The sequence below is a fragment of the Vulpes vulpes genome, chromosome 3, assembly GCF_048418805.1.
Source record: "Vulpes vulpes isolate BD-2025 chromosome 3, VulVul3, whole genome shotgun sequence".
NCBI lineage: Eukaryota > Metazoa > Chordata > Mammalia > Carnivora > Canidae > Vulpes > Vulpes vulpes.
Genome location: NC_132782.1, coordinates 118,039,642 through 118,327,999, shown reverse-complemented (window position 1 = coordinate 118,327,999; position 288,358 = coordinate 118,039,642). Strand labels below are relative to the sequence as shown.

At 39.6% G+C, this 288,358-nt stretch overlaps 4 protein-coding genes and 1 pseudogene across 7 annotated transcripts; 1 reads left to right on the top strand and 4 right to left on the bottom strand.

The window, feature by feature from the left end:
* Positions 1 to 15,394: 15,394 nt before the first annotated feature.
* On the bottom strand, positions 15,395 to 42,644 carry LOC112918399 (mitochondrial adenyl nucleotide antiporter SLC25A24-like). The gene is made up of 8 exons (XM_072751307.1): positions 42,279 to 42,644; positions 41,188 to 41,314; positions 38,560 to 38,657; positions 37,524 to 37,546; positions 33,789 to 33,900; positions 26,410 to 26,568; positions 23,600 to 23,752; positions 15,395 to 15,648 (listed from the first exon to the last, which is right to left on the bottom strand). The coding sequence occupies exons 1-8, from the start codon at positions 42,642 to 42,644 to the stop codon at positions 15,463 to 15,465; spliced, it is 1,224 nt and encodes a 407-aa protein (XP_072607408.1). The 3' UTR covers positions 15,395 to 15,462.
* Positions 42,645 to 72,552: 29,908 nt separating this feature from the next.
* Positions 72,553 to 118,111, bottom strand: LOC112918362 (mitochondrial adenyl nucleotide antiporter SLC25A24-like). Its single transcript, XM_025996457.2, has 10 exons — positions 117,830 to 118,111; positions 113,065 to 113,191; positions 111,988 to 112,075; positions 105,808 to 105,919; positions 102,033 to 102,190; positions 95,028 to 95,172; positions 91,817 to 91,924; positions 85,898 to 86,065; positions 80,397 to 80,541; positions 72,553 to 72,728 (listed from the first exon to the last, which is right to left on the bottom strand). Exons 1-10 carry the CDS (start codon positions 118,109 to 118,111, stop codon positions 72,553 to 72,555), a joined length of 1,509 nt encoding a protein of 502 aa, XP_025852242.2.
* Positions 118,112 to 142,971: 24,860 nt separating this feature from the next.
* LOC112918400 (nucleolar protein 16 pseudogene) lies at positions 142,972 to 143,507 on the bottom strand (annotated as a pseudogene).
* A 15,535-nt stretch (positions 143,508 to 159,042) lies between these two features.
* EEIG2 (EEIG family member 2) lies at positions 159,043 to 243,892 on the top strand. 2 transcript variants are annotated; one of them, XM_072754460.1, is made up of 12 exons: positions 159,184 to 159,218; positions 159,347 to 159,553; positions 200,005 to 200,125; positions 211,904 to 211,933; positions 215,404 to 215,520; positions 218,891 to 218,937; positions 227,501 to 227,604; positions 231,250 to 231,345; positions 231,488 to 231,677; positions 231,786 to 231,913; positions 232,908 to 232,977; positions 240,088 to 243,892. In XM_072754460.1, the coding sequence occupies exons 2-12, from the start codon at positions 159,417 to 159,419 to the stop codon at positions 240,128 to 240,130; spliced, it is 1,083 nt and encodes a 360-aa protein (XP_072610561.1). In that variant the 5' UTR covers positions 159,184 to 159,218; positions 159,347 to 159,416; the 3' UTR covers positions 240,131 to 243,892. The 2 variants fall into 2 exon arrangements, with proteins under 2 accessions (XP_025852111.2, XP_072610561.1); XM_025996326.2 differs by having other exon boundaries at positions 159,043 to 159,553.
* A 7,012-nt stretch (positions 243,893 to 250,904) lies between these two features.
* HENMT1 (HEN methyltransferase 1) lies at positions 250,905 to 266,407 on the bottom strand. Of its 3 annotated transcripts, none has more exons than XM_072754457.1 (8): positions 258,544 to 260,211; positions 257,197 to 257,286; positions 256,041 to 256,166; positions 254,893 to 255,008; positions 254,314 to 254,448; positions 252,758 to 252,937; positions 252,041 to 252,215; positions 250,905 to 251,495 (listed from the first exon to the last, which is right to left on the bottom strand). In XM_072754457.1, the coding sequence occupies exons 2-8, from the start codon at positions 257,212 to 257,214 to the stop codon at positions 251,085 to 251,087; spliced, it is 1,161 nt and encodes a 386-aa protein (XP_072610558.1). In that variant the 5' UTR covers positions 257,215 to 257,286; positions 258,544 to 260,211; the 3' UTR covers positions 250,905 to 251,084. The 3 variants fall into 3 exon arrangements, with proteins under 3 accessions (XP_072610558.1, XP_072610559.1, XP_072610560.1); XM_072754458.1 differs by lacking the exon at positions 258,544 to 260,211 and adding an exon at positions 257,607 to 257,799; XM_072754459.1 differs by lacking the exons at positions 257,197 to 257,286; positions 258,544 to 260,211 and adding an exon at positions 265,873 to 266,407.
* Positions 266,408 to 288,358: the final 21,951 nt, after the last annotated feature.

The following is a 288,358-nucleotide window of genomic DNA, read 5'->3' as shown; positions in this document are numbered from 1 at the left end:
GACAGACCAAAGAAATATATGTGTGTATACTAACCTGTGTAAATATATCTACTACAAATATTCCCTTTATGTAACCATCTGTATCTGTATTAAGATAAATGTGAATTCTTACTGATGTCTCCCATACTAATCCTTACCACATGGATCATTTTAGCCTCCTGCTCTTGTTTATTCGTTACCTACCCCACCCCCCCAAGAGTGAAAAATACGGCACTCATCATCTGCCATCATTTACCCGTTAAATTCCATTATACATGTATAGTGGTTTCAGAATTATTAACCTTTACCCCCGTGGGAAGCAACTTTTATAACTAGAGTATAGTACTCATGTGCAGTTCCTTTTGCCTTTAGTCTTACAGATTTGTGGGGACACTTTTGATTGTCATAATACCATTTATGTAAGTAAAACCTATTTATTATCTATGTTTCATTGTTTTAATTTTCATGAAACATTCCAAGAACATAACTATCATGCAAATCAAGGGGAAATTATACTTCCTTTGTTCAGAATTCTACCAAGAAATGTTTACTATTTTGGAAAATAATGTCACTGGATTATTGGTAGTGGTATTTGAGCTGCCAAAGCAACATTTCTGTGTTACTCTGCACCTGTTATTGTCACTTTGTAGTAATTCTAAGTGTGTGTGTACCTGTATGTGTATACAAATATGCTTATTTAGCTCTTCTTTCAAAATCTCAATTACAAAGAAAAGTATGTAAATATACAGTTGTATATATTTTGTCTTACTTGGGTTCCATTGGAATGAGGTAGAAACTAAATTTTGAATCACACTACCTTTTCTAGAAACCAGAGAAGCAGAAGGAAAGAAGATGCCTCAAACTACATTTCAATGAAAATAGGAGACAGGGAAAATCTGAAAACTCAAAATTGGGCCTGAGTACTACCAAAGGTAAGGTTGCTAAGAAACCTGCATAGGAGTTTATGACACATGTCTTGGAGAAGAACATAGCCTGGCAGTGGGGGACCTCAAAGATTTTCATAAATGTTGCATTCTATAAGGAGAGGACCCCACGTGGAAAAGAAACCGTTGTGAGCAACACTGAACTCTGACACCAATGGAGAAAGGCAAAGAGAAGAAAGTGCCCAGAAAATGCTGGAATTTAGAACCTTAAAGGGGCAGATTTCAAAAAGTTTCCACAAACTTCTAAAAGTAAGTGCATCATCTTGGAAGGTGATGGCTGTGTTTCTTGGTAATGGCAACCTACAAAGAATCTGTGAAAGCCCAGGGGCCCAGAAGCTAGAATGTGTTCTGAGGACCATAGAGACATTAATACACAAAGGCAGCTATTAAAGTTGTTTCCCTGAACTATGAAGCTTAGAAAGTTATCCTGACTTCCCAACCAACTTCACTGGAATTTCTAATTCTAATCCAGAAATTCCTATCTCATTCAACTATGATTAACAAAAATGAATATGCCCAGCATCTACACTAAGGTAGTATAAGAAAAAAAATGGAATACCAATTTTCCTATAAATAAAAGTCCCCACCCACAAAATGCCTACTGCAGGTAGATGAAAATTATAAGCTAATATTCCTACATATATTTTTTAAAAGAAAAAATATAATGGAGCAATTGCAACTGTGAAGTAAGATGATAAAACAGACATAGAAAAATGGAAAACAGATAGCCAAACAATATAAACTTATGACTAGATAACAAAATGTGAAGTGGGAAATAACATAACTCAAGAGAGCAACAAAAGGAAATTTTAAATCAGTTTGCAGTTTTAATTTGAATGCAGTGTTAATAAAGAGTTTTCTGAATGCTTCCAAGATTTGTCTTTGCTTTTTGGTGGCTTTGCTTTTATGTGCTCAGGTATGGTTTGTATTTATCTTCCTTAAAATTCACTGACCTTCACTCTATCTCTGTCTTTCACCAAATTGGGGACATTTTTTACCATTATTCTTTCAAATATTTTTTACATCTTATTTTCTCTTTCCTCTTCTTCTGGGCTATAATTCCATGTATGTTAGATCTTTCAATATCATGACACAGGTCACTGAACTTCATTTGTCCCCCGATATTGTTCTCTGTTCTTCAAAGTAGACTATGGCTATTGATCTATCTTTAAGGTCATTAGCTCTTTCTTCAGTCATCTCTAATTTGCTGCTCACTGCATCCAGTTCATTGTTTTTCAGATATTTGTGAGTGCTATTATCTCCACTTATTTTATAGCTTTTATTTTTCTGCCAAAATTCCTTATCTGTGACCCATCTTGTACAGTTTTTCCTTGATCCTTTAACCTATTTATAGTAGCTGTCTTTCTCTGCTAATTCCAACATTTAGGTTATCTGTGAGTCTGTTTCTGTACAGGGTTTTTCTTTACCTACTTCTTCACCTGCAGTTTTTTTGTTTTGTTTTGTTTTTTGGTATACTGGTCATTCCTGATAATACACTGATACGACATTAGATTTTGCTGTATCCACTAAAAAATGTTGAGCTTGGTTCTGATAAGGATTTAAAATTATTGGCAGGAATGGATAAAGAAGATGTATAACACACACATAGGAATATTATTCAACCATCAAAAAATGAAATCTTGTCATTTGCAATGACATGGATGGAACTAGAGGATATTATGCTAAATGAAATAAGTCAATCAGAGAAAGACAATTATATCATCTCATACATGTGTGGCATTTATGAAACAAAACAGAGGATCATAGGGGAAGAGAGAAAAAATAAAACAAGATGAAATCAGAGTAGGAGATAAACGATAAGAGACGCTTAATCATAGGAAAGAAACTGAGGGTCACTGGAGGGGAGAGGTTGGGGAGAGGGAGTAACTGGGTGATGGACATTAAGGATGCCTGAGGTAATGAGTACTGGGTATTAAATAAGACTGATGAATCAATGACCTCTACCTCTGAAACCAGTAATACATTATGAGTTAATTGCCTGAATTTAAATTTTTTAAAAATATTTATTCATTTGGGGAATATAAAAAATAGTGAAAGGGAATAAAGGGGAAAGGAGAAAAAATGAGTGGGAAATATCAGAAAGGGAGACAGAACGTGAGAGACTCCTAACTCTGGGAAACGAACTAGGGGGTGTGGAAGGGGAGGTGGGCAGGGGGTGGGGGTGACTAGGTGACGGGCACTGAGGGGGGCACTTGATGGATGAGCACTGGGTGTTATTCTATATGCTGGCAAATTGAACACCAATAAAAAATAAATTTATATTAAAAAAATTAAAAAATAAAAAATAAAAGAATCCCAGTTGTATATATACTTATCTCCAGCCTTACCAAATTGTATACATTAAATAGGTACAGCTTTCTGTCTGTCAAAAAAAATTATTGGCAGATCACCTTGATCCTAACAAAACCTAACACCTTAGGTTCTGTTAGGGCAGGTTTATTTTAGCCCTTAGTCCTAAATCCTAGACTTCACTTTTAAGGAAGGCATGGCTCTTTTGATATTTTGATAAAAGATCCAAGGAGTTTACCCACACCCTGCTAACTTGGCAAGACTTGAGCTTCACACTTTATTGACTTCCAGACTGGAATTTTTATATACAAAAATTTGTCTTAGAACAAATGATAAACACCCAGCCTCATTCTGTCTCATGTAATATTGTTCTAAGAGGCTGAGACAGTAAGATCATTATACTATTGTGGAAAAAGCATTAGTTTTGTATCAGCAGAATTCAATTTAAATTACTAACTGTGTTACCTTGGATAAATTACTTGTATCTCTGAGTCTGCCTTATTTCTAAAACTGCGGTGACCTATTTTATAGAAATTTTTAGAGAATTAAATGAGACAAAGTATGTAAAAAACCTAATAGAGTTGCAATAAATTGCAATTACTACAAGGAAGCAAAGATTACCAAAAAACATGTTTACTCTTTTTAAAGTCAAAACTTATTTATTTGTGATTAAGTGAGCTCAGAGTAACAATTTATTTCCCTCAGTCTTTGGGACATTGTAGGTCCTCTGTCGAAACCAACTGCTATCCTGATACATGAGAAAAAGCAGACGAGAAACAGGGCCCCTAAGCCCATGACTTAGATCACAGGTGGAAAGAACCATGCAGAAGGTGAAAGACCAGAAGGTCAGGTTTGAGTGAGTACTCTGCCTGCAGAGAAGTCCTTATGAGCACCCTCAAAGTGCTCCAACTCCAGGACAGTTCTCCCCTGGAAATAGCTGAATCCTTCCTTGCAGGACAATAGCATACAAGATAGAGCCAACCTTTGTACATTACTTAAGTGATCTGGAACATAACCAACATTACAGTTGCCAATTTTTGAAGTCTAATCATATCCTACAAAAGTCTACATATATTCTCTCCATACTGAATGGATTAATAAACTAAGGCTTGTAATGGCTGTTCATGAAATAGTTTCATATCCCTTATCTCATTTGGTTCTGAAAACAATCTTGTAAATAAGGTTTTTAAAAGGCAATATTAGGGACACCAGGGTGGCTCAGTGGTTGGTGCCTGCCTTCAGGTCAGGTCATGATCCCGGAATCTGGGATCGAGTCCCGCATCAGGCTCCTGGTGAGGAACCTGCTTCTTCCTCTCCTCTGCCTATGTCTCTCTCTGCCTAAGTCTCTCATGAATAAATAAATCTTTTTTTTTAAAGGCAATATTTTTAAAAATTAAAAAATTTTTAATTTTTTTTTTTAAAGGGTGCCTGGGTGGCTCAGTCAGTTAAGCATCCGCCTTCAGCTCAGGTCATCATCCCGGGGTCATGAGATCCAGCCCTGAGTCAGGCTCTCTGCTCAGCGGGGAGTATACTTCTCCACCTCTCTGCTCTCTGTTCCCACACTTGTGCATGTGTATGATCTCTCTCTCTCTCTCTCAAATAAATAAATGATTTTTTTAAAAAAGGCAATATTATTGTCCCCACTTTTTAAAAAAAGGAAGCTATTGGCAAATCAAACTTCAATTTTTTTAAAAAAATAAATAAATAAATAAAAAGATGGAAACCGAGACTCAAAGATTAACTGACTCTCCAAATTACAAAGACAATGAATGATAAAAACAGAATGGAACTTAGGTCCTTCTGAATCAAAGTACTCTTACTCTCTACCCCTACCACAAAGACATTAATCGCCCTAAACATTATAATACTCTTATATAAGATTTGTAGCTTTTAGAATACTTCCATATCCGTGATCTCATTTGAGCTTCATAATGCAGGCAATGGCCACACAGGAAAAAGATGTGAGACCTTGGGTCTAAATGAGGTAAAGTGTTAGAACTGAGACCTCTGCATAAAATCATAAACCTCAAAGGGCTGTATTTCCAGGTGCAGGACCAGGTTCAACTTACAGCTATCTCTCCAAGATAAAGTCAGAAGCTTAAAAGGAGAAAAAAGGCTATCAATTTCTCTATAAACACAGTAGGCCCCAGACAGTTAGCTGAAGCACAAGTGCCAGAGCAGAAGAGAGCTAGATAAGTATATTTCTCCCTCATGTAGAACTACCCACATGTTGGTACATGGTGAACAGCTGTCAGTTTAGAGGACTGCGTAAATGTTAAGGCTTCTTGACCTTTAGACACCTGGCTTAGCATATACCTTGCACATGTTGAATTATAAACTAAACTGAATGTGACCCCGAGTGGGAGATGAATGTTAGTGGGAAGAACATTCCAGTTGTTCTGTTAGTTGTTTTGCCATCTGGACTACTTTTGTTCTGGGACACAGTGAGACCACTTATACAAGGCTGATGATCACTTGACACCATCTAAGGTGGAACTAGAACAAGGCATAGATGGACACTCTATGAAGACCTTCAGAGAGGGCAGCCCGGTGTCTCAGTGGTTTAGTGCTGCCCTCGGCCCAGGGCCTGATCCTGGAGACCCAGGATCGAGTCCCACATCGGGCTCCCTTCATGGAGCCTGCTTCTCCCTCTGCCTGTGTCTCTGCCTCTCACTCTCTCTCTCTCTATCATGAATAAAGAAATAAAATCTTTAAAAAAAAAAAAAAAAAGACCTTCAGAGAAAGTTCACTACTCCAGTTTTATCTATCAGCCCACCATGATCATCCTTGAGGATACCCATTCCTTTATGAAAAATGGAGGTAAAGAACTGTGCATTGATTAGTGAATTGGTTAGCTCCCTGTACAATTAAAGTGCTTTACTCAAGATTTTTTCCACATATGTGTAACAGGTTTACTAATATCTGAAGATGAATCATTGAGAAAATTATACCCTAACCAAGAAATAAGGGGAATAAAAATAGTCTGTTTCCTGAAATGTTATAAACCCTGAGAACCCATAGATGCTTTCTGGGTTTTGTTGATCATCATGTTATGATCAACATGCTGTGATTTTCTCAACTACTCTCTCCAAAGTGAATGGACTAATAAACTAGTTTTGTTTTGTTTTTGCTTTGCTTTATATGCTGTCTGGGCAATGAGGAAATGCAGTGCCTTCAGGAACACGGCTATACATGCAGCTAGAGAAGTGGGTACTCTACAAGACGACTCTGAGGATCTGAGGGCTTATTGTTTTGCTCCAGTGGACTGTAACTAAATTTCTGAAAGGCCTCTGTGATTGTCAGAGAGGCCTTTACATTTCTGAGTGAAGTCCATATATTTGTTGAAGTCAAAAATCTCAATACGCACTTAAGCCCAAGTGTCTCCAGATCATCACTTCTGCTATGGTCCTTCTTTATCTTTAATTCACCTTACCAGGTGTTTTCTACAACCCACTCCTTAACCTATCCAAAACTCTTAGTTATATAGTATAACATGCTGCTAACCTTCCAGAGCCAAGAGACAGAATTTTGTTAATTTGTATCACAATTCACAGGCCACCTGGGTGGCTCATTTGGTTAAGTGTCTGCCTTTGGCTCAGGTCATAATCCCAGGGTCCTGGGATCAAGCCCCAGAGCAGGCTCCCTGCTTAGCAGGTAGTCTGCTTCTCCCTCTACCTCTGCCCTGCCCCTGCTCCTGCTCTCACTCTCTCTCATGTGCACACTCTCTCTAATAAGTAAATAAAATCTTAAAAAAATAATTTGTATCACAGTTCTGTAAGGTAACCCACAGGGAGGCTAATATTTAGGTTCTAACGGTATCCGAAAAACTATGCAGAGAGTCCCTCAGTGTTAAATTGAACTTCTAACACCACAGATCTTAAAATATTGTCCAGTTATTTTCTTCTGTGGCATTCAGACAGGATCTCTGGTGTTTCTTCAAGATTAACTCCAAGTATCAATCAATGTTTAAGTTACATTGTGATAACCATTTTTACATAGAGGTTACCCTTTAGGCATCTCCGTACCTAAGAGCAGGCTTACACTTCATCTCACAGGATTGAGAGGCTGTACCCTACTGACAGTGAGCTAAGTCATCATTTTAAGGTATTTTACAAAACATCCATGGCATCTCCAAGGATCTGGCTCACAGTAGGTCTTCATATAGAATAGAAGCTCACAAGGTCAGGGATGAGCACAATCCTCAATGAGAGAGAAAGTGTTAGGAGATCTGTTCAAGGTACTTATCTCTATAAACTTAGTTTCCTCATTTGGAAATTGGGAGAATCTCAACCTTCTAACTCCAAATAGCAAAAGCAATCTTGAGAAAGAAGAATAAAATGGGAAGCATTACACTCCTTGATTTCACACTATATTATAAGGCTTTTATAATTAAAACATTACAGTGTTGGTATAAAAACAGATACATAATAGAAAAGAAAAAAAAGCCTTGAAACAAACGCATGCATATATGGTCAGTTAATTTACAATGGAGGAGTCAAGAATACAAAATAGGGAAAGGACAGTGTTTCAATAAATGGTTTGGAAAAACTGCATGTCTAAATGCAAAAGAATGAAAATGGACCACTATCTTACACCATACACAAAATGAACTCAAATTGGATTAAAAACTTGAATATAAGACCAGAAACCATAAAACAGGAACAGTAAGCTTCTTGACAGGTCTTGGTGATGATATTTTTAAATCTCACACCAAAAGCAAAAGCAACAATTAATAAGTGAGACTATATCAAACTAAAAGTTTCTACACAGACACACCTTACATGTGTCAGGATGGCTAAAATCAACAACACAAGAAACAACAGGTGTTAATGAAGATGTGGAGAAAAGGGAACCCTCTTGCACTGCTGGTGGGAGTACAAACTGGTGCAGGAACTGTAGAGAACAGTTTGGAGGTTCCTCAAAAAGTAAAAACAGAACTACCCTACAATCCAGCAACTGAACTACTAGGTATTTACCCAAAGAATACAAAAAAACTAATTCAAAGGGATACACATACTACGGTGTTTATAGCAGCATTATCAACATAGCCAAATTATGCCTAAGCCAAATAGCAGGCTAAGTTTCCACTGGTTGATGAATGGATAAAGAAGATGTGGTATATACATACAATGAAATATGATTCAGCTATAGAAAAAGAATGAAATGTTGCCATTTGCAATAACAAGGATGGAGCTAGAGATTATTATGCTAAGTGAAATAAGTCAGAGAAAGAAAATACCATATGTTTTCACTCACATGTGGAAGTTAAGAAACAAAACAAATGAGCAAAGGGGGAAAAAAAAGAGAAAGACAAACTAAGAAGCCAACTCTTAACTATAGAGAACTGATGGTTACTAGAAGGGAAGCAGGTGGGGAATGGGTTAAATAGGGGATGGGAATTACGGGGTGTGCTTACTGTAATGAGCACCAGGGATTGTATGGAAGTGCTGAGTCACTAATTGTACACCTGAAACTAATATTACGCAGTATGTTAAGTGACTGGAATTTAAGCAAAAACTTAAAAACAAGTCTTCGGTTTCTGCACAGCAAAGGAAATCATCAACAAAATAATGTGAAAAAATAATTGTAAACCACGTATCTGGATAAGGGGTGAATATCCAAAATATATAAAGAAACAATACAACTCAATAGGGGGAAAAAGCTCAATTAAAAAGGGAGCAGAAGATGAGGCACCTGGGTGGCTCAGTCAGTTAAGCGTCTGACTCTTGGTTTCAGCTCAGGTCATGATCTCATGGGTCCTGAGATCTAGCCCAGCGTCAGGTTCTGCACTCAGTGGGAGTCTGCTTGGGATTCTCTCCCTCTCCCTTTGCCCCTCCTCTTTGCACTCTCTCTCCCTCTCTCTTTGCGTGCACTCTCTCACACTCGCTCTCTCTCTCTCTCAAATAAACAAATAAATCTTTTTAAAAGGCAGGGTGGGCAGAACATCTGAATAGACATTTTCCCAAAGAAGACATGTAGATGTCCAAAAGGTATGTGAAAGATGCTCAACATCACTCATCATCAGGCAAACACAAACCAAAACCACTATGAGATATCACCTCATCCCTATCAGAATGGCTATTATCAAAAAGACAAGAAATAACAAGTTTTGTTGAGGTTTGGAGAAAAGGGAACTCCTATGCACTGTTAGCAGAAATTATTAAGCTGGTGTAACCTCTAAGGAAGGTTCCCCCCAAAATTAAAAGTAGAACCACCGTATGATCCAGCAATTCCAGTTCTGGGCACTATCCAAAGAAAACATAAACAGTATATCAAAAAGACATATACTCCCCCATGTTTACTGCAGCCTTATTTACAATACCCAAGATACAGAAACAACCTAAGGATCTACCAATAGATGAAAGAAAGAAATTGTGATATATATATAATGGAATAATATTCAGCCATAAAAGAGAATGAAATCTGGCCATCTGTGACAACACTGATGGACCTCAAGGGCATTATGCCAAGTGAAATAACTAAGACAAAGACAAACAGATGATCTTTCTTAAATGTAGAATCTAAAACACACATATAAAGCCTAGAGATATAGAGAATAGATTGGTGGTTGCAAGAGGTGGGGTATAGGGGGTGCAAGAAGGGGTGAACTATTCTGTTTGGTTTTGTTCTGTTTACACAAATGGAACAAAAATTAAAAAAAATAAAAATCTCACCTTTCTGTTAGAATTAAGCAAGAGAACCTTTAAAAGTGTCTTGAAATAATTCCAGGCATATAGCAGGAACTTAATAAAATAAATTGGACTTTGACTTCTGAGACAATAATTGGATCTACCCACTCTAAAGAGAAGCCCTTACTCAGAAGCCAGCATTTTGTAATTTTGGCTGTGAAAATAACATCCTAACTGGTCTCATAGGCTCTCCCCTCTCCTCTGTCAATGGCATTCTTCTGCTGTCGGTGATCTTCTTACACCAGAGCATGTCACTGCCACATTTTGATTCGCAGCTTTCCATGACCTGATCCAGCCTACAACAAGTTGCCTCTTATCTCACTATATCTTCCTGTACACCATATATTTCAAAATGGCCAGGCATTCCCTAATGCTCTATGAACCTCCCACCACCACCACCATCACCATGATTTCCACATTACTACTCAAGCTATCTCATCAATTTGGAATGCTTTGTGAAAGTCTATCCAAACAACTACCATCATTACTCAAATCTCTTACACAACCACTCCTGGGCTTTACATGAGATTTTGAATTCCTCCCCTCTGGTGATCTGTGGCTTAGTTTAGCTTCAGTTCCACAATCCCCTCCACTCTCCCAGGTCGGGCCTTAACTACTCTTCTTTGTACACAAGCTTCCATCTCTTCCCACCTTAACTGGGATAGGTCGGAGTACAACATTCCTCTCTTTGTTCTAATTCTGCATCAATCTTCTCATGACTTCTTTGGTTTCCCAGGCACCCTAATACCAGGAAATAGTGTGCCCTGGAGAACGGATGAAAGTATTCTAGTGAGTAGGAAGTATTAAGTTCCACTATAAATGAATAACTTTGCACTGTGATATGTGTCTCAATCTTGTGATTAGTTAATCTTCCACCAAGAAAGTGATGATCTTGAGGAAATTAACAAAGTCGAATTTGCGGATCAGGGCAGCCCGGATGGCTCAGTGGTTTAGCATCACCTTCAGCCCAGGATGTGATCCTGGAGACCCGGGATCGAGTCCCATGTCAAGCTCCCTGCACGAAGCCTACTTCTCCCTCTGCCTGTGTCTCTGCCTCTCTGTGTGTGTGTCTCTCATGAATAAATAAATAATTTTTTAAAAAAATTTGCAGATCAGCAAGACCAAGGCTCAAAGCCTGGACTTGAGTCAGTTTAGCAAGGCAGTTCATTTGAAGCCTGGGTTGTGGCCAACGCAGTCCATTACCAGCATCTCACCACACTCTCATTTAATTCCAGCAGAGAATAGGATTCATTTTTTTCATAAAAGTGCAGAGGAATATTTAGGATTTCCAAGGATCAACTCAATCAACTAGTAGGCTAAAATAAGAATTGCTTCGACAAGTATGATATAATGGATTTAATCTTTAAAATTCTTCCTCTCAAATGTTTTTCAACTAGAAGATAAAAAGAAAACTTGTCCAATGCTGAGTTGTTCTCAGTACTGACTTATAAACAACCTAAAATATAAAGAAAAAATGAACCAACAGTGTTTATATTTACAAATAAAGTACCCGAAGAAGAGAAATATGCTATCGTGCTATCATTATTCCATCCACAATCTGATAGAAGGAACTGTGAAGACATTATGAAAGCAATGTTCCTTTTTGCTTAAAAAAGAGACATGAACTGTGATCATTTGCTGTAACATCAATTTTAAATGCAATGATTTTTGTTTTAGTGTATTAGACATTTTCAAGCTCAGCCTTTCAAAAAAATATTTAAATAGGAAAAGGTTAACACAATGGCTGCAAGTGACCAAATGTTTTATAATGTTACCATGGTAGATCCAAACCCAATAAAAACAAGTTTCAAGTTAGGATTCAGGGGAGGAGAGTGGGAAACGTAAATAGGAGCCTGTGGATATTAAGAATTTTAAATTATGAAAGAACTTTACCAAAATGGTTATTTAACTTATAAATTTTGTAATAGATAAAGAAAAAATGTTTTGACAATTATTTGATATGTCTTTCCTTTTAGGAAAAGACCAACTTCTCTTTACAAGCCAGGTATTATCTTACAATTAAGTGATTTTGGTAATGACAATTTGATATTTCACTTTTAAATTAATTCCAAATGTTGTCTCACTATTTCATAAGCTACACAGCTGATGACTACTGCAGGAAGCAACTTTATGATGTTTGGGGTGAGACCTCTGAAAAATCCCCTTTTTCCTTCATTATAATATATCTCTTGAACAAGATGAATCATAGAAGTTGTTGTTCCTTTTTCTTCCAGTGCTATAAATTGAAAAAAATCAGTGTAATTCAATATTGAATCTTTATACATTAAGATAGCCCAATGATTAATAAGAATTTACAGAGGCTAAAACGACTTCAGAATATACCTCTCTCTCTACTTATAGAATGGTCTTGTCCAATATAGTAGCCACTAGACATGTGTGTCTACTTAAATTTAAATTAATTAAAATTAAGTAAAATGAAAAATTCAGTTGCTTAGTCACATTAGCAATATTTCAAGTGTCTGATAACCATGTGTCACTAGTGGCTACCATACTGGATAACACAGATAAAAAATATTTCTATCATTGCAAAAAGTTCTATTGGACTTGAAGGTTTCATAAGGGACCTCAAAGGAGCACTTGGAATTGAGTATGAACTTTGATAGGGCAATGGAAAAGTGATGGGGTGGGTAGAGAGATTCCCCACCTGGAATGCAATAAAATCCAAAAATCTTACTAAAAAGAAAACAAATGTAAAAAAGAATCACGTACTCCATGACTCCTTAAATAATTTTCTGAGGAAGATAATAATAGAATTATGTAAGATTTTTTTCTTCTTGAAAAGTAATAAAAGTATTTTCTTAAAGTTTAAATCCCAAACATTTCACTCAAGAGGAACACAACAGGTAACTCTCCCTTCTGGTTAATATCTCCTTGCTAGAGGGATTAAAATACAAATTCAATTCCACAAATATATTAAGTTCTTGATGCAGAATATAACAATGCAGAACTAGGGGGAAATTTTATGTTCATATTGAGTAACTGTTGACTTAATTTGAAGAAAGGATATCTTTTCTATTGTTCATCGTGGTACTTCCTAATTATAAACTCCTTAAAGAGATCATTAGTAACTGGAGGAAATGTGGAAAGTCCCAAACAGAACATTGAAGGAGAAATAAAATTTAAATTAACAAAAGGCTCTATAATAAAACAATAAATTCAAGATGTGTGCCTTAAAAATCAGAGTCCGCTTTTGATTTAACAATTCTACAGTTTTTGTTTTTTTGAGTAATTAATTTCTACTCATTTAAAACAACCTAGTTTTTTAATACTGTTTTTAACTTAATTTTTATTAATGCTTCATTAAAAATACTCTTAATCACTTTTTAACTTATTACTTCATTAAAAAAAAAAACTCACCTTGAGCCTGCATGCGAGTTCTGATAAGGTTCAGAGGAAAGGTGGCTATCTGAGCAAAAGTGTGAGACAATGTACTACATCCCAGCAAAATCATTATCCCAGGGTCTACAGACTCTGTTGCATGATGTTCTAGCCAATAATTCTTCAAAAGCTAACAAAGAAGATAGTAGTAAATATCCTTTAGCCACCATGCTAGTCTAAGTAGAATAAAGTTCACTGCTCATTCAATTTCAATAAGCATATTGAGTAGCTTCTTGATTTGAGAATTACACTGAGCATTTTCATAGATGTTATCTCACTTAATCCCTACAGAAACTTAATAAGTCAATATTGTCATCTCCATGTTATACATTTTATAAATAAGAAACTAATTCAGAGAAACTGAGTTATTAAGTCACGCGCTGATAAATAAGAGTGAAGCTTAATCGTTTGATCTTAATAACTATTCTCTCCAAAATCTTTACAAAAGATTGTTTCTACTCCTCCCACAGAGGGGGTTATCTCCCTACTGTCCTACCAGGGGCAGGGCACACAGATGTTTTCAAATAAATGTATTCACACAGCCTCAGTTTGAATTCTCCTATGTTTTGCATCTGTATGTCTGTGCTTTGTTTATTTTGATTTTGTTTGTTCTATTTTGCCTCGTTGATTTGGTTTGTAATGACATTGAAAGACACAAGCAAAATTCTGGAGATTCTCAGAGGGATTAACAGAATAATGTAGAGAAGACTGCATAATCCACTCTAGGTTAACAAAACCACATTTTCTAAACTTTTAGGAAAGATTCATCTTTTCAAATTTTCTTTTCCTTGAATAAAAGTGGCAAGAAAAAATTATCTTAAAATAGTAGGTTTAAAAGATCACCAAGTGCCTTTAGAACTGTTCATTTATCAAAGGATACAGCTTTACCATTATATACTGAGGCAACTGCCATGAAGTGTGTAATTTGATGCTTTTGAAAAAATATGTTTCAAAATGTCTTAACTCAGTGCATTCATCAGTCATGCAATAATGAAAAGAGAAATGTGTAACATCACTCTGGTAAGAAGGCAAAAGATACTGAACTGCAGAAATAAAAGAATGGAGGGAGCCCAACATAAACAGGAGCAATGAATTTATTTTAATAAGATCACAGAAGGAAGAAAACAAAGGAGAAAAGAAATATATGCTCTAATATTCAATACTTTAAACATCTATAAAAGATATACGCATTTTTTAAGTGCTAAACAAAATTGGCTATCTTTCATGTGATTGTGGTACCACCTGCCAAAAATACCACTGGGCCTGTGGCTGGAGAGCTGTCCTTCTTGCACTGAGAATGAATTTAAGTGATACTAGTCACATACTCTGACCTGGTTCTCATGACCAAATGGTATATATTATTACAACAGCCTGCCTAAAACATACGTGTATGGTCATAAAAATGAAATGATTGGCTAGAAAAGGAATAACTCAGAATTCTGCCTCATCAGCAAGCACTACACTCAGGAGATTTGCCTTATTGCCTTATCTACATGCTGCCTCTCCCTCCATCCCCCCCAAGGACTCCCCCTGTCAATTCTCATTTTCACACCTGGACAATCATCTCAGCTTTCTCAATCTTAACTGTACATCATATTTTTCTAGAGAGTTAAAAACCTAGATTCCAGGCCTCCTCCCAGAATAGTTAAATCAGAATTTCTTGGATGTAGCCCAAGAATCTTCTTCTTCTTTTTTTTTTTTTTTAAGATTTATTTATTATTTGAAAGACAGAGAGAGAGAGAGAGCACGCGCTTGCGCAAATATGCATGCAGGCGGGGGCGGGGGCAGAGGGAGAGGTAGCCCAAGAATCTTCTTTTTTAAACATCTACATGTAAATGATTCTGATATGCATTCAGAATTAAGAACCACCATTGTATCAGCATTTAGGTCTATAAATATTATCAGTAAAACCTAATTCACACACACACACACACACACACACACACACAAAACCCAGCAAACAAGGAGTTATTATTAGAATACTAGACAACTATTATACAAAATGAAAAACCAAATAAAACCATTCAACTCAACCAAACTTCTTGGTCAGAAGCTATTTCATGTAAAGCCATTTACAACTAGATTTTTAGAATGAAGACTATTATTATACCAAATTTTCAAATCTAACACTTAATGTCACATTATGAGAATAAACTCACCTCATAAACAGCAAAATCTATACCTGCGTAAGGTAGAATGCCTAGCAAGTTGGGACTATAACCTTTGAAAAAGGTTCTAACACCTTCTTGTTTGAGAAGCTTCTTGCCACAATCAATGATCCCTGAATACTGTCCAGTTTTACCTAGAGCCAGTCTGGTCTTTAGAACCTAAACGTGAAGAATATTATAAAAAATATTGATCAGATTCACTCAACTCCTCTAGCAATGCAGTAACTGTATTACATTACAATATTTATTATCACAGAAATCAGAAAAGAAGGTAATCTTATATATAATTTTAGCTTCTCCCTAATTGGCTTTTAACTATTAACAGCTGATATAATACCGAGTTTTTAAAAAATTATTTAAACAGGAAAATGTAATTAATCACTATGGTTTTGGTTGATAACATCTACTCAACCTTCTTTTTTTTAATTTTTATTTATTTATGATAGTCACACACAGAGAGAGAGAGAGAGAGAGAGAGAGAGAGAGAGGCAGAGACATAGGCAGAGGGAGAAGCAGGCTCCATGCACCGGGAGCCCAACGTGGGATTTGATCCCGGGTCTCCAGGATCGCGCCCTGGGCCAAAGGCAGGCGCCAAACCGCTGCGCCACCCAGGGATCCCTCAACCTTCTTTAATGTACTATCAGGTAACATACTCTAAAACAAATTCATTTGAGGTAACATTATTGCTTCAAAATAAAGCAACTGCAGCCAAATTCCAAGTTAAAAAAATATATGGTTATGTTAAAGTGAAGAAGCAATATGAAAAAAATGTATTCTGTACATACTTAAAATACATATTCTGGAAATTATTCTAACAGTGAGGCAGATAAAGTATATTGATTTAATATGATTAAATGTGCTTATAAAGCAGTAGCCTAACAGGATCAACATTCCCGTGCAATTTTCCTGATAGAAACTTACTCCTCGTCCTCTTAATTTCCATTAATTTAATTTAAGGGAGGACTATAAATATTGGGAGAAAAGGCTCTCCAAAACAGCCAAGACCAAAAAAAAAAAAAAAAAAAAAAAAAAGGCATAAACTTTTTCTTGATTGGGCAAACTGTGTTTCTTGATGGAGCTGCCTCTGAGTCATCAATTGCAAGGCTTTGTTTCAAGAACTTCTCCGTAGCACCCCACACTTTCAATAACCCATTCTTAAAACTGTCTGCCCTGAGTAATATTCCATTGTATACATAAACCACATCTTCTTTATATTACTCAGCCATTAGAAACGACAAATACCCACCATTTGCTTCAACGTGGATGGAACTGGAGGGTATTATGCTGAGTGAAGTAAGTCAATCGGAGAAGGACAGTGTATGTTCTCATTCATTTGGGGAATATAAATAATAGTGAAAGGGAATATAAAGGAAGGGAAAAGTAATGTGTGGGAAATATCAGGAAGGGAGACAGAACATAAAGACTCCTAACTCTGGGAAACGAACTAAGGGTGGTGGAAGGGGAGGAGGGCGGGGGGTGGGGGGAATGGGTGACGGGCACTGAGGGGAACACTTGACGGGATGAGCACTGGGTGTTTTTCTGTATGTTGGTAAATTGAACACCAATAAAAATTAATTTATATATATAAAAAAAAACTGTCTGCCCTCCCTAGGGCAGTGTACTCACTCCCTTCTTACCCAAGTAAATCTTCTCTGTCTACTTCACTGGCAGGTTTTTTCCCACTTACTCCTTAAATTAAGGTCTTCTCAAAAATGTTCTTTTCAGGATTAAAAAAACAAAACAAAACACTGCTTTTTTTCTATATAATCTCATGGCTTAAACTAGCACTTCTTTGCAGATGACACATCAAGACTTGAAATCTCTTAAGTCCTCAGTATCACATTTGCAACTGCCTGCTGAAAATCAAAACCTGGTTGTCTACCAACAACTCAAATTAAATATGTGCAAACCTAAACTCATCATCTCTCACTGTCTGGACTACTTTCGCCACTCTCAAACTCTGTTACATCACTCTCCTAAATACTTAGGCACAGAACCCAGACGAAGCAATACCTTCTTCCTTTCTCTCTGTCCTACTTTCCACTTCTCAGGCTATCAGTTCTCAAGACAGCTCTAACATGAGTTAGTTCCCTTTAGTTAATATATTTCAAGGCTTTACTATCACTTTCCTGAATGGTGGCAATCTCTTGCATGTAGTCATCCCATATCTTTAGTCTCTCTCACTCTAAAAAAACTTTACCAAGATTATATTTCAGGCTCCAAAGTCTTTAATGGCTTCTTGTTTTTTAAGAAATAAAAATTATATTTCTTACACTGAATTCAAGAGCCTTTCTGGTTTGGCCTCAATCCATATTTGGATATGGATATTCAATATTCAATCCAATATTCAATATTCAATATTCAATCCAAACCTAAATATCTGCTCTTTTGCCTCCATTCCTTTGCTTAAGTCATTATTTCCACCTAAAATGCCTTTACTCATTATCTCTGAATGTCAAAAATCTAAGCCAAACTCACATATTCTATTCATGTCTTTCATGAAACCCCTAACTGGAAATAATTTCTCCCCTCTGAATTTCCATAACACTTCATATTGATCTCCCTTCCAGGATTTTTACTTTCTATTTTGGATCAGATCATCATTATTGATGTACATGTTTTAGCTCCCCATCTAGGCTATAATTTGCATGATCAAAATGCCTGTCTGATTTGTCTCTGCATCTAGAAAAATACCTTAAACTTAGTAGCTGTGCAATACAGATTTGATTAATGATTAAGTGATTCTATCAATCAAGCAAGCAAGCAAGCAAGCAATCAATGATTTTTTTTATCTTCTTGATACATCTACAATACCACCTTGATCCTAAATAAACAAGCAAACAAAAGAAAACATTTACTAGGGCCAACTAACACTTGGTATGAGATTTGAATCCTGTAGCTATTAAGCTGCTTATTGTGCAAAATCCAGATCTACTTTCATTTATTTTAAGAATTATAATTTGTGAGGCACCTGGGTGGCTTAGTCAATTAATTGGGTATCCAAGTCTTGATTTTTGGCTCAGGTCATGATCGCAGGGTTGTGAGATCAAGCCCCAAGTGGAGTAGAGATCAGCGGGGAATCTGCTTCTCTCCTCCCTCCTTCTCCCTCTCCCCTTTCACTTGCTGCCCCCAGACCCCCACTCACATTCTTTCTCTCTCTCTCTCTAATAAATTGATAAATAAATCTTTTTAAAAATGTTATAATTTGTGTTGAAAGCATTACTATACTTAAAGTTTTATAATAATACATACCTCCATGGGGTAAATACAGGTCTGGGCAGTTGCACCAGCCAATGAGCCAGATATAAACCTCTCAATAATTCCTATTTTAGCACCATCAAAACTAAGCCACTTCTTATACTGTATAAATAAAAGTATTGAAATGTATAAAATTACTGAAATGTAATATATATATCTATATATATATAGTTCCTAAGTTTAAAACATTAATTAGTATTATAAAATTATTTATAGTATTATTCTAGACATCTGATATTAGCATCTAGAGGAATACTTGATTTTAATTTTTATGCAATTAGTTGTCTAAGATAATAAATAAGACTTCTCTATTAGGCCTCCAATTTTTTTTTCCCCACAAAATGAGCCAGCAAGAGTGAGTCATTTAAGCATATTCATGAATGTACTATTTCATAAAAAGCATGTAAATGACAAAAAGGGGGAAAGGATTGTGTATGTTATCTCTAAATAGACTAAAGCCCTATGCCTTACATATGCAAGGTACTTAATATTGTTTGATTACTGGATAATCAAGAATAGTAACAATGTGAGAGGCTCTTTCCGTTACAAGAAATAATGGGTTACTCCAGTTAACTTACATAGCAGGGAGGTTACTGCAATGACACATATAGAAATAAGGAAAACAAATAGCATAAAGGTCCAGGCTTCACAGGAACTACAGTAAGTCAAGCTTCTTGGAGATTGAAACTAGAAACTCATTTAGGATCCAAAATAGCATTAGCAAACTGATTATCTTGTCACCTCCTAGGCAAGATGTTTTCCTGTTTGGTGTTTCTAGAGGCTTATCATCAATATGATTCAGCTATTCTCTATGAACTAACTCTAGTTCTCAAATCAGTAACTCCCCATCAGAAAGTGTGATTGGGGATCCCTGGGTGGCTCAGTGGTTCAGCCGCTGCCTTTGACCCAGGGCATGATCCTGGAGACCCAGGATCGAGTCCCATGTTGGGCTCCTGGCATGGAGCCTGCTTCTCCCTCTGCCTATGTCTCTGCCTCTCTCTCTATCATGAATAAATAAAAAATCTTAAAAAAAAAATAAAGAAAGTGTGATTGATTCAGTTGGTAATAGAGACTGCTGTATGTCCCTTGTACCCACTATCTTCCTCCTTTTAGTAATAGAGCTGACTCAGCTGCAAACTACACTTCCCTCTTCTTTCTTACAGCTAGGTTGTGTAGCTGAGTGACTAATTTTGGCCAGTGAGTAAAAAGAGAAGCTGAGTATGCAAATTCTGACATCTCTTTAAAGATGCTTATCCCAGACTATGTTTTCCTCCACCTGAGGAATGGCAAAAATGTAAGCAACCATGTATTGAAGCCATGTATTGAAGATGGCAGAGCGGTATACTGCTAGCCCTGGACCCCTGGCCTCTATCTCATTAAGGTACTGTATTTTGGAATCTGTTCATTATAACAGCTTAGGATGAACCCCAACAAGAGCAGAAATTGGTTACTAGAAGTGGGGTACTACCATAAATAAAACCTAAAATATATGACACTGGCTTTATTGTTAGGACACAGATATTACAGTCTAAAAAGATGATGATCTTTCTAATGCTTTGTGGAAATGCATGATAAAACTGCCTATGATAATTTGGAAGGTAGATCATGTGCTTTTCAAGCCTAAAGTTCTAGGAAAACTAACTGTAAAATCTCAGAATGGTGGTCGGTGTTGCCCACTCCTTGCTGCTTTTATCAAGATCTTTTAAGACATGAGCTAATGCAGCTCTCTGCTTTTCTGCCTCAGAGCCTTCTCCAAAGCCAGTTTTCAAGCAGAAATGGAAGGAAATGGAGCTCTGCTAAGGGAGTTCTCTTAGCCTGATTTGATAGTTAAGAATGGTGGGCTTCTAGTCGGAAAAGCCACCTGCTCTGTACCCCAACACAAGGAAAGGATATTGTTCTAAAGAGCTTGCCTATCTGACAAAATCAGATTAGGGGTGTTGTCATCTGATTTCAGCCTATTGTTTCCATTGACATCAACATAGCCTGCTATAAAAATGAGAGAGAAGGGAAATGACTAAGCACAGGAGCTGGAAAATAAAATACCAGAGGAGAGATTTTTGGATGTTGCTACTCCATGTGATACTGACTAGAAACAGAGAAGTGTAAGAAGTTTTTGAAAGAACTGTATGCTAGAAAACCCATAAGCAAAGCCTATAAAACCCTATGTTCTGTTGCTCTCTGAAGCAACTCTCAGGCCCCCAAACCTAAGCAGGCTTTAGCTGGCCATGGTAGACACTTCCAGAGCCCCACCTCACATCTGGACAGTTCTGTGCAGACTCACAGATTCACTTCACTGACAGAAACACATCAAAAGCAAAAGCCTCTCATCTCTCTTCTTTTTTGCCTCAGGACCTTCTCTGAAGCTATGGGAAGCTATCCAGCCCAGAAGTCTGGGGAATTTAAAGTCCTAAGAGCAATCCTCATATAATATAGGACATAACCTAGTAATAAGTAGCTCAGCTCTCTTCTGTCAGACAGATAATTCTGGGAGCTATTCCGTACACTTCCTAGAAGTTCCCTCAGAATCAAGCCCCTACCACCTATAGCTGAAACCTTACTTATACCCTTATATTGGCTCTTCTTCCTTCTGTGTCTCACTGTTCCTTCTTCCTCACAAATAAACTAGCTGCACTTAGACTCTTTGGAGGGGGGAGGAGGGGAATTCAAATTAAAACAGTTGGTAGTACTTCAAAAGTAGGCCTATACACCAAATAAAAGTCAGAGATTGTCAGAGTGTGTCAAAAAACAAGACCCAACTATGTATTGTCTACAAGAAACTCACTTTAGATATTCAGACACATATAGATTAAATGTAAATGAATGAAGAAAATTATACCATGTTAACACCAATCAAAAGAAAGTGGGAGTAGCTATATTAACTTCAGACAGGACAGACTTCAGACAAAGAAAAGTTACCAGGGATAAAGAAGGGCATTAACAATGATAAAGGGGTTTATTATCAAGAAGATGTAACAATCCTTAGCCCATATGTGCCTTTCATCAGAGCACCAAACTACATGAGGTCAAAACTGATAGAAGTACAAAGAGAAATAGATGAATCCACTTTCATAGCTGGAGATTTCAGCAACCTCTATTAGAAATAGACAGATCCAGAAAAAAAATCAGTAATGACATAGCTGAACTCAACATCACTATCAATCAACTGATATCCATAGACTATTTCATCTAACAGTAGCAGAGTACACATTCTTCTCAAGCTTACATGGAACATTCACCAAGAAAGACCACATTCTGGGCCATAGCCCTCACCTTAACAAATTTAAAAGAATGGATGCTCTAAGACTACAATGAAAATTAGAAATCAGTAATGGAAAGATAATCTTTTAAAATATCAAAATATGTGGAGATTTAAAAACACACTTCTAAATAAAACACAGATCAAAGAAGAAGTCTCAAGAGAAATTTTAAAATATTTTTAACTAAATTAAAATGAAGACACAATTTCTCAAAAGGAGTGAGAAGGAGTACATAGAGGGAAATATATAGCATTGAATACATATACTTAAAAATACGAAAGATCTAAAAATCAGTAATCTGTTTCCACCTCAGAAAACTAGAAAAAGAAGAGCAAATTAAATCCAAAGTAAGCAGAAGAAAAAATATGATAAGAATTAGAACAGAAATCAGTGACATTGAAAATAGAGATTAGTGGAGAAAAATCAACAAAATCAAAAGCTGGTTCTTTGAAAAGTGGTCCTACAAAGTTGGCCTGCTGATGTTAGAACTGGATCACTCACCAGTCACTTAGCAAACAATGGGATCTTTGTTGGTAAGTGGGATGATGATAATCTATGGTATGCTGTAGCATTACGATTATTAAGGTTCATAGTCATAGTAGCTTGGGATGAAGTACTAGTAGACAGAAAAACATTACATTATGCAGCTGCCCTAATACTTGAACAGCATTGGCATAATTATAAGGATTGTGGAGTTGGCTGATTCTAATTCATTGTCTTAGAAACTCTGAAGGAAGACAATGTCAAGTTGGCTAACTATCTCCTTAAACCATGTTATGAACCCTATTAGGCCTTCATTGCAGCATTCAAAGAGATCCTTATAGACTGCTAAAAATCAGTCCCAGGATATAAATGTAAAGGTAACAGAGTTACTAAGGAAACAATGTAGAGCTTCAAAAGGTTCCCTATGCTAGTAGCAAACATCATTTTGTCTTATTTCAAGAAATTGCTATAGCCACTCCAGTTTTCAGCAACCACCACCCTGCTCAGTTGGCAGCCCTCAACATCCAGGCAAGACCCTCCACCAGCAAAAAGATCACAGCTCACTGAAAGCTCAGATGATGCTTGGCACTTTTAATTAGAGTATATACATAGGATTTTTTAGACATAATGCTATCATACACTGAATAGACTACAGTACAGTCTAAACATACTTTTATATGAACTAGGAAACCAAAAATTTGACTCACTTTATTGAGCTCATCCAGAACCAAACTTGCAATATCTTCTCAGTATGCCTGTATTTACAGTGACATTTACTGCTGTGTACATTCCAGTTTTCTCTCTCGTTAAAGTCTAATTTTTTTAAATTAAATTTAAAGTCTGATCTTTGGGATGCCTGAGTGGTTCAGTTGGGTTAAGTGTCTGTCTTTGACTCAGGTCATGATCCCAGGGTCCTGAGATCAAGTCCTGCATCAGGCTCCCTGCTCAGTGGGAGCCTGCTTCTCCCTTTGCCTCTGCCCCTCCCCCTGCCTGTGTGCTCTCTCCCTCTCTCTCTATCTCTCTCAATCTGAGAAATAAATAAATAAAATTTTAAAAATCATAAAATAAAATTTGATCTTTATCACATAATTCCATAGGCGATAACATTTTACCTGTTCATAGGCTCCAATCTTGAGCGCTGTCTCAGGTGCAATTTTAAAAATATTTACACCATTTCCCCGCCAAAGACAGCGAATTCCTCCTTCTTTTAACATCTGCTCAAAACCGCCAATCAATCTCATTCTCCTTGACTTTGTACTATGAACCTACAAATGAACAGGAAATTTATTTTAAAATTTATTTTGTTGGTAATATGTCATTGATGTTATTATTGCTAATAAAGTAATGATGATACATAAATGTATACATCTATGAACTTCAATGCCATTTTCATTGTCCTTTAGAGACATATAAAATTGATAGATTATTTTTGTTGTTGTTGTTCCCAAATACACACTTTAATCTTATATATCAAAGAGAACAACTTAAAGAAAACAGGAATAACTTAATTATCAGAGAATTTTTGCATACACAAAATGTGTTGTTGCTGCTAAAATTAAAGAGTACACTGAAATATGCACTGAGAAAGGAATGGAGGAAAATACATCAAATTTTCAATAGTGGATACTTTCAGCAACCTGTTATGGCTTCAATTTTGTCGCCTTGAAATTTCTATGTTGAAGTCCTAACGCCCATTACCTCAGAATGTAACCTTATTTGAAGTTAGGGTCTTTATAGAGATAATCAATTTATAGTAAGGTCTAAAAGTGTGCCCTAAAATCTGATATGATTACTGTCTTTATAAAAAAGGGAAATTTGGACAGAGACAGGTACAGAGCGAAGGCAATATGAAGAGACATAGAGAAAAGACAGCCATCTATGAGCCAAGAGGAGAGGCCTGGAACAGATCCTTTCCTCACTGCCCTCAGAAGGAACCAACCATGCAGACACCTTGATCTCAGACTTAGAGCTTTCAAAACTGTGAGACAATAAACTTCTGTTGTGTAAGCCAGTCAGTATGTGATATTTTGTTAGAGCATCCTTGGCAAACCAATACACAAGGATTATGGGTCATTTTTAATGTCTTCCTTTATACTTTTTTGTAGTTTCCCATTTTTTTCTAATGTATTATTTTATAATAAAAAATATTATTATTTATTTTTAAGAAAGTTAAAATTAGAACATTAGTAAAATAAAACACCCTCTTATCTCAAATATATGAGAATAATAATGAGAAAGCAAAGTGAAATGGGCATTCTCATGTCCTGTGTGAAAAAAAAGCCTGGAATAGAATTTAACAGTATAGACACATGTACACACACACAGCCTTAAAAATGTTCATAGCATTACTTAACTTCTAGGAACTCTTTCTAAATAAGTAATCTTAAATACAAAAAAGATTTACAAGCAATGATGTTCATCATTATGAACAATTCTGAATTATAATTTAAAAAAATTTAAAAACCACGTACATGTCCAAGAATAGGAAAAAACAATAAAAAAATTAATATGACACATCTACTTAAAATAATACAGTCATTAAAATCTATACCTGATGAATACACAAATATTTGAAATATTTGAAGAATATTTGAAATAACATGAAAACATGCTCATGCTATACTGTTAATCACAAAAACAAAAAATAATATATAAATTATTCATAAGGTGAGCACTGCTACTGAGTAAGGGGCATCCCTTCTATAGACACAGGAGATCTGGACAAAGAAAGCCCAAATCTGTTCAGGGTTGCATTTTGAATCAGACCTGAGTATTCTCAACTTCGTAATTGTAAAAAAGGACAAAAAGGGTATTTCTAGGCTGATATTACTGTGCCTCATCACCTGGTGCCCACAAAAGCTAGCAGGATCTGCAAACTTTTTAATTTCTGCAGAAGGTGATGCCCACCACTATGTAGTCAGAAAGCCTGTGAACAAAGAGGTGTGAAACCCAGGACCCAAGGGCCCAGCATTCAGCATCTCATTGCTCCATGTGTCCTGAGACACAAATGATGCCTCTGAAGAAACATGCTAAGAAAAATAAGGAAGAATCCACAGAACACGCTAAACTTTTGGCCAAGAGAAGGAAGGAAGCCAAAGGAGAATTTCAGGAAGCTTGTTGAGAAATGGAGGCTATCACCTCTGAGAGCTCCTACCTCGATATCTGAGTCTATCAGAAGTAAGATTTTCTAAGAATAACAAATAGAGATCAGACAACATTTAAAAAACCTATTCATAATCCATTACCAAACGTCACCAAGGTTACCAAAAAAAGCAAAGACAATAAACCACCCAGGTATATGAATTTAATTACAAATTTAAACTCACTAGATTGTGAATTATTAATTTTTATACCCTTGTGATGAAAGTATTCAGCAAATACTAAATTTTAATTATGACAGTTCACAGATTAAACCATGCACTATTTTAAAACTACTACTGACAATTCATTATTCAGTAAAATAAAGATAATTAGACAACATTACCTCTAGTGAAACATCAATCAATAGTACACTCTAAGTACACTCTAAGTAACTTATTTTCCAATTCCTAAAAATATGCTTTATACTTAAATAGTACAATAGAACCATGCTATTATGTAGTTGCCAGGGTCTATAGATAATCGATAAATAAGACTAATTGTATCTTATAACTTCTTTGATATATTCAGTTAGAGCTCTGAAAAAACTTCTAGTAGAGTGTTCTATTATTACTTCAAATAAAAATTAATTTAAATAGCACACAAGCATCCTTAAGAAAATTAAGAAATATTTTAATATTGCAAATAAGAAAATTTACATTTTCAGAAAAATGTGAAATTTTAATGAGAAATAGTATGAAATGTGCTAAAACCTTTCTTTTTGAAAACCGTCCAGGGTTTTTCAAGTTACTTTAATGCTTAAGGGGTAAAGTGAGCAAACTACCTGCATTATGACTTTCAAGCGGTCAAAAGGTGCTGTGCATGTCCTTGCAACTGCACCAGCTATTCCTCCTGCCACCAAACGCCTCCACCAATCTCCAGAACGCTTTTCTTCTTCAGTAAATTCATCTGGAATAGATATACTCTCCCCTATGTCAATTATCTGATGAAATGTAAACATGAATTACACAATAAAGAAAAGTATAAACTCTTGGTAAATTAATAGGGTAATTTTTTTAAAGGATAACTTTTTACAAAGACCAAAACCCAAAGACTGTTTTCATATCTCACCTCCTGTTAATGAATACTGACAATTTTCTCACCACTTGTACTAGACCAAATGATTTTTAATAATACATTCACATATAGATTTAAAATCTGTAAAATACATTCTTATTAAATTAGAGTTATTAATTTTAAATTATCAAGCTATTTAGATTCATCTTTTCCATGTAAAATGTAAACTCTCAGGCAGGGATCATGTCCTAGTCACACAGCACAATGCCTGCCACACAATATTTTAGGAATAAATGCCTAATTAAGTTTCTCTATTTTATTTCAAATTCTCTCAAATTCCACTATGTACTTACCTATTCTGTCAGAGAGTAGTAGTTTATACGCTTTAACTTCTTTCTCTATTATTTACATTGACTCTTCTCTCAAATGACAATTTTGTTTTTAAAACTCTGGACTTGAACAGCATTTGCATTTCACTTTGTTTTTAGTCATCATACATACTTTTGCTAAGATTAGCCATTTTTTACTAAATGTTGAGGCAATGTGACTCCCTGGTGAGAGTGTCACACTGAACGCAGGGGATCTAGGTTTCGTTTTTCACTTGTCAATCACTAGGTTTCAAGTGACAAGTCACTTCCCTGCTTCTTAGTTTTCCCACCTTCATTTATGCATTCATTGAGTGTCCCCTTCACAAGTACCATTCCACCTCAGGACTTTGTCCTTGATTTTCCCTTTACCTAGGACATTTCTCCTTGGCTCTTTCCATGGAGTCCTCTCTAATACTTAGCACAATACTAATTAATTCATTTCCATCTTTTGCTTGTTTCCTACTTTAGAACATAAGCCTGAGAAGAGCAGCAATGTGGTCTTTTTTGTGCGTGGTTGTATACCTTGCACTTTGATCAGTGGAGATAAGTGTGCTCAGTAAATATTTGCTGAATTAATTAACACATCAGGTGCTGGACTGTGTATTCATAATATGGTGCAGAAATTAGTTTCTTTCCTCTGGGATCTTACAGTATAATACAAAAGACAGGAAAGGAAACAAGCAGTTATAATACAGAGGAATAAGTATGGTAACAAGGGTAGCAAAAAGAGTGTCTTAACACAGTACAGAGATAGTTAATGGAGTGTAGAATTCTTTTATTTTTGTGGTGGGAGGAGATGAGTGGAACTGTCAAGGTACACTTTTTATGTAAAGTGACTTAGAAGTAGCAAAGTAATATGAATCCAGGTATTCTGACGTCAAAGGTTGCTTTCTTTTTTTTTTTTTTTTTTAGATTTATTTATTTATTTATTCATGGTAGACACACACACAGAGAGAGAGAGAGAGAGAGAGAGGGGCAGAGACACAGGCAGAGGGAGAAGCAGGCCCCACGCTGGGAGCCCAATGCAGGACTCGATCCCCGGACCCCAGGATCGCGCCCCGGGCCAAAGGCAGGCTCCAAACTGCTGAGCCACCCAGGGATCCCCAAAGATTGCTTTCTTGTCCATCACACTGTACTATCTCCCTATAGAAGTAGGGATTAACCAACGGAATGTTCTAGGCAAAGAAAATAATTTGTTCAAAGACAGCAGATATTCTAAGAACTGCAAGACTATCTATAGGGATGGAAAGAAGGTAAAGCAAGGCTAAAGACTTTAGAATAATGTTGACATTTCTGGCTTGGGCAACGAGGAAGGTGATGACATCATTCAGTGAAATGGTAAAAGAAGGTCTAGGGGACAAATCATGTGGTATATGTTTGAGGTGTCCCAATTAATATCCAATAAATGCTTGCACATGTAGAATGAAGGTGTGCTCCAAAGACATAAGATTTAGAGCAATCAATTGGCCTGTATCTGGTAGCTCAACGTGGAAGAGTAAGTAGGATTGCCTAGAAAAAAATGTACAGAGTGAGAGGCAAGGAAGGTTGAAAATAGAACACAGAAGAAAACTAATATATGAGACAGACTGAGGAAGATGATCCTCAAGGGAGACAGAAAAGTAATGATAGAGAGGTGGGAAGAAAGCCAGGAGAATGCACTGCCAAGGAAGCCAACTGAAGAGAACATTTGAAAAGAGAAAGCAGGAAGATCAAGAAAATACCCACTGAACTAACAGTAGGGAGATTGGCTTGGTAAAAGAATTTCTATAAAGTAGTGAAAGCAAAGCCAGTTAGTTGAGAAGTGAATGAGAAGCATAGCTGTGAAGAGAGAAAAAAGATAAGGCAGCTAGAGGGGACTTCAGTAGGATTACACTTTTTAAAAATGGTACTGACTTAAATATGTTAAATCTTGTGCTTAAATGCAGGATATTTAAACACAAAAATAAAGGAGATAATGCAGAGGCTAAGGCCTCTGAATGAGTCAAAGATGAAATCAAAGGGGAAATGAAAAAAATACCTTAAGACAAATGAAAGCACAACATACCAAAACTTGCGGCACACAGCAAAAGCAGTTCTTAGAGGGAAGTTCATAGCAATACAGGCCTACCACAAGAAACAAAAAATCTCAATCTAAATTTAAACCTTAAAGAATAGTATTATGCTAAGTGAAATAAGTCAGATAAAGACTGACCATATGATTTCACTCACATGTGGAATTTAAGAAAACAAAACAGATGAACATAGGGTAAGGGAAGGAAAAATAAAACTAGATGAAAACAGAGAGGGAAGCAAACTCTTAACACAAGGAAACAAACTGAGAGTCACTGGGGCGGGGGCGGGAGATGGATGGAGGGATAGGATAGCTGGGTGATGACCAAAGTGAGCAAAAAGAAGGAAATAATAAAGATCATAGCAGAAATAAATGAAATAGAGACCAAAAACAAAAACAAACAAAAATAAAAATAAAAGATCAACAAAACTAAGTGCTGTTTTTTAAGAAAAGATAAACAAAATTGGCAAACCTTAGCTAGACTAAAATGAGAGAAGACTCAAATAAATAAAAGCTAAAACAAAAGAAGAGGCATTACAACTGATACCACAGAAATACAATGGGTCATAAGACACTACTTTGAACAATTATATGCCAATAAGTTGTATAATCTAGAAGAATTCGGGAAATTCCTAGGCACATATAACCTACTAAGACTGAATAATGAAGAAACAAAATCTGAACAGACCAATAATGACAAAGCAAATTGAATCACTAATCAAAAAATCTCCCAACAAAGAAAAGCCCAGAACCAGATGGTATCACTGGTGAATTCTACCAAAATTTAAAGAAGAATTAATGCCAATCATTCCCAAACCCTACCAAAAAAATAAAAAGAATGGAACACTTCCAAACTCATTTTTGTAATACCAGTATTACTCTGATAATAAGGTCAGATAAGGACACTACAAGAAAACTACAAACCAATAGCCCTAATAAACAAAAATATTAACAAATAGAATGCAATGGCATATTAAAAGGATCACGATAAATGGGATTTACCCCTGGAATGCAAAGATGGTTAAACATACACAAATCAAAAAATGTGATATATCACACTAACAGAATTAAGGATAAAAATCATATGATCATCTCAATAGACACAGAAAAAGCATTTGACAAAATTCAACGTCCTTCCCTGATTAAAACTATAAAAAATTGGGTATGGAATGAATATAACTCAACATATTAAAGGCCATATATGACAAGCCCATAGCTAACATAATATTCAATGATTAGAGGTTGAAAGCCTTTCCTTGAAGATCAGGAACGAGATAATTGGTGACTATTCTTCTCACCAATCCTAGTCAACATAATTCTGAAAGTCCTAGCCACAGCAGTTGAGCAAGAAAGAGAAATAAAAGGCATTTAGGGGCACCCGGGTGGCTCAGTCAATTAAGCTTCTGACTCTTGATTTCAGCTCAGATCATGATCTCAGGGTCATGACACTGAGCCCCGTGTCAGGTTACATACTGAGCATGGAGCCTGCTTAAGATTCTCTCTCCTTCTTCCTCTGCCCTTCCCTACACACATTTTCTTGGAAAAAAAAAAAAAAAGGCAGCCAAATCAGAGGGAAAGTAAAATTGTCTCTGTTACAAATGATATGGTATTACATATAGAAAATCCTAAAGACTCCACCAAAAATCTGTTTGGACTAATCAATGAAATCAATAAGGTTGCAAGATACAAAATCAATATATAAAAATCAGCTGCATTTCTATACACTAACAACAAAATATCTGAAAAAGAAATATAAAAAACAATTTCATTTATAATAGCATCAAAAACAATAAAATACTTAGGAAAAAATTTAACCAAGGAGGTAAGAGACTTGCACACTGAAAACTAGGTAATATTGATAAAAGAAATTGAAAATGACACAAATCAATGGAAATATATACTATGCTCATGAATTGAAAGAATTAATACCGTTAAATGTCCACATGCCCAAAGCCGCCAATACATTCAAAGCAATCCCTAACAAAATTCCAATGGCATTTTTCACAGAAATAGAAAAAAAAATCCTAGAATGCACATGGAAACACAAACTCCAAATAGCCAAAGCAAACCTGAGAGAGAACAAAGCTGGAGGCAATATACTCCTTGATTTCAAGCTATACTACAAAGCTATAGTAAAGAAAATAGTATGATACCAGAACAAAAATAGATACATAAACCAATGGAACAGAATTGAGAGCCCAGAAATAAACCCTTACATATACAGTAAACTCATATTTGACAAAGGAGCCAAGAATATTTAATGGACAAGGAATAGTGTCTTCGAAGAATGATGTTGGGAAAACTGGATAATCACATGCAGCAGAATGAAATTGGATCCTTACGTTAAACCCCTCAGAAAAATTAACTCAAAATGGATTGAAAACTCAAACGTAAGATCTGAAGCTGTAAAACTCCTTAAAGGAAACAAGGAAAAATGACCTTTACGTGGGTCTTGGCAATGACCTTTCGGATATGACACCAAGAGAATAAGTAACAAAAGTAAACATTAGACAAATCAGTTAGTTAAGTGTCCAACTCTTTATTTTTGCTCAGGTCATGATTTCAGGGTCCCTCCCTACTTGTCTCCCTCTCCCTCTGCCTCTTCCCCTGCTTGCTTAAGTATGCACACTCCCTCTCTCTCTCTCATAAATAAATAAATAAAGCATTAAAAAAAGAAATCAGGATCTCAAAAAGATACCTGTACCTCCATGTTCACTGCAGCATTATTCACAATAACTGAGTTATGGAAATAACCTAAGTGCCATAGATGAATAAATAAAGAAGCTGCCATATACACAATGGATTATTATCCAGCCATTTGGATGGTCCTCAAGGGTATTATGCTAAATGAAATGAATCAACCAGAGAAAGACAAATACATTTTATGGCATCACTTACATATGGAATCTAAAAAAGCCAAATTCATAGAAATAGTAGAATGGTAGTTACCAAGAGCTGGGGATTGAGGGAAATGAGAAGGTGTTGGTCAAAGGACAAAAACCTCTGGTTATGAGGTGAATAAATTCTGGGGACCTAACATACAGCATGGTGATTACAGTTCATAATGTACTGAAAGTTGCTAAGAGAATAAATCTTAAATGTTCTCACCACAAAAAAGAAATGACAATTATATGAGGGTAATGAAGGTGTTAACAACCCTACTGTGGCAAGCATTTCACAATACATAAGTGTATCAAATATCATGTTGTACACCTCACACGATGTCATATGTCAATTCTATCTCAACAAATCTTGAAAAAAAAATAGACAAAGATAAAAACAGACAATTCATAGAAAAGAACATGTAACTCTCTAGTATTTCTATGAAGACATGTTAGGAATGAACATTAAGACAAAATACCACCTTATACTTAACAGAGTGAAAATAATAGAAAATTGGATAATACCAAGCAATTTGTAGAGAAACAGGAACCTTCATGCATTGCTGGTGGGAATGTAAGCTGGTATATAAAGTCATTTGGGAGGTAACATGGCTATCTTTCTTAGGATTAAGATCAGATAACCTCATAAAATTTGCAAAGGCTTAATATATCCTTTTGATTCAGAAATCCAGGTGAAATTCTCTAAGGTACAAAAGAGGAAAGCTTGCATTTATTGATTTATTGATTTATTGATTTATTTGATGAAGCTGGAGAAAATCTAGATGTTTATTACTAGGGAATGGATAAAGAAGAGTGCTAAATGCATCCTATGTAGTAATTAGAAGCAATAAACTAGGTGAACACATAATATCAAGGACAAGTTTTAAAATCATAATGCCGAGTGAACAAAGCAAGAAATCAATTGTGGCCTTTAGCAGACTACTATCTATGTAAATTAAACACACACACACGAAACACTACATGATTCCTAAGAATATATACATATCGAAGACACAGACTATACATGTTAGAATAAGTACCTATCATAATAAGTAACATTTATTGAAGATATATGTTACCTGCCCAGCTCTTTTCTAAATTCACTAATGTACTAATTTAATTCTCAAAACTCTTACCATTGTTATCTCCAGTATATAATTGAGAAAACTGAGGCACAGAGGGGTTATATAGCTAGTGGTTGACAGAAGTGAAGCTCAGCCCTAGGCATCTGACCCTGAAACCTCTGCTCTTCATCCTGCCCTATAGTATCCATGAGAGGGAGGCAAATAGTAGCCATGAATAAATGATTAACTTAACCCTCTGCATCTGAGATCTAAAAAAGAAAAAAGTGTTTTATTATAAAACCTCATCTGTCCCCCACAACTCTGAGTCAAGTGCTTACATAACAAGAACAGATAGATTATACATTTATTCCTTTCTGATTCTGAAATTTTAAGTCTTAATCTTTTACTTTACATTTCCTAGGACAGAAAGCTGAGTATATCATTCCTGATATACTCTGTGAAAAAGAGAAAAGTATATTATTTTTCCACTTTCCTAGGACAGTTAACTATATCAGAGTAATTCTCAACACAGAGTAGACCCTTTCAGTAAATGAGTATCTACCGTAAGTTCTAAGTTTTAGCAGACAAAGAAACTGTAATAGCTACGTTTGTACATATAATACTAACACTCTTTGCTCAACTAGTAGAACATTATAAGGAGGGAATAGTGTTGTTATTTTAGCCACTGAGGCTGGAAGTATTATAAAGATTATGTAATCATAATAACAGATATGACATTTGTGGCAAAAAGAAAAATAGAGCAAAATATAAAGCAATCTTACAGTAGAATTCTTCCAGAAATGAGCAATTTCATCAATATTTGTTGCAGGATGAAGTAAAAAGTAGTACTTCCATTCATCCCAGTCTACTGTCAATGTTCCATCACCATCGATGCTGGAATTTAAAACAAAAATAGTGCTTATAACATTTATAACAAATACTCTAAAAATAAGTACTAAGTATAAGAATTACTGTTGAACATTTTAAAAGTTTCTAAGACAAATCTTATGTTAATTGTTCTTAAATAGAGACAACCTAAGTGTCTACTAATGGATGAATGGATAAATAAAATGTGGCATGATGCGCACACACACACACACACATACATATACACACGTGCACTTGCTGTGGAATATTGTTCAGTCACAACAAAGAAGGAAATCTAGCCATTTAAGACAACATAGATGGAACTTGAGGGCATTTTGCTAAGTGAAATAAGTCACACAGAGAAAGACAAATACCATTTGATCTCACTCATAAGTAAATCTTAAAAAAAAAAAGAAAAAAGAAAAAGAAAAGAGATCATAGATACAGACAACAGATTGGTGGGTGGCTGCCAGAGGCAGAGGTTTAGGGGATGAGTGAAATGGATGAAAAAGGTCGAAAGTTACAAACTCTAGTTATAAAATAAGTAAGTCATGCGAATGTAATGTACAGCATGTAACTATAGGTAATATGCCATACTGCATATTTTTAAAAGTTGCTAAGGGAGTAAATCTTAAAGGTTCTCATCACAAGAAAAAAATTTTAACTACATATGGTGACAGATGTTAACTAGACTTACTGTGATAAAAATATATATATTACACTGTACACCTGAAACTAACATTACACATCAATTATACCTCAATAAAATATAAACAAATTTAAGTTTTAACTACAAAAAATAGTTTCTTATATGATAAGTTTCTAATCACAAAAAATAATAGTAATAAATAAGAGAGGAAACTTTGGAAGGGATGGATATGTTTATGGCATAAATTGTGGTAATAGTTTCCTAGGTATATACTTACCTCCAAACTCATAAAGTTGCATATATTAATTATGCAGAGCTTTTTATACATCAAAAAATTAAAAATTTTAAAAATCAATTGCTCAAGCAAATTACACCTATTCTTTAAACTAAAAGCAGGAAGAATTTTATTCTAGGAACTCTATATGTACACTTTATGATTTAGTCAACAGTATTCTCATAATTCAATAAATTTCTTAACAATCTTTCTTATAACACTGTCAATAAAAGCTGATATTATCAAACCTAAAAAGGCAGGCAGGCAGACGGGAAAGGAGGGAGGCAGGGAGAGGGGGAGGAGCTACACCTATAGCAATTACTTTCTAACATGGAATATTAAATAAAAATTAAAACTATCAAAAATAAAGATAAGGGCTGACCTTTGTATAATTTTTTTTGCCTGAGCTTCAGAAATATGCATACCCAGTGATTTCAAAGCAGCAATTATTTCTGAAGTTTCTATTATTCCTTTAAAAAGTGAAAAAATATCAAATTAAAGTATCTCAAAAGATAACAAGGCAAAATATACTTAGAATACAATAGTCTTTTAAAAGCCCATATTTTTTTACCTGTATTCCCATATTCACAATACAAAGGCTAAAAGCTCTGAAAACTACATGACTTTTTATAAATTTGGCACCAAAATTTATTTGGTAGTCAATTATTTATCTGATTTTGTGTGATCATTTGTTTCACTGAAGAAATGTTCATGTATATAATTGCACTGTGATGCTCCAAACCCCACTTGGAGTATTATATATCATATATGCACTATATTGCTTTTCTCAAAACCCAAATTCTAAATTTCTAAATACATTTTACCCTAAGGGTTTCCATAAGAGACTGTACATCTGCAACAGATCTAGATTATTGTACCTACTTGGAAAAAAATTAAAGAGCTAACTCCAAAGAGGTAAGTTTTTAAAGAAATAACATACCTAAAATACAATACAATGCAAACTTTAACACAACCATATCCTGTGTTAAATAACTTGAATCAACTGATATATTTAATACAAGCCTGCTCTGCATCACAATCTCATGCTACTGGATGTTGTGAAGGAAAAATTAAGCATTCCATATGCTCCTCAAACTCCAAAACACTTAACTCATCGTGTCACTCTCCAAGTCCGAAAAATCTTTGATCCCTCCCTTGTGTAAAACAAATAAGTGAGGCTACTCAATGTTTTACAATATGAGGGCATTTTCATGTTTAAAAAAAATCAGCCTAATGTCACCTAGTTGAAAAATATATAACAACAAAAAACTACTATAAACTCAGTCACATCTTTATTTTCTATTTTATGAACCATGGCTGCGTCTGCATACATTTATAAATAGCATACATATGTATTAGCCCATAGACAAAGCCTAGTATTTGTGCATAGAATTGTGATCACTCCAAGGCCCCTAGTGTTCCAAGCTCCACAGGGTAGAATTTACTGGTCTATTCCTTAACCTAGAAATCAAATTTTTCTCCAACTGGGGAAACAGAATCCTCTGCTTTATATCCCATTACAATGTTTGAACACTATATTCATTAATTTGATAATTTAAAAAATTTTTGAAAGTGTACTATTAAAATCACTATGTTAAATGTGAGAGAAGCCAGAGATTAATAAAACAACAGCCCTTGAGGAGCTTGTATGGATGAACTACTTATTTTAAAAATATATCACTCTGTGCCAAATATATGTTACAAAAAGGTTATGAATAAAAAGTACTGCAGGGATAAATAAGAGTTAAAAGTCACAGATGAAGTACTCTAAAGGATAAACAAGAGATCACCAAAGAAACAAAAAACATTTTTCAGCAAAAGGTACAGTATGAGCAAGGTACACTTACTTGTTTGACAAAGATTGATTGCGAATTTACATACGGTACTAAAAAGCAGGATAATAGCTACTTTGAAGGGTGGTAGTGATTTGGATGGGATGTAAAAGGGACATTCCTGAGATGCCAGTAATATTCTGCTTCTTAATCTGGATGCTGTTTTCATGTTGTATGTTTATCTCAGAAAAATTTGTGGAGCTTTTACTTAGAATTTATGCACATTGCTATATATATTATATGTCAATTAAATCTTCCCCCAAAAATAGTGAGTTAGGGCCAAACTTGAAATGCCATATTAACCATTTCTCACCTTGACAATTTCCTAATTCTGTCTTTGTTCAAACTATGATCTCTCTGCTCAAGAAACCCTTTGGGTTTTTTTTTTTGTTTTGTTTTTTTAAATATTTATATATTTATCTGAGAGAGAGAGAGAGAGAGAGAAGAGAGAGCATGTGAGTAATGGGAGAGGAGGAGAGAGAAAAACTAAAGTACACTCGCTGCTGAGCATGGAGCCCAACTTAGGGCGCCATCCCAGGACCCTAAGATCATGACATGAGCCGAAAGCAAGAGTTGGATATTCAACTGACTGAGGCACCCAGGTGCCCCTAAAGAAGAAAGAGGAAAGAAAAAAAGCCCCTCAGCCTTTTTTTTTTTTTTCTGTTTATGTATTGATTCAGCACAAAACTAAATTGTCCCTGGGCACAATAAAGCTCTTCCTATATTGCTTCAACAGCAACTATCATAGTCTACCTTTTGTGTCTTTATTATTAATTTACCCAAAATTGTTAACTTCAGAACTCTTTTGTTAACACAAATCCAAGTGCAACAGTTCACATATAGTGCTCAAAAACTGTTTACTTCATTGAACTAAAATACATCAAGCAATTTTTACCTGAAAGAAGCTAAAATTCCAAGCTAAGATGTAGGAAAAAATTAGGTAATGAGATCCAGAATATGATGAAGGCCTATGAACTAAATATTCAAAGTTGTCTTTAATTATTTGCAGCAAATTTTCACTGAGAAGATAGACTTGAAATGAATTCAGCAGAATAACAGTAGTTAGATGGAGAGGAGGACCACAACCATTCCAGCATTGCAATTCCAGGAAGAAATGCAAAATATTCCATTGCTGTACCACAATTTATTGCTAAATAACAAACTATCCAAAAAAGGTAACAAACTATCCCAAAATTTAGTAGTTAAAAATGATGTGTTTGATTATGAGTATGCAATCTGAGCTTGATTAAACTTACTGGTTCTTCTGCTGGTCTTGCCTGAGCCCCTCCTGTGAATTTAATCATCTGAAGGTTCGTTCAACTACAGCTAGAAATCCAAGACGGTTTCACTCATGTCTGTTAGTTAGCTCAGATGGAAATGTAGAACAATTGAAAACTAAATGAGCGATCTCTCCAGCTGGGTTGATAGATCTATTTTCAGGTGGCTCAGGATGTTAAGAAAGAGAATTCCAAGAGGACAAGTTTCAATGTACAAGTACTTTTTAAAGCCTTGCTAATGTCCTAATGGCTGAAGTAAGTCAAATGGCCAAACCTAGGCCTGTATGGTTCACGGCTAACAAAGGCATACATCCTGAGAGATGTGATTCACTGGGAGAGCCAATGGAAAGCAAAATTATTTAACCTTCCTTAGCCTCAGTGTTTGTTCTCACCTCTAAAAATGCAGCTACTGTGATGACTTGTGTAAGACAAAAATAAGACATAGCAAATAAAGTCCAATAAAGTTAGTCCCTTTCCTACCATTTCCTCAATATCAAAAAAAAAAATCCATTAAAAGAAAAATCTTACTGATGAAATTATGTTCAATAATTACTTCATTCACATCATTATAACTGCATTCCAGGGACATTTTGGCTGAATGGGAGCAGGAGCTCAGATACTACTTGTTGAGAGAAGTTAAATAGATCAGATCACATTGGGGCTTGAGCGCTTCCTGCTAGTGAGTTTAACAGTACACCAGCCCACATGCATCCTCTTGCCCCCACTGATTGGCATAAGGCCTGGAAGGCCTCCTGGGGGACAGAAAGCAGGTGGTAAAAACTGAATCTTGTCTACTATTAATTTTTAACAAATACAGTGTGTAATGAGCTGGGAGAGTCCCAACAGGAACAATGATATCAGGAAGGAAAAGCAGGGAAGATCTGATGCAATGAGCCAGATCCAGTAATAGAACTCAGAAGGAAATGTTGGCTCCAGGGTCAATGACACACACCTAATACCAGAAATTACCCTATCTTAGCCAATATGGAAGCAATTGGGCACTCTGGAAGAAAGTGACTGCATGTTCATATGAATTGAGAAAACTGTACCTTGAGGCCCCAAATATTCTAGTATTCCAGACACTTGATTAAGTATAACAGAGGGGAGGAGATTCCCAGGGCTGCCATAACAAAGTACCACAATCTGGGTAGCTTAGAACAACAGGAATTTATGTCTTACAGTTCTGGAAGCCAGAAGTCTGAAAACAAGGTGTCATGTCAGCAGGGCCATGCTCCCTCTGAAGATACCAGAGAAGGACCTGTTAGTGCTTGTCTCCTCGCTTCTAGTAGCCGCAGGTATTCCTTGGCTTGTTGATGCATCATCACTTCATCCCTGACTCCATGATACTAAATGGACATTTCACATCATCTTCCTCTGTGCATATCTGCTTCTGAGTTCAAATTTCCCCTTTATATGACACCAGTCATATTACGTATTGGGCACTAATGTTATTTTAACTTATTACTTCTGTAAAGACCTATTTCCAAATAAGGTCACTATTCCTTTTTCCACACAAAAAACATGCTGGCCAAAGTAAATTGGCTGAGCTCTACACAAAAGTGGTCACTGAAGCAACAATGATGACACAGAAAGAAGGCAGCTCAATCAGACCTAGCACCTCTGCTAGTGCCTAAGCTCTGCAGCTCAGGTGGGCAGTAGCCCTGGGGCCAATAGTAGAGCTTCATACCAACTGTCACAGCTCAAAACAAATGAAGCCCATGGGAATTTGGCAGTAGCTCTACCACAATAGTACCTCTGCAGAACTTTGGGGACTGAGCTGTGATATTCCAGTTTGAGTAGTCAAGGCAGAAATTCAAAGATCTATATTGCTAATCACTATATTACTTTCAGATTTCCATCTTGCCTCAGAAAAAGTATTTTCTTTATTACTAAGAGCTATAAGCACTGATTTGCAGCTTTACCAGAGACAATAGTAGCATTGTGTTTTCACTAAGGACATTATAATTTCACTGGTTATCTGACAGTGGATTTTCAGCTTACAAATGATGATCATGGTGGTAATCACCAATAACAGTGAAATTCCAGAATAGCACAAGAGCAGAACTATCCAGCCAAGATCAGCAGCAATTGATGACCAGTTCTAACTGAAAAACATTAGTAAATAGACTAAAGCTTCTGGGTATTATTTCAGTAGCAGGACCCATAAAGGCCTAAACTTCTTTCTGGAAAGTGAATGGAAGCTTGAAGCCCTGAAGTTTGGGTATCACAGGTCACTAAAGCCTGCGACATTCAGGTTACACTTTGTTTTACCCAAGAACCCATCAGTATGACCCTTATCTGCTAGTACACTTAGAACTGGTACACAGTATAGCTCTCTTGGTACACTTAGAATTTTTCATTAACAAAAACTAGATTTCTGAAAACTTAAAAATTAATACATATGTTTCCTAAATAGGGTATAATTGGGTTCTAATTACCCATGGTTGCTTAGCCATATTTGGATGCAGAAATGGTGTTCTACTTTTACCTATAGTCTTTCTGATTTAAGGGTTTGTGACAAAGTATACCTTTCCTCTGTAAATCAGCATGGATGCTGGTTGCAACACTATGTATAAGAGTACAAGATTGGAAACATCCCAAATGTCTTACAATATAGGAATGATAAGTCTACTCATAAACGGAATATCTCAGAGTCATTAAAAACTATGTTTGTGAAGAATATTAAATGAAATGAAAATGCTTACATTATAACATTAAAAGAAAAAAGTAGGACACCAGATGATATGTAGTGTGACTACAATTTCATTTAAAGAGAGAAAGAGAAACCAAGAAAGAAAACGGAAATTAGAAAGTCCAGAAGGAAATATAAAAACACATTAAAATGTTAAAACTGATCTCCACACAGCAGGGTTACAAGTAACTTTAACTTTCTTTTAAGATATTTTCTGTGTTATCTAACTTTCCTGCAATCAAAATATTTTCAAAATCAGCAAGTAAACAATGTCATTTTTAAAATTACCATATACTTTCAGCTCATACATTGAAGAAGAGCAGAGAGGCCTACTCCCTAAGCCAAGGAGCTCTAAATTCAGAGGACTAATTATTTTATTAAAAAAAACAGTAACAACACAAAAATTATAACAATATAATAATATATACATATAGTTTATATATTATTCTCAGAAAAAAAATTACTGCTAGATATGTAATAAAAATAACTAAATCATTGATGGTACAAGTCAGTTAAAGGTTGATAAAACAATGTCCTTTGGTACTGACTATTAATATTAAGCTAACTGGGAATAAAACACAAACACATACCATCATCATTTTTGTCGAGACTATTAAATGCCAGCCTCATTTTTTTCTCGTGGTCTTTAAGGTACTGCATAAATTCTCCAAAGTTCAATCCTGAATCGTCATTGGTATTTCCAGCTTTAAAAATCTCCTACAAGAAAGAAGAAACTCATTGCAGAGATGTACTGCAAGTAGATCCACTATAGCATGCTAACATTGGCACATTTCACTCACATTAATTATTGTCTTCGTTTTTCAGTCACAGCTACAAGACTAAGTACATTTGTGATTTTTTAAACTTGTGCAATATTAGAGTCAATAGTCACCATGTCATTCCAAATAATTCTGAGTCTGATAAGCAGGTATTTATTAGAGGTAAACAATGAATGCCAAGTACCTTGAGAGAAGAAAGATACTAAAATATATAGTCTTTGCCATCAGAGACCTCATACTCTATTAACTAAATGAGAGAAAATACTTAAAATTCTAGGAGGACTTTTTTTTTAAATTTATCTACGACAGTCACAGAGAGAGAGAAGAGAGGCAGAGACACAGGCAGAGAGAGAAGCAGGCTCCATGCACCGGGAGTCCAACGTGGGATTCGATCCTGGGTCTCCAGGATTGTGCCCCAGGCCAAAGGCAGGCACCAAACTGCTGTGCCACCCAGGGATCCCTCTAGGAGGACTTTAGACAGATGAGTGGTAGGCTCCTCGGTCCTCTAACACAGATAGATCAATATCAAATCCTTTTGAACACCTAGGAAATCGATCTGAGGATTAAGAAAACAATCTGCACAACTGGAGGGAGAGAACATGGCAGATGTGAAGTTTGGAGCCGGGAACTGGGGGAGAGAAAAGCCTGGTGCCACAGAGGAAAGGGAGTCCTTTTCCCAGAACCAAGTCAGGGAGAGAGGGAGAGAGGGCAGTGCGCAGGGTTTCCTCAAAACACTGTGGTAAGGAGATCTGCTGAGTGGCTCAGGGAGAGAAAGTTCCCCTTCTAGGAATACATTTGGAAGAGGGCTTTTGCCTCTGCAAGGATGAAAGGCTCACAGGGCACCACAGAGCAGCAGTTCAACAGCCAGGGACAGACACACAGGCAGAGGGCAGATAACCTGCTTGCAGCTTGTCACTGGGCTTCACCATAGACTCCAGCCACCTGCTCAGCCAGGCCTTTGCTTTTCTGGGGCAGAGAGGAACAGGCACAATGTTGCGAGGCTCTTCTCTGGGGGAGGGGAGCAGGTCCACACCTTGCTGTACCCTGTAAGGTTGGGAATTTTGAAACCCAGCCACCAGCCAGAGATAAAATACAGGAGAACAGTGGCACCAGGTATGATCATGGCCAGGCACAGACAGGTTGAGGGCAGGGATCTGATGAAAGCCTGAGACACAGGAGAGGAGATTGTTCGCTTTTCTGTGAGGGCCTTCTGAAAAGCAGTGGCCACAAGTTCTCCTCCACAGGATGAGAGGGTAGGGTGACACCATCTTCCACCCCCTGCCCACCAGCACTGTCAGACTTCAGAGAGAAACAGCACCTCCAGTGGAGGCTGGAGTTCCTTACACCAAACCCCAGGCCCCTGTGCCTGGCAGGAGCATCTTTACAAGTGCAGTTCTAACTGTAAGCCAGCCTCTTCTCTAGAAGACCAACACAGGACCCTTTCATGTACCAAGTCTACAGGTCATAGAATGCTGCAGAGACTCAGCTTCAGTCCTGGTGGAAATAGAACCAGACTTTCTTTTTCTTTTTCTCTTTTTTATTTCTTTTTTTCTTTTCTTTTTTTCTTTGGAATGAGGCTCATAGTCTTTTGTTCATTTATTGGTTTCTTTATTACCTTTTCTCATTTTTTGGATCAGGCTTCTTTTCTTTCTTTTTTTTCCTTCTTTTTTTTCTTTGGATTCAAGCGTATACTTTTTTGTTTGTTTGTTCATTTGTTTGTTGCTCCTTTTCCTTTTCTCTTTTCTTGGGTCAGGCTCCCCCTGTCCTTTTTAAGCATATCTTAACAAACTAAATCAAAGCACACTTAGTTAAAAGTCCAAACACTCCCCACTGTAAGCAAGGAGGAACTCTGCAGAGGACTGACCTGTGGGGGAAAGCAGCCAAAACACAATAGCAGAGTGCACAAAGCATATACCAGAAACACTTCCTGAAGTGCCAGGCCCTGGACAATGTAGGACTCCTTCTTAATATAGTATTACTCTCAGGAGCAGAAAACACAACAAGCTTTCATAATGTGTGAAAGACAGAAACCTGGACATAATGACAAGACAGAGGAATTCTCCCCAGAAGAATGATCAAGAAGAAATCACAACCAGGGATTTACTCAAAACAGATATAAGCAATATATCTGAACAAGAATTTAGAACAACTAAATTACTAGCTGGGCTTGAAAGAAGCATAGAAGATACCAGAGAAACACTGGCTGCAGAGATAAAAGACCTAAAAACTAGTCAGGCTGAAATAAAAAATGATATAACTGAGATGCAAAACTGACTTGGTCTAATCACAGTAATGAAAGATGATGGAAAAAGCAGAGAACCGAATAAGTGATACAGAAGATAAAACTATGGAAAATAATGAAGCTGAAGAAGAAGAGGGAAAGAAAATTATCAGATCATAAATATAGACAGAGAATTTAGCGATTCCACAAGGCACAATAATATCAGTATCATAGGAGTACCAGAAGAATAATAGTGGAAAAAAGGAGCAGAAGGTTTATTTGAACAAATTATGGCTGAGAAATTCCCTAATCTGGAGAAGGATACAGGCATTCAAGTCCAAGAGGCACAGAGAACTCCTCTCAAAATCAACAAAAACAAGTCAACAACAAGACATATTATAGTGAGACTTGCAAAATACAAAGATGAAGAGAGAATTCTGAAAGCAGCTAGGGACAAATGGTCCTTAATCTATAAGGGTAGACACATAAAGTTAGCAGTAGATCTTTCCACAGAAATTTGCTTGGCCAGAAGAGAATGGCATGATATATTCAATGTCCTGAATAGGACAAATAGGCAGCAAAGAATACTATATCCAGCAGGGCTGTCATTCAGAATAGACAGAGAAATAAACTTTCTAAGGCAAGGAAAAACTAAACAAGTTCATGAACGCTAAACCAGATCTGCAAAAAATGTTAAAGGGCACCCTATGAGCAGGGAAGAGACACCTTTTGGTGTCTTTCTTTTGAAACAAAGACTACTAAGGAACAATTTACAGGAAGGGCAACTTTATAGGTAATACAATGGCACTAAATTCGTATCTATCAATAATTACTCTAAAATATAAATTCTCCAATTAAAAGACATAGGGTAAAGACCATTACTATACTGCTTATAAGAGACTCATCTTATACTCAAAGACACCCCCACATTGAAAGTGAGGGGATGGAGAACCATGCTAACAGACATTAAAAGAAAGCTGGCATAGGTATACTTATATCAAACTAGATTTTAAGCCAAAGACTGTAGTAAGAGATGAAGAAGGGCACTACAACATACTAAAGGGGTCTATCCAATAAGAACTAACAATTATGAGTATTTATGCCCCAAACTTGGGAGTAGACAAATATATAAATAAATTAGTAACAAACTTAAAGAAGATAATTGATAATTATATAATAGTAGTAAAAGATTTGAACACCCCACTCACAGCAACAGACAGATTACTTAAACTGCTGACCTAAGAATATCAACAAAGAAACAATGGCTTTGAATGACACGCCTGACCAGAGGGATTTCACAGACATATTCAAAACATTTCTTTCAACCTAAAGCAGCAGAATACACATTCTTTTCAAGTGCACATGGAACATTCTCCAGAATAGATCACACACTGGCTGACAAATCAGGCCTCAATTAGTACAAAAAGACTAAGATCATACCACGCATGTTTTCAGACCACAGCACCATGAAACTTGAAGTCAACCACAAGAACAAATTTGGAAAGACCACAAATAAATGGAGGTTAAAGAACTTCCTACCTATCATCCCAAAGAATGAATGGGTTAACCAGAAAATTAAAGAAGAAATGAAAAAATACACAGAAGCAAATGAAAATGAAAACATGGCAGTCTAAACTTTGAGACACAGCAAAAGTGGTCATAAGACAGAATTATATGGCTATAAGGAAGGCCTTCCTCAAGAAACAAGGAAAGTCTCAAATACCTAATCTTCCATCTAAACGAGTCAGGAAAAGAACAGCAAATAAAGCCTAAAACCAGCAGAAGGGAAATAATTGAGATTAGAGAAGATATAAATGATACAGAAATTTTTAAAAAATAGACCAGATCAAAGAAAGCAGGAGCTGGTTCTTTGAAATAATTAACCAAATTGATAGACCCCTAGCCAGACTTATCAAAAAGAAAAGAGAAAGAAAACAAATAAATAAAACCACAAATGAAAGAGGAACAATCACAATCAACACCACATAAATACAAACGGTTATAAGAGAATATTTATATGCCAATCTGGAAAAATGGATCAATTCCTAGAAATCTATAAACTATTAAAAACTGAAACAGGAAGAAATAGAAAATTTGAACAGACTCATAATCAGCAAAGAAATTTAATCAAAAATCTCCCAACAAACAAGAGTCCAGGGCCAGATGGCTTCCCAGGAGAATTCTACCAAACATCTAAAGAAGTATTAGTGGGGCGCCTGGGTGGCTCAGTGGTTGAGCATCTGTCTTCAGCTCAGGTTGTGATCCCAGGGTCCTAGGATCAAGTCCCACATTAGGCTCCCCACAGGTAGCCTGCTTCTCCCTCTGCCTATGTCTCTGACTCTCTCTCTCTGCATCTCTCATGAATAAATAAATAAAATTTAGAAGAAGAGGAGGAAGAGGAGGAGGAGGAGGAGGAATTATTCCCTATTCTTCTGAAGCTGTTCCAAAAAACAGAAATGGAAGGGAAACTTCCAAACTCATTCTATGAGGCTAGCACTACCTTGATTTCAAAACCAAAGATCCCACTAAAAAGGAGAATTACAGATCAATATCCCTGATGAACATGGATGAAAAAATTCTTAAGATACTAGCTAATAAACTCCAACAGTACATTTATTCCTGGGATGCAGGGGTAGTTCAACATCTGCAAATCAATCAGTGTGATACACTACATTAATAAAGGGTATGAACCTCATAATCTTCTTAATAGATGCAGAAAAAGCATTTGGCAAAATACAGTATCTTTTCTTGATAAAAACCCTCAAGAAAGTAGGGATAGAAGGAACATAGCTCAACATCATAAAGGCCATACAAAAGGTCCACAGCTAATATCATTCTCAATAGGAAAAACTGACAGCTTTCCCCTAAGGTTAAAAATACACAAGGATGTCCACTCTCACCACTGTTGTTCCACATTGTACTGGAAGTCCTAGTCTCAGCAACCAGACAACAAAAAGGGAAAAAAAGGTATCCAAATCCGAAAGGAAGAAGACAAACTTTCACTCTTCACAGATGACATGATACTTCATGTAGAAAACCCAAAAGACTCCACCAAAAATTTTCTAGAACTGATACATGAATTCAGCAAAGTTGCAGGAAATAAAATCAACCTACAGAAATCTATTGCATTTCTATACACAAATAATGAAGCAGCAGAAAGAGAAATCAAGGAATGAATCCCATTTATAATTACACCAAAAACCATAAGATACCTAGGAATAAACCTAACTAAAGAGGTAAAAGATCTGTAAGGTGAAAACCATTGAACACTTATGAAAGAAACTGAGGAAGACACAAAGAAACAGAAAAACATTTCATGCTCATGGATTGAAAGAACAAATATTCTTAAAATGTCCATACTACCCAAAGTACACATTCACACATTCAATTCTATCCCTATCAATATAACAGCAGCATTTTTCACAGATCTAGAACAAAGAATCCTAAAATTTGTAAGAAAGCAGAAAAGAACCCAAATAGCCAAAGTAACGTTGAAAAAGGAACGCAAAATGGGAAGCATCACAGTTCCAGACTTCAAGCTGTAATCATCAATATAGCATGGTACTGGCACAAATACAGATGTACAGATCAATGGAACAGAATAGAGAATCCAGGAATGGACCCACTGCTGTATGGTCAACTAATCTTCAAAAAATCAGGTAAGAATATCCAATGGGGACAAAAGAGAGTCTCTTCAATAAATGGTGTTGGGAAAACTATACAGCAATATGCAGAAGAATGAAACTAGACCACTTTCTTACACCATACACAAAAGCAAGTTCAAAATGGATGACAGACCTAAATGTAAGATAGGAAACCATCAAAATCCTAGAGGAGAAAACAGCTAGTTTGACCTCGTCCAGAACAACTTCTTACTAGACAAGTCTTCAGAGGCAAGGGAAACAAAAGTAAGAATGAACTATTGGGCCCTCATTAAGATAAAAAGCTTCTGTACAGTGAAGGAAACAGCCAACAAAACTAAAAGGCAACTGACAGAATGGGAGAAGTTCTTTGCAAATGACATAGCAGATAAAGAGCTAGTATCTAGAATTTATAAAGAATTAATCAAAATCAACACACACAAATAATCCAGTTAAGACATGGGCAGAAGACATGAATAGACATTTCTCCAAAGAAGACATACAATGGCAACCAGACACATGAAAAGATGCTCAACATCACTCATCAGAGAAACAGAAGTCTAAACCACAATGAGAGCAACTTGCACCTGTCAGAATGGCTAAAATTAACAACTCAGGAAACAACAGATGTTCACGAGGATGAACAGAAAGGGGAACCCTTTCATTCTTTGGTAGGAATGAAAACTGGTGCAGCCACTGTGTGAAACAGTATGGAGGTTCCTTAAAAATAGAACCACCTTACAATCCAGGAATCACATTACTGGCCATTTACCTAAAGAATATAAAAATACTAATTCAAAGGGATACACGCATCCCTATACTTATTGCAGCATTATTTAAAATAGCCAAATTATGGAACCTGCTCAATTATCCAGCAATACATTAATTGATAAAGAAAATGTGATATATATATATATGAATATTATTCAGCCACAAAAAAGAAAGAAATCTTGTCATTTGCAATGACATGGGTGGAGCTATAAAGTATTATGCTAAGCAAAATAAGAGAAAGATAAACATTATATGATTTTACTCAAATGTGGAATTTAAGAAACAAATGAGCAGAGAGAAAAAAAAAAGAAAGACGCAAACCAAGAAACAGAATCTTAACTCTAGAGAACAAACTGATGGTAAGGTTGTGTATGGGGGGGGAGACAGGGAGTGGTAGTGAGAGGAGGAGTGGGAATGGGTTTAAGGAATGCACTTGTGATGAGCACCAGGTGATGTATGGAATTGTTGATTCACTATATTGTACACCTGAAAATAATTTTATAGTGCATGTTAACTAACTGGAATTTAAATAAAAACTTAAACAAAAAAAACCCAGGGGCACCTGGGTGGCTCAGCAGGTTACACATCCAACTCTTGATTTCGGCTCAGGTCATGATCTCAGGTTCATGAGATTATGCACCCCCATGGTGCTCTCCACTCAGCAGGGATTCTGCTTGATATTCTCTCCCTCTCCTTCTGCTCCTCCCCCCTCCTCCACCTGCAAGTAAATAAATAAAATTAAACAAATAAAAATTTGTTTAAAAATAAAAGAAACCAGCAAACAAAAAGTTAAAGAATGAAGATATGGTCCTTCTATAGTTACAATTACTTGTGTGATTTGAAATGTAACATTGGATGATCAATTAAAATTCTATTTAAAAGGATTATTTAAAAAAGAGGGGAAAAAAAACCCTCTACGCGTGAGTAGGGATTAGTCCCTTCAAGGGCACTGTGCTGGATAAAGCCACTTATAAGTGAATTTTGTCATCTTCTGAAGACAAGTTCTCTAGTACCCTAAGTATCTTTTAAAGATTGATTCATTACCTCAAATAATGCTTAAATATAGGATGAAATTATCCAATCATTTTTTAAATAAACTTGTCAGGAAAGTACAAATCATAGCTCCATGAGAGACAAGGAAACTCATAATATCCTGCTCTGTATCCATTCAGAGTATGAATTAATTGATCATGCTCAGAATGAACAATTTATGTATCTCACACTACTAAAAATAATTTTAGTTTGTGGGAAAAAAAGAATGAAATCATGCCATTTGTAATGGCATGGATGGAGTTAGAGAGTATAATGCTAAGTGAAATAGGTCAGAGAAAGACAAATACCATATAATTTCACTCATGTGGAATTTAAGAAACAAAAAATGAGCCAAGGAAAAAAGAGAGAGAATCCAAGAAACAAACTCTTAACTATAGAGAACAAATTGATGTTTATCAAAGGGAGGTGGGTGGGGAGATGAGGATTAAAGAGTACAATTATCGTGTTGAAAATAAAACAAAATGAAGTAAAGTGAAGTAAAATAAAATAAAATAAAATGAAATGAAAACAAAAGGAAGAAAAGAAAATACAGCTCACACTTTAAGAAACAGAAATGGACAATACTGAAGACAAGTTATCCAGTGAGTCTGTGTTCAATAACCCAAATATCAAAGGAAGGTATGACTGTGAAGAAACCTTTAGTATTTGACCCCCTGGACTATTTGGCTGTAAGCTCCAGAGTAGCTTGTAGAAGTCCTGGGGTTACTGAAGAAATCATGTACCTATCACATGCTTAACATTTAAAATATATGGTTGCATTCGAGGGAAAGAAAATGATTCATTTTGAAAATGAAGCCAGTGTGTTAGATTCCAGAAGAGGTGATATGTGTACTCTTCTTAGGGTACAAAAAATGAGAAGACACTGCTCTTTCAATTTTCTGTTCTGTAAAGAAAAAAAAAATTCCACCTTGCACTTAAGTCTCTTGCATGCTTTCTATCAGAACCAGTTTCACTTAAGTTGCCTTTCTAGGAAGATTTCAGGAAACATATTCTTTCCAATTTTAGTTTATGTGCTGCCACAGCAAGCACCAAGAAACATATATTTTTAAAGATTTTATTTATCCATTTGACAGAGGGAGAGCGCCAGTGCGTACAAGCAAGGGGAGCGGCAGGGAGAGGGAGAAGCAGGCTCCCCACTGAGCAAGGAGCTCAATCCCAAGACCCCAGGGATCAAAGGCATGACATGAGCTGAAGGCAGACATTTAACTGATTGAACCAATCAGGTGCTCCCAGGAAATGTATTCTTAATCAGCATGTATCCATTTGATCTTTTTGAATGACTTGAATGTGCATCTCCTGACCAGATTGATGGCTGTTAAAATTCAGGGGCAGGAAGTCCTGACTGTTGGTGTGATGTGGTGGTGTGTTGTTTTTCTACCCAAACTTGGCATGGCCTCTGTTTTATAAAAAATCTCTGCCAGATACTTTCATCTAATGGCTGGTACTGCTAAGGGGTAAGCAAATGAAGCATCAGACAATGAAATTTTTTTTAAGATTTATTTTATTTGAGAGAGAGAGTGAGGAGAGGGGCAGAGGGAGAAAAAATCTTAAAGAGGGTCCACATCCAGCATAGAGCCCAATGCAGGGCTCGATCTCACAACCCTGAAATCATGACCTGAGCCGAAATCAAGAGTCGGACACTTAGCTAATTAAGCTACCCAGGCACCCCACTTCACCTACCATTTTTAATCCATTTCTTTGGCCACCCTACATGTCTGCTCAAAGATGGAGATCTTAAGCTAATCTAGATGCTTTTAGTGGAAAGGTCTCTTCAAATTGACTGTTTTCTATACACTAATAATGAAATAGCAGAAAGACAAATTAAGAAAACAATACCATTTATCCACTTACAGTAGACAATAAAGAATAAAATACCTAGGAATAAATTTAACTAAGGAGGTATAAGACCTGTACTCTGAAAACTATAAAACAATGATAAAGGGGGGAAAATGATGAAAGAAATTGAAGACAACATGAACAAATTAAAAGACATTCCATGCTCATGGATTGTTAAAATTAATATTGTTAAAATATCCATATTACCCAAAGCAATCTACAGACTCAATGTAATCCCTTCCAAAATAACAACAGTATTTTCACAGAACCAGACAAATAATCCTAAAGTTTCTGTGGAACCACAAAAGACCCAAAATAGCCAAAGCAATCTTGAGAAAGAAGAACAAAGCTGGAGGTATCACAATTCCAGATTTCAAGATCCACTACAAAGCTGCAGTAATCAAAACAGTATGGTACTGACACAAAAAAATAGACACATAGATCAATGGAACAGAATACAGTCCAGAAATAAACCCACGTTTATATGGTCAATTTTCTACCAAAAAGGGGCACGAATGTACCAACAAGGAAAGATAATCTCTTTGATAAATGGTCCTAGGAAAATGGGACAGCTACATGCAAAGAATGAAAGTTGGCCCCTTTTTTACACCATACACAAAAACAAACTCAAAAATGGATTAAAGACCTGAAACTATAAAACTCCTACAAAAGAACATAGGCAGTAACTTCTCTGATACTGACTATAGCAATATTTTTCTAGATATAGCTTCAGAGGCAAGGAAAAGAAAGGAAAATAAACTATTGGGACTACACCAAAATAAAAAGCTTTTGTACAACCATGGAAACCATCAACAAAACAAAAAGGAAACCTACTGAATGGGAGAAGATATTGGCAAAAGATATATCCAAGAAGGAGTTAATGTCCAAAATATATAAAAAACTAATACAACTCAATGCCAAAAAATAATAATAATCTGATTAAAAAACGGGCAGAGGAACTGAATAGACATTTTCCCAAAGAAGACACAGAGATGCCAACAGACGCATGAAAATATGTTCAACATCATTAATTCTCATGGAAATGCAAATAAAAACTTCACACCTGTCAGAATGGCTAGAATCAAAAAAGACAAGAAATAACAAGTGCTGGAGAGGATGTAAAGAAAAAGGAACCTTTATGCACTATTAGTAGAAATGTATATTGGTTGCAGCCACTGTGGAAAACAGGAGAGAGGTTCCTCAGAAATTAAAAACAGAAATACTGTATGATCCAATAATTCAACTATTGGGTATTTGCCCCCCCCCCAAAAAAATAAAAACACTAATTTGAAAAGATTTATATACCTCTATGTTTATTGCAGTATTATTTACAATAGCCAAGATACAAAAGCCATCAAAGTGTCTACTGACAGATGAATAGGTAAAGAAAATATGGCAGATATATACAACATTATTCAGCCATAAAAAAAGACAAGATCAATCCATCTGCAACAACACAGCTGAACCTAGAGGGTATTATGAAAAAGGAAGTAAGTCAGACAAAGAAAGACAAATACCACTCGATTCCAATTATATGTGGAATCTAAAAAGCAAAACCAACAAATAAACAAAAAGCATAATCAGACCTACAAATACAGAGAACAAGCTCATGGTCATCATAGGGGACAGAGGTAGGAAGATGGACAAAATGGGTGGAGAAGAGTGAGAGATTAAAGACTTCTAGTGATGAAATGAGTAATCACAGAAATAGCATTGTAATAGAGTTGTATGGTGACAGATGGTAGCTACAGTTGTGGTAAGTACAGTATGACATATAGGAAAGTTTGATCACTGTATTACACACCTGACATTGATATATCATTAGTATGTCAATTATACTAAAATAAATAATTTTTAAAAAGGAATGTCAATTTATATTCTCTTTTTTTTTTTTTTTTTTTTATTTATGATAGTCACAGAGAGATAGAGAGAGGCAGAGACACAGGCAGAGGGAGAAGCAGGCTCCATGCACCGGGAGCCCGACGTGGGATTCGATCCTGGGTCTCCAGGATCGCGCCCTGGGCCAAAGGCAGGCGCCAAACTGCTGCGCCACCCAGGGATCCCATCAATTTATATTCTCATCAAAAATATTATAGTGTGCTTGCTTTCCCAAATTATGAAAAATACCAAATATCATCAAACTTTTCCAATGTTTGCCAATCTTAACTGACAAGGAAGAAAGGAAAAAAAGAAAAGAAGGGAAAGAGGAAGGAAAGAAAAATTATCTTTGTTTCAATTTGCATTGTTAATGAAAGTAAACCTTTTTTCATGTTTGCTGGCTTAAATATGATTTCCATACCCGAACCTAACAACCTATGCAGGTAGAAATTGGATACAAATCTCTAAGGAATAAAAAATACACAGGAAGATTAAAAATTACTATTCACATTATATTAACCATTTAGAATCAAACTCAGACAAAAGAAACCAAAAACAAAAGACTGACATATTTGACTATATATAAAAGGAAAGGAGGGGTGCCTGTATGGCACAATTGGTTGGGCATCCAGCTCTTGGTTTCAGCTGGGGCCACAGTCTCAGGGTTGTGAGATCAAGCCCTGCGTCAGACTCTGCACGTGGCACAGATTCTCTCTCCCTCTCTCTCTCTGCACCTCCCATTCATGCTCTCTCTCTCTCTCTGTAAAATATGTAAATAAATCTTTTTTTTTTTAAAAAAAAGGAAAAATAGGTCCAAAAACATTATGAATTTTTAAAAAGTAACCTCTGTATTAAGACCAGATGGCATGATGAAATAATTTATCATTTGAAATTATTTTTTTAAGATTGTATTTATTTATTCACACCAAGAGAGAGGCAGAGACACGGGCAGAGGGAGAAGCAGACTCCATGCAGGGAGCCCCATGTGGGACTCAATCCCAGGACTCCAGAATCACACCCTGGGCGGAAGGCAGGTGCTCAACCACTGAGCCACCCAGGCATCCCTCTCGTTTGAAATTATTAATATGCTAGGTGTCATATTGAATTGGTAATAATTTTTTTAAATTACCTACTGTTGGTGAGGGTGTAGGAAAAAGCACTCTTGTACATGGCAATAAACGAGTACAATCTAATTTTGCAGTATGTACTAAGATCCTTATTCATACCTTTTGAGCTTGAAGTTACTCACCTAGAATTTTATTCTAAGGAAAACAAACAAAAACAAGAAATTGTACACATTTTTTGTATTGCAGGAAAGTTGTTGAAATGATGTTTTGTTTGTTCATATCGTAAGAGGATAACTAAGTCTTTATACCTTTAAGAGGTGATGGAGGGTAGTTATAATGTCTTTCATTGATTTCTCATCCTATATAATACTAAAATTAATTTTAAAGATGTGAAGCACTCTCTTATTTATCATCATATAGCATAACATCTATTCACTGATAAGTGAAACACATTTCAACTAGATTTTTCCTTTGCTTTAATTTTGGCAAACTTACTAGAAATCTGAAATATTTAGAAATACATGAATATAAATTGGCAAAATTACCATTATCATTATAAAGCTCTCAAATTTTTAATTAAATAATAAATCCTAGGGTATCACAGCCAAATTTTAAAGTTTCTCCCTAAATTTTCCCATATTTTATAAATGTATGAAAATAATACAATATAAGATTGAAAGACCTCTTCCAGGGGTGCCTGAGTGTCTCAGTCAGTTGAGTGACTGACTCCTGATTTCCACTCAGGTCATAATCTAGGGTCGTAAGATGAAGCCCTGCCTCGGGCTCCGTGGTAAGCATGAATCCCGCTTAAGATTCTCTTTCGTCCTTTTAGGGTGCCTGGATGGCAGAGTGGGTTAAGCATCTTGGTTTTGACTCACATTGTCATCTCAGGGTTGTGAGATCGAATCCATTGGGCTCATACTCAGCACAGAGTCTGCTTGGAATCCCCTCTCCCTCGCCTCTGCCCTTCCTGCTCATGTCTCCTCTCAGTTTCTAAAAATAAATAAATCTTTTTTTAAAAAAAAGAAGAGGGATCCCTGGGTGGCGCAGCGGTTTGGCGCCTGCCTTTGGCCCAGGGCGCGATCCTGGAGACCCGGGATCGAATCCCACGTCGGGCTCCCGGTGCGTGGAGCCTGCTTCTCCCTCCGCCTGTGTCTCTGCCTCTCTCTCTCTCTCTCTCTGTGACTATCATAAATAAATTTAAAAAAATTAAAAAAAAAAAAAAAGAAGATTCTCTTCCTCTTCTCTCTGCCCCTCCCCCTACACATGCACACACTTTATGTCTCTCAAATAAAAAAAAGAAAACTTTTTCCATTCATTTGTTCATTTTCCTGAAATTTTTAGTCCTTGTCTACCAACTTCACTTATTCCTCTTCTATTCCCTTTGCTGAACAAGTCTTCCAAAGCAATTTACAATTTTCTATTGTAGTGTTTGTTTAATGAAGCTCCAAGGTCTATATTTTTTTTCCTTTGGAAAGCAGGTATTCCTAAGATGCTATACTGTGTACGCCATGGAGTTTAAATGGTCATAGAGATTATTGGGAATAAGGTAATCAGAAAAATGTTTTCTTCTCCTTGGAACCTTTGAAACACTTTTTTATCAGAATCGTCAGGTGGGATTTTCTACCAACTGACTTCAACTGCAGTGGAGATGAAGACTGTTAGCAGGTGCTGAGTCTTCAGTGACAAAAAAGTTTATATAGAAGCTCAGTGAGCAGCAAAGAATAAAATGGTCAGATCAGATGGCAGGTGGCATGGGCTTCCATGAAGCAGGTGGTTAGAGGGGAGAGAGGAGAGAGGGGAGGAGGGACTCCAATCCTGAGAGGGCTACAGGAGGACTCTTCAGAGGAGAGCTGCTTCATTTCAGAACAGCAGGGGAAGGCAAAGCTCTGCAAAGAGGTGAAGTGCTGAGAGAGGTTATTTAACCACAGAACAAAAGTTCCAGAAATCACAGAAAGGTTTGGGTGGTAGTGAGAGAAGGAAAGCTGTCTTCCTGCTACTTTCCTCTCCTTCCTAAAGGAATAAGAGCACTGATAGCAGATCAAAAATAATGAGGCCCAGTCCTAAAACAGGGGAGTTTTACTGGATAGAGTAAAAAGATTATAACGAGAATTCTAAGACTTGTGCATTTCTTTCTGCATAGTAAGCTCTATGCTGGTTTTCCAGGCCCTTCTAAGGGGAGGTGGGAAACAGGGTGGAGCCCAGGGGAAAAGAAGGCACTAGCAGCTTAAATTTGCTCACAATCTGGGTATTTCTCAGCCTGAAATCAACAAACTGCTCAGGGTCTGAGTGTTTTCTACAGAAATGTGCTAATTTTGTGTTTTCCTTTGTGTTTTCCTTTTGAAGGTAATCTGAAGACCAATAGCACTAACAACCAGATAGCCACCTTATAAGTAGGCCTAATATTGATTTCATTGCCCCTGTGTATTTGAGTTCACACACCAGCTACTTTCAAGTAATACCACTTTGTTGAGGGCTGATGAAAAGGAGAACAGAGGTTCACCTCATAGACAATAACGCATTCTTTGCCAAGTAAAATCCAGTGAAATCAGAGCCTGCTACATGAATGACAGTTCTCACAATATTCAAACAAAAAAAAAGAAAGTGGGGGAGAAATAAGCAAACATCAAACATGTGACAATTTCAGAATGCTTAACTCAAACAAATTTACCAATCAGTAGAATATTCATAAGAGAGTAGAAACTTAGTTCCAGCCTAATGCTATTAGTTGTCCCATTAAATAAATGTTATTAATTAGAATTTCAGTGGTTTTTATAGTCTTGTTTGTGTTTCATTTGTATATCTGTTAGGATTTATGATTATACAAGAGCTATAAGCTTGTATATTTTATGTATAGAGCTTGTATACAAGCTCTATAAGCTTGTATATTTTATGCTTTTTTTTAATTTAAAGATATATCTAAATAACATGATAAAAATGATTTCACTCAATCCTTGGGAATACAAGAATAGGCTTCCTTTCTATATATTCAACTTTGGAGACCCACTAGCCTGGATTGTGTTTGGAAGGCAAGAAGACCAAGGCCCACCTGTAGCCCAGCACCACTTCCCTCATCACAGACAGGAATCAAATGCAGATCCGGACCAAAACTCCAGCTCAGAGCATCCTCTGTGTTGTACACCCACCACCACTTTTCACTAGCGTATCACTAGCACAGGAAGGTGGTCAGGCAGCCAGCAATTCAGGATCCTAGCCCTCTCACTTTCCTCAGAGACACAACCAGCAAACAAGGTACACACATACATGAAATTACTCAAGGTTAGACACTTCCCTCACCTTGACAAACCCACAGTTAAATTCAGTCTTCATCTTACAAGATGTCTCAACAGACCTCTCAGTTCCATGTAATAACTCTCCTGGAAATACAGCACCCACATTGTTTCCCAATACTCTCCTGACCTCCCTTCCATATCACTAACTACTTCTCTTCTGTCTCCTATGTTGGCTCTTCCTGTTCCTGACCTCAAACTGTTGCAATGGTCCAGGACTCAGTCTCCAGAGCAGGTCTTATATGCCTTCTACCTAGGGGACCTCGCCCAACAAAAAGCTTTAAATATATAATGTTGACAATGTACGTCTCTAACCTGACATCTCTCCAAGATTTACACGACTGCTACTTGCTGTATCCACCTAGCTGTTTCTAAGGGACCTCAAATACCCAAACCAAGCACTCTTACTCACTCACACTCCAGCTCTCACAGGTATTAGCCCTAGAAGTATTCCTCAGTAAACTTTTTGCACATGAATCTGAGTATCACAGGCAGCTATCATGGGACACAACACTGACAGCTGGCACCAGAAATGGTCTTAGGAAGCAGACACCACATGATACACCATCATGGGGGGTAGACGGTGAACTGTTATAGGAAGAGAATGCATTGGATGATGACCTCAGCTTTTGATAAATTCAGGAGAAATACCAATTACAAGTACTATGGAATTAGATAGATGTTACTGTAGGCCATCAATGCATTGGCAATAATACAGCACCAAAACTGTGGTATAAATACACAATGGAATGTTATTCACGCTTAAAAAGTAAAGATTCTGATGTCTTCTACAACATGGATGAACTCTGAGGATACGACACCAAGTGAAATAAGCTAATCACAAAAAGACAGATACTATATGATTTCACTAACATGAAGTACTTAGTCAAAATCATAGACACAGAGAGTAGAAAGATGGTTGCCAAGGGCTAGAGGGAGGGAGGAATGAGGAGTTATTTTTTAATGGGCATAAAATTTTCATTTCACCAGATGAAAAGAGTTATGGAGACAGATGCTTGCACGACATTATGAATCTGTTTAATACCAATGAACTCTATACTTAAAAATAATTATGAGGATAAATATTATGTTATATGGATTTTTTAAAGATTTTATTTACTCATGAGAGACAGAGAGGGGCAGAGACATAGGCAGAGGGAGAAGCAGGCTCCCTGCGGGGAGCCCGTTGTGGGACTTGATCCCAGGACCCTGGAATCACAACCTGAACAAAAGGCAGATGCTCAGCAATGGAGCTACCCAGGTGCCCTATGTTATATGTATTTTACCACAACAAAATAATTGGAGAAAAATCACATCCCAAAATAAATAGCACAGATTGGTACTTAATAGACTCACTAAAGAATTCAAAAGTTGAAGTGTCCATCGTCTAATTCACTATACGGAGTCCTACAAAACCTAGGTGGATCACAATGGAGGATGACAGCGGACTAATTCAAACTCAACCAAGCAGCAGAGGAGTCAATTGCAGGCTTTGGATCCAGATGTGGTATCTTTACAAGAGCAGATTAACACAGCCTCAGGGACACTGATCTGATGAATGCATTGTTTTCCATTTACTAAGAAGGAGAACCAGAAGCAGTTGGCATTCCTATGGCATAGGCAATAATATATGTTTAAATCTCCTGCCCTCTGTCACAGAGGGACCTGGTCCATCTACACATTCACTATATTGGTAACATCACATTAATTTGACTAGATGAACAAGAAATAGTAATTGGGGGTGGTGATGAGGGGTGAATCAGTTAAGTGTCCAACTCTTGCTTTCCGCTCAGGTTGTGATCTTGGGATCCCAAGATGAAGCCCTGCACTGGGCTCTGAGCTGAGTGGAAGGACTGCTTGGGACTCTCTCTCCCTCTCCCTCTGCTCCTCACCCCCACACACTCTCTCTTCCTCTAAAAATAAATAAGTGAATCTTTAAAATATAATAATAATTCTCTTATTTTAAAAAAGTAGCAATAGGTTGGAAGCATTGGTAAAATACATGTATTCCAGAAGGTGGGAGATAATAGAGTCCATGAGGATTCAGGGATCTACCACATGAATTAATTAATTTCCAGGACCAGTAGACTGAAGGATGTCAGGACATATCCCTACCACCACTGAAAATAAAGGGCAAATGGTTGTATCTCATATCCATCTAGGAAGGAAACACGTACCTGAGAGAGGCCTCTTCAAGTTCTGGAAGTAAAATATTTCAAAATTAAGAAAACTTTTGTGACCCATTTCTGAGGAACAAGAAATGTTAACACCTCTCAATAGGGACATAGTTGGAAAGAGCTCTTCAGCAGATCCAAGTCATGTAGCAAGCAGCCCTGCCTCTTGGGCCACCTGACCCAGTAGATTCTGTGGTATTGCAAGTACCAAACGCAGAAAAGATGTGATGTGGGGTTTATAGCAAATTCTCTCAAAAGGAGAATCTACTGCAGAAAACTGTGGCAGTTCCTGGTATGCTAGGGGGCCGTGAAAGAAACAGAGTGCTGAAACCTAGGACAGCAAACGACATACAGCCGGATTGCCTATCTTGAGTTAGGCAAACCCACCAAGTTATAAATTTGGTGATTGCAGCAGCAAACCATATGATGGAACAGTATATCTGAGATCAAGCACAAGTGGAATCTGAGTACAAGCAAGCCCCACACACAAAGAGCCAAGCAAAATTCCACACCCCATCACTGTTAGACCATTATCTCTCCCCAAACTCACACCTATGACTACATGGAGATTCGGTATGACCAGCTGACCAGGACTAAATGGGATGAGCTTGATTCATGGACACATTTCTTAGTATGTGAGTGCAAACTGCAAAAGGCCCGTTAGGCACTGCTTGGCACTACTCAGGAATAATCCTGAAAGGTAGCAGTGAGAGGAAATCTACTCAGTGAAAAAAATTTCAATTACTGCACCTCAATATTCGCTTTATGTAAAAAGAGAAGTGGCAAGGGATAACAATGTAGATAGGCTCATGGCCAGTAGTAATGCTTGGTCACATTGGCCAGTAGCCTGGAAGCAAAAAAGACTAGAAATCAGAGACAAAGAGGTATGGGGGATACGTACAAAGGGGGATCTATGGGAGTGGACACCAAGCAAAAATAGGTTTACGTTGTTGTATAGTTACTACCAAGGCAGAGGTACGGAACAACCAAGTAGACGGAATGACCCAGCCAGATGAAGTCAGCCAGGCTCTCTCGGTGGACACCATGAACACCCGGGCTTATGCAGTGCTATCATATGGAGTGGCCAAACAGCATGGACTCCCGCTCCCCAGACCTAATAGAGCTGCTGCTGCTGCTGCCAAATGCCCAACTTAGTAGCATCAGAGACTAATACTGGGCCACCGACATGACATCATCCCTTCAGGAAACCCACCAGCCACTGAGCAGCAAGTTAATGACTCTGAAACTATCCCACCCTGAAAGGTGCAGTGTTTCATCTTGACAAATATCTTAGGTATGTGTCTGCCTCACTTGCCTGCAGGGCCTCAGCCAGCAGGACAATCCAGTAGCTAAAGAGTATGTGGTCTTTTGACATAAGGTCACACATTACATCACGTTGGGCCGAAGGTCTTACTATAGAGCAAGGGGCTGTATAATAAGTAGAAGTTCCACGTACAGGAATTTCCTGAGCCCTGGGAACATTACGGATTCCTAACAGCACACGGCTGGCCAGTAGAGAGCTGAACCAAGTGGGATGACCTGAGGACTGTCCGGCACTGACAGAGGGGAAATAGAATAATTGCTTTTCTTGATATCTTGAAACTTTCACCTAACAGTTCTTAAATAATCAAGCCAAGACTGGTCCAGAGAAGGAAGACATCCCTAATTTACATAAAGCACTAAGTCAGTCAGTCAGGTCTGATTCCCCTTAGACCTTGGTGTCTGTGTCAGAAAGAGCATCTGAGGATCCCTCTGTGCCTGTCTTCTGTACAAGACCCTGACGCAGGAACCCAGGCCGGGAACATCCCACGAAAAGAGCAAGTCTCTTCGCTCAGGAGTTCACAAAGGCCAACTGACATGGCCCTTGAAATTCTGAGCGGGTTCAGTAGATGGCGAGTCTCCAGAAACGCACTCAGCGTCTCCCAAAGAGCGGAGGAGAAGGCTCTGGTCATTGTGGAAAGTGACTGTTTTAAGAAGGCAGGATGGGAGGCCTGGGTGGCTGCCTTTGGCTCAGGTCGTGACCCCCGGTCCTGGGCTGTGGGGCTCCCGCAGGGGGCCTGCCTCCCCCTCTGTGTCCCTGCCTCTCTCTGCGTGTCTCTCGTGAATAAATAAGATGTTAAAAAAAAAAAAAAAGGAGGCTGAGAACGTGTTTCGCTGGCGTGCACGGCTGTCCAAGGCGGCGCCTCTCAGAAGAGATCGCCACGCTTACAAGGCGGTTCTTTGACCGACTTCTCGGCACAGCTCCCCGCTCCCGGGCCGCGCCCCTCGGTCACTCACAGCCCCAGAGTTCACACCAAACGAGGAGCTCCAGTTTCTCAGCCCCTCCTGGAGCTCGACAATGTCCACCAAGCCGTCCCCGTCGCGGTCCAGGTTTTGGAAGAGCGTCTTGTAGCCGGAGGAGTCCTCGTCCTCCTGGCAGGCCACCGTGGGCAGCACGAAGCCCCGCAGCCAGCGCAGCATGGTCCGGCCGGCCCGCGGGGTCCAGCCCCGCCCCGGCCCCGCCCAGCCCCCGCCCCGGGCCCTCTCAGGCCCCGCCCCGCCCCGAGGCCCCGCCCCCGCCGCCTAACGGGGCTGCTGGAGTCAGACGGTCCGCGCGCCCCGGCGGCCGACGCAACGGCCCGACGGGGCCTGGGGCGAGCGGGCCCGCGCGCTGGGCACGGGCGCCCCCCGGAGGCCCTCGGAAGGCCCGCCTCGTGCCAGCCGGGTCCCCGCCTCGCGACGGGCGCCGCGCCCCGCAGCTGGAAGCCGAGGCGCCAGAGGCGTGGGTGCCCGCACCGCGGACGCTCCCCAGCCACCTGCGCTCGCTCCCGGGCCACCGGCGCTCGCTCCCGGGCCATCTGCGCTCGCTCCCGGGCCACCTGCGCTCGCTCCCGGGCCATCTGCGCTCGCTCCCGGGCCACCTGCGCTCGCTCCCGGGCCACCTGCGCTCGCTCCCGGGCCACCGGCGCTCGCTCCCGGGCCATCTGCGCTCGCTCCCGGGCCCACCGGCGCTCGCTCCCGGGCCACCTGCGCTCGCTCCCGGGCCATCTGCGCTCGCTCCCGGGCCACCGGCGCTCGCTCCCGGGCCATCTGCGCTCGCTCCCGGGCCCACCGGCGCTCGCTCCCGGGCCATCTGCGCTCGCTCCCGGGCCCACCGGCGCTCGCTCCCGGGCCACCTGCGCTCGCTCCCGGGCCATCTGCGCTCGCTCCCGGGCCACCGGCGCTCGCTCCCGGGCCATCTGCGCTCGCTCCCGGGCCCACCGGCGCTCGCTCCCGGGCCACCTGCGCTCGCTCCCGGGCCATCTGCGCTCGCTCCCGGGCCACCGGCGCTCGCTCCCGGGCAACCTGCGCTCGCTCCCGGGCCACCGGCGCTCGCTCCCGGGCAACCTGCGCTCGCTCCCGGGCCACCGGCGCTCGCTCCCGGGCCCACCTGCGCTCGCTCCCGGGCCACCGGCGCTCGCTCCCGGGCCCACCTGCGCTCGCTCCCGGGCCACCGGCGCTCGCTCCCGGGCCACCTGCGCTCGCTCCCGGGCAACCTGCACTCGCTCCCGGGCCACCTGCGCTCGCTCCCGGGCCCACCTGCGCTCGCTCCCGGGCCACCGGCGCTCGCTCCCGGGCCACCTGCGCTGGGCCGGCGCGGAAGAGCCCCCGGGGTCTCCGGGCGCGGAAAGGCCGGCGGCGGCGGGTGAGCGGCCGGGGCGGACGGAAGCCTCCCGCGGCAGCGCCCCCTCCTCCCCTCCCGGGGCCTCCGCCCTCGCTCGGAGCCGCTTGCAGGGGACCTTGGGGATGTGTCCGGGCGCCCGCACCCCGCCTCGCCTCCCAGTCTCCTAGATCCCCTGCGGCCTCACCACGGCCTCCACTCCCCCGACAGAACTCCCTTGCACAAGACGCGAAGGACACTTTATGGTCCTGGTCCTGAATGCCGGTTCTGTTTAGATATCGCTGAGCACACTTGTCTTGCAGGACAAGACACGGTGCTGCAGGCCTCAGCCTCGTTTACAGGCTCCCACGGAGGAGCCGGAGACCTAAAATTGAGACGCTGGAGCCTTGTAGTAGACAGGGCCAAAGGATCATGTCAAACCGAGTTCTGGGATTTGTGGCACTGAAGCTTTGTGTCCTCAATCTCTGGTCACATCTTTTGAAAGTCAGTGGCACAGTCTAATGGCAGTCCCAAACCAGTACGATTTTATTTTTTTTTTCATCTTCATAGATTGGAACTCAGTGTTGTTAAGAATCACTTCTCTCCAATTTGATCTAAAGATGCAGTGTAATCCCAATCTAAGCCCCAGCAGGCTTTTCCGTACAAACTGACAAGCTGATTCTATAATGGAGGGGCGCCTGGGTGGTTCAGTCAGTTAAGTGTCCAACTCTTGATTTTAGCTCAGGTCATGAGATTGAGCTTCACAACCCCACATCAGGAGGCCACATGCCTAAGATTCTCTCCTTCTGCCCCTTCCTGCTCCCACTCAGGTGCACCTGCACTCTCTTGCGCTAAAAATTAATTGGTTAATTAACTAATTAATTGCATTTATATAGGAATGCAAAAGATGTTGAGTAGCTAAAACCATTTTGAAAAATAATAAGTTTCAGAGACTAGATAAATAAACCTACACATATGTGATCAATTGATTTTCAACAATGATGTCAGGCTAATTCAATGGGGAAAAGATAATCTTTTCAACAAATCCTACTGGAAGAGTAGGATATGCATAAGGAAAAAAAATGTGAAACTTGAAAAAACATTGTTAAGAAAATAGGCAAGACAGGGGTGCCTGGGTGGCTCAGTCAGTTAAGCATCTGCCTTCAGCTCAGGTCATGATCTCCAACTCCTGGGATTGAGCCCCACATCAGGTTCCTCCTCAGCAGGGAGTCAGCTTCTTCCTCTCCCTCTGCCCCTTCCCTGCTTGTGCTTACTCTCTCTCTCTCTCTCTCTCAAATAAATAAAATCTTTATATAAAAAAAAAGAAAACAGGCAAGACGAAGTCTAAGAAGAAAATATTTTAGTACATATCTCTGACAAAGGACTTATATCCACAATACTAAAGAACACTTAAAAAGTGTTACAGGGGATGCCTGGGTGGCTTAGCGGTTTAGCGCCTGCCTTTGGCCCAGGGCGCGATCCTGGACTCACGGGATCGAGTGCCGCATCGGGCTCCCGGCATGGAGCATGCTTGTTCCTCTGCCTCTCTCTCTCTCTGTCTATCATAAATAAATAAATCTTTAAAAAAAAGTGTTACAAACAACCCAATTTTTTTTAAATGGGCAAAAAATTCTGAACAGACATTTCACAAAAGAAAATATCTGAACCGCCAATAAGCACATGAAATGTTACTTGAAATCTTTACTCAATACAGAAATGTGAATCAAAACCACAACGAGATACCACTGCATAGCCTCTAGAATGGATAAAATTAAAAATACTAACGATGTCAGGTGTTGCTGAGAATATAGAACAACCGAAACTAATATATTGCTGATGTAGGAATGCAGGGTAGTATAATCAGAAAACAGTTTAGTATTTTCTCATAAACTGAACATAAACTAGCAATTCTATCTCTAGGCTTTTACTTTAATGAAATGAAAAAAATGTGCCCAAGAAAAAGACTAATGTTTACAGCAGCTTTATTTTTAATGGCCAAAAACTAGAAGTAAACCTTCAGAAAACAGAGAAGGTAAGTGGATAACAAAAAGGTGGTATATCCATGCAAAGGAATATTATTTAGCAATAAAAAGGAATGAAATCCCAATGCACACAACATGGATAAAACTCAAAAACATTATGTGAAAGAATGAAAGTCAGAATGTGATAATAGTTACATAAATACATAAGTGTATACTTTTATCAAAATTCATCACACTGAACACAAAATGAGTGCATTTTATTAGGTATAAATATGCCCCCACAAAGTTGAATTTTAAAAGTTTTGCAACTAGCTATTATTGTCTAAATATTGTAGAATATTTTCCCATACATACGTATTCTTTATAATTTGGATAAATTATAGATATAAAGGGAGAGTGTAGTTAGAATGTAATCAAATTGCTCACCAGGAAAAAGAATTGCATTTATCATATTATGGTCATTAATGTTTCTGCCTTACTACTTGATGCCAAGAACAGAATATTATTCAATTTCCCCAGAGGTTAGCAGAGTTCCAGAAAGATAAAAAACTTCAGTAATTGTTTAAAGTGTGTAATTATTAAATCTGAACAAGACTAGACTCTCCAGAGGGATTTTAATCCCATTGACCTATATATACCCAACTTCTTCTAGGATTAGGGTGTGTTTGGTGAGGGGAAACTTAGAATTTATCCATACTTTTGTTTTATTTTGTTTCATTTTTTTTCATCTCTCTGACTCTTAACTTCACCCAACCATAAGATTAAACATAGGGCTGAAAGTACTACAAGGTGTTGACTCAGACACACTTGATCTCGAATTCCAGCTCTACCACATACCACTCATGCAACCTTAGGCAAATTACTTTTCTAAAATTCAGTTTTCTCACTCATAAAACAAATTTCATAATTATACCTACCTTGTAGGATCATTATTAAAGTTTAAAAAACAAGATGTAAAGTGCTTATAACTGGCCAATTGTAAACATTTAAAAGTTTGCTGTTTCTACTTTTTTTTTTTCTACTTTCTTGATTAGAAGTCCTATCCTTGTTACTGAGCTCACCAAAAATAAAAATTGACAAGAGGCCTAACAGCCGGTCCAGGCAAAGCTTTCCTGGGACTTATATTCCAGCACAAGGGAAAGTATCCTCGGGCTGGCTCTTTAGAGAGAGGTCAGGGACAGTTTTAAAGAGATCACAGGGGTGAGGGGGGTGGGGTGGGGAGGTGGCATAAGCATGTAGAGATGGGGACCTAACAGTGCCTGCTCACCTAAAGATCATATTTTTTCATACATTGCATGTCTAATCATAGCATGGTAAATCACTACCCCTAAGCAAGTTTTTAAGATTATAATGAGGGGAAAAGTCAGTGAAAGGTCAGTGCTGGGGGTCCCTTGTGGCTCAGACTTGGTTTGGTCTGGTTCTCACAGGAGCAAACTGGTTGTAAGCTGGAGTGTGGGGCTTGTTTGGCACTGTGGTAGCATCTGGCTTTCTGATGGCAAGCAGCACCTGTAAAAGGGCTACTGTGGTTTTTTTATGAGCATTTCAGGGTGAGGGGCTTGAGTCTGGTCCCTGCTCTATCTCATAGCAAGCAATATAGAAAATTTCTTAATGGGCTCTTTTGGTGTAATAGTATCAATTAGTTTTTTAAGAATCACTTGGGGAGCACCTGCTGGCTCAGTCAGTTGAGCATCCAACTCTTGGTTTTGGCTCAGTCATAATCTCAGGGTGGTGAGATCAAGCCCTGCCCTGGGGATCCACGCTCAGCGTAGAGCCTACTTGAGGATAAAGAATCTCTCCCTCTGCCTCTCCCTCCTCTCATGGGTGTGCTTGTGCTCTCTCTCTCTCTCTCTCTCAAATAAATAATATATCTTTTAAAAAAATCACTTGGAAGTTGTGGCAGATACTTTGGACTGGTACTTCAACCTTCATTCTGCATTTCTATTGGAAGACTACAGAATGCTCAAAAGTATTTCTAAACTCCTTTGAAGCTAGTTTTCTGTAAGAAAATTAGATTCCCTCCAAAAACCTTACATAGTATTTGGAAAGAGGAAGTAAGACAGCTTCCTTTTGCTGTTTCAGCCATCATGCAGGACCATGAATATTGGTGTTTAAGTCAGTTTTTGTGCCTGGACTCAGTATTCCAATGCTTATTTGCCAATTTTATGCATATCTTGAGGCAGATTTGACAGCGGTGGTGGTAGCTATAGCAACTTTCTGATCTCTGAATTACAGCTATGCTCAACTAATCAGTCTAGTTTGGGGATCATCTTTATTTTTTCTACAAAGGGCTAGACAGTAAATATTTTAGGCTTTTCAGACCACAAATGGTCTCTATTTATTATTTTTTGTTTGTTTTTCACTAACCATGAAAAGAAACTGAGAAATTGGACCTCATCAACATTTAAAACATCTCTTCATCAAAAGATACAAGTAAGATAGTTGATATTCAAGTTCCAGACTGAAAAAGAGATATTTATAATACACATAGTTAAAAAATGACTCTTATGTAGAATTTTTAAGAACACCTACAGATCAATAAGTAAAAGACAAACAACCTAATTAAATATTTAACAATTAGAAAAAAAAGACTTGAACAGGCACTTCGCAAGAAAGAATATCCAATGGCTTCTTGATTTATGTGTAACAAAGGTGGGTTGTTGGTTTTTTTTTTTTTTTAAGTTAACTGGATCCCAGAGGCTGTTGCTATGTTTTCAACTCTTGAAAGTCTGCAGTTATGGTAAATCTTAAATAACAATTTATTGCTCTAATTATAATAGTTAAATTGACTCCTCTGTTTTCTGAAATGTAAAAGTACTTGTTCTAGGTTTTTTGTTTCTTTAATGATTCAGAAGAAACCTTTGGAATTTCCTCCATCCTTCTCATAAAGGTATAAAAACCTCTAACATGGTTGAATATTTATTAAAAGCGTTTAATAATCTATTTCTCATTTAAATTAACACAACTGCCCATCAGAGAATTAGGTAAATATGTATACATAATGATGAAATATCATATAGGAGTAAACATGAATGAAATAAAGTTATGTAGATAAATATCACAATGTTGAGTGAAAAAGCAAGTTTTACAAAATATATACAATATATAGTTATGAAAAATATTTATGGAACCATTCATATGTAGACAAAATTTTAAATGTGCATAGGAATTAAATCCTTCAGGATAAGGATTACTTTTCAGGAGGTGAGAGAAGGAAAGGTAGTGTTTGAAGCAGAAAGGTAGTGTTTGAAATCAAAGAGTATGGTAAGCGCATGATTCATTTATTATTTTCTTTGTGAAATGCTACATATTTAATTTTAGAATATATATACTAACAATATATATAGAACCAATTTACTTTTTTTAGTCAAACTGGCAAAAACTGGTCAGGGAAGCATTTAATGACAGAGACTAATTCAATAATAATTGTTCACATACCAAATACCCATGTTTTGATATTACTTTCAGAAATAGTACACAATTTAAAATGATGTTTGAATACGTGTATCCAGGAAAAGAAAGCAAGCCAAAATTCTATTTAACGTAGACCTCCTCCTGAAAATCAAGGAAATTCATAGACACAAGGCAAGATTTCTGAGGGAGTTTATAGCTGTGGTATTCTTTAATTAAATGACAGGTTTGGAAGTGTTTCTAATTTATCTTATTAGTAATAGGATAAAGAGGAGTATTTCATCTTCTATATATTAAATAGGAAAATAGCATATATATTATATAACACCTATCACATTATGGGGACTTATTTAAACTACAATCAACATTTTACATCTCTATCTAGACCTCTGTCAACTTTGATGCTTGAAAAAAATTGCGATTATTTGTGTGTGTGTATGTATATGTGTGTATCATATTTATGCATATATGTCCGTATGTATGTATGTGTATGTATATATATAACATGTTGATATGTACATACATATATCCATATAATATTGTCTTACTTTGTGGTTGAGTGTAATAAAACACATGCCTGCCTATTGAGCATTTATTGTGCATAGAGGAGAGTTAAAATTTTTTTCTCTTACTCTCTCAGCTTATTAGAAACCAATATATGGATTTGCTGAATTCTAGGAAAGGTAGATCCACAAATCTAATTCAAAGCACTCTTCTCAGAAAGGGAGACAGAACATGAGAGACCCCTAACTCTGGGAAACGAACTAGGGGTGGTGGAGGGGGAGGTGGGCCGGGGGTGGGGGTGGCTGGGTGACGGACACTGAGGTGGGCACTTGACGGGATGAGCACTGGGTGTTATTCTATATGTTGGCAAATTGAACACCAATAAAAAATAAGTTTATAAAAAACAAAAACAAAGCAAAACAAAAAACCAAAGCACTCTTCTCCATTACTGCTTCTTGCCCCAAAGACACCTTGGTGGGATCAAACACATTTGGGCCACCCTGGGATTAGACTTTTCATGTCTATACATAAACTTTTATATATTAATTGAATTGTATGCTGAAATACTTCTGTCTTTATTTACAAACAAAATAAAGAGAAAATACATAAACTCACAGATTAGAACATTTCTCCAAATCTAGGAGTATGGAAAGCACATAACAGTTCCATTAAAATGCCACATTGCTATTCATATATTGAATTCTAAAAAAATAGAGAAAAAAATTGGCAAAATACTTTAAATGAGTTCACTGGATCTGATCCACTGGCAAAATGTTTCAGATCCACTGAAGCATTTAAAGTACTTCACCAGTATGTAGTTATCCTAAGACAATACTTGATCTTTATAATCTGTAGTTATTGAGGGGTCTAGCTTGCCATTTATTTTCCTCTTCAATTGTAGAATAAATGTTCACATAAAAAATTTAATTTCTCATTGTTTTTAATAATAAAGTATGGTAATACACTAATTTCACATGAAGCATTTATTTTAACTTCCTTTTATGTGAATTTTAGAAACTGAGTTATAAATTAATTAGAATCCTTCTATTAATAAATCCTACTAAGAAAAAAATGGGAATCCAACTAGAAATTTGGCTTGGTTTTCTCACTCAAACTTATGTTGTATACTCATATTCATTTTAATTTTTAGGAAATTTAACATCACAACTTAATTCCATCATTAATATTTTATTAAGTGCTGTATCACAAGAATCCTTTCCTTATCCTATCCTAAGGAAATTAAATTAATCTAATTCCACAGCAAATTAAATCATGCCATTTAACAAGAGAAAAAGACTATATAGATTATTCCTTTGAATTTCAGCACTCTTTACAGTGACAGCCAGATTTTAACTAAATTTTAATAAACTTGATAAATAAGACATACTTCAAATATTAGAGTAACTTAAAAATACATGATCTATCAAATGGCAGAAATATCTTGCCCTAAAAAAACACCTGAAAAGAGAGCTGGTCCAATCCAGCTACTAGTTGTTGGCTATAATATAAATTGTATTATTTATTTATTTATTTTTACATTTTCAAACTCGTTGATTATCTCACATCTCCATTTATTTATTTATTTATTTATTTATTTATTTATTTATGTTAGATTTATTTATTTATTTATTCATGAAAGACACAAAGAGAGACAGACATAGGCAAAGGGAGAAGCAGGCTCCTCACAGGGAGCCCAATGCAGGACTTGACCCCCGGATCACGACTAAGCCAGACAGCCACTCAATCACTGAGCCACCCAGGTGCCCCTCCATTTTTTTAAATTAAACAATTCATAAAATTTAATTGAGATATAATTTACATATAACATTTTATAAGTTAAAGGTATACACTTTTTATTTGATACATTTATATATTGCAATATGATTACCACTGTAGCATTAGTTACCACCTCTATAGCATCATGTAATTATCATTTCTTTTTTGTGGTGAGTACAAGTAAGATCTAGTCTCTTAGCAACTTTGAAGTTTATAATACAATATTGTTGACTATAATCTCTATGCTGTGCATTAAGTCTTCAGGATAAATTATATAATTTATATTTATATCTCATTAAATCACAATTTTAGAGCCAGCACAGTTTTTTAAATGTAGTTATATATACACAATTTTAAATATCTTCGGTCTATTCTCTCTTAAGGTAGATTGAAAAGATAGAGGCAAACTTGCAACAACATGGATGGATCTAGAGGGTATTATGCTAAGTAAAATATCAGACAGAGAAAGACAAATATCATCTGATTTTTCCATATGTGGAATCTAAAATACCAATAAATAAGCAAATAAAAAGCAAAAGCAGACCCATAAAAACAGAGAATATATTGATGGCTGCCAGAGGGGAGATGGTGGAAGGATGGGCACAAATGAGTGAAGGGGAGTAGAAAATACATGGGAATAAAGGATACAGCACAGGGAATATAGTCAATAATATTGTAGTAGCATTGTATGAGGACAGATGGCAGCTACATTTGTGGTAAGCATAATGTGACAGTGTATGTCAACTATACTTCAATAAAAAAAATAAATTAATTTTTTAAAAATAGAGGCAAATGGGCAGCCCCGGTGGCTCAGGGGTTGAGCATCTGCCTTCGGCTCAGGGCGTGATCCTGGAGACCTGGGATCAAGTCCCGCATTGGGCTCCCTGCATGAAGCCTGCTTCTCCCTCTGCCTGTGTCTCTGCCTCTCTCTCTCTCTCTCTCTCTCTCTCTGTCGTGAATATATAAATAAAATCTTTGAAAAAAATAAATAAATAAAAAATAAAAATAGAGGCAAACTACAAAACAACCCTCTAAGGGCAAAAAAGAATACTATTTATCCTTCATATAAGTTTAAGATTTCAAAAAAGAGGTCTAGCCAGCCTTTCTTTATTCTTAAAGAGTGGAGTTTAAAAGCACAGTATAAAAGATATATATATATATATATATATATATATATATATATATATACTCATTAGTATAAAAAATTTGAAGCTCTTATTGTAATACAGATTTAAGAACTAGAGTTATCAATTTCTCTGATTTACTTTGTTCACATTGGCGATTTTCTTATAATTTTTAGCAATGTTAAGAAGTAAATTTAAAATGTCTGTATCCACAAATAAGAGTGCCCAAGAAGCGAGCAATAAGCCACCAGCATTCCATTAACAACAACGGTGGGAGAGTGAGGTATTCTGAGCCATGAAATTGTTTAAGACAAAACTATTTTGTTTTGTTTAGTTTAGAGAAAGAAAGGGGGTTTGAAAACCCTTTTAATTATAATTTTAAATGCATACGTTTTCTTTTAATGCTTTCAAATGGACTTAAAATATGCATGCAAAACAATGTTAAGTTTTTAAAATAGAAAACAAAAAATGCTGAAAAATTCCAAAATACTCCAATTTTTTAACATAAAAATATATTGTTAATAATATAATTAGGTAATATAAATTTAATCTATTTAAATGCAAATTTCTGGTAGGTATTCATTAAATTTTAGAGAAGCTTAAATAGACTTTATGAATATTAAAGGTTTTAATTCGTAAAGAACTTAATAAGCTATAATTCTGGCTTATAAAAAATTAAAATTCAGTGTTTAATTCTGATTTGTATGTTTATCTTTTTGGAGGATGGATATAGCATCTTTTCATGCAATCCTCTAGCAAGCTAAGAAGAAAGGCAAGACATTTCTATGCTTATAAATAAATGTACATAAAATGGCAGTTCACGATTTCATTTCTATGCTATTTCCAAGAGTGGTTTTATTGATTCGTAAACCATACAATTTATGCATACTGAAGGAAGCAACTTTAAGAAATTTGGAGTCATGCCTCTGAAAAACCTCATCACTCCTCTGCTTTTATAAATTTGACGAAAGACGCTGATCATATTTAGCTGTGGGCCTCCCATTATGCCTAGAAAATGAAAGGGAAGGAAAAAGCCTAATTAATTTGGTATTTACTATTTTTCAAACACTAAGGTAAAACACATGTTAAGACAGAAAAAAATATATATAATTACATAAATTCTTTCACAAGCAGTTTCAAAGGAACATCTGTGGTTCATCATAATTATATACTCAGGGAACCTAATGGAACTATTTGATGCTCATGTCTTTTTAATTTTCTTTCCTTGAGGAAGAAATTCTGTCCATTGGTGGTGAAATTTACTTATAATTATTGTGGACATAATTTTTAAAAGTAGCTAGACATATAAAGGTACTTTTATTCAACATCTTATATATTAAGAACAACTACTCAAACGCTGAAAAAAACTCAAATATGTTTCTCATTCACTATTTCTTTTCTCAGGGAGTGGCTCCACCATTCATGTAGGTGTGGAAACTGGAAAATTGAAAGGCCATCTATAATGTTTCCCTCATCTTACATATCCAAACCATTACCCATCAGTTTTACTCTCTAAATAGCTCTCAAATCTATGCATTTACCTAGAAGTGCACTGCCATGCCTCTGTTCTCCAATCTACCATTATCTCTTGCTTTGCCTTATTTACCATAATCACCTCTTTCATTTTTTTCTCCACACTTTAACCAAAGAGAACTTTTAATAAAGCAACTCTGATTATGTTACTCTTTTACTTCAGTAATTCCCCCACTATACTTAAATACAGTATGGTCTAGCCTCTGTTTCCTGCTCCCACCTCACTTGTACCACTTCCTTATTTTCTGCACTCCAGCCATAGTGGCCACTTTTCAGTTAGTTTCTCAAATGTCCCCAAACTTCCTCCCTCTTAAAGCTAGTTGCACATGCTTTTCCCTTTGCCTGAAAGTCACTCCCCAACCTTTGGCTTTTAACCCCATCCCAGCCTTTAGTTCTCAGTCCAAGCAATACTTTCCCAAGATAGTCTTCCAGAACTACCTCAGCACTCCCGCCCCATGGTAGTATTTAGAGAACTCCACTTTTCCTTTGTAGCTCTCATCACAGTTTATGTACTTTGTGTCAATATTTAATTAATAACTGTCTTCCCTGCTAGACCATCAATTCCATGAGCAATGTGTTTTTGCTTACTCATATTCCACATGCCTGGCATATTGCATAGTACCTGGTAACATTCTCAAATTCTTTAGCTAGCATTTTTCTCCTTAATCATTATTCTATGTTCCCAAAATTGACATAACTAAGTAAAAAGCAGTAAAGAACTGAAAATTTTGTCTGCTGCTATTTGCTTTAATCTAAACATTTCCTCCCTCCATACTTCCCCACCCAAAATAAAATAATTCCTTTGAAATCTAGATTAAATTATTTTGAAATTTTAGAAAATATTTACTCACCATGGAATTTCTTCGAGAATGTTCTATTACTACATTCATATTTTGGCCTTTTATTTTTTAGTAGATGCTAATAACATTGCTATCAATTTCTATAATTTTGTAAAAGAATATGGAACATCCTTATTTTTTCTCTAATGTTGAACCTACACCCCCCCATTGGTTTACTCCATCTTTCATATTGTGAAAACTATAAACTACAGAAAGAATAATACAATGAACATTTGTATACTCACCACCTAGTTTCAAATTTTAACATTTTGCTGTACTTATTTTTGTCTCTATGTATATATAAATGTGTGTGAATGTATGCACTCTGAAAGTAGTTACAAACACCATGAAACTTGCAACCCTAAAAACTTCAACATATTCTAAACACAAAGACATTAATCTACATAACCCAAGTCATAATTATGCCTGAGGAAATTAAAAATAATTCTCTATCTCACCAAGTACCTCCTTATTAAAATTTTCCTAATTGTCCCAAAAATGTCACTTAGAGCGGGGTTTGTTTTTTTCCAAACTAAAATCTAAACAAATTTCACTCGTTGCATTGGCTATAGTTCTTCACTTTCCTAATCAAGACTAGTACCAGTCATTCCCCCACAACCACCACTTTTTCTATAACAATGGCTTTTGAATAGCCCAGGCCAGTTGTCTTATAGAATATACTATATTCTAGATTTGTCTGATTCATTCTTGATAGCATCATTTAATGTATCCCTTGATCCCCTGTATTTCTTTTAAGTCCAAAAGCATTTCCATATGCGAGTAAAACTTTTTGGGCAAGAGTACTTCATAGTAGATGCTATGCACTTCATATTACATTACATCATGAGGCACATTATGTCAGAGGTTCTTTTATTTTACTGTTGCCAATACTGGTTGCCAAGCTGGTTGACTGGTTACAATAATGACCACCCTTTCTCTCCATTGTAAAGGCATGTTTTCCTCTTTGCAATTAGCAATAACTCTGATAGATGATACTGTGGCATCATGTAAATATACTATTCCCCAAATCCCTTTAACTTAATAGCTTCTACATTAGCTGATGATCCCAGGACTCAGATACTGATTTTGAAACATCACTACCCTAGGCAGTAAAAGGAAATACAGTTGGTTACAGATTTGAGAGCAGGAACAAGTGACCATGGGACATCATTTTTTAAAAAAGAAAAGAAACAGAAGAGCTCAGAAACAAATACAGAGATGTCAAAAGAACAAAAGAGGATTTTCAATTCTAGTTATAACAGAGTAGTTTTTCAGATTCACCCTACAAATAAAATTAGCTATTAAAATAAGAATAAAATACATGAAATCATTGTTTGAGAGTAATCAATGGAAACAAGACTAGGATCCCTGAGAGAAGAAAAGTGTAGAGATAAGCACTACATTTCACTCTGGTTTTGTTTTTGTTTTTTTTTTTAACTTTAGGCCATTTGACAATTTTCAGCATGAAAGAATAGGGTCCAACCAGAAAATAGGAGTGTTACTGAACTGAAGACAAAAGTTGGAACTCAAGGATGCCAATGTGCCAGATACTTGAGCAAAATCTGAAATAGAGGTAATACTAATGAAATGAGTCCAAAAGACTCTCTGCAGTTTTCCATTGAGGTATTGCCAATTCTAACGCTGCACCAAATGAGATATCACAAAAACCAGCAGAAAAGAGCAGGTGGAAGGCTAAAGATCTAGGGATAGACTTTAGCTGGGTCATAAAGGTGAAGTTCAGACCCAACAAGGTGAGGTGAGACACCTTGGTAACCACTCTAGACTTTCAGATAAAACCCACAAAAGGTTATGTCTAGCAGCGAGGGCCATACTCTACGAGTAAGTACCTTGGGGAAAGGCCAGAGCTAAAATAAATCATCCCTAACAGATCTAAAACCAACCTTCAATAGATTTAAGTTGGTCTGCCTATACTGTAGCTACCTACAGGAAGAAAGGTTAGCCCTATTTGGAGAAAAATAACATCATCCAGAGTTTACAATTTTTCCCACAAAATGCTCATTATTCAATCTAAAATAATGAGGCATGATAAAAATAAAATAAAAAACAGGATCAAATAACTGATGAGAAATATTGAAATAATGAATATACCTAATTCAAAAGGAGACCCAAAAAAAGAGAGAGATAAAAGAAAATGAAAAATGGAAGCAATAAGATGTAGCACTTTAATATGTGGTCTCCACTTAAATGCAACTGTAACACTACTTTAAAATATAAATATAACTAAATGTTAATTAAAAGACAAAATAATCACATGGGATTTTTTTTAAAGATCTAACTATGTGCTTTTCAGAATGGACACACTATATATAAGGACACATAAAGATTGAAAGTAAAAAGATGCTCTAAAAAATTATACCAAGTGAACATTAATCAAAAGAAAGTTACTGTAACTAAAAAAAAAAAAAGTTACTGTAACTACATTAATATCAGACAAAGTAGACTTTTTAAAGCAAAAACAAATATTACCAGCAATAAAGAGGACACATTTCATAATAAAAATCAGTACTAAGTTTTAATATACATAATACTATAGCTTCAAATATAGAAAGAAAAATAGACTAAATTAAAAGAGAGTTAAATAAATCCACCATCATGGTTAGAGATTTAAACACACCTCTGTCAGTAACTAATAGAAAAAAGCAGATTAAAAAAATCAGCAAGGATATAAAACATTTGATTAACACTTCACTAAGTTACTTTATAGAATACATATATAGGACACTAAGTACAACTTCAAAATCCTCTTTCTTTTCAAGTATACAGTGAACATTCACCAAAATTGACCATATCTGGGCCAGTAAGACAGATCTCAATAAATTTCAAAGAATAGAAATCCTATAGAGTACATTCTCTTTTTGCAGTGCAATTAGACTACAAGTTCAATATCAGAAAGATCATTGGAAAAAATCCCCAAATGTTTGTAAATATATTTCTAAATAACCAGTGAGTCAGAAAGAAATCACAATGGAAATTTGGATGATATTTTGAAATGAATGATAATGCAAATATTATCAGTTTATGGAATATAAGTAAAGCAGTACTTAGAGAAATATTCAGAAATCAGAATTGGTATATCAAAAAAGAAAAAATATTTTAAATCAATTATATTAAACAGGAGTCAGCAAACTTTTGCTGTAATAGGCCAGATAGTAAATATTTTAAGCTTTGTGGGCCACATGGTCTCTAGCAACTACTCAAGTCTACCATTGTAGCATGAAAATAGCTGTAGATAGTACAGAAATAAATAGCCTGACTGTGTTCCAATTACATTTTACTTACACACGTGGGTGGTGGGTAAGATTTGGCCTGCGAGGCATAGTTTGGCAACCCCAGATCTAAACTTTGAACCTAAGAAACTAAACAAAAAAACAAGCAAAAAAAGAGGATAAAAATAACAAAAATAAGAACAGAAAACAATGAAACAGAACACGAATGTACAATATAGGAAAATCAACAAAACCAAAAGATGAATAAAAATGATAAACCCCAAATAAACTGATTAAGAAAAACAAAAATAACAAATTGCTAATATCAGAAAATAAAAAGGAGACTTCACTGTAAAACCTACAGTCATTATTAAAGGCATATTAAAAGGACACTATTAATGATGTTATGCTATTAGGCTTAAACAATTTAGATGAAATGGATAGATTCTTTAAAAAGCACAATACCTCAAAATTGATGGAATAATAGGAAACCTGAACAATCCATACCTTTTAAAGAACTAGAAACTGTTATTAAAATATAGAACAGGGAAAAAAAACCACCTTCCATCAAAAATATCCAGGCAAAATTGGCTTCACTGATGAGTTCTCCCGAATATTTAAGGAAAAAAAATTCTAGCTATACACAAATTCATCCGAAGACTAGAAAAAGAGGGAACATTTTCTAACTATCTTTATGGAGCAAATGTAACATTAATACAAAAACTTGACAGAAACATTACAGGAAGGAACATTACAAGCAACAAAATTCTCATGAATATAATATAAAAATCCTATTCAGAATATTATCAAGCAAATCCAACATTATACAAAATGGTAATGCAACATGACCAAGTGAAACTTATTCCATGATTTCAAAGTTGCTTTAACACTTGAAAATCATTCACTCACAGAAAAAAAAGGAGAAAATAATAGTATTATTTTGAGGCAGAAAAAGCATTTAATAAAATTCAACACCTATTCATGATTTTTTTAACACTTTGCACAAACTAGGAATAGAGGAGAACTCCCTTAGTCACACAAAGGGTATATTCCAAAAACCTACAACATCATACTCAATGGTAAAATATTGGAACAGTTTTCTTCGGAGTAGGAATGAGATAAAGATGTCCACTCTTACCATTATCATTATAGCATTGTACTGGAGCTCCTAATGAGTGATATGAAGCAAGAAAAGGAGGTAAAAAGTATAAAAGCTGGAAAGGAAGAAACTTTTTCCTATTCACAGAAGCCATGGCTGTGTACATATCAAATCAAAAGGAAAAAAAATTGCCTGGGTGGCTCAGTCGGTTGAGCACCCATTTCTTGATTTCAGCTCTGGTCATGAACTCAGGGTCGGGGGATTGAGCCCTGTGTTAGGCTCTGGGCTCAGCACAGTTGGTTTGGGATTCTCTCTCTCCCTCTCCTTTTGCCCCTCCCCCCATTCATGCTTGCTCTTTCTCTCTAAAATAAATAAATTATTTAAAATGAGCATTAAAAGTGTTCAATATTATTAGTCATTGATAAATAAAAAGCCACAGTGAAATTTTATTGCACAATTATCAGAATGTCTAAATTAAAAGACTGACAATAACAAGTGTTAACAAAGATGCAGAGCAACTGGAACTCTTACACATTGTCATTATAGTACAAACTGAAATAAACACTTTGGAAAACCAATTTGGCAGTATCTACTAAAACTGGATGTGCATTTACCCTATAATCCAAAAATTCTTTTCTTGATATAGATATGAGTGAAATAAGAAAGAAATAAGTGCTTGTTTTCCACAGTATTGTGCTGAGCATTTTATAATGCATATAAATGTCAAATCACTATGTTGCACCTGAAACTAATATACTATACTTCAATTTAAAAAATAAATTTTAAAATATTGCAATGGATTAAGTGTGGTATTTGCGTAAAGAAATACTATACACCAAAGAAGATAATTACATGCAATAAACAAAGATGATTTTCCAAAACAGTACATAGTTTTCAAGAATAGCCAAACTAGGGGCACCTGGGCGGCTCAGTTGGCTCAGTGTCTAACTCTCGACTTCAGTTCAGGTCATGAACTCAGGGTCGTGAGATTGCGCTATGCCTCGGGCTCTGCACTGAGTGTTGAGCTTGCTTAAGATTCTCCCTCTCCCTCTCCCTCTGCCCCTCCTCCCTGCTCACATACTCTCTTTAAAGAAAAAATAAATAAAAATAAAGAAATAAAGAAAGAAAAAATAGGCAAACTAATAAATGGTGATTAAAGTCAGAATAATAGCTACCTTGGGGTGAGGGTGTTTATTGTTTGGGAAAGGTATGAGGGAGCCTTCTGGAGCACTGGAAATGTCTATGTCTTGACATTGGTGGTAGTTTTATGGAGATATATATGATATATATATAATATATATATAATGGAGATATATACGATATATAATATATATATAATTATATATAATATATGTACATATATATATAATCTTTCTTTTCTGAGTTCAATAGATAATTTTTCCTAATAATCAGCAAATACTTTGGGTTTTTTTTTTAAGATTTTATTTATTCATGAGAGACACAGAGAGAGAGAGAGAGAGAGAGAGAGAGAGAGAGAGGCAGAGGCACAGACAGAGAGAGAAACAGGATCCATGGCGGGAGCCCAACGTGGGACTCGCGCCCTGGACTGAGGGCGGCACTAAACCGCTGAGCCACCTGGGCTGCCCACTTTAAGTTATTTTTAAGTGAAACAGAATCACTGCATCTCAGCTTGCAAAAGACTTTTAACAGTCATTTAGATAGGTATCTAAATTTTGAATCCCTCATTATCACAGTCTTATGAACTCTAGTTCACAAAAAGACTGGACCCCTCCAGTGTGAAAACATTCATTGTATCACCCAAGGTGGTAAATAAATAGCATCATTCCCACTCATATAAGAACAATTTCCTAATTTCGTCTTTTTAAAAGAGGCAGCACTGAATGATGGAAATGAGGAGGGTTCTTAGACATTCTTCAGAACAGAAAGTTAAAAAAAAAAAAAAGTTCCTAAATCACATAGAGCTTTTTACACTGCCATCCTCCTCACAAAAACTCACCTTGAACCTGCATGCGAGTTCTCACTAGGTGCAGGGGGTAGCTGATAAACTGACCACAAAAGTTAGAGAAGGCATTATATCCAATCAAAGTCAGCAACCCAGGGCCTTCTGTATCAGTGTTTAGTAAATAATGAGTCTTCAAAAGCTGACGGAGAACAAAGTAATAATATGCTTTAACAACTATTAAAGAAGAACCAAAATAATAAAATGCTAATATCTTTTCTCACAATAGGCATAGACTCCTACATTATAGAAAAGAATATAAAATGCAGAATGCAGTCATCCATGACAAAGTAATAAGATCTATAGGACATTTTTGAGCTGCCAATTTTTAGTGTAATTCAGTTACAGTTAGTAAAGCCTTACCCCCAATATTTCCAGGGCTCAAATTATCTAAATATTACCTCTTTTCCTAAGTGCCATCCTAGCAACTAGAATTATTCAGAGAATAATCAAACCAGAGATCAGAGAACCTTAGTGATGGGAACTCACTATCCACTCAACTATGAGAGCCCTGATCACCTAATCTTTAGGGAGGTTTATTGTGTCAAACTGCACAATATCCCTTTAACAGCAATATTTTTGTTTCAGGACTCCTCTATACTCTTAAAAGTTGTTGAGAACACCAAAAAGTTTTTGTTTCTATGGGTTATATCTATCAATATTATCTATTGTGTTAGATATTAAAACAGAAAAATTATAAACACAAGAAACACATTAAATAGCCATAAGAGCACTGATGTCATCACAAACCATACAGCCTTTGGAAAACTCTCATAAGAGAATAAGAGTGACAAGAGTAAATGGTGATTTCATATGCTATGAAAATAGTTCAGAATACAGCTGAACATGACTGAGAAAACACACACCCATGCTGATTGGTCTCATTTTAAATTCATGATCATAAAATCTTAAGTGGATCCATGGTTTTTCACTGAAATGATACCGTATTTTCCTTGACCATTCACTCTCCCAACATACCAGCATCATTCTTTCAAGTGAACAACTACATTCTCCATTGTCCTAGAACTTCCGACACTAGCTGATCTTAAAATTCACATGAAAATGTAAGGGATCCAGCATAGCCAAAGCAATGCTTAGGAAAGAACAAGGTTAAATAATTTACACTTTGATTTTAAAACTGACTACAGACCTCCACCAACCAAGCCAGTGTGATACATAAGCATAGACATACAGATCAATGAAGTAAAATTCAGGAGTCCAGAAATAAACTCTTTCATGATGGCCAACTGATTCAACAAGGGTGCCAAGTACTTTCCACGGCCTGCAAGGCTCTGCTAAATGTCGTTCTCTGACCTCACCTCCTACTAACCCTCGGTTTCCTCCACTGCAGCTACACAGGCACATTCCCACCCCGTTTTCTCTGTAGATTTATACATGGCTCACCCTCTCCATTTCTTTGTTCTTTGCTCAAAATTCACCTTCTCAGGAGGACCTTCCCAGACCATGATATTGAAAATTTCAGTCCCTAATGCTACCTATTCTGCTTTCCTGTTCTGTTTCTCTCTATAACCCTTATCACTAAGGCATTATTCGTTTAAATAATTTATTGTCTGTCTCCCAGTTGAAGAATGTTGAGATCCCCAGTGACAGGACTTTCTGTCTCTCTTGTTTGGTGCACCTAGAACAGAGCTTCGTACATGCAACTCAATCATTATTTGTTTACTGAATAAATCCTCATTTTTTTTTAAATCCTCATTTTTAAGGTGAGAGAATCCAGGCCCAGAGAGGTTAAGAAAACCGTGGAGCCAGAATTAGAACTCAAGCAGTCCGAGTCCACAATTCTAATTGCTATCCTAACCGCTGATGAGAATTAAAAAGTTTGCTGGGGGTGGAAGGTCCCAGGAATTACCAAATAGAGAGGGATTTGGGTAAGAAAGTCCATGCCTGATGGTCTATCAGAATCAGCTATAGAGAATGACCAAAGTGAAACTGGACAATATTAAAAAAAAAAAAAAGAAACTGGACAATATTAACCTAGAAAAAAAGTCATTATTTCTCATACGTAGCCCCCCCAAAAACTTACATTCTCCTCTTACTTTTTTTAAAGCTGTAGTTAATTAATTGTATTTATATTTTTTATTTAAATTCATGTTAGTTAACATACAGTGTAGTAATACTTTCGGGAGTAGAATTTAGTGATTTGTCACTTACATATACCCCCAGTGCTCATCCAGTAATTGCCCTCCTTAATGCCCATCACCCTTTTATCCTGTCCCCCCATTCACCTCCCCTCCAGCAACTCCCATTTTGTTCTCTATACTTAAGTATCTTTTATGGTTTGCCTCCCTCTCTGTTTTTATCCTATTTTATTTTTTTCTTCCCTTCACCCATGTTCATGTTTTGTTTCTTAAATTCCAAATATGAGTGAAATCATATGGCATTTGTTTTTCTCTGATGGATTTCCTTTGCTTAGCATATTACACTCTAATTCCATCCACATTGTTGCTAATGGCAAGATTTCATTCTTTTTGATCACTGAGTAATATTCCATTGTATATATTTGTGTGATATATATATACATATATATATATCACATCTTTCTTTTTAAAATATTTTATTTATTATTTGAAAGAGAAGGAAAGAGCACAAGAGGGGGGAGGGACAGAAGGAAATGGAGAAGCAGGCTTCCCACTGAGCAGGGAGCCCAACATGGGAGTCAATCCCAGGACCCTGACATCATGACTTGAGCTGAAGGCTGATGTTTAGCCAACTGAAGCACCCAGGCTCCCCTATACCACATCTTCTTTATCCATTGATCTGTCAATGGCTATTTGGGCTCTTTCCATAATTTGGCTATTGTTGATAGTGCTGCTTTAAACCTGTGGGGTGCATGTGCCCCTTCAAATCAGCATTTTTTTACCCAGTGGATACATACCTACTAGTGCAATTGCTGGGTCATAGGGTTCTATTTTTAACTCGAGGAACCTTCAGCATGAAATGTTTTTCCATTTCTTTGTGTCTTCCTCAGCTTCTTTCATAAGTGTTCAATGGTTTTCACCTTACAGATCTTTTACCTCTTTAGTTAGGTTTATTCCTAGGTATCTTATGGTTTTTGGTGTAATTATAAATGGGACTCATTCCTTGATTTCTCTTTCTGCTGCTTCATTATTTGTATATAGAAATGCAACAAATTTCTGTACATCGATTTTATATACTACAACTTTGCTGAATTCATATATCAGTTCTAGCAACTTTCTGGTGGAGTCTTTTGGGTTTTCTATAAAGAGTATCATGTCATCTGCAAAGAGTGAAATTTTGTCTTTTTCCTTATGGATTTGGATACCTTTTATTCCTTTTTGTTGTCTGATTGCTGAGACTAGGACTTCCAGTACAATGTGGAACAAGTGGTGAGAGTGGACATCCCTGTGTTTTTGACTTTAGGGAAAAAGCTGTCAGTTTTTCCTATTGAGAATGATATTAGCTGTGGACCTTTTGTATGGCCTTTATGATGTTGAGGTATGTTCCTTCTATCCCTACTTTGAGGGTTTTTATCAAGAAAGGATGCTGTATTTTGTCAAATGCTTTTTCTGCATCTACTGAGAGGATCACATGGTTCTTATGCTTTTTTTATTAATGTAGTGTATCACATTGATTGATTTGCAGATGTTGAACCACTCCTGTAGCCCAGGAATAAATCCCACTTGATCATAGTGGATAATCCTTTTAATATACTGTTGGATTCAATTATCTTGTTGAGAATTTTTTCATCCATGTTCATCAAGGATATTGGTCTATATAATGGGCTCTTTGGTTTCAGAATCAAGGTAATGCTGGCCTCATAGAATGAGTTTGGAAATTTCCCTTCCATTTCTATTTTTTTGGAACAGCTTCAGAAGAATAGGTACTCATTCTTCAGATGTTTGGTAGAGTTCCTCTGGGAAACCATTGGCCCTCGACTGGTTTGTTGGGAGATTTTTGATTAGTGATTCCATTTCTTTGCTGGCTATGAGTCTGTTCAAATTGTCTATTTATTCCTGTTTCAGTTTCAGCAGTTTATATATTTCTAGGAATTATCCATTTCTTCCAGATTGCCCAATTTGTTGGCATATTACTCATAATATTCTAATTGTTTGTATTTCTGTGGTGTTGGTTGTGATCTCTCCTCTTTCATTTGTGATTTGATTTGTGTCCTTTCTCTTCACTTTTTTGATAAGTCTGGCTAGGGATTTATCAATTTGGTTAATTCTTTCAAAGAACCAGCACCTCCTTTAGTTGATCTGTTTTACTGTTGTTGTTGTTTTTTTTTAATTTCTATATCATTTATTTCTGCTCCAATCTTAATTATTGCCCTTCTTCTGCTGGTTTTCAGCTTTATTTCCTATTCTTTTTCTGGCTCCTTTAGTTGTAAGGCTAGGTTATATATTTGAGATTTTTCTTGCTTTTTGAGGAAGGCCTGTATTGCTATATATTTCTATCTTTTGACTGCCTTTGCTGCATCCCAAAAGTTTGGACTGTCCTATTTTCATTTTCATTTGCTTTCATGTATTTTTTATTTCTTCTTTAATTTTTATTTTCTTCTTTAATTTTCTGGTTAACCGATTCATTCTTTAGTAGAATGTCCTTTAACTTCCATGTATTTGTTGTTTTTCCAAATTTGCTCTTGTGGTTGACTTCAAGTTTCATGGCGTTGTGGTCTGAAAATATGCATGGTATGACCTTAGTCACCTTAGTCTTTTGTACCCATTGAGGCTTGATTTGTGAGCCAGTGTGTGATCTGTTCTGGAGAATGTTCCACATGCACTCAAAAAGAATGTGTATTCTGCTGCTTTAGGATGAAATGCTCTGAATATGTCTGTGAAATCCACCTGGCCCAGTGTGTCATTCAAAGCCATTGTTTCCTTATAAATGATTTTCTGCTTAGGTAATCTGTTCACTGCTGTGATGAGGGGTGAATGGCCCCTACTATTATTGTATTATTATCAATGCACTTTAAGTTTGTTAGTAATAGGTTTACATATTTGGCTGTTCCCAAGTTGGGCAGTCAGAACTTCCCTTATAAAGATGCTCCTGCCAGGCACAGGGGCCTGGGGTTTGTTGTAAGGGACTCCAGACTCCACTGGAGGTGCTGTGTTTCTCCCTGAAGTCTGACAGAGACAAATCAGACTTCTGATGCCAGAAAGAAAAAAAAAAGCAAAATAATGTCATGCAATCTCCTTGGTAGTCTAGAGGTCAGAAGAGAGGTTAAAAAACAGATCTGCAAGTAAGTGGTATACCAGCTATCTTGAAACCAAGCAATAGATGGAGTCATCAAAGGACAGTGGGTAGTGTGCAGGGAGAGAAGAGGGGAGGTTGAGATCAACACTCAGAGAAAACTACTATGTAATCCTGAAGAAGAGGAACCAGCAAAACAAACTGTAAAATTTGTGTTTCTAATAACTCTGCCTTAAATTTATAATTTGATAAAAAAATTTTTAAGTTGTACTATAATTTCAGAACGAATAAATCTGTTTTTAAGTCCATCATGGAAATAAACTCACCTCATAAATAGTAAAATCTATGCCTACATATGGTATGACAGCCAGAAGACTAGGGACACAGCCTTTGTAAAAGCCTGTAACCCTTTCAAATTTCCAAATCTTCCTGGCACAATCCAAAATCCCAGAGTACTGCCCAGTTCTACTCACGGCCAAATTAGTTTTTAAAACCTGAATGTGAAAGAAGATAAAATTGTAAGGTCATTGATCAGTTATCTAACCCACAGCATTACCATAAATTGACCCATTATTATGGAATTAAAAAAGAAAAGAATCTTAGGTTATATTATATTTTTAATGACAGTATATATATATATATATATATATATATATATATATATATATATTCCTACTGTTTCCTGGAATATTTTAGTTTTCCATAGGAATATTTTACAAATGCAGTGTTTAAGTGCTTTTACTAAATTTCTTAATTTAACTTCATAGAAAGATAGAGTGAATTCAGCTATGTTTTCTTTTTGTCCAAATTATAAGATCATACCTGCAGCTATTATACTGTAACTTAGATAAGGAACCCAAAATAAAAAAAGAAGCTCTCACAACCCCTCACCCCAAATTTAGTGTCCTAAGAAACTGATATTAGGATTTCACAAACAGCTACACACACACACATATATATATATGTACACAGGGAAAGTATAAGAAAAGATCAACAGAATTTTAGATGGTATCATCAGGAATTGCAATATTTATCAAATAAGAGTTATAGAAAGAGGGAGACCTCCAGGGAAGACAGAGGAGCAGGAGGATCTTAAGCTCACCTTGTCCCACAAATAAAACTGGAAAACACCCACATCAGTGTAAATAACCCAGAAAACACCAGAAGACCAGCAGAACAGACTCTCCACAAATAAATGGAGAGAAGAGACATCATGAAAGAGAGTGGGAAGGACAGGACTGTTCAAGGGTCAGGGGGCAAGGTGGGCAGTAGAGGGAAAGCATCCCAGGCATAGGCATCCCACACAAGAAGACAAATTCCCATATTTGGCTTTGAAAATCAGAGGGGTCAAATTTTGTAGTTCTTACAATCCGCAGGGCAGCGGGCTCGGCTTAGGAGATCCCGGAGAGGGTAGCCCTGGTGGCGCAGCGGTTTAGCGCCGCCTGCAGCCCAGGGTGTGATCCTGGAGACCCAGGATTGAGTCCCACATCGGGCTTCCTGCATGGGGCCTGCTTCTCCCTCTGCCTGTGTCTCTGCCTCTCTCTCGCTCTCTCTGAATGAATAAATAAATAAATCTTTTTTAAAAAATGTAAAAAAAAAAGACCTTAAAGAGGGGCACCTGGGTGGCTCAGTGGTTGAGCATCTGCCTTTGGCTCAGGTCATGATTTCAGGACCCTGGGATGGAGTCCCACATTGGGCTCACTCTACTGCCTATGTCTCTGCCTTTCTCTTTCTCTGTCTCTCATGAATAAATAAATAAAATCTTTAAAAAAAAAAAAAGACATTAAAGAAATGATCATAAAGATATTCATTGGACTTAAGAGTAGAGGACCTCAGTGAGACTATTAACAAAGAGATAGAAAACATTTAAAAAAAAAAACAGAGATGAAGAACTTAATATATGAAATTAAAAAATACACTAGGTGGGATAAATAGTAGATAAAAGGAAGAAGAAGAGATCAGCAACCTGAAGGACAAAGTAATGGAAATAAATCAAGCTGAAAAGAACAGAGAAAAATAACAATAAAAAATGAAAGTAGACTAAGGGAGCTTAGCAATACCATCAAGCATAATAACATTCACATTATAGGGATCCCAGAAAAAGAAAAAAAATGGGGGTCAGAAAATTCACTTGATGAAATAAAGGCTGAAAACTTCCCGAATCTGAGGAAGGAAACAAATCCAGATCAGGAAGCACAGAGAGATCCAGCAAAATCAACCAGAGGAGGTCCACACCAAGACACATAGTAATTAAAATTAAAAAGAGAATTTTAAAAACGGCAAGAAAAAAAAAACAGTCATATACAAGGGAAGCCCCATAAGACTATCAGCTGATTTTTCAGCAAAAACTTTGTGGGCGAGAAGGGAGTAGTATTATATATTCAAAATGCTATAAGACAAAACCTTCAGCTAAGAATACTCAATCCAAAAAAATCAAAAGAATACTTAATCCAGCAAAGCTATTGTTCAGAATAAAAGGAGACATTAAGAGTTTCCCAGACAAAGGTTAAAGAAATTCATCACCACTAAACCAGTCTTATGAGAAATGTTAAAGGGGACCCTGACTGGAAAGGAAAGACCATAAGCAGGAGCACAAAAGACAGGACAGACAAAAGTAGTAAAATTAAGTATATCTATAAAAATCAGTCAAGGGAAGGGACACCTGGCTCAGCGGTTAAGCGTCTGCCTTGGGCTCAGGGCATGATCCTGGGGTTCTGGGATTGAGTCTCGCATGGGGCTCCCTGCATGGACTCTGCTTCTCCCTCTGCCTGTGTCTCTGCTTCTTTCTCTCTCTGTGTCTCTCATGAATAAATAAACAAAATCTTAAAAAAAAAAAAAATCAGTCAAGGGATTCACATAAAAAAGGGTGTAAAGTATGACACCATATACCTAAAATATGGGGGGAGAGGAGTACAGAAAGGACTTAAATTTAAGGGACCATCATCTTAATATAGACGGCTATATGCAGAAGATGTTATACACAAACCTAACCACTAATCAAAAACTGGAAATAAATAAGTAAAAAAATAGAGAAACAAATCCAAATATATCACTAAAGAAACCAAACAAAATCATGAGATAAGAAAGCAAGAGAAGAAAAAAACAGAGAACTACAAAAACAATCATAAAACAAGTAACAAAATGACAATAAGTTCTCATCTATCAATAATTACTTTGAATGTAAATGGACTAAATGTTCCAATCAAAAAAACACAGGGTTATGGAATGGATAAGAAAGCAAGACTCGTCTATATGCTGATTACAATTCAGACCTAAAGACACATGCAGATTGAAAGAGAAGGGATGGAAAAACATTTATCATGAAAATGGAGGTGAGAAGAAACCCAGGATAGCAGTATTTATATTGGACAAAATAAACATTAAAACAAAGACTGTAACAAGAGACAAAGAAAGACACCATATAGGGAAATAATCCTATAAGAAGACATCACAATTGTATATATTTATGCACCCAACATGGGAGCAACCAAATACATGAAGCAGATATTAACAAACATAAAGGAGCTAATCAATAGTAATACAATAATATAGGGGACTTTAGCACCCCACTTACATCAATGGATAGGTCATCCAAACAGAAAATTAACGTGAAAACAGTGGGGTTGAATGACACATTGGACCAGATGGATCTAACAGATATTCAGAACATTCCATCCTAGAACAATGGAATACACATTCTTTTCAAGTGCACATGAAGCATTCTCCAAAATAGATTAGGCCCAAAACAAGGCTCAACAAATTCAAAAAGATCAAAGACATACCCTATATCTTTTCCTACCATAGCACTATGAAACTAGAAGTCAACCACAAGAAAAAATCTGGAAAGAATATAAATACATGGAGGTTAAACAATATGCTATTAAACAATGAATGGATCAACCAGAGAAATCAAGGAGGAAACCAAAAATACATGGAGACAAACAAAAATGAAAAAAAATGATCCAAAATTCTTGGGATACAGCAAAAGCTGTGCGAAGAGGGAATTTTAGGGGTGCCTTGTGGCTCTCATGAATAAATGGCTCAGTCAAGCTTCTGCCTTCAGCTCAGGCCATGATCCCAGGATCCTGGGTCAAGTCCAGTGTCAGGCTCCTTGCTCAGTGGGGAGCCTGCTTCTCCCTCTGCCTGCCACTCCCACCCCCCACACTTGTGATGTGTCTCTCTCTGACAAATAAATACAATCTTTTTTAAAAAGAAGGAATTTTATAAATTTACAGGCCTACCTCAACAAGCAAGAAAAATATTAAATAAACAACCTAACCTTACACCTACAGGAGTTAGAAAAGGAATAACAAACAAAACCTAAAAACAATAGTAGGAAGGAAATAATAAAGATTAGGACAGAAATAGACAAATTAGAAACTAAAGAAATAATGGAACAGGTCAATAAAACCAGAAGTTGGTTCTTGCAAAGAAATTATAAACCCTTAGCCAGACTCATAAAAAAAGAAAATGGAGAGAGAGCTCAAATAAAAATATCAGAAATGAAAGAGGAGAAATAACAACCAATACCACAGAAATGCAACTATAAGAGAATATTATGAGCAATTATATGCCAATAAACTAGACAACCTAGAAGAAATGGATAAATTCCTAGAAATGTATAACCTCCCAAAACTAAATCAGGAAGAAATAAAAAATTGAACAGACCCATTACCAGCAATGAAACTGAATCAGTAATCAAAAAATCCCAACAAACAAAGTCTAGGACCATATGGCTTCAGAAGTGAATGCTACCAAACATTTAAAAAAGAATTAACATCTAATCTTCTCAAACTATTCCAAATACTAAAGAGGAAGGAAAGCTTCCAAATTAATTCTGTGAGGCCTACATTACCCTGTTACCAAAACGAGACAAAGACACGACAAAAAAGAAAACTACAGGCCAACATCTCTGATGAACATAGATGCAAAATCCTCAACCAAATATTATCAAACTGAATCCAACAATACATAAAAAATCATTCACTGTGATCAAGTGGAATTTATTCTGGGGGGTGCAAGCATGGTTTGATACTTGTAAATCAATCAATGTAATACATCACATCAAGAGAAAGGATAAAAAATAACTGTATGATCATTTCAATAGATACAAAAAAAGCATTTGACAAAGTACAACATCCATTTATGATAAAAACCCTCAACGAAGTAGGTTTACAGGGAATATATCTCAAAATAACAAAGGCCATGAAAGGCTATGAAAATTTTCACTAAAATTATACTCAATTATGGAAAAACTGAGGGCTTTTCCCCTAAGATCAAGAACAACATAAGGATATCCACGATCATCACTTTTATTCAACATAGTATTGGAAGTCCTAACCAAGCAATCAGATAAGAAAAGGAAATAAAAGTCATCCAAAGCAGTAAGGAAGAAGTAAAACCTTCACTATTTGCGGATGGCATGATACTATATACAGAAAACCCTAACGACACCACTAAAAAACTACTCGAACTGATAAATGAATTCATAAAGTTGCAGGAAAAAAAGAAAAATATAATCCAAAATTTAATAGTAAAAAATTTCCCAGGACCACAAAAATGCCAACTTTTTCATTGGAAAAAAAACAAAATGAACTAATACAAAGAAAAGAATCCAAATCTGTACAAGTCATGGGTGCAATTTCAGAAGAATAATGATTAAGAGAAAATCTTAAAAGCTTCCAGATTATTAGAATTAATAAGAGTAATGTAGAGTCATTGGATAGAAGTGAAAATCCAAGAGTTTTCATGTATACTAGCAATAAATATTAGCAAAATGTAATGGAATACATTAATGGCAACAAATATCACAAAGTATCTAGTAATATAAAAGCCTCATAATGTGTAAGACCTCTATAAGAAAATTATAAACCTTATCAAAGAATATAACAGAAGATCTAAATAGAGAGAGATACCTCCTCCCTGAACAAAAAGATTCGGTATCACAATTGCCATTTCTTCCCAAATTCATTCAGTACAATTAGAGTCAAAAATCTCAACTGGCTTTTTTTTCATCTTTTGTTTTTAAAGAAACATGTTCAGATGGAAGGGAAAATGCAAAAAAAGAACAGTAATAGAAACATCAGCTTAAACATCACAGCTCTGGTGATATTGCCCTGGCAATAAGTTTTCCCTACTCAATGTCATTACTACTAATTGTAAGAGAATTGTGGTTCATTTGAAAAAAATAGCCATAATTTTCATTAAAGTTAGCAATTAAATCACCTTCTTTCAACCACACTTACCTCCAAGGGGTAAATAAAAGATTGTGCAGTAGCACCAGCCAAAGAAGCAGAAGCAAATTGCTCAAAAGTTTCTAATTTGGTTCCTTCAGAAGAAAGAAACTTCTTATACTGTATTAATAAGAGTTCAAAGGTATGTTAATACTCAGAAGTCCAAGAGGGCATACAAATTTATTTAGTATCAATGAATACGTGGGCATTTACTCCATAATTAAAAACCATAATGCACCTTACCAAGGACGTATATATAGTCATGCCCTTTAGATAGGAGGCTCCAACCTTAACAGTAGAGACTTCAGCTTGTATGTCTTTGTCTAGAATAAAATCTGGTATCTAGCAGACATCCAACAAGTGTTGATTATGATAAGGAATTCATATAATGGAATGCAAACCACTGAGATGGAAACAAGCGAGCATCCTATGCAGTAAATTCTAGTGGCAACTTTATTTAATTTGTGATGTCATGAAGCAACATAATATCACAAACAAACCTAGGACTTGATCTTGGCTAGGTCACTTACTGAGTAATCCAGGACAAGTTATTCTCTATAACTGTTTTTTCATCTGGAAAATGAAGATAGAAATTCTGCCAACACTTTTTCTTTTTGATTGTCTCTAGATTTTGAAACCAAAAACTGAACTGAAATTATCTAAAGAGTTAAAATTTCGGTGATCTGCAATTTATTGCATTGTGGAAGATTATTTTTTATCTTGTAAAAACATTCTTTTTTGGACAAGTACCTTGTCCAAACCAGTCACCATTATATCTGCAGTCCCTACTTTGTAGGATTCTTGTGAATATTAAACACAATAATACACACATGTAACATGCTTGCCACATAGCAACTGAGGAAACAGTCATTATTACTGCATAATGATAATAAAATTTTCCTTAAGGAATGGATTTCAGTAGAGTATTTCCTTGATTTTTACTTTGGTCCGTATATTAGCTTGTTGCTCCAAGCCAGTCAGTACATCCCATTACTTGATATTGAGTAGTTCAAGGACTGATAAATGACACAACCTGGACCAGTGAGACCCAAGGAAATGTTTCAGGAAGACCTCCCAAAAGAAGTTTCCTTGTTCTTCTGAGAGAACTACAAAGAGAGTCAGATGTCTTCCCACTACTCACAAAGAAACATGAACCCCTGAAAGCCTCTGGCAGTCATCTTTCAATTCCAAAAAGAGTCTTAGGATAAAGAACTCAGTGGAAGTCAGAGTCGTTGGTAACACTGTTGAGCTGAGAGATAAAGCTTCATCGGAAGTCTACCCTATTTCTAAATGTGAGAAAATAAATTCAATTTATTATATGTACCAGCTTGGGTCACACTTTCTATTATTTATGACCTTTTAAAGATTCCTAGCTAATATGGACACCTCAAGCTTCACATGCTCAAAACTAAATATACACACCGGGTGCCCCCGACTCCAAAATCTTGTGATCTTCCTAAAGGGCAAATGTTATTTACTAAAAAAGTAGACTGTGAATGGTTCCCCTGGGGATTTGTGATGTGGCAGTCCTGCCCAAGTGTCCCCATTGTAATAAATGGCCCCAGTTGAACAAACTAGAGATTTCAGTATCATCTGTGACATCCCTCTCTCTCTTACACTCCACAAACAATTATAACAAAATCTTACCTACTTCTTAAATATCTGTGGAATCCGTCCACTTGTCTCTCCCCACTGACTGACATCACTCTCATCTCTCACCTGGGTTACTGCATATTGTCCCAACCAGACTCCCTACATATACTTTTGCCTCTCTTCCTTTGCCTGTCTGCCTCTTCAATCTCATCTTTAACCACAATCACCACACTAGTCTTAGGGGGCTTCTTTTAACACCTCAAACACACCTTGCTCTTTTGCCTCCAGGGCTTTAAACATGTCGTTCCCCCTGTGTGAAATATTCTTTTCTCTGTCTTTCAATTGGAAATTTTCCACTTACCCTTTGTGTTTCAGCCTAAATGTTACCTCCTTGAGGAGGCCATCCCTAGCCCCCAAACCTAGTTTGAATTCAATTCCTCTGTAGACCTTTCCCACAGTACCCTGTATTATGCTTTATGTAGTGCTTGGGACCACTGTTTCTTGGATGCTTATGATGTGCCAAGCTATTTGCAGAGTAGATATTGTAGTTTCTACATTTTACAGATGAGCCAAATGAAGTTCAGAGATGTTATGGGAACTTATCCAAGTCCACACAGTTAGAACGGGGCAAACACAAGTCTGTGGTCTCTAAAGCCTGCTGCTGTCCATTGCTTCATTTGTTCTCCCTCAATTCAATCATATTTCTGTTGGAAGTCAGTGAACTTAATATACTACTGTTAAGTTTCCATGTAGAAGCCCAAACCAATTACCTAAACTAGCTTTTATTGAGGAAATATTAAAAGAAGAAATTTGTTTTAAAAACAGCATTAAAGGGGATCCCTGGGTGGCGCAGCGATTTGGCGCCTGCCTTTGGCCCAGGGCGCGATCCTGGAGACCCGGGATCGAATCCCATGTCGGGCTCCCGGTGCATGGAGCCTGCTTCTCCCTCTGCCTGTGTCTCTGCCTCTCTCTCTCTGTGTGTGACTATCATAAATAAAACAAAAACAACAACAACAACAACAACAAAAAAAAAACAGCATTAAAGGGCAGCCCAGGTGGCTCAGTAGTTTAGTGCTGCCTTCAGCACAGGGTGTGATCCTGGAGACCTGGGATCGAGTCCCATGTCAGGCTCCCTGCATGGAGCCTGCTTCTCCCTCTGCCTTTGTCTCTGCCTTTCTCTCTCTCTGTCTCTCATGAATAAATAAATAAAATCTTAAAAAAAAACAGCATTAAAATAACAGCATTATAATTTTAAAATAATAATAACAGGATACCTGTGTGGCTCAGTCAGTCAAGCATCTGACTCTTGGTTTTGGCTCAAGTCATGATCTTGGGGTCATGGGATAGAGCCCCACATCAGATTCTGTGCTCAATGTGGAATCTGCCAAAGATTCTCTCTCTCTCTCTCTCTCTCTCTCTCTCTGCCCCTCCCCCAATCATGCTTTCTCTCTCTCAAATAAATAAATAAAATCTAAAAAAATATATAAAATAAAATAATATAAATTAAAACAATGTTTTAATATATACAAACAACTGTTTGCCTTTGTTTTATAATAATTTGAAGTCAATTTTTCAAAAATAAAATTGAATAACTTTTCCTTGTTAATAAATGTCATAGTTATAGCTTTACCTGTTCATATGACCAGACCTTAACAGCTGTTTCAGGAGCAATCTTGAGAACATGCACACCATTTCCTCTCCACAGAGAAATGACTCCACCCTCTTTGACCATCTCTATGAAATGGTTTATTATCTTCACATTCTTTGCTTCTAAACTCTGAGCCTTGAAAAGGAAAGGAAGGATTCTGAAAATGGACAATATGATTTGAAGAACTTTGAAAACTGTATATTGTAATTTTCATGTGGGCAGGAAAGAGTTAAAATTCCCCAGCTATTGAAAGTCTCTCCTATTGGGGAAGTAGCAGCTGTTCTGGTGATTAGACAGCTTTGGAAGCAGGTTTACTTCGATCCTTGCACTATAGCTTATGAAGGGGGATACTTTACACATGGAACACAGAAAAACATGCCATAGACATGATTGCTTTGTTTCCTGTTCCTCAAGGGGATGGACAAATGGCTCTTCCATCATGAAAAGATTGAATCAGAAGAATCAAAGAAATAACATTCCTGAGAAGTTAAACCACTGAAACTCAGAGAATGTATTGCTAATAAGGGGCTATGAAGCCTTTAACAAATGTGATCAGTATGGTCAGTGTGAGCAGAGGAAGAATAGAATCTGACTAATTTTGTGGCCAAAAGACCTGAGAACTTTCTCCAAGGCATACACTGGAAGACAAATACTCAATTTAGCCCTCAGAGAACAACAGAGAGTATGTCCTGTACATTGAATATATTGCATTTGGCATAAGAAAGATTAAGCCCAGAACAATGCAATTTGGTATGCGAGTAAAAATAACAGAAGAAAAAAAAGACAAATTCAACAAATATAGTTTAGTAAAAGAAGATGCAAAAGTGGTCTTAAAATAAGAGGCATTAAAGAGGAATTTAGAGGCACCTGGCTGGCTCAGTCAGTGGAGCATAAGACCCTTGATCTCAGGGTTGTGAGTTCAAGACCCATGCTGGGGGTAGAAGTTACTTAATAAATAAAAGTGTTAAAAAATAATAAGGGGCTCTTTGTTTTTAGGGGACTGGGCAGGCAGCCCTTGCAGCATAATAGTGAATATTTAATAAATGTGTAGGGAATCAGCAGGATTCCTGCAATACATATATGAAGAAGAAAGGAAGGGGCAGGGGGGACTGACTAAATTTTTTTTTAATTTTGAAAAAGAAGAACCAGAATGAGGATAATCACCAAGTCACTTGCAGTTAGAAGACAACTGCCAACTCTCTATTGAGGAGAGACAGACATTTAAACTCAAAATGATAACTGTATTATACAGTCACAATAATAAGTATATTTGCTTTAATTGTACAATAAATCTGTATTAGGAGGCCTAATAGCCAATATATAAAATAAGGAAATAATTCTGCACTGGCTGATTCACAAGCACTAAGCTAAGCCCTTGTGTATACCCACCACCTATACCACCAGTCACTCTGACTCCAAGGAGTCCAAGGTGGGCTCTACTTTGAAGAGGTACTTGCCCCAGGGACCACTAACCAGTCTACATATCTGCCTTCTCTTGTGTCATCCCTGGGCCCCTTCGTGAAAAGCAAGTTCAGACCAAGACAGAAGAGACAGCACCCCTACTGATGGCATTTCCACCTTGACAGGCAAATGCTAGGTATCCATTTGACTCCAGAGGCTATGACAGCCCACCACCAGCGAGTACACTCCAAAAGTTACCTCTCATACTCTCATCTTTACTGGTACTGTAGCCTCTATGACATTACTTCATCTATACAGATTGTTAAATATTTTTTAAATCATTCTTCCTATAAATCATAATGTAATTTGGGTTTTCTCAAGTATCCTCCTGTAAGTAACATAAAATGGCGTATCAATTAAGGAGTGCTATGTAACAAAACACTCTACAAAACTCAGTGGCTTGAAACAATGAACATTTCATTTGCTTATGATTCCATGGATTAGCAATTTGGACTGGGTTCAGCTAGCGGTTCTTTTGCTATTCTTCCCTGAGCTACTGTGTAGCTATAGTCATCTGGCAGTTTGACAAGGACTGGTTGGTCCAAGATAGCTGTAGGCATATGGCTGGTGGTTGATATTACTAGCTGAACCTCTCTCTCTATGCAGTTTCTTATTTTCAAGAAGGTTAGTCCAGACTTCTTTACTTGATGGTCTTAGGGCACTAAGCAGCCATGAGCAAAAGCTGCAAGACCTCTTGAAGTTTAGGCTTCCAAATCCCACAACATCCCTCAATAAAGCTGGTCCAGATTCAAGGAATGGTAAAAAATAAACTCCACCTCTTGATGGGAGGAGTAGCAAAGTCATATTGCAAAGGATGGGAAGAATTATGGACTCTGTCTTTGCAAACAATCTGCCACAAGGAGGTATGGCACTAGATCCATAGAGAAAGAAATACAGCTCTAACATACCAGCTGGCTTTACAATAAATAATATTTATATCATCATAAGAATGTAAATGCTACTTATTAATTTTAAACATTTAAAATCACCCTATAACAAAACTGTGAGGATGTAAATATGATTGTAGATCAGAATGTAATGTTAACAACCTTGATAGTGTTGAAAGGTATAGATATAATTCAACTCTCTCCTATGTTGCCAGAAATGCCATTAGTAAGGCATTAGTATAATAAGAAAATACATAAGTGACAGGATTCATTCCAGTATTTAGATCCTCTGGAAAGTCTGATTATTATCTCTCTTACGAGCAAATCTTTTTAAAATAATATTACCTGATGTTGGTAAGGATACAGGGAAACAACATCACACATTGCTAGGAAAAATGAAAATTGATATTATCTTTCTAGGAGGAAATATGACAATCTATCAAAAACCTTAAGATATGTTTAGAATTCCACTTGTGGTAATGGCAAACTAGTAATTAGGAATGAAATTGCCACTAAGGATAACTGAAAAAGTTGATAAAATATATAAAGTTTTCTTAAAGGTATCCATGAGCTAACAAGACAGAGACATATTTCAGGACAGTATGTAGGAGGAAACACAGAAAGGTAGGAATAGCATTCAAGTGTATTTCTGAATGCAGAAGTTGTTTTGGTGGCCTCAGGGGATTAACAAAGAACAAAAGGTAAATCCCAGAGCCCATCCGTCTCTCACATACCACCACCACTTTAAATTGGGACTTTGCAGGGCTATACCCTCATGGTGAGGGTAAACCAGAAGAACCCAGCCTCTGCAAGGACCTGCAGCATGGCTTTGTATCACCTGGGTGGTCCAGGGAACTTCAAGACTCGAACTTGAATTAAAGTGAGAATTGACAGCACTCCCAGGCACCTGACAGAAATAAACAAAAATCTAGTCTGAAGTTGGATATCATCATCCTTTTCCTCAAATTACTGCTAAAACAATAACAAAAAACAATAACAAAACTAATGGAGGAGGGGAAGCAGAACGATTTTTTAAAATACAACAGAACGCAAGAAAGGAAAAAGAGAGGAATTTAAAATAAGCACGGTAGGTTTAAACAAAAATATCAATAAATATATTAACTGTAAATGGAATAAATCTTCCAGTTAAAAATATAACAAAATCCAACCATATGCTGTTTTAAGTGACTTATCTTAAACATACAAATACAGAAAGTTTAAAAGAATGACAATGAATACATCACACAAATCCCAAACAGGAGAAGGGACTGTGACTATATTTATATCAGACAAAATAGAACTAAAGGTATTTATAGAGATCAAGAGGGTGCTTCACAATGATAAAAAGTTCAATTCACCAGAAGCATACAAACTTTAGGCCTCAAGATATATAAGGGAAAAAGTGATAGGCCTACAAGGAGAAGGCAAGGCCTGGGAGGGGCTCCTAATACTCTAGACTCAATGAGAGAAATCTGAGGGAGTATGGTGCAGTGTAGACATTTGAGCCTGGCATGCATAGAGGGAAAGAATAGCTGGCAAAAGAAACAACAAGGCCACAAAAAACAGTGGCGTTTTCAAGAAACTGATCTATAGGGACATTACTTATGATCATTCCTTGGTTCTCTTGGTGACAGGAAAAGAATACAAATAAACAGGATGTGTAAACTCCTTTTATACCAAAAAAATCTGAGTTGCTAAGGGACTAGATCTTAAGTGTTATCATCACACACACACACAAAAATTGCAACTGTGTGGTGATGGATGTTAACTAGACTTACCATGGTAATTGTTTTTCAATATGTACATATAATAAATCATTGTGTTGTACACCTGAAGCTAATATAATGTTATCTGTCAATTATATATTATATCTAATTTTTTAAAAATCCTGTAGGAGAAACATAACTAGAAAACACAACCAATTGCAGAAGAAATCTATACCAGCTACTTAAAATATCTGATCCTTCATTTTTAATATTGAAGAACAATATAGGATCACAGTATATATGGAGAAGTAATGGCAGCAAAAAAAATCTAAAACTAAGAATAATCAAACTAATTCCAGAGAAAATAGTGACAATTCAAGAAACTACAGTTAACTAAAACAAACAACATAAAGGACTCTAATATCCTCAGAAAGAATCAAGATGAAGATGAATCAAAAAAAAAAAAGAAAAGAAAAGAAAAGAAAAGAAAAATACTATGAAAAAGGAACAATTGAAGGGATATTAGAAATATTTCTAAAATTTTGGAAAATCTTAGAAATTTAAAATGTGATTGCCAAAATAAGAAGTTCAATAGAAGGGTTAAAAAATAGGGTGGAAAAAAAAATAGGATGGAAGAAATTTCCCAGAATGTTGAGTAAAATGATATAGATATGTGATAGATATATGACCAAATATATTTATGAAAATATAGATATATAATAGAAACAGAAAATAGATATATGATAGAATATATTTATGAAAAGGTAGGTCAATCCAGGAAGTACAATATCCAACTAATAAGAATTCCTGAGAGATAAAATGGAGGGAATAAAATTAGGAAAGAAATAATAAAATATATTAATGCAGAGGGAAGACATAAGTTTACAGTTAGGAAGAGCCTACCAAGTGTCAAACACAATGGATGATAAAAGAACCTACTTAAAACATTGTACAATTTCAAAACACCCAGGACAGAGGCATGACTAAAAGCTTCCAGAGAGAAAAAACAGATTATCTACCAAAACATCAGAGTGGCATCAGATTTCTAAAGTTACACTAGATGCTAGAAAATAATAGGGTAATGCCTTAGAAATTCTGAAGGAAAGCATTTTTAACCTTGGTGTCCATGCTCAGCCAAATTGCCCATCAAGGGGAAAAGCAAAATAAAATAATTTTTAGGCATTGAAGAAATTAACTTTCAGTAAAAATGGTATTTTTTTTAATTCCCTCTTACTCCAAAACCAAAATGATAGTAAAGTAAAAAAGAAGGCAGTAACAAGAATGGCCAAATATCATACTTCTCCCAAATTTTGTTCCTCCATGATTATTCAGTTCCTCCTCTCACTTTTAAAACTGTCTTGGTTCAGGGATCCCTGGGTGGCGCAGCAGTTTGGCGCCTGCCTTTGGCCCAGGGCGCGATCCTGGAGACCTGGGATCGAATCCCACATCAGGCTCCCGGTGCATGGAGCCTGCTTCTCCCTCTGCCTTTCTCTCTCTCTCTCTCTCTCTCTCTCTCTCTCTCTCTCTCTGACTATCATAAATAAATAAAAGTTAAAAAAAAATGTCTTGGTTCAAATGAAAATTATATGGTCACCCCACTACTAATCTCCATGAGAAAGGAACACCAGTGATTTCAGCAGATTTAGAAGGGTAGAAAGCAAAGGGGGAAAGTAATAACTGATTTAACAGAATAAAAGTTACAATTTAAGTGTCTGTGGAAGAGAATGCATATAAAGTCCATTTGACCTTAAAAACCCCTGAGGCTAAGAGCACCTGAGTGGCTCAGTGGTGAGCCTCTGCCTTCAGCTCAGGTCGTGATCCTGGGGTCCTGGGATTGAGTCCTGTATGGGGCTCCCCACAGGGAGCCTGCTTCTCCCTCTGCCTGTGTCTCTGCCTCTCTTTCTGTGTCTCTCATGAATAAATAAATAAAATCCTAAAAAAAAAAAAAAAAACCTTGAGGCTTTATTCTCGGGAAAAAGTGAAGAAGCTCTTGACTCAGAAATACAGAATTCTAGAATTCAGGGAGGCATAGAACTGAAAAACAGATGCACAGTGACAGGAAGCCTCCTGCCCCTTCCCCCTGCCTTTAGCCCAGAACACTAGCAGCCAGGTGGGCCTCCTTGTTTTGAATATTTTATATAAAAATTATAGGGAAACTTGTTACTTGCTGATCCAAAATAGAGATAGTAGCTGAATGTTGTCATAGGCTCATAATTTCTGCCCTGAGAAGAACTATGAAAAGATTGGAAACTCTTTTCCTCTTTGTTTCAGTTGTGCAGCCAAAACCACAGAGACTTAGCTGCCAGGGTTGGGCAATCCCTCCATTGCCTGCACCATCTTTAAGGAGGCCACAACAGCTCTAGGACCCCCAAGCTTTTCAGACAATTGAAGAATTCTACCTATAGAGCCATGTATTTGGTAAGGAATGAAGAGGGAGAGCAACTCTTTGACCAGCCTGATTCTTTGTGTCACAACTTCTAACCCATGGAGAGAATCAGAGTATTGTCCAGGCTTTTCCCTACTCCGAAGGAGAAGAAGAAGAAAGAAAGAAGAAGAAGAAGAAGAAGAAGAAGAAGAAGAAGAAGAAGAAGAAGAAGAAGAAGAAGAAGAAGAAGAAAGATTTCCCTAATTTTTACCTCCCTAGAATACCAGTACTAAATTGTTAGTTTGTATTTATTTATTTACATATCTGCCTCCATCACTAAACTCCAAGATGCATATGGATGAAAAGGGTGTATTATTTGTTGTTTGCACCCTCAAGTGGACTTGAGTGCCTGGCAGCCTATTGGATGAGTCAAGGAGATTACTGGCAAAGAAGTAATTTGCACATGAGAATATCAAGGAATCATGATAAGATCTCTGAAACTCTTCTTTTGAAAAGCATCAAATATTATTCACATTACTCAAAAATATGCACGTGAACTATGTAACACACCTGCATTAAGGTTTTTAGACGCTCCAACGGTGCTGTGCATGTTCTAGCGCAAGTACCAGCTATGCCTCCAGCCAACAGATACCTCCCTAACAGGCCAGAGCTTCTTTCTTCATCAGTTAATCCATGAAAAGTCCATCTTTCTCCCATATCAATTCCCTATTGAAAAAATACATTATAATTAGATCTCAAATGAGTATGTTCTCTCCTTATAAGATCTAAACAATGTTTTATATATTTCAGCTCCACAATAAATTAAGGTCAACCTTTCCTAGAATGTTGTACTTCACCAACCAACCAGTGTATTTTAAGTAAGTCATAAATTAGCTTGAATTACTACCATTATAAGCTAGTAATATTTAAAATAATAATAATAAAATAAATAAGCTAGTAATATTTTACCATGTCTAAGATAATCTTTACATTGCCATTTTTAAGTCTGTTACCATTTTTCAATTCAGAATTATTTGTCTAAGATTGAACACAAAAAGGAAAAACCCATCGGGTTCTACTAAATATTTGTAGCTGTGATGAGACATAGGCTAATAAACTAGTAGTGAGGTAGCTATTTAATGGGCAATAACATAAAAGTATCCAGTGTTCAAGATCTAGTGGATCCCCATGTTATGTTCATTCAGAGTCTTTAACAAAACAAATATGAAATATAAGCACACATTTGGAAGCAGTTTCCTTTTATATCTTTACCTACTGTGGAATTGGCAAAAAACAAAGCAAAAAACCCTGGGCCTTCCCATGTAGTACCCAGAGCAGATAACAAGCTCTGCTGTGCATGTATCATGAAGTAGGAGATTTTTTTTTTTAAGATTTTATTCATTTATTCATGAGAGATACAGAAAGAGAGAGAGAGAGAGGCAGAGACATAGACAGAGGGAGAAGCAGGCTCCATGCAGGGAGCCCAATGTGGGGACTCGATCCCGGGTCTCCAGGATCATGCCCTGGGCTGAAGGCAGCGCTAAACTGCAGAGCCACTCAGGCATCCCAAAGTAGGAGATTTTTGAGGACCTAGAAGGCTGATCGCAGATGTCATGATTAAGGATCTGGGCTCAGGAATCAGATGGAATCAGATGGAATTGTCAAATCTTGACATCCTAAACTCCTAATTTCCTAATTGAGTGAACTCTCTGGGACTTAGTTTCCTCAAATGCAAAATAGAGACAATACTAATACTTAACTTCGTAGGATTGTTAAGATTAAATACCTTAAAATATGTATAGCACTGAGCACAATGCTTGACACTAAAAGACACTCAGTAACCATTAATTACTGTTAATATTAATTGTAAAACAAAAACTGAGAGCAATTTAGGCCTCCAAGTGCTTGGCTGTGCATAGTCACTAGCAATAATGTGACTAGGAAACAGCTCAATATCTGTTTAATAAACAAAAACTAACATTTACAGAGCAAAGTCAGAAAGGTAATAGCAGTTATATGTGTCACCTTTAGTTTTCATAATAACCAACCTGAGAGAAGTAAGTATTATTTCCCTAATTTGACAGTTAAGAAAACTAAGCATGGAGAGATCAAATCATTTACCCCAACTCACCCAGACAGTAAGTGGCATAGCTGGGATTTGAACCAACGAACCCTGAATCTAGAGCCTGTACTCTATTCCACCCAGGAAAACTGGCTGCTTTCTACCACTGTGGAGTACAATTACAGCGCCAAGCATATTTGTCTCTTGTGAAATTGCTATAAGCCAAATAATAGGCCTGCCTCTGGGACTAAAGAAGCACTCTTTGTTAGCACTACCCCAAAAGAGTTGAGTTCAACTTATATTATTTTATTAGGTTATCACAAATACTGTCATTCAATTTTCAAAAGAGCTATTTATTTCCCATGCCTGTATGTTCTTTACCTTCATTGTGAAACAGAAACTTATCCTAGTAGGCATACAATAAATGTATTTTTCATTGACTTGAATTGCCTTTAAACCTCTTTAAAAGAAAGCATTGAAAGTGAACACTACCAAAAAGGATAAAAATCTTGTCCCTATTTGGATACCCAAGAAGAAAAAACAAGGATAAAATCTTCTCTTAATGATTATATATTTATTAAGAGACTGTTGGTAACTGAAGAGTTTTATATAAGCATCATGGTAAAAGGAAGGAAGGCACACTCTTACAGCAACAGCAGAATGTCAGTAGTAATGTGCTACTACTGGCCATCACCCTTTCTCAGAGGAATCTTTTCTAGATATACTGCAGAGCATCATACGAAACTCCTTTTCACTTAGTTCAACTTCTTCAGAAGGCAATTCAAAGCAGGTAAGTTAGATTGAGCTTTTGTATATTTAATTTTGTCATCTTAAGATTGAGGAAGTAGTAGGAGAAAGAATGGAGCAGATTGCTATTTACTATAACTTTCTCTTAAACACATAGACGACTAAAGAAAGTTCAAATGTTAAAAATGAAAGAAAAAATACAGATTTCATAAAGAAACAATAGAAGTCCTAAGTTTTGAAATACTACTCTTTCTGTGTGTCTCTCATGAATAAATAAATAAATAAATAAATAAATAAATAAATAAATAAATAAATAAATCTTTTAAAAAAAAGAAATACTAGTTCAAAGTTCTTTATTTTTTACCATTAAAAATGATAACAGCTAATGCAGATGGTGCTTAACAAGTGTCAGACATTGTTCTCCATGCTATATGTATATTAACTAGTTTAATCCTCACAATAACCTAATGAGTACTATCTTTAGCTTCATTTTACAAACATTGGGAAACTGAATTAGAGCGAAGTCTCTTTGCTTATAAAGGTCGAGCCAGCATCTGAAACCAAACCAACTAGCTCTAGAGCTCTTGTCCTTGACCATCTATGAGCATTTATTGATGACTTCGGTTTGCCAGGCATTGTGCTAAGTATTTTACATGGATTGTCTCATTAATCCTCACATTCTCATTCTGTGTGGTAGGTAATATTATCATCTTTACTTTATAACTGAAAAATTTTGGCTTAGAAAGTTTAAATGATATCCCCAAACTCACAAAGTTACTAGTAGGGGCACTTAAGAAGCACACCTGGATAACATGATTCTAGAATTCATGATCTTTAACACTATACTACCCTTTCTACCTACAAGGAAGCTAATTACTTGACTTCTCTCTGTCTTGGTTTCCTTATCCTAACACAGAATAATAATCCCTATCTCAAAGAGTTATAGAAGAACAGTGTAGATTCTAATTTGGAATTACTGAACAAAAACTTTTTAATTTTTTGAGAATTTTAAGAAATTTTGAAGCAGAGATTTCAAGTGCTCTGAGACACAAGAGCCATGCAGACTGTAAGACGAATATGAATGTAAAAAAACCTCGAACTTTAGCACTCTTTCAAAAGAATTCCAGTTATAGTTTATTTGTTTATCCAACAAATATTTATTGGGAATATACTGTGTGACACAGCAATCAGCAATTCACAGTCTCTACTTTCAGGCAAGAAACTAAGCAACTATAATACAGAATAATGTTGTTCTGTAGGAGTAATTAACTGTTAAGTGCATAATTATTCCCAACAAATGGGTACCTTTTGCAAGTTGAAACTCTGAAGTAAATATTCTATGACACTTCAGATATTTGGCATTATACAAATTTGCAAGGAAATAATATTCTATATTATCACTTGTTTATTCAAGCAAAACCTCACTAGCTAATACTCTGGCTCCATCATTTTCTAATGGTTTATAATGCATTACATTTTTATGCCCATGACTCATGGTTTAAAATATACAAATATTAAAGAAGAGACCACTTACAGTAATATAGTTCCAGTGATGGGCAATTTCCCTAATATTTCTTGCAGGTTTAAATAAAAAATACTTCCTCCATTCGTCCCAGTCCACTGTCATTGACCCATCAATATCCATCCTGTAGATTGATTTTTAAAAGAATAAGCTCAAATATAAATCATGATTCATAAAGTTCATAAAGTATTATCAAAATTACATCTCATATTCTCAATGTCAGAATATTCGGGTTATAGTTGAACTCTGTCCCTTGCTCTTCTGTGATGTAGAGTGCATCCTACATCTCCAAACTTCAGTTTCTATGGGATTAAGTCCTACAACATAGGGTTATTAGAGTATTTTTTTTAAGATTTTATTTTTAAATAATCTCTACATCCTACATGGGGCTCCACCTCACAACCTTGAGATCAAGAGTTGCATGCTCCCCCAATTGAGCCAGACAGGCACCTTTAGAGTATTAAATGGGATTATATATACTATGACCTTGTAAACTGTAAAAAACCACAAAACTATAAGTCAGTATTCCTGTATCCCAATCTTCTCACATTTCTTCTCACATTTTCCTTCTTTCCATCTGGTAAACCTTACCTTGTAACTTCTCTAGCAACAGAATGATGACTGAACATTACTTTTTTGGTAATTCAGCTCTTAAAAGCCAATTTCCACTTTTTGTGGGTATGAAATTCCAATATAAAAAAATAAGTAATCCAAATACCCATAGAAATAAAACATCCATTAATATGGAATAATATAAGCCAATTTTAAGAATTTTAAAGAATTCTCAGTTAGCCAAATTCTCCATTTGGCTTCCAAAACAGAGTATTCTGCTGGTTCTTGTCCTTTTACTCTTCATGGCTCCTTCTCACTCTCTTTTACTGGTTTCTCCTCAATTCCCCACCCCTTAAGGCAGAGTACTACGCTCTCTCCCTGGCCATCTCTTCCAGTCTCATGGCTTTAAAGATCTATAAGCCCATGATTCCCAAATCTCTGTCAGAGTGTTCCTCTGAACTCTAGACTCCTGTTTCAAGCTGCTTATTTGACATGCCTACCTGTATGTCTGCTTAGCATCTAGAAGATAACAAGAACAAACCTGGGCTCTGATAATCATCCTATCCCAAACCTGCTTTTCTCAGTCTTATCCAAATCATGCATAACCACTCCACTCTTTGAGATGTTCAGGCCAAAAATCTTGGCATTAACCTTGACTATGTTTTTCCTTTTTATCCCATACATTATCCAGAAGTAAATCATGTCAACATTTCAAAATGTATCCAGAATCCAACTTCCTCCATCCTGGTACAAACTGCCTTCAAATTTTGTCTGTATTATTGCAAAACTGTCATGATTTGCCTACCTGCTTTCCCCCTTGCTGCCTACAAACTATTTTCAATACTTGAGACAGAATGAGACTGCAAAACCTAAGTTAGATCATGGCACACACCTGTTTAAACCATCCATTGACTTAAGAGTAAAAAGCCAAAGTCCTTATAATTTCCCTCTCAAGAGCTGATGTGATCTGATCTCCTGTTAACATTTCCTACCACCGATCTCCTATTAACATTTCCTACCACCTTCTTCCTCATTCACTCTGTTCTAAACACACCAGCCTTCTCTCAGTGCCCTAATCCTGTAAATACACTGCCCAACTTTGCTCTTGCTCTTTCCTTTACCTGGAAGGCTTCCTCGCCCCCCAAAGATTATCATGGCTCCTTCTCTCACCTTCTTCAGATCTCTATTCAAATGTCACTTTCAAGACCTTCCCAACTCACCATGTCCAAAACTGCAGCCCCCTGCACCACTCACACACACACACATACTATTTCCCTCCCCTGCTCTATATTTCCCCTTCTCACTAATGACCATCTAACATATTGTTTATCTAGTTTACTCTTTTACTGTTTTCTTCTCTTATTTATTGTGAGTTCCATAAGAGCAGGGATTTTTGCCTGTTTCCCTCACTGCTATATCCCTTGAATGTCAACTACTCAATAAATATTTGTTGAGTAAATGAATAAATTTCTCCCTACCCACTTTCATCCTTACCTCCTGTGCTCTAGACCTAGAGGATGAAATGTTAACCCCTACTGAAAGATTCTCTGTCTCTGTCTATTTCTTTCTCAAGCTGTTGGTCCCATTCCCCCCAATCACTTATCTCCTCTCTCTGCAACCTATCCAACAGTTTCCTCTCTGATGGTTGCTTCCCCTCAAATCTCTCCTATCCTCAAAAAAAATAATGAAAGTCAAAAGACTTGCCTAGTTGTCTTTCCTTCTTATCCAAATATCCCAAATCAGTAAACCACATTCACATTCCTCATATCCTCACCTCCCATTCACTCCATAACAGCCTGAGTCAAGTCTCTAGCTCCCTGCCAAAAATGCTTTCACTGGGATCCCCAGGAATCTCCCAAGTTCTAGATCCAATGGATAGTTTTCAATATTAATGTTGCTGGCCCTTTCTGTTAAATATGACATATTTCATTCTTGGCTCTTGTGACACCATTAAATCAACTAGAAAACATGTATTGATCTGCTAGCACGTACCAAGCACGGTGGTAGGCACTAACTACAGAATAATGGATAACATACCCTGGTCCCTGTTTCACGAAGCTTACAGTCTACTGGCAACAGGGAGTATAACAAACAAGCCTCTGTAAAGCTGCTCTAAAAGCCAGCACTGGGAAGATTTAAAAAGTTTCAGAGGTTAAAGTCACATCTAAACTGAGACCTAAGGAGTAAGTAGGAGATATTCAAGTGAAGGAGTTGGAAAGTGTCTTCTATGCAGAAAGATCAGTTTGTACAAGTTCTGGAGGAAAGAAACATCATGATTTTTTAAAAGTTGAAATAAGCTCAGTCAGCCTGGAGCACAGAGTAGAAGGAGAGTTGGAGAGATGATGCAGCTAGAAAGGCAGACAGGGGCCAGATCACAGAAAAAATTCCATGTTCCATCTAAGCCCTTGGTATAGCATCACTTAGTATGGACACAAATGGTCTAATGAAGTGAAAACAATTCATATTCAGCTTACACTTATAAAACCACAAAACCATAGTTGAACATAAATCCAGCTAAAGTTATACAAAACCATTTTAGAAACTGTATAAAACTTTATTAAAAGACATAAAAGAAGATTTAAATAAACATATATAATGTTCATGCAACAGTAAATTTAACATCATAAATATACAATTCTCTCCTTAATTAATTTATAAATTCAATGCAATTCCAATTAACATTCCAAAAGGAGTGTGTATGTGCACACGTGTGTATGTAATTAAATAAGTCAATTCTGAAATTAATATGGAAGAGCAAAGGGCCAAGAAGAGCGCTGACACTGTTGAAAATGAGGATAGTTGACATCAAGATGGATCCTAAAGTGATAGTAAGGGGCACCTGGGTGGTCCAATCGGTTAAGCGTCGGACTCTTGATTTCAGCTCAGATTATAATCTCAGGGACCTGAGTTCAAGCCCTATGCAGGGCTCCATGCTCAGTGTGGAGCCTGCTTAAGATTCTCTGTCCCTCTCCCTTTGCCCCTCCCCCACTGCTCTCTCCCTCTCAAACACACGTGCGCACATGCGCACACACATGTTGATCAAAAAAAAGTGATAGTAACTAAGGCATGTGGTAATGACGTATAATAGATACCAACGTAAGGGAATAAAGAGACCAGAAACACATTCTTACACAGACAGAAATTTGAAATATGACAGGTAAGCTTTTAAAATCTGTGGGTAAAATAAAATAAAATAAAATAAAATCTGTGGGTACAAGATGGGACCAATTAATAACTGATTACATGAAAGAAAGAAAGAAAGAAAGAAAGAAAGAAAGAAAGAAAACACAGCCTTATTTCACACCATATACAAATATCAATTACAGATGAATTAAAGAACCAAATGTAAGATACAAAACTTTTTAATGAAATATAGATTAATTTAATGAAATATAGATTAATATCTTGAAGTGGCTCATTGGGTTAAATATCTGACTCTTGGTTCCACTAGAGTCATGATCTCATGGGTCGCTAGATGGAGCCCCACATCTGGGCTCAGTGCTCAGGAGATAGTGCTTGAAATTCTCTCCCTCTGCCCCTCCCCCACTCACACTCGTGCTCTCTCACTCTGTCTCTCTAAAATAAATAAATCTATTTAAAAAAGAAAAAGAAATAGAGATTAATAACTTTACGTCCCAGGGTAGGGAAGAATTTCTCAAGATGCTAAAAGAGAAAAGTGGACAAAGAAGACTACATTAAAATATTAAATTGCACAATGACAAAAACACCTAAAATGAACTTAAAGGCTAACTAACAAGCTAGGAAAAGATATTTGCAATGCATATAACCAACATAGTATTAATATCCAGAATTTAGAAAGAATACCTGCAGGCCATTAAGAAAAAGACAACCAATCTAGCTAAAACAAATAGGCAAAATACATGACTAGGTAATTCACAGAAGAAGAATATCCAGATGGCCAACAAATATATGAAAAGATACTCAAGCTCACTAGTAATGAGGAATATAGTTAAATTAAATCAAATTAAATTAAAACAACAGGATAATATTTCTGACTCTTTGACTTGGAAAATATTAAAATATTAGAAGCCTACAGTATCAAGTATTTGAAAAGAAATACATTTTTAATAGGAAGCTAGATTGGTAAAACCACTTGGAAGAAAAATTTGGTATATGTAATTAAAGTTAAATGTCAGCATACCCTATAATCAAGCAACTCTACTGCAGGTGATATATAAGGAGATGTATACAAGAACATTTACTGCAGCATTGTTTTGTATTAGTCACACACAAAAAAAATTCTCTTTAACCTAAATGACTATCATCAGAAGACTTCATAAGTAAATTGAATTACATTTATTAAACAGGACACTTATTGTGGCTAAAATGATTAACTAAGGCTGTATACACCAGCAGCAACAAATCTCAAAAATAGAAGGCTTAGAAAAAAGTAATTTAAAAAAATATGTGGTATGACATCACTTAAGTAAGGTCTTAAACATGAGAAACAATGCCATATATTTTAAGGGTATCCCTACAGTAAAATAGAGAGAGAAAAATCTGAATGGAATACATTCAGGACGGTAGTTACTTCTGTCAGCAGGGGAGAAAATGAACAGTAAGAATACGTTGAAAACTTCACCTCTGTGTAATATTTTATTTATTCAAAAATATTTGAGCCAAATGCAGCAAAATGTTAACTATGACAAATCCAGGGATGGCATGGTTGTCTGTTAAATTTTTACCTCTATCGTTCTATACATTTTCCTGTATGAAATAGTCATAACAAGTTAGCTTTATTCTAGAAATGTTTAATGCCAGAAAATCTACCATATAGATTTATATATATATATATAATTTATTATATAAATAGGTCAAATCAAAAAAGCAGTATAGTTTGATAAAATAAGGTACTTTTTATTGATAAGAGATACCTTTCTGTGTTGTTTTCCAGTGCAATTCCCGACTCACTGTTTGCACTCCCCACCCCCATGAACCATTAGCTCTGTCAGGGTAGGCACCAAGAGCATTCTACTTACCACTGAATCCCCATTGGCTGTTTTTTGCCTGGCAAAAAGTACCAAACAATATCCAATTGATGGCTAACTTGATTGGTTGACTGACTAATAATGTAAAAGTCTTACCAAAAGCAAGAGATCTATGCACTAAAATGATATCAGTGGGTTAATATTTGGGTGATAGATTATGTTGACATTGGGCAAATTACTTAACCTCACTATTCAAAAACTGCCTAATCTGTGAAATGAGAAACTAATACTTTGACTATAGGGACACCTGGGTGACTCAATGGTTGAGCATCTGCCTTTGGCTCAGGGCGTGATCCCAGGCTCCTGGGATGGAGTCCCACATCTGGCTCCCCACAGGGAGACTGCTTCTCCCTCTGCCTATGTCTCTGCCTCTCTCTGCACCTTTCATGAATAAATAAATAAAATCTTAAATAATAATAATAATAATATTTTGATTATAAAGTCCTGTAAGGATTAAAGGAGATAATATATGTGAGGTACTCAGAAGAATGCTAGCAAATAGATGCTTAATAATTATAAGCTATTATTCATGCTTCTCTAAAGTTTCCATAGTTGTCATTTTTATAATGAAAAGGGCTTTAAAGTAAATAAATAATTTTAAAATGTATACTACACACATATAAGGGCTAACCTTTCAAGAATCTTCACTGCCTCTTCTTCAGAAATATGTATACCTATTAAGTCAAGAGCATCAATAATTTCTGAAGCATCAATCACTCCTTTAAAGGAACAAAGAAAATAAAGATTAACTGGAAGTTTTGAAAAGATACAGATGCAAAGAGTTAATCAGTATTCACTGCATTGTTGCAACATTTCATAAGACATTAATATCTTAATTATCTCTTTTGCTTGTCAAGCTAAAAGAAGAGACTGGAGAGCTCATATGATATTTCCTATATCAATAAATAACACTACTACCCTCAATGTTGCTCAAACCAATCGTTCTTGCCTATTTCCTTTCCTTCATGAATTTCAATCACCAAATGTGATCTGTTCTATGCATGAACAGCTCCCAACGTATTCATTCCCAACACTACTGATCCCATTTTAACTTAGACACCAATCCATGCTCCACACAAATATGGTGGTGCTACTCTTCTTACTGAAAACTCTTCAGTGGCCTCCCACCTCATTCCCCTGGGGATCAAGTCCAGAAACCTTCACAGGCCTCAAGGCCTTCCGTGATCCTGCCGTAGCCTGCTTCTTAGGCTCATCTCTGAAACTCCCCCTTGCTCTCAGCCTCCGCCTCGTTGGTCTGCCTCCAGTTCCTCAGCCATGACCTGCTCTCCTGGTACAATGAGTCTCCCAGCAAGCCTTTTCCCTGCCTGGAGCACTTCCCTGCTCCTCACTAGGCTACCTTCCAGTCATCTTTCCAGATTTGGCTTAACTACCATTTCTACAGGGAGCCTCATGTAAAAACCTTATCAAAATGTTATAAAGATCTTTATATTGTTCAAAAGGAGAAAGCATATTGTTCAAAGGGCACAGGCTTTTTGTTGATGGTTGTTATTTTTGAAAGACAGTATGCAAATAAAAATTCAATCATTTAAAAATATTCCTCGGAAGTAGTAACAGTCAAACAAATGATAGGATTAAATAAATGAATTTTTAATAACCTTTCACAGAAGCCAAATATCAAGTAATAAACCTTTACTAAAACACGGCCAATTCTTGGCTATACATGTTTGCTCACTGTATAAAGACAAACCATCATTATTCGTGTCCAAACTCTTAAAAGTCCACCTCATCGTCTTCTCATTATCTTTAAGGTACTGCATAAATGTGCTGAGGTTCAGCAGATTGCAGGCATTAATATCAACAGATTTTAATAGTATCTATAAAAGAGAAGAATGATATTAGAGATATGGGATTCAGACAAGGTAAATTACAAATTATAGTATTTAAACATTTGTACATTTATCTTATATAAATTAGATATTCTGCTATAAATTATGGTACCTTAGGTTTAGAGTAAAATTGGTGCACTAAAAACAGAATCTTGAGTATTGGAGATTTAGAGGAGTTTAGCAACTGACTAGTCTACTCTTCTACTCAATCATCATGCAAGTATTTGCTCACCCAGTAAATGCTTGAGAAAAAGAAATGAATCATATATAGCCTCTGCCCTCAAGAAGTTTACAGGCTAACAGGGAAGACACCAAAGCCACTCTGATAGAAAATATTCAGGGGCACCTGGGGGGCTCAGTGGTTGAGCATCTGCCTTTAGTTCAAGTCGTGACCCTGGGGTCCTGGGATCAAGCCCTGCATCAGTGTCCCCGTGGGGAGCCTGCTTCTCCCTCTGCCTCTGTGTCTCTGCCTCTCTGTGTCTCTCATGAATAAATAAACAAAATCTTTTAAAAAAATTCAAGATTCAATAGCTGAATTATGGAAGCACCCTAAGTTTCCTTTAATAGATGAATGGATAAAGAAGTGACATACATATATACAATAATATTACTCAGCCATAAAAAAGAAGGAAATCTTGCCCTTTGCAGCAACATGGATGGATCCAGAGAATATAATGCTAAGTGAAATAGATCAGTCAGAGAAAGACAAGTATATGATTTCACTCATATGTGGAATTTAAGAAACCAAACAAACAAAAAAGAGACAAATTTTTAAAAAAACACACACTCTTAACTATAGAGAACAGAAGGGAGGTGGGTGGAAAGATGGGTTAAATAGATGAAGGGGATTAAGAATACGGTTATCTTGATGAGCACTGAATAATGTAGAGCATTGTCAAAGCACTATATTGTACACCTGAAACTAATATGACACTGTACATCAAAAAAACTAGAACTCTTGTGAAATATGTCTACATACATCATAAAATTCTTTTTAAAAATATTTTATTTATTCATTCATGAGAGACACAGAGAGGCAGAGACGTAGGCAGAGTGGAGAAGCAGGCTCTCCTCCGGGAGCCCGATGCAGGACTGGATCCCAGGACCCCAGGATCATGCCCTAAGCTAAAGGCAGATGCTCAACCACTGAACCACCCAGGGCCCCCATTTTATAAAATTCTCACAATAATAAAGGTTTTATTGAAGAACAGAAATACTAAGTACATCATAAACTAAAATATATCAAAAGAAAAAAAAAGAAAATGTTCAAGGTTCAGTGAGAAATAAAGATGTGAGGGAACTCTTCATAGAACTGGCTTCACTTGGGACGCCTGAGTGGCTCAGTGGTTGGGCATCTGCCTTCAGCTCAGGACGTGACCCTGGAGTCCCAGGATCAAGTCCCACATCGGGCTCCCTGCATGGAGCCTGCTTCTCCCTCTGCCTGTCTCTGCCTCTCTGTGTCTCTCATGAATAAATAAATAAAATCTTTAAAAAAAAAAAAAAGTGGCTGCACCTGGCCATTTTTTAAATGAGTAGCAAAAAAGTAAACAAAGATACAAGAATGTGAGGGATGTAGCAGAGACCACTAGCTGTCCACCAAAATTCGCTCTTGCCTTCTTTGGGCACACCACGAGATTACATTTCTCAGTTTCCCTTGCAGTTAAAAATGGTCATGTGAGCAAGGTCTTAGCAATGAAGTAGAGTGAAAGTAATGTGTACCGCTTCTAGGCCTAGCTAACAACACCCTGCATGCTCATTCCACTTCCACTAGCTGAGTGCAGGTAATGATGAGCCCCTTGAGGGTGGTAGAGCCACAAGAAGAAAGGAATCCAGATCTCTGAATACAAGGTGGAGAACTGTTCCACCAGCCTCAATACCTACCAAGAGATCATCTTGTATAACATGCTAAGAGGCTTGGAGTTTTCCCACTGACATTGTCCAGCCCCTGAAGAACTTGAAGCAGGGTCATGATAGAATCAGATACACCTTTTAGAAGGTGGCATATGGTGGCAACGTGGAGGAAGAAATGCTGAAGGGAAGGCAAGAAGACCAGTTACAGTAACTTAGGTGAGATATGGTGGGGGCCCGGGCTTCCCAGGAATAACAGGTGTGGAGACGAAGGGAACTGGCTACGAGATCTACGGGGATGACATAGGAACTGTGGTGAACTGCATGTTGGGTAAGGGAAGAGGAAGGCTGTAGAATGACTCGGTGGCGGAGCATTTACCTAAGACTATGATCACAGAGGGAAGTGGAGAGACTCAGAGCTGGGGACAGCTACCCATCTGGGAGTCACCCACCCTAGGATGGTACTTGGAACCTTGAAAAGTAATTCTGAAGCCCACCTGCATTTGAGGGGTGAGCCAAAAGAGAGAGTCCATAAAGAGATCTGAAAACAAGAGCCAGAAAGCCGAGATAAAGTCCCAAAGGGGGAAATACAGGAGCATCATTGGTGTCCCATGTCGCAGAAAGAACCCAAGAGCCAAAGTGCACAAAGAAGTCCCTAGTGACCTTTCCCAGAGGGAAAGAATGGAGACAGAAGCTTCACTGCAGACAAGAAAAGGCAGAAGTGTAGACAGAGCTTTATTAAAGACCAGACTACATACAGAGGAAAATGATAGCACAGTTTCTATCTAGGTGGCAAGGCAGGGCCATGGGAGGATCACTGTTATTAGACAGGAAGAGTCTGAAAATACAGGAGAAAGAAAGGGAGCAACAGATGTTGTACTTTTCCTATTTTAAAGGAGGCAGAGAGGATGTGAAGCTGACAATGTAACTGGTAGAACCAACTGTGAGAAGAAAAAGAAAAAAAAGAAAAAGAAAAAGACACCTCATTTCTTGAGACTAGTGGCAATAAACTAAGCCTGGATGTAAATAAAGGTAAGATTATAGTCCGAGTATCAAATTTATTGAGGCTTGCTAACTGCTTTGAGCTCAGTAAACAGTTTTAGGCACTTTTCATCTATTTTCTCATTAATCATCATAAGAGCTAGGCACTATTATCATTTTACAGCTGAGGAAAATTTACAAGAGGGCCAGAAATCTGAAAAAATTCAGTGAAGTTCACCTCTATTTACTTGGAAGTAAATAAAAGGCATGTTCAGCTACTGGAAGGGGAGCAAGGAATGACAAGGGCTGTGATTGGGGTAAGTCAGAGTTTCTCAGCATCAACATTATTGATATTTGGAACCAGATAATCTTTGGTTGTCCTGTGCATTATAGGATATTTAGCAACATCCCTGGCCTTCATTCATTAGGTGCTAGTATCACACACACACACACACACACACACACACACACACATCCATTGCTGTCATGACCATAAAAAATATCAAGAATGTCAAATGTCCCTGAGGGGCAAAATCAACCTAGTTGAGAACCACTGGGATAAATGGAATGAAGATAGGGCTGACTCTGGACAGTCTGATGAAATGGAGGACCCAGATCTTTATTAGAAGGAAAATGGAATATTATGATTCCAGGGCTACATTCAGAAGGAAAGCATAAAGTCATCAGTTTGCTTTCTGTGTAATGCAAAGTGAATGCAGCAAAAAGTCTTAGACACACAGAACCCAGTGAAATCAATATACAGTGTCTATAACTAAGACTGACATCTGTGTTTGGGTAGGCCTCAGGGAACAAATCATCAATTTCTGTAATAAAATGTGACCCAGCATCATCCAAGATATGTAGTTATCTCTCCCATTTCTCTGGCATGCATTTTATAAATCCAAAGAATTATGAACTTAACAGTAACATATACTGTTGTATGTTTTTCTGGACTCCATGTTGTGTGACCTCACATCCATTATTCAAGTCAACCCTACCATATGGAAACTTATTAAATACTGTTTTTTTTTTTTCTTACTGAATTTAAGTCTCTTCACAGGAAAAAGATTTCTACAAAACCTGATGTCCCCTTCCTCTTTTCAAACACATGTGCTCATGATGCTGCTGGGCCTCATAGTCTCTTAGAGAAGCTTAAGTTAAAACTTTTTTTTTTCACTCTAGATGGTCAGCTGGTTAACTGTAGGGCTGTGGAAGTGGGGCGTCTCTGGAAACACAGCAGTCAGTATTGACATCATCATTTGTTAAGCTTAATAATTCTATACTATATAGTGTATGGCATATTGTTGTAGTATCAATACTTCAACAGTATTAGGTTAAACTGAAAACATGGGTTGTAACTAATCTGTTAGTAGCAGCCAGGCACACACAGGAAGGCCCCAAAGGGCATAATGCAGGGCTTTCTGGAGCAAACCACTGTGGGGGCTGCATCGCCCAGGCTATGGGAGGCCCTTGCAGGAACAGCCATCACAGGCCATCAAGGCAGACCCTTGGAGTTCCCCAAAGCTAAGGGAATTTCAACACAGGCCATATACATTTAGTCACTGGGGGCATTTGGTCAACGTGGTGCAAGCAGGCCTTTTAAGAGTCTCGATGGCTTCGACCCCACTTAGGCAAGATGGTGAAGCCTTCAGTTTTGACCAAGGCAGACCACTATCAGGACAGAAACTAAGGGAAGGTGTCCCAACAGCGGGCTGCTTTAAGTGAAGCAGCTCACACGGAAAGAATTTCTGAGCCTAGAGAGGAGCTCAGGAAGGGCTGAGGGGGTCTTCTCCGTACCCTGCCCTCCATCCGCGTTTCAACCCCATCCCCCAGTCCTAAGGGCTCCAGCTGGCCTGCGGCACTTCCCACTGCGGGCGGCCTGAACGCACCAAGGCCCACCTCTTCTTCCTGGCCCACAGGGATGCTCATAGCTTCCAGTTCTTTCTGCAGCTCTGTGATGTCCACCGTGCCGTTCCCGTGGTGGTCCAGCCTCCGGAAGAGCTCTTCGAAAAGGCGGTCGGATTTGTCTTCCTGGCCAGCCACTGTGGGCAACAGGAAGCCCCACACTCGGCGCAGCATGGTCCCGGAGCGAAGGCCACCCCCAGTCAGCCGGAGCTGCCCCCTGCCCCCCTCTGGGTACCGGGCGTCGGGAGCCCCTGGAGCAGCCGGGCCTCCGCGCAGCAACCGACAGGCCGCATGCGCTCCCTCCCGAGCCTCTGGGTTCCAGGCCCGCAGGCCCGCCCTTCCTGCCTGTTGGGCAACAGTCCTGCTCCGGATTTGCTTCTGCCAGTCTTGGTGGGGGGCAAAGCTGCTTGGGACCGCCGTTGTTGTTGTTGTTGTTGTTGTTGTTGTTGTTGTTGTTGTTGTTTTGCTGTTTTGTTGTTCAGATTCATGTTTGGCCACAGATTCCCAGACAGCACATTCTAATGCAAACTCCCAGCTGAGGGTGGCCTCATTATGAGCTATTAGAGGAGGATTTTTTGTTGTTTTGTTTTTTGTTGTTTTTTTGTTACTTGTTTTTCAGTTTTGTGCTCAGAGCCAAGGTTGACACAGATCTGCCACCATGGGGCCATCCTGAGCCAGTCCTCTCTCTTCCCCTTATTAGGCCAAGGCTTGGTCTCTTATTCCCATAGGGTTGTTGAAATCCAAACCCCTTAGCAACCAAGGGAGAAAATATTAAGACTTCTTTTTATATTTATAAAAGTAAGGGGAGGGCCACCTGGGGGGCTCAATGGTTGAGAATTTGCCTTTAGCTCAAGGCATGATTCTGGGGTCCTGGGATTGAGTACCATATGGTGCTCCCTGCAGGGAGCCTGCTTCTCCCTCTGCCTATGTCTCTGCCTCTCTCCCTCTGTGTCTTTCATAAATAAACAAATAAAGTTTTAAAAAAGAAAAAGGGGAAAATAAACTTTCTAATATTTAACATAAACTGACAACTGCATGTATATATAATGCTTAAGTGTACACAAATTGTGGGTGAGTGAACAAAGAAATGTGGAACCCATTGCTCTTGTGTAATGGGATTGACCACCTCATCAGTGGGCTAGATGAAAGATTAGTTAAGAAATCCCGGAGTCTAAAAAGAAAAAAAAGAAAAGAAAGAAAGAAAAGAAAGAAAAGAAAGAAAGAAAGAAAGAAAGAAAGAAAGAAAGAAAGAAAGAAAGAAATCCCGGAGCCTGTAACCAGCAGCCACCAAGGATTGCCATCAGAAGCACTGCTCAAGTCAAGAGAACAGATCAGCCATGGTGGTTGAGCAATGGAGAACAGCATTGAACACATAAACAAAAGGACCAACTGATGCCAACCAGCATGCTCTAAGGATCTAAAAAGGCATTTGGGCCCTTAGCTCAGTGGTACAGAAGTCACAAGTAAACCACATTACAACCTCAGACACCCAGATTCTCTCCTAGGGAGAAAATTAGTGAGCAACCACTTTTTATCCAAAAGAAAGTAAATACTATCTAAAGGAGCTGATAATCAGGGGTTACTGATGGCTTAGTAGATGAAGCATCTGCCTTCAGTTCAGGTCATGATCCCAGAGTCCTGAGATTGAGTCCTGCACTAGGCTCCCTGCTCAGCGGGGAGCCTTCTTCTCCCTCTCCCTCTGCCGCACCTGTTGCTCATGCATTCTCTCACACTCTCACTCTCTCTCAAACAAATAAATAAAATCTTTTAATAAATAAATAAATAAAGGGGCTAATCAGTTATCAGACTGTCTAAGCATTGAAACAAATTAGATATTTGGTTAACTTAAAAAAATTTTGTAAAGACTTATTTATTTACTTATGATAAACATAGAGAGAGAGAGAGGCAGAGACAGAGGAGGAGGGAGAAGCAGGCTCCATGCCGGGAGCCCGATGTGGACTCGATCCCGAGACTCCAGGATCGCTCGCTCCCCCGGCCAAAGGCAGGGGCCAAACCGCTGAGCCACCCAGGGATCCCTCAATTTTTTTTTAATACAGCAGGTGGGACTCAGGAAAAAGATCAGAAACACCAGGTTAGGCAAGTAAAATACATTTTATGCACATATCTGATTTTTAGTATGAGCAGAAATTTAGGAGCCTTTGTCCCATTAGTATTATTCTGGACCCCTGTTTTTAAATTACCTCTGTGTGAACTGATACAGCTGATTGTTTCCTTATGATCTCTACTGATGTTGAGGCAACAAAACAAGGTGAAAGTCAAAACCTAAGAATAGCAGAGGGGCGCCTAGGTAGCTCAGTCAGTTGAGCGTCCACCTCTTGATTTTGGCTCAGGTCATGAACTAAGGTCATAATCTCAGGGTTGTGAGATCCAATCCTACATTGGGCTCCCCACTCAGTGGGGAGTCAGCTTGAAATGTTCACTCTCCCTCTTCCTCTGCTCCTTCTCCTTGAGTGCTCTCTCTCTCTCAAATAAATAAGTAAATCTTTAAAAAAAAATTTTTTTTAAGATTAAAAAAAAAAAAAACTAAGGATGGCAGAGCAGAAATATGGAAAGGGCCCAAGCTCTTGATCACATTGCTGAGCTAGTGAACCAACTCTGGAACCAGTTTCCACTGGACCTGTTTGGACAGAAAACAAACCAACCTCTGTTATTTAAGCCACTTTCTGCTGGGCATTCCATCACAGCTGAAAGCATATTCATAGAAAATCATTACTCATGGAATAATTACAAACTGAGATGAATGTAATGAAGGAGAATTGCACTCATCTCAGTTTGGAATTATTCTATGAGAACATAGCAGGGACCATAATATATGTTGGGGGATGAAGGAAGGCCTCTTAGTTTAGGTAATACTTAAGCCAAGATCTGAAAGATAGGTAGAGGTTTGCCCATTAAAAGTGAGGAAAATAGCATTCCTTGTATTTTTAACATTCCTGAGAAGAAAAGAATTTAGAAAGTTCAAAGAACTAAAAGAAGGCCACTGTCTCTAGAGAATAATAAACAACAGAAAGAATGGCACATGCTGAGATTAAAAACACAGGCCACATCAAAGATCCCGGCTTTTATCTCAAGAACAGTATAGAGTTATATCAGCCGGGATAACCCAGGTTATGCTGTGACAACAAACAACTCCAGAATCTCAGTTACCTACAGGGTGAATGTCTCATTTGTCTGTACACCATCATAGGTCAGCAACAGGCTCTGCTCTTGGGATGCCTCATCCTTACTCTGGGATGAAGCAGCCACTGGCTGGAGCATCATTGGTAGCCATGGCAAAGGGACAAAAAGAATATAGAAAAGCAGGCTATGAATCTTAAAGCCTCTGCCTGTAGGTGCAATATTCAATTTCTCTGTATATTCTACTGGCCAAAACAGGTGACACACTCTCTTGATTTCAAGTCTCCTGCAGGGAAGAATGCTGAATATTGTTAAGAAATATTACAGCCTACACCAGGAGCCATTTACACATTTTTGGCAGCAGAATAACATGGTTTAATTTAACAGTGTCAGGACACTTAAGTGGCTCAGCAGTTAAGCATCTGCCTTTGGCTCAGGGTGTGGTCCTGGAGTCCCAGGATCGAGTCCCACATGGGGCTCCCTGCGTGGGGCCTGCTTCTCCCTCTGCCTGTGTCTTTGCCTCTCTCTGTGTGTCTCTCATGAATAAATAAATAAATTCTTTTTTTTTTAAGTTTTAAATAAAAAAAAAAAATAACAGTGTAAATATCCTGCTAGCTACTGTGTGGAGAATGGGGGGAAAGTCAGGAGCCAGGGCAGTGAGATCAATTAGGAGTGGTCAGCTTGAACTAGAGTGGTGGCAGTGGAGGGCAAGAGAAGCAGGACAGATCATGATATATTTTAGAGGTAAAATTGAAAGAAGTTTATGAAGGATTGAAGGCAATGAGGGAGAAAATGATGCCTGCTGTAGACTGAATGCTTATGTCCTTCCAAAATCAATATGTTGAAACTCAGTGATTGAGCATTTGCTTTCAGCTCAGGTTGTGATCCCGGAGTCCTGGGATCTAGCTGCGTCAGGCTCCCTGTGAGGAGCCTGCTTCTTTCTCTGCCTTTGTCTCTGCCTCTCTCTCTCTGTGTCTCTCATGAATGAATAAATACAATCTTTAAAAAAATATATGTTGAAACCCTAACCCCTAATGTGATGGTATTAGGAGGTGGGGCTTTGGGGAGGCAGTTGGGGTCATGAAGGGAATGCCTCCTGAATGGGACTAAGTGCCCTGATAAAAGACACCCCAAAGAGACCCTTGCCCATTCCACCATGTAAGGACACAGGAAGTAGGCATCTACAAACCAAGAAGTAGGCCCCACTGGACTCTGCTGATGCCTTGATCTTGGACTTATAATCTTCAGAACTGAGAGAAATAAATTTCTGTGGTTTATAAGTCACCTAGTCTATGGTACTCTGTTACAGCAGCATGAAGGGACTAAGACAGTATCAAAAACAGCTTGTAGGTTTCTGGCATGAGGCATCATGTAGATGGAGTTGTCGATCTCGAGGCGCAGGAGATTGACTGGGATTAAGATCAAGAGTTCAAATATGGCCTTGTCAAGATGACGGTGAGTCATGCCAAGTGGCAAAATGGCATGCACAGCTCAGGAAACAGGTCTAAGCTAGAAATATAAATTTGGAAGTCACTGGCATACGGATAACTTTTAACACCGTAGGAGAGAAGAATATCACTTAGAAGGTAGAGTATAGGAAGAGAGCCCTAGACTAAGCTCTGGAAAACTCTAAAACGTACATTTCAAATGCAGGCAACAGAGCCAGGATGGCATAGTGATAAAGAGCTCATGCTCAAATTCAAACTGCCTACAACTGAAAAATCCTGGGCACATGACATAATTTCCCTGAACCTCAGTTTCCTCATCAATATGAGTTATGTCTCAACATTCTGTCTGTTGTGAGGGTTAAGTAGAAAAAATACTTAACATGAGGCCTGGCACATAGGAAGCACTTGATAAATGGTAGTTGTTGTTAATATTATTTTTATTAAAGGAGACTGAGAAAGCTTTCACAGAATTAGGAGAAAACAGGCAAGTATGCTATTAAAGAAAGCATGAGAAGAGGCTGACTTAAAGGGGAGGGAGCATGTCAAAGGCTGCTAACAGTGTCAAATACTGAGTAAAATTAAAATCTAGGACCGTAACAGTCTTTTGGATTTGGAAAGAAATGCATCAGCATTTTCAGTGAATCCAGAAAATGAATCAGCATTTCTGGAGCAGAAACCAGGCAGGTTAAAGACTGATCCCTATCTCATACTATGTACAAAAATAAATTCCAGGTGAAGTAGAGACCTAAAGGTAAAATGTGAAGTCTTAAAGAAATATATTCTTCTACATTTTCTTCATAACGTTCCTGATCTCAGTGTAGAAAAGGAGTTCCAAAATAAGACATTAAAAAAGCATGACCATAGAATACAAATCTGATAAAACTGAAAATATCTGTGCATCAAGATACATCATTTAAAAGGTAAAAAAGAGTCATAGATAGAAAATCCAACCTTATGACTTCCATAAAATAGTATTAAGAACATATAAGGAATCCTAAATCAGTAAGAAAAATACGATTGACCTAAGAAACAGGCAAGTAATATAAACGGGATCTCACTAAGACCTACAGTCTATTCATGTTTCCATACTGTCACTGTCCTCATTTCATTGTGCTCTCATTTGTCTCTTTCCTTCCACTTACATTCCATAATCCATCATCTTAATCACTACCTTCTATATCCCTTTACACATTTACTCCCTCTTTCTTTGCCTTATTCATTTTGCAAAACCATAAAACCTTGAGTAAATCAAACTTTTCATATTCTCTGCAATTTCATCTCTACTTCTCCCTCATATCCTTCATCCAATATTTCATAAAGTTCTTTCAATTTTATCTCTAAAATATATCATGATCTGTCCTGCTTCGCTTCCCCTGCCACCACTCTAGTTCAAGCTGACCACTCCAAGAATTTCCTAATTGGTCTTACTGCATAGGCTGACTATAGCTGTAGATGCCCTTCCTCCAATGCAATGGAAAAATGGATGCAAAGTTGAAAGTTTATAAGTACAATACTGGAAAGATGAGGGATGCCCATGCAATGGCTTCCATTCTTTCAACGGAAAATGAAGAACTGGTGAAAATGAGGATATTAAATGTGAGGATGTTAAATGTCAGAAAAAAAGGATACGAGGGCCAGAAATTTTTTAAAATGGGAGAAGGTATAGCATAGTCATTGTGCAGAGTGGGAAGGCTATGCTATAAGAGAAGCTGGGTAAGATTTTGGGGCACCATGAGTACCAATTTGTGGTCATGAATTTATAGGATATCAATTTGTGAAACTTAATGTGCATCATGTAGGCCAGAATTGGGCACACCAATCCCCTATAGTTGCAATGGATCTAGCCCATCACATCACTACCCTTGGTCAGAACTATAAATATACCAACTTTCACTGTACTATGATGTGGACTTTATCTAGTCTATTCTCCCAAAGGCTCTGCATCTATTTATTCCACTCAGCATATACAGCTTATGCATAATGGAGCACTAAGACAGAAAGAATAAGCATCCTGATGACTACAGAGCCATCATGTCAGCCTCTGAACTACGTTTATATGAAACAGAAATAAACACAGACCATAAGCCACCATTATTTCTGGTCTCCTGCCAAAACGTTTTTTGTCTTCCAAAAAGAAAACAGCTTTCGCCAGGGAAAAAAGCTAAATGTAATTTGGCTCACTGATCAGTAGAGGGTGATAAAACATCAGAATGACAGTTTAAGAATGCCTTTATGGACCATGTTATAAACATTTTTCTATAATTCATCCAATTAATATTTTCCCCAACTCATTGACATATTAAACTATGATCATACAAATTATATAAATCCATTCTGAATAAAATGCATGGTTCATCTCCTGGAAACAGTTGGTAAGAAAAATAACTAATTTCATTATTCCTTTTATTTATCATTCCTTTTTACATTTTTTCTCTGTCCTACAATATCATGAAATTTCACCAGTTAAGGAAATATATCACATCATTTTTTCCTATAAGAGTTGCAAATATAGTTTATTTGTTTTATCAATATCTTTCCAAGAGTGGTCAAGTTAATGAAACCCAATGTAATTGGTTCACTGAGCCACTTACAACTGTTAACAAAAGATAAATAATAAAATCTTTATGTTGTCTGTGGGTAGCAACATTCTGAAGCATAAAATTTGATCCCTTTCATTTATGTCAGTTTCTTTGGCTATGGTTCATATTCTGAAATACTAATGAAATCAAAACTTTTCAAAATGCAATTGCAGTAAAGCATTTTATGATACCATAGTGTGCTTTGGAAAGAAAGAAAGAAAGAAAGAAAGAAAGAAAGAAAGAAAGAAAGAAGCTTTTCCTCATCAGAATGTGTTTCATTTAAAATTATTGTGGAAGTGCCACTCTTGTCCAGATTATTATAGGCTTGATTAATTCTCCTTTATGAAGGATATCAATTTATGGAACATCTGCTAGATGGAGTTATTTATGGAACATCTACTAGACGCCCAATTTATGTTTTAAATAATTAACAAATTACCAAAAAAATTTTTTTAAAACTAGTAGCTTAACCCAACAGATATTTACTCTCACAATTCAGGTTGAAAGTCTGAAATCAAGATGTAAATAAGATCACTTTCTTCTGGAGGCTCTAAAGGGGAATATTTTCTTTGTCTCTTCCCTAATTTCTAGTGGTTGCCAGCAATCCTTGACTTTTAGCTGCATCATTTCAATCTCTGCTTCCATTATCACATGGCCTTCTATGTGTCTCTCTGTATATTTACATGGCCTTCTTAAAAGGACACCAGATATTGGATTTAGGACCAACTAGTATGGGCCCTGGTATGATCTCATCTTAACAAATTACATCTGTAAAGTACTCTATTTCCAAATAAGATCACATTCTGAGGTTCTGGGTGGCCATGAATTTTGATTGGAATACTTATTCAGTACAAGTAGTAATGCTATTTTGTATATCTTAAAATCTTAAAAGAGAAAAAATTAGCTGGTTCTCATTTATGGAAATAATATGAAAACTGAATGTATCATACTCATAATAGACAAATACCAAAGTGTACTCAACTGAGTCTTTTTATTCTACTTTAATTTCACATTCATGTGTATATACCTTACCTTGTTCTATAATGGCTTTGAGTTATCGTATAATAAAAACATTTAGTAATGTGCACACATAAAATTTATGTGGCTCACTGTCAATAAATAGAGTATAATTTTTGTTGAGACCCAGTGAAATTAGAGATCCAGTAATAAATGAAGATAAAACCGTCTCTATAAAATGCAATCCCCAAAATTCCATTACATAAAATTCATAGTCTCATTATTGCAATGTTGAAGAAAACAACCTTTTTCAGTTAATCATTACTATGTGTTTTAATTTATTGGTTTTTATTTATGAGATGTGTAAGAAATAGACCAATTATTACAAAATGTGCATCATACATTGAATTGAGAAAGCCCCAGATAATCACAAAGTCATTTTCTAACACTCTACCCTGCAGAGGATAATACTTTTAACTGGTCCTTAGTTGAGCATTGCAGCCAGGTGGAGGATGGGAGCCAATTGAGTTCTATCTGAATTCATATCATGTCAAAGACATTATCACAATTTTTAGACTAGAAAATCAAGACCAGAGAATGCTACACTACAGATGATAAGGGGAAACATGGTCAGTAGCACAACTCTTATTGTGCTAGACAGGAGACAGCACGTCAGCTCCCTGGGAGAACCAAAATTTTGTTTAGCAATGAGTTGCTAAAAAAAAAAAAAATGTCTCCTTGAGCAATGAAAGAAAATAATGTCCTTCAAAAATTCCTAAAGCAATTGCAATAACAGGAAAGGTCGCTTGTCAACAGTTTTGTTAAAATGGAGGCCATAACACTAAAACACAACTCAGCCAAGGCAGTTTTGGGGATGGGGAAGACAACACAACCCCAATAATTGTAGCAGCTTATTCCAAGGACAGAAGCTAAAGTAACTGGAAGAGTGAAACAAATATCCTTCAAACATTCCTCCCCAAATATTACTCCCCCACCTGGCCTTTTGAGAGGTGTGCAGCAGAAGATTCTTCCAGCTTGTACTCACTGATGGGACTCCAAGAAGCTAATATTCTGAGCTGCTAGACTTAGACATTTTTAAAAAAAACAAATAAATGGAGGATTTCTGGGAAAGATGGCAGAGTAGGAGGAGCCTACGCTCACCACAACTAAATAATACCACATCCCTGTAAAAAACTCAGAAAATGACTCAAACACTGGCAGAACAGACTTTCCATAGTTAAATATATACGAGAAGCTGCATCAAAGAAGGTAGAAAGGGTAGAGACATGATCGGGAGTCAAGCAGACACGTGGGACTGCCCATAGGAGGGATGGACATGGTAGGCGCAGAAAGTGGAGAGGACCAGACCCCATAGAAGGCACCCCAGGTATAGGGGATCTGCACAAGGAAGAGAAATCCCCATAGCCTTTGGCTCGGAATATGAGAAGTGGGGTTTAACACCTGGAAATTTAAAAATCAGCAGGCTTGGCTCTGGGAGAGCCAAGAGAGTGGAGTCCCCATCCATAAAGAGACAGCATAATAAGCAGCCCTGCTGAGATATAACCTAGAAGCAGCAGTTTGAAAATGCCCAAACTATAACAGAAGATTTATTAACTAATCTCAGAGCACATGCTGGAGGGGCAGGGATCTTTGGGAGACTTCTCTGAGAATTAGAACTGACAGACACCGTTTCTCTCCTCTGCCCTCAGCCTAGATACATAGACACCTGTGGGAACCAGCACAGCACCAATGCTCTCCACCTAGCTTGCTAACACCTAGCCCTGCCCCCAAAAGCCTCAGCAATGCATCACCTCCAAACAGCAATACATCACCTCCAAACAGGCCTGGGCAGTTTTCCCAGGAAGCTGCATGGCTCCTTCTGAGGAGACTACTGCAGACCTTGCTAGCACCACATGCCCTGCCCCTACTTTCTCCTGCAGACCTGCCCCTCCAATATTTTCTTGGCCTGAGCCTCATCGAAGTTGTGCCACAACTCTGGCAGTGTGAAAGCAGTTCTGACAGGGGCCAGCACCACTTGAAAATGACTGCTGTCCCAGGGAGAGGGGAAGATAACCACACACTCCACTTCACCTGTGAACCCAGCTAGAAGCAGACAATCTGGTCTAAATGCAGGCCCTTCCCACCAATGAAAGGCTCCTCAGGGGGACAACACAGGGAAAGCACCCTGGAATTTGTGCTACTGCACCTCGGGCAAATACTGGCTATGACTCCACACAAGTCCAAGGTGGCGCCAGACTGTCGCATTGACAACACAAGGACCAAACCCTACCCCCAACAAGCAAAGTGAGCTATTGCAGATGACTGGACTGAAGGACAAAGTGGCTCAGCCACAACAGCAAGTCACACACAAACATGGAAGATATCCCTGAAGCATCAGGTTCTGGTGAACAGGGGACATTGCGCTGCAGGGCACTACAGCTCTTCTTTTCCATAAGGCCACTACCTTTAAGAGCAGGAGATGTAGCTGATGTTCCTAATACATACAGACACAGAAAGTTAGAAGAGACAGAGGAATATGTCCCAAAGGAAATAACAGGACAAAATCACACCAAGAGACCTAAGTGAAATGGAGATAAGTAATATGCCTGATAGAGAATATAAAGTAATGTTCACAAAGATACCCACTGGACTTGAGAAAAGGGTGGAGGACATCAGCGCGACCTTTAAAAAGAGATAGAAAACATAAAAAAGAACCAATCAGAGATGAAAAACTCAATTAAAACTACACTGAAAAATAGTAGACTAGAGGAAGTAGAACAGATTAGCAACTCGAAGGACAGAGTAATAAAAGCAATCCAGCTAAACTAGAGAAAGAAAAATAATAATAATAATAAATGAAAATAGACTAAGAGAATTCAGTAACACCATAAAATATAATAACATTCACATTATAGGGATCCCAGAAGTAGAAGAGAGAAAAAAGGGGGGAAATTTTTCCTAAAGAAATAATAGTTGAAAATTTCTTGAATCTGGGGAAGGAAACAGAAATCTAGATCCAGGAGGCAGGAGCCCTGAACAAAATCATCCAAAAAGGTCCACACCAAGACATACAGTAATTAAAATGGTTAAAAGTGATAAAGAGATAAAGTGATAGAGAATTTTAAAAGAAGCAAGAGGGCAGAAAACAGATACAAAGGAAATCCCATAAGACTACCAGCTGATTTTTCAGCTAAACTTTGCAGGCCAGAAAGAAGCAGCATGATATATTTAAAGCACTGAAAGAAAACAACCTGCAGGGGCACCTGGGTGACTCAGAGTTGAGCATCTGACTCTTGAGTTTGGCTAAAGTCATCATCTCGGGGTCATGGGATTGAGCCCTGTATTAAGCTCTGTGCTCAGTACAGTCTGCTGTCCCTCTCTCTCCCTTTCTTCCACTCATGTTCTCTCTCTCTCCCTCTCTAATTAATTAATTAATTAAATCTTTAAAATAGAAAGAAGAAAACCGCAGCCAAGAACATTCTCTCCAGCAAAACTAATATTTAGACTAGATAGAGAGATAACGAGTTTCCCAGACAAACTAAAGTTTTTCTCAACAAACTCAAAAAGATCAAAGGCATATCCTACATCTTTTCGAACCATAGCACTATGAAACTAGAAATCAACCATAAGAAAAAATCTGGAGGGACACCTGAGTGGCTCAACAATTGAGTGTCTGCCTTTGGCTCAGAGCGTGATCCCAGAGTCTGGAGTCCCAGGATTGAGTGCTGCATCAGGCTTCCCATGAGGAGCCTGCTTCTCCCTCTGCCCATGCTCTCTCTCTCTCTCTCTCTCTCTCTGTGTGTGTGTGTGTGTGTGTGTGTGTGTCATGAAAAGATAAATAAAATATTTATTTAAAAAAAAAGAAAAAGAAAAAATCGGGAAAGAACACAAATACATGGAGGTTAAACACCATGTTACTAAACAACGAATGGGTCAACCAGGAAATCAAAGGGGAAATCAAAAAATACACAGGGACAAACAAAAATGAAAACAAAATGATCCAAAATCTTTGGGATACAGCAAAAGCTGTTCTAAGAGGGAATTTTATAAATATACAGGCCTTCCTTAACAGGCAAGAAAAATATTAAATAACAATCTAACCTTATACCTACAGGAGCTAGAAAAAGAATAACAAATAAAACCCAAAAACAGTAGTAGGAAGGAAATAATAAAGATTAGAGCAGAAATAAACAAAGAAATTAAAGAAATAATGGAACAAGTCAATGAAGCCAGGAGCTGGTTCTTTGAAAAGATCAACAGAATTGATTGACCTTAAGCCAGACCATCCAACAAAAACAAAAAGGAAAAAGAAAAGAAAAAATGGAGAAAGAGCTCATAATATTGGAAATGAAAGAGGAGAAATAACAAAAACACCACAGAAATACAACTATAAGAGAATATTATGAGCAATTATATGCCAATAAATTAGACAATCTAGAAGAAATGGATAAATTCCTAGAAACATATAACCTCCTAAAACTGAATCAGGAAGAAATAGAAAATTTGAACAAACCAGCAATGAAATTGAATTAGTAATCAAATAGCTCCCAATAAATAAAAGTTCAGGACCAGATCGCTTCAGAAGTGAATGCTATCAAAAATTTTTAAAAAGAATTAATATCTATTCTTCTCAAATTATTCCAAATACTAGAAGAGGAAGGAAAGCTTCCAAATTAATTCTGTGAGGCCTGCATTATCCTGTTACTAAAACGAGACAAAAACACTACAAAAAAGAGAACTAGAGGCCAAAATATCTGGTGAACATAGATGCAAAACCCTCAACCAAATACTAGCAAACTGAACCCAACAATACATAAAAAATCATTCTCCGTGATCAAGTGGAATTTATTCTGGGCATGCAAGCATGGCTTGATACTTGTAAATCAATCAATGTGATACATCACATCAACAAGAGAAAGGATTTTAAAAACCATATGATCATTTCAATAGATGCAAAAAGAGCATTTGACAAAGTACAACATCCATTTATGATAAAAAAAAAAAAACCCTCAGCAAAGTAGGTTTAGTAAGAACATATCTCAACACAACAAAAGCCATCTATGAAAAATTCTACTAAAATTATATTCAGTGGTGAAAAACTGAGAGCTTTCCCCCTAAGATCAGGAATAACATAAGGATATCCACTCTCACTACTTTTATTCAACATAGTATTGGAAGTCCTAACCACAGCAATCAGATAAGAAAAAGAAAAAGGGGCACCTGGGTGGCCCAGTCAGTTAAGGTTCTGACTCTTGGTTTCAGCTCAGATCATGATCTCAGGGTCTAAGATCAAGCCCGATATTGGGCTCCGTGCTTAGCAGGGAGTCTGCTTAGGTTTCTCTCTCCCTCACTCTACCCCTGCCCAGCCCCTACTCTTGCTTGCTCATGTTCTCTGTCTCTAAAATAAATAAATCAAAGAAAGAAAGAAAGAAAGAAAGAAAGAAAGAAAGAAAGATCATTGAAATTGGTAAGAAAGAAGTGAAATTGTCACGATATGCAGATGACATGATACTATCTATAGTAAACCCTAAGGATGCCACCAAAAACACTACTAGATACAAAAATCAATATACAGAAATCTGTTGCACTTTTATACACTAATAATGAAGCAGCAGAAAGAGAAATTAAGAAAACAATCCCATTTAAAATTGCACCAAAAATAATAAAATACTTAGGAATGAACTTAACCGAGGAGGTAAAAGGCCTGTACTCTGAAAACTATAAAACAGGGGATCCCTGGGTGGCTCAGTGGTTTGGCGCCTGCCTTTGGCCCAGGGTGTGATCCTGGAGTCCCGAGATCAAGTCCCACATCGGGCTCCCGGCATGGAACCTGCTTCTCCCTCCTCCTGTGTCTCTGCCTCTCTCTCTCTCTATGTCTATTATAAATAAATAAATTTTAAAAAAAAATGAAAACTATAAAACATTATTGAAAGAAATTGAAGATGATACAAACAAATGGAAAAAAATCCAGGTTCACAGATTGAGAGGAAAAAATAGTTGAAATGTCCATACCATACAAAGCCGTTGATAGATTTAATGCAATCCCTATCAAAATACCAACAGCATTTTTCACAGAACTAGAATGAGTAATCCTAAAATTTGTATAAAGCCACAGAAGACCCTAGATAACCAAAATAATCTTGAAAAGAAGAACAAAACTGGAGGTAGCACAATCCCAGATATCAAGATATACTATTAAGCTATAGTAATCAGAATAGTATGGTACTGGCACAAAAATAGATAAATCAATGGAACAGAATAGAGAACCCAGAAATCCATGATATTACAGTCAATCAATCTTCAATAAAGGAGACAAGAATAATCAATGGGAAAAAGGCAGTCTCTTTCAACTAGTGGTTTTGGGGAAATTGGATAGCTACATGAAAATGAATGAAACTGGACCACTCTCTCACACTATACAAAAAATAAATGCAAATGGAGTAAAGATCTAAATGTGACACCTGAAACCATTAAAAAATCATAAAAGAAAGCATAGGCAATAATTTCTCTAACATCAACTGTAGCAACGTTTTTTAGATATGGCTCTTGGGGCAACAGAAACAAAAACAAAAATAAACTATAGGGATTACATCAAAAGTTTCTACACAGCAAAGGAAACAATCAACAAAACAAAAAGACAACCTACTGAATAGGAGAAGATATTTGCATATGACATACCCAGTAAAGGGTTAGTACTCAAAGGGGTTATTCTTGTATATGTAAAGAACACATACAAATGACCACAGATGGCCAAAAGAGGAAAAGATCCTCAACATCATCATCATCAAGAAAACGCAAATCAAAACTGCAATGAGAAGGTTGCTTGGCTGGCTCAGTCAGAAAAGCATGTGAATCTTGATCTTGGGGATGTGAGTTCAATTCCCACATTGAGGGTAGAGATTTCTTAAATAAATAAATTTTTAAAAAAATTTTTATTGGAGTTCAATTTGCCAACATATAGCATAACACCCAGTGATCATCCTGCCAAGTGCCCCCCTCATTGCCCATCACTCAGTCACCCCAACCCCCCCCCCCCGCCACCCATTTCCCCTTCCACTCCCCCTTGTTCATTTCCCAGAGTTAGGTGTCTCTCGTGTTTTGTCATCCTCACTGATATTTTCACTCATTTTCTCTCCTTTCCCTTTTATTCCCTTTCACTAATTTTTATATTTCCCAAATGAATGAGACCATATAATGTTTGTCCTTTTCCGATTGACTAATTTCACTCAACATAATATCCTCCACTGCATATTTTAAAAAATACACAATGAGATAGCACCTCACACCTGTCAGAATGGCTAAGATCAAAAACGCAAGAAACAACAAGTGTTGGCAAGGATGTGGAGAAAAAGGAACTCTCATGCAAATTTGGTACAAGCCACTGTGCAAAACAGTGACGAGATTCTTCAAAAAATTAAAAGTAAAAAAAAAAAAGTAGAAGTAGAACTACCATATGATCTAGTAATTTCTTTCCTGGGTATTTACCCAAAGAATACAAAAACACTAATTGGAAAAGATATATGCATTCCTATATTTATTGCAGCATTATTTATAATAGCCAAATTATGGAAGCAGTCCAAGTGTCCATAGAGAGATGAATGGATAAAGAAAAAGTAGCATATATATACAATAATATTACTCAGCTATAAAAAATAATGAAATCTTTCCATTTGCATACCACATGATTTCACTCACATGTGGTATTTAAGAAATAAACGAACAAAGGGGTAGGGGAAGAGACAAACCAAGAAACAGACTCTTAACTATAGAAAACAAACTGATGGTTACCAGACAGGAGGTGGGTGGAGAAATGGGTGAAATAGGTGATGGGGATTAAGAGTACACTTATCATTGATCAGTTCTGAGAATGTAGAATTATTGAATCACTATATTGTATACCTGAAATTAATATAACACTGTATGTTAAACATACTGAAATTAAAATATAAACAAGTAAGCAGGGATTAAAGTTATATTTCTAAGAAAATTAAAGAATAATAAGGATGCCTGGTGGCTCAATGGTTAAACATCTGACTTGATTTCGGTTCAGGTCATGATCTCAGGGTTGTGAGATTGAGTCCTGAATTGGGCTCCACGCTGGGCCTGGAGCCTGCTTAAGATTCTCTCTCTCCCTCCTTCTACCCTTTCCCCTCCCTCTCTCCTCTCTCTCTTCCTCTGTTTCTCTAAAAATAAATAAATAAATAAACAAATAAATAAATAAATAAACTCTTAGATAAATACTCATATGGTTCCTGTAAGAAAACTCAGGACTTTCCTCAAGAAACAGTTCAGGCCCTCAAGTTCAATACAATAAATCCAAGGTGGGGACAGGGAAGCTTTGTCTTCCCTCCCTTCCTATCTTCTGAGATTCTGAGACCTACTGATAACACAAGAATAAACCCAGAACAATAAAGAGAACAGAATGAGAATTGCCAGTGGATGAGAGATTCAAGCCAGTATGCGGAAAATAGAAGGAGGCTAAAAACCTGTGGTTAGATAATAGAGAACAAGCAGTGCGGAATGTACAGGAAGGACATTCGGTGTAGGAGAGGGTCAGTCTCCCACAGAAGCTTCAGAAAGAGTTGGCAGGTACGTCAGAGGACAGGAGTCAGAGGGGAGGCTAAAACAAGGGATTAATTGAAATCATGTCTAATACATGACTGCACCACACACCAACCACCACTCCCCTCCTTCCCTTCCCATTCCTAATACATGGAGTACCACCAAGCATTTGACTCCTGCTTCCCCAGCCTCCCTTAAAAAGGTTTTTTGTCATTAAAAAAATGAATAAACTGAGGAGAACCAAGAGTGCTCAGGCTGGATGCCAGCGCCCTAAGTAAAGCTCTCTCTAGTCTTGCCTTTTGAGCGCCAAATCTTCCCCCTAAAAAATTAAAAGGCTCCAGGATTCTTCCCCTAAAATGAAGACAACCAGTGGTTAGGTCTATTTATAGAAGCAGTGGCTGGCTGTCCACCAAGATCTTGTGCTCCTCGTTCTTCAGTGTGATATACTTCTTCTGGGAAATGAGTATCCAGCCAGGGACCTCATTTTCCAGTCTCTCTTGCACTCAGGTGTAGTCATCTAACTAGTAGAATGTGAGTAGAAGGGAAATGTGTCACTTCCAGCCAGGACTTTTGAGAAGGTAGGTGTGCCTTTTCACCTTCTTGTTTACCCTCCTGGCAGCTCAAAGCAGAAGGCACCATGGCTCAAGGAGATACTAGGGGAGAAAATTCGGGGCCTCTGAATGATCACATGCAAGAAACTCACTTGCCAATCAGGGGCATTCGCATTGTACTATGACACAGATGAGACACAAATCTATTGTGTAAAGCCATTGCAATTTGGTGGTTTATCTGGGTAACTGGCATTCCCATAATCAGTAATCTGCCCCCATGTACACAGAGCCATCCCATAGGAAGACAGACCTATATGTACAACAGTAAGAAACTCCTAAAAGCTATCTGGAACAGTTACATTCTTAAACATGATGAGCAACTCAAGATCACAAGAGAGAAAACAAGCAACATAAGAGAGAAGAGAGAAAGACTGAGGTAAATAGTACATGTACTAATCTTAGGGAAAGAACAGAGATTATTGGAGGAGAAAAATAAGCTGTAAAATTTTTAAATTAGCATTATCAGAGAAATTTAAAAAGATATTGCTTCCACAAAATTCCAACTGGATGCTCTTACCTTTCATCCTGACTTCCCTAACACATACCAAAATAAAAATCCAAAAGAAGACTTCTTGGAAATTAAAAAATGTTATTGCTGAAAATTTTTAAAATTAGTGGAAGAGAAAAAAAAAATTAGTGGAAGAATTCAAAAACAATGTCTAGGACCACTCCTAAGACACAAAGCAAAAGATAAAATGAGAGAAAACTTTAGGAAAAAAAAGATAAAACAAGTCCCAAAGATTCAATATCCACCAAAAAAGAAAAAAAGAAGAAGAAGAAATAGATTTTATTTTATTTTTTTAAAAGATTTAATTTATTTATTCATGAGAGACACACAGAGACACACAGAGAAAGACAGAGACACAGGCAGAGGGAGAAGCAGGCTCCCCGCAGGAAGCCCAATGTGGGACTCAATTCTGGAACCCCAGGATCACTTCTTGAGCCAAAGGCAGAAACTCAACTGCTAAGCTACCCAGGCATCCCCCTCCCTTTTTCTTTTTTTTAAGATTTTATTTAATAGCTTTTAAAACATATGTGTTTATATGTATTTATATATTATTATTTTATTTTTTCCTAGAAGTAATGGGTGATTAATTCTTATACAGTAAATGAAAGGCTTTAAGTCACTAAATGAATTCATCAAAATGTTTACTGAGTAATGTAAAGATGGTACACCACCAATATTCTTAGAAAAAAATCACAGTTAAATTGAGCAGCTTGAATTTGGATCAAAAATGGCAGAAAAAGATACACAAGTGTAAAAATCACATAAATTCAGTTAATTCTAATATATGGTTTATTGGAAACCCTCATAGCATTTTTCAAAATGACTTACAGATTTTATATTAATAAGACACAGTAGAGAGGGTAGGGTTTAAAAGATGTCATCAACCTCTTATTTAAGCACTGCCTTTCATTTTGAAAGAAATGATACAATTTAAAATCAGAACTTCCTTCTCAAAAGGTGGTATGAGGACTATAACATTGACTCCACAGGCAATTTCAACAAAAATAAAATTTACACAACTCACTGGGAAACAAAATGCATGTGAAATTTATCATGTTAGTCAATGGGTCGCAAACATTATTGCTAAGAACAAAACAACATAGTGAAAAGTTGAATATACCAGTCAAGTTTAGTTATCCTGACTTATTAAATTCACAAATAAAATATAACATTCCAAACAAATTCATTCAGTAATCACAATCACATTGGATCTCATTCTAATTTATATAAAAAAAAAAGATAGTTAAATAATCACAGATCAAGAGTCTTCCACATAGTGAATTCCATTTTGTTAAGGAAAAAAAAAGAAAGAAAATAAGTAGTCCTTAAATTTTTTTTAGCTCTCCATAATATATGTCACATAAAATTAAAGTTTTCCGTGTGTGTGTGTGTGTGTGTGTGTGTGTGATTTCCTAACTCTGGAGGAGGATGTATTTATATACATATATAGATAGATCTATATATATATAGGACGGGTATATATATATATATACATCCCCCCTCCAGAGTTAAGGAATGACATAAGTATTTCTAGTAAAGGAGATAAATGAGTGCCAAGCAAAATGAATGAAAGAAGATCATCTAGACATAACATCACAAAATTTTAAAACACCAAAATTTAAAAGATTTCTTAATTAAATTTTTTATTGTGGAAGAACACAAAACACAAGGTTTTCTAACTATAGGCACAATGTTGTTCAGCAGATTTCTAGAATTTATTCACCTTGCACAATTAGAACTTCATACTTGTTGAACACCAACTCCCAATTTTTCCCTTCTTCCAGCCTCTGATAACCACCATTCTCTCTGCTTCTATGAATTTGACTACTTTAGATACCTATTATAAGTATAATCATGCAGTGTCTGTCTTTCTGTGACTGGCATACTTCCCTTAGCATAATGTCCTCAGGATTCACCCGTATTGTCATATGTGTCAGGATTTCCCTCTTTCTTATGGCTGAATAAAGCTCCATTGTATGTCTTCGGGTTTTTTAGGTTGTTTTTTTTTTTTAATCCATCCATCCATCAGTGGACATTTAGGTTGTTTCCACTTCTTGGTTATTGTGAATAATACTGCAGTGAAAACGAGGAGAGAAAATCTTTTAAAGCCTTTAGAGAAGAAGAGCAAAAAAGGTCACTTACCAAGGAACAGTAAACATCAAACTGCTTGTCAATAATTCTCACCCTAAAAGATAGTGGAACCAAACTTTCACAGTTCCAAGGGCAAGAAAATATTTGAATAAAGAATTCTGTGCTCTACCAAATTATAAATCAATGTGAAGGCATACGACAAGATGTGTTCAGATTTACAGATACTCAGAAATTTCCTCTCCCATCTGTGTTTTCTTTTTATGTTTTTTTTTTTATTTAAGATTTCATTTATTCATGAGAGACACAGAGAGAAAGGCAGAGAGAGAAGCAGGCTCCCTGTGGGAAGCCCAATGCAGGACTCGATCCCGGGATACCGGGATCGTGACCTGAGCCAAAGGCAGACCCTCAGCCACTGAGTCACCAGGTGCCCCACCATCTGTGTTTTCTGCTGAAAATTTGTTTAATATATTCCAGAGAAATGAGATGGAAACCAACAAAGTGGGAGATATGGAATATAAAAAAGATGGAACTAACTCAGGAGTCTAATGTAAAACAATTCAAGGGTGAGGCTGTGCATAGGGTTTACAACCTAAATCAGAAGAGGAAGTCAGTGGGCCTCAGGTACAATGTCTTTTTTTTTTTTTTTTTTTAAGATTTTTATTTGTTCATGATAGACAGAGAGAGAGAGAGAGAGAGAGAGAGAGAGAGGCACAGGCAGAGGGAGAAGCAGGCTCCTCGCCGGCAGCCCAACAGGGGACTTGATCCCAGGACTCCAGGACCACGCCCTGGACCAAAGGCAGGCACTGAACCGCGGAGCCACCCAGGGATCCCCGGTACAATGTCAAGAAGAAAAATGAAATGTAGTCTGTGCAAAAGATATAATGACTATAGAATGGATGGTATTGATGATATGGTAAAGAAAACGTGTTGTTGTTGTTGTTTTTCTCAACAAGATAAAAAAAAAAAATGGCAGTCAGAAATTCCAGGCTGCTCTGGGAACAATAAGAATTGCATTTTTAAAAATTCATGATAGGTGCACCTGGGTAGCTCAGTCAGTTAAGCATCCAACTCTTGATTTCAGCTCAAGTCATGATCTCAAGGTTGTGAGACTGAGCTCCACATGGGGCACCATGCTAGGTATGGAGTCTGCTAAAGGTACTTTCTCTCCCTCTCCCACTGCCCCCTGGTCCCACCCTCTGCTCATATGTGCAAGCACTCTTTCTCTCTCTCTCTCTCCTTTTCTCTCTCTTTCTAAAAAAGAAAAAAAAATCATGATAAAAAAAGGAAGACAGCTAAAATGTGGCATAATTTTAAGGAATTTCTGAAATTACAAAAGAAAATTTATTTGATGTGGACGCTAGAACATTCTGCTTCAAGGAGCCCAGTGGTCATGACCTTTGACTTACTTTTGTTTAAAGGTAATTTCTGCACATTATCTGGCTCTGAACAATAATTACATAGGAAAGGGTTGATTGTTAAGTTTTAGGATCGACCTATCAAAAACACATGAAAGGTTACAATAAAGAATGAACTCGGCATTAACCTTGAAAATGCAAAAACAGAAGTATGGATGACAGAAAATTGTTGGTAGAAGGGTAGAAGGTACCTCCTGGAAGCTATATAAATCCTTCTAAGTACAAGACAGACCATGTTATTCTCTGCTCAAAACCTTTCAATGGCTTCCAATTCCACCCAGAGTAAAAGTGAGAAGTCCTTATATTGGTCCCAATGGCCTTATATCATCTTGCCTTCTGTTATCTCTCTGATCTCGTCATCCACCACAGGGCCCTTAGTTCACTCCATTCCAGTCATACTACTGTACTTGCCAATCCGTGAATGTGCCAGCACACTCCTGCTTTGAGGCCTTTGCTATATTCTCTGACTGAATGCTCTTCAAGGATATTCATGTGGATAACTCCCTCCCTGCCTTTAAGTCTTTGTTCAAACATCTGAGGCCAAATATGACCACCCAGTTTAAAATTGTTACTCCTAAAAATAATAAAATAAAATAAAATAAAATAAAATAAAATAAAATAAAATAAAATAGTGTTACTCCTGCTTCCCTGCCTCCTAATTCCTTTTAATCTTATTCTACTTTTTTTCCCATTAAATATGTCAATGTCTACTATATAATTTATGTGTCTCAACATCCCTCCTCCCACTAGAATGTAGAGGTCAGTGAGTCTGGGATCTTTGTTTTGATCACTGAGCACTTGGAATAGTGCCTACCATCATAGTAGATACTCAATAAGTAATAATTAAATGAATAAATATAGTTTAAGAATCAAGAAATATTATATAAGTCTGTTGAGACAAAACCTAGAGGTATATTATTTAGAAATATAAAAGCAGAGACACCTGGGTGGCTCAGTGGTTGAGCATCTGCCTTCAGTTCAGAGCATGATCTCAGGGTCACAGGATGGAGTCCTGCATCGGGCTCCCTGCATGGGGCCTGCTTTTCCCTCTGCCTGTGTCTCTGCCTCTCTCCCTCTCTCTCTTTCTCTCCCTTTTGCTCTCTAAAAAAACAAAAAACAAAAACAAAAACAACCCAGTATATCTTACCTCCATGTGTGTATATATGTTTGTTATAAGCATAGAAATGAAGACTTGAAGGATGCAGACCAGATTACTTGCAGCTATAACTTCTTAGGAGATAGTTTGAGGAATAAAAGAGTAAAAATTAGTAATTATTAAAAATAATTGTAATCTTTTTACCAAAGGAAGGTTGTTTGCTTCTGGAACGTAGGACTCAGAAGTAGGGACAGAGAGATATTATTTTTCAGTATAAATTCCTCAGTTCTGTTTTATTTTTGCCACATATATGTATCATTTTGATAAAAATTAAAAGGGAAATAAATTTAAAAAGAAGATAAAGAATAAACAGATCTAGTCTTTACTCCAGCACAGAAACAAATATCCAACAGTTTCCCAAAGCACCATGTCATGAAGGCCAAGATGATGCTAACCTTGACAATTTTCAGAGTGAGTGCTTCCAGTTGATCACCATGGTTACAAAAATTAAAATGGGGAGGTGCCTGGGTGGCCTAATTGGTTAAGCCTCCAACTCTTGGACTCAGGTCAGGATCTCACTACTGTGGGATGGAGCCCCATGCCTGGCTCTGCACTCACCACAGAGTGTCCTTGAGATTCTCTCTCCCTCTCCCTCACTCTCTCACTCTTAAATAAATAAATAAAATATTTTAAAAATGAAATAACATTAAACTTTTGGTTTTCAGCACTTTGATTTCCTATACACTTGTATGGATTTCAAAATGTTCCTCAATTATCTCAAATAGTCTCTATTTGAAAGCAAAGATCTCCTCTCATATCAGCCTGCTAGAGAATTAGTCTAGTATTTTAGCATTTGACTTCCTTTTCTTCTTTCTAGATCATGTGAGTTGGCTTTGCCTCTTTATGAGTTTGTCAAAAGCAAAAGTAAGATGCCAAACCAAACACCTGTCACTAAACAGAAGATTTAGTACTTCTACCTAAAAGAATGTTTGTTACAACAGGAATGCTGTAATCATTAAACCAAGATGAGGCCCCAGCCCCGGTCGATGGTATAACCTTAAACACAGAAGGCTTCTTCTCACTTCCAGAGGGCCCTGAAGGACTCGGCATCTTCTTCCACAGTGCTGTCAAGAACTGGGAGGAAAGTTCTGATAAGAGGGGCTATGCTTATCTACACAGGGTTCGACAAAACACAAGGGCCAAAGCCCTTAGCCACTTATTCATTGGTCAGCCCTGGCATCTGATACTAATGTTCTTCCAATTTCTAACAAGGCTGGAGGGGTTGATAAAGACACTATCAGCAAGACCTCAGGCAGAAGAGGAATTCTGGTTCTCAACACTCATCTTGTCCCACAGGGTGGAGAAGAACACAGTAACAGTTAATACCACAGAACAAAAGGTTCCTTAATCTTCACAGTATATCACTAGGATGGGAAAGCCTGCTATAAAGATTAGCTTACCTACATCAAAGGTAAGGTGACAAACCATTAAACTCATTTAAAACAGTAAGTGCTAAAATTTTATCTGTGCATTTGTGTACCTGCTTTGGAAAAAAAATCTGAAAACCATATTGTAGCTCCCACTGGATAAGTTTATTATGTAGTTTATTGAGTTTATTAAACATAGGACAATTAAATTTGGGAGGACATCAATCAAAGATAACAATGCTAGTTTTAGAATTGTTGATATTATGTCTTTTTTTTCAGACAAAGTTTATTTTAGAAAGATTGATTGCCCATTGAGGTCATTCTTGATTCTTGAAAGTAAAACCATATTCACACAATTACCTACCCACTCTGCCCCATTTTCTAAAATGGTGGGGGCAAGTGTCAGAAGGTGATTTTGTTTTAGAGCACTTTCGATTTCAGAAGAACTATTCCTGTGGTGCCCGAATCTTTCAATGCTATTAAAATGCAGACTTTAAAAGCACCAGCAACCAGGAATCTTTATTAGGCCGGTCTACAATTCCTGTCCTCCTCAATCTCAATAATCTCGATTCCATGCAGATGTCCAAGCTAGAAACCTGGGAGCAATTCTTGCTCTCTCCCTCTATCATATCCAATCATCTCCTACGAAATCCAATTGACGATAATTTTAAAATATATCATGAACCTTTTCCTTTTTTAAAAAGAGATTTTATTTATTTATTCATGAGAGACACAGAGAGAGAGAAAGGCAGAGACACGGGCAGAGGGAGAAGCAGACTCCCTGCAGGGAGTCCAATGTGGGACTCGATCCCGGGACCCCAGGGTCACACTCTGGGCCAAAGGCAGATGCTCAACCACTGAGTCACCCAGGTGTCCCCCCCCCCCACTTTTTTTTAAGTAAAATAGCCTTGTTTTATTATGTACAGACTATATATAAACAAACCACTCATTCTGAAAACAGTTGGTTCTGGCTTTTCTCAGGGCCATTGGAAGCTTCTTGGAGACAGTTCCTTCCCCAGTAAAAGGAGTGTGTGTGTGTGTGTGTGTGTGTGTGTGTGTGTTCATGTGCATGTGTGTGTAACCTTTTGATTCCATGCGGTTTGACCAGCCTCATCTAGCCACATGCCCCTACTTGCCTTGAACCCTGGCTTCCAGCTTCTCTGGTCCAGGAGAGACCTCAGCCTCAGGCAGACATAAGCCAATCACTCAACCTCCATCTTATTCTGCAAAGAATCGATGAAGACTTGCCGCTCTGCTGGGTAAAAATGCCTATAAACATTGATCTTATTCCGAATCTGTTTTGGAGTATCTTGATAGTAATTCTTTTCAACCCGGGCCATAGCCTTATGGTCCTCCCTGTGATTCTCCACCATGTAGCCCACATAGACAATGAGGTCTCCAGACAGTGCTGCCTTTCTTTCCTGGGAGGCTGGCTTCTGCCTCTAGATCACTTAGCACATAGGGCTTCTGCACAAGCATCTTAGGCCTCTCCTCCATGTCCACCTCCTTGGCATGGCCTCACCTTTGTCTTACAGAGGGGCACCTCCTTGTTGGGGTCCATAGCCAACACCATCTCTGCCAGGTTCTGCTGCACGGATTTGCCATGGTCCCAGGCATGTCGGATGTGGAAACACTAGATCAGTGGAGCTGCTTTGTGTCAAGCATTCCGGTTCAGAAACTCCCATTTAACACTGTAACCAAACTTCTGTCTCCTGGTCTTCCCCTTGGCCATGGGCATGGCAATGACCACCAAACTGGTAATGACAACTGGGTGGCTCTCACTCGCAGCACCTCATGTTGCAGGCTACTTTCCTGCAGATCTCTCATGAGCCTCTTCATGCTCTCTAGTAAAGATATTCTCAGTCCCCGCTCTCTCTCATTTGGGCTGCTACAACAATAATTCTTAAAGTAAAATATAGCAACAAATACTTCATAATATTTACTTTGGGTCATGAACTCCTCTAAGTACTTACCTGTTAGCTCATTTGTTCCTTTCAACAACCCTGTTCCTTTCAACTTACCTGTTAGCTCATTTGTTCCTTTCAACAGAACCCTGTACGGTGTTCTGTTACCTTACCCACTCTGAGGAAGCATGCACAGAGGAGTCCAGTGACTTACCCAAAGTCACACAACTAAAGAGGTGGAAAAGCCAGAATCACCTCCTGACTCACACTCTGCATTCATACCTGTCATCCTCTGGTCTGATATCCACTCAGCAGCCAGCATGATTACTTAAAACGAGTGATCTTTACCCAGGACCAGAAACTCTTTTAAGGTGAGAGCTGAAAACAGCTTTCTTCTTCCCTTCCCCAAAGTCTGATCAAATCAGCTCCACAGAAAGGTTCTTTCCTAATGCCTAGGGAAAGTCCCTTGACTTTTTTGGCATGGCTCAGTTAATCAAAATTCTTATTAGTCACGAAGTAGCCTCAATTGAATAATTCAACAATTCAGCACACCAGTCCGGTGTGTTGGTTAAAACTTTGAATTTTATTGCAGTTAATGTTTCCTCCTACTGCTTGGGCTGGATGCCTTTGCTGTGGGGATTAGTGAATCTTCATTCTCTCAGCTGGCCTTTGGTCAGCCAGGAGTGGAGGGGCCAGAGGAGAAAGAGAGATAAGAGGTAGGTCTTGTTTGACAAGCACGCATGTAACCTAGCTCTGATCTGCTCTGGCCATGGCACGTGTTTAAAGCTGACTGCGGCTCTCAAGGTGGGTTTTACGAGCACCTGGGGTATCCTGCTGTGCATCCCCTTTTCTATAGCTTCCTTGACATACTAAAACCTCCACCTGAACTGGACACTTATGCAGGAACCCCAGCCTCAGCCTCACCCTCAGCCTCTGACGGCACATCCGTAGCCTCTTTCTGTTAAGGTTGTCTGGTTTAGGCAGAAGGCCTCCTGGGCGTGATCCCATTTTAAAGAACCTGGGCATATATTCCTATCAAGGCTTCCACACTTTTAAGATGCCAATGAAAGGATTATAGTTACTCTCCAAATGCAGTTCTTTATTCTGATGCCAGTAAACTATTTTCCAAGTATTTCTGTGTTCCATGGAATCCAGGGGATACAAGTCAAATTCTCCATTCTGTCTCCCTAAAGCCTTCCCCACTAAGGACATGAAGTAAGAACACCTGTCCCACCAGTCTCCCAGGGGTGTAGAGAAGACTTGAAATGCACTGAAAGATTTTTTCCATGGAAAACTTCTAAATCTCAACTAGCTTCTCAGCCCCTTCAGCTTCAGCCCTTCTGTATCCCCAAGGCAGGGGGGGTAAAGATCCACAGAACTGGTTTTTAGCACCTTCTCCATAATTCTGCCATTAATGATCCGACTCTAACACTTCACTTTGGAATGTGGGGGCAATGAAAAGAGTCAGCTGAGTCAGTGAGTCAGAGAGAGTCCTGTTTTAACATCCTATTAGAAAGATTAATATGCCTTTCCACTGCCATTAGGATTACATGCTAACCCCTCAATATGTTCTATAGCGTGCTGCATGTTCTTTCTTCTACCACCCTTTGTCTTCTCACCTCTCAGGTCTCAGTTTAAATATTATCTCATTACTACAAAGGACTTTCCCCACCTTTACTCCAGTATTCTCACTCAAATACTCTATTTTATTTTATCACATTTATCACAAATCATATAATTGTATGTTTACCAGTTTGTGGTCCTATGGCCAGAGACTCTAACTATTTACCAAAGCATTTCTATGTTCGTCCTGCGTATACAACTGGACTACATTTCCCAGTTTCCCTTGCAGTTAGGTGCAGTCATGGGACTAAGTGCTAGCTACTGGGATATAGGCAGAAAATAGGAAATGGACCACTTCTATTAAGCCTTCCAAGTTTGACTCAGTTACCGTTGTATACCTCAGTTAGGACCCTGATATAACAGGATTTTACCAGTTACTGATTGTGTAACTTTGAGAGTGTTGCATAATCTCCATGTGTTTCAGCTTCATCTATAAAACAAAAGAACAATATCTACCTCATTGAATGGTGAGATTTGAACAAATGAAGATGCTTAGACTAAAACAATGCTACTACATAGTAAGTGCTCAATGAATGCAGATATAGTTACTGTAATTATGGAATAATAATACTGGCAAATACATGGAATAACAGAAATACAGATTTGCAAAGTTTAGATTGATACGGTAGAAAGATAGTTTTTAAAAATCATAACCAATAAGCATGTATTAGGATTAACAAAGCAGGGCTTGACTACCATGAGAGGTAAGAAATAGCAGAGAACTTTAGAGTTAAAGTCTTAGGAACCTCTACCAATTAAATATCAATCAGAAATGGAAGTAAAGGAATTATGAAAATGTAGCATAGACATTCAGATTCGATCAACAACAACAAAAGAATGAGCTTATACACAACTTTTCAGGAACATATTATGGTGTTCAGTCAAAGCACACCTGTATTCTTCAATACAAAATATCACTCTAATCAACAAGGACAGCTGGGATACCTCTCCCTGTGCACTTGCCCCTTCTGTACCACATAACCTCTATCTATATTCCCCTTTTACTAATAACTTCTATCTGGGAGATAGCAACCTCATTCTCGCTCCAGCCCAGGCTTATCACATTAGTGCAAGGCCTCAACAAACATTTCCACAAATGAACATGTCTGATTAACTGAAATACATGTTAAGAAATCAAGTCTGCACTAAACATAAAGCAAAAAATTAAAGCAAGTCACTGGATACTTTTGGCAAAACTTCCCTTTAAATTCATTTATGCACTTATCTTCATTTCCTTTCCTACATGTCATTGGAAAAACATTTTTTTTTTTACCATCACATTATTATTTTGAGGTTTTTTTGCTTCATAGTAAAACCATCAGGATGAGATTATGCTACAATCTTTGGCCAAACTGACTTGCCAAGCATGAAGCAGTCTTTTTGTTCCCACGAAGCCACCTCCCATCTTTTCTTAGCTAGGATTCTGAAGCATGCCAAAGAGAGGAAATGATACTGGATGTCTCAGCGTACCTTCAGTCTTGGCCTTCCTCTCTCTCAAACAACTACAACAACAAAAATAGCTTTTTATAAAGATAGCTCTTAAGATTCAGAGGAGAATTTAAAACATGTGAAGTTAAATATGGCATTAAAGATATCAGAAAAAAAAAAAAAAAAAAAAAAAGATATCAGAATAAATAGTAGACTTACTGCATATCCCTACTACAATTCTTTTCACATTGAAAATTAAAAACCACAGATGTGGAGTAACAGCCTGCTTAGAACATTTTGTATTATAAATGGACTCACTTTAACAGATCATGCCTATCTACCCAGTTAGAAAGTACTCTAGTAAAACAATTGCTAAAACCTTAAAAAAAAGAAAAAAGAAACTTTTAAAAAAATCTTAACCTATCTACTGAAATCTGAATATTTCTTCTTAGAAAGATTATACAAATAAAAATTATGCTTTCTAACTGGGAAATTATATTTGAATGCAGTACCTATCGCTGAGCTGTTTATTTGAACTATATTAACCATACCAGATTTAATCTAGAAAGCCCCTGACTTTAAGTATTCAAAGAACATGTAAGTTAAAAGCTTAAATCAAGCCCATCATGGATGGGCACTTTCCTTGTTGTTAAAGATAAAGGTCTTTTGCTATTTTAAGAATCTCCTTGGTTAAAGATTTTGAATGCAGTAAAAAAAAAAAAAAAAAAAAATCTATATACCTCAGACACTTGGCTAACCAAGAAGGTCAGGCTAAGGTTACAAGAGGCATTTGTCCAATTTATCAGTCTGAGAACATAAATATACTTAAATAATGAAGGAGAAAGCATTGAATATAAGTAACCTGGACACTCATTATTATCATAGTGCAAAATTCAAGATGTCCCAGAGTGCACTTCACATTTTCATCACTGGCTTCAGTTCAATCTTCAATTGTATATATATAATTCCAGAATATAGTATAAATATATTTCTTCCTTACAAGAGCATATTTTCTATATCCATCTTTTTTTTTTTATGATAGTCACAGAGAGAGAGAGAGAGAGAGAGAGAGAGAGGCAGAGGGAGAAGGAGGCTCCATGTACCAGGAGCCCGACGTGGGATTCAATCCCAGGTCTCCAGGATTGCGCCCTGGGCCAAAGGCAGGCACTAAACCGCTGCGCCACCCAGGGATCCCTTCTATATCCATCTTAATCTGTTTCTCCTCCTGCATCCCCTAAATTAGCTTGAAGTACCACCATCCTCTCTGTCACAGAGACTCATAATATTGGGGTCATTTTTTAATTTTTACTTGTTCCCCTTATTCTATCACCTTATGCAAGAAGTTTCCAGGGTCTATTGACTCTAGTTTCACCATAACCTCTCCTGAGTACTCTCTCTTTAATGCCCCAGCTAGTATCCCAATTCAGAGCTTATGGTCTGTGCTGCTATAATAACTAGCCTTCTAACTGGCGCCTCCATTAGCCTCTCCCTTGCCCTTGCCCAATATATCTTAAATACTCCTGTCAAGGCAAAGTTCCTAATGAACATATCTGATTGTTTATTCCATTGTTCAAATGCCTCATCGTCTTCAAAATAAAGTCTAGACTACCCAGCCTAGCAACTAAAACCAGGTTCTGGCCACAATCTATGTTTCCAGCCTGGTTTTCTTCTACTCCTCTTCCTAGCTATTTTTTCCTTTGTTTCAACTCAGCCACTTCTCCCTAACTTCATGCTTTCCTGCCTCTCTGCCCTGGCTCAAGGAGGAAGTGGCCTTTCCTTCCTTCTCTGCATTGGCAGGACCTACCCTTCCTTCAGGGCTCAAGGTCCAGCTCAATGCCACATCCTTCACAAAACCTTCTCTTAATGTCTCATCTGGAAGTAATTACTTCCTCCCCTGAAGTGCTCTGGTAGATGCATAAATACCTCTTTCTCAACTTTCTTCTGTTTTATTTTCCCTACCCTCAAATCCTTTAGAAAATTCAACTCTTGGGGTGCCTGGATGACTCAGTGGGTTGGGTGTCTGACTCTTGATTTCAGCTCAGGTCATGATCTCAGGGCTGCGGGGTGATGCCTCAAGTGGGGTTCTGCAGTGGGGGAAGGGAGGTGTCTGCCTGAGATTCTCTCTCCCTCTACCCTGCCCTCACTGTCTCTCTCTCTCTCTTTTTCTCTAAAACAAATAAATCTTAAAAAAAAAAAAAAAAAGAAGAAGAAGAAAAAGATTGACCTCTTACTTCCTTTTGTATTCTCTAATTGAATAATTGCATACTGGTCAATTAAATAAATAATAGTTGAAGAAATAAATAGGTACATATTCAATAAATAAGAGGCATTTAAGGCAAGTAAAAGTTTTATGTAAAGAAGACATAATGTGGGACACTTGGGTGGCTCAGCAGTTGAGTGTCTGCCTTCAGCCCAGGGTGTGATCCTGGAGACCGGGGACGAATCCCACATCAGGCTCCCTGCATGGAGCCTGTTTCTCCATCTGCCTCTGTCTCTGCCTCTCTCTCTGTGTCTTTCATGAAAAAATAAATAAAATATTTTTAAAAAAGAAAAAAATAAGACGTAATGTAATGCATAGAAAAATACTGGACTTGATACTGTAGCTAGACAGCAATAATAAGAAAAAGGAACGTTGAAAAAATTAATATTTATATTTAGATACCAATATAAAATAGTCTTTCTTTTTTTTCCAAGATTTTATTTAAATTCAAGTTAGTTAACATATAGTATTAATGTCAGAAGTAGAATTTAGTGATTCATTACTTATGTAGAACACCCAGTGATCATCATAAGTACCCTCCTTAATACCCATCACCCAATTAACCCCTCCCCCACCTCCACTCCCCTCCAGCAACCCTGTTTGTTCTCTATAGTCAAAAGTCTCTTATGTTTTGCCTCCCTCTATTTTTATCTTATTTTATTTTTCCTTCCTTTCCCCTGTATTCATCTGTTTTGTTTCTTAAATTCCACATATAAGTGAAATCATATATTTGTCTTTCTCTGACTTATTGCACTTAGCGTAATACACTCTAGTTCTATCCACATCTTTGTAAATGGCAAGATTTCATTCTTTTTGATGGCTGAGTAATATTCCAGTGTATACATACACCACATCTTCTTCATTCATCAGTTGTTGGACATTTGGGCTCTTTCCATGATCTGGCTGTTGTTGATAATGCTACTATAAACATTAGGGTGCACGTGCCCCTTCAAATCAGTATTTTTGTATCTTTTAGATAAATACCTCATAGTGCAATTGCCTGCTCATGGGGTAGTTTTATTTTTAACTTTTTGATGAACCTCCATACTGTTTTCCAGAGTGACTATACCAGTTTGCACTCCCACCAACAGTGCAAGAGGGTTCCCTTTTCTCCACATCCTTGCCAACACCTGTCATTTCCTGTGTTGTTCATTTTAGCCATTTTGACTGGTGTAAGGTGGTATCTCATTGTGGTTTTGATTTCTATTTCCCTGATGAATGATGCTGAGCATTTTTTCATGTGTGTGTTCACCATAAAATAATCTTTTCTAAGGAATATCTCCTCAAAATATTTATTCTGATATATTCTATTGCAAAATTTATGAGTAGTTTTTAATGGACAAACATGCCTACTTCTTTCATTTCCCCCCTTTTTATTAGTAATACTAGTCAATGCTGCTGACTTATGTCTAAGTAGTTGAAATAACGTTTGAAACACTATTGACTCAAAGTATGACCTGAGGGGTGATTTGAGATCACCTTTAAAACATCATCAAAAAAAATAAATAAATACAAATAAAAATAAATAAAATAAATAAATAAAACATCATAAAATCATTTTTTTCATACGTGTCTAGAAAGTACTTGGTACATAAATACTATGAAATACTGAATGAATGAATCTACAAAATAAGAGCGCTGATAGTATTCATTAGCTACTATCTCTGAGTGAAAATGCTGTACTCAGAAATCAAGCCAAGAATGAGCTGGACAGAAAATAGGTGCTCAGTAAATATTTGTTGAGTTTAATTTATATAATTTTAGAACCAGAGAGGATCTTAGAGATGATTTGCCTTCTGGCAATTACTCCCTCTTCTATGCTTTTTGCATATGATTATTGAGGCACATGTATCAGCAAGTATTTATTTAGCTTTTCTCCATGTTAACTCCTTGAATGCACAGACGTTGTGATAACCCCCATGTAGCCTGATGCTTGGCAAAGTGTAGGCACTCAAATGTCTGCTGAGTGAGAGTGAGACTAGAATTCTACTATCCAGTGTGGTAGCCATTAGCCACACATGGCTGTTTAAATTAATTAGAATTAAATATAAATTAAAATTCAGTTCTTTAATCACACAAGCCGCATCCAAAGTGGTTGATAACCACCTATGGCTAGTGACTACCATATTAAACAGAGCAGAGACTATTCCCATCTATTGGACAGTGCTGGTCTAGACTATTTCCCTCATTTTGCAGAAGAAAATGAGCTCAGGGAAGGTGTCACTTACTCAAAATCAAACCAAGAAAAGCTGAACTGGGATTAAAACCTGGGACTCCTAAATCAATGTCCATCATTGTTAAATCATAACTGATTCATTTCAGAGTTCAAATTATATGTAGCCCTAACTTAGAGTTGGTGATATTATGGAAGGCATGGTCTTTGTCTTATGATTGCCTAGAAGGTACTTTATTTTTCTATTGTAATCGATCAATTTACATGTTTTATAAACAGGAAAAATATGACAGATTTTAAAAAGTGTGCCGAGAAGCTCTGTATACCTCTGTTGTAAAAGTAGAAAACTATGCTTATTTTAAAAATGCTTTCCAGGTGCCTAGCTAAACAAAATATTATAGTATCCTGGCCTTCTGCCAATTTAATTTGAAAATGTATAGAATAGATTCTGATTTCGTGGTTGCTTTTTTAGTTTTGTTTCTTTAAAGCATTTTTCTTTGGTTTACTAAATTGAAAAAAAAATTTGGATCAAAATCAACAAATTAATAAAGTTTATTCAGATTTAGGATTCAAGATTGGTTTGGTATGAATTCTTAAAAGATTTTCTCAGTTTTTTTGGGGGGGGAACAACAGTAATTTCTAAAATGCTCTTATAGAAAGAGCCTTATTTTCTACAACTTCCATTATGTATTTACTTATGAAACTATTATTTATTGTTCTCTGGAAAAAGAAATATAGTTCTCCCTGATAAGAATAACTATAAAGAGATGAAGAAGTAAAAAAAAAAAAAAGAGAGAGAGAGAGAGAGAGAGAGAGATGAAGAAGCAATCATTCCCTTATTAATATTAGATCATGAAGGAAGCAAAGAAAGAAAGGACCAAATCTGGATTTAAGGATCCCCTCAATGCTATCAGCCTAGGGCATTCAGTCTATAACACTTGCTCAGTGAAAGAACCCATCTTCGTCCACTGTAGTTATGCCCTGACTGGAAAGTTGTTGACTAAATGTTGCGGTTTCAGGTAGAAAAGTGTACAATTCAGTGTTTGTTTTTAAAAGCCAAAAAGGCATTTTGCCATCTTTCAATAGAAATTTGAAAAAAGGTAAAAAAAAGAAAGTGTTTTAGAGTTAATGGAGGCACTTCAGAAAGTAATCTAGTTCTATCTTTGAAAGCCTTCATTCTTCCATCAGGCAAACTAGTATTTAAGACAACTAAATATCAGTACTTATGTATCAGTAACGTCCCTATTTAACTGTAAGACCAAAGAAAGAGGATATGTTTTTACTACCATATTTCCTTTGATGTGAAATTTAAAAGTTTTTGCTTGGCTAGGAATGTTATTATTCAAATTCCTACTATGTCATTCTCCTATAATCATTCCTTAATAACTCTAGTTTGGTTTTCGGCAATGGAAAATTAAGGCAAGTATTTGATTTAACATTTTTAGAATATACGCTTTTTCTAAACAATGCAATATAGCAGTATTTCCCCAAAATGAACAACATATAGGAGAAAAATGTTATGGACTCCCAATGTTAATTTAAGTTACTATAATTACAAGGTTTCCTAAATCTATATTAAACATAAAATTAGAGACCCTATAGCTATAAAACAATATGAATTTACAAATTGAATATGATATAATGTCCTAAACAAATGTTTCAAGTTAATTACAGTAGTTGAATGTTCATTTACTCAGAAAACATTTATTTGAGGATCTATTCTGTTCCAGCCACAGAGTTATGTATGTCTAGCTGGTACAATAAATACATCCCATATTTCAGTGGCTTGAATGACAGGTGTTAAATGATTCCATTCATATGAGGTACAAGAGTAGCCATATTCATAGAGACAGAAAAATAGAATGGTGGTGTCCAGGGGCTGGGGGAAGGGGAAATCAGGAGTTATGGTTTAATGCATGAACATTATCAGTTGGGCTGATTAAAAAGTCCTATAGATGGATGATGGTGATGTTTGCACAACAATATGAATGTACTTCATACCACTGAATTACATACTTTAAAAATGGTTAAAATGGTAAGTTTTATATGTATTTTACCACAATTTTTAAAAATAATTTTTAAAAATCACACCCACAAAATTAAATGTTAATTTCTCAGTCACCTCACAGATCAATATTCTGCTCAGGGGTTTGGGAAAATGAGTGAGGAGCTCTGCTATAAGTTGCTAATAGAAAGACCCAGGCTGATGGAGGCTTACTCATCTTCAGCACCTGGCTTCTAAGACCAAATTGACATCAACATCCAGACATTAGATGAGAAAAGAATGAAAGAGTCACATGCACGAGGTTTTTACGGACCAGGCCTGGAAGCTGCACATATTCGATTGGCTGGAACTTAGTCATGCAAAAGAAACTGGAAAATATAATCTGTGTACTCAGGAAAAAGAGAAAATATGCTTGGTGATGACCTAGCACTCGATGCCATAGTCCATCTATTTGGTCATTCACTATCTATTTCACCCAGGGTGCCTGGCTGGCTCATTCCGAAGAGCATGAGACTCATTTTTTTTTAAAGATTTTATTTATTTATTTATTTATTTATGAGAGAAAGAGTGTGGGGAGGAGCAGAGGGTGAAGGACAAGCAGACTCCCTGCTGAGTCTGACTCAGGTCTTGATGGACCCTTAGATCACAAATGCACAAATGCAAATGTAATGCAACAAATACTTGCAGGTGGGAAAGAGGAGAAAGGGAAACACTGGCCTACTCCAAAGATAAAATTCTGCATGGAGACATGTGATGGCTCTGAACTAGCAGTGGGGGAGGTTCCTAAGCTAAACCTTGCTTCTACATTCTGCAATGACCCCACTTGTTTATTGTTCTCTGTGGCCACCACCTCTACCTTCTGAAAGTTTTTCCTCTAAGCCCAAGTGTGAGGTAGGTGTGGGGAAATACGAATTCCTTGTAAAAAGTACAGCTTTTAACAAAGACAAATGGTTTCTTTAGTAGTACATTCCCTTAAAAACTAAGACACTTCCGATTTATTTGCATCCAGTCAGTTAGCTAGGTGGGGGTAACACTAAAGTTCTTCCTAGAGATAATTCTCAACTCTAATTTATTTCTTTGCTTGTTCATCCCCATGCTTCTCCTCTCAAAGGGCTATCAGACTTAATGTGAAGGCCACACCCTAAATCTAATCTTTGCTGTATGGTTGAATTTTAATTGGGCCTTGTTCAAAAGCTTTTTCAATTTTTTTTTTTTTAAGATTTTACTTATTTGAGAGAGCACGAGAGAGAGAGAGAGAGAGAGAGAGAGAGCAGCAGGAGAGGGTCAAGCAGACACCCTACCAAGCAGGGAGCTCCTCCCTAGGTGTGGGGCTCAATCCCAGGACCCTGAGACCACAACGTGAGCCAAAGGAAGACGGTAAACCAACTGGGCCACCCAGTCACCCCAGGTTTTTCAATCTTATTTCCTATTCTTTGAAGTATAGAGCTTTTTTTCCAATCCCTTGAGGCTCTAAATTTGTGTACTCTCTATATTCCTTTTCATTTATGCTTGCCTACCTGCTTATTATTGCATGAGCTCATCTCATTTTTCTAATATCGTGCTAAATGTAGCCAGTAAACTTAACCTACCAACATTTCATTTTCCAAACTCTTCTAGAGCTATGAACTTTGTACACACCTTATTTGCCTTCTGAAATACTGCACGAAACTTTTTTTTTACCAAATGTCTTGCCCTGGGTTTCCAGTTCCAGTTCCTAATAATAGTTTCCTTGTTGTCTATTGCCTGCCTAATTTTAGATTTGCATGAAGGCACCCTATTCTGTAACAAATTGCTGTATTAATGTAATGCTAGCTATTGGGGCAAACATACCTCAAAAAGTCACAGTAAAATTTATTTCTTGCTCACCTAACAGTTCAGAATAAGTGTTCCTGTTCAGGGGCGGAGGAGCAAGGGACACAGTCACAGGGACCCAGGCTTCTAGTGGCTCTGTCCTCCTCAACAAGTAACTTCAAAAGTTTCCCTTGACCCCAAATTCCAACCAGCAGATACCAGGAGAAAAGGAGGATCGTGTGTGGGTAGTTTCTGTGAGCCAGGCCTGGAATCAGTGCCATTATTTCTGCTCACATTCCACTGGCCAATAGAATTTAAGTAAAAGTAGAGTTTTCATCTTTCAGGAAGTGCTCTTGAAGGGAGGGAATATATCTTTCTTCCTTCCAGCTTCTTGCTGGCTGGAATTGAGAAATGTGCTGGAGCTCAAGCACCCATCTTAGACCACAGAGTGAAAAGCACATGTTAAGGATGATGGAAAAACAGAGCTTAGGTCCCTGATAATCATGGAATTCTCCTACCAGCTTTGGACTGTTTACCTGCCAACTTTAATTAAGAGAGAAATGAGCTTCTGTCATATTTAGGCCACTGTTGTTTGAGTTTTCTTTTATTTGTAACTTAACCAAACTTTAACTTATATAATTATTCTCTAGTTGTTCAGTATAGTTATATTGTCTTTTGCCCTCTCCTTTTAGTTGAAGATTTTTAAAACTTTCTTCTCATATAGAGGGGACTATAAGAACTACCAAATCTCTGACACAAGTAGTCTTAGCTTATGCCTAACACCTTTATCGTTTTACCTGAGAGGTAAAACGCTTAGGATTGGTCCGTAAATTCAGAGCATTTCAAGAAACATTTATTGAATACCCACTCATGCCAGGTACTGGGGGAGGCCACCTTCTATGAACTGTATCTTCCAGGTTCCTTTGCCCTCTGGCTTTAGATCATGGGATGTACCAGCAGGAGATCAGAAGGCAGGAAGTGAGAGAGGTCAGGATATTTATCCCTCCTCCTCTCAGCTCCCTGGCAGACTGTGGGTCCCTTACCCTGCCCTCACTAAAGAGTTTTTCTTTTTTTTTAATTGAACTTTCTTCATTTAAACACTTTGAGTATGATGTCTGTCTCTTGCCTGGGCTTCAATTTATACAAGGTGTTTAATAAGTAAACCATGGATGAAAAAGAGAGCACTAGACTCTCTCCCTTCCTCGAGCTGGAGATCTTTATAAAATGCAAATCAGGACCCTTCACTTTGCTCTGTGTTAAATTGTCAATGGCTGCCTATTGTCACCACACCCCACTGTAAAGTGCAACTAGACTGAACTATTTTCACTTCCTCGTGTGACAGGGTCTCTCTTCCTCTCTTCCTCTGAGCCACATGCAGTAGCTTCTTCCTAGAAACTGCTCCCTACCCGCCTCTCTCATCATTCAGACATCAGTGCCAATGTCACTTACCCCAGAAACTCTTCCACAAACCTACTTGTCCTAGTTAGAGGTTATTCTGTGCTTCCAAGCTGTTCCATTCTGTTCACCATCACATACAGATAGAACTCAATGTTACATTGTACCGCAATGTACTGCAGTACATTGTCCTGCAACTGCCTGCATACAAATACTAGATCTATTCCCTAAGATACAGAACTGGGACTGCAGCTCAGATCTCTAGGACCTATTAAGGTGCTTGGTACATAACAAGCTCTCAATAAATCTTGGATGGTACCTAAATGTTATTGAAAAAGCTTGAACTCTCCTCCTCTAGCTACTGTCCTGTCACTTCTCATTCACTGACAAAAGTCATAAAAAATAGTTTTTAGTCACCCACTCCTCAATACTACCTTCCACTTACTTCCCAGACCATTTTAATTTTGCAACCACCTTTTATGGGGACTTCTCTTGCCAATAGTACCAATGACCTCCTAGATCTTTAATTTAATAGATTCTTTTCAGTCCAAATCCTCTAGGAATGCTCTGCGGCAATTTCTGGAAACTCCTTCCTCTGTTCTCTGGGGATCATGGATCTCTCTCTCCCTCTCACTCTCATTGGTCCGTTTGCATATCCCTCTTCCGTTCATTAAAGCGCCCCTGGGTGTCTTGTTCATTTCTATCTCTAGTCCCAAGCATAGTGGCATAGTGCCTGACACACAATAGGTCTTAATAACTATGAATATTAAATGATTAAAACTCTTGGTTTCCGGGTCATCGCTCTTTCTTTTTATTCTCCCATCTCTCTTTCTTGATCTCCCCTTTCTCTGACTGTCCTCAGGCACCTTCACAGACTCCTCTTCTTCCATCTCCCCATTAAATATTCATCAGAGTAACTCATTTGTATCTACCTTTGGGGCTTCAGCCATCAGAGAATACTTTTAATTCCCCCATGTTGTCAATCTTAACCTTTCATCTGAGATAAGGCTGCCCTTCTCCCCCTGGGTATCTCATAGGCAGTTCAAATAACTTCCATTCCCACCCTGCTTCCTCCTGCTCCAAAACGCAGCCAATAAAATTAACATGCATCTCTATAGTCCAAGTTACAAACCCCAAAGTCCCCTTAACTCTTCTCACTGCCTTTTCTCCCCTGTCCTGCTGGCAACCAGCTCTATGGACCCCCAGCCCCAACCCTTAAACTCTGCCTCTGGGTCTTCTATTTCTTCTACCTGGAACACCTCAGGCAAATCCTGTACATTCTTATGAAAATCAGAACACGGGTTAACTTCACCTATTTCCTTCCTCCTCTAAGTTCCAGACATAATTGCTTCTTTATTCTGAACACAACTTGATGCCAGGTTTTTAGGATGTATAAAGCATTACATATATGCCTGAGTAGATGGTGAAACTTTTTTTTTTTTTAAGATTTTATTTATGTATTCATGAGAGACACAGAGAGAGAAAGAGAGGCAGAGACCCAGGCAGAGGGAGAAGCAGGCTCCACACAGGGAGCCCGACGTGGGACTCGATTCTGGGTCTCCAGGGTCACGCCCTGGGCCGAAGGCGGGCGCTCAACCACCGAGCAAGCCCGGTGTCCCGATGGTGGAATTCTTGAGGGCAGGTCTTTGTCTTTGTTGTTGTTTTCTGATCACGTTCTAGGCGATTAAAAACTATTTTATAGGAATGAATGCATGAATAAATGAGTGAACGGGCAATGGGAACGTCTTCAGTTGCATGCTTTCAGAGATCAGTGGTAAGGAGTCTTTGAGGTAAAAGGACAATAACTCGGTATGAAAACGCTAACTTGATGTGACCAAGTAGGCAACACGTACCCCAACAACATATACCTAACTCTGGAAAGAGGGCAATTGCTGTGCATCTTGGGGAGACCTTATTCTCAGGCTTTCCCGCTCTCCGCCACGCCAGCCCGGTCTCGGAAGGCCGCTACCACGTCAGCCCTCCCGCGCCGCCTGCTCCGGGACGCACAGGGAAGGGGAGCCCCGCCAGCAGCGCCGCGCGGCCCGCCGGCAGCTCACAGTTCGTCCCTCTCCTTTTCCCTACCCCGTCCGCACTTTATATGCCAAGCCTTGTGAATTCAGAGCATCGAAAGGAAATTCCTGCTTTAGGATTTCAATTTGACGAAAATAACATCGCGAAGATTCCGATTTACCCTATGAACCCGTGACTCAAACCCAACGGAAAAACAGAAATCACGGGGGGGAGGGGGGAGGGGCGTGGAGGGGGAGGGGAGCGGGGGAAATGGGGGAGGAGGGGGAAAGGGGGGAGGGGACGGGGGAGGGGGCGGGGAGGGGCGGGGAGGGGCGCGGGTGGGGGAGGCGGAGCAGACGCCGAAACAAGGCCGAGAAGAAGCCGTAGAAGGAAGCTCCGCTTCGGTCGGGCTTGTCTTTTTCCAGCCGCGGCAGGCGCCAGGCGGCGGGCGCCAGGCGGCAGGCGGCAGGCGGCAGGCGGGAAGCTCTCCCTGCCGTCGCGGGTCAGCGTCCCGGCCCGGCCCCGCCGCCCGGCCTCCCGCCGCCCCGCCGCTTCCGCCCGGGTGCGCTGCGGGCGGTGGCCGCTGGGGGCGCCCCGGGCCCCGTGGAGCGGCGGCGGCGGCGCGGAGGCGGCGGCGGTCCGCAGGCTTCGCCTCTCCCGGCGCTCAGACGGGCGGCGGCGGCGGCGGGGCCGGGGCCAGGGCCGGGGCCGGGGCGGGGACGGCGCGGCGGGCTGCACACCCAGAGGGCGCCCTCCGCCCAGGCGAGCTGCAGCGCGACCGCTCCCCGCGGGCGGGCGGGGTCCGCGCCGCCGCGCTCCGGTCCGAGCTGCCGCGAGAGGCGGCGGCGGCGGCGGCCCCTGCCCCGGCCCCGGCTCGGGTCCCGGCCCCGGCCCCGGCCGGCCCCCGGCGCCCCCCGGCCGCGCCCCCGCGCGCAGCTCGCGACCCCGGCCATGGGGCTGCGCGGGCCCGGGGCTCGGGAGAGCTGAGGCTGCGGCGCCGGGCCGCGCGCCCCCCGGGGCCGCCCCCGCCTCCCGCTCGCCGGCGTCTGGCTCTCGTGATGATGAAGAAGAAGAAGTTCAAGTTCAAGGTGGACTTCGAGCTGGCGGAGCTGTCCTCCGTGCCCGTCGTCAACGGGGTCCTCTTCTGCAAGATGCGGCTGCTGGACGGCGGCAGCTTCACGGCCGAGTCCCCCAGGTACGGCGCCCGCGCGTGGGCCCTGCGCCCCGGGGCTGCACCGCGCGCCCGGCCCCGGAGCCCCGCGTCCCGGGGGCGCGTCTGGAATCCGGCCGGAGCCTCTTGACCCGCGCGGCGCGCTCCGCGGACCGGCCCATCGCGCTGCGCTCGGCTCCCGCCCCCCGGGTTCCAGATGGTTCCCGGCATCTGCTCTTCCCTCCCAAATTCCCCGGGAACGGGAGCAGCGGCAGAAGGGGGACAAAGCTTCTGCTTCTCCTAAGGCATTTCCATGTTTGTGAAATGCAAAGTGGGACTTGAATTGTTGCTGAAAACCAAAGCAAAAATACCCGAAGCTGCTTGAGTTCCGAGAGCGGTGGCTCCCAGCGGGACCCCGCGCTCCGGTCCTCGGGGCTCCGAAGGCCGGGACGCGGCCAGGGGCCTGGTCGGGCTCCGGGGTCGCGGGGGGCGGGCGCTGCGCCGCGGGCGGGGGGGCGCCGGGGGGCGGGGGGGCCGCACCTGCCGCCTCCCGCGGGGAGCCCCGGGCACTCGCAGGGAGGGGCGCTGGCAGGCAGCGCACTGAAGCCAGGGGCGATTGTCTTCCTGGACATTTGAGGTCTCTTCGGTAGGTTGACAGGTTTACCCTAAGGTAAGGGTCTCTTAAGAAAATAGGAAATTGACAGATTTCTTTAAACAAAATTTTTAAGTTCCTGAGATCAAGGGAAGAGGTTAACCATTAATGCTTATTTTGCCTAAATTGACGACTCAGAGATTTTTTCCCCCTAAAGATATTCTGCTTCCTTTTTTATCTGTCATCCCTATGAGTGTAAAGGAAATAAGGTCAGCGAGTTGTGGAATTGGGGCCAGAAAATTATCTGCGGTGGCAACACTGAAGCCTCTAGAAGCCAGAAAACACAAATGGCCAGTTGGCCAAAGCGAGGGATGTATAAAGCATTATCGACCCTTAGAATTAGAAAGCAGTTAGCCAAGGATACTTTTTAATATTAAACTGTGCTTCCAGATCTTTTCTGGCTATTCCGCTAATTAATTACACTACAATCATTCACTTTTTTAAAAGAGTTATTTATTTATGAGACAGAGGCAGAGGGAGAAGCAGGCTCCCTGCAGGGAGCCCTGCGTGGGTCTCCATCCTGGGTCTCCATCCTGGGTCTCCAGGGTCACGCCCTGGGCCGAAGGCAGGCACTAAACCGCTGAGCCACCCGGGCTGCCCCACTACAATCATTCTTAACACACTGGTAAGAGGACCGTGTAACTTAAAATGGTGCCGCGAATGTTGTACCAGCCCTTAAAGTGTTGGAAAGCCAAAGCCAATTCTTGAATGTCCCGTAGATACAAATGACTGTCCTTACCCTGTTTGCTGCAGGGTCCCACGCCCTGTTTCTGCCAGTTAGACCGGCTCTCTGGGTCAGTGGTGACACCTGGTGGTCAGGGTACTTCTCTCTTACCTCTTTTTCCCTCAGACTGGTTTGGCTTCCTACTCAGAAAATCAGGCATTCCAGTAATGCAGGCACTCATTTATTCAGAAAATACGTGTAGCTTGGGTCCTTTAAGTGTATTATCTTATTTCACTTCCAGCAGCAAACCTATGAGGTAGGGATTCCCATTTTGTGGATGAATAAACTGAGACTCAGAAACTGACTTTCCCAAGGCCTGCACATCTGGTATGTGAAATGTCAAGATCTTGCTACAGGTCTGCCTAATTTCAAATAGACTGATGCCGATGAAGGAGAAAATTAAGTGCTGTGCTGAACGGGGAACTTCCTAATGGTTTTTACAAGCAAGGGGTATAATTTGATTTGTAATTTGCAAGAGTTGGAAAGGAAACAGCAAAGTATCCTGGGTTAAACTTACTCCTTTCTCTTCCAACAAAAAATGTGGCCTTAATGAAAATCAGAAAGGTTAAGAATAGTGCTCTCTATAGCTGAACAAACAAAAGCCCCTACAGTTTGGAGGGAAATTTTTCATAATAAGGAGCCTGTGCCTTATTAGAGGTGGTTGGTGTAAAACGGAGAGCAAGGATTTAGAATGAGACAGATCTGAACCTAAATCCCAACTCTACCATGATACACCAGGATGGGTTACTCAGCCTCTCAAAGTTTCTGGTTAAAATTGAAACCATCGCTGGCATATAGGGTTGTTGTGAGGGTTTAGTAAGATGATGTACTGAAAACAGCTATCACAATGCTCTAGCACCCAGTCAGCGTTTAAAGGGAAGACAAGGTGCTTGTCCAAGAGGGTTTGCTTCGATTAAGATGTTGATACTTATCCTGACAACTGCAAAAGTGTTGGTTTGAAAAAGATACCTCATTTTACAAGGGTAAAAAAAGAAATAAAACTTGAAAGACCTAAAAGATGTGAATTATTTTTAAATTGCATAACTTTTAATTCTTGGATGCCAGTCTAGGCATTGCATCTCTAATTAAATGCTAGATTTTAATTTTTAAATAATAAGGAGTGCATGGGTGGCTGAATCGGTTAAGTGTCCCATCTTTTTTTTTTTTAATATTCTATTTATTTATTCATGAGAGACACAGGCAGAGGGAGAAGCAGGCTCCATGCAGGGAACCGCACGCAGGACTCCATCCTGGGTCTCCAGGATCACGCCCTGGCCTGAAGGCAGGGCTAAACTGCTGAGCCACCGGGGCTGCCCTAGTGTCCCATTCTTGTTTAAGGCTCAAGTTCATGGTCTCAGGGTCGTAAAATCGAGTCCCGAGTCCAGCTCCATGCTCAGCATGGAATCTGCTTGTCCCCTCCCTCTGCTTCAACCCCCCCCCCCCAATAAATACATACATACATACATACATACATACATAAAATCTTTAAAATAAAAAACCCTGTTGCCACCCCCTCCCCCGAAAAAAAAACAAAACACTCTATGCCTCTTATATATGGTTAACACGGTAACATTTCTCCCATAAAAGTATGAAATTAGGGCAACCCCGGGTGGCTCAGCGGTTTAGTGCTGCCTTCAGCCCAGGGCCTGATCCTGGAGACCAGGGATCGAGTCCCACATCTGGCTCCTGCATGGAGCCTGCTTCTCCCTCTGCCTGTGTTGTGTCTCTGCCTCTCTCTGTGTGTCTCTCATGAATGAATAAATAAAATCTTTTTTTTTTTTTTAAAGAAATTAACTACATAGAAAAGGGTTAACATAGTGGACTCAAGACTGCTTTTCTTAGTAAGACCATTTTGCTGGCATCTGAGAATGGTGCCAGTTCTCTACACTGATGTAAAACTTTAGAGTGTTTCCTGTGCTTAGACTACAAACAATGTAATTTATGCTGAATACTTTCTAGGAGTCTTGAATTTTGGTCTGTGCCAGCGGGAGGGTGCCTGTATGACCAGCCCCCAAATGAGCTTCCTTGGTAGATAACATATATTATTCTAATTTGATGCTGGAGAAATTATGTTGTGGGTGACTCCACTGGGAGAGGATTCTTAGAAGCTTCCACTTGGTTTCCCATGACTTTGGTCCATGGACCTTTTAGCTTTACTGATTCTGCGTTGTATCCTTCACTATAATAAATCTTAGACATAGGGTTACTGGCTGGTTCAGGGATAGAATATTAAACTCTTGATCTCAAGAGTTCAAACTCAGGGTTGTGAGTTTGAACCCCATGTTAGATGTAGAGATTACTCAAAAAACAAAACAAAACCACCATCTTAGACATGAGTCTGACTGTGCTAAGTCCTAGGAGTCTTCCTAATGGATCCCTCAAACTGGGGATGGTCTTGGGGACCTCTGATACATGAATGTATGTAAAATAATAATTCATTTTTTTAGAGGAAAGCCTTAGAGGTACATCACAAATTAAAAATATATTTGACTTTACACAGAAACTAAAGAGGCAGATCATTCATTGCTCACCACACATTTACTGAGCACTTACCAGGTTTCAAGCTGTGTGGCAAGGGCCCTAAGAAGCACCACACATATAAAGGCCCATATGGGAATTAGCTCTACATGAAATTAGATCAGAGATGTATAATTACTTGACAGTATGATTTAGTGCCTAATCAACGGGTCAGACAATATGCGAGTGTTGTTGAAATTCTGCAGGTAAAGAATTTATTTGCAACTGTAATGATTACTGAAAACCACATGAGCTTTTCAATTGAGCATGCTGGGAAGGTGAATTTGCATTGACAAGGAAGGGAGGGTGAGAGGACAGCTTGAACCGATCATCAGTAGGAGCTGGTGATAGATCAGCCTGACTGCAGAGGGAATTCACATTGAATAGAAGCAAAAGATAAAGGCTTTGGATGCCATTATAGTTTGCTTTCTGCTACTTATAGGATAAAAGTCAATTTGAGATTCTTGCACTACATCGTATTGTGGTTAAAGTGATACTTGAGCTGGCTAGCAGGCTGATGTTTTTCAGATCCAAGTGGGGATAGACTAGAAATGGGGAGACAGATTAGGAATCTGTTAAAATAACTGAGGCAAGAGCTATTAAGAACCTGAATTTGGAGGTTTTTCATGTAAGTGGCTGATAAAATGATAATGCCTTGATGACATGACAGTAAAGAAGTCAGAAAGAATCTTTGTTTCATTTAAAAGGATCCAGTTTCTGCTGGAAAGGTATATTTAATGAAGAGGTTAGAAAAAAAATATAAAGAATAGAAGGTGTTTATTTGTAATAAGTGTTATTAAAATTGTCAGGTTTTATATACCATAGTTAAACATTCAGAAAATACATTGTATGATTAGAGTAATATAATAAACTGAAACCAAATTATTGCCTAATAAAATATTTTTGAACCTTCAAAAAGACAGAAAATTACACTGTTGAAATTTTTAAAGTACGTGCTCCTTTTGTAAAAGCATTTAAATCTCTTTTGAGTTGTGTTAAGACTGTCAGAACAGGTTTCATTTCTGGTCTGTTTTAATTAAGGAATAAGAAAATTTTCCTGTATTTTTAGGATTCCCAAATTTGCCCTTTTTGTTCATCTTTTTTTGTGCTCATAGCTAAATACTTTTCTAAGTTTCACATAAGCTTGTGGCAAAAACCATGTGAATTCAGGGAGTGTCCAGGAAGCTAATGAGCACATCTGTGTATTGGATCTTTTACTTTGTAAACAAGCTGAAGGGATTTCTTCTTTGGCCAGAATATGTCTTCATGTTTTCAAGATTTTAACTCCTGCACATTGTGTACTTATTTTTAGTAACTTTTTTCCTTATTATAAAACTAATAGAGGTTCTTATGGAAAAACTTAGAAAATAGAAAAGAAAAAAGAAAAAAAATTGCATATGAAGGGCCAACTGGAAATAATTACTATAATATTTTGATGGATAACATGGGAGTTTTTATTGATCCATACACACACGCACCACACATACACACTGTCCTATACATTCCTGCACACACATTACATTTTTAAAATCCACAATAGGGGGTATCTGGGTGGCTCAGCAGTTGCAACATCTGCCTTCAGCTCGGGTTGTGATCCTGGGGTCCTGGGATCAAGTCCCACATAGGGCTCCCTTCAGGGAGCCTGCTTCTCCCTCTGCCTATGTCTCTGCCTCTCTCTCTGTGCCTCTCATGAATAAAAAAATAAAATAAAATCCAAAAAGGTATCCTAATGTACTTAACATATTTTCTCACTTAATGTATCTTTCCATATCACTACATATTCAATTATTCAATTATTTTGTAAAAATAATTTTTAATAGTTGCATGCCATTCCATTGTATGGATTTCCATGGTTTATTGAACTATGCCTCTCTTGAAATAGTCTTTATGCTATCTTTTTAATTAATACTTTTATGAACACACTACAGTAAACATCATTATAGCCAAATTTTGTGCACATCCATTATTATTTTTTAGGATTAATACTTACATAGAAGTGGAATTATTGAGTCAAAGAGCATGTAGATTTCTAATGCCCTTGATAGATATTACCAACTAGCCCTTTAGTTCATTAAATTGACTTTTTAAGATAAAAAACTACTAATTGGGACCCCTGGGTGGCTCAGTGGTTGAGAATCTGCCTTCAGCTCAGGGCATGATCCTGGAATCCCGGGATAGAGTCCCTCATTGGGCTCTCCACGGGGAGCCTGCTTCTCCCTCTGCCTATGTCTGTGCCCCACTCTCTCTTTCATGAATAAATAAATAATAAAAAACTTTTTAAAAATTACTAATAAAATTAGCAAATATAAAAAATAACCAGTATTAGAAAATGCTGTTTGACCATATGATAAGGAATTCTTTTTTCATGTGTAATTCACATACATAATCCTCTTCACCCATTTCATACCCTCCCACCAGTCTTCTTTCTGGCAACCATGAATCTGTTCCCTATGAGTCTCAATTTTGTTTTGTTTATAGATTCAACATGTAAGTGAAATGGTGGATAAGTGAAATACCAAATGTATGGTATTTGTCTTTCTCTGACTTATTTCACTTATTATTATACAAGACCCATCTATGTTGTCACAAATGGCAAGAGTCACTCATTTTTATTACTGAATAATACTCTATTATATATGCATACCATTCCATTATTTATGTATACCATATTGTCTTTATCCATTCATCCGTCAGTGAACATTTAGGTTGTTTCCATTATCTTGGCTAGAGTAAATAGTGTTGCTGTGAACATGGGGGTACATATATCTTGTTGAATTAATATTTTTGTTCTCTTCAGATAGATAGCCCATAGTGGAATTGCTGGATCATATGATAGTACTATTTTTCATTTTTTTGAGGAACCTCCATACTGATTTCCATAGTGGCTGCACCATATACATTCCCACCAACAGCACACAGGGATTCCCTTCATGATCTCCCCAACACTTATTTCTCGTCTTTTTGATAATAGCTATTTTGACAGGTATAAAGTGGTATCTCACTATGGTTTTGATTTTCCCTGTTTCACACACATACAAACAATGGAATATCACTCAGCCATTAAAAAAAGAATGAAATGGAGTGCCAGTGTGGCTCAATCAGTTAAGCATCTGCCTTCACCTCAGATCATGATCCCAGAGTCCTGGGATCAAGCCCCTAAGTGAGGAGTCTGCCCCTCCCTCTGCTGCTCCCCAACTCATGCTTTCTCTTTCTCCCTCTCAAATGAATAAAATCTTTTTTAAAAAATGAAATCTTTGCCTGTTTTTTAATTGGATTGTTTGTCTTTTTATTATTGAGTTGTGGGAGTTCTTTATATTTGGAATATTAACCCACTTATTGAATATATGATTTGCAAATATCTTTTCCCTTTCAGTAGGTTGCCCTTTCATTTTGTTGATAGCTTCCTTTGCTGTGCAGAAGCTTTTCAGTTTAAGGTAGTCTCATTTGTTTACTTTTGCTTTGTCTTGCCTTTGGAGTCAGATCAAAAAACATGACTAAGACCAGTGTAAAGTAGGTTACCATTTATGTTTTCTCCTAGGAGTTTTATGATTTCAGGTTTAACATTTAAGTCTTTAAATGATTTTAGTGTATAGTATAAAATAGTGGTCCAACTTCATTTTTTTGCATGTGCAGTTTTCCAAACAACGTTTATTGAAGAGTGTCGTTTTCCCATTGTTTGTAATTGCCTCTTTTGTCTTAAATTATTTGAACATATATGCATGGGTGTATTTCTGATCTCTCCCTTCTGTTTCACTGACCTATGCATCTGTTTTTATGTTAGTGTTATAGTGTTTGCTTACCACAGCTTTGTAGTATAGTTTGAAATCAGGTAGTATGATACTTTAGGCTTTGTTCTTCTTTCTCAATATTATTGTTTTGGCTATTCAGGGTCTTTTGTGGTTTCATACAAATTTTAGAATTATTTGTTTTAGTCCTGTGACAAAAGTCATTGGAATTTTAATAGAGATTGCATTGGGTATGTAGATAGATTGTTTCAGTAGTAGGGATATTTAAACAGCATTAATTCTTTCAGTCCGTGAACCCAGAATATCTTTCCATTTATGTCATCTTTAGTTTCTTTCATCAATGTCTTACAGTTTTCAGTGTATAGGTAAGTCTCTCATGTACTTGGTTAAATTCATTTGTAGGTATTCTTTTTTATACAATTATAAATGGGATTATTTCCCTGATCTCTCTACTACTTCATTATTGGTTTATAGAAATGCAACTGATTTTTATATGTTAATTTTGCATCTTGCAGATTTACTGAATTCATTTTTTAGTTCTAACAATTTTTTGGTAGAGTCTTTAGGGTTTTCTTATATAGTATCATGTCATCTGCAAACAGTGACAGTTTCCCTTCATTTTCAAATTGTGTGCCTTTTATTTCTTTTTTCTTACCTAATTGCTGTGACTAGGCCTCCAATGCTATTTGAATAAAAATGGAGATAGTGGGCTTCTTTGTCTTGTTCCTGATCTTAGGGGAAAAGCTTTTATATTTTCACTGTTGATGAATGCCTGGATGGCTCAGTCAGTTAACTGTCTGACTCTTGACTTCAGGTCAGATCATGATCTCAGGGTCATGAGATTGAGCTTGGTGTTGAGCATGGAGCCTACCTAGGATTCTCTCTCTCCCTTTCCCACTGCCCCCCCCCCCCAAAAAATGAGATTTTCACTGTTGAGTATAATATTAGCTGTGGTTTTGTCATTTATGGCCTTTATTATGTTGAGGTACATTCCTTTTATACCCAGTTTGTTGGGAGTTTTTATCTTAAGTAGATGTTGAATCTTGTCAATTGTTTTTTCTGCATCTATTGAGCTAATTATATGCTTTTTATCTTTTGTTTTGTTGATGTGGTATATTAAGTTTATTGATTTGCAGATATTGAACCATCCTTGAATTCTTGAAATAAATCCCATATGATCTAGGTATATGATCTTTTAATATATTGTTGAATCCAGTTTGCTAATATTTTGTGAGCATTTTTGCAGCTATGTTCATCAGGGATATTGGCCTGTAATTCTTTTTTTTTTTATATGATGTCATTGTTTGATTTTGATATCAGGGTAATGCTGGCTTCATAAAATGAGTTTAGAAGGTTTCACTCTTAAGTTTTGTTTTTTGTTTTTGAAGAGTTTGTGAAGGATGGATATTAAATACTCTTTGAAGTTTTGGTGGAATTCCCCAGTGAAGCCATCCGGTCCTGGACTCTTGTTTGTTGGGAGGTTTTTGATTATTGATTTAATCTCCTTACTAGTACTCAGTCTGTTCAGTTTCTATTTCCTCATGATTCAGTCTTAGAAGATTGTTAATTTCTAGGAATTTATCCATTTCTTGTATGTTTTACAATTTGTTGGCATGTAATTGTTCATAGTAGCTTATTATCCTTTCTATTTCTGTGGTATAAGTTGTAACTTCTCCCTCTTATTTTTTTTTAGAAGGAGGGGAGAGAGAATTTTTTTTAAGATTTTATTTATTTATTCATGAGAGACACAGATTGAGAGAGAGAGGCAGAGACATAGGCAGAGAAAGAAGCAGGCTCCCTCAGGAAGCCCAATGCTGGTCTTGAGCCCCTGACCCTGAGATCATGCTATGAGCCCAAGATAGACACTCAACCCCTGAGCCACTCAGGTATCCTGAGAGGGAGAGAATCTTAAGCAGGATCCAAGCCCCAGTGTGAAGCTCAACGTGGGGTTTGATCCACCACCCTAAATTATGACCTGAGCAGAAATCAAGAATCAGATGCTTAATTGACTGAGCCACTCAAGTGCCCTCCCCTTTAATTTCTGATTTTATTTATTTGAGCCATCTTTTTTTTTCTCTTGGGGAGTCTAGGTAACGGTTTGTCCATTTTATTTACCTTTTCAAAGAACCAGCTTTTAGTTTCATTGACCATTTGTCTTTTTTTTTTTTTAAGATTATTTATTTATTTATTCATAGGGACACAGAGAGAGAGAGAGGCAGAGACACAGGCAAAGGGAGAAGCAGGCTCCATGTGGAGAGCCTGATGTGGGACTCGATCCAGGGTCTCCAGGATCATGCCCTAGGCTGCAGGCGGTGCTAAACCGCTGCGCCACTGGGGCTGCCCGACCATTTGTCTTTTTAATCTCTATTTCATTTATGTCCACTCTGATAGGCACACACAGAGAGAGAGAGAGGCAGAGACATAGCCAGAGGGAGAAGCAGGCTCCATGCACTGGGAGCCCGACGTGGGATTCGATCCTGGGTCTCCAGGATTGCGCCCTGGGCCAAAGGCAGACGCTAAACTACTGCGCCACCCAGGGATCCCCACTCTGATCTTTATTATTTTCTTCTTTCTACTAACTTTGGGCTTCATTTGTTGTTCTTGGTTTTTAGGTATAAAAGTAAGTTGTTAAAAAAAAATAAAAAAAATAAAAGTAAGTTGTTTATTTAAGATTTCTCTTATTTCTTGAGGTATTGCTATGAACTTCCCCTCTCTGAACAGCTTTTACTGTATCACATAGATTCTGGTATGTTGTATTTCTGTTTTCACTAGTCTTTAGGTATTTTCTTATTTCTCCTTTGATTTCTTCAGTGATCTGGTAGTTGTTTGGTAACCTGCTGTTTAATCTCCATGTACTTAGAGTTTTTCCGGTTTTCTTTTTCATCTGAGAGTGTGTGTAAGAGAGCACAAGCCAGGGGAAGAGCAGAGGGAGAGGGAGAAGCAGGCTCCCCCACTGAGCAGGGAGCCTGATGTGGGGCTCAATCCCAAACCCCTGAAATCATGGCCTGAGCCGAAGGCAGAGGCTTACCCAACTGAGCAACCCAGGCACCCCTCCAGTTTTCTTCTTGTGATTTCTAGTTTCATACCATTGTGGTCAGAAAAGATAACATGCTATTATTCTAGTCTTCCTGAATTTATTGTGACTTGTTTTATAGCCTAAAATGTGATTGATCCTGGAGAATGTTTCATGTGTACTTGAGAAGAATGTGTATTCAGATGCTTTTAGATGGATGTGTATATATCTATTCAGTCCATTTGGTCTAATGTTTTAAGGCTAATATTTCCTTATTGACTTTCTATCTGGGTGATCTATCCATTGATGTATGTGAGGTGTTAAAATATAATTGTATTGCTATCAGTTTCACTCTTCGAGTCTGTTAATGTTTGCTTTAGATACGATGATGCTTCTATGTTGGGTGCATTTATATTTATAAATGTTACATCTTCTTGCTGGACTATGCCCTTAAACATTTTTGTTATAAATAGGCTATTTTGTTTTTTTTTAAAGATTTTATTTATTTATTCATGAGACACAGAGAAAGAGGCAGAGACCAGGCAGAGGGAGAAGCAGACTCCATGTAGGGAGCCCGAAGTGGGACTCGACCCCGGGACCCCAGGATCATGCCCTAAGCCGAAGGCAGACACTCAACCACTGAGCCACCCAGGCGTCCCTAAATAGGCTATTTTAAAGTTCATTTTGTCCAATATATAGCTACACCAGCTTTCTTTTTGTTTCTGTTTGCATGGAATATAGTTTTCCATCCCATCACTTTCAGTCTCTGCGTGCTCTTTTGAAGTTAGTCTCTTGTGAGTAATAAATAGATACGTCTTATTTCTTAAGCCAATCATCCACTCTGTGTCTCTTGATTGGAGAATTTAGTTCACTTACATTTCAAGTAATTATTGATAGCTGTGTACTTATTGCCATTTTGTTAATTGTTTTCTGGCTGTATATAGTTCCTCTCTTCTTTTGTTCTCTTTTTTCCCTTGCGATTTGAGGACTTTCTTTAGTATTGTGTTTAGATTCCTTTTTCATTTTCTTTTGGTATTTACCATAAGTTTTTGGTTTGTGGTTACCATAAGGCTCATTTATATCATCTTATGTATAGCAGTCTATTTTAAGTTGCAAGCAAAAATTTTTTTTGAACATGTTCTAAAACTCTACACTTTTATTCCCCTCTGCCACATTGTATGTTTTTGGTGTCACCTTGTATCATTTTATTTTGTGTATCCCTTAACTTTGTGTCATTTTAGTTCATTTTACTACCCTTGTCTTTAGCCTTTTAATAGCTTTATAAGTTATTAATCCACTACCTTTACTGTAGATTTACTTTTTCAGTGAGATGTTTGCTTTCACATGTTTTCTTATTAATTAGTTCCATTTCTTTTCAGCTTAAAGAAGTCTCTCTAATATATCTTATAAAGCCAGCATAGTAGTGATGAACTTCTTTAGCTTTTGCTTGTCTGGCAAACTCTCTCCTTCAAATCTGAATGATAACCTTAGCAAGTAGAGTATTCTTGGTTGGAAGTTTTTTCCTTTCAGCCCTTTGATACCCCATGCTACTCTCTTCTGACCTGCAAAGTTTCTGCTGATAGCCTTTTGGAGTTTCCCTTGTACATAACAATTTTGTTTTTCTCTTGCTGCTTTTAAGATTCTCTCTTTAACTTCTGACATTTTAATCATAATGTATCTTGGTAGCTCTCTTTGGCTCCATTGTATTTGGAACTCTCTGGGCCTCCTAGACCTGAACGTCTGTTTCCTTCCCTAGGTTAGGGAAGTTTTCAATCATATTTCTTCCAGTAAGTGTTCTGCCCCTTACTCTCTTTCTTACCCTTATGGGACTCCTAAAATACAAATGTTATTCCACTTGATGTTGTCCTAGACATTCCTTAAATTATCTTCACCTTTTAAATTCTTGTTTCTTTGGGAAAACTGGACATCCACATGCAGAAGAATGAAACTGGACCACTCTCTTTCACCATACACAAAGATAAACTCAAAATGGATGAGAGATCTAAATGTGAGACAAGAGTCCATCAAAATCATAGAAGAGAACACAGGCAACACCCTTTTTGAACTCGGCCACAGTAACTTCTTGCAAGATACATCCACAAAGGCAAAAGAAACAAAAGCAAAAATGAACTATTGGGACTTCATCAAGATAAGAAGCTTTTGCACAGCAAAGGATACAGTCAACAAAACTAAAAGACAACCTACAGAATGGGAGAAGATATTTGCAAACGACATATCAGATAAAGGGCTAGTTTCCAAAATCTATAAAGAACTTATTAAACTCAACACCAAAGAAACAAACAATCCAATCATGAAATGGGCAAAAGACATGAAGAGAAATCTCACAGAGGAAGACATGGACATGGCCAACATGCACATGAGAAAATGCTCTGCATCACTTGCCATCAGGGAAATACAAATCAAAACCACAATGAGATACCACCTCACACCAGTGAGAATGGGGAAAATTAACAAGGCAGGAAACAACAAATGTTGGAGAGGATGCGGAGAAAAGGGAACCCTCTTACACTGTTGGTGGGAATGTGAACTGGTGCAGCCACTCTGGAAAACTGTGTGGAGGTTCCTCAAAGAGTTAAAAATAGACCTGCCCTACGACCCAGCAATTGCACTGTTGGGGATTTACCCCAAAGATTCAGATGCAACGAAACGTCGGGACACCTGCACCCCGATGTTTCTATCAGCAATGGCCACAATAGCCAAACTGTGGAAGGATCCTCGGTGTCCATCGAAAGATGAATGGATAAAGAAGATGTGGTTTATGTATACAATGGAATATTATTCAGCAATTAGAAACGACAAATACCCACCATTTGCTTCAACGTGGATGGAACTGGAGGGTATTATGCTGAGTGAAGTAAGTCAATCGGAGAAGGACAAACAGTGTATGTTCTCATTCATTTGGGGAATATAAATAATAGTGAAAGGGAATATAAAGGAAGGGAAAAGAAATGTTGGGAAATATCAGGAAGGGAGACAGAACATAAAGACTCCTAACTCAGGGAAACGAACTAGGGGTGGTGGAAGGGGAGGAGGGCGGGTGTTGGAGGGGAATGGGTGACGGGCACTGAGGTGGACACTTGACGGGATGAGCACTGGGTGTTTTTCTGTATGTTGGTAAATTGAACACCAATAAAAATTAATTAAAAAATAAATAAATAAATAAATTCTTGTTTCTGGGGACACCTTGGTGGCTCAACGGGTTAAGCATCTGCCTTCAGCTCAGGTCATGATCCCAGGGTCCTGGGATTGAGGCCCACATGGAGCTCCCTGCTCAGTGGGAGTCTACTTCTCTCTCCCTCTGCCCCTCCCCCTGCTCATGCTCTCTCTCACTTGCTCTATCTCAAATAAATGAATAACAGCTTTTAAAAATAAATTCTTGTTTCTGTTTGCTGCTATGTCTGAGTGAGTTCCATTGCCTTATCTTCTAGCTTATGAATCCATAGTTCTACTTCATCCAGTCTACTGTTGAAACCCTATGGTATATTTTTCAGTTCAGCTATTGTGTTCTTCAGCTCTGTGACTTCTGTTTGTACTTTTTTTTCTTTAATGTTTCCTATCTCTTTTTTTAAAAAGATATTTATTTATTTATTTATTTATTTATTCATTCATTCATTCATGAGAGACACAGAGAAAGAGGCAAAGGGAGAAGCAGGCTCCCTGCAAAGAGCCTGATGTGGAACTCGATCCCAGGACCCTGGCATCACAAGCTGAGCCAAAGGCAGACCCTCAACCACTGAGCCACCCAGGTGCCCCTGTTTTCTATCTTTTTGTTGAAGTTCTCACTGTGTTTACTCATTCTTCTGAGTTTGGTGAGCATCTTCATGGCCTTTACTTTGAATTTTTTATCAGGTGAATTACTTACGCCTGTATCATTAGGCATTTTTCTGAGGTTTTTGTCTTGTTTTTCTATTTGAAACATTTTTCTCTGTTTCCTTATTTTACTAGACTCTCTGTGTTTGTTTCTGTGTATTAGGTGAAATAGCTACCTTTCTATCTTGAAGGAGTAACCTTGTGTAAGTGATGATCCTTCTCATTCAAATTTGCCCTAACTCTTGGCTGTCTCTCAAACCTTTGTGACTGTCTAAGCCACCTGATTTAGTCCTGATATGCCCCTATTGTTGAGGTTGTGCCAAGACCTATTAGTGAGTGATCCAAGGGGAGGAATCTCATTTAGTACCTAGTTTGGAAGCCAGGCAGGAGTTTTTACAGTTTGCAAATATATACAGTTCTGTGGAGCTTCCTCCACAGCTTATTAGCTTCCAGACCAGGGGATCTTGAGTACCGCCTGAACAACAGTTGTAAAAATCTAGGAAGGCTCATTGAGCTGTAGCAAGGCTAGTAGGATGCACAAAAATGGTATTTCTCTGCTTACATCCCTGGGTATGCCTCCTTAGCTTCTATATCTAGATATGTGGGAAACATGAAGCCTGTCCCTCAGACTAAAGCTCCAGGCTAAGTAAATAGGCCTTTTTTATAGGAAAACTAGGGTTCTGTTTTTGTCTGCTGTCTTTGTTGTGTCCAGGGCAAAGTGGCCTGCCAAGAACTGTCTTTTGGACTGTTACAGTCCTGTGGAGCTCAGAATACCAGTTCTCTTGGTCACCAGGCTCAGACAATCAATGGATGTCCCCTATATAGGTTGCTATATAGATGGTACATGCCCACTGGCTTTAGTAAAGGAGCTGGAAGGTTTGGTGTCAGGGTTGGACATGTTCCCCAGCTTTAGTAAAGCAGTGGGAAAATGTCTTGACTTAATGGACTCATATGATTTAGCAGTGTAGCAAGAGAGTGAATGCCTTGTCTGTACATACACTGACTTTAGGCTTGGGAGGGGAAAGATGCCCCACTACTCATGCTTGTCAGCCCCAACCAGGGAGTAAGGGACAGTTGCAACCAGTCTGCAGCCAGGGCTGGCACACCTTAGCTAAGGAGCAGGAGAACTCCACAACTGTGCTCCCTGGTCTCAGCAGGTGCCACGACTGCTCACCCAACCCATCCCAGCAAGGCAGTCAGAAGGTACTGCATCTAGTGTCACCCACCTGTGGTAGTAGGTAGTGTGGAGAGTGCAATAGTGGTGTCTGCCAGTGCCTTCATATCTGGGAAGCATTTAAAGCATTCTAGAAGCATCCTCTACTCTGGTCAGTGCCCCCAGATCAGCAGATGAATCTCTCTCACACAGAACCTTGCCTCTTTCTAAACTGCTGTTTTTTCATAAGGTCTCAAGGTGAGTAGGACTATATGTGAGCCCCCCAAGAGGGGAATCTCAGTTTCCTAGAATACTTTGGGACCCCCAGATATCAGTCCTATTGGTTTTACACACCAGACATTCTGTGGGCTCATCTTCATGGTTCAGATCCCAGGGGCTAGTTGCCCATTGTGGAGCACCAACCCCTAACTCCTCCAGAAGTGTCTGTCTGGGGAGATCCCTCCCTATTATGTCACCACACCAGAAGTGAGTTTTTTTTTGTGTGTGTGTGTGTGTGTGTGTGAGACTATCTCTCTGCCTCTCCTACTATCTTGATATGTTCTTTTTTCCTTTTGTTGTGAAGAGTACTTCATCTAGTTTTTAGATCTTTATCAGAGAAAGGATTCATATGTAGCTATAGATTTGGTGTATCTCTAGGAGGAGGTGAGTTCAGGATCTTCCTAGGCTCTCATCTTGGGTTCTCCCACCACCCCACTCAGAATTTTTTTTTTACTCATTTTTTTTTTAAATTCCAGTGTAATTAGCATATACTGCTATATTAGTTTCAGGTATAGAATATAGTGCTTCAACAATTCTATACATTACTCAGTGCTTATCATGATAAGTGTACTCTTAATTCCCTTTACCTATTTCCCCACTCACTTCCCCTTAGTAACCACTAGTTCTCTATATTTAAGACTGTGTTTTTTGGGTTGTTTTTTTTTTTTTTTTTTTTTTTTGGTCTCTTTTTTCTTTGTTCGTTTGTTTTATTTCTTAAATTCCACATATAAGTTAAATCATATAGTATTTGTCTTTTTCTGACTGACTTATTTCACATTATACTGTCTAGATATATCCATGTTGTTGCAAATGGCAAAATGTCATTCTTTTTTTTTTTTTTTCATTCTTTTTTTATAGCACACACATACACCGCATCTTCTTTATCCATTCATCAGTTGATGGACATTTGGGCTGTTTCCATAATTTGGCTATTGTAAATAAAGCTGCAGTAAACCTAAGGGTGCATATATCCTTTCAAATTAGTGTTCTCACATTCTTTGGGTAAATACCCAGTAGTGCAATAACTGGATCATGTGATAGTACTATTTTTAATATTTTGAGGAACCTCTATACTCTCTTTCATATTGGCTGCAGCAGTTTGCATTGTCACCAACAGTGCACTAAAGTTCTTTTTTCTCCACACCTCACCAATACTTGTTTCTTGTGTTTTTTATTTTACCCATTTTGACAGGTGTGAGATGGTATCTCATTGTGGTTTTGATTTGCATATCCCTGGTGATGAGTGATGTTAAGCATCTTATCATGTGTCTTGGCTATCTGTGTGTTCTCTGGAGAAATGTCTTTTCATGTCTTCTGCCCATTTTAATTGGATTATTTGGGATAACTGAATTGTGTAAGTTCTTTATATATTTTTGATACTAGCCACTTATCAGATATATTATTTGCAGATATCTTTTTCCATTCAGTACATTGTCTTTTGTTTGGTTGTTTTCTTTGTTGTGCAGAAGCTTTTTGTTTTGATGTAATACTAATAGTTTATATTTGCTTTTGTTTTCCTTGTCTTAGGAAGCAGTCTAGAAAAATGTTGCTACAGTTGATATCAAAGAAATTACTGCCTGTGTTCTCTTCTAGGATATTTATGGTTTCAGGTCTCACATTTAGGTCTTTAATCCATTTTGAGTTTATTTTTGTGTATGGTGTAAGAAAGTGGTTCATTTTCATTCTTCTGTATGTAACTGTCCAATTTAACCAATTTATTTCTGGGTTCTCTTCTGTTCCATTGATTTGTCCATTTTTATCCGGGCTTTAATTACTCTTGATACTGTTTTGATTACTATAGCTTTGTAATACATCCTGGTATCTGGGGTGATATTCCCAGTTTTGTTCTTCTTTTCAAAATTACTTTGGCTATTCAGGATCTTTTGTGGTTCCATATAAATTTTAGGATCTTTAAATCTGTTGATTGCCTTGTGTAGTATGGATGTTTTAACAGTGTTTTTTCTCTCCGTCCATGAGCATGGAATATCTTTCTATTTGTTTGTATCATCTTCAATTTCTTTCATCATTGTTTTAGAGTTTTCAGAGTACATGTCTTTCACCTCACTGGTTAAGTTTATTCCTAGGTATTTTATTTTGTTGGGTGCAATTATAAAAGGGATTTTCTTAATTTCTTTTCTTTATTATTAGTGTATTTAAATGCAGTGGGTCTCTGTATATTGATTTTGTATCCTGCAATTTTACTGAATTCATTTATCAGTTCTGGTAGTTTTTTAGTGGAATCATTAAGATTTTCTGTGTATAGTATCATGTCATCTGCAAATAGTGACATTTTACTTCTTCCTTACCAATTTGGATGCCTTTTATTTCTTGTCTGATTGCTATGGCTAGGACTTTCAGTACTATGTGGAATACAAGTGGTATTGCCCTTGTCTCGTTCCCGAGCTTAGGGAGAAAGCTTTCAGCTTTTCGCCATTGAGTATGTATCATAGACTTCTTTATACCCTGACCAGAAATGGGGACATCTATTCACATATTACAATACAATATTATAATAATGGTAGCTAACGTTTTTTGTACTCTCTTCCCAGGTACCATGTAACTTTTCCCAGGTACCATGTAACTTTTCTAAGCCTTTATATCCTCGGAATACCCCTAGTAGGAAGTTATTGTTATTACATTATGAATGTTACTACTTTCATCATATACTTGAGGAAACAGAAGTACAGAGAGGCATTGAAAGTTATGCAGTTAGTAAGCAGCAGAGTTAGGAGGTAGAGTATACTCTTGATCACTAAATTTTGATGTCTTTTAAATTTTATGTTACATATTTTCTCATTTTTATGTTTTAACAAAACTGTAGGTAAATATATATGGTATGACTTCTTCTGAAAGCTAGACCCAGAAAACTGGTTCCCATATGTGACACCACTAAACAGGTCCCTTTAGATTTCCCCCCAAATTACTGTATATCAAACATGAGAAACAAACTACTCATGCATATGCTTTTTTTTTACACCAAGATGTGACATTCCAGTTGGAAGTCCTCAACGCTCAATCTCATTACTGGGTAGTTGTGCCTTATAAAAATAATATTAATGCCATTTTATACCAGTAAGTTGATATTCACTATTATTTCACTAAGTCTTGCAGAGTAAGCAGTTTATAATTATATTTATTGAAAGAATACAGGATGCCTGGGTGGCTCAGTGGTTGAGCATCTGCCTTTGGCTCAGGGCATGCTCCTAGGGTCCCGGGATCAAGTCCCACATTGGGCTCCCTGCAGGAAGTCTGCTTCTCCCTCTACCTATGTCTCTACCTCTCTCTCTGTCTCTCATGAATGAATAAATTAAAAATCAAGAAAGAAGAAAGGAAGGAAGGAAGAAAGAAAAGGAAAAGAGGTATTTGTAGAGAAGATCTGTTGTAGCTTTGCTAAAGATGACAATAACACAGAGACCCCTAAATTAAATATATGGGGAAGTCATTTGGGGAAGTATATGCTGTTGTACATAGCTTATAAAGCATTAATGTTCAGTTTGGGGTATCAGCCTTTGAGAGATACTGTCAAATAGAGATCAGAAGATACATTAAGAGAAATGTATCTTATCATTAAGAGAAATGTAGAGAAATACATTAAGACCCTGAGAAATCTGGGGTGCCTGGGTGGTGCAGAGTTGGTTAAGCATCTGACTCTTGGTTTCAGCTCAGGTTGTGTTCTCAAGGTCATGAGATCGAGCCCCACATCTGGTTCTGAACTCAGCATAGAATCTGCTCTTTTCCTTCTCTCTCTCTGTCCCTTTCTGCCCCTCGCTTGCTCTCAAATAAATAAATATTTTTAAAAGATTCTGAGGAATCTTGAATTTTGAGGTGAGTCTCAGGAGAAAGATGATAGTCTTCAAAAACTAAAACAAAAAATGTATGTGTGTATTTTACATTCTTAATTTTATTTAATTCTTATAAAGTCCCTTTTATAGAAGTGTTACCTCCTTTTGGGTTAGGTGCTGTAATGCATATATTAAAAAATAGTAAATGACTTAAAAGAAGTAGGAGTTTATTTCTCTCTTATATGAATTCCAAGCTGATGTGGTGGCTCTGCTCTGTCAAGCTGTCAGGGGCCCTGGCTTTATCTTGTTGCTCTGTCATCCCCAGGGTATTGTTCTCATCCACAGGGACTAGGTTAGTTCACCCCACATCTGAATTCTAGCCACTAGAGAGAAGGGAAGGGGAAGGGGAGGTCCCTAATGCCCAGAGCCCATTGACCAGAATTTAAGCAGAAAGCCACATCCAGCCCCAAGAAGGGTTAAGAAATATAGTTTTGCTGGATGTCCATGGGCCCAGAAAAGGATTCAATTATGATAAAGAAAAGGGGAGGATAGATATCAAGAGACAGGCTCTGTCACAACACTGTTTTGTTCATTTGAAGTAGACTCCATGCCCAGCATGGAGCTCAACACGGGGCCAAACTCACAACCCTGAGATCAAAACCTGAGCTGAGATCAAGAGTCAGATGCTTAACTTACTGAGCCACCCTGGCACCCCTGTCAACATCACTGTTTTAGAATTGAGACAGTTGATCCTCAAAAGAGCACATAATTTGTTGAAGGTCACAAATCAATTAAATGAAAGATATTTAAAAGACTGTCCCATGAAGAGGGAATAGGCGTATGCAGGGTGCATCTGAGGGGACAGCCTAAGACTAGTGGGGAAGTGTTAAAGAAGGCATATCTCTATCCAGTGTATGAGAAAAGTAATCTCGAGGGACGCCTGGGTGGCTTGGTGGTTGATCGTCTGCCTTCAGCTCAGGGCATGATCCTGGAGTCCCAGGATTGAGTCCTACATCAGGATTGAGTCCTACATCAATCTCCCTGCATGGAGCCTGCTTCTCCCTCTGCCTGTGTCTCTGCCTGTGTCTCTGCCTCTCTCTGTGTGTCTCTCATGAATAAATAAATAAAACCTTTACAGAAAAAGAAAAAGAAAAAGAATCCCTAATATTTAGAAGAGAGTTCAGTAGTGAATTGGCTACCTCAGTACCCTGTCCATTTGTCAGTGACATCCTTTATTAGAAGGCTTGGTGACTTAGATGATTCTCATGGCGCTTTCTGACTCCAGGATTCTATGATTAGGCTTTCAGTTGTATTTCCTGATACTGCTCTTCCTAAATCTCCCTTTTTAGCCAAGACTGGTCAGTTATGGTAGCCAGATGTTCGTGTGTTTCTGTCTCCATGGTACTCTCTCCTTTTCCCACCTCTTCACCATTCTTGTAGTTGATTCGAATTCCAGCCATTCCTCAAGACCTAAATCAAATGTTTCATCAGCTTTATGCCTGTACCTGTCCCAACCTACAATCCACCCACTGCTTTCCTGCAATGTTTACTACACATATGATGTCCTTAATAAATATTGGTCATCTGTTGAATGAATGAAATCTCTCCTCACTGTCCCACTCAGATTTTACCTCTAACTCAATTCCTATAGTTCTTGTTTCTACCTACCAGTGATTTTACCCAATTTGTTCTTTCAATTGCCTTTATGAAAATTTCTATGCAGTGTAAAATTTTCAGTTGTAAAAATAAATACAAGAAAGGGTAGAAACAAGTGTTTGACTGTTTTGGGGGGATGGGGGTGGAGGGCAGGGGAATGTCATGAAAGAGAATTCCTTAGCAAGGTTTTTTAAAAAGTCTAGCTGGAGAAGGAAATGAAATGATAGAATAGTACATATACACAGTGGCAAGGAAGAGCAGCATGGTGTATACTGGGAGCACTCTGAATATAGGTTTACCTGGCTATCAGAACATAGAGCATTCCTATGAAATCTTTGGTAAGCCAATGGCATAGAGTAACAAACTTCCCCTTCCAAAAGTTCACATTATACCACTTCACATTTAGGAAAGATCTACCTTGTGATAACAGCTTTTTTTATGAAAGCAAAAATCCAGGCAGCCCAGGGGGCTCAGCGGGCTTTATAAAAAAAAAAAAAAAAAAAAAAAGGCAAAAATCCTTTTCATATTTCTTTCAGTTAGCAGGCACTAATGTAAGTCTTCCCTACATGTGAAGTGATACAACACAGACTTCCAGAAAGTAAGGAATACCAGTGTGTGGGATTTTTCACCCTTATTGTGGTTCCTCTTTCTGAAGTTTCAGTTACCAGAGGTCAACTACATGAGGAAACAGATGGTCCTCCTTCTGACGTATGGTCAGAAGGCCAGTAGTAGTATAAGGCTATATCACAATGCCTATGTCATTTGCCTCACTCATCACAGACATTTCATCATCTCACACCATGACAAAAAGAAGGGTGACTACAATACGATATTTTATTTTTTTATTTATTTATTTTTTACAGTACAATATTTTAAGAGACCACATTCACATAACTTTTGTTATGGTATGTTAGAATTGTTCTGTTTCATTATTAATTATCTTTTTCAATATCTTACTGTGCCTAATTTATATATTAAACTTTATCATAAGTATTTATGCATAGGAAACAATATAGTACACGTAGGGTTCAGTATTATCTACTGGGAGTCTTGGAACATATCCCCCACAGATGAGGGGAAGGGTGGTACTATAATTGTATATTACTGCTGACACATAAAGAGAGGGTGAGAGAATAGTCTCTACAAGGAGTCTGGACTTAATTTTGATACTGTAGGATCTACAGAGCCAAAATCAGAAGAGTGACTTATGCAAAGTTAGTAGGTTGGCTTAAGGCTGGAATTTAAGAGAATTCTTATTTGATGAACTTAGCTTTCTCAGTAGCAACCGAAAAGGGGAGAAACAAGGAACATGAGGATAACGATAAAAGATCAGAAAAGCTTCTATAAGTGATGAGAGAGAAAGCTGACCAAAGACAAAGCCAAAAGACCCAATTGGAAATTAAAACATGAATTTTAGGGGCACTTGGGTAGCTTAGTCGGTTAAGCATCCTGCCTCTTGATTTCAGCTCAGGTCTTGTTCTCAGGGTTGTGAGATCAAGCCCTGCATCGGGCTCTGTACTGAGCATAAAGCCTACTTAAAAATATCTCTCTCCCTCTGCCCCTTCCCCGAGGCTCGCTTGCTCTCTCTCTCAAAAAAAAAAAAAGAATTTTAGTGATAGCACTGTGTATGTTCATGCATTTTTCTCCAGCCATGCTCATAGATTTGAAATGGGGGGGGGGGGGCAGGAATAGAAGGTTTGATTCAGGCTTAGGCTTGAAGGAAAGGCCAAGGATGCAAGGGAATTAGAGTGTTGGTGAGAAAGGAATTTAAGTAGTCACTCATGGGGTCCATACTTCATAAGGAAAGAAATCAGGCCAGGAAGATAAATTAGGAAAATAAACTGGTTAGAAGATACAGGCCTCGGTGATTGTGGTACATGTGAAAGGAATGAGGCTGTGACAGAGTTGCTGGAGTAGGAGGTGTGCTCAGAGAACAGGATATTGAGGCTTTGAGGGTCCTTTTGAGGTTTAGGGTGTTGGTTCGTTTGCATGGTGTTAAAATAGCTAGCATGATTACAGATGTTGGGACGAAAAGAGATCAAAAAGGAGGTCCTTCATTGGGACATTAGCTAGAAGAGGAAGAGTGTATCCTGATGTTATTATGTGCCTCAAGCTTGGAAGGAGAAGAGTTACAGCCTACAAATAACATTGAGGAGTTAGGGAAATGCTCGTGCTGCCTTCTGTAGAAGATGGTGGTGGAAAATAAACATCACCTCCTACAAGGCTTCAGTACAAATAGTGTCCTCATGAGATAGTTGGTTTTGGTTAGGCATTGAGCGGAGTGTTGTTACATGAAGAGGTTGAGACTGTAGGAGCTTACTTAACCCTCTGGGATCTGCTTTTAGGTGATGTGGTCCAATGAGTTGGGAAAAAGAGCAGCAGCAGGAGAATGAATCAGAGCAAGGTGGAATAGAACAATAGGAAAGAGCCTGCCAGGGAATCCGAGAAGCTTGGTGACCAGGACCTACCTGCATCTTAGTCTTTTCCTGTGGATTACAGCAATAAGAGGTGTGCATAGAACTGAATGGCCTGAAGATTTCCAGTATGGATGTGAAATAATTTAGCATTCTATCTAAGGCCCAGGTAATACAAGACAGCTGCTCCAGCTGTCTCTACTACTAGAAGTACAAGAGCAAGGTCATGTGTGTCTCGCCTTCCACTTCCTAGGAGGCCCTCTGCTTGATCATCTGTGTCTCTTTCTCTCTGTCTCAGACTTGATCTTTATTTTCCCTAATCTTGTCACCATGTTTCAGAGGATAAATGTTCTTCCTTCTCTTGAGGGACTGCCAACCCGGTAAAATGGAGTGGAAAGTATAGAAAGTTCCCATGTACCCCCTGCGTCACACATGCACAGGCTCCCCCATTAACCACATCTCCCACCAGAGGGTACGTTTGTTAAAACTAATGGACCTACACTAACACATCATTATCAGCCAAAGTCCATGATTTTCATTCAGGTTCACTCTTGGTGTTCTATACCCTGTGGGAAATTGTTTAATGATACAGAGTTTCACTTTTATAAGAGGAAGAGAGTTCTTAGAGATTTGATACAATATGTTATGTATTTAAGACTACTGAACTCACACTTAAAAATTGTTAAGATAGTAAATTTTATGTTATGTGTATTTTACCACGGGTTTTTCTTTTTTGAGAGAGACCAAATGAGGGAGAAGGGCTGAGGGAGAGGGAGAGAATCTCAAGCAGACTCCACATTAAGTGTGATGCCCAACACAGGGCTTGATCCCACAAGCCTGAGATCATGACCTGAGCCAAAACCAAAAGTTGGATGCTTAACTGACTGAGCCACCCAGGTGCCCCTTTACCACAGTTTTTAAGTAAATAAGTGTTTCAGCCCCCCACCTCAATTTTTATTAGATCAAGCCAATTATTTACATATTAGTATATTTAAGTAAAATTGATTAGTATTAAGAAGAATATTTTCTGCTTTTTAAATTTCATAATACAGGAGCATTTTACCATGAATTTTCTGCAATAGCATTGATGAGCCCATTCAGTCATTGTGGAAGCTAATATGATTTAATAAAATTAAGATATGGGATCCCCGGGTGGCGCAGCGGTTTGGCGCCTGCCTTTGGCCCAGGGCGCGATCCTGGAGACCTGGGATCGAATCCCACATCGGGCTCCCGGTGCATGGAGCCTGCTTCTCCCTCTGCCTATGTCTCTGCCTCTCTCTTTCTCTCTCTGTGATTATCATAAATAAATAAAAATTAAAAAAAAATAAAAAATAAAATTAAGATATAGGTTTATGTAGTAATTAATTTTTACTTAACAATTTTAGGCAAGTCCCTTTTTTCCCTACTTGTATTTCTGCTTATTTAAGCCGTTTTTGCTTATACTGTAAGTCTTGAGATATATCTTATCTGTTCATCAACAAATAGCATTTATTGATATTATTTCAAGTTAATATTGTATTAAACATATTACCTTAATAAATTTATTCTATGAAAATACTATGTAGGACATTTAGTTTCATCTTCTGTGTGAGCCCTTTTCATTATCTCAAATGATATATCCTTTTATATTTTTATAACAATTTATTAATATTAAAATAATGTGTTAATATATAATAATATAGCCTAATTGTTACTATAAACATAGGTATAAAATATAATTTTTATCATCAAGAAGCCTGCAGTTTTTAGTGAGAGAAACTAACACATATATTGTTAAATGCAATATAAGGCAGAGTGACAAAGTCTACAGTAAATGTACAAATAAAATTGTGTGACAGTTCAAAGCAGAAAGGAAACCAAGAAAATAGGAAAAACTCCTTAAAAGAGGTAGCATGTGAACTAAGCTTTGAAAGCGTAGTAGGGGGGAAATGGGATGATAGGATGTCAGATATTTTGACTTCAATAATTTTGAATTGTGTTTTATCATTAAAGACCTTTTTAAAGAGCACTACCTTATTACTGAATCTTCATTAGAAAGGCATTTTTTAGTGCAACCACTTTATAAAACAGACTGGCAATTCCTCAGATGTTAAACAGAGTTCCATACAATCTGGCAATTCCTCAGATGTTAAACAGAGTTCCATACAATCTGACAGTTCCTCTGATATACCCAAGAGAAATGAAAACAACTCATCGTGGGGGTGCTTGCCTGGTTCCATCGGTGGTACATGTGACTCTTGATTTGAATGTAAATTCACGTCCCACACTGGGTGTACAGATTACTTAAAAATAAAATCTTAAAAAAAAAAAAAAAGAGAAAACACGTTAACACAAACACTTATACGTGACTTTTCATTGCAACCTTAATCATAATAGTCAAAACTCAAAACAACCCCGATGTCTGTCAGCTGATCAAATGGATAAATGTGGGACATCCATAAAATGGAACATCATTCAACAATAAAAAAATGAAGTATTGATCATGCTAAGTGAAAGAAACCATCACAAAAAGCGGCATATTATGTGATTTCCTATTCTGGAAATTCATATAAGTTCAATCTATAGAGACAGAAAGTAAATTAGTAGTTGCCCAGGGCCAGGGGTTGGAGAGAAAAGTGGAGTGACTACTGATGAGGTTTCTTTCAGAGGTGATAAAAATGTTCTAAAACAGATTGTGGGGATCGCTGGGTGGCGCAGCGGTTTTGGCCTGCCTTTGGCCCAGGGCGCGATCCTGGAGACCCAGGATCGAATCCCACATCGGGCTCCCGGTGCATGGAGCCTGCTTCTCCCTCTGCCTGTGTCTCTGCCTCTCTCTCTCTCTCTCTCTCTGTGACTATCATAAATAAATAAAAAAATAAAATTAAAAAATAAAATAAAATAAAGTAAAACAGATTGTGGTGGTTTCACAATCTGAATACACTAAAAAACATTGAATTTTACATTATAAATGGATGAATCGTATAGTGTGCGAATTATATCTCAATAAAGTCGTTTTTAAAAAGCATTTTCTGGTATGCCTGGATGTCTCAGTCCATACAGCATGCAACTCTTGATCTCAGGGTCATGAGTTCAATTCCTTTGTTGGGCGTGGAGCCCACTTTAAATTAGATAGATAGATAGATAGATAGATAGATAGATAGATAGATAGATAGATAATAGCAAGCATGCACGCATGCATCTGGGTGGCTCAGTCAGTTAAGTGTCTGACTCTTGATTTTGGCTCAGCTTATGATCTCAGGGTTGTGAGATTGAGCCCTGTGTCGGCTCCAGCCTGCTTTAGATTATCTTTCTCTGCCTTTCCCCTCTCCCCCCGCTCATGCTTGCATGTGCGTGCTCTCTCTCTCTCTCTCAAATAATAATATTATTATTAATTAATTAAAAAACAAAATTCTAAAAAAAAAAAAAAAAAATTCTGTTAAGCCAATCGAATTAAGTCTTTGGACAATTTTCTATACAGTTCATTCTCTCATTTAACAGATACTTGTGTGTCTACTATGTGTCAGGCACTATTCCAGGCAGTTGAACTATTTTTATTACTTTTCACTTGAATTTTTCATAAAATTATTTTCCTTGGTTATTATTCTCTCTTTGTATATTTTACAATGAACATGAGTTATAAAACAAGTATAAAAATTATAATATCCTATTTTTTATTAATCATAATGTTAAAATGTGTATAGTGGCTATTTTTTTCATAAAATCCAATTTTTCAGGATCAGATTTTACATATCTAAACTATGTTAAGGGGTGCCTAGGTGGCTGCCTCTTTTAAGCATAGGGACTCTCTGTTCCAGCTCAGGTCATGATCTCAGAGTTGTGAGATAGAGCCCTGCATTGGTCTCTGTGCTCTGTGCAGTCCACTTGGGATTCTTTCCCTCGTCCTCTCCTTCCCCTTCAGTCCCTCCCCTCCAGCTCATGTGCAAATGCTGTCTCTCTCCCTCTCTCTCTCTCTCTTTCTCCCAAATAAATAAATAAAATCTATAAATAAATAAAACTGTTAAGAATTAATTTTTGTGGGAATTCATATAGTCAAAAGCAATCAACCATTTTAGGCAGTGAGTTACTTTAGCCACTTTTTTTTTTTTAGATTTATTTGTGAGGGAGAGCAGGCATGCATGCCCAAGAGTGAGGGGAGAGGAAGGAGGGAGATCTTCAAGCAGACACCCCACCTTGAACACAGAGCCCCTGATGGGGCTTGATCTCAAGACCCATGAGACCATCCCCTGAGCCAAAACCAAGGGTCAGCACCTAACAGACTGAGCCCTGAGGCATCCCTTTAGCCACTTTTATGCTTATTATTGATACCAATACTATTCATTATGGATTGGATTTAAAAACTTGCAGAATTTTTCTTTCCTAGCTAAACCAAGAGAAAATTTTGAGCATTGTCCTCCAGCTCTGCATTACAGTTTAGGAAGTAAAAGTCTTCAAGGTCAAAATGTCTTGCTTTGGGGTAGGCGAGAAAAACAAGACTTGATAAGCAGAAGCACAGAACCATAAAAGTGAACAGTGTTGGGGCACCTGGGTGGTTCAGTTGGTTAAGCATCTTCTCAGTGGGGAGTATGCTTCTCCCTTCTCCTGCTCTTGTGCTCTGGCTTCTCTTTCTCTCCCTTCCTCTAAAAAATAAATAAATAAAATCTTTAAAAAGTGGACAGTGTTGAGAACATGTCTAGGTAGTGGAGCAGAACAAAATGTTTGGGGCTGTAGTGAACTACAGGACAGCACCCTGTAGTGACTACAGGGGCTGGATTTTGGCAGGCCTTGGATACCATTCTGTGAAGACTGAATCTTAATTCTGTATGCAATTTGACCTTGAACCCACTACCCCCTTTTTTTCTGATCCTAAAATTAATTCAAGATCAGCATAGAAAATTTATAAGAACACACAAAGATGAAAATATTACCCATCAGAGATAATTACTGTTAAATTTTTGAAATGTATTTTTCCTGTTTTTTCCAGTTCATTTTTTACACAGTTGAAGCCAAATTACATACACAATTTTTATTCTGATTTTTTTTTTTTTTACTGAGCATTATAAGCATTTTCCACACTATTAAACACTTTATCATGTTATTTTAGTAGTGCCGTACATAATCTTCTTTCATGAATGGGATATAAATTAAGTAACAATTCTTCTGTTTTGGGTATTTGTCCTGTTTTCCCTTTCCCATTATGAGCTCTTTCCCATGAACATTTGAATGTGAAGTACAAGCAAAGTCTGTGATGATGTATGGTAGGCAGCTGGAAGTTTATGTCTGACCTGAGCAGGGTAGTCAGGATGGCATAACTAGATTTTTTAATAATCCACATGGACATGGACAGGCAATTAAAGCCAGAGATAGCATATAGAACAAAACACAAAGGCCTGAGGATAGAACCCTGGTAGACAAAGATCTAATTAAGGAAAATGAGTGCAGAATTTTCAGGAACATGATATCACAGAAGCTAAGGAAAAACCTCCAGGGGAGCGAGTGTCCAGCTCTGCCATAGTGTGAGAGCAGAGTGGTGTAAGAGCTGCTCTCTTTGACAATCAGCAAGCCTGGTGAACCTTTTTTTAATTGAGGCATAATTGACGTAACGTTATATTAGTTTAAGATATACAAAAAAAAGATATACAAAATGATCACTGCAATAAGTCGTCTGCCACCATTCATGGTTACAAAAAAATTTTTTTCTTGTTATGAAAACTTTTTAAGATCTACTCTTAGCAACTTTCAAATATGCAATACAGTATTATTAACTACAGTCTACATTATATCCTTGTGATTTATTTTATAACGGGTAGTTTGTATCTTTTGACCCCCTTCTCCTGTTTCACCCACCCTCTAACCCCTTGACCCTACCCCTACCTTTTGGCAACTACCAGTCTTTTCTCAATCTATGAATTTGGGTTAGGTTGGTTTGGATTTTTTGTTTTTTAAGATTCTACATAAAGGTGAGATCATACAGGGGTGCCTGAGTGGCTAAGTCAGTTCAGCGTCTGCCTCTTGATCTCACCTTAGGTCTTGATCTCAGAGTCATGAGTTCGAGCCCTGCATTGGTGCCTGAGTGCCACAGCCAGTTGAGCATCTAACTCTTGGTTTCAGTTCAGGTCATGATCCCAGGGTTGTGTGATGCAGCCTCAAGTTTGGTTCTGTGCTCAGTGAGGAGTCTGCTTGAGATTTGCTCTCTCTCTCTCTCTCTTTCTCTCTCTCTCTCTCTCCTTCCCTGTCATACTCTTGCTCTCTGAAATAAAGAAATATTTTTTTACAAGGTGATATCATACAGTATTTGTCTTTCTCTATCTGACTTATTTCACTTATAATGACCTCAAGGTCCATAGGTGTTGTCACAGATGGCAAAATTTCCTTCTTTTTTGTGGCTGAATAGTATTTTGCGTGTGTGTGTATGCATGTATGCACCACATTTTCTTTATCCATTCATATGTCAGTGACAGCCTGTTTCCATATCTTGGCTGTTGTAAATAATGCTTGTTACTATAAAGAATTTTTGCTTTTGTTTTCTATAAAACCCAATAGTGGAATTGCAGATCATATGGTAGTTTATTTTAAATTTTTTGAGGGACCTCTATACTGTTTTCCCTAGTGGCTACACCAATTTACATTCCCACCAATAGTGTACAAGAATTTCCTTCTTTCCACATCCCTACCACTGCTTATTATTTCATGTCTTTTTGAATCTACCCTTTATCACAGGTGCAAAGTGATATCTTATTGTGGTTTTGATTTGCATTGCCCTAATATTTAGTGGTATTGAGTACCTTTTCCTATACCTGTTGGTCATCTGTATGTCTTTTTGGAAAAATGTCTCCTCATTTCCTCTGTCCATTCTCAGGTTGGGTTTGTTGTTGTTGTTTTTACTATTGAGTTATATGAGTTCTAATTTTGGATCTTAACCCCTTATTGATATACGATTTCCAAATATTTTCTCCTATTCAGGAGACTGCCTTCTCATTTTGTGGATGGTTTCCTTTGCTCTTAGTTTGATGTGGTGCTATTTGTTTTTTTTTTATTTTGTCACCTCTGGTTTTGGAGTCAAACCTCAAAAATCATTGTCAAGACCTATGTCAAGGAGCTTACTACCTGTTTTCTTCTGGGATTTTTATGATTCAAGTCTTATGTCCAAGTCTTTAACCCAGTTCGAGTTCATTTTTGTGTATGATGTAAGATAGTGCTCTGATTTTATTCTTTTGGGTGTTGCTGTCCGGTGGTGAACTTCAAAATGTAGTTTCATTATAGTCATAGGAGCACAAACCAAGTTTCAAGGGGTTAGGGAGTGAGCAGGTGGTAAAGCAGCAGAAGTCTTAAGTGCAAGTGTTCTTTTGGGAACTTTGTTAATGAAGAGGAGAAAAGCGAATTAAGTGAAAGGGGGAAAATAGGAAAAAAACAATCGTTTTGTGTATTTATTTCTAGGATAGAGACCCAAACATGATTCTAGGTTGGGGGAAAGAAACAGTGCAAGAGAAAATAGGGATAGAAATATTTAAAACAAACCCATGATTGAACACTTTTCTGTTATCTCAAAGAAAAGAAGAATTTTCTGTCCTGAAATCTGTTTACTGGTTTCAGAAGAAATTCTCAGGCTTTTCCTAATCAAATGCTATTTCCAAACATTGTGGCTTAGAAACTAGTTTATACCCAAGTCTTATTTTATCTTAATGAAATGAGGAAGTAACCGTAGTATTGATTTTGGACCTTACATGTTTGCTTCATTTCATTCTAATGAGTCATCATTAGAGCATTAAAATAAACTCATTTCGTGACATTTTCTTTCCAGTTAAAAGTTTATACATTTCCTTATTCACAGACTACAACTACATTTCAATAGCAATTTCTGGGAATTTTCTAGTGCTGGTGTCTAAACATAAAATTGTTAACATTTTCCAAAAAAAAAAAAAAAATTGTTGGGCACCTGAGGGGCTCAGTGGTTGAGCATCTGCCTTTGGCTCAGGTCATGAACCTGGGGTCCTGGGATCTAGTCCCACATTGGGCTCCCAACAGGGAGCCTGCTTCTCACTCTGCCTATGTCTCTGCCTCTCTCTGTGTACCTCTCATGCAAAAATCTTAAATAAATAAATAAATATTTAACTTTCAAACTACCTCTGAAGTAAGTTTTTATACCATTTTATAGATTCAGGTGACATGTTTACCACTCTGTAGCTGACTACAAAACATTTCATAAAAGTGGAAACTAATATAGAGGAATGTGATTTGTTCCACATCATTCAGTGTTAAAATTAGACTTGAGGGGCACCTGGGTGGCTCCATTAGTTACACATCTGACTCTTGGTCTCAGCTCAGGTCTTGATCTCAGGGTTGTGATTTCAAGCCCCACATTGGGCTCCCACACACTAGGTGCGGAGCCTACTTTAAAAACAGAAAAAAGTTAGACTTAAATCCACGTAGATAAAATTGGGTGGTAGGAAGAGGACAGAGCATGTTTGGAAGGCACCCCAAGGGAGAGAACATCCTGAAGGCTGGTGTGTAGTGTAGGGACATAGAGCCCAGGTAGGGAATAGTGGGTAATTTAGTTTAGTGAAGTCAGTGAAGATAAATCATAGAGGATCAAATTTGAGAATTTAAGGGCAGGCCAGAGAGGGCTGAGTATGTAACTGAAGAATTTGGCATTTAATTTACAGACAAAATGGAGTCATGCATTTCCTCATCTAGGCACTGGCTAACAGAATATGTGATAGAAGAAGCTGTTTATATCTGTTATTTTTACACATGTTTTTAGACAATTTAGAAAGAACAAGAAAGTTCTTTTGTTCAAAAGTAAGGCATTTTGGGGGCACCAGAGTGGCTCAGCAGTTGAGTGTCTGCCTTTGGCTCAGGTCGTGATCCCGGGTCCTGGGATCAAGTCCTGTGTCGGGCTCCCTGAGTGGAGCCTACTTCTCCCTCTGCCTGTGTCTCTGTCTCTCTGGGTGTCTCATGAATGAATGAATGAATGAATGAATGAATGAATAAATAAATAAATAAATAAATAAATAAATAAATAAAATCTTTTTTATTTTTGAAAGAGCAAGTAACCTACTGACGTGGTTTCTTTCTTGCCTTTTTTTGATTCTTAAGCTCTTTTAATTCATTTTTCTTATTCTTGCATAATTCAAGTGTTTTATTTAGAAAGGGTACCTGAGTGATCACTTTTTGCTCTGCTTTGCTTCGTTGTTGTTTTGTGTTTTCTTAGTCTTTGCACGTCTGACAGAAGATTTTTTTCCTCCATACATATTCATAGTTTTGGCTGGGTGTAGAACCCACAGTTCACATCTGTAGACATTTGACTCTTTCTCTTTAGTAGTTCTTCCTGTCAGCACCAAAACATGCTTAAGTCTTGCATGTTAGTTGAAATCTTCTTTCTACCCCAAGTCCCCATCCACCTCCACCCTCATTTTCTCTACTTTATTACTACGGCCTCTACTTCCTATAGTAATCTGCATTCCACTCTCAGCCTTGCACTGAAACTATACTTGCGGGTGTTATCAGTGACTTCATTGTTGCTTCCTTTTCATCATTATCTTACCTGATTTCTCTGCCACATTTGATATTCTTGGGCAACACTTTCTTTACAATCCTTTCCCTAGTTTTGGGGACATGATCTCCTTTGCTTCTCCATTTACCAGGTGGTCTCCTTTGCTGCTCCCTTCTCCTCCTATACCTTCATATCAGTGTTTCCTAGAGTTCCAGGCTCTGCCCTCTCCCCTTCCTTCTCTACCCACTGTCCCTGAATGGCCTTATGCATTCCCATGATCTCAGTGATCACTAAGTCACAAGGACTTAGCATTTATGTTTTCAGCCCTGTCCTCTTTTTTGAGTCCTAGGTCTCAATATCTGTCTACTTACTAGACATTTCCAAATGAGGAACTCTCAGACTCCTCAACCTCAAACTGTCCAATTTCCTTCAATGTCTAACACTACCAGCAGAATGAATGAATGAATGAATGAGTGAATGAGTGAATGAAAATCCTCTGTACTCAGTTTTTTCCACTGAATGTTAGTAGTGTCCACCCAGTTATACAAACTAAAAATACCTCTCAAACGTGAGAGATTCATATACACTTAGTGTTGTAATTAAAAGTCACAGTTTTATAGATCTAATTTATCCTTGAAGTCTTAAGATATTTATTTTTGTTTCAGTTCCCAAAGGTTTATTTTCTCACGAATCTCTAGCTCTTAGAAAATAGAAACCTCCATTGATTGTTGAAGAAATTCTCTACTTATAAATTTAATCATTATTTCTCTCTGGGGGGTGGGGGCAAATGTCAATAGACTTAGAACTACTTATATTCTTAATAATAACAACTTCTAAAATTTATTATGAGATCCACTATCAACCAGGCACTGTTCCAAACACTGTGTGTAATTATTCACCTAGTTTCCAAAAACTCTCTTGAGATGTGGGTACTATTACCACCCCTGTTTCATGGAGCAGGAAACAGAAATGCAGAGACGTTAGGGAATGTGTCCAGTGTGACAGGTGGCAAGTATAGCAGAGGCAGGATTTGAACCCAAGCCGACTGCCTCTGGATACAAGCACTGCAATAATATTGTCTGGCAAAACAGCTTGCATTCCTCACAGCAGTTTTTGATCACTGTTTCCAAAAAGTTAAAAATACTTCAAATTACCAAGACATGGAATAATGTTAAATATATGTGTAGGGTATACATATGCAAGTTATTCTTAGAATATTAAGTACTGTAGTTTGCTGGCACAGTAGGTCACAGAAAATGGATCCATAATTTTCACTTTCTTTTATATTAATTTTTAAAGACTTTTTAGAATTTTTTTTTTAGTCTTGAAGAATAAACCATGGCGATAGCAACATTTATCTTCTTTTAAGTCCTTTGCTTATGTATTTCACAATCAGCAACTTTATCGTTTATCTTAGAAGATACTTGGCTTTCCACAGTATCAACACAAATCCTATTCTCTTACTTTGTTTCTTGAAAGTGGTTAAGCAACCATATAAAACTCATAGGAAATTAATGACTCACATAACAGAAAACATTACTAATGTGACTTTTGTTTCAGTTGCCAAGTAGTCTGAGTTTGTTTCCATGGTAACCCATCAGTATAACAAACTGTCACGAAATAGCTTTGCCACTTTTTGTTTGTTTGTGTAGTTTGGACAGCTTTCTGGCAGCTGCTGTGTGGATGTGCATGTATATTTGCGTGCATGTGTACACATTAAAGATTATCACAAAAAAATTCTGAGTAATTGCCTTGGGCACACAAAATTTTTTCTTTATTTAGAGAAATTGATACTCCAGGGCTATTACTCTGATGATATAAATCAGAAAGATTGCCTAAATTATCTATTTCTACTTGAATTCCTTTTAAGAAAGGACATCGCTATATTTAAGCTTATAAATTTTAAAAATTTGTTGCAAATATTGGTTCATTTGAAATGTATGTAATCATAAGAGCATCTGTTGGAGACAAAGCAGAAATAAAAGGAAAGTGGGACTACGTCCTGGGAGATGGGAACTAAATGGAATGATGGAGGAAGCCAACTCGGCCGGCACTTGCCAGCCCCTTCTGTGGAAGGTAGTGCTCCAGGATACAGAACGGCAGACAGCCAGGCACTCAGGGAAACAGACAGACCACGTCACACCTGACACCAGGCTTTCACCTGTAGGCTGGGTTGGGGCTTGATTCCTAAAGCAGGTAATGACTAAACCAAGTAAGAATTAAATTGGTAAATGTAGGAAGTTGAAAGGGAGAGTATATGGCATACAGAGGAAAGAAAATCTCATATGTGCATACAAAGGCATACAAAGGAGAAATAGTGTGAAGTAAGTGGGGAATGATAATCAGTATGAGACAGAAAGGGTCAAGAGACCAAAGATAGGCAGGGACCTAATCATGACAATGTTCAGTAGGTTGGAGTTAATCCTCCAAAATATGGGGAAGTGGTGAAGGATTTTTTTCTCAAGATTTATTTATTTATTTTAGAGCAATGGGGAGAGAGGGAGAGAGAATCTCAGGCAGACTCTGTGCTGAGCGGGCAGCCAGATGCGGGGCTTAAGATCATGACCTGAGCCATAACCCAGAGTCAGTCGGGTGCTTAACTGACTGCGCCACCCGGGCACTCCATCAGTGGAGGATTTTTTTTTAAAGATATATTTATTTATTTATGAGAGAGAGAGAGAGAGAGAGAGAGGCAGAGACACAGGAGGAGGGAGAAGCAGGCTCCATGCCAGGAGCCCGACGTGGGACTCAATCCTGGGACTCCAGGATCGCGCCCTGGGCCAAAGGCAGGTGCTAAACCACTGAGCCACCCAGGGATCCCCTCAGTGGAGGATTTTTAACAGAGGAATGACATTATCAAATTTGTTTGTTTTTTTTTTTTTGACATTATCAAATTTGTATTTTAGAAGGAGCTCTCTGGTAGCAATGAGGAAGGTAGGTTTGAGTGAGGGCCTTTTAGGAGGCTGTTGCCATATTTCAGGGAAGAGCTCTTGAGGGACTGAATTAGGGTAGTGGTCCTAGACCCAGAAAAGGGGTTGATTTAGGAATGATTGTGAAGTAGCATAAGCAAGAATTGGTACCTGGGACTGCTTATTTGTGACTGATTAGTGACATCTATTCATTCAGTCAATGAATATTTATCTAGTGGTTACTATGGTTGACAGTGTATTGTCCAGAATGTTATGCTGGGCTCTTATTTCTTGCCTTCATCATTTATGGGTTCCTCCTCCAATAAGGATTCTTTGTTGTGTGACATCATGAGTCAATTACACTTTTCATAGCCTTAGTTCATCCCAACCTGATCTCTTGGCTCATTAGACTTTCTTATCCTCACATAAGAACTTGTTCCGGGGGCACCTGAGTGGCCCAGTGGTTAAGTGTCTGCCCTCAGATCAGGTCATGATCCCAGGGTCCTGCTTCTCCCTCTGCCTGGGTCTCTGCCTCTCTCTGTGTCTCTCATGAATAAATAAATAAAAATTTTTAAAAAGAACCTGTTCCAGAGTCTTGGCAAATATGTCAGTCTGCTACTTAGGAGACAATATTCATGTGTCTGGATAGTGTCTTAATTTCCAGCAAGTAGATCTGAGCTTATTTGTGGCTTCCCTGGGTGCACCTATACAGAGAGAAGCAGACTCCCCACTGAGCACGGAGCCTTAATTCAGGGCTCCATTTTACAACCCTGAGATCACAATCTGAGCTGAAACCAAGAGATGCTTAACTGACTGAACTACCCAAGCACCCCTGCTTGTTTGTTTTTTAAGAGAAACACTCACATACAGAGTTCACTTGACTTCTTTTACTTTTGTTACTCAGGCCAAAGCTGCCCATTTGTGCAAATGATAGCATATACTTTTTGGTATGTAAAGGCTGCTGCCTTATAAGGATGTTTTAAATTAGATAAAAGTCCAAAGAGGTGCTTCTGTAGGGCACCTGGGTGACTCATTCACTTAAGCATCTGACTCTTGATCTCAGCTCAGATCTTGATCACCAGGTCTTGAATTCAAGCCTCACAGTGGGTTCCACACTAGGTGTGGAGCTAAATAAATAAATAAATAGTTTCTCTAATTAGTATTGTTGAGCAATTATTGTTATTTCACAAACAAATGAAAAATAGCAGAACATAAGACAGAGTTTTAGGATTTTGCAGCCTTCCATCCTTCTGATGTTTGTACCCTTTACTACGTTCTGTGGCAGAGGGGAAGTGAGCCTGGTTGACCTAGTCCCTAAAGGCCCACAGAGAAGGGTAGAGTGGAGGGATAGAGCTCCCCCTGCTTGTGCTTGCTCTCTCTCTAATAAATGGATAAAATATTTTTTTAAAAAGTCAACTCAATTAGTTTTGATTTCCATGAGTACTTTTTAGTTCCCTGTATGTTGTTTTATAGTATCCTATTCCTTCCTATACTTTTATGATAAATGAAATTTCTGTCTCTCTGAGAATCTTTTTTTTTTTCTTCCACCATAGCCTGTGTTTTTTAAAAAGTTTCCTTTTTGCTATTCATTTTGGTCTGTTTCTTCTTTTTTTTTTCTTTTTTAGGTTTTATTTATTGAGAGAGAGTGTGTGTGTGTGTGTGTGCAAGAGAGAGCGTGAGCCAGAGGGGAGGCACAGAGGGAGAGGGAGGAGAAACAGACTCCCTGCTGAGTCAGGAGCCCAACTCAGGGGACCTGAGTCCCCCATAATCCCAGGGCCCTGAGATTATGACCTGAGCCAAAGGCAGCCCCTTAACCAACTGAGCCGCCCAGGCACCCCCTCAGTTTGTTCATATTGAAAGACCTAACTCAAGTGCTTGCTCATATTTGGCTGTGAAGAAGTCAAAGATGCTTTGAGAGTTGGTGCATGTGGAGAGTGTTCATTGATTCAGGTTGTAGATTGAGCTGGCGAAGTCATTTTGTAACCCTCAACATTCATCTTAATAGACTTTTCTTTGGGTCTGGTTGGGTTCCGTGGAGAATGTTCTTCTTACATCTTCTTAAAGAATATATCCTGAGAAGCCACGTTAGGGGAAAAAGTCTCAGCATTCAGTAAGTCATCTTTCATCCTGTGTCTAGCCCCCTACCCCACCCAATATGGTCACGCTGTGGTGCTATTTTCAATACCTGCCTTCAGGTCAGGTAATACAGAGATCCCTCTGTTGTACCTCATCAGGAGAATAAATCTGTCCTCTGCAGGGGTCAGCAAGATCTGAGGGACTCTTTCTAAAACAGTTTTCGATCAGTTCTTCTGCAATTTGTCCCTCTTTTGTTCTGTTTCAATGCTAATTTAAGATACCTGCTCTTAGCTTTCACCATTACCAGCACAATGTTCATCTTTCTTTAATTTGCTAAGTCATTATCACTTGTTAATTCCTGACCTTTTATTTTGTCTCCTCTCTGGTTTTCTTTGTCTTGCTATATGATGCCTTAAAAATTAAATAGAATGTTTTGGGGAGAGAGCAGAGGTAAGTTAATACATGCTGTCAATCGGCTATCTTCAACCAGAAGTTTTTATGTAGGAAAGTACAGGGATTTTGTTTTTTGTTTTTGTTTTAAATGTCTGATTCCTGGTCATACATCAGTGACCTCAGTGACAGAAACAACCAAGTGTCTTGAAGCAGAGGGTGCTCCTAAAGGGCCCAGCCTTTAGTATACCTTCACACCTTCTTTGGGAGCTCCAGAGGCCATGACTGATGCCTCCATCAAGTCTCAAGGCCCCAAGATGTTGAGAGGGAAACAATTTTTTAAAATTAAATTCTAATTTTATTTTTTCCTCTTTGTTATTTTCATTGTTATTCGTTGCTTTTTTTTTTTTTCAAAAATGCATTTATTTTTTAGTATGCACGTTAGCTACTGCGTATCTTACTGTGGATGCTTCATGTTGCCTGACAAATACCTCCAGATCCATTCTTTGCCAGATAGCTCATTCTGCCTGTGTTGTGACCATACAAATAAATTGCACTCCTGCTGGATACAGTCGAGGGGCACCTGGGTGGCTCAGTTGGTTGAGCATCCATCTCTTTTTTTTTTTTTAAGATTTTATTTATTTATTTGAGAAAGAGAGAGGCAGAGACAGTGGACAAGAGCAGGAATGGGGAGGAGAGTGAGAAGTAGAGAGCCTTATGCAGGGCTTGATTCCAGTAATCTAGGATCACGACCTGAGCCAAAGGTAGATGCTTAACCCACTAAGTCACGTAGGCACCCTGAGCCACCATCTCTTGATTTTGGCTCAGGTCATGATCTCATGGGTCATGAGCTCTAGCTTCATGAGGGGCTCCATGCTCAGCCAGGTGTCTGCTTGAGATTCTCTCCCTCTGCTCCTGCCCTGACTTGAGCTTGCTCATGCACGTACACTGTCTCTCTCTTTCTTTAAGATTGTTTTCTTCTATTCATGAGAGAGAGACAGAGGCAAAGGAGAAACAGGCTCCCTTCAAAGCAGGGAGCCCAATGTGGGACTCGATCCCAGGATCCTAGGGATCATGACCTGGGCTGAAGGTAGATGCTTAACTGACTAAGCCACCCAGGTACCCCATCTCTCTCTCTCTCAAGTAAATAAATAAATCTCTTTTAAAAATTAAAAAAAAAAGGAGGGGGGACACCTGGGTGGCTCAGTGGAATGACACGGGCTGGTGGGTGAGCTGAAAATTTCAGAATAAGTTCATTTCAGAATAAGTATTTGTTTACATTATACTGATACTACCTGTAAACTATAAGCCCTACAGGATTAGGAACACTGTCATTCTTATCATCATATTTCAGACATCTAGCACATAGCTCACCAAAAATAAACATGTATTATGTGCTGAATGAATGAGTAGTGAAGCTTCAATTTATATTGATTCAATTGATGAGTAATTTCACTTTTTTAAAAATTTGAGTTTCTGTGGGTAATTAAAACCTTCTAGGGATTTTTTTTTTTTAAATTTATGATAGTCACACAGATAGAGAGAGAGAGAGAGAGAGAGAGGCAGAGACACAGGCAGAGGGAGAAGCAGGCTCCATGCACCGGGAGCCCGACGTGGGATTCGATCCCGGGTCTCCAGGATCATGCCCTGGGCCAAAGGCAGGTGCCAAACGCTGCGCCACCCAGGGATCCCCCCTTCTAGGGATTTTCAGACCACATTGTTAGAAGTTTGTTTTCTTCATGCCTTTTAATATATCACTTTTGCGTTATAGACCTGAGTGAAAGAGTGTGTGTACTTTTTTTTAACCTGTCATCAATAATAATTGTTTCTCTCTCTCTCTCTCTCTCTCTCTCTCTCTCTCTCTCTCTCTCTCTCTCCTCTTCAGGGAAGTGGTACAAGCCAACTGTGTTCACTGGAGGAAGAAGTTCTCATTTATGTGCAAGATGAGTGCAAGTGCCACCACAGGCATCCTGGATCCTTGTATCTACAGAGTATCTGTGAGGAAGGTATAAAAATAGCCAATTACGTCTCCCCTTTCAGAAACCATAATTAGTTCCATAGTCACTGACTCATTTTATTTAGCTCTACTACATCGTTAGAACTGTTACATGTAATTCCACTTTACACTTGCAGCAATAATTTAATTTACTGTGACAAATATGATTTAAGAAAATTTGAAGCTATAAAGTATTATTCAAGAACCTTATTTCACTATCAATTGATATACATTTAAGTATTAACTTAATACATTTAAGTATTAACTCTATTTGTATTATTTTGGGAGGCTGATCTTTATCCTGCCATTCATTAAATTTCTCTTTGTAGGCATTATTTTAGGGACTTTACATATATTATGTCTAACAACAAACGTGAAAATGGGTATTATTTTTTGCAATTTCAAGAAAACGAGGTTTTCTTGAAACGAGGTTTAGAGGGGTTGTCACTTGTTCAAATCACATAGCTAGGAAATGGCAAAATGGGGACTCAAATACAAATCTTTCTAATTCTAAAGCCGTGTTTTGTTTTTTATATCATTTCTTATCCACGTATTAGGTTGAAGCATGTTACCAATGATCTACAAAGATGGTAATCTCAAGTAGATCAACTTAATATACATAGAAATATATGATCCTACTTTTTGGGGAGTTAAAAAGAGGGAATCCTTTTGTCACCACTACAGGTGAAATGGAACTATTAGCTTTAAAATGTAACCTTTATGGGATACCTGGGTGGCTCAGCGGTTGAGTGTCTGCCTTTGGCTCAGGATGTGATCCTGAGTCTGGGGATCAAGTCCCACATTGGGCTCCCTGTGAGGAGCCTGCTTCTCCCTCCGCCTGTGTCTCTGCCTTTCTCTCTGTGTCTCTCGTGAATAAATAAATAAAATCTTTAAAAGAAAAAAAAAATGTAACCTTTGTGTTATATCTTACATACATTTTTTAAGTTACCAAAATAATACATGTACCTGTTCGAAAATTAAGGTATAAGGACTCAGAATGAAAAGCAAGAGCCCATTGCCTTGTTATTTTCCATTTTAGTCTTGTGTCCTTCTTAATGAGATAAAAAGTTGTATTTTTAATTTTCTTTGCTTTTTGAGTGAGCAGATAGCACCATGTTGTATGTGGCTATGTTTTAAATTCTTACATTGCTTAATCTACTCAGTTAAGATATAGCATAAATACATATAAACATTTTATAGGTTTTAAGCCTTTAATGATTGCAGACCTTTAGAACGGTCTAACTTGGGGGCACCTGGGTGTCTAAGTGGTTGAGTGTCTACTTTCAGCTCAGGTCATGATCCTGGGGTCCTGGCGTCAAGTCTCAGATCAGGCTCCCTGCAGGCAACCTGCTTCTCCCTCTGCCTATGCCTCTGCCTCTCTGTGTCTCTCATAAATAAATTTTTTAAAATAAGAAAGAGAGAAAGAAAAAAGTCTAACTTGGAGCAGCAATAATTGCATCAAAGCTTCCCTTAAGTACAATGCAGTGAAAGTGTATGTGTCATTGTAGTGACCTGAGCTGGAGTCCCAGATACGCGCTTTCTAACTGTGAGACGTTAGGTAGTTCTCTCCTGGCTTTCTAAAAAATCAATTTTTCCACCCAAACTATGGTTATGATAATTGCTTTCTCCAGAATTTGTAAGCATTAACTGAGATACAAGTAAAGCATCCTACCTTCTTCTCTTTTTGTTTTAATTGCTGCTGTAGCTCTTATATTGAAACTTTTATAAATGGAATTCTAGTCATGATTTTTGTAAGATGATAAGTCAGTCTTTGAATTTTAATTTAAAAAATATATATATATATAAAAATAAATAAATAATAAATAAAAAATAAATTAAAAAATAAAAAATATATATATATATATATATGGGCAGCCCAGATGGCTCAGCGGTTTAGCGCCACCTTCAGCCCAGGGCCTGATTCCGACATGGAGCCTGCTTCTCCCTCTGCCTGTGTCTCTGCTTCTGTGTGTGCATCTCTCTCATGAATAAATAAATAAAATCTTTAAAAAATAATAATAATATATACATATATGTATGTATGTATATAAATAACATTATAATACTAGTTTAGAGTAAAGCTAACTGCCGATAATAAGAAGCTCAGAGTCGGGACGCCTGGGTGTCAGTGGTTTAGCACCACCTTCAGCCCAGGGTGTGATCCTGGAGACCCGGGATCAAGTCCCACATCGGGCTCCTGGCATAGAGCCTGCGTCTCCCTCTGCCTGTGTCTCTGCCTCTCTCTGTGTGTGTCTCTCATGAATAAATTAAAAAAAAAAAATCCTCAGAGTCTATTACCAAAAAACTAATTTTTTGTAATTTAAGGTAGGACTAGTTCATGTGAAATAATCCATTTCCTCAGGTTGTGAGGTTCGGTGTATTCGGGCATGTACAATAAGCTGCTGAAGCAGATACCCAAATATGCAATGACTTAAACATGATAAGAGTTTCTGTCTCTCTTGGGTAATAGCCCAGGGGTCCAGGGCTGGGAGAGCAGCTCTGCCATCTTCACCATATGGTACACATTTTTAGATCCAAGAGAATTACTCCAATCTTGGTATCTTTCAACCAATGAGAAAAGAGAAAAGGCCACATGAGAATAAAAGTGAGAACCCAAAAAGAAAAATTAGAAAACTCCTCTATATAAACGTCTTCTACATTGCAAAAAAATACCTTAAGCAAAGCTATAAATTAAGAGAAAACATTTGCACATCATGTCAGAGGACTAATTTCTTTGATATAGAAAGAGCTCCTTCAAATAAATCAAGAAGAAAAGATAAATAACCCTTTAGAAAAATAGGCAGGGGACAGAATATATATTTTACAAAATGGAAAATATAAATAGCTTTGAAATCTATAAAAAATTACTCAGTCTCACTCATGTATATTAAAACTACAAATAAGGCACCATTTTTTTACCTATAAATTTAACAAAGATCAAAAAGTTTGATAATACACTCTGTTGCCTAGGACACAGGGAAGCAGTCCATCACCTGTCAACAAATAGGTGAGTTCCTACAAACTGCCAGGTACTATTCTAGGCACTGAAAGGACAGTGGTGAACTGGAATTGGGCTCCTGCCCTCAAGGACTCTGCTTTCTGATTGGAGCTGGGAGGAAGAGTGGAAGGAAAGACAGACTAACCATGTAACCAAATAAGTGGATGTTGTAAGTGTTGTATATGAAATACAATGAGATAATAGAGAATAACTCAGGGAGAGGAAATCATCTTAGAAAATTAGGGGGAGGGGCCAGTGGAGACTTCTCTGAAAGGTAGCATTTGAAGAGGAGGCACCCATGTAAAAACCTAGGAAAAGACTATCCTAAAGGAGTAGGACCTTGTTTTAGGCAAGGTTCTCCAGTGAAACAGAATCAATATAGAGTAGAGACATAGCTATATAGAGAGAAATAGATTTGTTATAAGGAAGTGGCATACACAGTTGTGGAGGCCAAGAACTCCCACAATCTGCCATCTGCAAGCTGGAGACCTTAGAATACTGGTGGTGTGGATCCAGTCTGTGTCCAAAGTCCTGAGAACCAGGAAACCAGTGGTGTAAGTGCAAGTCAAAGCCGGAGTTAATTAGTAGTGCTGATGGTATAAGTCCTAGTCTGAAAGCAGGAGAAAACCAATGTCCCAATTCAAACAGTGAGGTAAAGAGAGAGAATTTAACCTTTCTCAGCCTGTTTCTTCTATTCAAGCCCTCAACAGATTGGATGATGCCCACCCACACTGAGGAAAGCAATCTGCTTTCCTCAGTTGACTGATTAAAAAGGTTAATCTCATCCAGAAACGCCCTCACAGACATAGCCAGAAGTAGTGTTTAACCATATATCTGGGCACCCCATGACCCAGTAAGTTGCACATAACCATCCCATACCTGAAAGTAAAAAGGCCCTGTGTTAGTTTCCTAGAGGTGCTATATCAAAGTACCACAAACTGGGTGGCTTAAAACAACACAGATGTTATTGTCTTATAGTTCTGGAGGTCAGAAGTCAAAATCAAGGTGTCAGCAGGGCCATGCTCTAAAGGCTCCAGAAACTGTTCATGCCTTTCTCCTGACTTTTGGTAGCTTCAGGCATTCCTTGGCTTGTAGATGCATCACTCCAGTTACTGATCTTCCCTCTGTGTGTGTCTGTGTTCACATCTCCTTTGTTTTTTTCATGAGAGCACCAGTCATATTGGATTAGAACCTCATTCTTACCTAGATTACCTATGTATTTCCAAATAAGGTCACATTCTGAAGTACTAGGGGTTAGGACTTCAAAATATCTTGGGAGGTCAGAGGAGAGAAATGTACAATGTAATCCATAACAAGCCCTAGGATTATAATAAACCTGGAGATTTATACTTCTGACATTAATGGACCAGTTTATTAAAGACCACCTCTCCCTCTGAGAACAATAGAAAAGTTAGACAAAATATTAAAAACAGCTGATTGAAGGCATCAGAAGCCACCAAGGTAGTAAAGACTTAAGCTTAGAATCATATACAAGGGAAGTGTAAAGAGCTGAACCTGATATTTGGCATTGCTTTTTCCCTCAAATCATTTGCTAAATTGCAAGCAGTGGTTAAGAAGCTGAGCTAGGACATCTGGGTGGCTCAGTGGTTGAGCATCTGCCTTTGGCTTGGGTCATGATGTCCTGAGATCGAGTCCCACATCTGGCTCCTTGAAGGGAGCCTGCTTTTCCCTCTGCCTATGTCTCTGCCTCTCTCTCTCTCTGTCTTTCATTAGTAAATAAGTAAAATCTTTAAAAGAAGAAGAAGAAGAAGCTGAGCTAAAAGCAGGGGCTGAGAGGCAAGGAAGCTAGCTGAGATCCCAGCAGTTTTATAGGACTAAAGGGAGAACTGGAGTCCAGCACCCATCAGCATGAAGGGCCTTGGGAAACATCCCAGACTTTTCATTGGGACTTCCTAAGAGTTTCAACCTAGAAGGAATGTAGTGGATAGAGATCAGCCTGTATAAAGATTGAAACTCAGCTTCTAATCAGCTTAACCCCTGCTTAGAGGAAGGTATCTGCCCCTTTTAAAACTTGCCAGAAGCAAATGTGTATTTTCTGTAAAGAAAAATAATGGTACTCTAAGCCTCAAATTACTTCAAGTTATCACGCACAAAAATTACCAAGCACACCAAGAGACTTGACTGCATGACCAAAAATCGAAAGGAAAGTAGATAAGAACAGAGTCATGGAAGATACAAGTTTTGGGGAGATCAGAGATAAAGTTTTATGGTAACTATAATGAGTGAACAATATGGGAAATTTTATTAGAGAAGTAGAAACTATAAAGCAAAAAGCAAATTGAATTCTAGAACTGAGGGATGCCTGAGTGGTTCAGTGGCTGAGCGTCTGCCTTCGTTTGGAGCAGTGATCCTGGGGTCCTGGGATAGAGTCCCGCATTGGGCTCCCTGCATGGAGCCTGCTTCATCTCTGCTTCTCTCTCTGTATCTCTCGTGAATAAATACATAAAATCTTAAAAAAAAAAAAATTCTAGAACTGAGAAAATAACTAAAATTAAAACTAAATAGTTGAGGGGCATCTGGCTGGCTCAGTCAGTAGAACATGCAACTCTGGATCTCAGGTTGTGAGTTTGAGCCCCATCTTTGGTATAGAGATGACTTAAAAAAATAAAATATTTTTTAAAAATTTAAAAAATGAATAAAGCTAAAGAGATAAAAATAAATCTCAACACATGGATTTAACAGCAGGTTTACCAAAACTAAAGAGAGATTCAATAAACTGGAAAGTAAGACAAAAGAAAGTATCCAGACAAAATCACAGGAAAAAAGTAGAAAACACAAAAAAGAGCATAAGACATGGGAAACGGCATAAAGATACAACATATCTGTAATTGGAGCCCTAGAAGGGGGAGAACGAGATTGTGGCTGAGACTCTTCTAAAACTGATGAAAAAAATACCAAGCCACAGATTCAAAAATATTATAAACCCTATTTAGGATAAACAACAAATCTGTCATGTTTAAATAACAGAAGACCAGCCTGGATGGAATATGGAAAACAGAGAGAGGGAAAGCTCTTGGTGAGATGAGATGGAGGCACTAGATCAGGATAAGGCCTTAAAAGACACAGTAATGACTTTGGATTTTATGCTAATTATAATTGGAATCCATTTGAGGATTTTACTAAGGAAAGATAGGATCTTCTAAGATCACTTTTGCCGCTGCATGCAGATAGCCCACATAGGTGGAGGGGATGGTTCAGGTGAGGAAAGCTTGTATCAGCGTGGAACTATAACCACAGAAGCAGTATAATTTAGGATGTATTTCTGGAGGTCGCCCCCCACTAATGGATTTGATGTAAATGAGGGGAAGAGAATTAAAGATAACTCTTAGACCTTTGCCTGAGCATATCGGTTGATAATTGTGCTATTTATTGAAATGGCAAAAGTTCAGAGTGAAATAATTTTGAGGACTGGTAAGCAGAGATCAGCAGGCCCATTTTGGCCATGTCAACTTGAAGGTTTCTATGAGATACCAAGTAGGAATGTCTAGTAGTCATTTAAAGATACTGGTCTGCACTCAGGGTCAGAAGCCAGACTAGAGACAGAGACATGAGAGTTACCAGCATACAGTTTTTATTTAAAGCTACAGAGTTAGGACACTTGGGTGGCTCAGTTGCTTATGTGTCCAACTCTTGTTTCAGTGCAGGTCATGATCTCAGGGTTGTGAGATCAACCCCCACATAGGGCTCTGCACTGAGAGTGGAGCCTGCTTAGAATTCTCTCTCAAAAAAGAAAAAATTCTCTCTCTCTCTCTCTCTCTCTCTGCTCTTCCCCCTGTTCACAGTCTCTCTCTCTCTCTCTCTCTCTCTCTCTCTCTCTCAAAAAAAAAAAAAAAAAAAAAAGACACCTGGGTGGCTCGGTGGTTGAGCAGCTACCTTTGGCTCAGGGCATGATATTCAGGTTCTGGGATGGAGTCCCACATCAGGCTCCCCATGAGGAGCCTGCTTCTCCCTCTGCCTATGTCTCTGCCTCTCTGTGTGTCTCTCATGAATAAATAAATGAAATCCAAAAAAAAGGCAACAGAACTGAATGGAGAAAAGTGTAGATAGAGAAGACAAGAGGCCCTGAACCAAATCCTGGATCACTCTAACACTCAAGGTAGTATAAATTACTGTTAGCAGGAGAGGAGCAAGAATTCGTGTGTGTCAGTTCTTACATCCTTTTGGCCAGATCTTAGTCACACTGCCATGACACAAAAGGGAGGTAGAAAATGTCATAATACCATATAATTTCACTCATGTAGAATTTAAGAAACGAAACAGATGAACATAGGGGAAGGGAAGGAAAAATTAAATAAAATGACATCAGGGAGGGAGGCAAACCATAAAAGACTCTTAACTATAAGGAACAAACTGAGGGTTGCTAGAGGGGAAGTGGATGAGGGGATGGGGTAACTGAGTGATGCTCATTAAGGAAGACACTTGAAGTAATGAGTACTGGATATTGTACATAACTGATGAGTCACTGAATTCTACCTCTGAAATTAATAATACAGTGTATTTAAGTTGAATTTAAATTTTAAAAAAACTTTTAAAAAGAGGAAAATTGTCATTATTTTACATAGCTAGATGGCCACCTAAAACAGGTGTCTACTACTTTGAAGAGCAGGGGAATGGATGGTTGGAGTACAACTAGCATTCTCTCTGCAGAAGTTGAATACGGGAGTAGATCCCCCCTTTGTCATTACAACAGGCTCTCATTTCTCCTCATTAGTGCAAGAACTGCATAACCAGTACCTCTGCCTCCATTCTCGGCCTGTACAGCTGCCCAAGTTTTATTTTCTTTTGTTCAGATGTGAGCAGGTTCCTATTATTTACCTTCTGCTAACTCCCCTACATCAGCTTCTGATGTGTGCTCAAACCCAAACTTGGTATAAGAATCCTGTTAGCATCTATTTTGCTCTCCTGTTTTTCATCTGTTTTCCATCTTTTTGCACCTTATTGGAGAACTCTTCAAATCTATCTTCCAGCCATATTCTGTTTTTACTTTTCTGGAGTTTTCTCTTGTTTTTCAAATGTTTCTTCATTGTGGTGTCATAGCCTTGCTTCATAGATTTCTTGTCCCTATGAAGATATTAACAATACATTTTTAGAGGGCACCTGGGTGACTCAGTTAAGCGACCGACTCTTGATTTCAGCTCAGGTCATGATCTCAGGGTCATGAGATCGAGCCCTGTTTTAGGCTGTGTGCTGAGCATGGAGCCTGCATAAGATTCCCTCTCTGCCCCTCTCTTCCTCTTTAAAAACAAAACAAAAACCAATATATTTCTGAAGTTTTCTTCTTCCTGAATAGCCTTTTCTTCCTCTCAGCTGCTTTTTGCTATTAATTTGGTCTCCATCTATCATATTGGAAGTTTTCTGGTGGTCCTCAACTATTCCCTCATACTTAAGAGTATATAACTAGGGGCACCTGGGTAGCTCAGTTGGTTAAGCATCTGCCTTCAGTTCAGGTCATGATCTCAGGGTCCTGTGATTGAGCCCCATGCTCAGCAGGAAAACTGCTTTCCCTCTCCCTCTGCTTCTCCCCCCACTTGTGTGCATGCTTTCTTTCTCTCTGTCTCTCCAATAGATAAAAAAGAAAAAGAAAAAAAAGGGGGGAGGTAGAAAATGTCAAATGAGAGTAAGAAGGAGCAGCCAGTGGGGCAGGAGTAAAACCAGGCAATTACAGCACCATGGAAGGTTAGAAAAGAAAAAGATCTAGGAAAGGAGGTGGAGCAGCCAAGCCTGTAAGATGCTGTTGGAGGGTTAAGTAAGATGGAGACAGCCTTTGGGCTTTAACAAAAATGGATATTATTGGTCATCTAAAGAGCCATTACAAAGGGAAAATGAGGACAAAAGCCTGGTCCTTCCCCTTCTTCACAAGGTCTAGGATGGAAACTGTGTAGAGGTCAGGAGATTCTCAGTGTATTGGGGAATTAGTTGGGACAAGGACTCCCCAGCAGGTGAGGGCCTCTCTCTTCTTGCTCTTGCTGAGGCTGATGGTCAAGGGGGCTCTTGCTCCTTGGAAGCCATGTAGACCATAAGGTTGCTGTAGCCAAATTCATTGTCATACCAGAAAATGAGCTTGACAAAGTGGTCTTGGAGAGCAATGGAGGCATCAAAGGTAAAAGAGTGGGAGTCACTGTTAAAGTTGCAGGAGACAGTTGCACTGTAGCCCAAGATGCCCTTGAGGGGACCCTCCAATGCCTGCTTCCCCACCTTCTTGATGTCATTGTATTTGGCATCTTTCTGCAGGCAGCAGGTCAGATCCATGACTGACACATTAAGGGTAGAGACACAGAAGGCTATGCCAATGAGCTTCCCATTCAGCTCAAGGATGACCTAGCCTACAGCTTTCGCAGCACCAGTAAAAGCAAGTATGATGTTCTGACCAAACCCTTGGCCATCACAGTGTTCTGGCTGGCAGTGATGGCATGGAGTCATGAATCATGAGTCCCTCCATGGTGCCAAAGTTGTCAAGGATGACCTTGGCCAGAGGGGCCAAGCAGTTGGTAGTGCAGGAGGCATTGCTGACAATCTTGAGGGAATTATCATACTTCTCATGGTTCATGCCCATCACAAACATGGAGGCATCAGCAGAAGGGGCAGAGACGATGACCCTTTTGGCACCCCACCCTTCAAGTGAACCCCAGCCTTCTCCATGGTAAAGACTCCAGTTAACTCCACAACATACTCAGCATCACCCCATTTGATATTGGCAGGATCTTGCTCCTGGAAGATGGAGATAGACTTTCCATTGATGACAAGTTTCCTGTTCTCAGCCTTCACTGTGCCATTTAATTTGCTGTGGGTAGAATTATACCAGAACATGTTGACCATGTAGTTGAGGTCAATGAAGGAGTCACTGATGGTGACAATATTCACTCTGCGGGCTGTAAAAGTAGCCCTGGTGACCAGGTGCCCAATAAGGCCAAATCCATTTACTCTGACTTTTACCATTGTGTCTCAGGGACAGGGCTGGTACTGAACTATAAAATGTGGCTGACTATCAAACAGGGAGAAGCTGAGAGCTTAAATTCACCACTTTATTTTTTTTAAAGATTTTATTTGGGGATCCCTGGGTGGCTCAGCGGTTAAGTGCCTGCCTTTGGCCCAGGGCGTGATTCTGGAGTCCCGGGATAAAGTCCCACGTCGGGCTCCCTGCATGGAGCCTGCTTCTCCCTCTGCCTGTGTCTCTGCCTCTCTCTCTTTCTCTGTGTCTCTCATGAATAAATAAATAAAATCTTTAAAATATAAAATAAAAGATTTTATTTATTCATGAGAGGCAGAGACACAGGCAGAGAGAGAAGCAGGCTCCCTGTAGAGAACCCAATGTAGAACTCAATCTCAGGACCCCAGGATCACACCCTGAGCCAAAGGCAGATGCTCAACCACTGAGCCACCCAGGGACCCCTAAATTCACCACTTTAAAGATGGAAATGGTATAAAAAAGAGTGAACTCTTGCCATTTTTGACAATGCCAATTGGACATTGGGACAAGGACTCCCCAGCAGGTGAGGGCCTCTCTCTTCTTGCTCTTGCTGAGGCTGATGGTCAAGGGGGCTCTTGCTCCTTGGATGGACCTACAGGGTATTGTGCTAAGTGAAATGTCAGAGAAAGACAAATATCACTTGATTTCACTTATATGTGGAATCTAAAAAACAAAACGAATGAACAATCAGAAACAGAATCATAAGTACAGAGAACAAACTGGTGGTTACCAGAGGGGAGGGGGATGAGGGGATGGTCAATATAGGTGAAGGGGATTAAGAGGTACAAACTTCCAGTTATAAAATAAGTCACAGAGATGAAAAGTGCAGCATAGAGAATATAGTTACTAATATTGTAATAGCATTGTACGGTGACAGATGGTGACTTCACTTACCATGATGAACATTGCATAATGTTTAGAATTGTCAAATCACTGTGTTGTACACCTAAGACCAATTTTTTTTTAAGTGGGTAGGGAGAGGAGATTTTGACCCTAATTATAATGTGGCAGGCACACATACAGAGTACACTGTAGGCTGGGCTTTGTTCTGAGTGTTTTACACTTAATTCTCACAACTGTGTGGTGTCCTAAATCCAGAGATTTGGCAAATTAGTGTACAGTTATATATTTCAAATAAAATAAAATGTTAAGATCGCTATATATTTATTATTTTTCACTTTTGCCAGTCTTGTTTGCATTAATGAAGAGGGATTTTATTATACTAACATGCATCAATATTATATGTATTTATGTATCTATATATTAACATGGACGCTATTATATTGATACATATATAAAGTAGAAAAATACGTAGAACAGTGTGTGTAGTATGGTACATTTGAGTAAAGGGGGAAATACACACACACACATAGCATTTTTTGGACTGTTCCTAAAAATTGGTAACAGTCGTCTCTAGGGTAGGGGTTTCAACGCTTAAAATCTTTCTACAATGTCATTCATGTACTTGCTAAGTAAATAGGCAATTTTACACTTCTTAAGTGATTTAATTTCTTTACAATATGTCTAGGACACTTTTTGGCAATTTCTTCATCAGAAAAATTAGCTTGTCTTCTTACCATTTACCTTTTTCAGATTTAAGTTAAATTCTAAATTAAAATTCTGATAATTTGGGGGATAGGGGTGGGATAGCCAAATAATTGAATTTAAGATTATTATAAATTTACTATCAGTATTTACCAGCATGTAAATATGTAAATATCTACTTCAGAATTATTTGACATATGTTTAATTTTAAATCTTTAATTATATGATAGTCTTACAGTGTTTTTTATCTTTGGCAGGAACTGAAAGGTGGAAAAGCTTATGCAAAGGTAAGTAGATGTTCTTTAACTCTTTTGGAACTTATATCGCTCACTAAATAAGCTTTAAATCAAATAGTTTGCTCTTCTAATTGCTATTCAAGTGGGTGTTTTTATTTTTTAAGATTTTATTTATTTATTTTAGAGAGTGCAAGTGGGGGGAGGAGCAGAAGGAAAGGGACAAGCAGACTGCCTGCCGAGCACCCGATCCCAGGACCCTAGCGACCTGAGCTGAAATCAAGAGTCAGAGGTTTAACTAACTGAGCCACCCACGTGCCCCAAGTTGGCTGTTTTTAAATAAACAACTTGGAGATTGAACAGTTGGATCCAGCAATAAATTATAAGCACATTTTTTCTAAAAGCTGATTAGGGGATGTTATTCTTATATTTCAGCTTCCCTGCTAGAAGATGATCTCTGGTTTCCATTAAGCAATCGCATCTGTTCATTTGGTCTCCCCTGGGAAGTATTACCAATCCCATTCCCCCCACCCCCCAGTGGAATAGGACCTCTCCTCTGTGCGCACTTAGCGCTGTGTAATATATGACCACTACTATCCTTTACTTTTACTAGCTATGTGGAATTTCTAATGAGTATGCTCACCTTTTTGCCAAATAGAAGTAATTAGTAATACTGCCAGAAATGCACAGTCTCCTCTTTTATTTTCAGTCTCTGATAGTATCTCTATCAGTTCAGTCGCCTGAGCCAGGACACTAGTTTAACCATCAAGTCTACCTAACTTCCGGGGCGCCTGGGTGGCTTAGTGGTTGAGTGTCTGCCTTTGGCTCAGGGCATGATCCCAGAGTCCTGGGATTGAGTCCCCCATTGGGTTACCCCCGGGGAGCCTGCTTCTCCCTCTGCCTGTGTCTCTGCCTCTCTTTCTGTGTCTCTCATGAATAAATAAATAAAATCTTAAAAAAAAAAGTATGTAACTCCTTAAAACGACTTGATTGCAGTGTCAGGTGGTCTTTGCTACAAGTAACAGAATATCCTCTTCACTTAGAGATACTTTTTTTGTTTGTTTAATTTCACAAAGCAAGTAGATATGACACAGAGCTGCCGATGTAAGGTAGAGCTGCTCCAGGATTAGTTAATCCACTTACTGAAGGATGTCATCAAGAACCCATGTTACTTTTCTCTTTTCATTTTTCCATTCTCTGTGTGATGACTTTGTTCTTGGCTAGCTCTTCTCATTGTCACCAGATGGTTTGAGTTTTAGTCCACACGTTCACATATGACAAAACCCAACTGCTTCTCCATGTGTGTCTTTGTTTGAGAAAGCTTTTCCTAGTCAGCCCTCAGGATTTCCTCATACCTTTTCATTGGCCACAACTGAATGATATGCCCACTTCTAAACCAGTCATGGGCAATAGAAATGGATTGCATGGCTAGCTTAGACTAATCACAATTTAACAATGAGCTAGAGGTCGGGTTACTTTCCTTTTGCACATGGATGAGCTAAGGATGGACATTTGAATAAAATCGGGGCTCTGGGATCCCTGGGTGGCTCAGTGGTTTGGCGCCTGCCTTTGCCCCAGGGCGTGATCCTGGGGTCCTGGGATCGAGTCCCGCGTCGGGCTCCTGCATGGAGCCTGCTTCTCCCTCTGCCTGTGTCTCCGCCTCTCTCTCTGTGTCTCTAATGAATAAATAAATAAAATCTTTTAAAAATAAAAAATAAATAAAAATAAAATCAGGGCTCTGCTAATAAGGAGTATCAGAACATTGAATGATGGTGGGGAGGCAAAAGACAAGATCTTTTGTTCTTTAAGATGGTGAAAACTCTAGCATGTTTGTGAGCTAATGGGAATGGCTCCATAGAGAAGGGAATCTAGAATGCAGAAGAGACCGAGGAATTCCTGAAGCAACAAACTTGAGTAGGCAGGAGGGAGGGGAGTGGCTGGTCAGATTGGAGCGTAGCCAGTTCATTTATAGTACTCAAGGTATAGCTGCAGGCAGATGAATAGGTGTGGCTGACAATAAGAGCTTGTGGAAGTTAAGTGCTCTTTTGATTGCTTTTATCTTCTGAGTGAATTAGGAAGCATCAGCAGAGAGTTTGGATGAAAAGGAGGTATGCTAGAGGTTTAAAGGGAATGGGTAATGCATGAAATAGGGCCTTCAGATGATGTGTGATCAAACAGCCACATGAATCTTCACAGGCTCATTGGGATGTGGCTTTTCCCTGGATACATCCAGACTTTTCTTCTGATCTGTTGGACCCCTAAAAGGCAGTAAGGCCAGAGGAGCCATGTGAAAATTAGGTAGATGTCACTGTGGCCTAATATGTTCTGACTTATTATTGTATTTAGGAATCATGGCCCTTCAACTGGCCTGTAAGTTTTATTTTTCATTCTTTTTGTATCAGTTAAAAGCTACTAAAATAATGCTCCAGCCTGTAGTTAAAATCTTCATTTTGTATGTCATTCTTACGTGCCCAGTATGTGTTTATGTGTTTTAAAATCTTAAAACAGGCAGCTTAATATTATAGCAGTGTTTGAGAAATGGTTAATACTTTTTATTAGGTATTCAGGGACATATGCTTAATTGCAAACTTAAAACATTCTTTGTTGTTTTTAATAAAAGACTCCATATGCATTTAGGCATGTAAAATGGAACAGACTTAGTTTGTAAAAAAAAACAAATCATATTTCTTGTACCACTCGGAAGTGAGAAATAAGGGTTGAATAACATCGCAGGAAAGACTACAGGGCAATTTTTGGTAGCTGGAGAAAATGGGGACTGAACCTGGGTAGTAACGAGAGGGAAGAACAGGTTTGAGCTGAACTTTTGGAGAGCAGGGTAGAGGGTGGCTGTGGGGCACAGCTTTGGGGACAGGGAGAAGGTTTCATAATGAGAGTTTTAGCTTAAGTGTAATCAGCAGGGCAAATGTGGAAGGTGGTGAAGGAGAACAGCCTTATACCAAAGAAAAACACGTGATGCACTTAAATCATTCTATTTCTTGCATGGAAAGTAAGAGTTTAATAACCTGCAACTGTCTGCAGTCACCAATGGTTAACTGGGAAAGGAGCCAGAACCAGAATAGGGAGAAGAAAGTCTGATCAGTGTGCTTTATGAATTTGCAAATGACCATGATTGGTCTGCTGTTATTTCCTCCCACTGTGTGGGGTGAGTACCACTGCTACTTGCAATGATTTTAATTGTTTGATAAGCATTATTTTTATTTCAACAGTTCTGTATTTCAATATGTACAGAAAAATATATATATTTAGCACATCAAATCTGATTTCAGGGATTGCATTGCTTAAGACAAGAATAGAATAGGTAATAAATTTTTACAAAGAAACAAGCCCATCTAAAGACATGAAATAAGCAACCAGTAGAGCAGATCTTGTTCAGATGGCCAAAACTGCAGATGACTGAAGTTTGAGAGAACTTGTTTAGAACATGGATCGAATGTTCATTTTAAGGAGAATATGATGGAAGCCTAGTAGATATTCTATTAATATGATTCCCTTTCCTTTCATAGCTGGGCTTTGCAGATCTGAACCTGGCAGAGTTTGCTGGATCAGGAAATACCACCCGCCGCTGCTTACTGGAAGGCTATGATACCAAAAATACAAGGCAGGATAATTCCATTCTTAAAGTAAGCACGTTTTGAGATTTACATGTCAACGAATGAGAATCTCTGCCTGTATATAAGCAAAGGTATATCCAGTCAAGGGCAAGATGGGAATCAGTCCTGAGATCATAGACTGACCAAGCCACTGAAATACACACTCACCATCTAGGGGTGGAAGCTACCCAAGTCACAGGAGCAGTGAAAGGGAACAGAGGTTCGCCTTCGCGATCCTAAGGTGTTTCTGGGGCTGTGAACATTCAGGGAATAGTACCTAGAATTGCTACAGCAAGGGCTCATTGAGAGGAAGGAACATGATGAGTGAACACCTTAGAAACATTTATCGCTCTCAAAAAGTGACTTCCCAAGCAGCTGTGGGGGGCGCAGAAAAGTCACTGGGCTCTCCTGTAACTAGCAAAGTGACACTGGAGCTCACTTTAGGCATCCGCCCTGTTGTTTCCAAGGACCATCAGCAGATTCCTGTTCCGGGGGTGACAGAAAGAACATACACTTCAGAGTTGCTGGGGGTAGTAAATGAGACCAGTTGAAAAAATATAAGTGCCTTTTACCTAGTAAGACTCACTGGACAGACCTTTTGCTGTATTTTAGTCAGGTTACCCCATGATGGTAAGTTATCTAATGATAAGAAAGAAAAATAATTCAGAATAAAAACTGGATGGTCAGAAGTTAGTGGAGCAAAGAATTACCCTATACCTATACTTTCTAGACTTTGTTTTCAGTAAATATAACAAAAAATTTCAGAGCACTTACATATACCTGTGTGACATTAACAGTGTTGGATAGATGGGGTGGATTCTCTCCATTTAGAATAAATGAAGCACCTGAGACTCAATGAAGTGTCTGACTAAAGTCATCAGTGGCAGAGCAGAGACCAGAATGTGTACCTTCTGCTGTGTGGTCAGCAGTTGTTTCCATGTTTCCATGCTGTCCAAGCACCACACTGAGAGGAAGAGACTGCACTGTTCATTCTTAGACTGACCCCAAACAAGCCGCTAAATTCAGTTTCTTCATATTTGCAGTGCAAGAAGACTGGTAATCCTTCTCTGAATTATAGTATTTTCATTGGAAATCGAAATGACTTTCTAATTTCAGACTCCCCCATCCTCACCCCACTCCTTAGGGCCAACTCCTGGAGTAGTTTCTTTCTGGCCCCCCTTTGATCTTTTCACACCATCTCTCCCACATGGTCCTACAACAAACTTTTTTTTTTTAGATTTATTTATTTATTTTAAAGAGTAAGAGTGGTCACACATGCATGCATGAGCAGGGGCAGGTACAGAATGGAGAGAGAGAGAGAGAGAGAGAACCTCAAGCATACCCCCACTGAGCACAGAGGCCAACACGGTACTCAGTCTCACAACCCTGAGATCATGACCTGAGCTGAAACCAAGAATTGGACACTCAACCAACTGAGCCACCCAGGAGCCCCATAACTTACTCTTTTATAGATCACACCATTCTGCTCTCACATTCTCTCCCGGCCTGAGCTCTGTTATCGCCTGTCCATCTAGTTACCTCTCTCTCCTGCTCATTGATGACGTAGCTTCTGGCTCACAGTTTCTCTTTCCAGACCTTCTGTCATCATGTTTTGGTGACTTCACCATGTGGTAGGTGATCTGTCCTTGTAGACTGCCTTCTCTATGTATTCTCCCCCTCTGGGTGATCTTTTATGTGCCTGAGGCCTCTCCTTTCCTTAAACTACCCTTCTCCAACAACTGTTTCCTTTTATTCATCTCAATTCCTCCCCCATAGCCACACTCTAGACTTTTTTACCTCTAGAAACTTCACCAGCTGAGTTTCCCTCTGCTACAGTATACTCTTATGTTTCCAGTTGTCTTGCTCTGCTACTGGCTTAGCTATCCTTCACCTTACTGCTCTCTCACTCTCTACCAGCCTCCACTTGCTTCTATTTCCCTCTTTATCCAGCTTAGATTCCAGAATCCATGATTCTCCTATGCTTAAAAATACTCCTTGCTCCTTCACCCATCTCCCTCATTGGTCTCCCCTGGCAAATCCCTGACCCCATTCAAACTCAACCGCCCTCTTTGGGACTGCATCCTAGTTGCTGAACATTGTTAGAGATCACACAACCATCCAGTTGCTGTTGCTACAGTCTTGCTCACCACCATCTAGCAACTATACTTCCTTTGTAAGCATCCTTTCCCAGTTTCTCGGATACTCTATTTTATACCTTTTTCTCCTCACATCTCCACACACCACTCACATCTACTGTATTTAAAACAAAACCACTTCTGTCCTCCTCCAGCCACTATCCCACTCTCTGTTCTGCTTTCCCACACAATTTCTTAAAAGCTGCATGTGCCATCTCCATCCCTTCTGAGACATTCAGGATATTCAAGAGTACATTTTGATGTAGTGGAAAACCAGACTGTGGAGTTCTGTGAAAGCGGAGGGGTTAAGGATGCCAGCATAGCAGGCCCAGGTCACACATTTAGTAAGTGTAGCACTCAAAGAGAAAAAAAACAGTAGTGGAGGCACTAGCATAAAGAACTGAGGCTCTAAAGTTTACAAGTCAACCACTAGGTAGAAAATATGCACATTATAAATATACTCTCTTCTTCATAGAGACCATGAGTCTCAGTATTATGCAGTCCTAGTTTCCAATCTCTGCTCTGCCCTTTATAGCTCCCTGATCTTGAAAATATCACTTAATCTCCTGAGCTTAAAAGGAAAGGATCAGTCCCTGATAAGAATTTTGAACACTGAATAAAATCATGCAGTATAAAGCATTTAGCTTATGCCTGACACATAATTAATTCTCAAATCACGAATGCTGCTAATGTTATCATTACTACTATTATCATTATTTGTCCCTAAAGAACATAACAAGATCCTATGGCTGAGTCTTAAGAGACAGTCAGCAGCTAGAGAACAGTAGCATTTCAGAAAGCATTAGCAAAGCTTCAAATTCTAAAGCTGGAGCAAAAACCAGAAGTGTTGTGCTCTCACAGGCCACCGCAGGCACCCCGTCAAGCGTCAGCATGGCAAGGTGGAGAGAAACATTCCAGACACTTAAGCAAGCACCACAGGAAACCTGGAGGAAAGACAGAACCGAGACTAGGGCAGCATGCGCCCACAGGGCTGTCCCTAGTACAACACTTGCTCTCCATGTCCATGTTTCCCACTCCGATTTTTGCCATTACAAAGTTTGAATGTTAAAAAATGGTTTTTAATCTGTGTCTGTATAAAGCAGCAATTTAATACTGGATGTAACCCAATTCAGCAATTGTTTTATTTAATAATCTCTAAATAGGAAATACTGGTCTAGGTTCTGTAGAGGATGCATGGATTAGCAGAACATGGCTTCTTGTCTCAAGGGAAGTTTTATAATCATATTTCTTTCTCTAATACCCAGGTTTTGATCAGTATGCAGCTGATGTCTGGTGACCCATGTTTTAAAACGTAAGTTGATGCTCAGTAAATGAATTATTTATCTGAAATATCTGAAAATATGATAGTGATTTTTTTGTTTAAATTTTTACATTCATATTTTGTTGTTAACCAGTGAAGGGATGGTTCTTTTCCTAAGATACTGACCTGACCCACATAGAAATTACTATTAAGCTTTTACTAAATGAGCCACCCACACTCTTAAATTATTTAAGCTAGATCTTAAATAATCTTCATCATCATCTTCATCATCTTCAAGTTTTGGGTGAAACAATACAAATTAAATTTTTTAATTTGACTTTGGTGGACTTAGTCATTTCTTCAACAAATAACCTGTTACATGCCTTACCATGTGTAAGGCCCTGTTATGGACACTAAAGAAACAGCAGTGAAAAAATAGACCGAGTCTCTGACCTCTTGGAGCATATATTCTTAAGAGGAAAACAAACAACAAACTAATAAATAAATGTATAATTTAAAGATGGCAGTGAGTGCTTTGGAGAAAAATAATGCAGTGTAGGTGGACGTAGTGGGGAGAAGGGTTGCTGTCTTATAGAGTAGTCAAGAAAGTCTTCCTTGGCAGAGATGGTATTTGAGCAGAGACTTGATGGGGGTGGGAAGCCATGCAGGCATTTGAGGAAAGAGCATTTGAGGTAGAGGAAACAGGAGCAAAGGCCTGAAGGGAGGAGTGTGTTTGGCATGTCCAAGGAGCTGCCAGGAGACCAGTATGTCTAGAACAGAAAGAATAAGCAAGAGGGGGATAGGAGATGAGATCAGATGATAAAGAGTCTCCTAGGCCACTTATAACTTAGTAAAATAAAAAGCCACTGGAGGGTTTCAAGCAGGGGAATAAAATTATCTGACTTATGGCTGCTGGATAGAGAATAGACAATTTGTAAGAACAACAGTGGGAGCAAGGGCAGAAACAGATAGATGAATTAGGAGGCTATTTGAGTAGTCCAAAGTTTGGGGCCTGAGTAACTCATTTATTGAAATGAGAAAGCCTCTAAAAGGAATAGGTTAGAGGTTGGGAACTTGGGTGTTGGACATGCTCTGTTGGAGATCCCTATTAAACATCCAACCAGGCACATCAAGTAGGCAGTTGGATATAGCACTACAGAGGTCAATGGGGAGGGCCAGGCTAGAGATACAGATTTGGAAATCATGACATCATCAGCACACAGTAGTTAAAGCCATGAGATTTGATTATATGACATAGAGGGAGTAAGTATAAATAAAGGAGTGGGACTCTCCAGGGTGCTGGAGATTGGGGAGACAAGGAAGAACCAGCAAAGGAGCAACTGTGAGAGGAGGGAGGAACCAAAGGAGAGGACTGCCCTGAAAACCAAGTGATAGATGTGTTTCAAGAAGGAGAGTGTAATTGGCTCTGTCCCACACCACGGAAGTGGATCATGGCAGATGAGGATAGAGAATTGACCTCTGGATCTGCAATACAGAGACCGTTGGTGCCTTCAACAAGCACTTTGGTAGAATGCTTTGAGCCTGCAGCCTTATTGGGGTGGGTTAAAGAGGGCTTGGGAGGAGAAAAATTGGAGACAGTATAAACAATTCTTATGAGGAATTTTGTTGCAAAAAAAAGGAACAGAATGGAGTTACAAATAAAAAGAGGAAATGGGTCAAGGTCAAGTCTTTGGGGTTTTTTTAAGATGGGAGAGAATACAGCATATTTGTATACTGATATGAATGGTTCAGTAGAGAAGGAGAAATGTGGGTCAGAAGAGAAAAAGGACAGTTGCTAGACAGTGTCCTTGGATTGTTGAGAGGAATGAAGGCAAAGAATATGGCTTCAGATGCAGGTATGTGAAAAGTGGGAGCCTATAGAAGCTATCTTCAAATTGCTCCTGATTTCTCAGTGAAATAGGAAACAAGATCACTGAAGAGTGGGAATGGGAAAGATGGGAGGTGGGGGTTTGAGGAAAGATGTGTAAAAGTCCTCTCAGAGCATAGAAGAGTGAACTGAATGGGAAGAGGCAATAGGATTGCTCATTAGCAATCCTGAAGACACTTAATTAAAAAAGAAAGTCAATTATATATTATTTAAATATCTGAGAAAATGCATTTAGAAAAGAAAACCTTAATTATTTCCCTATGCATCAACTTCATAGGTTTTTGTTTGTTTGTTTTTTTAGAGATTTTTATTTATTTTTGCAAGAGAGAGAGAAAGAGAACAAGCATGAGCTGGGGTGAGGGGCAAAGGGAAAAGCAGACTCCCCACTGAGCAGAGTCCAACATGGGACTTAATCCCAGGACCCTGAGCCAAAGGCAGTCACTTAACTGACTGAGCCACCCAGGTCCCCAAATTCATGTTTTTAATAGTAATGTGCAGGGCTGCCTGGGTGGCTCAGTGGGTTGAGTGTCTGACTCTTGATTTCGTCTTGGGTCATGATCTCAGGGTCATGAGATCAAGCCCTGCATGAGGTACTGTGTTTAGCAAGGAGTCTCCTTGAGATTATCTCTCCTCTGCCCCTTCCCCCATGCTCTCTTTTCACCCTAAAATAATTTTAAGATTTTATTTATTTCTTCATGAGAGACATACAGAGAGGCAGAAACTCTCTGTATGAGAGTTTCAAAAATAGATCATTTTATGTTCTGTATTATCTCCAGGAATGTAATTCTGACAGTCTAGAGTTTATATTTATAGAAAATGATGTTTATAACTCATTAGAATAAACAGATCTTACCTAATCCCAGGATACCTGAAAGTATTTTTCAAGAGAACCAAACCCCCAATATTTATTGTCTCTTTTCTCTGAACATCTGAAATCGTACACATCAGTACAAAAAGGGCAGCTCTAACATTTCCATGTGTTTGCTGAGTATGGACTGAATAGGAAAGTGTTTAAACATCTGATATAAAAAGGTAAATTATTTTTATTAGATTACATTTCAGTATATATCAGAAAGGTAAAATCACAGTACTTTAGAGCTGAAAAGAATGTTGAAAGTTTTCTAGTCCAGTGACTTTATTTTTCCTAGAATATTATAAATCCTGGTATGTAACATTTTTCTGTTGAGGAGCAAAAAGATACAGTACTTTACTACCCCTAAACTCTCTAAGGGACCTTCACAAAGCCAGTTTTAAAAGTATCATAAAATCCAAGTTCTCATCTTACAGATGAGGAGCTAAAGCACAAAGCAATTGACTAACACAACTATTTGTCCATAAGACCTAGATGTTGGGAAGCTTCATTCTACTATTCTCTCTGCTTTTGTCTGTCTTTGAATTTTTCATGATGTAAAGTTTTTAAAAACCTACTGTAGAAACTAACGAGAAGACAGCAGGTTGTTAGCATTCTCAGCTTTAAAACTCTAGTTTTGATATTTTATGAGCAGAGGATCTGTACGTGATTTGTAATTATTTGTAATTATTTTTCTGAAAGACAAATTTCATACCTTAGGGCCTGTATTTATGGATAAGACAGCTGGTCAGTCAGCCTCTAACTACCCGCCCTAAACTCCGTTTTGTAGTTCTCTGCAACTCATCAAATATCCACTAACTGTTGTAAAAGAATGAAACTGGCAGAAAAGAAAGCCCAACCACTAGTGCTAATAAAGAAAAAGGATAGTTCGAGAGAGAAATTATATGCTACCCTGGCACCTGACAATTTGATGGTAAAGCAGATCTGGGGATGATGTAATCCTCTTGAGCAGCAAGGGCTCTGGAGCATTCAGATTCTAGAAGGAAGGAAATTAACTATTTGTCAAAATGATTTAATGACTATTAAATCCCAGTTTAATTCTCGAAACAACTGTGATGCATTATCCATGTTTTTTAAGTGAGGACCTTGAGGCTCAGAGGTTAAGGTACTAATTTGTCCAAGGTCCCAAGATTCGTGCATTGTCTACTATGTGCTAACATTTACCAAATTAAGTAAAACAAGCCCCTGCTCTGAAGGATTCACTAATAATGTGGGAGATGGACACAGAACATGATGCTATCGAGGCATAGAGGACTACTTTTTCTTGAAAGCCAGGATAAGTCTTCACTGAGGGAGTGACACTGAACTAATTTTTAGAGGATGAATAGGAAATTATGCAGCAGAAGAGGCAGGTAAAGACACTCCAGGAAAAGAAAATGGCTTGCATGAGTTTGTGGCATTGTTACAGGACATGAATACATTGTCATTTAGGTCATTTTTCACATACTCTAAACATCACTGTGAAGTTGAAATCCCATCTCTTTCATTGTGTAATTCAGCTATATTAAACACTTTCTGATAAGGGATACAAATACATTTTCAGAACAAAAAGGGGTAATGAGTACTGAGTGATTATTTATTAGACCCGACTGAGTTGTCTAGGGAGACTTAGAGCTTTCAAGGCCCAGCTAAGATTTTATTTTTTTATTATGATTTTGTTTTAAGGTTTTTATTTATTTGTTTTTGCGAGAGAGTGAGAGAGAGAAAGAGCACGAGTGGGGGGGAGGGGCAGAGGGAGAAGCAGGCTCCCCCGCTGAGCAGGGAGGCCCATGCAGGGCTCCATCCCAGGACCCCAGGATGGTGAGCTGAGCCAAAGGCTGTCGCTTAACAGAATGAGCCACGCAGGCGCCCCCAGCTAAGATTTTAAATTGTAAGTCTGCCTTGGTATCAGTCCCCACGGTTAATGAATTTTCTCCATAATGCTTAGTTGCCCCAGTATTTGAGCAGTTAATGAAGAAGGCTAAAATTTGGGGTACCTGGGTGGCTCCGTGTTGAGCGTCTGCCTTCAGCTCAGGTCATGATCCAGGGGTTCTGGAACTGATTCCTGCATCAGGCTCCCTGCGAGGAGCCTGCTTTTCCCTCTGCCTATGTCTCTGCCTCTCTCTCTGTGTCTCTCATGAATAAATAATTTTTTTTTAAGGCTAACATCTATCAAAGATTGGGGTTCTTTAAATTTTTTGAACCTGCAGAACAAGGTGTACCAAACTGAAGGTCAATTGCTAAAAGGGGTGTGGCCCTGAAGTCAGGCTGGACAGGAAAGAGTGGAGCCAGAGGGAGACTGATGGGGGGAGAAAGGAAAGAAGCCACAGACTGGGAGCTCTGAAGGTTAGAAAACAGGTCAAAGAGGTCGAGGGATGGAGATACTATAATCAGGCCACCTCTCAGCGGTTTATCGCCACCTTCAGCCCGGGGCGTGATCCTGAAGACCAGGGATCGAGTCCCACGTGATCCTAAAGACCCGGGATCGACTCCCTGCATGGAGCCTGCTTCTCCCTCTACCGGTGTCTCTGCCTCTCTCTCCCTCTCGCTCTGTGTCTCTCATGAATAAATAAAATCTTAAAAAAGAAAATGAGGCCACCTGTAAAAGGAAAAACAAAGTACCTGGCATTAAAAACAGGACAGGTGGGCATGAGTCACCATCCATGATAAAATACACTCTCCAAGTGTATTTGTTTTGCATATTACTTTTTCTTATGGAATACAAATGTGGGGTGGGGCTGGGGGAGGGTTCCACTATCGTTTTACATTATTTAAAAATCCAGCCTTTGGTAATTTAAGAGGTTGCCAAGACCAGACTGCAAAGGGCCTTGTATTACCATTCTTTTTTTTTTTTTTTTTTTTTTTTTTTATGATAGTCACAGAGAGAGAAAGAGAGGCAGAGACACAGGCAGAGGGAGAAGCAGGCTCCATGCACCGGGAGCCCGACGTGGGAATCGATCCCAGGTCTCCAGGATCGCGCCCTGGGGCCAAAGGCAGGCGCCAAATCGCTGCGCCACCCAGGGATCCCTTGTATTACCATTCTAAGGAGTTTGAACTTTATCTGGAAGGAGCTATTGAAGTGTTTTAAATCAGAGAGTAACGTGTTCATGTGCACACTTCAGAAAGAGCACAGTGACAGTAGCATGGGTAGAGAGAGGTGGACTAGCTAGGAGACTCTTATGGTCATAAAGTACAAAGACCAAACAGAGGGACCCCCCAGGTGGCTCAGCGGTTGAGTGTCTGCCTTCAGCTCAGGTTGTGATCCCCGGGATTGAATCCTGCATCGGGCTCTCCACAGGGAGCCTGCTTCTCCCTCTGCCTGTGTCTCTCATGAATAAATAAAATATTAAAAACAAAACAAAGACCAAACAGAAGTAATTAGTGGAGGCTGAGAAGAGATGATGAATAAGAAAAATATGAGAGAATCTGTGTAACCAATTGTAATGTACAATTTTGTATTGCTTTACATTTTTTTGTTACTGTTTCACCTGGTTTAATGTTTTATAAAGATTAAAAAGATAAAGTCTGTAGATTAAGGCAACTGAATGACAATTGAACTATCATGAAATTATTAAACTGTGATGTATTTAATGTGTGGCATTAGAGTAGCATTTAACGTCCACCCACCCACCTGCACCCCTTACCACAAAGATATCTACCTCCTAATCCCCAGGACCTGTGAATATGTTGGGTTAAATGGCAAAGGAAAATAAGGTGGCAAGTGGAATTAAGGTACTAATCTGCTGACCTAAAAATAGGGAGATTATTCTGGGTTTTCCAGATGGGCCCAATACCATCCCAAGCGTCCTTAAAGGGAAGAGGTATAATCCAAGGGAAAAGGTAATTGGAAGAGTGTCAGAGTCAGAGAGAAATGTGAAATACAGAACAGTCAGAGAGAGATGCAACCTTTCTAGCTTTGAAGATGGAAGAAGGAGCCATGAGCCAAGGAATGTAGGTGGTCTCCGGAAGTCGTAAAAGACAGGAACAGGTTCTCTCCTAAAACCTCCAGGAAGAAATGTGGTCCTTCCAACACCTTGATTTTACTCCAGTAGAACCTATGTCAGACCTCTAACCTACAGAAATGTAAGATAATAAATTTGTGTTAAGTTCTCTAAGTTTGTGGTGATGTGTTACAGCAATAAGAGAGAACTAATATACTCAGGCTAACTAATTTTTGGTCATCTTTATTTTGGAAACACTTTTCTAGTTTATTTTAGTTATCTCTGTTTTGGCAGTACTTTGCTGGTTTGTTTTGAATTTCAATAAATATAGAATAACAGAAACAAAAAAAGGATTGCAGTAGTAGGTCAGCTTCATGATCTCTTCAGCCACCTTCCTATTTTATCTCAGGTCACCCAGGAATAGTCTCTAGGAAGATGTGGTTTTTGTTTTTTTTTTTTAAGTTTATTTATTCATGAGAGACAGAGAGAGGCAGAGGGAGTCCGATGGAGAACTTGATCCCAGGACCTCAGGATCACAACCTGAGCCAAAGGCAGATGCTCAACCACTGAGCCACCCAGGTGCTGCAAGATGTGTGGTTGTTTGTTTGTTTGTTTGTTTTTTATAGACTATCAACCTCAAAAGGTTAGGGATGTCTTATTTTTTTTTAATATTTTTATTTTCAGGGATCCCTGGGTGGCGCAGCGGTTTGGCGCTTGTCTTTGGCCCAGGGCGCGATCCTGGAGACCCGGGATCGAATCCCACATTGGGCTCCCGGTGCATGGAGCCTGCTTCTCCCTCTGCCTGTGTCTCTGCCTCTCTCTCTCTCTCTCTGTGTGTGACTATCATAAATAAATAAAAATTTAAAAAAAAAATATTTTTATTTTCATTTTTAATGATAGTCACAGAGAGAGAGAGGCAGAGACACAGGCAGAGGGAGAAGCAGGCTCCATGCACCGGGAGCCCAATGTGGGATTCGATCCCGGGTCTCCAGGATCGCGCCCTGGGCCAAAGACAAGTGCCAAACCGCTGCGCCACCCAGGGATCCCTGAATGTCTTATTTTTTTAAATGAAGAAAAGTTCTTGTTAGAACTCAAACTTGCCCCTCCCTGCTTCACAGCTTCCACATGGAGATAAGAGCCTTGAATTAGCCAGTGAAAATGTATCTATCACCTACCCGCAGAGAATCCAGCCCAAAAAGCAAATCTGTACAACTGGAGCTTTTTACAGACTCCCCCTGGGGCAAGGAAACTGTTCACAGAGAAGGCAGAAGTTAAAACCATGGGTACCAGCGAGGGAACTTAGGCCGTGGAGCAGGAAGCATGAGGTATTCCCCCCCACCAACCTCTGCCAACCTCACATACAGGGGGCTTGATGCCCTTCTCTGCCTCCGACACCTCCCTGTCTTCTCTGAGAGTTGATGGTTGAAGCATCTTCCCCAGTGGTGCTGGGGATACACAGAGCCCCTCTGTCTTTCCCAGACTCTATGAAGGCAGTGCCCTTTTCTGGCCGCACAGCTCCTGTTAAGCAAAAATCCTTTTCTTCCCCCATAAGTCTTATGCCAGTTTTGAGGATGCTATTACATAAAGTATTTGTTTATTTTTTTTTAAGATTTTATTTATTCATGAGAGAGAGAGAGAGAGAGAGAGGCAGAGACACAGGCAGAGGGAGAAGCAGGCCCCATGCAGGGAGCCCGATGCAGGACTCGATCCCAGGTCTCCAGGATCAGGCCCTGGGCTGAAGGCGGTGCTAAACCGCTGAGCCACCCGGGCTGCCCGTATTGGTTGATTTTTCTTACACTCACCCTCAAACAGGTAACATAAAAGCAGGCACCTTACTTAAGGCTGTGTACTGACTTCACGACCAGTCTTTAACACTGTTTGAAGATTCATTCACCTGTCAATCAAGTTCTGATCCTTAGAACTGTTTACTCATAGGCCTCCTTCTACATCGATGTCTATACCAATTGCTGGTGAATCTGAATCTCTGGAAGAGGACAGAAAAGGTGGAGAGACTCTCAAAATCCATCTTGGAATAGCAGGTATGGGTGTGTGGCTCATTGTTTTGTTTTTTCCCTATTAGACACCCTAAAAGATTCCCAGAGTCCCACCCACATTTAAAATTCTGTGGGTAGATGGCTTGAAATGTGCCAGAAAGAGTTTTAATTTTGCAGTTTTAAGTATGCAATTTTTGGTTAAGCCAATGCTTCATTTGTCTAAAACGTTAGGCCCTGACAGATTAAGAGCTAGATGTTGCAGTGATACACGCCCCCCGTTGTGTACCGCGGCCCCCCGGATGCCCCAGGATACTACAGGAGTTGGCCCATTGCACCAGCCAGCTGTCAGACATTGCTTCTCCTCCGTGGATCACATTTGTCTGTCGGTGGTTCCCAAACACGAGTGGGCATCAGAGTTCACCTGGTGCGCTCGCTCGTTAAACCTGCAGCCAGACATTTGATTCGGTGGGTCAGGGCTGGGGCCTAATTGCATTACCTGGTCCCCGGGGACACTGATGCTGCTGGGCCCCGGGCCATACCGGGACACTCCCAGCCACAGTCAGAGTCCGCTCCGGGAACCAAACAGGGTGGGGGAAAATGTTAAATTGGCTGAAAGAAAAAGGATTTAGGAGTTTCCTTCCTTCTCTCATATGATGTGAGGAGGGCTCTTATTTGTAAGAACAAAAAGAAGGGTGTAGTGATGCGGATTAACACTTGCACCACCTTTCCAGATATGCAAAGATAAGGTTTCTTACAGATAATAAGGACTACAAATCTCCTGATTTAGGATCAGTGAATCCTTTTCGACTTAAAACCTTTCCATTAGCTCCTCCTCTGCAGTACTTAAATATTCTGAATTCTTTATTTAAAAACAAACAAACAAAACTCACTGACCCTACATCCTCTGTCTACTGCTCTTCTGTGGGTTTGTGCTCTCCTTTCTGTGGCCTTGCCTCCCCTGCTTCTCCCGTCTTCCCCTCCCCTCTCTCATACCTATTATAGCCAGACTTCTAGGAAGAACCTGCTGGGTGTCTATCCCTAAATACGTGTGCCACCTGGCTTCTGGCTTTGCCCTGCCTTGTGATGCCTCCAGTAACACGACTGTCAAAACCACCTGTGGGCATTTCTTCTGCTCTCAACTGATGTGGCCTCTTTCTTGAAGCCTTCTTTTCCCTTCGTCCCCACTTCTCTGACCTTTCCTTCCCTAGCTCCTCAGAGGCCTCTTCATCTTCTTCCACCTTCTTCTTAAATATTGAGGTTTCACAAGGTTCTGTTCCCTCTACTCACTGTCCCTGCACAATATCCTCTATAGACTTGGATTTAACTATCACATAAATGTAAAAGTGAATATAAATCAAAAGCTTTGGTTTACAGATCTGTGTTGCCTCCAGACCTCCCTCCTAAACTCCAGGTGCACATTACCAAATGCTTTTTGGGAAGGCCCACTTCGTGTTCCTTCCGTGTTATACTGAAATCCATCCGTTCCTTTCTCCTCGGCTAGATTCCAGGTTCTTCCCAATCAGGTTTTGTCTTTGTACCTCCAGCATAATGCCAGGGGCACAGGAAAAATTCACTGCACAGCAAATGGGTGTCCTCAGGCACCTCAGGGTCTGCACAACTGGCACGAGTATTCCCAACTCTTCCTCCTGCATCTTGTCTTTCTTACCCTAGCAAGTCGAGCCCAGCCACTTGTGCCTGCTGACCACCTCTTACTCTCAACTGGGTTACTCTGAAAACCTTCACTTCACCCACTGTTCATCCTGTTGTCAGGATGTAGATTTGGTCATGTCACACCCTTGCTGAAAGCCATTGAATTATTTCCTTCATTAAACCCGTAGAAAGCCCTCACTACCAGGCATCTGTTCATCTCTCTTTTCCCTTCAGTCATCTGCCTAACTACCCAATGTTCTGACTGTACCAGACTGTCTGCTCACAGCAAATGAGGAATCCTTTTCCCAACCAAGTCTTGCTAGAGTTTGTATATACTGTTAAAGACCTAGAGTTAACCTCCTCTTTGAAGCTGTGCCCCCCCACACCAGGTAGTGTTCAAGGGTACTTGTCCTTTGAAGCTTGTATTTTAGTGCTTGCCACATTGTATTCTAACTGCTTCTACCTCTAACCTCTGAGCATTTTTTTTTATTTTTTTTAAAGATTTTATTTATTTATTCATGAGAGATACACAGAGAGAGGCAGAGACACAGGCAGAGGGAGAAGCAGGCTCCATGCAGGGAGCCCGACGTGGGACTCGATCCCAGGTCTCCAGGATCAGGCTCTGGGCTGAAGGTGGCGCTAAACCACTGAACCACCCAGGCTGCCCCTTATTTTGTTTTTTTTTTAAGATTTTATTTATTCATGAAAGACACAGAGAGAGGCAGAGACATAGGCAGAGGGAGAAGCAGGCTCCCCCCTGGGGAGCCCGATGTGGGACTCGATCCCAGGAACCCAGGATCACCACCTGAGTCAAAGGCAGATGCTCAACCACCAAGCCACCCAGGTGCCCTGAGCATTTTGTACCCCCCATGTCTTGTATACTATTGGCACCTGACTTGGTGAAAACTTAACAAATAATTATTGAATGAATAAATTTTGAAAATCAATAGATAAATGGATAAATTAAAATCTGAGCCAACTCTAGGAGTAAATGGTCAGTCCTATATAGTTCTCAATATGAGCCAATACTGGGTTTCGATCTTGCTGTAGTTCACTTTTGTGTCCTAAACACAGGACTAGATTTGCTGGTTTGGATTTCTATCTTTTGGCCTGTCAGAAGTGAGAAACCTTTGTAGAAGGGCTAGGTCGCCCCAGTAGCTTCCTTGTTTGGCAGCATTTCTTGGTCTGGCTGCATCCAATATCATTTATAGAACTGCTGCTATCATTGCTGTGTTACTCAGTTGGCTTCCAGTTGCCTCTAACATGAAAAATCAGTTCTAGTTTCTAAATATTTCATGATAATGGAAATGGCCACAGTTTTGCATTCTGGGGAACCTGGTTCTGGAAAGACATAATTGGCATCTGGAATATGCATATTATCAGGGAACTGCTAGGAATGGCTTTGACACTGGGTTGGCTTTGGGGCTTTTCTTTTTTCTTTTTTTTTTTCTTTTTTTTTTTTTGTGCATTTACTTTGAAACTAAATACTATAATCAGTTCCTGAGAACTTTTATTCTTTTATTGTCACTGCTACACTCCATGCTGTGTTGATTTAAACCACAGACATTTTCCCAAATTATAGCCTAGCACTAGCAACACTAACATGAAAGTAACAAAGTACTCTTTAGTTTACTGCCGTGATGGGGTTTCTGAGAGCAAGGTTTCCTCAAAAAGCATACCCAAACCTGGCTATTTTGTGAATATAAGAATACATCTGACTCATTTTTATTAGAGAAATACTGAACGTAAGAACCGAAATGGTTAAGATAGAGTGCTGTCGAATCTTACGAAAAAAAAAAAAACTATTTCTTTAATAAACTAAGGTATTTAAGTTTTTTTGTATTTCTTGCTAAGCGGTTGTTTAATTGTGCCAATTTAAAAGGGTCTCTTTCACTCAGTAACTAATTTTTCTGGATAATGAACTTGGCAGTTTCTAAAATCTGCAGATAAGAATACAAACTGACAAAAAAAAAAAAAGAATACAAACTGACCATTGACTTGTCGACAGTAATAGTAACATCGCATTATAACATATTGCAGATCTTTCAGCGAAGAGTGCCTCCGTTCCCGAGGAACTTGGTGCCTGTGGACATTCTAGAACATCAAGCTATGCCAGCCAGCAGTCGAAAGTATCAGGTAGAGGCTAACGGAGCCGTTGAATTCCCTTGACATTTATGACTCTAGAGGATTACTTGAAACTGCTGGGGTGTGGGAGAAGAAAACTTGATTGCACTGTAGTTGATAGCAGTAGTTTATCCAAAGTGCTCTTCTCTGGCAGGGTATAGCACATGCCACTCCCGGTCATCCAGTTTCTCGGAGCTCTGCCACAGGAGAAACACGTCAGTAGGAAGCACATCAACAGGAATCGAAAGCATTCTAGAACCGTCTGATGAAGTTGAGCAAAAAATAGCCGAACCAAATCTTGATATAGCCGGCAGAGAAGATACAGCTTCAGAACTGCTCAGCAGGTATCCTTTCAGTCTGCGTGTAAAGCGGGAGAAAAAAAAAAAAACAACTTTGTCTTTATAACATAAGAAAAAGGAGGAAACTTTTTTTTTTTTTACTTATTTGCAAAGATGCGCAGTGAAGCAAGATTCTGTAGAATCTCAGCTGAAGCGAGTTGATGACACCAGAGTGGATGCAGATGATATTGTGGAGAAAATACTACAGAGTCAAGATTTCAGCCTAGATTCCAGTGCAGAAGGTGCGTAGATAACATTAAATGTACATACATGTCTGCACCCCAGGGTTGTGTGGTCCGTGTGCTCAGCAGGAAAGGAGCTCTACATCACACTGACTATTGGACATGTGTAAAATAAAGTTAATTGCCCATGAAAATCTGAGGATAACTTCATAGCTCATTTATTTCCAGGAATGGATTTTAAATTTGGAAAAGAACGAACTTTAGTTTAAGAACATCAATCTTGGGATCCCTGGGTGGCGCAGCGGTTTGGCGCCTGCCTTTGGCCCAGGGCGCGATCCTGGAGACCCGGGATCGAATCCCACATCGGGCTCCCGGTGCATGGAGCCTGCTTCTCCCTCTGCCTGTGTCTCTGCATCTCTCTCTCTCTCTGTGTGACTATCACAAATAAATAAAAATTAAAAAAAAAAAAAAAAAAAAAAAAGAACATCAATCTTAAAGAAAGGTCTTATTGTGTCTGCATCAACATCCACCATGTTCATATACCTTATGGCGGATGTCTGCATCTGCTGTGTCATAACTAGACACAAGTACTCCATATCACTGTGCAATTTGGAGGGTTAGGTGGTGATCTTAAGATGATAGTGAATAATAGAATCCTTTATTCCTTCCTCTGCATTTGCACTAAGGCTGAAAGTTTACATGCTACCAGTGAAAGGTGTAATTATTCAGGCTGGTGTGAACAGAGAAGAGTTAACAATGGACTTAGTTTCATTATGTAACTGGTTATAAAGAGAAATAATTAAACCTTACTTGTGGAAATGTATAGGAAAAGATGTCTTCCTTACTCAGTTTTAAAGATAGCTTTAAGGAAGTCGAAGAGAAATAACTATTAAGATATCTAAATTGCCTGTTTGAAAACGTGCATGTAGCTTTTAAAATTTTATTTGATTAATAAAACTGAAACACGAAATAGAATTTTGAGTATAATAGGAATATTATTTGACAATAATATAATAAGTGTGCCTAAAACAAATATTTTAAATATGAATTGCAGAAGAAGGCCTGAGGTTATTTGTGGGTCCTGGGGGAAGTACAACCTTCGGCAGCCATCATCTTCCAAACAGGTATGTGGTCCTGATAATATCTTATTAAATAAAGAATACACTGAATTTTTCTTTTAAATGTTCTTGAGTGAAAGATGAAGGTTACAAAGTTTACATTAGATTGTGGCTAGAGGGATCCCTGGGTGGCGCAGCGGTTTGGCACCTGCCTTTGGCCCAGGGCATGATCCTGGAGACCCGGGATCGAATCCCACGTCGGGCTCCCGGTGCATGGAGCCTGCTTCTCCCTCTGCCTGTGTCTCTGCCTCTCTCTCTCTCTCTCTCTCTCTCTCACTGTGTGCCTATCATAAATAAATAAAAATTTAAAAAAATTTAAAAAAAAAAGATTGTGGCTAGAAAACACATATACTGCTTCCATGAGAAGAACTGCAACTCTGAGTTTTCCTTATCTTGAGTATGTTTGAAATTCTTTTATATGTTTATTTGTTGGTGTTCTTAAATGTGCCTTTAGAGTGTATTAATATAGGACCAGAAGAGCACTGGGCAAGATGCAATGAAAAAAGATGTTTAGAAAAGGGTTCTCAGTCTTATATTTTAGAAAGAGCAAAGCAGAACTGCATTTCAGTCAGTGACCTTGTCTGTTATGAGCAGTTTCACAGCCACTCAGCAGCACACACATAATATTACTTTTTTTGTACTCCTCTTTTCTCCACCCTACAAGATTCTAACATACCTACTAAGAAAAGTTCAGGAAACAAAGCAGACATGAGGTTCAGATTCAGATGAAGAAAAGACACCTGCCAGACCTATCATTGATTCCCAGCACTGCAGCAAATCTTAGTGAGCACAAGTGCTCAGAACACATTAGGAATTCTGATCTCTGCCCTTACGTGCATCCCTGATACTCAGTATTTTTGTGTAATATTTATGTAGAGTTCCAGAATAAGTCGGAGTTGTGTTAGGGTGCCCCCTCAGTCGGTCCAAGACAGTTATTTTTATTCTCTAATGCTCAGAACCTGAAAAAATTTCTCATTCATTTTCCCCACCAGTACTCATTTTATTGAGTATCTCCTATGTGTCCAGCACATTGCAAGGTCTAAAAGATATAAAAGATACAGTAAATTCCTACAATCAGATGTGATAGGTAAATAAGAGAGGGACATATAAAGAGACTGTGAGGAAATAGTTCATTTTAACTGGGGTTTATGGAGGATGTAAGCACAATTTATAGTTTTCGTTAACTCTCACTGACTTATCCATTCATTAAACTCAGTAACTATTTATTAGGCCAAGTCATGGGTAAGGATACAAAACAGACCCAGTTCACCCTCAGCTAGTTTTTGTTCCTAGTACATAGGGTTTGGCAAATTCAGCCTGTAAGCCAAGTTGGCCCACTGCCTATTTTTGTAAAAATAGTTTTATTGGAAGACAATATTTATTTATTTATGTATTTTCTATGGCTGCTTTGATGTTACAGTAGCAGAGTTGAGTAGTAAAATAGAGACCACAATGGCCCACAAAGCCTAAAATATTTATTATCTGACTCTTTCTAGCAGGTGAGATAGACAAACTAAAATTCATAGTAATATAGTAAGTGCTATAATACAGAGAAGTAGAGGAAACTCTGAGTGACAGAGATGGGACCTCACTGACACAGAAAAAACTTCCTAGAAGGTTGACACCTGAAGAGAGTTGGGGAGAATTAAAAGGTAAGCGGGGCTTAACAGGTAGATATGAGGAAGACAAATATTCCTGGTAATAGGTTCAAATAGAATGAACTTATAGGCATAATAATCATAATATATAATCATATAATAATAAGTAAAGAAAAATTTTAGATAACACTTATTGAGCTTTTATTTTTTTTTTTAAAGAATTTTATTTTATTTATGATAGTCACAGAGAGAGAGAGAGAGGCAGAGACACAGGCAGAGGGAGGAGAAGCAGGCTCCATGCACCGGGAGCCCGACATGGGATTCGATCCCGGGTCTCCAGGATCGCGCCCTGGGCCAAAGGAAGGCGCCAAACCGCTGCGCCACCCAGGGATCCCTTATTGAGCTTTTATATATGCACATGTATGTGTTTCATTCAGTTCTTACATTATCTCTTTTATTACTCACAAAGTACTATTGTTAGTATTTAAAAAGTGAAAAAAAAAGAGGTTAATTTTCCCAGAACCTTAAAACTAATAAGTGATAAAACCAAGATTCAGGGGCACCTGGGTGGCTCAGTTGGTTAAGTGGCTGCCTTGGCTCATGTCAAGCCCTGCCTCAGGCTCCCTGCTCAGAGGGAAGCTGGCTTCTCCCTCTCCCTCTGCCCCAGCCACTCCTCCTGCCTGTGTTCTCTCCCACTCTCTCTGTCAAATAAATAAATAAATAAATAAAATCTTTTTTAAAAATCATTAAAAATTTGGGGGAAAAAATGATTCAAACTCCTGTCTCTTTGAGTCCAAACACATTCATGGTACTGAACCATCATACCTTGCTGCTTGTGAATAGTATAACCTACTTAGGGAGCTGCCAATAAACAGGTACTTCGGAGGAGGGGCACATGAAGGGAGCTGTGGGACCTGAGTTGACAACAATCTCAAAGCCACATTGTTTTTTTGTTTTTTTTTTCAAAGCCACATTGTAAATGGCCTCTATCACCACAACCAAGAGTTCATTATCCTTTTTTATCACATGTACAGTTTGATCATTCTTTGCAGGAAAGTGATCTATCTAATGGGCTCTTAGGAAACTAGCCATAATTTGGAGGTGGGGAGGAGAGTGGAGCGAAGACAGGGACAGGTAGAAAATAACATTTATGAGGACAGTGATAGGTATGGTAGAAAGAACATGTATTTTTGAGTTAAAGAATTCATATCCTAGCCAGACCATTTTGGGGACTCAGTAAATCTCTTAACCTTGGTGGAATCTTAGTTGCCCCTGGTGACAAGTGGGAATAATCATAGGATTGACTTAAAGAGTAAATGACATAATGTACTCCATAAGCTCTAGCAATTATTTAGGTAGAAGAACAGCAAACAATACAGTTCCAACCAAAAGGGACCAAAATGGTAAATGCCCCAAAGCACAGGCTTCCTCTACTCTCATTTCAGGCTGCTCAGCATCTAAGGCAGAGTTCTGCCCCTATCTGCTTCACTGATGTAAATAACCTCTATAAGGCTTACTTTCCTCACCTGAAAAATGGGAGTGATAAATACTACCTAACTCATAGGATTTTGCAGAGTATTAAGTTTGATAACTTACAGAAAGCATTTAACACAGCGCCTGAGACACGGACAGCTCTCATTGCTAGACTAGTTGTGTATATATAGTTGTTTTCAAAGAAAGAAAAATAATTTCCATTTGAGAGAATATCTAGAACCTAGGATATAAAGGCATTCATAATTCTGAGTCCCACTCCCTTTCCAAATGAATGTTAGAAGAATCATCACCCAATGCATGAAATCCTAAAGTGATAATTAGAAGTTGAAGTAAATGATTAGCGTCATATGCCACAGAAAGGCTGAGGAATGTTAGAGACAGTGTATCGTGGTGAAAGAGAATGGGGGACGTCTGGGGGGCTCAGTGGCTGAGTGTCTGCCTTTGGCTCAGGCTGTGATCCTGGGGTCCTGGATCGAGTCCCGCGTCGGGCTCCATGCGTGGAACCTGCTTCTCCCTCTGCCTGTGTCTCTGCCTCTCTCTCTCTGTGTCTCGCATGAATAAATAAATGAAATTTTTAAAAAAGAGAATGGGCAATGCAGTCAGACATGGGTTTCATTCCTGGCTTAGCCACCATGACCCAGCTTGGCTATGATCCTGACAAACCACATCTCTTACTTGCCGCCAAAAAGACATATTGCTGGGGTTAACAACACAGGCTCTGGAGTTGGGATCCCCAGGTTCGGTCCCAAACTCCACCAAGTATCAGCTATGCATCTTCAGTAAGTTATCCCTCTTCTCTCTGCTTCAGTCTCCTCACCTACAAATACAAAATAGTGACAATAACAGAACCCACCTCATAAGAGTTGCAAGGCTTAAATTAAGCGAGGTGACACATGTAAATGACTAAAACAAAATCTGGCATGCTTAAACATTAAGTACTTAATATGCACTCATTAAGGGTCTCTTGAAGAGTTATTGTGGAGAACCATCTATTGAAGTGCCTAGCACAATACTTGGATACATAGGCTCTCCGTCACTAGTCAGTGTGTATCAGAAGAAGTAATATGTTAGCAGTAGATCTGTTCTGAAAGAGAAACTGGCAGCATAGGAGGAAACTAGAATCGTTTACTCGGGCACTGAAGAGGCACAAGAACCACACACACGTAGTTAAGAAAGGGAACCCATGAGAATGAAGAGAACAGAGCAACAAGCAGTGGAGACCTGGGGAGGAGCATCCCTGGTAATCCACTTGAAGCTTAGCGGATGCAGCCTGACCAGCTCAGCGATGCCTACGGAGGTTGCAGGGTTCCCCCTCCCCGCTTGCCTTTGAGACAGTTTCTAACCAAAAAAAGTCTGCTTTCATTTGTTTCTATTCCTCTATATGATTTTTCTTTCATCTCTGGCCACTTATAAAATCTTATCACTGGTTCTTAGCAGTTTAGTTATGATGTGCCTTGGTGTGTTTTTCTTTGTGTTTATTCTGCTTGGGGTTCATTGAGCTTCCTCGATCTGTGGTTTACAATTTTCATCAAATTTAGAAGTTTTCCAGACATTATTTCTCTCTACCCCTCCTTCTGTTGACCTACAGATTCTAGCCCCAGCCTCCAAGAGCTCTGACTCCTGCACTCAGAAAGACCACCTGGCTATGTCTGGGCCCTCCTGGCACTGTAGGCTGGAAAGACCCTGAAGGAAACTTGGGGCTTTCTTCATTGCTTTCCCTTCTCTCAGGACCAGTCCTGTACTGCCTTTTGTCCAGGGTGTGAAACTGTTTACATGTTCTGTAAAAATGTTCGTTATTTAGAGCTGGAGGGATCTCCTCCCTCTTCTTCTCCCCCTGATCATGCTCTCTCTCTTTCTCTTTCTCTCTCTTTCTCTCCCTCTGTCTCAAATGAATAAATAAAATCTTTTAAAAAGGGGTGGGCGGTGTGCCTGGGTGGCTCAGATAGTTAAGCATCTGCCTTGGGCTCAAGCTGTAATCTCCAGGTCCTGGAATCAAGCCACATGTCAGGCACCCAGCTCAGTGGGGAATCTGCTTCTCCTCCCTCTTACTCTCCACCTGCTCATGCCCTCCCCCTCCCCTCCACTCTTCCCCTCCCCTTCCCTCCTCCCTCCGCTCCCCTCCTCCCCTCCTCTCCCTTCCCTTCCCTTCCCTTCCCTTCCCTTCCCTTCCCTTCCCTTCCCTTCCCTTCCCTTCCCCTCCCTTCCCTTCCCTTCCCTTCTCTTCTCTTCTCTTCTCTTCTCTTCTCTTCTCTTCTCTTCTCTTCTCTCCCCTTCCCTTCCCTTCTCTTCCCTTCCCTTCCCTTCTCTCTCTCTCTCTCTCTCCCCCACCCCACTGTCTCAAATGAATAAATAAAATCTTAAAAAAAAAAAAAAAAAAGGCAGGAGGGAAAGTCTAGATCCTGTTACTCCATCATTGCCAGAATAGAACTGTTTTAGGGCTTCTGAAAGCCAGTGTGCAGGGGCAGTGCTCACCAAGGTTCCTTCAAATTCTGATTGTAGCTATGAATGATTGGTCACTGGTGTTCTGTTGACGATGTTCCTGTTTCTTCTGCAGAATGTATCTGTAAGAACAGGAGCCTCTGAGCAGTCAACTGAGAAGTCCCAATTCAGTCCACAGTGGGCTAGTAACCACTACATTACTCCCATTTTTTAGAATTTCCTCTTAAAATTCCATTACGGGAAGAGACCAGTCATGGTGGCTGCCTCTGGTCTTACTGATCTCGGGCATACTCACAGTGAAATGGCCAGGTAATGCAGCCCCTGGCATCTTGACTCATGAGGAGATGGGTACTGGTGATAACTTGAAGCAATAATACCCTCCCTTCCATGCAACACCACTACTTCAGCTCCCCTCCTGACACTCAGGAGGGCTTGAGGATCCTCATCTAAAAATAAACTCACCTGCCATCAAAAAGACGCTGTGCTTTTATGGACTTGTAGAAAATCTTTATCCTCCCAGATGAAGAAACAGGAAACGTGTGTGTTCATTCCATTATAACATAGGGCCAAGGCCGTAGGTACACCTGCAGTAACAAACCTTATGTGGATGAGGCCAGTACTTCATTTAAATGTTTTAGTCAGGGGATCCCTGGGTGGCCCAGCGGTTTAGCGCTGCCTTCAACCCAGGGCCTGATCCTGGAGACCCGGGATCGAGTCCCACATCGGGCTCCCTGCGTGGAGCCTGCTTCTCCCTCTGCCTGTGTCTCTGCCTTTCTCTCTCTCTATCATGAATAAATAATCTTTTTTTAATATTTTATTTATTTATTCATGAGACACAGAGAGGCAGAGACACAGTCTCACACACACTCTCTCTAATAAATGAATAAATCTTTTTTAAAAAATCACTTTAAATCTTTACACCAGTATAAATTATATTACTGACCACATATGAAGACATTTGCATAGGGCCCCTAGGTGCCTCATTAAGCCAAGGCCTTTTAGCTTGAGTCATGATCTCAGGGTGCTGGGATTAAGCCCCACAGTTGGGAGCCTACTCTCCCTCTCCCTCTGCTCCTCCCCCTGCTCTTGGGTCTGCATGTTTGCTCTCACTCTCTGTCAAATAAAATCCTTTATAAATAAAAATAAAGACGTTGGCATGTTGACTAAAAGGATTCTTGTACTTTCTAGAAAGGTAAATTAAGACACTACACCCTAAAAATGATCATCCGTTAACTCTGCAAGGCCTGGATAAATTGCCAGTCAGTATATACTCTTGGATGAGACTGACTGATTTCTAGGATTTATATATAAACATGTTTCAAGAGAAGACTTCTTGCCACAGGTCAAGATTTAGGAACAGTACTAGATTATTGTAGGAATAAATGTGACTAGACTAATCCAATATACTGTTTATAAACATTTAATATTTCAAGTATTTTCTATCCGTGATATCTTTAAACCTTGTGGAAACCAAAGCTAGTAGAAAATGCCTAATTCACCATCTCTTCAAGCACAGGGTTAACTAGAACAACTTCAAGCGTTACAACTCAAGATTTTGATTTTTTTTTTTTCCCTCCAATTGTAGAGTGGGGTCTGGAGCTTATGAACAAGTTGTGATCAAACGCTAGAAGTCAAGCTGGTAAACTGAAGTTTCCCTGGGGGCTTGTGACGTGGGCAGTCAAGCTGTTGAGGCACTTCATTCAAGCGTTTATGAGAAAATGAACATATTTTATGAAAGAAGCATGTTCCTCGATTTAAAGGAAAGCCAACACTGATTTCTTCTCTGAAAGTGCCCACCACCATCCTGTCCCACCCACCAAAAGGAAGCATCAGAACCATAGTATCAAAGTGCTGTGCCTCATGTCTTTAGGGGTACACAGTTTCTGTGGTCACAGCCCAGGATAATGAAGCCTGCTTTTTCTTTCAAAATATCCAGGTGGGAAAACAACACTATGCATCTGAGTATAGTTCAGTACTGAAGTGTAAAACCTGTAATAGAGGTGCTCAACAGGTTTGGGCTTTAATTATTTAATTTTAATGTTTGGGAAGTAATAAGTGAATAATTTGAACCCTATAAATTCTGTCAAGATAGTTATAATCTCTTAAGGAAACCTTCTATATTATATACTACCTACACTATTGTACTGATTATTAACTCTTCCTGATTGAATACTTGATATAAAGTTTGGGTGTTCATGTTTTGGGAAAAATGTTATACAATTTAAACGTGTAGAATGCTTAATTCTAAACGTATCCGTCATAAATGGAATAAGTGTTTAAGTCTGAGCTATGTGAATGAGTGTAATGCCATTATTATGCAATACGTATTGTTACTAGTTAATGTTAAATGAGCTGGAGAACTACTAGCACTATATATGAGATTTAAAGTAAGTTTAATATTTAATAGGTTAGGCTCCCATAAGGCACCTTATTAGCTGTCTAACTGAATAAATCTGCTGGTTTCAGGAGTCAGAATTCAGGACAAGAGGAAAATTGTAGCATGATCGGAAACAGTGGCCTTTTCTGTGTCAGTTCAGACTTACTGAAACTGAAAATTATTCCAAGGAGGTGCAGATAAGACAGGGGACAGCAGCTTGACATTACTGACATGGACATAATTCCCCACGATGGGATACTATATTTTTTTCGTTCGTATAACAGTAGCTGTTTTGAAACAATAGAATGTAACATAATCTAGTATAGTTTTAAAGTAAGAATATCTGATCTGGATCCAGTTTAACAAGCTCAGCAGATAGACCATCTTTTTTTAATCAGGTGGGAAGTTTTTCTGGTTTTATATGACAAGTTTTAGTTTTCTTGGAATCACTCAGTTACTGAAGAAAAATGCAGATTCTATAGAACCAGACCTTACTTTCACAACTAAGCCCAAAAAAATGTGATATGTTAGAATAACTTTGGTCTAGGTATTTTGGTGTTGGCAAAGTAAGGGGAAAATATATTAAGAGAATATTTCAATGTCCAAATGTAGAGCTTTGGAAAATTTTGAGTAGCTCATGCTACAGTTTTTAGTTCTTTAACATTTCAAGGATTGGGTATTCTAAAGTAATCCAGTTCTGTAGCAAATAGATATTTTTAAAAAGGTGAAACCCCATTTTAGAATCTTTTGAATGTTGAGACATGGGGTTTCTGAGTCATTAGTAATACTTTTGTTACTTTATTTTGAGAGGAAAAAAATTTACCTGACCATTTAAGGAAAATGTTAGCTTAAGTAGAAAAGACTTGCTTGCTCTCTATGATTATCAAGTGAGTTGATCCATCCATTATATATTATGGGGGGTGGGGAGGGAGTAAAAGTTTTTAATAGAGATATGAAACTAGTGTTTAGAGGTATTTATGACATGTTTTAAGAACATATTTTTCTATTTTCAAAATATTATTTCTACGCTATATTTTTTATCAGCACTTCTGCAAATAATTTTGCTGTTTTGAAATGATAAAAACTATTGAAAATGATAAAAACAATTGTAAGCGAGGTTCAGTGAGGACATTCTTCAGATATATAAAAAATACCATAATCCAGGCATTGTCCATCTTACTCATCCTTGCCTGCCCTCGGCCTGATACCTTTATACAAGATTGGCTCTCAGTATTTAAAAAGATATAGAATTATTTTTAAAAATCATTTTAATAGATACATTGGTTATGGAAAAGTCAGCGCAAGTCTGGATTCATTTTATTTTGTGTGGCATTGGCATACTTTGCAATCACATTTATTTACAGTCCACTAGAAATACTTGTTAAAGTTTGCATAAATGTCTCCCTTTACTGCGTTTTCTTAGAGCATGTACTGTGTAGCTATATCTTAACCATGTAGCTGTTTAAAAAAAAAAAATGCTCTTTAAATACCAAGTACCCTTTTTGTTCCATTTGGAGTTTAGGAAATTGGTTTGAAAAATTAGATCTTAATAAATTGATCTTTAAATATTAAAGTCAAATTTCAAATCACTGAGTCTTGGAGAATTTACAAATGTATAACAGTCTTTTTCTAATTCTATCCTAGACAAAGATTAATGATATATTAAAGTTATTTATTTGTGGTCAGATAAGGAAGTCTTAAATACCCTATTTGGGGGAATACAGAGACTTGATCAGAGCCAGCCTTCTTGTGAAGGTCACACTTCCCATGACTGGAGCTGGTAACTGAAACCAGAGCAGATGTAAAGGGTAACAGGGGCAGAGCAGCCCTGGGCCACCAGTTTGCATTTTGATGGTTGAGTCCCCTTTGTGGTGTTGCAGGCTTCCACCTGGTGTGGATTAGTACTTAAAATCTGAGAACGTCTTGACCAAGAATCCTAAAGTCCATCATCTCATTCCAGGAAAATACCATCAGAGTAATGATACCCAAACTTAGATTATTTTGTTTCACTTTTTAGGAAAACTCTGAGCCATCGAGTTCCACCACTTAGTCCATTTGTTACTAGAAGGAAAACAAATCTTCAGCTAACCTCCAGCCAAAACATTGCTCCAGAAGTAATTTTAGACTGTGATTTCCATGCCAACTAGACCACTTTGCAAGCTCAAGCTGACACTATTAAATACTTCATTTAAGTACTCTGAAGTGTTAGACTACCTAACACTTACATAATCCTCTATAATAATGCTTGGAAGAACTGGGCTTATATGATGGGCTTGCATTTTATTTTAACAGGTCTAACTGAGACAGTTCAGAAATTATACTTGGTTGGTTCTCTTAGATGGTACGTCATTGTGAATATATTCAAGTACTGTAACTGAAATTGTTAATGCCCCTTTCTATGTTGGCTTAGGTACTATGCATAATTTTAATAGCTGAGATGTTTAAGAATATAAATTTTAAAAATATAAAGGATGAAATAAGTTTTGAGACTACTCTGGAATAAAGGCCTTATTATTACCTTATATATGTGATTTTTCTTAAGAGAATATATACACAGTATATTTTAAATAGTCATGTAGGTGGTCTCTAGCTACTCCCTATATGACAAAGCTGGCAAAATTTTTTATTTACACAGACAATATAGTCTGCATTTACAAGTGTTTATGTTCATCTTACGTATATAACAGAACTCTCTTGCTGATAGTCAATGACCAAATCCCATGCAGAGGAACACAGGATATATTGTTTGATTGTTTTTTGGAAATACATCTTATTCTGAAAATTAATATACTTGTGCGTATTCATGTAAATGTTTATGAAAAAAATTGTTATGGAAGTGATTCCATTAGTATTGTTCTAATACTTGGAAAATGACCTTCATATTTATATATTTCTTTGTTTTACTGTACGACTATAAATCCAGGAAATTTTTTTTACAAGAAAATTTTATTGTATTTGTAATAATGTAAAGGTGAATCTTATACCTGTTCAATAAAAATCATCTTAAACTTCACAGTGTTTATAAAGTGTCAGTTAAGATTCTGTCCGAAATCTTGTCAGCTTCTTGCCAAGGTAAGAAAAAAAAGAGAAGTGAAATATCAGGAGAACTTTTCCCTGACAGTTTCCCCTCACTTATTGCCAGGTGGTATAGCACAGACCTGAATCCTCCAGTGAAAGACCCTTCTTTTGAACTCTGAGGTTCGCCCTGCAGTGGGGGAGCATGGGCCCCAGAGTAAGACAGAGTGGAGTCTGAACTCAAGCTCCCTTCTGAACCTGTTTCTAATCCAGGATGGAGATAATACTATCACTAACTCTCCTGGCTGTGAGCAAGAAGCCATGAGCTATCAGGAAATAGCACAGTAAGCGCTTATATCGAGCTAAACTGTGCCTCTGTGTAAGCAGCACCTACATGCATACCTCAATTCTAGTGTTAGACACGAAGATGGTCAATAAATATGCCACTATTCGAGGGTAAGGTCCCCACTTAAATGATACTCAGGGAGATCCCTGGGTAGCTCAGTGGTTTGGCGCCCACCTTCGGCCCAGGACCCAGGATCGAGTCCCGCATCGGGCTCCCTGCATGGAGCTTGCTTCTCTCGGCCTGTGTCTCTGCCTCTCTCTCTCTCTCTCTCTCTCTCTCTCTCTCTCATTAATAAATAAATAAAATCTTAAAAACAAATTTAAGTGATAGTGTCACCACTGTACAGACTAGTCCTCAGAGGAAAAACCGTGCCAGCACATTCCCTCTGCTGACATTAAAATTACAATAGTGGGGTGCATGGGTGGTTCAGCAGCTGAGGGCCTGCATTTTTGGCTCAGGGCCTGACCCTGGGGTCCTGGGATGGAGTCCCACATTGGGTTCCCTGCAGGGAGCCTGCTTCTCCCTCTGCCTGGGTCTCTGCCTTTCTTGCTGTGTCTCTCATGAATAAATAAAATATCTTTAAATATATAAGTAAATTAATTAATAATAAATAAATAAATAAATAAATACATACATAAATAAATAAATAATAACAATAGCAAGTGAAAGAACAGTGCTTCAGTATGGGTTTGGCCCCACGTCTTTCTCTCTCGTCTTTCTCGCAGATCGCCTTGGCGTCCTGGAGAGTGCGGGTGATGAAAGGTCACTGGCACTGAGGAGCCAGGAGCTGTGGGGTGCTGGGAGAGGTGGCACGGGGATAACTTGCTGCCCTCAGCACAGCAGAAGCCGCAGGGCCCTCTGATCTGCCCTCAACTCCTTACCCACGTCTCTGGCATGGTGTCCCCAGGCCCAGGCTCCGTAGAGCTTACCCCTCTGCTCCACACCCAGTGTTTTCTCTCCCTCCCTCCTCCCGCCTTACCACCCTTGGCTCCTTCATTCCCACAGGTGCACCCCACAGACCAGGGATGGACCAACCTTTCCTCCCATCTGCCTGATAGGAAACTTGGGAGAGTTAACCCATCCCACGTTACACTAAATGTAACAAAAGTGTAGGAAACAGAAAAGGCTTACACGTGGACATCCCCTGAGTCGATGACACCTACTCTACTCCCTATGGCCCCACGGGACAAGGAGCCTGAGACCTTCCTGCGTGAATGCCTTCAGACCCCATTCCGAGGCCCTTAACCCCTAGAGATTTCTCCTTTGCCATTTCTCTTCAACTGACTTCACCACTAGACCTTTAAACCAGTTAGCAGTTATTTTCAAGTAAAACTGTAAGAATCTTCAAGTTATTTTGCTTTTTATTTATATTGGGGAGTTCTCAAAGCAAGAGTGCAATTACCTTTAGGTGGGAAAAGTGTGCCACCTTGTGGTAGTTAGCTTCAGTGATTCAGTTCAACTCTCCCAAGTGACCCTGTGTGTGCCCTTCTTTCCTAATATCCTGTGGAACTTAGGAAAAATACATTTCTTCAATATCAGGTTTTTTTTAAGCAAACTCTCTTCCCAGCACGGGGCTCGAACTTACAACCCCCCAGATCAGGAGTTGCATGCTCTAACCACTGAGCCTGCCAGGTGCCCCTTTCCAGCACTCGTTTTACACAATTGAAATACTTGGAAAAAAGATTTTGAGGCGTCACAGACTCTTTCCCTACTTAAGAGTCAATTGCCTTCCTTTGATATGGGATTAGTAAAAGATCGCTGGCTCCATTCCAGAAGAATTCCTCCTTAGGACCGGGTGATCAGCCCTGGCTTCCCGAGGGAGGAGGCTAAACAGGGCCCTGGAGCCTCGGCCTCTCCAACCAAAGCAGGGGATCCGGGGGTCGAACCTGCGGTCTGGAGCGGGGAGCGGAGCGGGGAGCGGGGTGCGGGGAGCACGGGGCGGAGTGCGGGGAGCACGGAGCGGGGTGCGGGGAGCACGGGGCGGGGTGCGGGGAGCACGGAGCCGGGAGCGGGGAGCACGGAGCAGGGTGCGGGGAGCACGGCGCGGGGTGCGGGGAGCACGGTGCGGGGTGCGGGGAGCACGGAGCCGGGAGCGGGGTGCGGGGACGGGGAGCACGGAGCGGGGTGCGGGGAGCACGGGGCGGGGTGCGGGGAGCACGGTGCGGGGTGCGGGGAGCACGGAGCCGGGAGCGGAGAGCACGGAGCGGGGTGCGGGGAGCACGGAGCCGGGAGCGGGGTGCGGGGAGCACGGTGCGGGGTGCGGGGAGCATGGAGCGGGGAGCACGGTGCGGGGTGCGGGGAGCACGGAGCCGGGAGCGGGGTGCGGGGAGCACGGTGCGGGGTGCGGGGAGCGGGAGCAGCGGGGCGAGCGCCCAGAGCTCAGTGTGACTCATTCCCACACGGGGAGGGGGAGGAACGGGGAAGGCCGGACTGCAGCCCCGCGGGGAGGTGGCACTCGCAGAGCCCAAGGAAACGGGCAGAGCACTGGTGGGTGACTTCAGAGGAAGGGGTTCCTCCCGCTATCCCCCTGCCCAACCCCGAAGAGGATTTGTGTAGGAAGCCTGGCGGACGGCACGCGCGGCCTCCAGAGCCCGGTTACATCGGAGATGAAACGTTCACTGTACAAGTGTCTGGCTTCCAGCTCCTACGAGCTTGCTTTGCTAGATGTCAGGAAACCCCTGAGTGTCCCCTAGGTCGGGATGGCCCCGAAAGTGTGCGTCCTGGCCGAGCGGGTGGCGGCCGCGAGGGCAGTTCCGCGGTGCCCTGGCCTGGGCGGTCGCGGCCCCTCGGGGCGGTGCAAGGTGCTGCGGATGGGGGGGGGCCTGGGGGGCTGGGGCCCGGGCCTGAGAAGGGCACCTCAGGGAGAGCCCGCCGCGGGAGCCTCAAGGAGCCGCAGTGCCGGGGCCTCGGCCTTAGCCCATGGAAGCAACTGGAGCAATCTTTAGATCAAGGGCCGGGCAGTGCTAGTGCCTGGTGACACACATTGCACGTCTGCTCCCGCAGGGGCTGTGGCCACACTCCCCCGCCTTGAGAAGCCGGGTAAGCCTTCCTCTCCTGCACAACCGCAGGCCATGGCCCTTCAGGGCAGCTCAAGTCCTTGGAGCAAAGAACAATGCTGAGGGCTGCTCTTCCTGCCTTACAAGCCTTGGGTTCCAGTCCAAGGGTTTTCCTACACGAAGGAACAATCTGCCCCCTGACAAGGGCACTGGTTCTTGCGAAACTGGAATCTCCGTGTAGTTCCAGTTATTGTGAATATAAGAACCTTTATTGACTCTAAGGAGTGAGAAGGGCAGGAGTACAAACTATTCGGGGACTTTTTTTTTTTTGTCCTTAACAGTCTGGATGTTTTAGCATAAACTTGCATTATGCTTTGTTGAGAAAAAAGTGATCATTAAAATTTGAGAAAGGAGGGACCCCTGGGTGGCTCAGCGGTTAAGCATCTGCCTTCAGCCCAGGGTGTGATCCTGGGGTCCCCGGATCAAGTCCCATGTCCGGCTCCCTGCATGGAGCCTGCTTCTCCCTCTGCCTGTGTGTGTCTCTGCCTCTCTCTCTCTGTGTCTCTTATGAATAAATAAAATCTTTAAACAAATTAAATAAATAAAAGATTTGAGAAAAGAGAAGAATGAGAGAGCATGAGTGGTAGGGAGGCCAGGGGAGAAGCAGGCTCCCCATTGAACAGGGAGCCCGACACGGGGCTCCAATCCCAGGGCCCCAGGATCATGACCTGACCCAAAGGCAGATGTTTAAGTTCTAGATGGTTATGAATTGTCTCCATTTTTACAGTACTTTTGCAATTTAAATTTGCTTAGTTCATAGAAAAATCCAGTTTACAGTGTTTACAGTTGTTAATCGGCAGGGTTGTTCGTTAATCAGCAGGGTTGTTCATTCTCTGGGGTTCTGGACGGCGACTACAGGTAAAGGTAGCAACCACCTTCATCACGATTTCAGACACCTTAATATCAAGTTTCAGTCAGAGCTTAAACCTCAGATATTCTGCTTCCTGTTGCTCAGCAGTCTCTGGAACCAAAGGCTTCTCAAACCAGTATTTAGCCCTGGTCTTAGAACAGGAATTCTGCTTTCCTGTAATGTAAACACGTAAAAGACAACGTACAAGCAGTAGGAGTTCCCCCACAGGAAAGCAAAGGGAAGCTTCTTCAAGATTTTCAGACATTTCCCCAGAAGGGGCCTAACATGCAACCCGCAGGGGGAGAAACCCATGAATAGCTAGGCAGGATTCGAACTTTTAAAGTTTCCTCATGTCCCCTTTCACAGGAAGCTGCTGGAAAATAGAGTAGGGAGGAGGGGGAGGTGGCCGTCTAACACTGCCCTCCTTGGAGGGGGGTGTTTACATGAGGCGGGGGAAGCCCTGGGAGGGGTAGTAAAGGGAGAACAAGTAGCAAGTGTAACACAGACAGTGGCTGGGGAGGACTAGACTTATTTCAACAGGTCTCTACATTGAGGCACCTGAAATCTGGTGAGAACTTTACACAACTTATTCTATATATAAAGCACAAGACACTCTACAACGTATAGGGTTGCCACTTAAGATTGAGACAAAGGGCGCTCACTAGGTGACGAGGGGGGACGGGGGGCGCACTCAGAGAAGCAAGCTTCCAGCTGGGAGCCCCCAACGCAGCTTGATCCCAGGACCCTATCACGACCTGAGCAGACACAACCGAGCCAGCCAGGTAACTAACCCCTAAGGTTGCCACTTTTCTTAAAGTGTTTGGTTTGGTCTCAACCTTTTTAAAAAAAAATTTGAGAGACAGAGAGGCAGAGACAGGAAGAAGCAGGCTTCTCATGATGCAGGACTCCATCCGGATCTGGAGATCACATCCTGAGCCAAAGGCAGAGGCCCAACCACTGAGCCACCCAGGGGTCCCTTGGTCTTAGAACCTTAAAGGACTGTTCACTTTCTAGGCCTCAACATACCCTTGTGAGAACTGGCTGCCTGGATACAAGAATGAGCCCTTACCTAACGACATTCCTAAGATGAACACAGCTACTCATCAGCAACATTACTGTGGGCCAGCACTCTCACTGCTTAGAACTCCCCGTGACAGTTATCGCTCCCAGCATACACTCAGTGGGCCAGAAATTTGCCTCTAACAAACCCAACTTGGGTTTACACCAATAGGAAATGAAGCTTTTTTTTTTTTTTGATGGAAATGAAGCTTCTAATTGCATTTGTCCCTTTATGAAGATCTCCATTTCCGCACAGCTAAAAGGTACAGCTTTTTAAAACAGCAAACTATGGACAAAACCAACAGCTGCCTTTAGTGGCACACCACATCCGCATTATCTGTGGCCTTTTCCAGCGCAATTTCCTGAGAGCTCAGTAGTTTGCAAGGCTGCAAAGATTCACTCTGCATCTACAAGATCTGATACCTGGCTTAGAGCATTAATAACCTTTCCATGTACAAAGAACTGTATTAGAGTGAAATGATGTGGGTCCTGATGTTGCAAAGACATGGGAGTCATGGGAATGGGAACAGTATCTCTATCACCCAGAGCTGCCCTGAGTTTTTAAAGTTTTCAGGAGGGGATGAAGCTTGAAGTAAATCCATTAGCCTGGAGGACAACAGGACAAAGTGCTGGCCTGGGCTTGAAACCTTGGCTCTAACAGGTAAGAAGCCATGGGTAGAAGTCATGCAGAGGCCTAGAAATAGGACAAGCACCTTTTGCGCTGACGGGGAGCATAGCCGGAGTACATCTACATGTCCTATGCATTCAAGAGAGAAGTATCAGTCTAGAAAGGCAGGGGGCTGATGGAGCAGGCTTATGAAATTATGAACAGCTCCTTAACAGGGCTTATGTGATCAGATTCTGAGTCCTTTCTTTCCCCATCCCCCTATCCAAATCCATTTTCCATCCACTTTAAAAACTGAAGAACTATGGCCCCAAGAGGCATTTCCCAGGCAGTCTGGCCCCAGTTTGTGAGGATACGCCAGTTGTGGCAGACTGACAACTTGCCAATGTCCTTCCTTCCTCTCCTTGTTCCTTCTCAGGTGACACCAACTGGGCACACACAAGCCCAAAATAAAAACCAACTCCTGGCTTCAGAGTGGTAAAGCTCAACAAGGAACAGTGGTTTAGAATAACCTTATCAGAGAGCCAGCACATGCCCTTGTACTTGTCCGCTTGCAGATTCCACGTCATTCCAAAGAGGAAGAGCAAGTGGTAGCTAAAACTCAACCATCCATCTTCAGCCCTGAGGTCCATCAGGGAGGTAGATGAATAGATCCCCTCCAAGGCAGAGCCACCAAGCAAAATTACCTAGCCACTCCTAGGTCTCATTGAGACCAGTTTCCCCCAAAATGTGAAGCTATAAATAATTCAACTGCTAATACCACCAATTCCAAGCAGTACGCTGCCAAAGAGTGCTTAAGTTGAGGAGGCTGCTTTTCAAACATCTCCTGTATTCTGTTTTAGGCAAAGTTTATGGGTTAGAATTTATCCCAAGAGGCAGAGAATCCTAGAATTTTTAAGACTGAGAAAGCAGGGGCAGGGGACAGAGCGAGAGAAAGGAGGCTCCCTGGTGAGTAGGGAGTCCTGATGCCAGACTGGCTCCCAGGAGCCAGGATCATGACCTGAGCCCAAGGCAGATGCTGACTAAGCAACCCAGGCACTGAGAATCCTAGAAATAAAAGTTACTCTTATTTCCAGTGGAAAAGTTTTATTTCATAGTTTACAAATTTAAGTCATTTAACACGGGTACAACAGAAACGTGAACCCTACACCACCCCCAAAAAGCATATGAAAACACACAAGGATAGGGAAATTCAAAATTAAGTTGCCTAAACGTACAATTTTCAAACTAAGCCTATCATTAAGGTCCGCGGCTTCAGTAGGAAAGCATGGTCCGCGAGTAGTGATCATGCAAGTCCACCTGGAGGGCACTCTGATCCCTGTTCAGCTTCAGCGCCTCGGAAAGGAGGCTGCGCAGCCGCTCGACACTATCAACCAAGCGGTTCACCTTTGGAAAAGTAATGAGTCTTTCCAGGGGCACGTAGAATTTCTTTCCCACACAGTAAGGCTTGGGGGAGCTCTCAATTTGGGCCCTTTGAGCGTCGGTGACGATTAATCCGTACCGTGGGACGCAACTGTCTTCTGGCACCAATCTACCGTTCACCTTTTTCTTCGGATCGACGATAAACCTCAGTCTCATAGAGTTGGAGGCTCTTAACACCTCTGCGCTCAGGACTAACAGGAGGTTTTTCTTCTCCTGTAAACTGGGATATGCTGTTGTAAAAACCTGAAGGAAAAAGATTTCATCACTTTCCTGCATCGCGAATTAACTGTACACTATGTGTATCAAACCCTACCAGCCGGGAGTGCAACATAATGGGAATCACTACTGGCACAGTTTCTGTTTTAAAGATTTAATCCTGATGATCACAAAGTATCCCAAAGCCAGGTTTCTACCAATTCACACCAACCCAATGTTCCAACTTGATATTAGAAGGAAAAGGGTATAAAAATTGTTAAAAGGGCAACGTGCTTATTCTTCACACCAGAACCTGAGAAGCTTGGAGGTTCAGGGGTAATTCCTTTCCTGAGCCCCACTATGAAGTACTGCTGGCTTTCCTCTTTCCTGCTGCTGCTGACACGGGGAGGGTCACTGGCACATCAGCTTGGTGGTCTCTAAGGAGGTGGTCTCTAATCAACCCATGCCCAGTTGTGGGCATGAAAGCTTCTCCTAAGGTCATTTACACTTATCTCTACAGAGTTCAGCATCCTAACCCATGTGCTTCTTTCCCATTGCTTCTTTCCCTGGTCACTACCTCACAAAATACTCACGGTTTCATAAACATGTTCCTCTGGTGTGGAAATGCATGATTCAGTTGCCTTTGCTTCGTTTTTCTGGAAGACCCCTATCTGGGTACAGTACCCAACATGCTCAGCTCCTGCTGGTGGAGACCCCACACCAGTAAACTCTACTGAGTAATTGTAGAGATTTGCCACATCCGAAGCCCTGAAATCAATTTTGAAACGCATTAACATGAGCTAAGATTTACAAAATGCAACACAGTGCCACACAGGGTTTACTTCCTTCTAAGGGGCTCAGGGTCCTGAGTGTCAGTGTCCAAGTAATTGCAAAAATATGGAGAAAGGAAAAGTTAGAGCACAGTTTACGGGTAAAAAAAAGGAGACCACACTGGTTACAATCCCAATTGTTGCGCAATGCCAGAAACATGACCATCTGGCAAGGCCCTGGCAAGGAACACCCCTGGCAAAGCTCACCTACAGTGCCCTATGCCCTCTGCTTTGTTTCCTCATCTTCACACCACTACTGAGGCCTTCGTGTCAAGACACCTGGTGCCCCCCATACACTTTTCCATGCTTGCCTGTCTCATATGCCCAAATACGGAGGCTCCTTTATATGCGCCAAGCTGAATATTGGGAATTTATATGTAAAGAGACATCATAGCATTTTAAACTCCTGTGGGATACCACACACACACACACACACACACACACACACACACACACAATATTGATAAGACTCGAACTCACCAGGTCTGAAACTGCATTCTGTTCCACTCAAATTTGTGATCTAAGTGTCTAAAGGTTGATGCTGGAAACAGGGGATTGAATTCAGAGTTTGGTGTGCTGATGATGATGATACGTGGGGAATAATAACCAAATACAACTTCAGGAAACTTGGCCAGATCTTCAGAATCTAAATGTTCTATCCTGAAATGGTCAACAGGAAAGAATGCAATTATTTTCATAGTTAAAGACTGTATTCATGAGACAGAGACAGAGGCAGAGGAAGAAGCAGCTCCTTGCAGGGATCCTAGATCAGGATCATGCTCTGAGCTGAAGGCAGATGCTTAACCACTGAGCCACCAAGGGGGCCCTAAAAAAATTTCCATCGCTACATTGATTTACCCCTTCTCTAAATATAGAACAGTACTTAAATGACTTAAACTCAACTCTTCATATTCGCACTTTGCACTTCATCCACGTTACCCCTTTTCAGGGCTCTCTGGGCTTCACTGAAAGTAACTAAAGAAATGAGCAAAAGTATAAGCTCCCAAGAAACCTGCAGGTCTAGGAGACCAGAATACATGCCTTAGTTGTGGGCTTCAGGATCAGATACCAGTAGATTCTCACCCACACTCAAGAACCAGATCAACTAAGTACAGCCACTAGACCTGGGAAGCCATTCCTATCCTGATGCAGCAAGAGACACTGACAGAAAAATGCTACACAATATAAACAAACATTTTTAGGGCAAGTATGCTGTCCAACTCCCCATAACCACGACAGCTCAGCTGGATGGTGATGGGGGCAGGAGATTAACTCCAGACCAGTAACTGGAAGATGCACAGGTACATGACTCAGCATCCTGGGTCTTCAATTTGGCTTCCTTGCAGTATGAATGCAAATACACAAAAATGTGTAGTTGCAGCTATAATGCACTTGAGTGAAATTGCTTTAAATTCATACATTAGACAAAAGAAAAATGGTTGGGGAGATCCCTGGGTGGCTCAGCGGTTTAGCCCTTGCCTTCGGCCCAGGGCGTGATCTTGGAGCCCCGGGATGGAGTCCCACGGCGCCTGTGGGGAGCCTGCTTCTCCCTCTGCCTGTGTCTCTGCCTCTGTCTCTCAAGAATAAATAAAATCTTTTTCTGTCTCTCAAGAATAAATAAAATCTTTTTCTGTCTCTCAAGAATAAATAAAATCTTTTTCTGTCTGTCTCTCAAGGATAAAAAAAAATTATTTATTCATGAAAGACAGAGGCAGAGACACAGGCAGAGGGAGAAGCAGGCTCCCTCTGTAGGGAGCCTGACGTGGGACTGGATCCCGGGACTCCAGGATCACGCCCTGGGCCAAAGGCAAGGGCTAAACCACTGAGCCACCCAGGCTGCCCTAAATAAAATCTTTTTAAAAAACAGGTACTCCTGCTATTTTTACAGCTTATCTGTAAATCTGAAAATAAAGCCAATCCTGTCAAAGCAATCTGCTTTACAAATTTAAATTATAAAATTTAGAGAACACTAAATTTACTGATACTAATTATATACAGCTTCTAATTTATACAGGAAGAATCAGTTTAATACTTACAATTCAATACATGTCATCAAGTCAAATCCAACCAAACGAGAGTCCTTCTGTACAGCAGAGCCACGATACAAGGTTATAGTCAAATCTAGGTCCCGAGGAACTAGATAATCCCCCACTGATGGGCTCAAATTACTTCTGCAAAAAACATAGAAGGGATCTTTCAATACTAATCTATTAAGAATCTCACCAGCTGTAGAATTCTAATAATTATCTAAATCAGTTTTCTATGACTTGATGTATTAAGCTCCAGGTCACAGGGGAACTTCCTCATAGATTACTGGTCAGACTAAAGAGCTGGTCCTGCTTAAATTAAACTTAAGACATTGTCCCAGGCCTTTTATGTTCTCTTGGTGTCCAACATTAAAGATTTTGCCATTTGAAAATCTGCAGTGCTTTGGCTATTGTAATTAACTGAGGCTATGCTTTCTCCACTGGTCAGAAAAACTTATTCTCCATATTATGATAAAGTGATTCAGGTGCACTTGAGGCTATCATGGTGCCAATCTTCTAAACCAAGCTGTATGGACACTTCCTCATGCTGCCACTAATTTCAAATTATGCACAGAAACTTCATATTACATTTCCCATTGAGAGGTACTGCCAGCGTAAGTATCTACTCCAACAAGATGTTCAATGCAATGATGGTATTTTAGCATCCATATAAGTGTGGCATCTCCAAAGCCCAAGTCTGCAACCTACAGATGAAACAGAACATTGAAATAGAAGTCAAATGACCAAAATTTTCAAGTGATTGAGAATTACCATATAAACCATTATGTCAAGATCCTTAGGTAGAACAAAATTAACCTGAAACCTAACAGGAGAGGGGTGGGCAGGGAGTAAATTGTGTTTTTGGCACCCAGAACCCACATGGAAGGTATCCTATAAAATGCTAAGTGTGCATACCAAACATCAGACAGATCTGATCTTGAACAGCGTTTTAGGGATTTATTCAGTGTTAATATAAATGTACATTAAGGGGATTAGATTATTAAATGGATCTTAATTATGCAAGAAGTCTGCATTCACCACAGCAAAATCACCTACTAAATTACGGATTTCCACTTTAGGAGAATACTTTAATGGACCCAATCCCAAAGATAGATAACCCAAATCAGCTTCTAGGGTAACTAAATGGCTTTTAAGGAGGAATCCAGGGATTTAATACTCGAGACAAGATTCCATATAATATTATCTTAAAAAGCAACGTGTTAAATCTGATTCAATTCTATCAGGAAACCAAGGTATTACAGCACTAAGTCCCATGTGAAAAAAAAGGGACTAACTCTCCCTTAGCAATGAGGTATATTCGATCTATTCAATCCAATTTTTCCTCAAACCTGTTTCACCAAAGAACCTTTACCTTCAATATTTTAGGTAAGCCTTGCAATCTACCACAATATTGCACTCAGTAAAGGGTTTCTGAAGCAGGCACATTTATGGGACAGTGGGAGAAGGGTTCATAGCATTAAAAAATCTGGTCCAAGACCAAATTACAGCCTTAGGAAATTTTAAGGATCCCTCCTAGAAAAGGATAACCTCAGCTCAATACATTATACTATCCAATCACACCACCCTTGTATCCCCTGCCAAAAATGTTTGCTCCATTATTGAAAAAAAAAAAAAAAAAGCTTTTTCCTTTCTTGCAACAAATCTTTAAATAATCCGCTTACTAACTAAATTTTCAGTTTTTTTATGACTCAGTTAAGACAGTCGGAAAGAAATACCTTCTTGGGTTTATGTTGTTGCACTAAATTTTTAACAAAGAAGTATCTCTGCTTATATAGTGGCGGTCTGAACTCAATCACTTCCTTGGTGGGCACTTCTTCACAATTATCAACCATACTGTTGCACTGAAACAGAAAAGAGGTGTTCTAAAATCATCCACAAATTCAGGAGTTAAATAAGGAAAAACGAGCTTCACCACTCTCAATACATTGTCCTTTCAGCCACCTGTGTCTGCGAGAAGAAAAAAAAAAAAAAAAAATCACTCAGTGGTATTTCCTCCAGTTCATATAAGCTCCTTATATGTCTTAAAAGTGAGGTTTTGGGTTTATACTTCCTAGAGCTAATGCATTTAAAACAGTCTCTAGGCAACTACCAGAGCTTCGAGTTCAAGTAGGCGGGAGAATGAGACTCCTTGACCAAACTACTCCCAAGCCCTCTGATTAGGCCTTGACCTGGACACCATCGTCTTGGGCCTGCTCAGGCCAGCTTGAAATTTGAGAATGAGACAGCACAAGTAGGGTGCAGGGCTGAGAAAGACTCCCTGGTGAGCAGTGAGCTTAATGCAGGGGTCTGTCCATGGACTCTGGGATCATGACCTGAGCCAGAGACAAACATTTGACTGAGCCACCCAGGCACCAAGAACCCTTAATGTCAACCAGATCAAATTTGTAACCACCCCTTGAAAATCTGATGGAGCTGTCTTACTGCCTTACCAAGAATCCTGTTAAATCAGTTTAGCAAGAGCCCACTCCCTTGTGGTCTCTTCCATCCACTCAGCCCTTCCATTTGCTCATTGGCTATGAATCCCCGGCTGTTGAAAATGGAACTGAACACCATCTCTTCCCTACTGAAGACTTAATTTTTATTAACAAGGCATTTTCCCAGGTGTTCAGTAACCACAGTAGCAAGTAGCTACCAATTAGCACAGAAATATGACCTCGGTACTCCAAGTGTTCATGGGGCTGTTTATCCAGACACTTGGAAACGCAGACTCTCGGGCCTCAGGCCACACGCCTCAATCACCATCTTCAGTTAAAAACTCGGCTGATCCAAAAGCACATTAACACTAAATACTATGAGTGTACTGTTTACCTCAATCCATCTCACGAATCCCTTTTGATACTCCTACAAGCAGGTTAAGAAAAGAAGCATTACCTCTTTGTTTTCTCCCATTGCTTCCAAGTTTTCAAGTTTTGCTGCAACAAAAAAGCTGATGTACCCGAGCTCTGATTCGGCAAGCACTCGCTGTAAATACAAAGCACCACTTTTTGGGCGAGTCTGGACCCCACAGCCGCCTAAATGAGTAAAAAGAGCAAGCTCCCTCCCTTCTCTTTACCTGTTACCATTTAATTAACAGAATTTGCTCAACCTAAGCAGGGCTTCAGACAAAACAGGCTCAGAAACTAACAGCCACTTCTCACTAGGACAAACCCAGCTGCATACAGTAACCCCCATTCGTCCCCTTTCCGTTAAATTTGATACAAGCTGGACCATGAGTTCAGAGCCCCCAACTTCAGTAACTGATTTCTCAAGTGGCTCCAAACGTGCGGCTTGGAAACACCGACCGTGCGACCCCGCGGCGCCCGCTCCCCCGCGGGGGCGCCCGACGCTCGCAGGCCGCCTCCCGCCACGCCCGCGGGCGCACGCCAGGGGAGCGGAAGGCGCGTCCGAACCCGCGCAGGCCGGACTTAAAGCCTTGCTTCTCAGCCTAAAATGTGGCCCGCGCGTCAATCACCAACTCCGGAGCCGCCGCTCGCCCCCGCGTGACCGCCCACACCCGCGCCGGCCACACCCGCGGCCACACCTGAGCCGCCCGCGTTACCCGCCCGCGGCCACACCTGCGCCGGCCACACCTGCGCCGGCCACACCCGCGCCGCCCCCTCCCCCGCGGTTCAACCCACGGCCCGGCCGCCCCGCCCGCGTTACCCACCCACACCCGCGCCGTCCACACCCGCGGCCACACCTGAGCCGCCCCGCCTTACCCGCCCGCGGCCACACCCGCGCCGGCCACACCTGCGCCGGCCACACCCGCGCCGCCCCCTCCCCCGCGGTTCAACCCACGGCCCGGCCGCCCCGCCCGCGTTACCCACCCACACCCGCGCCGTCCACACCCGCGGCCACACCTGAGCCGCCCCGCCTTACCCGCCCGCGGCCACACCCGCGCCGCCCCCTCCCCCGCAGCCACGCCGCCCACACCCGGGCCGTCCACACCCGCGCGCCCCCCGCCAGGGCCGCCCCCCCGCCCCGGTCTCGGGCAGCCCGGGTTCCCCAGGCGCGGGGCTTGGAGGCGTCGGTTTCGCGGCTCCTAACGGCCGCCGGCGCGTGCCCCAGGCCATTGCCCAGGCGGCGAGGGCGGGGGTGGGGCATGCCCCCGGGTGGGCGCTGGCCGGCGGGCGCAGAGGTCGGGGGCGGGCGGGGGTGGGGGGCTCCCCGCCCTCAGCGACGAGCAGAGCGCGCGGCCCGGCCTTGCCCCGCGTCCAGGGCGGCACCTCGCCTCCTAACCTGCGCCTCCCCAGCCTCAGGACGACCCGCGGGGCCCGGAGGGGACTCGGCGCTCTCGGTGAGGTTGGTCCAATGACCTCTGAGCTCAGAAGAACGTTCCTCCAGCCCCCAAACCTCCAACCGGTCATTTCCGCGTGCAGGGAGGGCACCTGTGCAGGGAGGGCAACTGGACCATCTCTCAGAAACATTGCTGCATCCTGTGTCCTTCCCCTGCCAGACGTCCAACTGGACACTTTATAACCACTTATGTCTTTATTTTTTGGCCGGTGGAAGAGTTAGTTTCAGGAGGCCGAGAGGCAAAACTGCATTCTTTAGGGGAAAAAAATATTTTTAGTCATTTTAAGAGACTCAAAAGCTGGTGCTTATTAATGAATCGATAATCTGGTATTCCGTAAATTATATATTAGAACTGCACCTTCAAACACTTAATGCCATAATATGCAAAGGACAGTAATAACAGCTTTGGAATATCACAAATAGCTTACTCAATTGGGTATTTTGAGGGGTCTAGTCTCATAGTAAAAAAACATACAACGCAAGGATCACTGTTTTGAGACGTTCCTATTGGCCTGGGGAAACTTTTTTGTTTGTTTGTTTTTTAAGATATTATTTATTCATGAGAAACAGTGAGAGAGGCAGAGACATACGCAGAGGGAGAGGGAGAAGCAGGCTCCTTCCCAGGAGCCTGATGTGGGTCTCAATCCCAAGACCCTGGGATCATGTCGGCCAAAGGCAGAGGCTCAGCCACTGAGCCATCCAGGAGTCCAGAAACAGTAGCTTTAGTAGATTGTCTTCATTAGAGGAATATATTCCTTATTACAGGTATATCATTTAAACAGAATCTTAATAAGTGAATTCCACTTCTGGGTATTTTTAGATTAATTCAACAAGGAGGCCATTGTATTGAGGTGGCTCTAATGCTTGGGCAGCCTACACTTCAGCAAACCCAAACGTAAGCATGTAGATGCCTCAAGGTTAAAACATGGAAACCTGAGAATGTCCAGCGGCAGATAGTCCTTCCCAAATAAGGTACGTGTTTAAGCAGTAAGCAATCAAATAATTTCCTTGCTTTGCTTTGGCATCTTCCCTATACAAGTCTTCCCTCTAGCTCCTGACAGTGGTTAGGACCTACCCGATCCAAATTGATTTTTGCTCCAATTCCTAAAAATTTCAATATGCTTCAGTTTATCTATTAACAGTATATATGCAAAAGAACCGAAAGCAGAGGCTTAAACAGATATTTGTACACCCGTGTTCATAGCAGTATCATTCAGAGCAGGAAAAGGTAGGAACAATCCAAATGTCCACCGACAGTTGAACAAAAGTGGTATATACATGCAATGAAATATCATTCAGCCTTTAAAAGGAAATGCTAACATGCTACAGTATAGTTGAACCATGAAGACGTGATAAGCCAGTCACAAAAAGACAAATACTGTAAGGGGCAGAGGGAGGAGGAAAAATAATTTTCAGTGCCACACTTTTCAGGAATATCATAGTTTTAGTCCTGTTCATTGTCTTTGAGGTTTTGTTATCTACCTGCAAACTGGGCCCGATCTTGAATTCTTCTAGTTTTCTCCAGTAGATATGGAGATTTTCAATTTTATCCCATCCTTCTGACTTGGGATCAATAAGAACAGAAACCATCCTTTTTCTAAAGCCCTGAGAGCTGAAGCTGGATGAGTTGATGAAAACTCCACTGAAGTCACCACAATAGCTCATAGTTCATGTATGGATAACCTTCATGCCTTGCTATGTGAGCCAAACCAGAAAGGTCACTGGAACACCTGATGATGTCACCAGAGACATTCAAACTGCAACCCAGGAGAATCTGATTACCACTGCCTCTCCTCATTCTAAAGATGCTTCAAGCCCAATATCTAGAAATCTTCTCCACTAACTGCCCTCTGGACCCAGAAACTCAGCTTATAGTCTGTTCATTAAGTTTTGTTTTTCTTTTGTTTCCATAGAAATGCCTCTTAAATTTTTTTTAAGATTTTTTTTTTTTTTTTTTTTGAGAGAAAGAGTGCACAAGCATGAGGGTCAGAGGGAGAGGGAAAGATAACCTCAAACAGAATGCATTGAGCGTGGCTCCATCCCAGGACCCTGAGATCACCACTTGAGCCAAAAACCAAGAGTCGAATGCTCAACCATCTGAGCCACCCAGGCACCCCTAGAAATGCCTCTTATTAAATCCTGATTGCTTGCACCTCATGTAGGCCTGACTTTGGGAGCTCACCTGAAACACCACCTCCTGAAATGAGGTACAGCTCTTTAACCTAATTGACCTAGTCTCAGGATTAAGAGACTATTCAATGAGATCTGGGAAAAACTCAGGATTAAGAGACTATTCAATGAGATCCGGTGTGGAGCCTGCTTCTCTCTCTCTCATTAATAAATAAATAAATCTTTAAGAAAAAAAAATTAAAAAATAAAAATAAAATGGTGGCTTGGGCTTCCTCTGGGATTTTTTTTTTTTTTTTTTTTTTTTTTTTTTTTGTGATAGTCACAGAGAGAGAGAGAGAGAGAGGCAGAGACACAGGCAGAGGGAGAGGCAGAGGGAGAAGCAGGCTCCATGCACCAGGAGCCCAATGTGGGATTCGATCCCGGGTCTCCAGGATCGCGTCCTGGGCCAAAGGCAGGCGCCAAACCGCTGTGCCACCCAGGGATCCCTTCCTCTGGGATTTACTTGTTCTTCCCAAGTATCTCTCCTGTATACATGAGGTATACATGTTAATAGACTTGTTTATTTTTCATATGTTAATATGTCTTTTAATACAGGAGTCTCAGCCAAAAATTCAAAAGTTAGAGGGAAAATTAGTTTTCCTCTCCTTCAGTATGATACCATTTATATGAGATACCAAAAGTAGTCAAATTCATGGAGTGAGAAGGGTGGTTGCCAGGGGCTGGGCTGGAAGGAGGAACTGGGTGTTAATGGTTAATGAGTATAGAGTTCAGTTTGGGATGATGGATGGCGGTGATGGTTGCACAACAACGTGAATGTACTTAATGCCACTGAACTATATACTTAAAATGGTAAGTTTTAGCATAACATACAGACTTGTCAAATCAATATCCTTATACAGCTGGAAAAAATTTTAAATGTTATGAATATTTTACTACATATTAAAAATATTTAAACTTTTTAAGTTAATAAATGATCTGTACAGGATTCCTGGATTTAGAGTTTTTGCCTTAAGCTGCTAGCTGGATCACTTATGATGTTGAATTCTCATGTCTGACTCCCTCTCCGAATGTGCCTATTTTATCATTTTCCTGGTCTCCTGTTCTTTCAGTGTGAAAATCATCCTTGGCTTTATCCACTTCCACCCTTCCCACATTTGGACAATCGCCAAATCTTGACCTCTTCAAGCTGTCAGTTGCATCTGCTCCTTCCAGTGGCCAGTACCCTTGTTTACCCTTTGTCATCTTGTTTTCATGCCTAATCTTACCTTCCTACACTAGATTGTTAAATCCCACTGAGACCATGCTCTACACCTTCGGAATGAGTTTTTTTTTTTTTTAATTTTCTTTTTTTTATGATAGTCACAGAGAGAGAGAGAGAGGCAGAGACACAGGCAGAGGGAGAAGGCAGGCTCCATGCACCGGGAGCCTGATGTGGGATTCGATCCCAGGTCTCCAGGATCACGCCCTGGGCCAAAGGCCGGCGCCAAACCGCTGCGCCACCCAGGGATCCCCTTCGGAATGAGTTTAAATGAATAGGCCAAATAAACCTGTCCCCACTCACCATACTTTCTTTCTCTTTACCCTGTATTATTTTTCTTAAAGATTTTATTTATTAGAAGAGAGCGTGAGCAGGGGGTGTGGTGGTTGGGACAGAGGGAGAGGGAGAGGACGACTCCCTGCTGATCAGGGAGCCCAACATGGGCCTCCATCCCAGGACTCCGAGATCATGACCTGAACCAAGGGCAGACCCTGAGCCACTCAGGCGCCCCTCCCCGGTGTTATTTTTTGCCGTAGCACCTACTGCCATCTGATAACCTATATATTTGTTCATTTGCTTATTGCCTGTTTCCTCCTCTTAGAATATTAGCTACAAGGAACTCAAATTTGTTAGCTCCGGTGTCCAGAGCACTACCCGCCTGGTACATCGCAGGCCCTCAGTAAACCTTTCTTAGATAAAGAATTATCATATTTGGTGCCTTTTGTTGTAAAATTCTTTTTATGGTAAAATAAAATATTGGACTTTGGCCAACTGAGAGGAGGTCTCTGGATGGATCCGTGCACATCTGTAACAATGATTTCCATAATTCTAAACAAGTTTGTGTGTGTGCTTTTATGTATGTGACTGAGAAAAAGAGATACACACATAGATTATGTTCTCATAATTTTCTACACAATTACACTGATTTTCTTTATAGTTAAAAAATTTTAATATGGATTTGGCTATTACTCTCTAACCTTTCAAAATTTACTTACTCCTCTGAGTGTCAACTTTTCAGCTGAAAGTGAGAAATAAGATTACCCATTCAAGGGGTGCCTGGGTGGCTTAGTCGGTTAAGTATCTGTCTTTGGCTCAGGTCATGATCCCTGGGTCCTAGGATGGAGTCCTACATCAGCTCCCTTGCAGCAGGGAGCCTGATTTTCCCTCTCCCTCTGCCCCTACCCCCTGCTGCGCTCTCTCAAAATCTTAAAAAAAAAAAAAAAAAAAAAAAGACCGTTGAATAAGTGTACAGTATACCTATTATAGAGCAAGTACTGGTTTGAGTGAAAAAGATAGAGGTACTTATGACTTCCAGTCCAGCAGTTGTGGGTGTGTAACAGGAGCACGGGCAAGGGCAAGCTGGCTGCAAGGGTCTCAAACAGATCAGGTTCAGCCACTGGCTGCTGATAAAATCCAGAGGCAGAGAGAGTGGTGGTAAAAGAAGGAAAGAATTTATTTTAGTGAGGCCAACACTAAGAAGACAGTGGACTAACTTCTCAAAGACTGTTTCCAAAGTGCTGAAACTACTTCCAGGTTTATGTAAGGAAAATGAAGGACAAAGGTTGGGGGTACATGTAGGTCGGCTAAAAAGGTCAGGCCGATTACTGACCTGGGGTCAATCACTAGGGACCTTAGGGACCCGGGGCAGTCTTTATTCTTGAGGAGTAGTTTCAGTTCCCACCAAGGATGCTTTGCACACAGGGTCTTTTGCGTGAGTTAACAGGTAAGCTGGAAACAAAGAACTTAATCAGAAAGTATAGATAGGTCAAAATGGAGGCAGCAGAGGTCCTCTTTCACGTGTCTGCCACGCAATAAGTGACCAACAGTTATCCTGGATGCCAGATTGAGTCTGATGCTCAAAATAGGATGAAATATTTAGAGGCCTTGAGAGGGATGTGAGGCAGAAACACTTTGCCAACAACTATATCTTCGTGTCCAACCAGATGAACACGGCCGAGGTTGACAAAGTGACAGGCAGGTCAACAGGCAGTTCAAAATCTATCGTATCTACAGAGCCGTTCTCAGGAGAGGCGAGTCAGATGACTCCACCCTATCTGGCCAAGGTTGACAGCATTATCTCAAAGAACTTCTGAATGGGGAGGGTCACAGATGTGGAATATTTGTCATAAAACAATTGTGGCACACACACACACATCCCCGCCAAAATATTTACCGGGTTTCTGCTGCGATCAATTGTGAGGATGGAATTACTAGGTGGAAAAGACTATGGAGGAAGAAGATTGGAAAGGATTAAAAATCAAGCATTCATTCTAAGATATACCAACGTTGAGATGCATAAAGGACATCAAGTAGAAAATATTAGAAAGATAAACTAATGTGCAGCTTACCTCTCAATCATTTTTCAACCAGCTGAAAATAACTTTAAAAGATTTTTAAGTAATCTCTACACCCAACATGGGACTCAAATTTACAACCCTGAGACCCAGAGCCGCAGGCTGCACGGACTGAGCCCGCCAGGCACCCCTTAAATTAAAACTTAATAAAACATATCCTAGGAAACTAAAATGTGAGCCATCAGCTTTTCTAGCAAACCATTAATCTCCAGGACATTTCTGAGAATCTGTGCAGTGCCCTCAGCCCTATGTGCCCTGCAGCTAAAGGACTTTGTGATGAGCTCATTCAAAGCTTCCTAGAGGCATTCCCATTGTCCACAGTTTTTTTCTACTGATACCAGGGTAAAATTTATATGCCAGCTTGGCTGGGCCACAGTGCCCAGCAATTATTCTGGACACTTCTATGAAGGTGTTTTTTGTCTGAAATTAACATCTAAATTGTAGTCTTGCAGTAAAGCAGATAACCCTTTACAATGAGGGTGGGCCTAATCCAATCTGTTGAAGGTCTTAAGAGAATAAAGACTAATCGCCTCCTAGCAAGAAGGAAGTTGGCCAACTAACTGCCTTGGGCTCCAAATACAACTTCACCCTGTGTCTCCACCCCGATGGCCCACCCTGCAGCTTTTGGACCTACCTTCCTCCTCAATAACATAAGCTAAGTCCTTAAAATAAATAAATAAATAAATAAATAAATAAATAAATAAATAAATAAATAAATAAACAAACATAACAGACACACATTTGATTCTCTGGAAAACCCTGCCTGATACAGCTTTTTTTTTTTTAAACATACTATTTTTTTTTAAATTTTTATTTATTTATGATAGTCACACACACAGAGAGAGAGAGAGAGAGAGAGAGAGAGAGAGGCAGAGACACAGGCAGAGGGAGAAGCAGGCTCCATGCACCGGGAGCCCGATGTGGGATTCGATCCCGGGTCTCCAGGATCGCGCCCTGGGCCAAAGGCAGGCGCCAAACCGCTGCACCACCCAGGGATACCCCTGATACAGCTTTTGAGTTCTCTCCTGTGTGTTCTCTCTTGGGCTGTCAGAAAAAAAAACAACGGACTCTGTGGGACCCAAGAAATTCAGAAAATGTCCCCCACCCCTGGCTCCTAGATAAGCAACAACTGCAGCCTGTAGCCCAAGTCAGCTCCAAGGAAAACCGCTGGGCACGCCCTCATTGGAATGAGGAACTAAGAGCTTGAGAAACTCCCCCACCCTTCTGGAAATCCCCTAGACCAGCGCATAAAAACCCAGCCTGGAAGCCCCCTGGGTCCAGGTCCCTGCCCCGCCTTGTCAGGCACACTTGGGCCCAAGCTCGAGCTTGCTAATAGACCCTCGTGCGCTTGCATCGGTGTCGGCTCCTTGGTGGTTTCTCGGATTCGCAATCTTGGGCACGACATTTGGGGGCTCGTCCGGGATCCGAGAGACCCCAGGACCCCACCCGGAGGGTCCCACGCCTGGTGAGTGCACTCCACCTTCCTCTACCTGTTGCGCGCCTGTTCTGAGCTCCCTGCCCTCCTCCTACCTGCAGGGAGGCCAACCCGTAGAGGGGGACACTGGCTTGGGCGGGCGCGCGGGCGGCCGGCGCCGGGGGCCTGGGCCTGGGGGGGCGGGGTCCTCGCCTGGGGGGAGGGCCGGCTGCCCGCCCATCGGTTCACTTTCCGTTTTGTCTCCGCGGCCGCACCGGGACGTTTGTCTGCGTTGCTGTGTCCTTGTTCATCGCCACGGCTGTCTGTGCCTCGGCGTGGGCGGGGGTGGGTACATGGTGGGGCGGACACAACCCCCCCCACTCTTCCGCTCTCCCGCTTCTCGGACTTTAGGGAAAGGGCTCAATCCGAGCACGGACATACGGAGAGGGAAATTTCAGACCTGTTATCCTACAGGTTCAGGCCGTGATCTTCAGGGACAAACCGGACGCCACCCCGACCAGGTGCCCTACATCCTGGCCTGGCGGGACAGGGTCCAGAATCCCCCTCCTTGGCTAAAACCGTTTTTACCCCCAAGCAGGACCTCCCAAGATCCTAGCCCAGCGAAAGGCCGAGAAGGCGACCGACTCTACGACCCAAAGCGCCCCTTTACCCGGTCGTGCAGGATTCCTCCCCCAGGACCTGATCCTCCCGCCGCCCTGCCGGAGGCGCGGGGGCTGCAGACGGGGCGCCCCTCCCTGACGGGTCCCGGAGCGCGGCCCGCGGCGGGGCGGGCGGGTGGACCCGCGGGCGGCCCCGCCCCCGACGAGACCCGAGAGCGACCGGGGTCCTGGCCGTCCTCCAGCAGTGATTCATGTAATTGGAGAACCCAAAATGCAAAGTGCTCGGATAACCCGAAAGGTCTAGTCGGGCTTTTAAATTTTTTTTTTTTAATTTATGATAGTCACACACAGAGAGAGAGAGAGAGGCAGAGACACAGGCGGAGGGAGAAGCAGGCTCCATGCACCGGAACCCCGATGCGGGACTCGATCCCGGGTCTCCAGGATCGCACCCTGGGCCAAAGGCAGGCGCCAAACCGCTGCGCCACCCAGGGATCCCCTAGTCGGGCTTTTAGATGCTGTTAGGGAGTAAGTCCGGGGGTCGCTGCACCCGCGCCGGCCAGCTGCCCCCCGAGGCGGCCCGCCGAGGACCATCCCCTAAAGCTAGGAGCTAGGGCAGGGTCGCTCCCACTTACCCGCTAACATCACCTGCGCTGTAGCCCCTCGCGGCTGAAACTAACCCCCACTCACCAAAATCTGACGTGGATAGTTCATAACGCAGCCACGGGAGAAATCTACCCCGATCCTGCTGGCGGTGCTATGACACCCGACCCCCCTTCTGCCCTAATGCTTGCAGGTGGAGCCAAAATCCCGGCAGCCAAAGGCCTCACCTTACAATCTGTGTCAGGCCAGGGGCCCTGCCTAGGTCTCCAGGCCACTACCGGGTCCTGTGCGACGGCAGGCGGCCTATACACAGAACCGGTGTCATTACCGCCCCAAGACAGCTGGGGCCTGCTCGAGGGATTAACTCCCTGCGCTCAGGGACAGGTTATGAACAGAACTGGGGGCTTCTGCGCACTGGTTCAACTACTCCCTAGAATCATCTATTGTTCAGACGAGCAGGTACTTCAATGGATGGACCCCCCAGGGGCGAAATAAACGAGAGCCCATCTCTGCTGTCACCACGGCCACCCTACTAGGAATTGGTTTGGCTGGCGCAGGAACAGGTATTGCCTCACTGGCCACCCAGGCTTCCCACTACAGTAACCTTGGGGCTGCCATTGACGTAGAAATAGAGAGCATAGAGACCTCCACGAATCCCTAACATCTTTATCTGAAGTGGTGCTCCAAAACAGGAGGGGCTTAGACCTAATTTTTCTGCAGCAAGGGGGAATCTGCTGCCCTGGACGGAGTGCTGTTTCTGCACTGAGCACTCTGGGATCATCTGAGAATGGCAAAGGTCAGGGAAGGACTGGCCAGGCAAAAAGAGTGAGAGCAAGAGCAGCAACAGGGGTGGTTCGAATCCTGGTTTGATCATTCTCCCACCCCTGGCTAACTACCTTGTTGTCCTCCCTAGCTGGCCCACTTATCATCCTCCTCCTGACCTTTGACCCTGCTTCATTAATAAACTAGTGGCTTTTGTCAGGGACGGGGTTGACCCCCATTCAACTCATGGTGCTAAGGCAACAATACTAACCACTGAACTTTCAGGACCCATGATTGGGTCCTGCAGTGGGTGCCTCTGAAAGGGGGCGGAATGTGGGACCCAAGAAATTCAGAAAATGTCCCCCAACCGGCTCCTAGATAAGCAACAACTGCGGCCTGTAGCCCAAGTCGGCTCCAAGGAAAACCGCAGAGCACACCCTTATCGGAATGAGGAACGAAGAACTTGAGAAACTCCCCCCACCCCTCTGGAAACCCCCTCCCTCAGCCCTGGGGCTATCCGTTAGGGGCGTGGTCTGTGGTCAGAGAGAAGTGAAGGGCATGCCCTTGGCGGAAGGTCCTTGCTGGAATGAGGAACCAAGACCCCTAGACCAGCCCATAAAAATCCAGCTGTAACCCACCTCGGGGTCCAAGTCCCTGCCCTACTGATGGGCATACTTGGACCCAAGCTCGAGCTTGCTAATAAGCCCTCGTGAGCTTGCATCGGTGTTGGCTCCTTGGTGGTTTCTTGTATTCAAAATCTTGGGCACAACAACTCCATTCTTCTCTTCCTAATACCCTTTCATTGACCCTGTACATAAATGGATGACAATACCTCTGTATTGGTCAACTATTTCTATATAACAGATCACCCCAAACTCTACAATTTAGAACAACTGTAGAAAAAATGTCATTTATGATTCCTCATGGGTCTGTAGATCCACACATCTCGACTGGGCTCTCCTGGGCAGCTCTGCTTCTCTTGTGGCAGCATTCAATCTTGAATACATATAGACTGTCATGACCATTTAAAATTTGATGTGCCCAGAATAACCAGGAGGAAAGTTGTCTCCCTCAAAGTGTTTTGTATGCTTTTTATTATTTTCTTCTTGGAATACCTATTTTCTCTAACTCATTCTTCAAGATGCAGCTCAAATGTCAAATATCCTGAGAAACTTATTACCCAGGCTGGGGCTCCTTCCTCTGGACTCCAGCAGCACAGCATTCATAGTTATATTGCTATTATCTATTGCTTATATAGATAGATGGGTAGATAGATCGCCTAGGCTGTGAATTCCTTGAGGGCAAGGGCCAGAGAATTTTAACCTTATGTCCCAGCTGTGGTGCCTAAAATCCAGAAGGTGTCCAGTAAACAAACCTTCTCTAGTATTCCAATCCTTAATCTTGCTCTTCAAGTAGATTTTACACTTGTCAGAACCACACTGCTTAGTGTGTTTCATTATGTGATATTTCATAAGGGTAGCTTTCTAAGTGTTTAACTCTTGGGACACCTGGGTGGCTCAGGAGTTGAGCGTCTGCCCTCAACCCAGGGCATGATCCTGGGTCTGGGGATCCAGTCCCGCATTGGGCTCCGCAAGGAGCCTACTTCTCCCTTTGACTGTCTCTGTCTCTCTCTGTGTGTCCCTCATGAATAAATAAATATATTTTTAGAAGTGTTTAACTCTTTAAAGGGCCAGAAAAACTTTCATAAATGTTTACTGATGACCCATTCTGATAGTTACCCTACTTAACGGTGTTGGGCACATTGTTGGCCTTCAAGAGATGGTTGTTGGTTGGATCATTAAATTATTGAAAGTCTGTCTTATTCTCCTGTTCCTATTGAGTACATAAGCCATTTAAGAGCCACTAAAAATGATAATTTGTAGAAAAATTACAAAGGAGTTAAATCTGTCTTTAGGTCTTCAGTTTGTCAGTCCTTCCTAACATCAGATGGTAGATGGATCCTGATTAAATTACACCACTTGTCACACATTTTCTCATATTAAAAAAAAAGTTAATGCATTTAAAAGGAGTTTAAAATGCTGCCAAAGCAGTACTGTCAGAAACCATTAATCTTTAGCTATCTACATACTCCAGAGGAAGGAAAATATTTTACAGGAAAGAATTGTGCCAGCATAGTCATCTAATCTACCTAACCAAGACAAGCTGCATTATAAGGGCAATCTAGGGCACCTGGCTGGCTCGGTCTGTAGAGCATGCAACTCTTGATGTTGGGGTCAATGGGTATAGAGATCGCTTTAAAAAGGGGGGAGGGTGGCAGGCTAAAATTATTCAGCAGTCTATTCACCATTCAAGAAAATAAGATCTGTGTTACCATTCATCTTCTTTCATGTTACTCTTGTGTTGAAGATGGCTTTTCAACAAATGTGTGTTGATTACCAATGTTACATAAAGCACTACCTAGTGCCTTGAAGGTGGGAATAATGTCTTCAACTGCATATTCAGAAAATGTTTATAGGATGAAAGAACACGGGGCCCATGCACTTGTAGGATGTTATCTTCTCTATGAAGCATTCTCTTATCGCTTGATAATACTGAGAAGTTTCTCCCTAGTGTTTCCATTGACCCTGGTTGGAGAAAAAGATATAAATTATAGTGGATGAAATAGGTACTATGAAAGAGGGAAGTAAAATACCAGTGGGAGCATCAAGGATAATTCATTCTGCCTTAGAGTCAGTCAGAGACACCTACTGAGAACTGGTAGCTTCTCGCTGGGCTGTGTAGGGTGAAATGGGGAAGACTGATTTCCAAAGAAAGGAAATTAATTCAAGTCACAAAGAAATGAATAAGAATGCCTTTTAACAAAAGGATTTCCCCAAAGTGCATTGCACCGAATATTTGAAGATTGCTTAGAGTATGAAGACAATTTTTTTTTAAAGATTTTATTTATTAATGAGAGACAGAGAGAGGCAGAGACACAGGCAGAGGGAGAAGCAGGCTCCATGCAGGGAGCCTGATGTGGGACTCCATCCCGGGTCTCCAGGATCATGCCCCCGGCAGGAGGCGGTGCTGAACCCCTGAGCCACCCAGGAATCCCCTATGAAGACAATTTTTAAACCACATAATTAACATGGAGCCGGTATGAAGGAGAAGTAACATAATATGTAATAGCTAAGGTTAGGTAAATTAGAGGGAGAAAATCGCATTCAGTTTATCCAGTTCCCCTCACTTAATCAGACCAGCCAAGGTCCTGAGAGGGCTAGCATGTGTTACACAATCATTTTTTAAAATAAGTTTTGGCGGATCCCTGGGTGGCTCAGCGGTTTGGCACCTGCCTTCAGCCCAGGGCCTGATCCTGGAGTCCTGGGATCGAGTCCCACGTCGGGCTCCCTGCATGGAGCCTGCTTCTCCCTCTGCCTGTGTCTCTGCCTCTGTGTGTATCTCTCATGAATAAATAAATAAAATCTTTAAAAAAATGTATTTTGTATTTACTTGTATTTGATAAAGACTTCTTTCTTCTTCCCCCACTAACAGCCATTTGCCGTATTTCCACTTGGCTCAGGCAGAACTGGGGGAATCTTTCCCTAAGAGGCTGATTTGGGTATCCACGTAATCAGCTGCTCCTCGGGCACTTCCAAACGGTGTAAAATAAAATTCTCACATTGGTAAGAGCATGATTCCCATACAAGTAGTGAGCATGGGACAAAGTTTTATTTAACTTACGGTGAGGGAGCCAATGGAATGACAGCTGTGGAAGAAAGGATTTGAATAGCGAGTATATAGCGTTAGCAGGGAAAGAATGAAGATTGCTAAGCTAGGTATGGAACTGATTAATATCCTAACGATCAGTAAAAACCTAACCTTCGGAGTATCCTTTGTTATCAAGCAGGAAACAACAAATTATCCCTCCTTAACGTTAACCTGTAACTTTTTAGAGTTGAACACTGGGGCTTCTCACTCACAGTACCTCAGATGTCTGTGAGCCAGCTTATACTCTGGCATGATATTACAAATATCATGCAATCATCAGTCTCCCAAGTGCTGGATATTTTTTTCTTCTAGTAGTGCTGGCTGTCTTCGTGTGAGAATGGCCGCAGAACTGTCTGGCATCCTGGTGGGATGGTGCAGGCCCAGAGGGAAAATCATAACAATGAATGTGTCCTGTGGGCCAGCTCTGCAGCTACAGGGAAGTAAAAAGGAAGAAATTAGACTTGAAATGCATGATTTCTAGAGTCTGTGGAAGAGTCTTCCAGTTATCAGACGTGCAAAATTATATCTATAATTTTAAAAATATATATTTGTTCTTAACGAAAGCCCCCACATTGTATACACCTCATTGTATAAACCCACAAACCTGGATCTGCCCTGTCAGGATCAAGCCTAGATGAACTGCTTGTACAACATCACAGTTACCCTGATCCCATTCTCCCAATAGGACCTCAGGCACATGGTGGTCCTGGCACCCAACAGGAGAGGAAATCTGGTCAACTTTGGTCAAATCTCCACCCTGGTTCAATCACATGTAAGGTCTAGGCAGGTGGTCAAGCTCATTGAGGACACAGGGCTGCCTCTGTGGGCTTGGGAAAGCAGGACTTCTTAGATGGTTGGAGAGGACATAGGACAGATATACTGGAGGTACTTAAGATTCCTTATCTGTAGAATGAGGATTAAAAAGATCCATCTGACCTACTTGAAGGTCATTATGGTGAGAAAAGTGAACTAAAAGGTCTAAATAGTATAAATTTATTTTATTTTAAAACCGAAATGACTTTGAATATTCAATAGTGCTCTGATAAAAGATGGGGTAGATGGAATGAAGAGAAATATTTGTTAAAGAGAAAGATATCTAATATTTGTTTATTTAGAAATGTCTTTTTTGTTGTTAGAAATGTGTTGAATCAGGGCTCCTAGTGGGAAAAAATTTATTACAGGATATTGAAATCTCATCTAAACTCTCAGGAAGCGGCAGCCCCGGTGGCGCAGCGGTTTAGCGCTGGCTGCAGCCCAGGGCATGATCCTGGAGACCCGGGATCGAGTCCCACATCAGGCTCCCTGCATGGTGCCTGCTTCTCCCTCTGCCTGTGTCTCTGCCTCTCTCTCTCTCTAGCTGTGTCTCTATGAATAAATAAATAAAATCTTTAAACTCTCAGGAAGCTAGGGAAAACAACTCTTATACACAGCCCAGAACAAAACCCAACAACCAAGGGGATTCTTTAGCAAAAATACCTGCACCCAAAATTCCACAATTGAGGCTCCACTTTGGATGTCAAAACCTCTGTCACCCTTTGACCATGCTTGTCAGAAGATTAACCCCTAGATCTGGGGCCACCTTCTTCCATTGCTCACTTTTGAATCTAGTTCTCCTATGGGTGAGTCTAAGAAGTTGAGCCTAGTTTATATGCAACTGTAAGAGTCTTGGGGTGTAGTTTTTTGGGAGATGCAGGTGGGGCTTCTATTTGGAAATATGTGGAAAATGACCAAATTTAAGGAGGTGTTCAAAGCTATGAAGGCTGAATTTCTCCCTCAGAAAAGTACACCTTTATGTCTCAGGCCATAAAAGCCACTAAAAGAATTAAAAGGAGCTAGGTTATGGTAAATAATTCCATAATAATAAAGCAATAATTAATACAAGTAATTTGTAGTAAGCAACTGCTCAGTGTTTACTATGACGCTAGACACTGCACATATAGACTTGTTTAATCTTGAAGAACCTGTAAGCAGAGTACCTTTGATTCCATTTTACATATTAAAAAAACAGATTTGGGATGCCTGGGTGGTTCAGTGGTTGAGTGTCTGCCTTTGGCTCAGGGTATGATCTCGGGGTCCTGGGATCGAGTCCCACATCGGGCTCCCACAGGGAGCCTACTTCTCCCTCTGCCTGTGTCTCTACCTCTCTCTGTGTCTCTCATGAATAAATGAATAAAATCTTAAAAATAAAATAAAATAAAACAGATTTAAGGTTACCCAAGACTGGGGCACCTGGCTGGCTCGGTAGATAGAGCATACAACTTTTTTTTTGATTCCGGGGTCCTGAGTTCAAGCCCTAAGTTCGGTGTACAGCTTCCTTCTAAAAACTCTTAAAAATTTAATTTAATAAAGTAAATGAAGTTACCCAAGATCATAAATTCCATAAGCAGCAGAGCTGGACTGAGAGGGCAGTAGGTCTGGCTTTCATCATGCTCTGGTTGGAGCTGGGTGTGGATATTTTGTCCCTTGGTGAGAAAATGTCCTTCAACTACACTTTATTTAAAGGGATGCAAAAAAGGCTGGGGTCTTCAGGCTACCCTCCTCTCTACACTTCTGCTACTTTCTACTTCTACTCTCTTCCTTAAAACCTCTTATTTTAAGTCCCACATCGGGCTCCCGGTGCATGGAGCCTGCTTCTCCCTCTGCCTATGTCTCTGCCTCTCTCTCTCTCTGTGACTATCATAAATAAATATTAAATTTAAAAAAAAACCTCTTTAGAATAAGGAAAAGTGAAGAAGAAATACTTAGAAAAATGCTTCTGACTTCTCAAAAATCTGCAGTCATAGGTTTTAACAAGAATGCTCTAGGCTCTGACATTGTCTGATGTAGCCAGCAGGCTTTAACTATTGTTGCCCCATTCACACACCTTTCTGACCTGGGGGAAGGAAGCCTCCCTCCCCAAAACCACTGTCGAAAAATGTAGGCCTTTCCCCTGAGGATAGGGCTGTAAACAGCTCTTAGACTCACTTTGTCTTGTATTAACTTCTATTTCCTTGAACATTCTTGTTGATTTGGGATGAGCTCTCCACTATAAGATAGTAGACCAATCCTGTCACCACTAATCTCATAGACCTGTTATTATATGCCAGGTGTGGCTAAGAGACTCCCATACAAACAGGATTCTGATTATCTGAATGGTACAATTCAGGGATTGGTGAGTAGATAAGGTTTTCCCTGCCTTCATGACCTATACTTCCTTTTCTTTTTTAAAATTTTATTTATTTATGAAATAAACCCTACACCCAACATGGGGCTTGAACTCACCACCCCAGGGATCAAGAGTCACAGGCTCTTAGCAACCCAGCCAGCCAAGTTTACCTTCATCTTAGAGAAACATTGGCATTTTATTCTCTCCTGTGCTGGGAACTGTCAACAGATTCCCAAGGCAGGAAAGCATTCCAAAGAGACACGAAGAGAAAGTTGTTTTAGGTAATCTGTTGAGGGTTCCCAAGATGGCTCTCCGGTTGGATAACTCAGTAGGAAGACTCACAGGACTCAGCACATAGTAGTAGTCATGAGTATGATTTATTACAGTGAAAGGAAAACATACTCAGCAAAGGGAAAAGATCCATGGGCAAAACCTGGAGTAAGCCAAGCACAAACCTACAGGGTCCTCTTCCAGCAGAGCCATAAAGAATGTGATAAAGTTCTTCCAATAACAAGTGGTGGTAACTCACAGATGGCACATGGTCAGGGCCCTTTTTGGTGCAACCATTGCTCTTTCTTTTCTTGGTCACCTTGGAATCAAGGAATCCAAAACTGAGAAATTATTTTTAAAGAGATTTTATTTTTCAGATCGGTTTTAGGTTCACAGCAAAAATGAGCAGAAAGTATCATGTTCCCATAAAACCCTTGTCGCCATAAACATAATATTGCTTACTCGCAATATTCCACATTACAGTAGAACATTTATGACAATCAATGAAAGTACATTAAAAAATAATTGTCACCCAAAGTTCATAGTTTACATTAAGGTTCACTCTTGCTGTTGTATATTCTATGGATTTTAACATGTATGTGGTATGTATCCACCACAGTAGTATCATACAGAGTATTTTCACTGTTGTAAAAATCTTCTGTGCCCTACCTATCTCTTGGAAACTGCTGTCTTCATAGTATGACTGTTCCAGATGTCATACAGTTGGAATTTAATTTTAAAATTTTAGCCTGCCATCCCCCCCCCCCTTTTTAAAGCAATCTCTATACCCAATGACCCCAACATCAAGAGTTGCATGCTCTACAGACCGAGCCAGCCAGGTGCCCTAGATTGCCCTTATAATGCAGCTTGTCTTGGTTAGGTAGATTAGATGACTATGCTGGCACAATTCTTTCCTGTAAAATATTTTCCTTCCTCTGGAGTATGTAGATAGCTAAAGATTAATGGTTTCTGACAGTAAATAAATAAATAAATAATAAAAACACATGAAGCTACTTTGGAAGTGAGAAATTTTATTTCATTATTTTTCTTCTTGATCTAGTATTTTCATTCCACTTCCCTCATAACATTTTATCCTAACAACATTTTTATATTCACACTTCTTGTTTTTGGTCAAATTATTTTATTTCCCTGTAAGTAGAAGTATATGTTTAAAAAAAATGTTTTAAACTTCCTAAGAGCTTTAAAGCTTATTTTCTTCTATAGTACTTATTTAACAGTTATATACAACTGATCAAAATAGCAGAGATGTAAGTATTGGTAAATATTAAACACAAAATGTAACATTTTATTGGAAATACATAATTTAATGAGATTATATACATATATATACACATTTTTTTAAAGTTTTTTTAAGTAGTTTCTTCACCCAACATGAGGTTTGCACCTAAACCCCTAGATCAAAAGTTGCATGCTCCATTGAGTGAGCCACCTAGCTGTTCAAAGATGATATATATATATTTTTAAGCAACTAGTACATTTAGCTATTTATGAATATTACTGATTTCTAAAGTGAGACAGAGTATCTTATCAATATTGTCCCTATTTTTCATTTTTATATATGTAAGTGCTGGAAAAATCTTATTCACAGAAATGAGTAGATGGATCTGAAGGGGTTTTGTTATAGCAGTGTCACTTGATTCTTTGAACTACTTCCAAGTTATATGCTGTTAAAAAAAGAGACAGCCGACCCAAAATGGAATCACTTATGCTAAGCCCACATCAACGAACCAAGACTTAATACCTAACCTAATTGCAGTTTCAGACTCTTCCAGAACATAATCTTATTTTTTTCAAGATTTTAGTTATTGATTTGAGAGACAGCACAAGCTGGGGCCGAGGCAGAGGGAGAGACAGACTCCCCACAGAGCAGGGAGCCCAATTCGGGGCTGGATCCCAGGGCTCTGGGATCATGACCTGAGTCAAAGGCAGACACATAACAGACTAAGGCCCAGGTGCTCCCCAGGACATAATATTAATCTGTCAATCTAGAATTTTCTGATCAACACCAATGAGGTAATCTGCCTGACAGACCCCCCTGTGGTCCCTGATAGGAGGCCTGGCCTTGGCCGAAAGAATCCGCTTTTTGCTAGAATAACTTCTTGACCCACTTCCTTCTGCCTATAAAAGTCTTCCAGTTTGTGTAGCTCCTCAGAGCTCCTTTATATCTGCTAGATGGGACGCTGCCTGAATCATGATCATTGAATAAAGCCAGTAAGATTTTTAACTGTACTTAGTTGAATTTTGTCTTTTTTTTAACAAAACCAAACGATGATGATTTGATATTTCATAAAAAAATTTTTTTTAAGTTTATTTTTTAAATAATCTCTACACCCATTGTGGGGTTTGAACTCATGACTCTGAGATAAAGAGTCATATGCTCTTTTGACTGGGCCAGTCAGGCCCCGCCAAAGTCATTTTTGATGGGATCTCTTTTGTAGACAATTTGATTAGGTCCCCTTCCTATTTTATTGGAAACCACCTGACTTGAAAAAGGATTTTCTTCCCCACCCAAAAAAGGATTTTTTTTTAAAGATTTTTATATATTTATTCATGAAAGACGGAGAGAGAGGCAGAGATACAGGCAGAGGGAGAAGCAGGCTTCTCACAAGGAGCCTGATGCAGGACTCCCAGGACCCTAGAATCATGCCCTGAGCCAAAGGCAGATGTTCAACCGCTGAGCCACCCAGGCGTCCCAAAAAAGGATTTTCTGTCTAGTCACTGGAGTCACCTTGTCAACACCAGTGCCAACATTGTTTTTGAGAAATGACACCATGTTTGGACCCTGAGGTTTTTATGCCTTAGGACAATGTACCATTATAAGATTTTGACGAAAGAAACAAAAGCAAAAATGAACTATTGGGACTTCATCAAGATAAGAAGCTTTCGCACAGCAAAGGATACAGTCAACAAAACTACAAGACAACCTACAGAATGGGAGAAGATAATTGCAAATGACGTATCAGATAAAGGGCTAGTTTCCAAGATCTATAAAGAACTTATTAAACTCAACAGCAAAGGAACAAACAATCCAATCATGAAATGGGCAAAAGACATGAACAGAAATCTCACAGAAGACATAGACATGGCCAACAAGCACATGAGAAAATGCTCTGCATCGCTGGCCATCAGGGAAATACAAATCAAAACCACAATGAGATCCCACCTCACCCCAGTGAGAATGGGGAAAATTAACAAGGCAGGAAACCACAAATGTTGGAGAGGATGTGGAGAAAGGTGAACCCTCTTGCACTGTTGGTGGGAATGTGAACTGGTGCAGCCACTCTGGAGAACTGTGTGGAGGTTCCTCAAAGAGTTAAAAATAGACCTGCCCTATGACCCAGCAATGGCACTGCTGGGGATTTACCCCAAAGATACAGATGCAATGAAACACCAGGACACCTGCACCCCAATGTTCACAGCAGCAGTGTCCACAATAGCCCAACTGTGGAAGGAGCCTCTCGGTGTCCATTGAAAGATAAAAGGATAAAGAAGATGCGGTTTATGTATACAATGGAATATTCCTCAGCCATTAGAAACGACAAATACCCACCATTTGCTTCAACCTGGATGGAACTGGAGGGTATTATGCTGAGTGAAATAAGTCAATAGGAGAAGGACAAACATTATATGGTCTCATTCATTTGGGGAATATAAAAAATAGTGAAAGGCAATAAAGGGGAAAGGAGAAAAAATAAGTGGGAAATATCAGAAAGGGAGACAGAACATGAAAGACTCCTAACTCTGGGAAACAAACTAAGGGTGGTGGAAGGGGAGGTGGGTGGGGGTGACTGGGTAACGGGCACTGAGGGGAGTACTTCACGGGATGAGCACAGTGTGTTATTCTATATGTTGGCAAATTGAACACCAATAAAAAATTTATAAATAAATACATTAATTAATTAATTAATTAATTTAAAAAATAAGATTTTGACGAGTAAGATGCATACCTTTCTTTTGCAAAGTGGGAGAAGAGGCCTATTGTGGAAGAGGAGGAGGAGGAGAAACAGAGACACCAGTATTATACCACTGATCTCGGGAAGGTTGGTTTTAGGAAAGTACAGATATAGAAATGGGAATCCAGAAAGTGAATCCCTTAAAGCAGTCTGAATGTCCATGCATCCAGGCAGAACTCTCAAAACCATATGAATTGTACACTAAGGAATTTTTAGACGATAATATATCAAAATCTATCAATTTTGCATTTTCATAGTACACTGGCTTGAGAACTTAACCTTTTTCAACTTGATAGGTTTCCAAAAAAAAGAAAATTCAACTGAGTTAATTAGTTTATTTCCTTATTTTTATTTTATTTTTTTTAAAGATTTTATTTATTTATTCATTCAGAGAGAGAGAGAGAGAGAGAGAGAGAGAGAGAGGCAGAGACACAGGCAGAAGGAGAAGCAGGCTCCATGCAGGGAGCCTGACGTGGGACTTGATCCGGAGACTCCAGGGCCATGCCCTGGGCAGAAGGCACCAAACTGCTGAGCCATCCAGGTATCCCCTCCTTATTTATTTTTAAAGGGAGGAGGTAGAAGGAGAGGAAGAAAGCATTTTAAGCAGTGTCCACACCTTGTGTGGGGCTCAATCTCACAACCCTGAGATTATGATCTGAGCCAAAATCAAGAGTTGTACACTTAGCTGATGGCCCCCAACTGAGTAAATTTAAAGATCTAATTAGCTTTTTTCCAAGAATTCATGAATGGGGCAGTATCCCATCTAGCAAATAGAAAGGAGTTGTACAAAATGGAAGGCTTTCATAGGCAGAAAGGATGGGACAAGAAAGTTAAAAGATTGCATTCTTTCAAGCAAGTTTCCAGGGCCAGGGTCTTATCAGGCTGATGAGCTCACACAGGCTGATCAGGAAATTTGAGACTGAATGGTTTAAAATTCCACTCCTAGAAAGACTTTTTTTTTTTTAAATTTTTATTTATTTATGATAGTCACACAGAGAGAGAGAGAGAGAGAGAGAGAGGCAGAGACACAGGCAGAGGGAGAAGCAGGCTCCATGCACGGGGAGCCCGACGTGGGATTCGATCCGGGGTCTCCAGGATCGCTCCCTGGGCCAAAGGCAGGCGCTAAACCGCTGCGCCACCCAGGGATCCCTAGAAAGACTTTTATCTGTAGAGAACAAACTGAGGGTGGCTGGAGGGGAGGTGGGAGGAGGGAGGGGATAAATGGGTGATGGGTATTAAGGAGGACACTTGTGATGAGCAGTGGGTGTTATATGTAAGCGATGAATCACTAAATTCAATTCCTGAAAATATTACACTATGTGTTAACTAACTAGATTTTATTGTTTTTATTATTTTATTTGTTTTATTATTTTATTTTTAAAAATATTTTATTTATTCATGAGAGGTACAGAGAGAGGCAAAAAGACACAGGCAGAGGGAGAAGCAGGCTCCCCACGGGGAGCCCGATGTTGGACTCGATCCTGGGACCCCAGGATCACCCCTGAGCCAAAGGCAGAGGCTCAACCACTGAGCCACCAGGCGTCCTACTAACTAGATTTTAAATAAAAACTTGAAACATAATAAATAAAATTCCACTCCTAGAAGAGGCTGAAACTGCATTAGCTATTAAATCTTGGTGGGTGAGGCTTAACACAAATGACTCCATTTTAGGCCGGTTATTTTTTTTTTTTTAAGATTTTATCTATTTATTCATTCATGAGAGACACACAGAGAGAGAGAGAGAGGCAGAGACACAGGCAGAGGGAGAAGTCTCCATGCAGGGAGCCCGATGTGGGACTCGATCCCGGGACCCCAGGATCACGCCCTGGGCTAAGGCGGCGCTAAACCACTGAGCCCCCCCACCCCCCCACCCCCGGGCTGCTCAAGGGCCAGTTATTTCTAACAGGTTCTTGCTCTTGTTTTTTTTGTTTTTTGTTTTTTGTTTTTCTTTCTTTCCTTGCTTCCTCAGAATCTGGGTATGAGCCTGGGTGAATCTATATGACTCCATGACTCCTTCCTTATCCTCCATTCTTTTATTGGGATGTCTGACTGGCTCAGTTGGTAGAGCACACAACTCTTAATCTCAGGGTCATGAGTTCATGAGTTCAAGCCCCTGATGGGCATGCAGCCCACCTAAAAACAAAACAACAAAAAAACACATTCTTTTTGCTTCAGGGCCTGCTAACTGCTTGATTTCCTGTTCCATTCAAATCCCAGCAAGGGTCTGGAAGCCCCAGCTCATCTCATTCAGAGGGAGCCACATCACAGGTCACTGGTTAGCATGTGGATCTGTACTACCTCTGGTCCAAGTGGCCACGGCCAGATGGCCAAGGTCACTAGGTATATATCATGGTCACATAGGATTGCCCTCTCAACAGCACTAGGAGTGAAAGTTACACTTAGAAGGGGCAATGGGTGTGTAAAAGCCACGAGAGGAGGTTGTTATTCACAGTTATTCTCCCTTAAATGATTTTCAAAGGTTGAGGTAGAACCTCTGAAATATTCTTTATTTCTTGTGAACAGCTTAAAATAAATCTGGTATCAAGTTTATGACCCATCTGCTTAGTAGATCTATCCCATCTGTAATCCTGGCCATGCTACACAGTTGGCAGCGACACAAAAATGTCTCTGGCAAAACGCTGTATCACAATTTAGATTCCTAATGGGAAGTAAAAAGACAACAGTTAGATTTAGAAAATAAGACTGCAATAACGTTTTTTAAATTGTTTAAGTGTATTTTATTTAAATTCAATTAATTAACATATAATGTATTATCGGTTTCAGAGGTAGTCAGTGATTCATCAATCTTATACTTAAAAAAAAAAGACATTTACTTAATTTATTTGAGAGAGAGTGGCAGAGAGAGGGGGAGAAGCAGGCTCCCCGCAGAGCAGGGAGCCTGACACAGGGCTTGATTCCAGGACCCTGGGAGCATGACCCAAGCTGAAAACAAATGCCTAACCAACTGAGCCACCCAGGCATCTCAACTGCATTAACATTTTTAAGGTGGATTTTTTTTTATCATTTTTATTTTTTTAAAGATTTTTAAAAATTTATTTATTCATGAGAGACACAGAAAGAGAAGCAGAGACACAAGCAGAGGGAGAAGCAGGCTCCCTGCAGGGAGCCCAATGGGGAACTTGAACCCAGAACCCTGGGATCACAACCTGAGCCAAAGGCATACACCCAACTGCTGAGCCACCCAGGTATCCCTCTCTATACCCAGTATGGGGCCAAACTCACAACCCAAGAGATCAACAGTCACCTGTGATACCGACTGAGTCAGCCAGGCACCCCTAGTAATTTTTAAATTTCAACTCATACCTCTTCTGATTCAGTACTTTGAAATAATAACCAATAAATAAGGGTAGCTTTGTCCAACACCCTTGATTGTTCATTTCCACATCCCTGAATGTGCATATATTGTATCAGATTTTTAGTTCCAGGGTACCTCAGTCATCTTATGTTACTCTCGATTTATAGTTCTAAATAGTAAAATGTTCAAAACACCAGAACATTTATTTTAGTTACACATGGCAGTTATTTTAATTCTTTATTCATTTATTCATGAATGATACATATTTATTTTTTAAAGGATTTTATTTATTATAGAGAGAAAGAGAGTGTGTGAGCATGGGGTCAGGGAGAGGAGGAAGGAGAGGGACAAGCAGACTCCGTGCTGAGCTCCATCCCATCACCAGAGATCATGACCTGAGCCAAAAATCAAGAGTCAGATGCTTCACTGACTGAGCCCCATGATACATATATATTGAGTTACCACATGAAAACATGCCAGGCTTTTTCTTAATAATAAATTTATTTTTTATTGGTGTTCAATTTGCCACCATACAGAATAACACCCAGTGCTCATCCCATCAAGTGCCCCCCTCAGTGCCCGTCACCCATTCACCCTCAACCCCCCGCCCTCCTCCCCTTCCACCACCCCCAGTTCGTTTCCCTGAGTTAGGAATCTTCATGTTCTGTCTCCCTTTCTGATATTTCCTACCCATTTCTTCTCCCTTCCCTTCTATTCCCTTTCACTATTATTTATATTCCCCAAATGAATGAGACCATATAATGTTTGTCCTTCTCTGATTGACTTACTTCACTCAGCATAATACCCTCCAGTTCCATCCACGTCGAAGCAAATGGTGGGTATTTGTCATTTCTAATTGCTGAGTAATATTCCATTGTATACATAAACCACATCTTCTTTATCCATTCATCTTTCGTTGGACACGGAGGCTCCTTCCACAGTTTGGCTATTGTGGACATTGCTGCTAGAAAAATTGGGGTGCAGGTGTCCCGGCATTTCATTGCACCTGTATCTTTGGGGTAAATCCCCAACAGTGCAATTGCTGGGTCATAGGGCAGGTCTATTTTTAACTCTTTGAGGAATCTCCACACAGTTTTCCAGAGAGGCTTTTTCTTTTTGTAAGAAATTGATGGAGGGGCGCCTGGGTGACTCAGTCAATTGAGCATCTCCCTTCTGCTCTGATTGGAGAGCAGATCCTGGGGTCCTGGTATCGAGTCCTGGGTCAGGCTCCCAACAGGGAGCTTGCTTCTCCCTCTGCCTGTGTCTCTGCTTCTCTCTGTGTTTCTCATGAATAAATAAATTTTTAAAATCTTTTAAAAAAAAGAAAAAGAGGGATCCCTGGGTGGCGCAGCGGTTTGGCGCCTGCCTTTGGCCCAGGGCGCGATCCTGGAGATCCGGGATCAAATCCAATGTCAGGCTCCCGGTGCATGGAGCCTGCTTCTCCCTCTGCCTGTGTCTCTGCCTCTCTCTCTCTCTGTGTGTGTGACTATCATAAATAAATAAAAATTTAAAAAATAATAATAAAAAAAAAGAAAAAGAAAAACAACAGAAACATAAAGGATAGAGTAACCAAAGCAATTTTTAAGATTTGTTTACTTATTTGAGAGAGTGGGAGCATGCAGGGGGGAGGGAGAAAGTCTTTTTTTTTTTTTTAATTTTATCTATTTCCTTGAGACAGAGAACAAAGGAAGGTGAGAGGGAGAGGCAGACTCCCCACTAAGCAGGGAGCCCAATGTGGGGCTCAATCCCAGGTTCCTGGGATTATCATGACCTGAGCTGAAGGCAGATGATTAACCAACTGAGCCACCCATGTGTCCAAGGGCTGATAGTTCTTTTTTTTTTTTTTTTTTTTTGAAGATTTTATTTATTCATGAGAGACACACAAAGTGAGAGATATATTTTAAGGTTTTTTTTTTTTAAAGTAAGCGGTCCACCCAACTTAGGGCTTGAACTCAGGACCCCAAGATCAAAAAAGTTGCATGCTCTATCTACTGAGCCAGCCAGGTGTCCCAGTCTAGGGTAACCTGAAACCTGCTGTGTTTTTTTTGTTGTTGTTTTTTTTTTATTGTATTCATTTATCCATGAGAGACACAGATAGAGGCAGAGACACAGGCAGAGGGAGAAGCAGGCTCCATGCCGGGAGTCCAACGTGGGACTCCATCCCCGTTCTCCAGGATCACCACCTGGGCCAAAGGCAGGTGGTAAACTGCTGAGCCACCCAGGTGTCCCAGTAGTTTTTAAACATAAAAGCACAAATCATAGGGGATCTCTGGGTGGCGCAGTGGTTTTGTGCCTGCCTTTGGCCCAGGGCGCAATTCTGGAGACCCTGGATTGAATCCCACGTCGGGCTCCCGGTGCATGGAGCCTGCTTCTTCCTCTGCCTCTCTGTGTGACTATCGTAAATAAATAAAATTTTTTTTAAAAAAGCATGAATCATAAGCAAAATAAAAATTTGGTAACTTGGACTTCATTAAAATAAAAAACTGTTTGCTCTTTGAAAGACACCATTAAGAAAATTGAAAGGCAAGCCACAGACTGTGTGAAAATACTAGCAAAACACATATTAGACAAAGGACTTAATATCCAGATCATGTAAAGAACTCTCCAACTCAATAGTTAAGACAAATAATCACATACGGATACGGGCAAAAGATTTGAGTACTTCATAATAGAAGATATAGGAATGCCAATAAGCACCTGAAATAATGTTCAACATCATTAGTTGTAAGGGAAAGGTAAATTAAAACCACAATCAGGGCAACCTGGGTGGCTCAGCGGTTTAGCACCGCCTTCAGCCCAGGGCGTGATCCTGGAGACCTGGGATCGAGTCCCACGTTGGGCTCCCTGCATGGACTGTTAGAATGGCTAAAACAAAAACAACCTATCATGCCAAGTGTTGGTGATGACATGGTACTACTGGAATTCTCATACAGTGCTGGTGGGACTGTAAAATAGTAGAAAACAGTTTGGCTGTTTTATTCTTGTTTTTTTTTTTTATTTTTAAATGAGATTTTATTTTTAGGTAATCTCCACACTCCACATGAGACTTGAATTTACAACCCTGAGGCAGCCAGGTGTCCCTTGACTGTTTCTTTAAAACTTAGAGGCACTTGGCTTGCTCAATTGGCTACACTTCCAACTCTTGATTTTAGCTCAGGTCATGATTTCTTGAGTTGAGCCCCACAACTGGCTCCGCACTGGGCATGAAGCCTGCATAGGATTCTCTCTCCCTCTGCCTCCCTCCCTCTGTGTGTGCTCTCCCTTGAAAAAAAAATTTAAAAAATATATATATATTTTTTAAATATTTAAAAGTTAAACACATGGGACCCCTGGCTGGCTCAGTTGGTAGAACATGTGACTCTTTATCTTGAGGTTGTGAGTTTGATCCCCATGTTGGGTGCAGAGATTATTTAAAAATAATAATTGAAAAAATAAAAGTTAAACACATCAAATAACACAGTCACTCTACATTTAGGTTTGTAGCCAAAAGACATAAAAACATATTTACACAAAGGCTAGTACACAATGTTCATAGCAATTTTATTTATTTATTTGATTTGATTTGATTTAAGGGGCACCTGAGTGGCTCAGTCAGTTAAGCATCTACCCTTAGCTCAGGTCATGATCCCAGGATCCTGGGATCAAGCCCTGCATCGGATCCTTGCTCAGTGAGGAGCCTGCTTCTCCCTCTGCTTCTGCAACTACCCTTGCTTGTGTTCTCTCTCTCTCTCTATTAAGTAAATAAAACCTTTAAATTTTTTTTTTATTTAAGAGTGAGAGAGAGCACAGAGGGAGAGGGAGAAGCAGATTCCTTGCTGTGCAGAGCCCAACTTGGGGCTTGATCCTAGGATCATGGCGTGAGCTGAAGGCACGTTTAACCGACAAAGCCACCCAGGTACTCCAGCAGCTATATTTATAATAGCCCCAAATTAGATAACCAAATGCCCATCAACATATGATTGAACAAACTGTAGGAAATCCTACAATTGAATACTATTCAATAATAATATATAATCTTATAACCTGTTGATACAAGCAACAAGTATAAATCTCAGGCTTGTGCTGACCTAAAGAAGCCAGGCAAAAAAGAACGAAGTGTATAATTCCATTTATTTAAAATTCCAGAAAATGCAAACTGACAGAAAATGGCTCCCTGGGGATGGAGTTGAAGGAGACACTGATTCCAAGAGGGCACAAGATAACTTTTGGAGGCGGTGGAAGGTTATCTTGATTGTGGTTGATGAGTGCTGTGGTCTGAATGTATCCCTGCAAAATGCATACGTTGAAATTTTTTTTAAAAGATTTTATTTATTTATGAGAGACACAGAGAGAGAGACAGAGACACAGGCAGAGGGAGAAGCAGACTCCATGCAGGGAGCCCAACGTGGGACTCCATCCCAGGTCTCCAGGATCACCACCTGGGCCAAAGGCAGCACTAAACCACCCCTAGCCCCCCGGGCTGCCCTGAAATTCTAAGTCTCCAAAGTGGCTGTATTAGGAGGTGAAGGCTTTGGGAGGTGTTTAAATCATGAGGGTGGAGCCCTCATACATGGGATCAGTTTTCTTATGAAAGAGATCCTAGGAGGTTCCCCATCTTCAGCCATGTGAGTACAGCTAGGTGTCAACTCTGACCCAGGGAAGAGCATGTCCCTTGATCTTGGTTGGACTCCTTAGCATTCAGAACTGTGAGAGGGACGCCTGGGTGGCTCATTGGTTGAGCATCTGCCTTTGGCTCAGGGCACCTGATCCTGGGGGTTCTGGGATAGACTCCCATATCAGGGTCCTGGGAGGGAGCCTGCTTCTCCCTCTGCCTATGTCTCTGTGTATCTTAGGAATAAATAAATAAATAAAATCTTTAAAAAATAACTGAGAAGTTAATTACTGGTATTTATAAATTACCCTGTTTGTTGTAACAGCATAAATGGACTAAGACAATGGGTGTGCACTAAGTAATACACTTAAGTAAAGGAAAAACTCGGTTCAACATTCTTTTTCATTGTATTTTCAACTTAGTAATTCATTAGATGTTGTGATCATCAATTTTCCTTGGTAAGTACAGTGATATAAACTAAGTATAGAAAAACAAGATCTACTAGGATGTGAAAACCACTTCTCTCAAAGCTTCAGTTCTTTATTTTTAAGATTTTATTTACTTATTCATGAGAGAGAGAGAGAGAGAGGCAGAGACACAGACAGAGGGAGAAGCAGGCTCCATGAGGGGAGTCTGATGTGGGACTCAATGCTGGGACCCTGGAATCACCACCTGAGCCAAAGGCAGCCGCTCAACCACTGAGTCACCCAGGTGTCCCTATTTATTATTTTTTAAAAAGATTTTATGTTATTATTAGCATGAGCACAAGTGGGGGGCAGCGAGAGAGGGAGAAGTTCTCTTTTCAGCAGGGAGTCTGACTTGGGGATCAATCCCAGGACCCTGAGATCATAATCTGAGTCGCAGGCAAGATGCTTAACCTTAACTGACTGAACCACCCAGGTGTCCCTCCAACCATTTATTTATTTATCATTTACCTTTCCTTGCATTGTCATACCAGGTTATCCCCGTTTACCTCCTACTTCTCTGTTTTCTCCCTCCTGCAGGTATGGATTTTCCTCTCCTCTGTATATGAGGCACTGAAAAGTAAGGACCTCCAGTTTCCAACTTTCAACCCAGTGTCTAGGAAAGAATAAATGATAAAAAAAGTGCCACAGGGGCACCTGGGTGGCTTCAGCCGAAGAGCGTGTGACTGGATCTTGGGTGGTGAGCTTGAGACTCACGATGCTAGTGGAGATAAATAAGACTTAAATTTTAAAAAGGGGGGGAGGTCACAGGAATCATATAGGATGAAGAGTGGAAATGGTCACTGGGTCTTAGCAATGGCAATGAGGATGTCACTGAGATCTCGAGTAGGGGTGTTACACGTTTGGGATGAAGAATCTGGCAATGCTCTGAAGCATGATTGGAGCCAGAGAATATTATTTGGGGGTCACAGGTGTAATCGCGGAGTCCTGGGATTTAAACGCTAGCGCATTCCTTGTTTCATCGTGGCCTCCCCCAGCCATTACTCCATCGGCGGCTCTCGTCCTGTCCAACGACGAGTCTGGCCCTCCTGCTTCTACAAACCCCCAGGCTGAAACTGCCCAGTGACAGCCTCTGTAGAAACTCCAGGGCTCTCGGCAGGCTCTCCTAGCTCCCTCAAATCAAGAATCTCC

What these genes read in the sequence shown, in the direction of transcription:
- HENMT1 (XM_072754457.1), bottom strand. An exon ending in AACAACATAAACCCAAGAAG is followed by an intron (nt 255,009 to 256,040) that starts GTATTTCTTTCC and finishes TTTCATCTGTAG; the next exon opens with GTTGCAGACTTGGGCTTTGG. An exon ending in AGGAACATGTTTATGAAACC is followed by an intron (nt 251,496 to 252,040) that starts GTGAGTATTTTG and finishes TTTTTCCTTCAG; the next exon opens with GTTTTTACAACAGCATATCC.
- EEIG2 (XM_025996326.2), top strand. Translation starts at nt 159,417, where the DNA reads ATGATGAAGAAGAAGAAGTTCAAGTTCAAGGTGGACTTCGAGCTGGCG. An exon ending in TTCACGGCCGAGTCCCCCAG is followed by an intron (nt 159,554 to 200,004) that starts GTACGGCGCCCG and finishes TCTCCTCTTCAG; the next exon opens with GGAAGTGGTACAAGCCAACT. An exon ending in CCAGCAGTCGAAAGTATCAG is followed by an intron (nt 231,346 to 231,487) that starts GTAGAGGCTAAC and finishes CTTCTCTGGCAG; the next exon opens with GGTATAGCACATGCCACTCC.
- LOC112918399 (XM_072751307.1), bottom strand. Translation starts at nt 42,644, where the DNA reads ATGGTGTCACCCTACCCTCTCATCCTGTGGAGGAGAACTTGTGGCCAC. An exon ending in AGCCCAGTGACAAGCTGCAA is followed by an intron (nt 41,315 to 42,278) that starts GCAGGTTATCTG and finishes TCTTTCTTGTAG; the next exon opens with GAGATTTTTAAAGCTGGAAA. An exon ending in GCTTGAAAGTCATAATGCAG is followed by an intron (nt 23,753 to 26,409) that starts GTAGTTTGCTCA and finishes GTTCATTTGTAG; the next exon opens with GTTCATAGTACAAAGTCAAG.
- LOC112918362 (XM_025996457.2), bottom strand. Translation starts at nt 118,111, where the DNA reads ATGCTGCGCCGAGTGTGGGGCTTCCTGTTGCCCACAGTGGCTGGCCAG. An exon ending in ATCACTGGAACTATATTACT is followed by an intron (nt 102,191 to 105,807) that starts GTAAGTGGTCTC and finishes TTTTTTCAATAG; the next exon opens with GGAATTGATATGGGAGAAAG. An exon ending in CTTTTATTTACCCCTTGGAG is followed by an intron (nt 86,066 to 91,816) that starts GTAAGTGTGGTT and finishes TTTCACATTCAG; the next exon opens with GTTTTAAAAACTAATTTGGC.